Source organism: Dicentrarchus labrax, unplaced genomic scaffold (assembly GCF_905237075.1).
Source record: "Dicentrarchus labrax unplaced genomic scaffold, dlabrax2021, whole genome shotgun sequence".
NCBI lineage: Eukaryota > Metazoa > Chordata > Actinopteri > Moronidae > Dicentrarchus > Dicentrarchus labrax.
In genome coordinates, this window is record NW_026136720.1 from 9,203,295 (window position 1) to 9,442,284 (window position 238,990).

Consider the following 238,990-nt stretch of genomic DNA (forward strand, 5'->3'; position numbering starts at 1 on the left):
CTTCTTCATTGTCTTATAATTATAAACAACACAAGGATGATAAATAATAATCCTACTATTTGTCATGTTCTTTGTCATTATCCTTAAGTTTGCCTCTGAAATGTACACAGGACTACTTCATATTTATTTGTTATTTTACTTGCTGCCATACAAATATACATACTCATAACCGAGTTAGGCACGAGTGGGATTCGATACGAGGATCTCAGGGTATGTTTCACGCAATAAACTCAGGCCTCAAGGAACGTCCAAAAGAGTAATGTTTGGGTCTTTACCATGACTGTATATAGTTCTAAAGTGTCACTATTTCGGGCTTGTGCATTTTTAGTTTTTTTGGCTTGAATGGGAATTGGCACACATTTGTACATGTCTTAAGGGTTCATCAATAATCTAATTTTATCGTGGGTTTTAACAGAGGAAAGACGCCAGCTTCATTAGATAGTCTGGGTGGCAGATCTGTATGCTCTCCGACAGTGTATATTAATCACCGCGAGGTGGTAAGATGTAAATGTAGCCGTGTTTTTCCATTTTCAAAAAATAAAAAGTAAAACACAGAACTTGCCCTTTAAATAATTACGTGCCCTCCTTACGCTTTATCTCGGGCCAGTGGCGCAATGGATAACGCGTCTGACTACGGATCAGAAGATTCTAGGTTCGACTCCTGGCTGGCTCGAAATTTTTCTTTTTAAGCGCAAAGGCTATCATTAATTTATTTATTCTCCTTTATCTACGCGGTAGACAGGTAGAAATCGTAGAAATTCGCCCCATTGGTGTTGAGCAGAAGATTACCGGTTCGGTCCCTGGACGGGGCAAACATTGGATCAAGGCATCAGGGGCTGCCAAACAACGTAACGTTAACCTATGAAAGAGACCCCGGAGCTCCTTACTAACTTATTTAAGTCTCACTCTTTATATTTGTTTACAGTGGCTCTTTTTTTATTGTCACTATTTAAAAAAAATATATTTTTATCTTTATTTATACTTTTCTACGCTTGATTGTGATGCTTCTGCAAATTCCTCGTATGTGAAAACTTACATGGGAATACACCTGATTCTGAGAGTGGAGGGTAAATAATGTAGTAGTGACTGTAGAATATTATCGGTTAATATGTACAATATTTGTATTACATATACAGTAACAAAACAATCAACAAAACTGAAAATCTCCACTGCTGACAAGTTAAATATGTGTATAAACACTATAAACAGGATGGTTAAATGATGGCTGGGAGCATAGTGTATGATGCACATCTGTCATTCTTTGTGTTTCAGTTGTCTTCTCAGACTGAAACCTAATAATTCATCTATTCTTAATCCATTAATAAACTACATACATATATCACTCACATGGTGAACAGTACATGCAAACAGCGCACATGCAAAACAAACACAGTATAAAACAATATGAGAACAAATTATTTAGATTTATTCCTGGACAAATATTTTGGATAATATCTTTATTTACCAGTAGACTACCTAAAACACACATTTGTCCTCTCCAGTGGCTTTAATTCAAATGAGCACGACGGCTTAATGTCGAAGCAATCTGAACGACAACTGAATTAAACGCAATTAAAAGCTGCGTCACACACTCACAGTTAAACGTTAACATCTGCGGGTTACGAGTTGTTGTTGTTTTTTTTTGCGTGGCGCTTCTACCGACACCAAACCGAGCCTCGAGCGAGCAACCCCCCCCCTCCCTCCCACCTCCACGAGGAACACACGGAAGGCACGGGGCTGATCTCTCGCGAGGAACGACGCCGTTATCGGAATCTCTACAAACAACACGAGAATTCATCATTCACACGGTAATATAACCCAATCTTACACGGTACATGTGTTGTGTGCCAGCTGGTCGGGCGGGAGAGAGCTAAATCAGACTCATATTTTTATTGTTATTTCTTCCAGCTGTTTACGATCCTTGCCTTACATTCCCCCGGCGGCCTTTAGGCCCCTCACTAGCATGCTAACCACCACGTTAGCGCGCAACCTTGCAAATCCGATTTTGTAGTGGCTGGAAGCTAACGTTAGCGGGCTAGCTGTTGCGTGTCTGTTCAGGCGTTTTCTTCAAAACAAATACAAATAAAATGTGTGTTACATGGTGGATGTGTTCGGTTGTGGTTGTATGAATGCGTAGGTAGATAACGCAATGTTTAATAGTGTGGTTGTTTTGTTATTTTAACATCGTGGAGAGACCCCCGCCCAGTTAGCCCGCTTTTACAGCAGCTAACTGTGTTAGCTAACCATGCTAATGTTAATGTTCATTTTCAGACCAGCAAGACTTTAAACAGCGTTGTCGGATATTATAGTGGCTGTAACAGGCATTTCTTTTTAATCTGAGCTAATTCAATGCTAATATGATGCTAGGTAGTTATAGTTCATGATGACATGGTTTCATGATCAACACCGAATTGGCCATATATGTGTGTATAACATCAACATCTGCCCATTAATGTGAAATTCACTCTATGAATTGACTCTGGAGAAGGCTGGCCCATCATGATGAATACATATCTTCCCTCTCTCACACTCACACACACACACACACACACACACACACATATACATACAGATACACATACCCCTTGTCTGGATGGAGGAGACATGCCCCTGTACCTTTTACAATGCATGCTGTATAAATAGACAATAAATATATTCCTGTTTGACTCAGAGTTTAAGTGATTAATAAGAGTTACAGTGCTTCCTTTCATTTATTCCATAAACCTTGTAGCAGTTTATTGTGAGTACATTATTCCATAAGGTGATTGCCCTTGCATTCATCAGTACTAGTACTCTAAAAGTCAATACTTCTTTACAGTGGGTTATAAACTGTATATTTTCTATTTTTATTAGTCATATATAAGCTCAGATAAATCCATAGTAGACTTAGAATTTACATAATATGTTTGCGACATGCAGAAATTAATAATTACTCTTGTGTTACCCATTTGTGTCCACACAGTTATGTTAACACACAAAATACCAATTTTAATTACATTACATTACAACTCTCTTTAAGTAGTATGGACCTTACGTGGAGAGGTATCCTTATCAAGTGTAGGCCTATTTGAAGGGACAGAAAAACAAAGCCTATCACACACAAACAACCAGTGAAAAGCAGCACACAAAACAAACATACAGCACAAAAATCATTCATTCATCTTAGGTTGTTATGTCTCAGATATGTTGGGAATGTGTTCCTGCCATGATTTGCTAACAAAGAAAAGGACTATGGTACGATGCAGTCACATCTCAGCAGCAGCTTCTGTGTACCATGTCCTCCACAAATTCTGTCAGTATGGAGGGCACAAGACTCCTAAATAGTTGATATGAACGTGATGCTTTCAATTCCACCTATGCTACGTATTAATGTTCAATGTCAGTGTTTTTCCTTCACTTGCCTGGTTTGGCAAATGGGTGAGAAATCTACTTATCAAAAGTCAGTTTTAAGAAGATTTACTTTATTTACGATTACTATTATTCATCATTTCCTTTATTTACTTGCCCCTTTACAAATTGTTTTATTTATTAGTGGTCATTATAAAACAACAAATACTAAAATCATGTTTAATATTTATTTAAGCAAATTAATCGATAACAAGAAATTAGATAAAATACATAGTTGGAGTTTTGCCAACATCTTCCAATGGCACCCACCTAAACTCCTGTGTGTCTGCTGTCCAGGATAATTGAAATGCTCACTTGCACTTCAACTCTGGAAAAACAATGTGTTTAATTCTTTTTTTACTACTAAGACAGTAACGTCAGTAGCATGTCAGTAAAGAAATTATTTGCTGTCTTGTTAAGTTAACCCTTCTTATTATATTCTTTCAGTTGTGAACAATGTCTGAACAAGAGTTGGATGAAATTGTGCAAATAACAGTGGAGGACTTTAACCAGGATGACCGTACAGGTAAGATTCCTGTGAAACAATATGAGATTTGACCCCAGGAAGATTATTTCTTGCTAGATAGACTCTCTCTGTTCTTTTGGGCAGATATGGTTATGTTCCATATTAGGCAAGTGCAGCACTATCAAACAAGGACATGAAATGAGTACAAACAATTTTACTAATTTTCACGCTACTGACGTTTTAATGTTAGTTTACTTTAGGCGTAGAGTGTGTGCTGTGCAACTGTATTATTTGTAATCTGTACAACACTGTATATGGGACGTATTTGGACTCTGTATCAGCAGATTGGAACAGGAACACAGTTTTAATCCTGCCATCCAATAGTGACATCCAACAAGAAGTGTGTCCTGTTGTTTAGATGGTGTCTGTCTTTGATTCATGACAGACATGCTGGACAATCATGAAGATGACGAAGAAAGGCCTCAGAAGAAAAAGAGAAAATTAAGCAGCAGCCAGGAGAGTAACAACAATAACCAAGACATATCTTTTATTAAGGTACCAGCTCTGTTCATCAGACACTGTCCAAAGCTTGTATATTTTATGTACTTATAATAAGTGTATAGTATTGATTTATTTTTTAAAATTTTGGATGAATTACACATAACCGCCTCTTATTGTTTGTGTTTCCAGAACATGTTAGTCTCATTCACTGCATCAATCACCCAGCGACTAGAGGGAATAGAATCAAAGTTACAGGCTCTGGACGCTACATGCAAAGCCCTTGGACGCAAATTGGACATAATGGTTCCCTGTGCGAAGAGTCCTATCCAGGTTCCCATGGTTGCAGGGTCTCCTCAGGGGGCCACTCAAACTTGGAACAAAGTGCGATGGTAAGGTACAAGTGTTAGCCCACGACCACATTGTTAGACTGTGCAACATATACCTACATGTGTCAGTTAACCAATGTTTTCTGAACTTCTCCGTCAGTGTTGTTCCACAAACTAATGTGATAGTGAGCAGTGAAACCCCAAAGGGCCCTAGTCCTGAAGACACCCCTCTGGAGAACCTGCTCAGCAAGTGAGTGGCTCACATTGACACTCACTGTATATGCCTATTGTGGAAGTCAAAAATGTTCAAATCCATCCCAATACAGCGCCTCATACGTGAAAAATGTTGTGGTTGTTATTAGAAAACCGTAATCAAATGTACATCCCCCAGTTTTCAGTCCAGGCAATAAAGAAAGAATCAAAATTCCTCATACAAGGTAGACGCTGACAAGATCCCTGTATGTTATACAGAAATTTGCGTTTGTTTTCAGCACAGTGACCAGGAGGCGGCAGAACACAATCTTGGTGAAGGTGCCGGGCCCAGAGGAGAGTCAGGAAGAGCAAGAGAGTGGCTCAGAGGCCAGTGACTCTGTTTCTAATGGCGGCCATTCCAGCAATGCGCAAAATGGTCAAAATGTTACACTCATCACACTCAATTCAGAAGGTATGACTTCACTCTGCTGACATAGACACAGAAACACATGTGTGTCATTGCTCTTTTCCCCTTGTTATCTCTCACTGGATAGAAATTAACATATGGGCTATAGTGACAATGTTAAAGGCAGGGTCATATTTTTAAGGACCACCTCACAGATTTTAAATCTTTTCCCTCATATATATACTTACTTACTATATATAATATATATGTACTTGTATGTTATACGTACACCGATCAGCAATAGCATTAAGAGCACTGACAGGTGAAGTGAATAACAGTGATTATCTTGTTATCATGGCACCTGTCAGTGGGTGGGATACATTAGGCAGCAAGTGAACATTTTGTCCTCAAAGTTGATGTGTTAGAAGCAGGAAAAATGGACAGCGTGAGGATTTGAGTGACTTTGACAAGGACCAAATTGTGATGGCTAGACAACTAGGTCAGAGCATCTCAGAATCTGCAGCTCTTGTTGGGTGTTCTTGGTCTGCAGTGGTCAGTACCCACACCAATATACTTCTCTGTATTCAATCGGAAGCCAATCACCGTTCTAAGTAGTAGAAAGATCACAGGTTGAACAGCAAGAAAAACGTGTTTTAAGCCATGACATGTCTTTCTCTGTCAGGAAGGTCCCATCTCATTATTAACAAAACAACACTGTGAATGAATAGTGTATGTAACAAGGCGATCTCTGTCAATTCTGCTGTGTTGTAATGGATTTCTTTGGTAGTTATCTTGAATTTTTTTAAGACCACCAAATGGTAAAAATCTTTACAATATGCCTCTCATTTACACGATGTGTGTCTGTCCACATGTCTTTGCCCAAGGACGCTTCAAGATGTAGATGGGAGGATTGAACTGCCACTGATTAGTGGATGACCCACTTTACCTCCTGAGCCACAGCCACCCCCAATAGAACTGCTTTTGATTGTTTTGTTAAAATTTGACTCATTTAACGTGACTAATGGGATTCTTACACATGGTGTCCATATTGAATGGAAAGCTAACTCTGCTGATGTGTCATTTTTCATTTCTCTGTGGTTTTGACTCAGGCTTGGTCAGTCATGTTTTCAGTAGCTTTGCTCATGGTTCTGGCTGAGCCTTAGAGGGAATAGTGCATTTCTAATGAAAGTTCAAACCTAAATTAAGTCCATATTGTTGTAATATTTGCTGTGATTATTGGTTTGGTTATTTTCAGTCGATTTGGGAAGTTCTTGGTTATCTTCAAAGCCAAACTATTATTCATTTATTTACAGCTGTGGGTTACCATGATAAAACTGTGTTAGTCAGCACTAGCTAGATGGTACCATGTGCTGTTTAGTGCAGTGTCTCATGCTTTGTTTGTGTGTTTGTTTGTGTGGTGAACTTAACAGCTAACATACGCTGTGAGCAAACAGCCAAACCACATATGCTGCTTTTCAATACCTTTAATAATAACACAGTGTTACCCATAATTCACACAATTCTCATTCACTGCCACATGGGTGCGCTATTGCATTACATGAAGTGTCTCAGTGGCTATGTACCAGTGTAGTATTTTTCAACCTGTGAATCAATACATGTAGACTTTACAGTGTTGATAGATGTTGCTTTACATCAGTAAAGGAAGGCTAGGTACAATTTGTATACTAGCCCAGATCTCAGTATTCAGGCTACAGGGTTGCTCAACTAGAGCTGTGGAAATGTGTGTGAATAACTGTTCCTTCTTCTGTTTCCTCTAGATGATTACCCAGGCGGCACCTGGTTGGGAGATGAGAACAACCCAGAGATGCGAGTTCGTTGTCCAGTGTCTCCAGCTGACATGCTCCATATCACCACAAACTGCCGCACAGCAGAAAAAATGGCGCTGACGCTGTTGGACTACCTGTTTCATCGGGAGATCCAAGCCATGTCAAACCTCTCTGGCCAGGGCAAACATGGCAAGAAGCAGCTGGACCCGCTCATGATCTATGGCATTCGCTGTGAGTCCTCCTGCGTTGACATCATAATCATCTACTCTTGACAAGTGAAGCAATTTCATGTGATTTTGACAAAGTGGAGGTAGACCTGGTGGTCAACGTTATTCCATTACACGCCAGTTTACAAAAAGGGTGTCTTTTTGTGTACGAGCTGCTGGCACTTACAGATCCACCATATCTTCTTGTCAAGTGTTTCTGAGCTGTTGGAACATGCCAGTTTGATAACTTAATTGGCAAAATGACCCACTTGTGAATGCTAAGGCATTGTCTAGTAACCACTGTTTATCTTACAATTATTACATGATTTCTGCACAGTTTAGATTATGCTAATAAGTCACTCAGCCGGGGTTTAAGTCCTTGCCCCCTTACATCAATAAATGAACTCTCTGAGACCTTCCCACATTTCATCCCGGTTCCATTACAAAGCGGCACCGAATTGAACACAGAAATAGACTGCCGTCTGTATTCCCAAGGCGGGTTACAACAACATGCATTCATCATTGCACACACGCATAAATGTGCAACACATTTTATAACATACCAGACTCTAAATGACAAGCATATGTCTGGTAGAAAGATCCTAATGGAGTCACTCTAAATTCAGTGAACTCTTTGATTCCTGATTAAGCAGGCCTATGATGGTAGGCAGACAGATATTTATGAAAGTGGCTGTATACTATATTAATATTGTTTATGTTGCAGTGAAAAGAGGGGCTCTGTTAGCTGTAGCCTTTCTTTTAGAGGGCAGTGTGTGCCCCCTGCAGGCGGTTTTAGCAAACATCCCCCATGGCATACGTAAGTGTTTGTACTTGGTTACCTGTATTTCCTCTCAGCAGTGTGGGTGTGTGTAATTACTTGCAGATTTAGCCTGACACAGAGGTATGTAGAGGCTGGAGCAGGGCCAGGTGACTTTTGGGTGACTCATTCTGCCTGCCAAAAAAAAAAAAAAAAAAAAGAAGAAAAAGGAATGAAGGAGCAACTGCCCTGCCTGCCTGTACAGGACTCATCAGGTGTGGATGGGCTGCCGTACGCTGCCACCCCGCTATGCCCAGATACCCTTCAGCTTTCCCTCTGTCTCATTTTCTACCCTCAGGTTGTAGCTGCGCTGTTGTTAATTTTTGTAGAAATGAGCTGTCAAGTCGCTCACACCCTTGAGTTCAGTTCATAACACTGAGGTAGACAGCCACTAAGCACAGCTGTATCCACTCTCACCTGCACATATCCCCACTGAGGGAGGGATAAAGCACCGTCACAGGCCTGTGTTGGCACTTCTTGTCAAAGGGTGTGGAGAGGAAATAAACAGATTCAGGACAGTTGTTGTCCAAGTTTTGTGTACATTGTTTGCAGACGAATCGCCCTATTAAAAACACCTTGTCCTATAGCCAGTCTGACAGCTTAATTATGTCTTGCCTATTGTATTCCAGTGCAGGATTCTGTTGGTATTAAATCTCCTCCATTTTAGGATCCTTTACTGCAAAGACTGTATGTAGGCTATAGGACTGTATGCTGACATTGACATGTGGTATTATTTAAGATTAAGTGTACCAGTGAGCTTACTACACATTTCTATGCCAAGACACAGACTTCAAAATTAATTGTAAAATAATATTTAATCTATAAAATGTGCTGCTGACATTGTCAGTCTGTGATATTCGTGCTAGGGAAATAGCCTAACTACTATGTCTTGTATTGATGCCGATGTTACATTCAAGTTTAGGTTATGACAGGTGAAAATATTTAATCTACACAGCACTTGCTTGTTACCTTCACTATAGCTCAAAGCAGACTATTTGGTTTCCTCAACTATTCAAACAGAAAGGATGGGGCAAATTAATGAAAAGGGCATATAAACACACAGAACATTTGGATAGTATTCATTCATTTTTTCGTGATTTATTCATTACAAAGCGTGTGTGTGTGTGTGTGTGTGTGTGTGTGTGTGTGTGTGTGTGTGTGCGCAGAATGTGATGATCTTTGACTTCTTTTGTCCCCACAGGCCACTTGTTCCACAAATTTGGCATCACTGAATCAGACTGGTACCGCATCAAGCAAAGTATTGACTCCAAGTGTCGCACTGCCTGGAGACGCAAGCAGCGTGGCCAGAGTTTGGCTGTCAAGAGCTTCTCCAAACGCACACCTCGCAGTACAGGCTCAGGTAAAGTACAGATTATTAGTTTGTCTGTGCAGCATAAAACAGAACAGTCCAAATATTCTGCAAATCTGAGCAATTGGGGGAAAATGATTCCAGAGGGGTGGTGATAAAACAGCAAAGGCATAGTCACCTTTTACTGGGCAATGGATTAAAGGCCATGATATAAGAAGTGGAACGAGGAACGACAAGGTCAGAAATGTAACTGGGGGAATGCAGTGCCGTATGTAATCAGCATGATCTTGTAGTTGATTCAGAATTTTACAGGAAACTGTTGCGGGGGTGCAGGAACAGGGGTAATGTGAGACTGATGGCTGGTTCAAGTTAACAACCTGGCAGCTGCTTTTTGTATTTAAGAGCTCAAAGTACCTTGGAACCTTCTGACACCTTTCTTGTGAAATGCTTTGGGAGTGAGCTCATAAACATTTATCTCTATGGTCTGACAAAATAATTAACTACCTGGCTACACTGTCGTAAGTCTTTATCAACTGATAAGGTTGCTACGTTTCTGCAGTTGTTTTCTAATTAAACAAGCTGCACAGTTTTGAGACTTGAGGTATCCTCTGTTTCTTCTTCTTGCAGGGCACTGGTTTGGCTTGTCATTATGGAACTCATTAACTTTGTGCTGTCAGCAAAAACAATCATATTTTTCCAGTGAATTTCAACTAGTTCTCAAACAGTTTAAAAAGAACAGATGGAAGTGTTCTTTCTGCAAACAGTTAAGCTGTGTCGGCCTCTTAACTTTAGGGTTGTAACCGACTCATAATTTTGTCAGTTGAATTGGATTCGGCTGTTCAATACAAAGATTTGACTATTCGTTACAGCTACATGAGTCTCGTGTTTTACACCAGACACCAGATTTACACACAGTCAGAGAAATTAAAAGTGTGTGCCCCCCAACAGCACTGTTAGCCAAACAGTCACAGTGGACGGCAGTAGAGGAGGTTGCACCACCGTCAGGTTCGAAAGTGGTTTTGCAGTCTTTACTGATCATCACTGGAGCAGAGAGTGTCAGAGCAGCTGCTGACCTTGCTGTCACATTGCCTTCCGTTAACTATCACTCATCTCTGCTTACATCACAGTTACCTTTGTGGTTTTTGGTCATTTTTTAAGGCTCTGTTTGTGCTGTCGTTCTATGTTGCTAAAAAACAAAAATGCAGTCATTCGACTGACAAATGCTTCCTTAATCCTTATTCTACTGCTTTATTGGAGAAAATGGACTGTATGCAATCAGTCACACGCAGTGAACCTCAGACTGCTCTTACTTCATCAGTTATATGAAAGCTATTTTAAGACCTGAACCCAAATGCAGATACAGTGTGTATTGCTGCAGATGGTTGTAATCTGCACACAATGCCTGCTGTCCTTCCCTCCCTGTGAGCCATCACCTCTCACCTCTGACCAGGGAAAAGTAAGACTGCAGGGGAAACCCAAATATCCTGTGAGCACACACTAGGGGTGGGTTGTCAGGCCCTGCCTTTTCAGACCACACACACCCAAGAGTGTACAACACAAATACGAGTTCAGATGGTCTATGAACAAACTTGCAAAGTCAAACTTCCAAAAACAGTCATTCCTTCCTTAATCAGCTTACATATTATTGGACAGGAAAGAGGCAGTTCTTCTGCTTTTTAAACCATTATTTATCAGTGAACCAGCAAGTAGAGCTCAGACTGAAACTGTTAAAGTTCACAAGCCACCTGGCTCTTGATTCCTCATCTGACAAACAAAAGTGCTGAGGATTATTTCCATAATATCAGCAATAATGAAAGATGGGAGACAGCCTTACTTTTCAAAGCAATATAACATAAACACAACTTTTGAGGTGGATGTGATATGTGCTGTATCTTTTATGTCATTTAAAGCTACATTTCCTGTTTGTTTTTTATTTCATGCTCAAAAATGCAAGGTATTGTTGTATTTAGACTGAGGCCATGGGTTTGTGTTTGTCTGCTGACCATGAGTGTGTTTGGATGGAGAGTCCTTGTTGTGTATTTAGGCGTTTAATAAAGTATAAACACGCCATCATCCAGCAGATGGCCTGGGAATTAGCCAGGTTTTTTTTTTTTTTTTTCACAAAAGGTTGCTAAGGCCCCTTGCATTAACACGTGTGTGACTGTGTCTAATTTTTTTATTTTTTTATATGTGCTAGAATCATTTGCACTGTATTCCTGACCTACTTTCACTGTATACATAAGTGCACCAATGACCATATTCCTTGTCCTTCTAACCAGAGGGAGGCCTCGCAGAAGAAGCATCCCACATTGAGAGTGCCACCCAGCAGACCTTGCACTACACACTGGCCAATCAACAGGTCCAGTTCCACCGGATTGGCGAGGATGGACAAGTTCAGGTGGTGAGTGTCAGACATTTTCATCCTTCAATCTTTCTCCGAAAAGCAAACATTTTTATTTATAGGCATAAAGTATTATCTAACAGTAACAGTCTGAGTCTTTATCATCGTTCCTCGCAGTATTTATCAGATGTGTCTTACAATTAGCTATTTCTGTCTGATTTATTTATTTAATTATTTTTCTGACTGTCATATAAGGGAGGATTAGTAGTGCGGTGGGACCGATCACGCCACCCACCACAGTGACTGCATTTTGTAGAAATACACTGCAGTTTATGTCAATGAAGGAGTTGTTCCGGGATTGGATGAACTTTTACAGCTGCTAGGATCAAAGGTCATAGTCAGGTCAACTACAGTGTGGGCTGACAAAGAGAAAGTGAATGAACGTTTCCTCTCTTGTCTTCCCTGTGCTCTAAAATACAATAACCTAAAATACCAACTCTTAAGGAACAAGTGAGAAACCACTTGATTAAACACTATGGCCTGTTTAGCGCAAGCCAGTGTGACCAAAAATGTGTATTTTTAAGTTTCTGGTGGTTTTACGGTATATCTAGTTTTGTTTTTGTTTGTTTGGTTTTTCATGACTGGGCCTTTTTTATAGAGATTCATAGTGGCTTATTCTACTGTCAGGAGTACGTAGAATTTAAAGACATTTTATTGTCTTTATGGCTTTGATTACTATAGGGTTTTTTCTTGGCCCCACAAAATGACACAATATACTATATATCACTATATCCTGCCAGTAGTACGTGAGACTGACAATCTGTGAAAAAATCAGGTTCATCTGGCTCCAGTGCTCCTATTGGGATTTGCAAGAATTGACCGCGCCTGAATGAAAATAACCAATCAGAGCAAGACAGTTTATTTTGGAGTCTCATTCCCAGAACTCAAGTGTCTTAAAGCCACCAACCCAAAGTCTTTCTATCTTTCTCAGCTCTGATTGGTTTTCGTTCAGGCTGTACTACTGTCAAGATATAGTTTCAGAAAATATGATAAAAAGTTATTTTCATTAACGTTATCTGCTGCAGTATTCTATTGCACAAGAAACCGATAGCAGTATAGCAGTTGTTTCAGCTATGCACTTAGATGGTAGTATATATTAAAAAAATAAATCATATCATGTAGGTGAAAAATTAAATTTTTTGTCCACTGGCCAAATGCTAGTGAATGTTCATGTTTTACCAGTCATTCAATAGATTGTTTTTTTGGCTTGTTAGTGAAGCAAATCTACCAGCCACTAGCATTCCTTTCACCAGCATTTGGCTGGTGCTAATTTTGTGCCCTGCATGCAGTAAATTAAAACTGCTATATTGCCCAACACAAGGGGTGTTGAAGGTCTTATCAGAGTTTTGGAGTTATACTGTGTCTGTGGAATTGATCAGATTAATAAAGTGTTAGGTTTTAGTTCAAGGTTTGTCATTGAGGTTACATTCATTAATTGAATTAGAGCAGACTGGCTCAGCCTTGTTTACTCATTTGTGTAGTGAAACAGCCAGTGACAGATAAACACAAGCTGTGAGCTGTGTCTGTCATGAGGGTTTTTTATGAGGAAATAAATTAGATTATCGTAGAAGCTTTCCTAGTACATGTATGTGAGATGCAAAGTCTGTTACCAAACAAAAATATGATTGTAATCATAACACATAATCTGATTATACAAAGTAAACATAAGAGAAGTCATTTTAATTTCTCTGTGACGCTCTACCTTTACTCATTGGTCCACTGTATGTAATAACAATGCAACAAAGCGACCTCATAATTCACAGCATTGAGTATTTCTGCTGTTAATAGGTTGCTGTGTGATGCATGGGTTTGGAGCTACTGATGATAGGTGACCTGCCTGAAAGAGGAAGGAACAGGCATAAAAGATAGAGGGCGGACAGGCAGGAAGAGAAGTTAGGAAGAAGGTGGAAGAGTGGGAGCGAATGATTGTCAGGAGCTCACTGTGCAGTTATTTCCCTCCCGACGCTGCAGAGTATTAAAGGGTGCAGCTGAGCCTGAAATTTATGAGTGCTGCTAATACAGCTGAGGAAATAAAGTGTGCTGTGATTCAGGGTGCAACCGTTGTCTGATAATTACTAAACTAAAAACAAAACAAGAACCTTTGTTTACATGTAGCACACTACGGCTACTTGTTGCATTAGTTTTTATCACATTCTGTACATTTCAGCTAATTTGGTTCCCCATCACTTACAGTAGAAGTGCATTAGCCAGGAATTTCTGAATAGCCATTATAAATAATTTATCTGGGTGCCTGACTGGTTTTAAGACAGACTTTAATTTTTTTAAAGCTATCCTTTTTACAAAATTTGTAATTGTATGATAATTGTATGTAGATGTCATTATTGTTGAACCGGTAACATGCCTTTGCAGATTTCTTGGTTTATTGATCATGTTTGTGTAATTGTTCCAGCTTCAGCTCTCTCTCATCCTTTATCTCTCTGTCTCAGATTCCACAGGGTCAGTTACACATTGCCCAGGTACCACAAGGAGAGGAGGTGCAAATCACCCAGGACAGCGAGGCAAGTGTGTGTGTGAATGTGTGAGAATGAGAGAGAGAGAGAGAGAAAAGACTAAACATCAACCACTCCTTTTCTTGAGTCATTCTTCCTGGTAAATTAAATAAAATATCTTTGCAAACACGTCAGTCAGGAGAATTAGTCTCCAAACAGAATATAGCTGTTACTGTGAAGTCATGCTTGAGAAAGAAGTGGTTTGTTGGGAAGAAAAATAATGTTGTCTACTGTAATGTGGGAATGTCAGTATGTTATGTTGGAAGTCTGGTTTGGAATTTAGTTGACTTCTGGCTAGCTGATGCCTTTTTATTATTTCACTGGCTATTTGAAATAATCCATTATATTTGTGTGAATGTGTAGATTTAGTAAATGCTCTTGAGGGCCCTCTGACATAAGGCGATTTTTTTACACCATTACAAGTTTCTTATACATTATTTAGGTCAATAATCAGAACTGCTGTCCAGCGCATTAGTCTACCATGCTATAGTATTCTTTGATGAGGCTCACACAGTGTTTCTTCAGAAAAGTAGAGTTGATCCCCTAAAGCTGTGTTGGAGGCTATAAGGTAGTCTACTTTAACGTGCACGATTAAAGTATTTTCAAAATTCGCAATATGGCTAAGTGCAACTTGCAAATCGCAGTAGCAATATGTAAATCGCAAGAGCTGCAATGTTTTGATAAAGGTAAAATGAGTGACAGAACAGCATTCAACAGAACTTCGACTTTTATGGCACCGACCAAATTGCCCCAATACTATAGAGTATGAAAGTCTTCAGGCTATTAATGTTACACATTGTAGGCATGCATGAGAAAACACTCTGTTTACACACAGAGACAGGTTTTTTTTTTTTTTTTTTACTGCAAGCTGCTTATATAGACAGACAAGTAGTGAACTTCGTGCTGCTCGTTAGCTAGCCAGTGCAGCTAATCTGTATCTGCTCATCGGTGAGTCTGTTCACTTCATCGTCTGTCGGGATGGAAACCGCGGTGCATCCTCTCCTCGCCTTAGCGGTGACAAAGTTTCAGACAGCATGGTGCTGTTTAGATACTGACAGGTAAAAGGAGAGAAACACATCGAAGACCTGGGGTAGCTGGTTTTTAGCATGGAGACAACAAGGGGTCTCACTCTGCCACTATTTCCCAGTACCATAAATGTCCCCCACACAGTTTTCCCTTCTTCTTCTTTGGGTTAGACTAGAAATACTGCTGTATTGTCTAATACAGATATTCAGTTTTATTTCATAATTTTAGTCCAGTTTCTCCAGCTGCTCCCAGGTCTTTGAACAGCTTCCACTTCTGAAGTGAGTAATTGTAACCTACTCACTTTGAAGTGAGTAATTGTACCATAATGGATAATGTTAAAATGAATTTTAGAAAACTGGTATTGAAAAAAGTATCATTCAGCAGCCAGTATCAGAGTCAAAGTGTCAGTTTATGTACTGGTATCAAACATTTTCGAATGGTACCCAGCCCTATTGCAGTGCCCCCTCCTCCTCTACCACAGTGACAACTCTCTCCATCCATGAGAAGTGTGTTTAAGAGGCAGAACCCCCCCAAAGCAGCCGGACCAGACTCTTGTCTCTCCGTCCACCCTGAAGCACTGTGCTGGTCGGCTGTCAACACCTCATTGGAGATATGCCATGAGTCAGCCTGCTATAAAACCTCCACCATAATCCCTCTCACCAATATACCAAGACCTTGTATTCCTTGAATGTGAGAACTTTTACATAAAAGAACAATCAGATTAATAGAGCAAAGTCTTTTTCATCTGTCAAATAAGTTGGGTAAGAAGAAAACATTAATGTGCCCTTTTGAGCTTTTGTATGTTTCTGTTTGCAAACAGCCATCCGAGTGAAGCATAATGCAACCGAGTAATACCTGACAACATTTAAGTCATTAGTGAAAGAAAAAAACAGATGTTCCATGTAGAGCATCTGAATGTTTATATATCCCATGTGGTTATGACTTTTATTTCCACATAATGCCCAGATGTCTCATGTCCCATGCAATACATGCACTCTGCATGCACACACAATGTTAGCCTGCCAGTGGAAATCAAAATCTAACTATAAACCACACGGACTGCTGAAGAGGAATTTCCACATCAGCATCATTGTTAGTGATGTTTTTTTTTTTTTGAGGATGTGGGAGAGAGATTTATTTCAAGGCGCCAGTCTGTGTACACACATACATATGTAATCACATACTGTGATACGTGCCACACATGCATGACATTTATGCAAAAGAAATTGACACCTTGACCAAGTGTTTTTCTCATTTCCTATTCAGTGTTGCTAAAGGACACTGAGAAGAAGAAATGCACGATTGAGTGAGAGAGACAGAGTGAATTGGAGGCAGAAAAGCTCTAAAGCCTTTCCTGCTCTTTGTGGCGGAGCCCAGATTTTCTTCTCCTCTCTCCTTTCTATTCCATGATATTGTTTGTTTTTTGGAGTTCAAAGCTTAGCAACAAAATCCCACTTCTCCCAACTGCCACTCACAGAATATGTTTTCATTAGGAACGGGCCCCTTTCATCAAAGACATTGGTTTTAGTGTGCTTGAAAAGGAAATGAGCTGTTTGAGAGATTACACTGCTTTCTGACCATATGGCAGCTCAGGCAGCGCTTGATACATACATGAAATACAATTAGCAACAGAAAACAGAAATTTGGGGTTTGCTAAATATGCTTTATATGATGTCCTCTCTCATGTGGTCTTGTTAACATCACTGTGGGTGTTCAGAAACTTTATGATGGTCATTGCATCTTGAAGAGACAGTGATGGGCTTGTGTCTGTGCAAATGGGAATCTGTTTTTGTTTACAGGAACATCAATGCAGCCAGAAATGACAGAATAGTTGACGTATATACAGACATTGCATCCACGTCTCACTCTTATTTCATTTTAAACACTCTGCCAAACTGTGCATGCACAGTTCTGACACTTCTGAGATATTGATACTGTAATGCTGCATGACATGTTGATCACTAGAGTTCAGTTTAGCACTGTTTAATGGCTGGATCACCTTGTGATAAAGCAGGACTGTTGTCCGCCTGTTAAGCCTAATAGAAAGGAAAACAAATTAGCAAAATGTATATTTTTATGGCTTTATGTTTCCTAGTTAAAATAGCTAAATGATTGTGTGAATATAATCTGGCATCAAGCTGTTGACATGACATGTCACTTCTCTATTTCAGGGCAATCTCCAGATCCACCAGGTACATGTCGGTCAGGACGGACAGGTAAGAAGAACACACATCACAGTAAACTACATAGGAGTTGAAATAAAACTAATTAATCCAAGCTGTAGATGATTAACCACAAATTCACATCACTTCAGTACAAATCCTTCAAGAACCGTAACAGTAATGCTAGATATGTGTGGTTTTGTGTTAAAAATAATGGCCGCCAGCTTTATAAAGTAGTCATCGTCATCTTCCACAAATGATTTATATGTCTGATGATGTTAAATCCTAAGGGCTGTCTGAGGTTGGCTCCCTGTTCTGATCCTGCAAATATAAAGAGACGCGGACAGGCATAACCCTGTCCCTACCACAAGTCTCTGTCAGTATTTATGTACCTTAATTCAGCAGCAGATGCACAAAATCACTGACTAGTCCAATTAGAATGAGAGGGCTATTATTTCAATCCAAATGTAAGATATCTGACAGTGCCAGGATTCGAATGATCTCCTTGCCTCTCTTCGTGCATTATAGGCTTAAGTGACGTTCTGAAAGAAATGTGTGCATTCGTTTTTTGCTGGATCTATTCACGCAGTGGTTGTGCAACTCTTTACCATTTTGTCGGTTTTTACAATGTTTTTTTTTTCCCAAGTGACTGCACCAGGTGTATACTGAACGTTTGCTCTTTTGCCATTCTGTGTAGCGAACCATGGTTACTTCTGTGTACGATGATGTCACATTCATACCCTCTGTTGCACAGTTGCTGTTTGTGTGGCAACCCTGATCTGGGTGTGTTAGGAATACTTTTTACTGAATATTTCATATAGTTTTACCAATGCAGTGTTCATGTCGGCCGCATTCACCTGCCAAACAAACATTAGACCTGTGTCCATCTTCCCCTTTATTGTGAGGATCTCTAGATAGAACTTGTAGCAAGAGACAGAAGTACTGATGAAACAAATCAAGCCATTCATTAGTTTTATAAGCTCACTGTTTAGTGAGGCAGAAAACATACTTTTGGTAGAATTAGGTATCTGTCGAGTTTTCAAACAAAAGTTATCTTTACATGCAGTGTTACCAAAAAGCTTAAAACCTTAAAAAGCTGATTTTAAAACGATTTTAGATTTACATCTGTGTTTACTAGCTAGCAGTCTTCTTCACTCCCTTTGCTGGTGCTTTGCTGCATATCCTGGTGTGTTGCCACTACCTGTAAATCAGTGTCATAGTTTAAAACAAGATAAAAGAGGGACTCGCTCATAAAAAAAAGAGGTCCATACAGGGCTAAAACTCCACAGGGCAGTTTTTTCTGCTGTTAGTTATAAAAATGTAATATAAATATAATTGAAGGAACAGGTATCACGTATTTACTAAATTGATGAAGTGAAAATGTGCATCTCGACAAAAGCAGATTAACACAATCGACCTTACAGTTTGATACAATAATGATATGCTAATTAGAAACATACACCCACACAGCCCTAGCAACACACACGCACAGATGTTTTGTGTCCTCCTGGTGTGTTTTTTTTTTTTTTTCTGTCCATCTCCCCTCCTCCATCTCTGTCTTGGATGATTTGGACCATGGGCCCTTCCTGTTTCTCTGTTCTTTCCTCTGAGATCCAAGTGAGTCTCGATCAAAGCAGAGCCGGCCTGTGTATGACCATTGCAGGCCACATATGGACGCCCGAAGACCAACATATAATTTCACATTCATGATTTCATCATGTTTGTCTAGAAGTAAGGCTTTAGGGAAGGAAGTTCTTTCTCACGCTGCCCTTCTGGTGGTTAAACTGTTTTGTGTTATTTTGTTAGGACAGGTGTTTTTATGTAACAGCCAACAGAGGGTTTTTATCTCCTAAAATGTGAATAAATTCACTTCTGGGGTCATTAGTTAAAAATTACACATCATTATTTACCGGTACTTGTTTTTTTAAGGTAATGAATACCATATGCCACCCTAAGAAAAGTAGTGACACTATTCATTCATTACTTGACTTTTGTATTACGCCCTAAAACAATTCTGGTACTTGCATTATCTGGGTCACTATGGGTCACTGTGTTCAAAGAGGCTAAACACTGCGTGAAAAGCACCCCCTTGTCATTCGTTCAGGTCGTTTTATGCTGCATCTGGTGCCATGTGGGCCCCGTGTTGGCTTAGGGGCTTTGCCAACACAAAGAGCTCTGGAGGAGAAAAAAACTACGGTTGTCCACAAAAAAGTTGAACGTGGCTCAAGTTTTGCTTCAACGCAATCCAATGTCACCAGCAGGCAAAGCATGGCGTTGGCCAGTCAAATACGTGCAAGGGCACATTCCTGGTAGATTACTTTGTAACATGAACGGTGTCATTCTACTGTTTACCCTGTGATTGTCGGAACAGAGCATAAAATTATACCTCTGCAGGCTTGTTAAATTCTTCCTTACAGTATTATAAACCACTGTGGTATGTTTTGGCATCTTCCTAACTTCCTAACTCATGGAACTATTACTCAAACCAGCCTTATTGGATCATATTTCATCATCTCACCCGTACCTTAAGCAACGCCCCCACCAACGCAGCCCCAGGTTTGTGGTAAAAAATAGTCCAAAATAGAGCCTACAGTCTTAAATTCATACTTTGAGTTGTATTTGCCACTTTGTTGGCTCAGTCATATGCACTCTGCTCATAATTCAGAAATGTGGCTTAAATGGAAGGCAGAATAAGTTGAAGGGGATTTTTCCATTGATATTGTGCCAATAAAGAGACTTAAGAGGCTTAAGAATGTAATGCAAGTAACAATCTATTTGTTCACTCAGTAAGGTAATGTACTTTAAAGTAAAGTACTTTATTCCAGTGCAGTAAGTAGTAATGTGATTACTATCATATTACTTTCTGAGGAATTACTGGACCTCCGATGCAGCAGTTAAAAGGCAATCATCACCCTTTCTATTTAATATGTCAAAATTGGGAAGAACAAAGAGTTACGAGTCACCAACCGTCTGGAACCACGTACTTTCGGCTGCTCAGTTCTCCATTTTATAGTCCTAAGAAGATCTCAATCATCCAATTCACTCATAGGATCAAGGCGCCATTGGCTATCTGTGTGCACGCACATCTATGGTGTGTAAATGCATCTGCTTTATATGGGTTTTTTTTTTGTTGTTTGTATTGTTTTATTGGCTGTTTGGCTCTTTATTTGTTTTCAATTGATTGAGGTAGTCACCACACATCCTCACACTCCTTCTCTCACACACTCATAAACACACATTCATGCTTGTGTCCTCAAATGACCTACTCGCTGAGCCTGACAGCAGCATTCCTTTCGGTCTCTCTAGGATCTTGGAACACTTTTTGGCAGAGTTTGGTTTAGATTTTGCACCACAACACACATTTCCAGCACTTATTCATGTCAGTTCACGGTGTACATGAACTGTTTTTGCCGGTTTCCATTAGTTTTATCTAATTTGCGGTTCTATAGTGTATATGCTGCACACAACATGCACTAAGAAAAGCACTATTTGCAACTGGAGTGTGGGATAGGCATTAGTTCCTTGCAGATAGACACTGAAGCGTCAACAAAAAAGAGAACAAAACACTGCATAAAGGCTTCTATTCCCTTGGCAGTGTCTGGGAGCCTAGTCCAATAAAAAGCTTTTTATTTTCCCTTTCTTTTTAGCTTGTGCTTTGATTGGGTCTGTAAAATGATATGAGTGCAGTGCCAAAAAAAACACACAGTGACTTATTCTTTAAACCTCTTGTTGCAGGTCGAGCTTTTCACACACATGCCGTGGTACACTACAGTGGCAGCCTCTCTTCACTTGTATATTCTCATATTTTCAGCTCTTAGGTCAGCTCTTAAATCTGACAAATCCCAGAAAGAACATTCAAGACAATCAAGGGGAACAAGGGTCCAAACAAATATGATGGTGGAGCTAGCACTTATTCAAGCAGATAAATCACATTGACCAGATATGGTTGCATACAAATGACATATTAGGTCTCTATCATGATTGGTGTAATGTATCTTGGACCAGAATTTGTTAAGAATGTCAGTCAAAGATAATATAGATCAGACTTAATCCTGCTTTCTTAAATGTCTTAATTTGTGTGTTTACAGAGAGGTCTACATCAAACAGGCTGTGTATGATGTCACTGTTTTTGTAATCTGGCAGAATAGTGCTGAGGCTGTGTTAGTGTAACCCAGCATACGCAATTCATCACACAAGAGCTCTCTGTCTTATTTCTTTTTCTTCTGGGGCAGTTTCACTCTCGTTCCCATCTCACGATCTCTTCTTTTCATCTTCCCTGTGCTATTTAGCTGTGGCTATACCTGTCTTTTAGAGGCTCGCCTGCCGCATCCTATCACTCCACGTCACATTAAGTGTCAGAGTTCTATCCACTCTAAGATCCATTACGACTCCATCAGGGTCTTGAATTTGTGAATGTTTTCCATGGTGGTTAATATCTGCAGTATTTATCCCATTGAAATTCATTATCAAAATCAATTCTCTGAGGTGGCCTGGCGGTGGCTCACATCTCAGTTATGTGCAGAGACTACTGAACAATGTATCGGGCAGCCCATATTATGGGCCTGTATTGGCCTATCACAGACATCAGTATTGTATCGGTGTATATGTTATTTAATGCACTACTATGAGGGAAAAAAAACAAATTTCCCCAATATATAATGCAGAAAAAATTATTGTAATATATTAGTGTCACATTTATCTAGCAGAGGTAAATGTGACTTACAATAGTTTGGCAAGCAGCACAGAGTAAGCGAGAAGTAGCTCTCAGCAATGGCAGCTACAATTGGTTTACAATGTTTGTATTAACATGTTAAAGAATATGTAACTGTAACCTTTGCAAAGTCATAACCGTGCAAAATCGGTGCACAATCCAAATAGAAAAGGTCTATTTTCATTTTAGCTCATAGATTACCCTTATGGTGGCCAATATAGTGAATTTATGACCCTTTCCCCTCTAAAATTGGTATCGGTCTCAAAAATCCCATGTGCCTCGAGCTGTAAGCTGGGTCTGGCCACAATTTGAATGCAAGAAGCGTCACTCATTTACTGGACAAAAATTCAAATTGAGCTGTCAGGTTGCATTAAGAAGACGAGTCTGGCCTTAGTTTAGTAATTCCCTCCACTGATTTTTATCCCTCTCCACCTGGGATGGATGCGGGTAATGGGTTGTTTAATTACTTGTGTACACGCCAAATCAATCTTTTTTTTTTTTTTTCTTCTTCTTCAAATCTTTTGGGGGTTTTTTTTGTTTGTTTTTTAATAAGTAGCACATATTGTGAGTTATCCCCTCTGACTGTCCCTAGACAATATACATATGCTAGTTTTCTTCAACAAGAATTACTTTATATCAGGGAACATAAAAAAGTGGTATGCCATTATGTTTGGCGATCTGTTTTAAGGCTGCTACTCACTGTGTTTCATGTTCTATAATGTTCTGCACAATCAGGAAATCAATACATTTTGCGGCTATGTGGTCAAACCCCTGCTCCAGCGTTACTGAGAAATTGACGTGTCTGTAGTTAAAGAGGCAGCAGTCTGACCCCTCTGTCTGCCCTGTGTCCACCCATCATGCTCTATATTCTCACTGGAGATATATTGCATGCAATGAGCACGCATCTCAGCGTTCACTTTGTTTGTTTGTCTAACTGCTCATGCACAATTTGTAGCTGTGCAGTTTGACGGCAGATGTTTGTCTATCCGCAGTCTATGCCAACTTAGTTGAACCTAGCGCAACTGTGCCAGCTGAAAATCTGAATAAAACCGGATCCAAATTTCCCTGCCGGCCTATAAAACCCCTCTCATGCAGACGGAAGAGAAGGCAGACCCATGAAACTATAAAATAACTTGTCTTTTACTGCACTCCCTGTCTGTCATAGCCTCTTATCTAGTGCCCTTCTCTCTCTGTGCTGTGATCTTACCCTGCACTGATGCAGACCAAATGGAGGATTGCAAGATGAAAGGAGTGACTGATGAGGAGGGGGGGAAAAAAGGAGAAAAGATGGGGAGAGGAAAGCCAAGAAGGGAGACTGTCTGGAAGAGATGTTTTTTCCCATTCATGATTGAAAACTGAGACCAGTTTAGCTGTGAATCAGACAAAAACACTCTGTTAAGCAAATGCGTGGTACCAGGTGCCACATAAGAAAACTGAAGAGGGTGGTGCTCCTTGCTAGCTCAAATGGCTCAGTCAAATACAATGTGCACATAATGGCCTCAAACGACCCTGTTTCCGTTATCCATCTTAGCAAAAACACTGTTGAATGAGCTCACAGATTTCAGAGGACTCTCCCTGTCAGATAGCCGTGAACCCATGCCGTGTCAGTCTGAAAAATCCAGCACATCTCAAGAGGCTACTATAAAGCTTTTACAAATTTACTGATTTACTCATCCGCCTGCATCATTTACCGAAGTTGGACCTCAATGCTGCCCATCGGGGGCTTTAGACGTGATTGTCAAGAGCTTCCTCCCCCTAGTTGAACCTCTGCCATCCCTTTCTGTCAGCACATGTTGTGGTGCATCTGTTGGACCCTCCCAGGCAGCATTGTTCATGGCCAATGTGGGAACTGGGTCACAGAACAGAAAGTCCAGCTCGGCACTCTGTCCGTGCTGCCAGGATCTGTAAACACAGAACCAGTCCACAACCAGGAAAAATACAGACAGTACATATTGTGTTGATGTGGTGATAGTTCAGTGAGGGAGAAGGGTGTGAGGAGTTGATGAAGAATAAGATGGCCAGCCTAAGAAACGTTAGATAATGAAGTGAGGTAATAAAGGAGAGGTGAAGAGGAAACCGATGAATTAATGTGTTTTGACCTCAACTTCTCTGAACTCATGTTGTACTGCAAGTGTCGTTTTGTGCCAGAGACTTAAGCTCCTTCGATGCCTGTTGTCAGTTAGCTTTGGTAAAGGTCTGGCGTTCTTGGACAATATCTCTTGATTTGTCATTTCTACACACAAAGCAGATGCTTGAACAATCTGTAGAGTAAACCTCAGAATCAGGGTGTGATTTGTGCTGGAAACTGCTGGCATGTGGCCTGAGTTACTCAGTTGTCCTTTTTCTCTCTCTGTTCAAGAATGCTGTTTCTAGTGTGTGAGGAGTTGTTGAGAATCCTGTGATTCACCGTGAGATGGGAGGGTAGAAATGAGATGAAAAGACAAACAAGATGTCTTATGACCAATGTTTAGAATAAACGGGATGTGCGTAAGCAGTAAAGGATTTAGAGCTCTAGTGGTGGATCCTGTTTCAAAGGAGTAGTGGTCTGCTTTGTGTCCTTGTGGCCTGGAGATAAAGGTCCACAGATCGGGGAATCCTTAGTTCTGAATGTGTGTGTGGGTGTATGTGTTTGTTACTCAGCATTTCTGTGCGGTGCAGAGGAGGGTACCCCCAGTGGTGTTTTCTTTTGTCTTTTGTGGACAGAACCCAGTGTCGCTGGCTGTGTGAGTAAGAGAGACCAGATGTTTAGATGCATTTCAGTGTGACTCACCATCAGCACAGGCCTGGTACAGCCTTGCCTCACCAGTCCCAGGCCTACAGTGCTTATCATTCATCAGTTTCAACTTCAGCAGGATCCTCACAGTGATGGCAGTTCTTACAGCAATAGTTGGTGTGTTTACAAGGTTAATTGTTACCAGGTTAAGGTAATACTACTGTCACGTAAACAACTAAATCATGCATGTATATATGACACACATCAGAGTCATAATCAGAATAAGTATAATTTAATTAACAGAGCTAAATTACTACTCAGTCTGTCCAATTACTCTTGGCATGTCTTTTTTTTATTATTTTGCCTACAAGCACCACAAAAATGGAGTGAAATGGATGCAGAGTAGTCTGTTTTGGAAAAAAGGCAGCATGACTAGCAGTGGGGGAACCATAAAACTTTGTCATGGGAATGATAGCAAAACAGCTTACATAACTAAGACTGCAAGTTGTTTTTGTAAAATTCACCAATGTAAAAAGTAAAACACATCTAATACTTTCAGACCACATATTTTCCTGGACATTTATCTAACAATTTAATAATAATGCCCGAGAAGGGCAAAGTCAAATGGATGAGATGAATGTTGCTTTCCTCTTCTACCGACAGCTGTAGAGGTGACTATCTAGATGTGATGTCTCAATGAGTTAAAGACTTTAGTGTGCTACATGCTGATGTAAGATAACAGATGTCTTTCATGGCAGATCTGAGACGTATAGTAGTAGTTTGTCAAAGTTGCTGAGTGCATTTGAGTTTGGGAGGTTTGAGATTTGTGTACTGCTTAAAAGGTCGGTCTTAGGTCATCTGGACATGTTTCGTGTCAAAATCTAGTTTCCAAAGCATTGTATTTGTTTTGGATATTTAAAGGGGATTGCCAGGAATAAAAGCAGACTAGCATGTACCACTTCAGTTGTGTCAGTTTGATTTAAGAGATGTGTTGGCCTTCATCAATGTGCATTACTATATTAAATGACTTGTTAAGATGGGTATTTTGTGCAGTGTGATATTGTGTTAGTTGAATTTTACAACTTGTGTATATCAACTCCTCTGGCTCCACTGAATTAAACACGATAATTGGAAACACGATAAAGTCATCATCTTAAATCATGAAATTTACCGACATTGTAAAAATGCCTTCGTCAATTATGCAGGCCAAGTTTGGATTTGCGCTAGAGAAAAACCTTCAGTGGAATTTTCTTCCTTTTCGCTTTTAAAGGGCCTGACTCGTAATTATGGCTGTTATTTTTGTCATCAGTCCCCCTTTGATTTGCTGGTTCTGGATTAGAATTCAAGTCAAGCTGGTTTTGTCGTAAAACCTCTCTGAGCCCTGTCTGAATCTGACTCCCAGTCTGCTGGTGGGAGTTGTGGAGCAAAGGATGCAAGGGGAGGGTTTGATTGGATGCAGGTGTTGAGCTCTGGTTTAGAAACAGTGTCAGGGTGTGGGTGGAGATGGGAAGCAGTGCGCCAGGTTATAAGGTCAGGGGTCTTGTGAGAGATACAGATTTATAATAAGGATGTATTTTAAAGAAGAATGTGTAGGCCGGAGTGGATATGTCAGTGCTCCATAGTAATATCACTTGTCAAAAGTCTGAACCTATAACTGCAAATAAGTGAGGAAATTCACAAATCATAGAGGAACAAAGCATAATACAGTTTGGCTTCCATTTCAACTTTCAAGCCATTTTTTTGATTTGTATCACAAGCCCACTGCTGTCTGTTGAATCATATTATGAGCCGGGCCCAGCTGAAATCAGAATAGTTCTCAGACTCTGAGGTAAAATAAAAGGCATATGTAACTGTTAATGACTGCAGTGAGACATATTTAGGCCAGTTTGTTCATTTTCCATTTTCCCAGTCTACACTAAACAAGCAGTCAGAGCCCCTCTGTGTCTATGGGCATCTTTACAGCCAAGTCGCAGCCAGGCCTTAGCCCGCACCCCACTCCCTCCACCCCACCTACCCACCCGGAGATAGTGTTTCTGCTTAGACATCTGTCCAGGGTTGGCAGTTGCAGATGTTGTTGACGGCTGTGAAGCTGAGAGGAAGTTCCAGCCACTCCAAAGTCCAAATGTTTTTTTTTTCATTTCCCTGTTTTGGTTTGTTTTGTTTTTTTTCGGATCTGAAAGAAGAAGAGGAGGTATTCCTTTGGGAATTATAGGAACCAGATTTGTGTGGCTCTCTTTTCTTAGAGCACAGAAAAACCTTATGTGTATGGATTTTCGTATCTTCTAAAAGGATGATCTTGTGTTATTTGGGGATTCCTCTGTACTTTGATTACAGTGAGGGTGTAGTAAATAATCTAAGTGGGTGACTCATAGCATAGGCCGATGCACAGCTGAGTGAAACTGAGACCTCCTGTGAGCCTGGGAATTGATGCCAGTCTGCACTAAGTATGTGCAATGTGGAAGCATATTTCCTGATTTATGCGTTACTCTGAGACGGTTACCAAGGATAGAGACGGAAATTCAGAGGCATTGTTGTATTTCTGAACAACCCATGTGTTCTTAAAGCCTTCTTTATTCAACTTCTTTAACTAGTTTCATAAGTGAAAGGAGAGAAAGTACGTTTTAGAATCCTCAGACAAGCACAGATGATGGCTGCATAACAAAGCCTTGTTTATCCAGTTGGTTATTGTCTTTTAGTCTTGGAATCATGAATGTTTTTTGCTTTAAGCTGCTGTTGTTGTTCATATTTGTGTCTTTCCTCTCTCATTGCTGTAGTTTCTTAGTGTCCTGAATTCATTACTGAAAACATTACAGCATCAGAAAAAGATTTATTTTTTTCTTTCCCTTTTTTCTCAAGGCCATGGCAACTTGCAAAAGCCTGCAGAGGATTTAAGATGCTCTCGATTGTTCGGTGCTCTTCTTCTCCAGTACAGTGCTGCAGTATCATAGCCCTTTAATCCTACTTGTCTGCTCTGCTCTTTGGACCTCCAGCACACAGCTGGCCAGCCAGCCAGACAGCACTGATAATTTAGAGGTCCCAATCCCTAAAACTTTGAGGTCAACAGTAACTAATACACTTAAGACCTGCTGATGGCCCATGTTTCTGACAAATTGAGCTCGATACGTCAAATGTAATATATTGGGCTGCATTTTGAGTGACTCATCTCTGCTCAGTTGAAAACTGATGCAGTTGGGCGATCAAGGCCAGGCTGTCAAGTTTTCCCACGATCAGGGGACTTGTCTGGTCCAAGAAAGCCTCCTCAAAAATGTCTCACCTTGTTGCATAGTGTAATAGTTTCTACAAACAATCTCCATTTGCTTATTTTTCCACCTAATCTACAAGCAGAATACTTTTCTACCTCATAAAATCTTTCTTTGATACAATTTTGAAATCATTTTAGTTTTTGCGTAATTGCCAACCATCTTAATGATGATTATGTCCTATTAGCTGAATGAGAGGTAATTATTATCAGTGCTCACAGAATCCCTTAATGACACTCAGTAGTGTTTTATATGCGGTAATCATAGACAACAAATATATAATTTATGCCATTAGTGAAGAGTATTATACTACAAAGCTGAAATTTCTCCTCTGAGTACATCTGTCTATCTGGGCATCTCCCTTGAGGTGGATGTGCATCTCTTGAGCATAGATTGGTTGTTTTCAACTGAGTCATACTTTAAAGCTAAGCATGACAGTATTACACCCAAACAGTGGAGACGAGATGTTCTGACAAAGCGAGTCGTGGGACAGGATGTGGACCCGAGAAGTTCCTGTGTAATCGCTGCAGAGATCTCACACACCGTTCCAACTCTGTAAATGCTTTTGTGAGCCTCTGTGTGCTGCTCCTCACAGCTGAGAATGCAAACTGCTCTCAAATGGAGGTTGAGAATCTAATTGAGTAAGACAAGGGTTTACGATCTCAAGTATCAACCATAGCAACTCTTGAACTCTGGTAATTTTGCACTTACATACACTAGTTGAACAGTGAAGACATCATCATGCTTGAGTTTACACACACACACACACACACTGTAGGTACACATGCATATGACTGCAGACAGATGAGCAGTTGGCAGCGCCGTGTTTGATTCCTAACAAGAGAACAGTGTGATGAAGTGTGGGGATAAGGCTGAATCACTATAGATGTCTGCCATGAAAAAAACCTGTAACAGCTGGCTGTGCGTTTGGTTTCTCACTATTCTCACTGAACTGACTGATGGAGAATTGTTGGCATGGATTTGGTCTCTTTGGGATGTTGCCTACTTCAAGTATGTACTATATTTGCATCAAAGGAATAGCTTGACATGACAGGAAATGCGCTTATTTTCTTGGACCAGAAGACGCTTAGCTTAGACTAGGCATGTCACAATACCAGAAATGTAGTAATACTGTACTGTACAGGAGGTGCACCGTCAGGTCGGAAGAAACTGGTTTCCCGGTACCTTTGGTACTTACAGTACTACAGAAAAACAAGTACCGTCATGTTTTCAAAACACTGGCATCAACTTGGTATTGAAATATCGGTTCTCGTGACATCCCAAGCTTAGATAAAGCCAAGCTAGCTGTTCCACCTGCTCTTAGTTTTTAATGCTAAGCTAAGCTAACTGGCTGCTGGCTAAAGCTTTATATTTAGCGCACACGAGTAGTATCGATCTTCTATTGTCACTCTCTGCAAGCAAGCAAATAATCGGATTTCGCAACGTGTCGAACTGTTCCTTTAACTGTATGATTACCGTTAGTACTAGCCCTCCGGGTTAATGTCCTAATTGATCAGGAATGTTTTATGGGTCATCAAACATTATGATTCATTTGACCCAACTCTAACAGTCTCCTGGTATATTAAGAGTCTAGCTTGCTCAGCCTGGATACATGTCTACGCTTAAAACGTCCTGGTTGTCTGATCGGGTGAGTCAGGCAGGCTTCTTACACTAATAGCTTCCATCGGGCCGGCTGGGCCTGGCGCATTATGGCGATGAGGCGGCAGATTTTGTGGTGAAACTGGCAAAGTCTCTTAGATGATGAGGCAAGCCGGTGGGTAACATGGAGGGGGGGGGCTTAACTGAACCTTTGGGGCCTGTCACTAACTCAGAACATCAAAGCAAAGGTTGGACTGGGGGTTAGGAGGCAGTGTGGGACTCTGGGATTGGAAGGGTTAGGGGGCAACAAACATCATCTGTAATTGAGGTTTGTGAGGTTTGGGTTTTTCTGCAGGCTTGCATATTCTCCCTTAAATTTTTAATGTCTGTTGAGCATGTCCCAGCCAGTCCCAGGACCAAGTGCAGCTGGAGGAAGGCTAAGCTGGAGACTGAGACCTCACGTAACATCACAGAGAAAGCACACAAAGACAACATACATGTGAAACCTGCCAGACAGAAGGCATAGAAAGAGGCCTGTGTTTAGTCCAAGGCTGTGAAATGGGGAAAAATATAAATGAGACCATGCTGTCAGTTCATGTAGGAATGCATTATGTTTTTTTTTTTTTAAAAAGAACCCCCCCACCCCCCCAAAGACATGTACTATTGGAACGCTCCAGGCTTTACTGGAGGGTAGTAATGTGGTCTCTGACCTCCAATCAAAACGACAATGCGAGCACAAAGCTGAGTGAATGTTTCCCTTCATTCATCTTTGTCTGTGTCTGTGTTGACAGGATGATTGTATGTTAATTTGTGTGTCTGTTGTCACATGGGAGTTATGATATCCAAATTAACAGCAGTGTTCTGCTAATCCTAGAGCATGTGTATGTATGTGTGTGAACTTGTACAATTACACACACACACACACACATGGGCACACGCTATCCTGTGTGTGGTTGCAGTCTATCTATAGGAATAGCCTCAACAAACTATAGGAATACCCAACAACACTCCAGCTGCGCTGTGCTGCTCTGTAATTAGTGCGTCGAAACCGCAAAGCTCCAATGTCGCCTGGCTGACATTCAGCGCTGTGGGAGATTAAGATTCTGCGATGTCTCGCTCTCCTTACTCTGCCAACTCCTTTTTCTTTCTTTGTCTAAATGTGACTAAATGTCACTGAGATGAAATGAATCAAAATAAAAATCAATCCTAACTAGCTTATCGTGTTATGGATCCCTGGGAAAAAAATCTTGTAAAAATATAATTGAATTGAATGGACCATAAAGTTCCTCTCCAACTTGATGAAACAGAGGGTGGGATGAGAAGCTGGACTAAAATGTTTATTTTCATCACTCAGATACCACCACATGACTCTTGCCTTGCCGCAAAGTTACTTGGTGTGTTTGTGTGACACCATGCTTGTACACACTCATGGCTGTAATCAATAAAAGAACATAAACACATCTGATAGGACATAAATGAGGCTTTCTGTTATTTGTTTTTATTTGGTTCTTGTTTCCAGTGGTGTGTACTGTAGATTGTTGCTTTTTAAACCCAGATGGATGAAGCTGACGAGGGGGGTGTTATTCCAAACTATCGCACTTCTATGTGATGGATTGACTGACGATAAGATTGAGAATGGACTGAAAATGTCAGTTGGGGTTGACTGTTCTTCTGTCCTGTCCCAGGTGCTGCGTGGGGCTCAGCTCATAGCGGTGGCGTCAGCTGATGGCGGGGCCACAGCGGTGGAGGGTTCCCCCCTCCCCCCTGACATCCAAGTGCAGTATGTCCAACTAGCACCCGTCGCAGATCACACAGCTGCCGTACAGGTAAAACAACACACACACACAAAAACACAAACTCTTCCAGGCCTTGTACACGTGTACACAAACACAGATTGTTTGTAACTGGGTAGCATTCCAAGTGCTGGAGTCTGAGGTGAAACAGACCCTAGTACTAATCTAAATCAGTCCCACTACACATGTGTTTGTGTTTTAACCAATCCATAATAAATAACTGCTTTTCCCCACCTCTTTTCCTCAATCTGATGTACGTATCAGTAATCAGGCCTTCAGTGAAGCCATTAATCTGTGCTGTATACTCAGAACTAGGCCAGAAGATTGCCTGTTTTAGTTCTCTGACTTGTAGAAGTAATGGTGATTGAACTCAGTGCTTTAATTTCTAACCAGGACAGTCTTCTTTTTAGCCAAAACAATTAGCCAAAAAAAGTGCAAAGAAGTTGAAGGACCAGTTAATCTTTGTCTTTGGTCAATTTTACTAAAATATGTGAGTAAGGTTGTGTTTTGACCTGTCACCTACACATATTTCAGTTTTCAACACTATACATCCATCCAATTGGAACAGTGGATCATTGTGCTTGTGTTGAGGCCCCAAAAACCTTTTTTTTGTTATTGTTATGTTATAAGGTGCTGCAGTGTATGTTATAGAATTATGTGCGAATAGTTTAATCTAAAAAGAATTGTGACATAAAAAAAAGTGGAAATTCATGCTTTGTTAAAAGAGTAACAAAATCATTTATGTCTAATGTCTACCTAAAGATTTAAACAGAACTGATATTTTCTGTCCTTTATCATATATTTGTCAATTTTAGAAATCCATAGATGTCTTCTTCCTTTGTGTATTTTATTTCTTTTCTTCTTTTTCCCCCTTCTTTTAGAAATTAGGAGCTGACTAGCAGCCAAAGTGTCTGTTTATTAGTGCTGAAATCTGTCTTCTTTCGTGCTGTAATGATTCGATCAACTTCATAACGATGCAGAATATATCCTGTAATATTTCATTCATAATTACTGTAATGTTGAAATAGAAATAGGAGTGCAGTTAAGCTAAATTACTTACAGGTACAATGGGTCTGCTTTTCCCCATGTTGTCATCATTTTACTTAAATAAAGTGCACCTAGCTTTCAGTCATTATGACGGGTGTTTGAACAAACAGTAATTTAACATAATAAAGTTGAGTGGATTGAGTGTTATAAGGTGAAGAGTAGTGATTAGTAGATACCGCTAAAATCCCTTGATGATTCAGACCGTTGAGCAACATCCACATGTGGAATCAGGATGTTGCACAGGCCCATGGCACTGTGGCCTTTGAAGTGGTCAGTTTAACCCTGCAAGAAATATAAAAGAACAGCACTTTTCAATTGTTCTCTCTGCTTTTTGTTTTCCCCAAATATGTTAAATATCACGTTTTCTCCCTACTGCTTCTTTCCCTCAAGTGCCATGCTCAAATTGTCTGGGCACCGTCTAGTCCTGATGTGAGTCTTTGTTGCGTTGTTATAGTATAAACAGAGAGAACTTCAAATGATTTATGGCTGTGTAAAATACCAGTCCTCTCCTGATATGGATCCCCCTGCAGACTTTGTAGTGGGCTTGATCATATTTGCCTCCCTGCAACACATGCAGAGAGCAAATGTGATGACCAGCCACGTATCAGGTTTTTTTTATTACCTAGTTGAAATTTTGTCCTCTGAGTAAGACCCAGTCTTGTTGTCCTTTTTGTTGTCTGTAGTTGTCTAGTTGGTAATTGCTTCCTTGACACTGTGAGCATAGAGGTGATTAAAGCATCCGATATTTAAAATATTTTTGGGTGTGGATCATACATGGTTGCCACTCCATGCACTTTATTCCAAGGTCTGTGGTCCATGTTGTATGGCACAGCAAGCAGCAATCAAACTGTTTGTTTACTGAACTGATTTGTTTGAATAGATTTTTTAGCATATTTTTTCCTAATGTTTGATCTTGACAGAAATTTAACCAAGTTGGCAGAGGTCTGATTAGTCATCAGTTTTCTGTTGAGTAGAGTTTGGGGTTAGTTAGGGCGCATGGACAGAGTGAAACCACTTGTTAACAATGTGGTGTTTATTGATCAAACAATATTTAAAAAGCAGATTTTTATTAGAATTCAGTCCCAAAATAATGCAGCTGTGGGTGGCTGTAATCACAATGTTGGCAGCTCCTCCCTCTGCATGTCGAAGTGTCCTTGGACAAGATACTGAACCTCAAATTGCTCCCCATGCTGTACCATCAGTGTGTGTGAATGGGATTAGTTATACTTTGCATGGGAGCTTCTGCAGTGTGTGAATGTTGCATGTAGTGTAAAGCCCATTTAGGTTTTAATGCGCCAAGAAAATTGGTTGGGGCTAAGATACATCCAGTATGTTCAAGTAGATTCTTCTTTACAGAATACCAACCTGCCTAGAACTACCTAACTAATAATCAATCACAGGACAAAATATGTAATGCATGCAATTAAAACACGGCGCCGCAAAGAAAGTAAAAGACACAGAGTGGCATTGACCAACTGCAACCGCAAATAAAAACTCTGTTGTAAAGACACCTAGATACTTGGCTTGGCCTGTCAGGGTGATACAGGGTGGGTTATTATCACAGTTGGGTTTTGATGTCCGAGAGTGTAAACATTGCTGACTTTCAGTTCAAAGTTGAGAGGAAGGTTAGCGCTGTTCTTTTCCCCCCTTTCTGAAAAGTGTTGAATCGAGAGAATTGCTCTCATCTGTTTCCAGACATATGGTAGCATTTATACAAGTTCTTGAAAAGTTTCTTAGGCTTTTGTATTTATTTATCTCTGCATTTTTCCTCTCTCTTTATTTAATAGTTTCCATTACACAAACTGGATGAAGTAGGGGACAACACAAAGTGATACTTTTGCACTCCAATGGGGCATTTCTGCAAATTGGTGATAATCTGTGGCTTAATCTTGATGTGTTATCTCCAGCTCAGGTCTAAAGCTGGGACTACAGAGCACCAAGAGCCCAGTTTAAGCACACTTACTATAAAACAAAACAGCTTCTGATACTTATAATTCAAAGCATTATCCATCAGTATTTCTAAAGGGAGAACGAAACCAGCACTCAACAGTTCAACATGTCCAGTGTTTCAAATGTTCAGTGAAAAACATGGATCCATATGAGCTTTACTTGGCCTCTTTACTGCTGGTAGTTACAGTGTGTCAGCGGCATGTGTTGTTACATTGTGCTGCTGTGGTGCAGCTGTGCTCCAGTCAGTACTGTTGTCTAGTGACAGCATGCTGGGCTGGAGGGAGGATTAAATGCTGCAGGTGTGTTTGAGGAAACCTTTGGCGTGCATTCGAGGAAGGAGTGAGTCACTCTTCATGGTCATCATCCAGGACTGAGTCATGAACCTCTCATCTTTTCAAGGGGGTTTTACCCACACAATACCGCGCTCTGTCTGACAGCGACCAGAGAGACAGTCAGGGAGCATTAAAATACAAATAGCTCATCTCTTGTCAAGTCTCTCTCCACCTGTCACTCTGTTTCTTTTCTTCCTATCTCAGTCCTCTTTCTTCTCTCAGATATATCTCTTCTCTAATCTCCCTCGTCATTCCTCTGCTCCTTCTATCTTTGGTCCTTTCACTGTGGTTGTCTCTCACAGTGACACGGGAGTAGGGACTGCAATATGGCTTGGTCTGCATCTGTTTGTTTCCAGGAGAGACACTTTTAAAAAAACACACGGATTAGCTCAAGCAGTATGCGACATAATTAGTGAATGTTTCACATGTAAGATCTTGCCGTCTTCCCATTCATCACCTCTTCCCTCTCCTCTCTTTCATGTGCACCAGGCTGCTGAGCTTGCCCCGGCCCTGCAGACGGACATGGAGGTGAAAGAGGCCATCCAGGGTGCCATGCAGGGAGAGAACGGCGAGGTCGTCCAGATTGTCACCTCTGTTGCCACCTGAGAGCCCCGTCTGGTTCAACACAACCCAGAACTCTGCTCTATCTACAGCACGACCTGATGAGTCTCACTGGAACAACATTTGAGGTCAACAAATGCCTGACGAGCAATCAAGTCGGAAAGCCTTTTTAACAAATACTGAAGGTCACTGAAACACAGGGAAGAAGCATTTTATCGTTTTTTTGTGTGTGCTGTTTTCCCCTACAAACTCCTCAATTCATTGCCAACCAGATGTCTCAATGTGGAAATGTTCACAGAGAACTTGAAAAGACTATGATACTCCAAAATCAACTGTGGTCTTTCTGGTGTTTTCATCACCAGAAGGACCTGGCCCACCGCAGAATACACAGTGGGATTATCGTCTATCCAGGGAGGATGCTGCTTATGCAGACCATCACCCTGCCACTTCATCAGCACACGCGCTTGTTTACATCAACTTTGGAAAATAGCGGAGTTATTTGGAGTTACGCTGCTTGGCTAACCCTGAAAACCCCCATGAGGGTTTGTAAAACCCCTGAATCCCACCTCAAACAACCAGTACTGCGCTCGTTTTCTCGTCATTACTTGTCATGGTGGACAGCAACGGAAAGTAGATTTAGCTGAGGACAGCTACTCTTGGTTGTGATTAATTTTGTTTCCTGTCACTCTCCATGATACAGTCCATACTATGTCTCCCGGCTGTGAGCCCTGCCTTCCTTTATTTCACTCAGCTTGTTTTCATATTGCTTTAGCCGCACAGCTTTGTTTATTTGTTTGATTTATCTAATTGTAACATGCCGACATTTTTTGGGGAGCTTTAATTTTGGAGGTAGAAGACCATGAAATAGAAGAGATGGTGCCAGTGGTAGACAGTACAAGTGGCTTGTAGAATACCGAGGAAACCTTGAAGTTGTTTTTTTCTCCCAGTTTTTTCTCTGTGAAAGATACATTCATGTGAATAAAACATGTTTGTGGTTGCCATAAAAGTGTGTTTTTATTATGTTTGTTTGTTTTTTTTTTTTTTCTGTATTTTCTCTTTATGTCCATCAACCATGGTCATCAAAATGGCTTCAAAGATTTCCGAGACATGACGTTGCTTTCATCCACTACAAATAGACAATTGAAGAGAGCATGAAATAATAGTTTGGTTTTGAGGTCTTGTTTCATGTTGAGCTAATTTATTTACTATTTTTGAAGAAAATATGTATCATGTCAACTTCACTAACCATAGGATTATGCTACTGTATTGTCAGCAATCCTGACTGTCTTTTGACTTTTTGTCAAAAGACTGTAATTAATATGTTGGGCTCATTGTAACAGTTTATGAACTGTAATTACATTTCTTTAAAATCCCACTTGTGCTCACTGCATGGTTATGTTTTTCACAGACAGAGAATGTGTTGTTGTGTTAGAGTGATGCTCCGCTAATGATGAATATCTCTGCAGTCAGCAATAAAAGCGATAAGCGATACACTCTAAGGCTGTGTGTTGGTTTGGGGAAGTTTCCCATGCTCAGTGTGATGTAATAGTGTATTTTGGAGTGTAGGAAAGAACCAGGCGACAAAATGAACTTGATAAAACAACATCCACGGTCTTGGCTGCTTCCTCTTGTTTCCTTTCGGTCTGTTGTTGCTGTCTCTGACCCCTTTTACACTGCTCCTTCATCTTGTCCATTCTGCTCACCGCCTCTCCTACGTAGTCCTCTTCTCCCACTCAACTTGTGTTTTCCTCTGTCTCCTTTGGAAACAGCATTAAAGTCAATTTACTCCTCCGTAAAATGATACACTAAGCTGAGCTAAACTAGTGGGATATACTGGTGGGCCCATTCCTTCTGAAATAATCATAGCCAAGTTCAAATGTTGGCTTAGACAACTGTCTCCCCCCCCAGTGAACCCTCCATTAACCATGGGCTTGTAAGGGAACAGAACCTGCTCCAAACGGCCTTCTTTTCTTCACTTTTACAACTTTGGGCTCCATCCAGGAGCTGGAGTGGTTACCATAGTGATGGGCTCTCTCTCAGGCTACCCCCTAAGATAACCTGCTGAAAACAGAAATGAATGATAGATGGAGAGATGAGATTGTTTGGAAGCAGAATGCATGCTTGGGGGGAAGGAGTGGAGTGATAGACTGAGACCAAAAGACGTGTTTTTTCCCCTTCCTTCTCTCAGCAGCTCTGTGTTCTCCAGCAGTGACGCAGCTCTGCTACAACACGCAAGTACCAACCTCTGCTGCTCGCCTGGCTTTTGCATTGACTGCCTATCTTCCCCCGCTCAAACTTTTTACAAGGCCGGCGTAGTTATCTCAGGATGTGTAAAGTTGAGTGAACATGTTTGTTGGAGCAAAAATGTCCAAACATGATGTTTCTCCAGGATCATAAATCAGCAATTGTTAATCTTAGGGAAACAAAGTCTCCCACTGCCAGGATTTATCTTTCTCGCGCCAATGGACAAATTACACTGGAGCATTCATGTCATGGTTTACAGCGTATACAATTTTTTTTTTATTTATTTCTCACTTACTGAAGAAGGTCACGAGAAAGGCATGCAAACTTTGCCTGTAGAAACATCTCTGTCTTTTTATTGTTTACTTTTGCATGCGAGCAGTGTTTAACTTTATAGACATTAAATTATGGGGGTTCAACAGCAGCATAGTCAGTAATTTAACTACCTTTTTGGTTTTGTTCTTGATCATTTTTGGCTTTTTGCTTTGCATATATATATTATATATTACTCTGTTAAGTTCTCCTTTGTTTTTGTTTTTTACATCAGTAAATATCTAAATATCAGCAGTACAAATAATATAATAGAGAGTTAGGGAGGGTGATCCAGGAAGTCCTCTAAGAATGGAAGGAAGAATACTTATTATTAATTATTCCAAGAATACAGTTTGGTTTAGATTTTACTGGAAGATGTATTTATTCCAAATCTAGAAACCAGGCAACTGACATTTAAATGTATTGATATCTATTTATTTGATTTAACTCACAACTGAGACTGATATTGTGAATCTGACAAAGTTCCTCTTTTTACAGAGCAGCTTGACACAACAACATAATGTGGTAGAAGTACATGTAAATACTGCACACTGTGCTGAGGTACATTTTTTCACCCCTGCCACTCACCTGAAGGAAAAACTAAAAAGGGCACCAGCTGCATGCAGTGCACAAAGTCATGATGCATTTATGGTGAAACAGTACCAAATCCTTGTTAAGATTAAATTTGTTTTATAATGTGACTCAGATTTAAAGTATAACTACAACACATTTGTAATAAAAATACTATTTAACCATTTAGAGGCACTGCATGTAGGGCAGCCTATATGGCACTGCATCATGTTTTCTGTTCGTCCACTGGAGAGCACATTTTATCTACTATAAAGGCATCCATTAGAGCACTTTGCTGTGTTTTTTTTAAACACAGGGGCACCATGGGGGTGATCATGTTCAGCAGTGCTGTAACGGAGTAGTACATAGATATATGTACTATAGTGAAGTATAACTATTATACAGTAACTTTTAAAACCCAAATATTATAAAATGACAATAGACTACTTAAGCAAAGTAAAATAAAGTATACTTACCTCTGGTAATAATAATAACTAATTTGTAAACCTACTTAGTTTATTGCTTTAATGCATCAGTTAGTTTTCTTAAGTTGTCTGGTGTTTTCAGTTATATTCACCTAATAATGTCAACCACACATGTTCACAAAGCATGTAAGCTCCATTTAGTTTGTTCTAAGGGACCAGTGTGGAGGGTTCAGTCCCATCTAGTGGTGAAGTTTCAGATTGCAACTATTTGAATACAGCTCAACCTTGCAAGCGTGTAGGAGAAACTACGATGTCTGTGAAACTTGCAAAAAATGTGAAAGGCCTTATCTAGAGCCAGTGTTTAGTTTGTCAGTTATGGGCTACTGTAGAAACATGGCAGCCTTCATGGAAGAGGACTGGCTCCCTCTGTAGATAAAACCAGCTCATTCTAAGGTAATGAAAACACAGCAATTCTTATTTTCAGGTGATTATACACTAATGAAAACATATTATGAATATTAATATTATATGAATATTATCAGTGTTGGGAAGTATAGCTTTACATGCTACTACAGCAAAGTTAGCCAAGGTAGAAACGTAAGGAAACTTAGGAAAAGTAGTTCAAACTACTTTGGAAAAAAAAGATAAAATTGTATAATTATTATAACAAAATACAACTCAAACATAAACTAAAACAATGCTATTCATGGGAAAAGTGCAAGCATATTGTAGCTCACAAGTAAAAACACACATTTTGCCAATGGAGCTATTTAGTGTCATGTATTTGCTTCAGTATGGCCAGGTTGATTCTTCCTCAGGTTTAGATTTGGGAGGTTTATCCATGATGATGCTGTCACCGTACGAGCACTGAGCAACACACACCCTTTTGCACTATATGAAGGTCAAGTGTGTGGTGGTGGTTGCCTGGTCGATTCATTGCCTGAGCTTCACTACAGTCAGGATGAAAGCAAAGGGGTACAGGGCTGGTCAAATCAGAATCAGAAATGGGGCTTTTTTATTGCCAAGTAGGTTTTCACAAACGAGGAAACTGTCTTAGTATATTGGTGCATAACAATAAACATAGAAAAATATAAATGAAGATTAAATAGAGACAATAAAGATATACAATATAAATAAATGAATGAAGAGCTGTACAGTTTATGCAGTAATGTGCAAAATATTATCCTGGGAATGTGCAAGTTTGTAGTATGACACATAAAAGAAATTTGCAATGTGCAAGTTCAATTAAAGTAGAGAAGCAACGGTAAAATAAAAACTCCTTTTAAGGCCCAATATGGTTTGTATTATCCACAAAAAAAGGCACAAAAAAAAGGTAATTTAACTTGATTCACTACTCGAACATGAATGAAACTGAGCTACCAGCAAGATACTACATAATTTATTTAAACTGCTAATTTAATCTCATATATTTCACTGCTCCCCAGCGCATATAATATTTCATTTCTGCCAACAGATCCTCCTTTAATGTTACACACTGGACCTTTAACTGAAGCTTCAAAGATATCATAATTCAGTCCTAACCAGCAGTGGACTCCTTTCATGAGAAGTAGTGTAAACTGTGAGAAGTGGGTGCGCTGAGCACAGCTGAAGCTGCGTGGATGGGAGGTACTCCTGCAAGTTAAGGGGCCAGATGTGTGAGAGGAGGGGTACCAACTCATCCAGACAACGGCTACAAAATGCTTCCTGGTCAAAGAGTTTGTTAAAAAACAAACTGCACAAGTTGAAAGCTTCGACCTCCGACTGAACGCCTCTAATCTCAGCGTCGAAGGTAAGTGGACATTTTACTGGCCGCCTGCGTTGTTAATTGAAATGCGCTTTACGTCGATGAACTAAAGGTGAACTAAAGACGTGATGACGTGAGTGGGGGGGCGGGGGGGGGTAACTGCCTTTGACGGGCTCACCAGGTGCTTTCTGACGTCCCCTCTCTCGTTGTCATTTTTTCTTATAGTTGGACCGCCGGTATTCACATTAAAGCAAACCCAGTCCATTAGCTGTGGTAGACTTTGCGCAGTTATGTGCCTCAGCTGGCAGCTTACCAAATGTCTTAAAGTGAAGAGGGAAGCAAGTGCATCATGCCAACGATCCCCCTTTAACTGTGTAGTAAAATATAAAAGAAGGGTGTGAAGATTTCAGAAAAGCACTTTATAATGAAAGCACTAAACATAAGCTACTTAAGTAATGCTTTAACTGGTGCATGACTCATGGTGATTTAATGCATTAATAGATACAGGATGTATCATGAATTCCTGCTGCTTACCACTAACAAATGATCAATTCAATACGACTTTACGTGACTAGTTCACACTTAATAGATCATCAGTTAAGGGATGTTAATTCACAGTTATTTCATACATTAAGAGATCAAGTTAGCTGTGTTTCAGTTACATAAGACTTCATGTCAAACTATATTTTCTCAGCCTCTCTGAAAGCAGTAGGCTGTCATAAAAATATGAAGCTTTTTTGTATGAAACTGGCCATCAGCAACATTTACATAATAAATATAAATATAGTTACATACATTACCTGTTTACCACATAGAAATTAATGTATGAACTAATGATCTGTTCACATAAAGTCATTTATTAGTGGTGACCAACTGGAATTCCTTTTTACACCCTTAAAGCTGTGGTAGGTGACTTTTATGAAAATACCCTTTTCTCATATTGGCTGAAACTTTCACTATATCCTGACAGTAATTCATGAAACAGATCATCTCTGGAAAAATCTGGTTCCTCTGGCTCGTTCTAGTGCCTCTAATGGCATTTGCAAGGATCCACTAGGGCCCTGGACGAAAACAACCAATCAGAGTTGAGAAAGATGTAAAGACGCTTTGGGTTGGTGGCATAAAGATGGTTGATTGTTGAGTCTCATTCCCAGCGTCAGTATTTGACGACCTTGGAATGAGTCTCAACAAAAACCTTTTTGGCTCGAATTGGTTGCTTTCGTTCCGGCCTGGTGGACTGCTGCAACAAGGCAGAGGAATTATCTATCTCATGGACTATATGAATAATAATAAACTTAATTAAAGGCAGGAAAGTGAGTCACCTTCGACCATAATAGTCTCCTGTTTTGGTCTATAACCCATGCACCTCATTGAAGGCTTTAGGAATCTCTACCTGTGCACAGTTTATGAGGTATGGGGGAGGATTCACTTTTATTTTTTATAACTTCCAAACTAGACATGACCTGATTTATTTGATGGAAATATTATCAGTGTTTGGTGCGTGTACTTTTGTGGTATGGGTGGGAGGCCATGCTTGTTTTATGAGCCACAGCGGCATAAACATAAAATCTTCCTTGCAGATATTAAGTGTCTGAACCCGAGGCATTTATACAATGAGCTCTGTGGTCTGCTTGAGCAAGTGACTGTAACACATTTTATTAGCATTGAATCCTGTTACGAGCAAATTTCATTACACATTATTGAAATCCTATAGTGTTTACTGTAAGCTGCAGGAAACTTAATCAACACTGCCTCTGTCCCTATAATTAGATTCCAAGGAAGACTTTCATGCAGTACTAAAATGAATAGCAAGCTACATTTGCAGAAAGTACACTGACCTGGTTGTCAGTACCTGGAGCGCAGTACCTGATACTGCATCTGAGCTATTTCTCTATCCTTATCGTGGAATGCTCTTTGGCAAATGGCAGATGACAACTTACTGAAAAATCCAGATTGATAACGTCTGTGTAAATATGCATGAGGGAGGATAAAGGATAACTTCAGTTGGAGAGACATGTATTGTTCTTACAACATAGGTCTGAGACGGAAATGGCATCTTGCAGTGCATTTTTGTTCACACTTTGTGCGTTACAACATGCCAGAATGGTCCTTTGTTTCAGAGACATTAGGGACTGAGAGAGGTCGTCCAGTCTGGACTGAGGCCGACTCTGATTCCATGGGAGAACGACTGCTTGTTTGTTAGAGCCAGAGAGCTCTCACGTGATGAAAGGAAACTCCAGTTTGCTTATCAATGAGTAGAAGTGTAAGTGCTCTAAACAAGGCTGTGTTTGATTTACCTCCTCTTATCTTGTTGTGGTTATGAATTGATTATGCCAGATGTGGCATGCAGTTTGAGGCTTTGTACGGAGCCATAAATGGTTGATATCTCAGAGCATATTTTCCTCCAATCCAGCCGTACCAGGAGGTCAGCCTAGGAAAACAGGGCTCAGAGGTTTCTGGATCTGTTGAAAACCAGTGTCTGACACTGCATCCCACCATCTCTGGTTATATTCACGCATTACCCTGTCAAGATTCAAGAGTGTCACTATGTGTGTGTGTGTGTGTGTGTGTGTGTGTGTGTCTGTGAGCGCTCATGCTCGGCTGACTGCCTCATTAATTTACATTGCGAGTGTGTACGTATGGGAGAGAGACATGTTTTATTGTTTGTTTTTTGTGTTTATGAGGCTTCATAAAGTTAGCTCATTGCATCCTATTGGTTTTAGCTGAAGTCTCTCTGTCTTTTTCTGGGGTTATGCCCTGTACTATAAGCACAGAGTATCAAGCCACGCCATTCACTGCCTCACCTAATCCCAGTCTGCACGAGACAGCCTGCCAACAAAGTCACAAGAGGACAAGAGGCAGAAAAGTCGTATTCTGTCTTTAAACATTTTCCTGGCTAGACAGCCTGGATAAATGACAGCGGCATGGAGAGAGATAATGAGTTTTCACATTCAGAGAAAGCCAAGACATGGAGAGATTGGAGTGATTCAGCATGTATGACTCAAGCAAAGTGTTAGAAGAAGATAAAGAGCTGGATCTTTGGATGAAAAGATGGATTAAAACAGATTTCATTGGGGTGAAAGAGTTACACAAGGAGATAATGAAGAGGAGGATAAACAGCGAAAGATCTACGACATAATTTCAGTTAGGCTAAATTGTAATCAAAGGCCCACCAACCATCACAAAACTTACATGTATACTAGTTATGACAGGTGTTTACTCAACAGTAGACAGATGTTTAGCACAGACATACTTTCATAACAGCAAATCAACCATTACAATTCTCTGCTAGGTAGGTTGTCATTGTCAGCCAATTAACTTTTCAAATACAAGTTGTAAAGTAATTTATACATCAGTTGAGGGCAACTTAATTCCCATTGGTTTATCATAGACACAATCAATCTTTACAGATATATTTGGTGCAGCTCAGGCTCTTTTTCTTTAATAAGCCAATTGTTTCTTATCACATGTGATAGTATCGAATGGAAAGTGAGAGGAGTGATGGGAGGGAGAGTGAGAGTGACAGATAAAGATAATGAATTTGAAAGGGCTCACAAGAAGGAGGCCTGGTTATAGTTTCCATATATTGCATTGGCTCGATACAATGTGGAAATGATGTTTGAAAAAGTGGCGTCATACTTTATATTATAGGGAGCATGATTTTACCTTTCACAACGGCAGATGTTCAGTAACATTACTGGCTCTTGTGTTGCACGGTGCAGTGTGTGAGTATATATTTTTTGGTATATTTCTTACTTTTAAAACGTTTTTATTTCAGAGAGTGACATCAGAACTTCCAGGTTCTAATCCAGAAGTAACAAAAATATACAGCCCTAGGACATAAGCTGTTCAAAAGGCCTTTTCCATGGTGGACACTGAATTGTCAGAAAAGGAAAAGCACAGGTGAAACAAATTTCCTTAACGACGTCCCAGTAAGTCATGACAGTGAGCCAAAAGGCACCACCAGGGCCTTTGAAATAGCTCACATAAATGGAATGCAGTTGTTTTTAATGTTACCAATTACACCTGTACTTTCCTGCTATAATGTGCCAAAGTGTCTGCTGTGAAAAAGGTCTGTAGTATGTCAAGCAACAAAAGACAACACATTGATCTACTGAAAGCTCTTCCAAAAGCACCATTAGAGGAATAGTATTATAGAACAAACTGCTATAGTGTTTTGGCTTTTACAAAATCAGCCACAACCTATTCCTTGGATTTTCTGTTAATGAAGGTTTTGGTCAGCCTTGCTGTGGTGACTCCCATTTCTCATAGCTAATTACTATGTTCTTCTTCTTCTTCTTCTTCTTCTTCTTCTTCTTCTTCTTCTTCTTCTTCTTCTTCTTCTTCTTCTATCTGTTTAAAATAAGTCACTTCTCCACACCCAAGCAATTTCTCCTGGCAAAGACCCACAGACAGTACTTGACATGTGTTTATATGTAGCTTATATGTTGCTATCAGTTGATGTTATGTGGCAGAATGGAGATTTATTCATATGATGTTGTTTAAGATAATTACTTTCAAACTTGTAGTCAGTCACAAGAGTGGGTTTGTTTGACCTGAAGGTAATGGCCAACATATACTGTTTGTTTCTCAGCACCTTCATGGCCCTGCTGCAGCCCGTCACATCATGTCACTCCCTCTGCTTTCCTTAATAACCTCCAGAAAGTGTTTTGCAAAACCAAAGAGAAAACTAGAAGCAGATTCTCAATAAATCTTTCACACTAAAAGAAATCCGAGTTATGCACTCTTTTAGCTTAAAAAACAGGAAACACAGGGAGGAGGATGTGATGCGAACCACCCAGCTTCAGGTCTAATCAGGGTCCAGTGCTGTAAAAGGGTCAGTGCTTCAGGGTTATGCCTTAGTTATCATGCAAATAAAGAAAGGGGAGTGGAGGAGGACAGTGGAGAAATGGCAGGGGGCTTCATTGCCTTCCAGCTCTGACAATTATCTTTGCAATCAGTGCCGAACAAGAACCTTTTCATTTCGAGGATCCGCCCTGCCTGCACCACTCAGCTCAACCCTACTCAGCTCAGGAAAATGAGGTGAATGTTGTTGTACCCAGCTGTGTCTTGGCTCAGCAATAGTTTAGTGCAATTACGGAGTTGAGAGACAAGATCAGGAAACACCCAAAGGCCGTGTTGTCACTGCTGAGTAACATGATGAAGTGAGTGTGGCTGGCAGTGGCCCTCAGAAGGCCTAAGAAGAAATCAGACGTACACTTGAAGGATTAGCAAAACCTCTGCAGTGAACTCACAAAACCCAACACAATATCAACATCAGCCAGTTTGTTGTAAGGGCAAATTGCAACAGAGCATCAGTGGGATAGTTTTATAAGGTCCAGCAGAAACACAGTGCATATGGACCACAGACTGTTACATTTGAATTGGATTGTACACTAAAGCTAAACTAAAGAGAAAAATGTCGATTATTATTGTGGTAATTTGTGACTGAAGTGTTCAAGCTCTGCAGTAAATGGTTTAAGTGATACCATAGGTGGTGTTAAGTGTGTGTGTGTGTGTGTGTGTGTGTGTGTGTGTGTGTGTGTGTGTGTGTGTGTGTGTGTGTGTGTGTGTGTGTGTTTGTGTGTGTTTGTGTGTGTGGGAGACTCAAGAGAGCACATTCATTTTTGAGACTAATTCACCACCATCTGGTTCAGCTCTACTTGATCACATGATCAGTGGGTAAGGGGGTTTGGTTACAATACAAACACACACACACACACACACACACACACACACACACACACACAAACACACGCACACACAAACACACGCACACACACACATTCTTAAAGGTCACATGAAAGATTTCCTGTTTTTGTGTATGTTATTTTCTAACCAAGTTTGAGAGCGAGCCAAACATGTTTCATTGTTTATATTGTTTGGTAGAAATATTGGTTAAAGCACTTTCTCCTCTCTTGACTTGACAAACCTCTAAAATATCCCCTCCATAAATTTTTCACTAGCATTCTTGTTTTCACTTATTTGTGGGATGTCGTTAACCTGCAAAACTGATTTAAAATGAACTGAATCAAATAAAGAAAGATGTATTCTAAATCATGTTTATTTATACAACAATATTTCTACTAACACTGGAGAATCTTAAGTCATATTACATTTCTTATTACATTCTCAATTGAACCTCATATGTCACACCAATATCTTCATTAACCCATATTTCCAACTGTGGTACCACATAGAGCATGGTCTGTCTCTCATCACTTATCCTGTCTTCTTCTTCTCTATTTCCCAACAGTACTGAACATGCAGGCACAAAAGCATCAGTGATTAACAACCTGCCATTTCAGTAATGATGGATATATCCTGAGGTGAAATCAGAAGGTGGACAATAATTCATTCAGATTGTAATTGCTTAACTCATTTCTAAAAATTTGGTCCCAAAGCAGTTATCGATGTTGTGTAAGTATCAATTGCTGTCGAAGAGATGATAACAAATGTGTGCAGGAGTTGAATGAGGAGAGAAGATTACTGAGATGGCTCATCTTTGTCTTTTGGCTTAGAAACATTCCTAGTTTATGATGCAGATAGTGCTACCTGAGGATATATTGACAGAAACATGACATTGGATTCCTGAGAATGTGCATTTATGCATTATCCTGTGTGTGTGTGTGTGTGTGTGTGTGTGTGTGTGTGTGTGTGTGTGTGTGTGTGTGTGTGTGTGTGTCTCCATATTTCTTATCTGTGTCATTTTACATCATTTGTTTCTTTAATGAAAGTATGGCATTTCTGGGGGGAAAAGAAAAAGACAAAGGCCCTTGTTCCTGAGGCAGATGGTCATCGGAGCGGGACTGTTTATTTGAACTGATGGGTGTTTTATTAACTTTACAAAGTTAACACCTCGCACACTTGACATTCTTAGTAGGCTAATTGATTTCTGAAGTAACAGTACTGCCTGGATAGCGAAGAAAAGTGTATGTATACTGTATCAACCTTATTATTATTATATACAGAAAATATACCAAAAACATAATAGACCAGTTTTGACCTCAATGTGTTTGTCAGGGCAGTCAAACACAGGTGAGGCAATATACAGACTCATGTGGATAACCTTTATAATGAAAATCAATTATATACATGTATAATGCAAAAGCACACACAGAGATTCCTTTACCACTAGATAAACCAACTATGTTCAACATATTAAACATATTGTACAAACCATAGATATAAGATCATGAATGTTTCCACTCTTTGAATTGTTTTCCAGGAGCCCCCACAGGTGTGGTGTAGACATTGCTGTAGCCTACAGCTAAGGACACACTTGTGTGCACATACCTAATAGCTAAAGTTCTTGTAAGAAGGCTAAAGAAAACCTGTTATTGCACATCATGTAGTTAATAGGGATCAACAGAAAGAATTTATTGATCTAAAAACAGAAGCACCGACGGTATTTCATAAATTGTTTCAAGATATGTTTTTACCTGTACTAGTACTGTTGAGATTAGAGGCTATTTAAAATCTGAAATTCTCTCCTAGGGAAGGCATTTTCCTCAGAATAGTGTACTGTACTTTACTACACTGTCCTTTGGTCAGTACTGTGCCCTGTTTATGAGCTTGTCCTCCATTCTGTTATGGTTGGTCGAGATTATTGTAAGCCAAGGCCCTATTTCTTGTTTATTTGATGTCTGTCATGTTTTTTTTAATTATTTCTGAGGCAGTAAGTTAATGTTGTATTGACAAACTCATTCTGGATATTCCATCATGCTTATTTATTACCTTGTTTGATTTACATGTCTAGCGAGGAGGAAAAACTACCTTGCAGTTGAAACTAAGATAAGCTAAGATATGTTCAATTTTTTATTTCTTTTCTGTGCACCACTACCTTTTCTAAAGACAGATCATTTCAGACCAGTTAACAACAAGATGCTCTCCTTCTCCCTCAACAATAGCCTCAATAGACAACCATGCATTGCAATCACAAAATATGTTTTATTTCTCAAATAACTCACTCTCTTACTGTTACCGTGCTATTCCCATTGCTATACTAACTAACTGAAATAGATGAAGATAAAGGAAAGTGGATGTTGGATAACAATTCATTACATTTTCCAAATACACATTCAATATATCACTAGCAAAGTATTCTAGGATGAAAATTGCCTTGAAACTGTGCAAATATATGCCTGGGTTCTTGGCCAGAAGGATCATTTTTCATACTGATGAATTGATTATCTGAATACAACCACATCTGTGTATTCTGATGCACATTCATATCTGTTTTTAACAATGTGGGTTTATGGATTTCTGATTTTCATTTCAATTTTATGGTTTATTATTCAAAGTAGACACATGGCTTGAATGTACATGCAAAATACAGACATCTTATTGATTTAATTCTTGAATGAATCGATTACAGTAACTGACATTGATGTCAGATTGGTCTGACAACTGTAACAGGGCTTTAAAACTTGAGAGACATTTTGTACCTCTAGGTGTGTGTACTGGTTGCATTGTTTTTAATCTCAATCCACTATCAAATCTGCAAGTCCCCTGTCAATATCATATCAGTCTATGTAGGTTTTAAAGAATAGTTCAGTATTTTGTGATGCAAAATGTTATGCTTATTTACTTTCTTGCCAAGAGTTAGATGAGAAGACTGATACCACTCTCCTGTCTGTACACCCAAAAAACAAATAGTAAAAATGTAAAGTTTGCGGATTTACTTTTAGTTTCTAGTCTTTATGCTAAGCTAAGCTAACCACAGACCGCAGTGTTCTATTCAGTAAATATTTCCCAAAATATAACATTTTGTTAAAATTTTAAGCAACAAAATTGATAAATGTATTCAGTTTATCCAAACTTTATCACTATTTATGTAGCTGTCTGAATGTTTGGTGCAATGCTCTTCTGCTAATAAAGAAAGAATGCGAAGATAAAGATTCATTCTGAAGAGTATGCCAGACATGAGAGTGGGCCTGTTGGCCTTGTTCACATTATGTGTGATTTAACTGAGAGGTAATACAAAGCTCAAGTAATACAAATATTTAGCTTCTGGAAAAATACACATTTAATATTTAGGCATCTTATTCATTTATTCCTATTTAACCTCTTTCAAATGCTTTATAGTATCTATATATGCTAGGAAGATTGCTTATTTGTAGTGTTAAGATTTTTCTTTGTGAACAGTAGTTTTGGCAAATACTCATAATGGAGTATCACATCAATGTATTATGATAAGATATATGATCCAGGTCATTACTGACCACGGCCTCTACTCTGAGACATACACCCAGACCTATGAAGTCACTGCTTATGCTGAGTGAATGTATTTTGATTAGACATCAGATCTAGGTCATTACTGATCCATCTCTCTATTAGTTCTATATATCATTTAATCTCTCTCTGCTGTGATTGCTTCCACATGTCTGGCCCCAAGCTTCTCAAGCCCACACAGGGCTGTAGTATCTATAATGGACTTAGACAGTCATGGAGTCCCCCTTGATGCATCGGCAGAGGGGACACAGAAGCCTGCCGATGAAGCGGTGGGTAGGTGGGTGGTGGGATAGTATGAGGGTTGTTAGGGAGGATAGAGGGGCATGCAGGGCAGACTCTGGAAAATAACGGGATTTGGGCAGACACATCCTTGGGCTTGCTTGGTACTGATGAAAGAAATTTGGATCATGGGGATGCACAGAACAGATGCTTCTAGGGAGATCACCACATGTATATGTAAACATCTACTACATACACACGAGGTATTGTAAGTATGTGTGTTTCCATTTAACACTGTATATATTTGTGTCAGGCCTCAGGGAAAGGTGGATTACCCAGCGATTAGGGTGTGTTTGATGGCAATATGTTGCTCGAATCAATTCAGGGTTCGGTGTATGGTTGGGGTTAGCCCTTCACCTGATTGTTCTTAAAGACAGGATATGTTTCATACATCCATAACAAGCACGTGGAGCTTTGGTTGTAAGGGGTACCCCAGGTGGAGTGTACATCTGCCCAAATGATCTATGTCGGAAAAGCGCAGGAGAAATGGGGAAAACAGCTGCGGGCATTCATGGACACACAAAAACAGTCTCACCACCAATTTTTCCACTGAAAACGTCTTGCAGTATGATGAAATGATAGATGAACTGTTTGGCAATTTATCTGGCCCGTCTTTCTGGCTAGCTGTCCTGGTGGTGGTGGGAAGCCAGAGGCGTCAGTGGTGAAGGAGACCCCAAACTTCAGCGGAGGCCTACACGGAAGATCAATTTCAATTGCCATATTTTGATTTGTGGCATCCTTTTTTGGATTGGGGAGTTTTGTTTTTTTCAAAAATTGTTGCTGACTGCTTCGAGTCCGGCCCTTGAGACAGTTGGACATTATCTTTTTGTTCATCATTTATACATACTTTTACATAATTCTCTGTGGGTTGATGGTAAGTGTGAGAGAGGTGCAAAGACCTGTTGCATACCCAAGTCATAATTCACAATCAATGCTTTTCTTTGTTGTAATAATTTTTTCTCTCATAATTCAGAACATTTGTTGGTGCAGCTTTCTTTGTTTTGCCTGTTACTGTTTTGTTAGGTTACATAGTTAACCCTGAGAATATCATATATATTTTTGATTGCAATCCTGAAGAACTCGCTCAGAGAACTTTCCGCTCAGTGAACAGCTCCATTCTCAGATAACAATGCACAGCAATTATGGAGCCAGCTGAGACAAGCGTGTGAACGCCGTCACCCAAACGGACTGAAGCAGACTAAAGATATTTGGTTACTTGGGTGTAAAAAAACAAAAGTTTGAGGACTATATCTTTCAGCCTTCACAGGCCATGGTAACCTGAGAATAATATTCACAATGATTTGATAAGAACCAAGTGTTACAGAGGATTTGGCTACGGTCTCTTTGGCTTGTGTCACTATTCTGCACTGGCACGGTGCTACAGAGCAGCAGTGCATCCTTGTGTGCAGCCAGTGTTTGTGCTGAACCCAATCTATTCTGTCAGTTCCAGAGATACATCCCTATGTTTGGTCAGGAAAAGTTACATTGTGCAGTACATGGACCCTGAAAAAGGAGGCCCGTGGGCCTTTGAAAATAACAGCTTTCCACTACTACACACTTAGTAAAGCCAATGCACCTCGATTCAAACCATGTGTATGAAACAAGATAATGCTTTTTCAGAACACAGTCTATAAAGAATAGTGTTTGTACTGTGGCATGTGCAGTTGTCTTGTCATTATGAATTTAGATTTAATCAGTGTAGCTAGAGGGTCTGACTGGAAAGCTCTCATTTTGTGGAGGGGGACCCATTTGCCTCTATGAATATTTAGATGGCAAGCCCACAGTGGTTATAAACAAACAGCGCCTGATGTTTCAATGCACAAACATGTTGTGGGCCATCAGATAAAGATCATACATGACTGTGTGTTTACAAAGCCCACTACACTTTAGAAGTAATTAACCATTCACCTTTGACACTTTCCATCCGCCATACAGTGAAACTCTTATCAGTCAGATAGTCCTAAGCAACAAGGCTGTAAGATCTTTGTTGTGTCGTCATTTCCGCCTGTTAGTGATCTACTTTATGTGTCTCATGTGTCTCTCAGACTAATTATTTCTGGCTATTGGCACAGAGAAGCATGTTTTTACCCTAACCCTTGTTTGTCAGCTTTCATTCACCCCCGTCCTCTTTTAGAGCTAGATACACGCTGCGGCTTTTCCTGTGTACATATTGCATAGCTTGTATAAGTGTCTCAACTACTGTACTGTAATTACCCACAATGCCTTCCATATGTGGTTTGTTGTATTCTACAGCCGTAGCTTTCTCCTCAAGATTGTCAGAGACCTTGAGAAACTGAGATGTCCTAGAGTCCCCTTGTAAACATGAACATCATGTTGACTGAATAGTGTCCCCATCTCTATGCAGAGTCTTTGCAGTCAGTCCACAGAGGGGATCCCTCTCATAGAAAAGTACCACATATCAGAAAAGTGCAAGCAGATGATATTCTTTCGGAAAAAGTGATATGTGTACAGTTCCCAGTTGGTGTTAGGGTCTGTGCAGACATACTAGTACTGGCCTTAACTTTTTAACCTTAAATTTGATTTGCTTTATGACCAAAACAAGATGCAGCTCAATATCAGGCTGCATTTTGAGCCACTGTTTAATCCCCAGTCCCCAGTGAGAAAAAGAGCATATTAATTCCAACTCCACAAGCCACATACCTTTGTCATTCGAATAAGATTCAGAAATACGATTGAAAATCCTTCATAGTTTGAGTTTAGATATGCTTCTTGTTTATGGCTCTTATTTTCTTTTCAAACTCAAGCAGAGATAAATCACAGATTGTCACTATCCAGCTGGGATGAGTTCAGTTGGAATTGAGATGGGGTGCCTAGCTGATCTGTAATATGAGTCACTGTCAGCATTTCCACTAATACATCACTCTTTGCTGGAGGCTATGAGGACGGCATACTTTTTGTGTTCCTCAACCCATGGCCGATTCAATGGAGTTTGCATGCTCTCACAAGTAACGCCGTGTCTACACAGGAGGCACAGCGTGAGCAGCACATAAGCAGAGCAGCAGAAACTTCAGTGCTCTGTGTGTGTTAAGCCTGTACAGCTGGAGCGATATTACCATCTATGCTTTCCTTGCAAGTCTCCAAATCTCAGAATCCTGCTGTTTTTTATTTAATAGAACTGACTTTTACTAAATATTTTGCAGTTTTAGTGAGCTGTAAAACACTGGCATCTGTTATCATATTGCTTTTTATTGCTCTACTGAATATGTTATTGTCTTGAAGTAAATGCGTGAATAAATGAAAACAGTGTTTGGAGCCCTTCTTGAGAACACATGTCCCTCCCCCAATTGATAGCAAGTACAGATACAGTTGAAGCCACTGTGTTTTCATTGGCTCCTCTTGTGGGAGCTCATTGATTGACACAGAGTGGTTGCCATCTCATTCATCATTCCAAAACATTTCGATCTTTGGCTTTTGTATCGATTAGCTGTTTCTGTGAATCCTGCATGTCCACACATGAGCCTTTTATGATTCCAGTGTTTGGTATACTGTTTCTTACCACTGCAAGAGTTGGGCCGGGCTGTTCTGTTGTCAGTTTCCTGATTGATTAGTGTTTTGCATTGTTGCATTGTTTATCTCGCCAGAGATATTGAGGCTTTTTATTTGACTTTTGAAGTGTTTCCAAGAGGCACTTGCACTGAAGCAATCACTGTTTCATGGTCAGCTTTTTCATGGAGTGGGAAGGGACATTGGGATTGGGGAACTTGCTTTGTTGGGATCTTTTAATTGATTATTTATTGGTAATTTCCTTGGTGCTCTCCAGTTGTGTGTGTTTGTCTTTCATCCAGATGTTTATGTATGTCTCTTTTTTTTTACATATTAAACTCATTGAGTGCTTTAGTGAGCCAGTGGTGTGTAATTCTTTCATTGAGTGTATAACAAATGAGTCTTTTTTCTACTCTTGTCACTGATAGGAGAGTGTGACCAAGCAGCAGAGAGCAGCTGCAGAAAGAGGTAGGCTACAACTCATACAGAAACGCAAACAGTAAGTGCAGTGCAATTATTTAACTAAATATTATTTTGCATTGCATGCTTACTATCCTTAGTTCTGTATGTATGTTTATGCTTTATGCATGCATCTCCACTGTATGGTAAGAAATAAGAAGTTAACTAACATATCCACTTAGATCATATTTTTCTGACGATACTGTTAACCAGCAAGGTTAGCCAGACAGCTGAACATTATCTGGCACCGGCTGCTGCGCAACACCAACCAACAAAGTAACATACAAACAGCCAGCCAGATCAGCCCCATGAGTCTGGATGAAGCTAGCTGACAGTATTTAGCTAGCAGTTCATTTCACAAGCTTTAAGTAATGACTTTGTACTTTGTGCTGGATTCGTTGGACTTGTGTCCTGGTGGGGTGCTGGTCGTTTTTAGATGTTAGTGGACTCCATTTATAAGTTAATGATAGCTTCTATTGCACAATGTCAACATTGTTGGGAAGCGGCGAGAGAATGCACATGGAAGAAATGCGGAAAGTTGGCAAAACAATGTTCACAAAGAATGACTAAGAAGAACAGTAACACTGACTTGAGGCCATGTGTCCTGATAGGTCAGCTAGTAGAACTGATGCTCCATCTTCGAAGGCTGAGTCCTTGCTGCAGCAGCCATTGGTTCATCTCCAACCTGTGGCCCTTTGATGTCATCCCCTCTGTCTCTCCACCATTTTCTTGTCAATCTTCAGCAGTCACTGTCAATTAAAGGCAATAGGGCGTTAGACTAGACTTGAAACTTTATGTCTCAACATGTGCACAGGAAGCATTTCAAATGCAAAATGTATTAGTTTGAGGTTAAAAAGAGGACAGGATAATACCTTTCTGACCATGGTTTATTTCCAAATCATATGTAAAGAGCTGAGGAAAGAGGACATGTCTTGAGAGTCCTCAGAGTAAGCAGAGCATATAAGATTTATTGGGTAGAAGCTTACTAGAGTCCTCTTGGAAAGATGAATTTCCAGCCTGTGAATGGGAACATAATGTATCTCACAGAGCTTTCTTTTTCTCCAGATTTGACCATTCCATGGGAATACTGTCAAAGCACTATTGTGAATCTTGATCTGGAAGTAATGCAAGCGTACTCCATTCTTACTCTGCCATTGGGCTCAGTGTAAGTGACTAGCAAATTTGTGTTGCTCAGAATGTGCCACAGGGATTTTTTTGTGAAGCTCGCGTTGGCTTTTACCAGCAGGCAGTTTCTCACACTGTCAACACAGCCCCACTGCTCTCTTGAGTGCTCTTTAGTGGTGGTCTGTGATTCCAGGCACAGCCACTAGGGAGCACTGATATAGTAGTGATGATGAAATTGTTTAGATAAATACACTGATGATTCACTTACAGGTAATATAATCTGCTTTTAGCTTCTATATGTGTTTTAAAAACAGACACATTGATGCTGTATTGCTCTGCTTAGCAAGTATTTGGAAACAATCATTTACATGCTGTCATGGGTAACTGATCTCTTGTTGAACTTCACCCTTGAATCCGATTTTATGATTAGCCCTCAAAGAGCTGTTTGTATGCTAATCAATCTGAATCTCTAAATTGTTACCAGGTAGGATGTGCCCCTCTATCTGCAAAAAAACAGATAGGCTGCAGATTGCAGGTAAATACATAATTGATGAAATTAACGTGGAGGAAATCCGCAGAATATGAACACCAGATTTCAGATCAGTTTCAGGATCTACTTCCTTCAGGCCTCAAGGTCTGTCTCACACAGTTTGCAGAACACAGTATTAACAACAGTGCCCAGCTGCATATAAAGCATTTGAAGGAAATATTTCCCTCACTAGTTATCAAGATTTTGAAAAAATTAGTTTTTGTCCTCAGGAAATATACTTAAATTAAGTTTTTTCCCGAAATGAAGTTTGATGCAGTTTGGAATGCCTCAACGTTTGTTATACATTGGACAGATGTCCTTAACTATAAAATAAGGGAAATCACCTTCAATGGTGTGTTATATCAGGCTAAACAGAGCTTTTTTTTTTAAATTAATGAACAAAAGGAAATTAAGTTTTGAGATAAGAGAAATCCTACAGATACTTTAACTCTTCCATTATTTGGTTATTTTGACCATACTTTCAGTTCATATTTACATTGCAAAATATATGTTTTCCTTTGGCATATCATCTAATATACAAGTTTATCCTCCTCATAAAAATCTGAGAAAAATGAGGCGAAACCTGGCTATTTGTTCTGTGATTTCCACCAGATATATTTGATAACCACATTACAAACGCCAACAGCAATAAAAATAAAAGTTTTTGATTGCCATTAAGATTCGATTAACCTGAACTCAAACTGTAATTCTTGTGGAAACTTCACAGTATTCCAGTTGTTTCTTTCAACACTCATAAGTAAAAAGCTTAGATAAGATATAGTAGTGAATGGTTTTATGCCATTGGGCACAGAGCTCAAATATTAAAGGTTCACATTTGAATAACAGATAGCACATGTAGGGCAGTGAGCAACAAAGCTGCCAATGAAGTGCTGAAAGAATCACAACCTTTGTCCAATCTGGTATATGTGTGCGTTGCTTCAGTGTGTTGAGTTTTTCGTCAAAGCCGTGCACAGTGATAATCGCGTTAATGATAGCACTGCCAGACAGGAGGCAGAGCTTTGAATGCTGTGGTGTGGTCTTTGAAAGGGGCTCTGTATTTTAGAGGCGAGTTTCACCTCTCCTTCTCAGATCATTACCCCAATGTGTGCAGTGATTTATGAGCTCTGTTACGCATGCTGGGAGCAGTTCCTGTCTGGGGGCTGACATCCACCCACTGATTGCCACTATTTGTCTATGTGCATGTGTGTTTGTGTGTGTCACATGTGTGCGTGGGCATGACAAAATGGGAGCTGGACTGCTGTAAAGGTTTGTTAAAGCCGATATGAGCATGTCTCTTTCAGTCTGTCTGAGGGTGGGTTAGTGTTTTTCTGTCTGCATGTGTGAGACCTGTGTCCTCTCAGGTGTAGAGTTTCACTCCTGGTAACTGGATATAGTAATGTTTCACTCTGCAGGGTGCTGATAGATTGTATTTTAAATGGAACAATGTGAACTCTAAAACCAAACAGCTTTGAGTGGATCACTTAAATGCAACCACACACACTTTACCAAGCTACTAATGGGCCTGATTTTAGAGTTAAAATCTTAAAGAGAAAAGTAACCAAAGGCTGGGCAAAGTCCTGCTAAGAGCAGCACCTTGGTGTTTTCTCAGATTTGTCAAGCTAATGTGCGCTGCTTTGTGTCTTTTGTGCGGAGATTATCTCCGTCCTCCTTCGTTCTGGGGCGAGGTTGAACATGTTGTTGTTTGGACAGGTCTGTGTTGTATGCTAGCCATAATGAATCTCTGCCAGTGTCAGCTCACATTAACCACTGACAAACTGCTCTGGAAGGCTGTGGCTGATGCCTATCTCTCTCCATATGCAAGTGTGTGCATGTGTTTATAGACATATAGATGTATGTAGTGTTTAACAGTGAGTCATCACTTGATAAGTTTGCCTGTGTAGATGCTTTCATTGTAAATTGTTTGCATTGGTTACATGGGAAAATGCATTCCAGAGATTCATTTTGTATATGTACAAGTGGGTGAATGCACTACATGACCTTCTAGGTCAGTACAAGCAGAGATTTTTTTTTGTGCTGTCATAGGAGATGGTGTTCAGAAAGCTTGTGTCAAACTGTCTCGTATAGTAATATTTGCTTGTGCCTGCTGTCTCTTGTCTATCTCTGGCTTTCTCTCATCATATATGTATGTGTTTGTGTATCCAAATGTGGACCACCCAAAACCTTTGAGTTCATAACAATAACAGGTCCACTTCCTTTTAGTGATAGGGCAATGGTTCCAGTTGAGGGGCTATAGACGGGACAGACGCTATCAGTTCAGATCACAGCAACTGCAGCCCCACTGTTTAGTGGACTTGTCACAGCTGTGTAGAAGTTTATTCCCCCTCCCAGTGCCCGTATCTACATTTGCAGAATCCCAAATATACAGTCTCAGCCCTATATTTAGTATGAGAAGTCTGGTGTTCTTGAAAAGCACCAACATAGCTCAGCGTGTTAATCCGTCTTCAAACAGATGTTCAAACTTAATGTTGCAATTAGTTTTTTTTTTTCTAAAACCCCTCGCAAATGTGGTATTTTGAAAAATCTTCTCTTACTGTTTAAGGCTGTTTCTCTCCTTTTTTTTGTTTCTTAACTTCTGCAAAAACAAATTCCTCTGGTCAGACAGCATTTTCATTTTTGTGATTCTTTATTTTGTGATTCTTTCTCCTCCTGGTGAGTGAAAATACACTGTGGTAATTAATATGATAATATGTGTGGTGGCATAATTTTTTCCAGGCATCACTGCAAGCCATGTTAAATTGAGGTCTGAGTGAGGTTTCAGCTGGAAACACTGAGGACAGGCCTAGTACAGTATGTCTCTGTCAGTGCTTGGCCAGTTAAAGAAGGGAAATAATATTTGTTTTTTAGAGAGAAGAGCACTTTACCCACAGCAAGAACTATTCTCATTTGCCCAGATAACTGTGTGATATAGCCATGTCTACCTTAGTGCAATGTTTGCTGGTGTGGAGCAGCACAGGATTAATACAGTGCCTCAGTTAATTTTGAGCTCCAAGACAATTCTGCCTTGTCCCACCATATCCACAGAGCTGGAAAAACAAACCAACATGCTAACATGCATGGTATGGGAACCACAGAAACTATATTGTTGCTTCAGCTTGATGATTTATTGCACTGCACACTTTAGCCTGAGGAATCAAGTGCGCTAATGCGCTTGATCAAAAGGGAATTCCTTCTTCGAGCTTCGAATGCTTTGAAACTTTGTTTTCAGATTACTCTTCAAATTGGTTTCTTAACACCCCAACCCTTATGGGCTGTTTATGTGCAAGGGGCTGATTTATGGTGTTAAATGACAGTGGTGCTCTCATCTGTGGTTAAACTGGGTGCAATATACTACTCAGATGCCCATGGCTGCCAGTCCCCTAGTCTGTCTAGACGGGGTAAACACCAGGCTTTGTAGACCTGCCGACTGACAATCACTGATGATTGGGTTTGTGGGATATGAGAGGCCGGGTCAGTAAAAATGATTGACAGCTATGTGGCATTCTTTGTGTTTGTTTTGTGGGAGGGGGCAGGGGGGGGGGTATAGGCTCTTGAGTGGTGGCTTCATCCCAAGAGCATTGAGAAAATGAGAAGGCTCCACCTGCTCAAGCTGTTATGAAATGATCAACACCAATACTTCTCGTAAATGTTAGGTGGATGGGGATACAATGATATACAGGGCATTTATCTCTGCTGTACTTCTGGGTTATGAGAAGAACTTTTCCCACAGCCAACAATAACATCCATAACACAGCTGATGAATCATACTGGTTTGAAGGCAGATAACAAAGGCCCTGGGACCTTCCCAGGAAAGAGAGTGTTGGTTTTGATTTGCTCCAAGATCCTCAGATCCCATGTCTCCCTCGCTGTGCTTGGTGTGGTTGCTGTGCAAGTTTGCTGCATACTGGGAACTGGGTGATTTGTGTTGTTATTTATGTGTTTTTGCTTTTGGAGTTGCTGTGAGCTCTGGCGGGGGCTGGTTCCCCTGGGGTGCCATGGAAACACCATCACAGCACTGGCACTGGATAACAGGTATCTATACTGTCAGTGTTACACAGATACATAGACATTCACATACAGTCAAGTGCTGTTTTATCCATTCACACTGGTTTCTCTCAACAGTGCTCAACAATTTTATGATTTACTAATGATGTCTACATTGCATTGTAGCTACACCCACACTCTTATTTGGCTCAGGTTGGTAATCATTATCATTGGAATGATATTTGATTTTAATTCCTGGCTACACGTGATATTTAGTTTTATTTTAGCACATTTTTGGTTTATTTTTTTTTAGTTCTTTGTCTCTGGTTAAACTTATTAAAACACTGTTATTCATTTGTCTACACTGTTGCATACAGAAAAATTACAAATTAAAACTGCAGTAGGATTTGCCCTGTCTGCTTGATGAATGGCACCGCTTGCATATCCGACCTAAGAGAGAGGGATTTATTGGCCAATGATTGGAATCTGTCTGCCTTTGATTGAAGCAAGATGCTGAAACACAAAATGGTTCTTTGCAATATGGTGTTAAACTGAAGTCTATTTTGTATCATCTGTATGTGCCACTCCATCTATCGCACACTTAAACTGCTCCCTAGATTAATTGTTAAACTGGAATGTTTTTACTCACGCATTTAGGTATGCAATATCTGGCAAAAGAACATTTAACTAAAAAATCATATCCGTTTTGAAGAATGAATAAACAAATCAAATACTTCCAGGCAGAGGGAGAATGTGCCAAGACGATGCTTTGGTTAATCGGGACTGCCATGCCAAGACTGTGCCATAGTGAATCACTGTGTAAGCAATAGCTCTTAGATCAGTATCAAAGTTAAACCACCTTGCCAAAGGCATCCAAAACTCTTTTGCACCTACATACAGCCTTATGATTTACTAAACTGCCTTTGTCTCGCTGCAGTCATAGTTTTTGTGGACAGACCTATCAGAGTACAGGATCAGTTTCAGAGAAATCTCTTATCCTGTCTCTTTTCCCTGGTGGAGGTTTGTATGCCAACAGTCATCTTAGTTAGACTGATGGGAAAAGGAAGTACATGAAGAAAACAGTAAGTGTGTGTGTGTGTGTGTGTGTGTGTGTGTGTGTGTGTGTGTGTGTGTGTGTGTGTGTGTGTGTGTGTGTGTGAAAGAGAGAGTGGGGGTACTTCTGCTAGACTTGGAATAGCAGTCTTAAGTTAGCACATGTTGGTGTCAGAGATATCAGTAAGATTTTACTGCAGCTGAGGGTAAACAGGTTCATTGCATATTGCTGCTCTGCCTATAGTAGGGCATGTAGAGCTTGGAGTTGGCAGTCGTTAGAGCTTTTCAGTGTTGCTTGGCATAAACAGTCAAACCACAGGTTTGTCTCAGGTTATTGAAGATCAACCTGACAGTTGTATTTACAAGAGCAGTGAGGGCAGAAGTAGGGATCGGAGGATTCACATTCCTTGCCATTCACGTCTGTGCTAAACCAACTGCACCTCTGCATCTTTGCCAGTTTATATTTATGCAACACCAAATGGGTTTAGTTTTAAATCCAGTTTTTGTTTTCCTTTAGTCCTTTTTTTAGATTATCTGTTTCAGATTTAAAATTCCTTCAGGTCGTTGGTACTGTATACTGCATAAGACTGAGCAATATGTCTTTTGTCCACAAGGGGGTAGACATTCAGCACACATTTGGTGTTTTTTTTTTTTTTTTTACTGTGAAAGAGTTTCAGCAAGTGAGCGTGTATACAATGAATCCTATCTCACTGTGTTTTGGCTGAATGTGTCTTTATTGGATGTTTTGGTTTCATTCCTGCAGAAGCACAAATAGAAAACTTCATAAAACCCATATGCACAGTCATACCCCAAACTGCACTTCAGCACAACACATTGTGACTGCGAGGACTTGAAACTCAAGAGGACCCGGTCATTACCTGTAAGGACCTGGTTATTATCCCGTCAGCGTCAAGTTATCTTGGTCGTTTCCTCAATAATTCCTCCTCTAAACCCTCAAGTAACAGACAGACAGGCAGTGCTTCTGATAATATATTCATGAAAAAAGATGAAAGTGATGAACGTCTTTAAGGATAGATTGGAAAATAAATGGCAGTGTGAGAAGGAGATCAATTAGTAACAGCTTGCAGCTTCCCTCAGCCAAATGCACTTATGCTGCATGACAGCAGGAAGGGGAGTTAGAATTAATATTGTTACACATATTGAGAAGACCAGCAGTTGTCACTCTCATGTACTTTATTTATTTCTTTACTCCATTCATTTTGTCCATGCAAGCATAATGTCTTTATCAGTCATCATGACCTTGTGCAATTATATGTACAGAACCTGAAATAATTGTATGGAAATAATGGTAAATAATGTGAAGTAAACATATTTTACAAATTAGTCTTAACAGCGGGAGGTATTTTGTGTAATTTAGCAATAATATTTATGCCTGAATGTTTCCAGCATCATGAGGATTCTAATCAGTTTGTGTTTAATGTCCTTTTGAATGGGAGCCACGGTAACGCACACACACATGCATGCACACAAACGCAACAGAAAAGATTCAACGGACCCCTCCATATACACTACTGCAAGTTTATTTCGTATCACTGTGCTGATAGTGGATGTAAAAAAACTTTGGATCATCTTGACCAGATGATCTCACTGTCTTCACATGATGTTACATTTTCCAAGACACTATCAAAAATGTGGTTCACATACCATGATATGTCATATACATGTCACATAAAGAGTTATGTATGATCTGCTGTAGTTCAAGTCAGTGTTATGTCAAATATCCTCCGTGTGTGCATGGTATGGGTGCAGGGGACATTTCTTCTTACTTTCTCTGGATGTGTCTCTAGATTTATGAGGCCCTGCACTTCGTCGTCACTCAGCCTGAAACTCACACGCCTCCAAAATATTCAGACACACTGCACAGCTTCTGTCTCTTTCTTTCTCCCAATGGTTATCCCTCCACCAAGATCCTACCACACCACCGCAGTCACATCTCTGCATTGTGTATAATCCCAAAACATTTTTGTCCTATTGTTTCTAGAACCACAGTTCTTCTATTGTCCCTCTACTGTCAGTCCATTGTCACACTTTCCAACTTTGACTCTCAAGAGAAATTTCTTGGCTTGTATTGGCAGGACTAAAGCTTGTGTTGGCAGGATTGTACTGGCAGTACACTGAACTATAAGTTCAGACTAGGGACGTTTCTCCCAGTCTGTTAAGGTGGGCTGTAATAAAAAAGGCTTCTATTCTCCAATACGGTCTGGTTAAAAATGGATATTTCCTATGTATTTATTGCTGTCATCCATTGTCACTCTAAAAAGGGGCCTCTTGAGGTGACCTGCTTTGACCTTTCCCTCATGACATCATTTCATCAAGTTTCAGATAATTCGCTCGAGGCATGTGCTCACTCAAAAAACACACGATGAAATTCCTGCTATCAGGCCACTACATTTGCTGATATCATACCCATGAAGCAAACGCCATTATAGTTGACGAAAGATACATACCAGTGTATCATACATGTTTGAGTTTGCATTTTCACTGTAAAGACACATTGGTATGTTTGTAATAAGCTTAATCTGTCTTCATTTGAGTTTGAACTTGCCGATCTCCACTTTCAGATTCAAGCTCCTCTGATTCACACATCAGAAGGCCTGGAAGAGTGCCATTCCTAAGTCACTCAGCTTTTCCATTCATGGTCCCTATTTTAAGCTGCTTTTATAACATGATCTCAGTTAGGTACAAAAACAATCCATTTTCACGTTAACATCTGGACTTTGACGGACCTCTTACTACTTGCACTAAATGCAGAGTACTGGAGTGTATATTTTCAGAGATGGGGGTGTGGCGCATGTGTTGTTTACCTGTCAGTGCTGGATCAACAGAGATGACCCGGCATGTGTATTTGCATACACGAGCATGTGTATATGTATTGTCTTCCTCACTGATATCTGGGGTTAGACCGTCAGCACCTCTCTCCAGTGACTGCGTTTGTTAAAGCACTCACATTTGCAGCTGCTGTGAAGGTCACCAGCGAACACTGGGTGTTGCTTGACCCTAACCGGGGTGTGTTAAACCACTCAGTGTTGTTGTTATTTAAGAGCAAAAGGGAAAGGAGGATGTGAAGGAGTGGGGCAGTTTAAAGGAAGACAAAAATACAGGGACAGTGTATGAGATAGAATATATAACTCAATAGCGAATAGGGAGAGTGACCTGCTGGTCCATATCAACTAAAGAGAATGACCTTTTGTGATTATTAGACGTCTAAGGACAAATCATTGGACATATTTGAGAGCGGACTGCAGAGGGTAGATCGCCTACTATGTTTGTTTTGGAGTGTTAAAGGAACAATACCTTCTCTATTCTCCTGCAGATGGAATTTGGAGTCAGGTTGGTGGCTCAGGAAGATCCAATCATTCCATTGTTATCTGGGAGAACGATGGTGATGTAGTTGTCCTTGAAGACAGAAGGGGAACTGAGTGCACCTGGACACCCGCTCATTCCATAGCTACAGTAGTCCAGTGGCTTGCAGCATTTTCAACAAATATTCCTGGAGCAATATGACAGCGGGTTATGTAAGAGGTAGATTTAGCCACAAGGGATCTATACCTGCCAGTGCAAAAATATCCATGCCATAATGTTGAGGGTGGGTGGGTGGGTGAGTGAGTGCAGTATTTTTGTCATCTGTCAGATATTGGAATAGTGAGTAAAAAAGTAAAAATTTGAAGCATATTCATGCCAGATTACTTTTCTTTTTTACATGAAGCAGGGCAAGGGAAATGGAAATGAGAAGGAAAAAGACCAATATGGATTCAACAGGGACATGAATATGTGAAAAGGACTACTGTAGAGCAAAGGATTGTATTTGCTCATGTAGATGTTGAGCATTAAGGGTGGATATCCATTTACCTGTCATTTATATAAAGACCTGGGCAGGAATAAATGTCTCGGCAAATGGGTGTTAAGTAATAAAGAGGACTCATGGAAAGCTTGCCTCCACTCTCCAGTTGGCTTAAATGCTGATGCATATAAATGTCCATGTATGCAATTAAATAGTGGAATGCCTTTTCAATTACAGTTATTGGTTTTGTTCTTTCCTTTAGTCTTGGGCATGACACGTGCTATGGCTGTCTGTCACTCTGACTTTATTACTGGCGAGGGAGGCGGCTGTTGAAGGCCGGGTGTTTTGGGGGGAACAAAGAAGGGGAGTGATTAGGGACAACAGCTACACTGGAACTAGATGCCTTATTCTGTCACAGATGTGGGTTTGGCTGGACACTGGACTGCAGTCTGACATTCTGACATCATCTGTTTCAGGAAAAATGAAGTGACAACAACAACAAAGTGTCTTTTGTTATGATGGGACACTACAGATTAATAAAACAGCTGTAATATTGCCCCCATCACGCCTTTAGTCTATCAATGCATGCCAGTTCTTACTCTTGGTTGATCCTAATAGAAGTGCTTATTAGTGCTCTTTTGGCTTGGATTTAAGTCTGGATGTGCCGACAGTGCTGCCACATTTAAGGACTCTGGAGGGGTTAAAGAGGTCAAACAAAGTCATGGTTGTCATTGAAAACTTCAGTTTATATTCCCTGTGAACCCCATCTTGTCATAAATTAATAACATGCTCATTAAATGCGAGGTCAGAACAGTTGTGTGGCACATGTACTTATTATGCACATATATATTCAGTGCACATGCAAATAAAGGCAGTGTCTGTCACCACATGAATGCAATAAACACTATTTGTCTGCCTCCAATCCTATTGTATGATACTCATCCAAACTGCTGCTGCATTCATTCTCAGCCCTGTGCTGAAAGTGTTCACAGGCCCAAGTTAAACTCTGCTTTCAGAAATCAAACATTTTTGTGCATTAGTGGTGTCACAAAAATTTTCAACCGTAAGTAAAAATGGATGAAGGAACCAAACTGCACAGCAGTCAAGGACCCTGCTGACAAGCCTTAGTAAATGTTTGGAGGCAGTTCTGTGCACTGACCTGGCTCAGGCCAGTGTAATCTGAATTACTGTCAGCGTGGTCTTTGTTGTTGTGGTCGGTGAAAATCAGTGTGGAGAAATCACACTCAGCAGAGAGGTGTCCTTAGGGCCCATTCTTTGAGGAAGCAATGGAGTGCAATCAGGGATATTTAATAGAGCACACATGCATGTGCATATTTGTAGGTGTTTACCTTGCACATGTCTCCCCGCCGACGGTGTGTGGACCATCACCAACGATCTCAGGTTTCAAGGCCGACATAGTTTGATTTCAAAATATAATGTGCATGTCCTTGGTGAACTTTCTGCTCTGTATGTGTGTGTGCACTTGCATAGTCGCTGGTCTGTGTACACAACTGATGTAAGCTAGGTTCATGAATGTGTGTTCTATCTGGTATCAATAGTTGGTAACACTGACATCAGCTACGGTAACAGCCTGTGGCAAAATAATAGGTTGTGTGGAAAATGAGGACTTGTAGTATCAAAGTCAGGGTGTGTTTTTATTTGATTTGGAAGTTTTTCAATTCCATCATATCTGTCAGAAATAAAAAAAGTTTTACCTGTTACAGACTGGTTTAACCATTCAAACTTTCAGCTTGGAATCACAGGTATTATTTTGACACAGAGTTGGGCTTATTTAATAGCTGTTTTCTTACAAAGGTCAGTCAAAGGGAAGATTCTGTACAGTATGTGCCTTTCTGCGTTGGACTACAACATATTTATATACAATAACTTTAGTTGCATGTTCATACTTTTATGTAGATATAATAATGCTTCATTAAACTGAGGCAGTTCCCTTGAAGGAAATTTATATCTTCTGGGGTAGATACATTTTGTATGTTTTAAGGTTGTGGTGGCTTACAAATATACTATATAAGTTGTATGCTGTGCTTTGCTCATGGGTATGGGATGTGTGTGCTTACTGTATATGTACGTGTGTGTGTGTGTGTGTGTGTGTGTGTGTGTGTGTGTGTGTGTGTGTGAGACAGAGTGATGATTGGCTTTCGGTGACATATCTAAACAGACCTGACATTAGGGCATCAAGAGGTGCATCTCTCAGACAAGCTGAGGTGTCAGCCTTTGAAGATTATGACATGCAATGCAATAACATAGACTTTTTCCATGTTGTTATTACAGTTTTGTTTGGAATATTGGGGCTCTGCATGTGGAAGCTATTACCCCGAGGCCTTAGGAGCGCTTTTCCATCGAGAGAAAGGGGGCTGGAGACCATCTATGCATTATGCTCAGAGACTTATTTTTTTACCCCGAAGCCCCCTGTCTTCTCCGTGGTATAAAGAGTGTAAAACCTGGCCCACATGTATTCATGTGTACAGTAGTCTGCCACTCTCTCCTTTGCATTATTAATGGAGCTGAAGCAGGCTGCCAGTTCTCCACTGAGGTAACTTCAGCCCACAGAAGAGTGACGTCCAGGGTTTTCTGTCACTTCTTGCGGATCACATCTTTCCATCCCTAGCTGGACTTCACACTACAATTGATATCCAGCTTTGCCATGATCAAACATCAACCATCCCTTGCCTCCCAATTAAGAACCATCTGTGTTCGTCCTTGCCCATCTACAGATGATCTGCCCAGCCCTGCCCGGCTGCTGGAATCAGTGGTCCAGACTCAGCGAGGCTGTAAAGGAGAGGAGAGTCATAGGAAGCCCATCTGGACTCCATCAGGACTACGTAAACAGAGCCAGATCCTACATGGAGCAGTGGAGCCAGGCCTTGGCTCCCACCCACCATCACAAAAGACTCAGGCAATGGCTCAAGATACAAAATGATACACACATTGTCATTAACTCAAACCGTGTGCAAAAATGAAGATTTGCTCAAAGCTTGCTGCGCACACTCTCAGCCTTGTGCCATATTGGTTTAGTCCTCCAGCAGAGTAGTAGAGAACAGAGGAGTTATAAATCTTCTCCAAGGCCAGGTCAAGTGTTTTTCTTTCGTTTTTTTGTGATCCATTAAAACTGTTTTAATAATGTTGCTTTACTGGCCTATATCTCTGTTAGCTTTCCCCTGCACCTACTACGGACTAGCAGGTGCTATTCCCACTCTGCCTCGAGTAAAAAAAGATTTGTTTCAAGTACTGATCAAGGATAAAGAATTAGACCTTTAGTGGAGGACAGTTTGAGAACTTGGTGCAGTCGAATCAATAGAATCTAAAAATTACCTAAAAATATTTATTAAAGAGATCACAGATTATTTTGTTACTTTTTTGTTATTTTGTTAGTACTTTGCATGCTCCTACATGACCTTTTAACACCCATCTGTATGTATAAGGATTGGCTCTACAGTTGATTTAATGCTGCTACCTTGGAATTTCTCTGTTGGGTGTTTCCACCTGGATTTCTGTGTAGCATACATTAAGCTGAGAGGTTATGTAAAAAGGACGCTGAAAGAGAATGAAGGAAAACAGCAAGTTTCCACACGTGTTTGGATTATACCCCTCTTTCTATTCAAGACTGCAGTCACAAAAACAACAGCCTTGTTCCTTCAGCACTTCATCTCCCAGCAGCCAGTCAGCCCTCTGTATTTCTTCCTGCTAGCATATATCAGAGTCATCCAGCTTTACTTCATGTTCCAGCATCAACGTTAACTGTTGTGGACCTAACCCGGCCTTGTTGTCACACACTGCAAGGCCGGATTGTTCCACTGGCACACTGTGAACTCTACACTTCATTACTTTAGTGTTTTATTGACTTGAGATGTTTTTCTGTCTTTCAAATATAGCGATTAAGTGTCCCGGCCTTGTGCTCACTGCACATTTGATCTTTTGTTCTATGTGGTGATCAGCCTTGGAAAGAGGACCAGTGGCTATAAAGATGCTAACTGCTCTGCGTCCTGTTTCTGGAGAGATTTATTGTAATAATCAGGTTGTAAGCGGTCATGGCCAGGCCAGCTACATATGGAAATATGCAATGGTAATAATGATAATAGGCCTCCTTTATAAACACTGACATTGGGCCTAGTCTCTCATTAAAACCAATAGGAACCCCAATGGTCCTTGTTGGAGATATCATCAGCACTCCACAGTTGGAGATGGAGGATGGTTTGGATTGTAGAGTAGAAGTTCTCATCTGGAGAACACTGTTTTTGGTAAGCTCTTCCATTGGGGACCTACTTCCAGACACTGGAAACAGTTTGGGGTTAGTGGCAGACTGAAACATAGTTGGCCTCTGCTTGTTCCCCTGCTACATAGGGTTTCTGAACCTCAAGTCAGACTGCTTTAATCTTCATGTAACTGGAAAGCATAACCACTGCATAACACTGCATAACTCGATTTATTTATGTATTTGAATACAAACTATACTGGATTATCTTACTTGACAAGGAAATGTCTGTACTGTTTCTTCTGGGATTCATGTATTTGAAGCTAGCTCTGATTGGGTTCAAACCATGTATGAGTGTGGTGGTCCCAACCCTACCACCAGACAATAATGTCGATATTGGGTAATTCTGCAAAACCCTGGATAACATCCAAGTTTGTGACCAGAAACTGGTCTCCTGCTTGAAAGTTGGACGTGCTACATGTTCATCGACCAGACCTCTACACCATCACTTTCTGCCTCGATACATAAAGGGCACACTGCTTCCTGCAGTATTTTTTTTATTTTTATTTAACCTTTATTTAACCAGGAAAAGTCCCATTGAGTTAGAGTAACTCTTCTCCCAGGGAGTCCTGGCCAAGACTTACAGTAGTATACAGTATACTGCACATGTAATTTTTTAAGTTATTTAAGTTAAGTTATTTTTTTGGCCTTTTATTGGATAGTGACAGCCGAAGATAGACAGGAAAGGTGGGCAGAGAGAGAGGGGATGACACGCAGTAAAGGGCCACAGGGTCGCAACTCCGTACATGGGCCACCAGCTCTACCAACTGAGCTGACCGGGCGCTGATACTTGATAATACTTGATGATAGTCCTTACTTTCCCTGTTTTTATTCATAGCAGGAAAGATGGATGCTGACTTAAATAAGAGTCATATTCCAGTCCTGCCTCATCTCCCAATCGCAAGCAGGTTTTTACATTAAAGCAGGAATTCGGAAAGAGTGCTGACAATCTAGATTATGAGTATATGAAAGGTGAAAAGTGTGGAAGAGGCAAGGAAACACAGAGAGAAACAGATATGTTGTCTGGCTGTGGATGTGTGCATATATCCATGTGTGTATTTCATTTATCTGTACTGTGGGGATTCCATTACCTTTTAGCAGTGAGAGCATTATGTCGCTTATGAACACCATGTGTCTGTCTTCCCGGTGTACATGGGAAACATTTATTAGATCTTGCCTGTTGAAAATGAAGACTGCACCGCATGTAGGTCTGTCATTGTTTGAAATTAACCAAAACTGAGTCTGCCAGTTTTTACCGTTCACAAGCATGTTAAAGTTCACCCCTGCTGTGGGGCAGTCTATACTATACCTGATGCAAACTACACACACACTGCTGGATGTTTCAGTTCGGTGAGGTTGATTATTGTTTTTTATTAAGAGCAGATGCATTGGCTGGGAATGGGTTTGGCCCAGCTTCGAGGCAGCTTCATATAGTGTGACGTTGGACACAAAGTAATATGTTTCACATGAGGTTAGCACCTTCAGTTAACCCTACCTTAAAATAGGTCATTTTATGGCCTTCAACTCAAACAAAATGGTATTGTATGAGATAGCAGGGAAAAATACGCAGTAAATAATTGAATCAACCTTCAATCTAAATGTGTGATCAGTAGGTAAATAATTATCTTGTGAGAGTGATGAATAGTTAAACATTTTATTACAGAGCAAGAACTAAGAGAGATTTAAATTTCAGTCGAGCACGAGAATGGCTTTGTTCATGATTTATATTTAACCCATTTAAAATAATTACTTGCTTCATTGTAGCAGCAGGTAAACCTCTTCTGTATATGTGAAAAGTAAGTGATAAGATAAGTGTTGGAAACCCACCCCATAATTTGAGCACGTAAGTCATCTTAAGTGCACCATAAGCCTCTGTCCCCCACCACATTCCTGTGCCACCCAGACTCCAAATTACTGTAAACTAAACCAAAGCCACACCATGGCAACGGAAGGGTGTCAATTTGGACAGGAAAGAATTTATTTGAACGTGACTAGAGTTTCTCTGGCTCAGCTCCCTGGTGGGGATGTGGAGAGGGTCTGTCTCTGGTTACTCTGTCCCTTGACGTATATGCCACATGCACCCCAAACAATAGCCGATTCATCCATCTCTCTGTCTGTCTGAAGCAACAGCCAAGGGAGGCCGCCAGGAGTGAGAAGCACCTCGACCTTCTCTGACCTAAGAATATTTTCAAAGAAACATATATACATACAGTATATACTAACAAACAGTTAGGTTAGGTTAGATTACTTTATTTGTACCCATAGGTAGATTTGGTTTGCAATAAAAGAAAAATGCACTCCTCTTGTCAAACATATTTTAACAATAAACAACTCAGACAAAGCACAAACATGATACAACATGTCATTACATTACAGCCATCTACAAATAGAACTGCTATATACGAGAGAGAGCTGCTAAATTAGTACTGAGTGACCAGAAAAAATGTGATTAACATGGAGCATGTGACTAATAATTTAGAAAAGATTTATTATTCTCCTATTGTAGGAATATACATCTAGGGGTGCATTGATCTATTTCACTAGATCAGTATTGGGGCTGATGCTGACCCCAAATCAAAAATGACCAAAATGATGTGCCGCCCTGGCAGAACCAAGGGTTAAAGCACTGGAGATGTCTTTGGTTTGCATCCACTGACCTGGACATATGAATGTAGTCTCTGTGACCCATCACTCAGTTTTCTGAAGAGTTATTGTTAAGCTCAAAGTGTGGTGGCTCTGGCCGTTGCCATCTTGGCAGTCCTGACTCCAGCAGCTCCTGGCTAATCCAAAAATGGGCACAGGCATGGAGCTGTGGTGGGCTGAATGAAGCCTGGTTACTGAAAACAGCTGCCTGTGACAGCAACAACCTGTCTCTTAAAGTGGCCATGCCCTTAATTATGCCTAACTTTAAGCCTTAATATAATTTAAAATGGTTAGTTATATAAATGCACCCCCGTACAGTTGTCATGAACAGGTTAAATTAGTTATAGAGACAGAAACCCTTTTTTTGTACAAGGCCGCAAAGAAGTTTATATCTGCTGTAAAGTTTTATCGGGGGCCTTATTTAGATGGATCACTTCTGTAGTCAGCCTCAAGTGGCTGTTTTAGGAACTGCGGTTTTTGGCACTTCCGGGTTCGCTTCATATGCCAGCCATGGAAGTTGCCATATGTTCTCTACTTCACTATAAATAAAGGCTGAAAAATTACCAAAATTATTCAAACAAGTTCCATTCAGTAGGGTATAAAGATTTTTAATTTATAATATGATACATTTTATAAGAAAACACTGCTATTGAATATAATATTACATATATTATAATTGTATTGGCAGATACCCTGAGTTGTTATAATTGAGAGAGCTGGATTGACATTTATATATGAATATCACCTACAGTCTCCCTCTCAGTACCTGGTATGACCTTAGCTGACTGATTCTTATCAGTCTCGGATTTCTGTATCTCTGCTCTCAGAAATACCTGGGAGGCCCTGCGATGGAGCTGTGACCCAAAATGTCATGCCCTTCAAATGAGGAAGCCAGCTAGGCATGACACACATATGTGCACCGTGAAGTTGTTTTTTACTTGGGTAGCATAGAGAAGTAATTGATTCACAGCATCTTGCATGGACACATACTGTAGGTTCTGTAGACGCCGGGGCAGCCTGCTCAGGTCACACGGCAGAATAATAAACCCAAAGTGGGGTGATGTGTGTGAACCCAATTGGACAGTTTTTTTCTATTCTTCCCTCCCCCAATTTCTTCTCCCCAGCCCAGCCCAGCCCAGCCCAGCCCAGCCCAGGGAACGGAGGTGATGATGGGCCCCCGAGTTCCCCAGTAGGCCTCTCTTACTGGTCCTACTCTGAATGGGTGTCTGTTCCCTGACATCTCCATCTCTCATCACCACCCCATCAATCCCATGCCTCTGTAACCATCCCTGCAGAGACAGGGCTCCACTTTGTCCCAAAACCCACCCCACTTCCCCAGTAGTCCCCCTGCCTCATAGACCCCAACTGTGTGTGGGGCGTGACAGCTACCTCACAGCAGAGGCCCCTGAATGACAGAAATTTTAGCCAAAGCCTCCCTCTATCCCCCAATGCATCAAAACACCATATAAGCATCAGAATTCCTCAACATATCGAAATACCACGTGTCTGTCCAAGAGTGAGAGACCATCCCCCGCTCTGGATGCCCCTCTACCTTGCTTTCATCCACATCAAGGTCCCCTGACCCAGTAAACGCCTGCAGGATCAAGACCTCCTCAGGGAATAGAGGTGGATGTTATCGTAGCATTCCAGCCCATGTGAAAGTATGCCAATTAGCATAGCTGGAGAATGTTGTTTTGCCAGCCTCTTTCACTAAGCCCCCATCCCAATGGCAGGCGGAGCCCATGTGGCAAGCTCATAGCTGTCACTGGATTTGCCATTAGTGTTGAAAATTGATATTTTTTATTGCACTTGCTCCCAAATTTATTGCACAATGGAAGAAATATAACTTCTACAATAGGTGGCATTTAACCAGTGTTGTCAGTGTCAAATATGACTGGTATGCCTCCTGTGCTTCTGCAAAAGCTTTTCCCAGTGTTCCTTGGCTATGTAGTGTTGATGCTCAATGGATCTGGCTAGCCATGCTGAATACACTTCCATTCATAGCTAAGCAGTTTGGCAATTATCCTATAGTGTGTGTGTGTGTGTGTGTGTGTGTGTGTGTGTGTGTGTGTGTGTGTGTGTGTGTGTGCAGTCACCATGTGTATGTATTCACTTTTTACATACTCCAGTTCTCACTTGTACATTCCAGACATGTTTATTGGGTGCTTGCACTGCAGAGTAAACATGAACTCTGACGCCTGTTTGTAAAACACAGGTAGATACACAGAAGTGTAGACAAAAAGTGATTTTTCAGACAATCCCAGACAGTATAGGTAATAGGACACCTTGCTAAAATTAGGACACTGTAGTAATCGTTCACAGGACTGATGATAATGCAGTCAAATAGAGTATGACTTTGTAAACATTTAATTAAACCAAGCAGTGTGGTCACATATTGAGGTCTTTTAACCTGGCACTCTAGTAGGAAATATTTGACCTAATTCACATAACACAGGCTGTACTGTAGAAGAAGTGGATGTGAAGTCCTGATGATTTCACCCATTGGTTTGTATTGAATCAAATTTGAAGCTTGATTTTGCTCTTGGATGTAATATTACTTCAAAAGAGGATGACCACAGACCAAAACTGGATGTATACTTCTGCATTAAGGGGCTATGGCGGCTTTGTACGTTCTGAGGTTATGCTGTGGGCTACGGCATAGCTGATGTGTGCCTCTTCAAAAATAACAACACATTGGGGATACGGCATTAATTGAGATATCACACAGGGACTTTAAGAACTGTGATTGGCTACTGACTTCTAGAGAGAAACAGTGAAATAACAGTACAGCTTACCTGTGGGGAACTCCAGTTCTTTACACAAAGTAAATGGAAGAATGTAAACACAGTTACTTGTGGGGAATATACGGCCTAATCATATATAACACATGCGTCTAGCGTTACAGAGGTAATTTCAATGGGTGAAATCTGACCTCAAGTATCAATCAAAACTTATGCCATAGGTATCTACAGCAGGACTCCCCATAGCCCCTTCACAGTTATTGGAGCTCATTATGCAGTCATCCTCTTTTCTAATACCGTATGTCATTTCCATGACCACCACCTAATTTTCGGCATGCATTCACAAAAAGACTCATAGTGTAATACGTAAATTTGTAAGTTGCGAATGCTAGGACGAACAAGGCTGAGTCTGCTACAGACATGGTTGGCTCTTACAAGGGCTAATTGATTTGACATTCTAGATCTGCAGAAAGCCAAATAAATCAACATGAACTGCTATGTCATGCCGTTATACATCCATAATCTATACCTGCTTATCCTTTGCAGGGTCGCAAGGGGCTGGAGCCCCCAGCTTACAGTGGGCAAGAGGCTGGTATACAGTGGATAGGTCACCAGTCTAGTACAGGATTAATACACATACAGACATAGCCAGTCATGGCCAGTATATCTATATCTATATATATATATATATAGTATATCCCTCCCTCAGTCTTTTGGAATGAGGGAGGGAACACATGGGAAAAACATGCAGACTTGATTTTCCCAGTTCTGGATTTTGACCCCAGGACCTTCTTACTATAAAGTGATTTTGATAACTAATGCACCGCCCATTGGGGGGTCGCCAGCTGTATCGCTACTGTAGTGTGAATCTTCCCAAAGTAAACAACAGAGAAATTCACTGAATAACCTTTGGCTTCTTTCAAACTAAAGTTATGTTATCTCTAACATTACACCAACTTGTTTTCCATACTGCTCTTTTCTGGTCTAGTTGTGTTTACAATGTACATTCACATACTATAGTAACACAGTTGGACCCCCAACAAAGAGCTTTACTTTCCTCAGTAGATGTACTTTATTGATGAATTTCATTCACGGTATTCATGCTACATAGAACATTTATGAACAAAGATAGCATTGTTGAAACAAAGTGAAAGAGAATATATCATAAACATATAAATCACACATGAGTGCACAGTGTCAATCACATTAAACTTTTGACATCAGAGACATAATTTTTTTTTTTGTTGAGACTGCAGAGATTTAAATGAAGAGGCACAGACAGTGGAGTTCACAATGCACACTAGACCTCTACTCAACCACATGCTCTAACCTCAAACAATGCGCTGTAACTCAAAAGCATTGTTTGAGACATGAGGCACACTCTTAACGCTGGCTCTGGACCCAACCTGACCACGATACCAAATGCCTTCAGTTCCCTCAGAGATACAGTACATGCCTCTGTCCAATTCCAGCACACATCCTCCTACAGCAAATAACAACTTGAGTACATTTACAGTGTACTTTGACTCTAACCAGAACTACTCCCCTCCACCACTTTCCATTGAATGCTCCTCCTGTAGGCGGAATAAAAACAGGCATTCCCGTCTCACAGGGCTTTAATGTGTTATTGTAGACAAACCTTCCCATAAATTTAATTTCTTGGCAGAACAAGATGTAACTAAAAAGGAACCTCCACTTTTAGTGTTGTTTTTTATGTTTCAGTGCCTGACAAACAGTTCTGACCTGGCGGGGGTAAGTCATTATGTCCAGTAGCCAGGAGGGGGCCGGAAGGGGTTAGTAAGGGATGTTGGGTGAGCGGGTGTTTGCTGCTTGGGTGGAATAGCGGTCTCACTTGCTAAAGACTCCCATGGTCCAACAAGAATGCGATACCACTACTTTACTCTCTATAAATCAATGGACTAGCTGGTTTGGACCGCCAGTGAACACTTTCTGAATCCACAGCCTAATGATTTATTTGTAAGTAACACCACTACATAGTGATTTAAAATGAGATCATAGACTTCTACGTCTACAACTGTGTTATAATTTTACATGTGTAAGCTCTAATGTCAGGTAAACATTAGTGTTGTATGTGTCTGGATTTTCATTCATTCCACCTCCAATTCCTAAGGGACTTGTGGTTAAGTGTAGTGTAGGTTCCTGGCCTCTCTAGTTCTGCTGGTGGAGGGATATATGATAGGATAGGTTGTGGTGTGGCTGTTTTTCAGTGTTTGTGTTTCTATGCAGACTGCTGCAATGTTTTTGTTACTGCAGAAGTGTGATTTGGCCTCCGGCTGCCATGGCTACTGGTTTCAAGTGAGACGTTAGTTTGAATTACAGCTTGATCTTGATTTAGGATCTTGATGCTTCCTGCAGATTCACCGTACACATAAACAGTTCATCATATGACTAGATATCTGAATATGCTATATATCAAACAAGGATTACTTTAGATATTTGTTTTGACTTGCCAATTTGTGATTTGATCAGACATGATAACCATGTCACTGGAGGATATATTATATTTATATTATATATATCATCTGGATTGCAGTTGAATGAAATGAGCTCATATAAATTAGCCTAGAAGCATTGTACTGTATAGAAAAATATGCTTAAATCAAAAATGAATGTGTTATTTTTGTCCTTGTGTGAACTAGCTTTGGCCTCAATAGCTTACATTCAAAGTCATGATAATTCATTAAAACCGTAGCCTGTAGATGGATTGTATGGGTTTTAGTATGTATTTGAACAGCCTTTAATAACATCAATGTGTGTTTTGCATGTGATGCAATGATGTGAATGCATCACCTACCCTATGGGATAATTCAGCATGGTCTGATAACCCTGCAGCAAAGAACAGACTGAATAACCTTTCTGAAAACTTCTTTTACCCTGAGGGTGAATAATAAGGCTCCTTATCATAATTAACATGGATTATTTGGCAACAAAAATATATTAGGGCCAAAAGAATTGCCTGAAGTTGTTATTTTGCATTTATAATGGGTTTCTTTCTTTGTTATCGATTGGCATCCCTGGGTCTGCATGTTCTCAATGTGTTTACAATTATGTTTGCAAGCTTTGAAGAAATACTTGCATGTTAGTTGTGCAATGAAGCTGTGTTAAAGTCTTGTGGGTCACTACTAGGTCTTGGAACGGGTGTTTGTGATGCAGGTGGGACGGCAGTACACCAGGGTCTTATACTCAGATGGATAATAATCCAGAAAAAAACCTGGATTCCGTCCTAATTAGAAACAGGAATAACAATATGTCATGCTGGTTCAGTCATGGTTTCAGCAAGCTAAAGGACTGGGATCATCCAGTTATATCCTAGTCCAACTTTGGGATCACTAGGAGGGGATTTGATTTTTGTCATGGCTCCTGTTCAGGTCAACACTCGCATGCACATGTGACAGTGATTTCTAAGGGATAAAACTGAAACCCAATGCCCTGAGTAGCCTTACAGTGTAGGCAATGTTTTAGGTTGTATGTAAAACCTTGGGAGAGTACCCTGATGCCATTACCAGTGTTTCTGTTGTCTGTCGTCTCATTAGTTCCTAAATCTGTTGCTGGGACAGCTCTTTGGTTTCTCTGGGCTCTGTGGGAGTTTAAAGAGTGCATGGTTTTGTATTGTAGTTATATGCACATAAGAGAGATAGAGGAACAGCAACAAAATAAAAGATCTGTGTGTGCCAGAAAAAAAATGTGGAATTAATCATGGAACTTGCTCAGTGAGCTATGGTCTGCTTTTCATTGCCCTTCTAAATCCTGTTTCTCTAATCACCTTTCTGTCTTTATATAAACTTGTGACTAAAACCAACCATCACAAGGGTGTCTGGGTTTAGAGGACACATGACAACCAAACTTCAGCTCTAAGACTCAAAGCCAAAAGTGTTCGCTTCTTTCCTATAAACCCCCTCCCCATCGCCTCATTTTCAGTCAATATTAATTTCCTTCAGGTGTGGTCTGAAGTTGTGAAACACACGGCAATCTTGCATGTTGGAATATTGCAGCTGTGTGTGTGTAGAGAAAATCTTTTTAAAGCCAGAGCACATTATAATTCTAGCCATTGCTTGACATTTGGGAGCACCTACACTACCATGGAAAATTGGGGTGACATCCATAAAATCATACTTACTTTTTTTAACTGAAATAGATAACTTAATAAACAGTGGTTTGTCAGATGCATTGTCAGTAACACTTCATTTGGATAGTTTAATGGTTACACTCAGCTAACTGTCAGGTAATGAAAAGTAAATGTCCAACAAAGTATCACTTACCTTTTTTTTGCATCACAACAGATATGGCACTTGATCCTTATAAGAATGTAGAGAAGAGTTTGCATGCAAGTGGAAACTGTCTGGGGAATACAATGGTCTGACAAGCAATTAGTTCTGGTTTCATTTTGCTACAATTCACTTCTTGTCCATGTTCACTTTTCTAAAAAAGTAATACTACCAAGAATAATGCTTCAACATCATTGAGAGTTTCTCTGTTAACAGTACTACATGGCTTCACAAAGGGTTTTCCTGGAGCAACTTGGTGCTTAGCATCTGTTTTTAGCAACAATTTTGAGACTGAAGTTTTCACATTCTTTAGAAAAGCAGTCAACAATGTCCTACAATTCTGCTTTGTACCAGTACAGAGAGCACTATCATCTGGAAAGCAGAGAACAAGGTTTTCCATTTTAAGCTATGTGGTATATTCATACAGTATCTTTCCTGAGCAGTTGCAACTTGAGATGGGCTGGACACATCCTCTATACAAACAAGACATGGCTCCACTAGTTGTGTAAAAGCATCCAATTGACTAAAGACTAAAGACAAATTGAAATTTTCTATATAAAGCCTGGCAATTACTATCAACAAATGAGAGCAAGCAGCAAAGACAGGAATAACTGCTAGCCCATTGGTTTGGGTCTCACAAGTCTGTGCCAAAATTGATCTTTTCAGTAATCTAAAAACACATCAATAACCAAATCGTAAATGCCTTGATGTTTGTGGTCTTCATTGTTCACAGTGGATAAACAACATCACACAAAATCCTCATTTAACCTCAGTTCTTATTTTCTTTTGAAACTATTGCTAATATAAACCCTATATATAAATCTGTAGAGTAAGTAAAAGCAAATGGAACTTTTTGTGACACATTATTTCAACTGATAGATAGGTAGATGAATGCTAGAATCTAAAATCTAAAAGTTTATATTAATTTTGCAGATGTCATCGCTACATCACAACAGTTGCCAGCAGGATATCTGTAGAAAAATTACAGCGTATGCTTCTTTCCCCATTTGTCTATTTTTAAATTTTCCATTTTTTAATATTGCATTGTTGTTAAGTTCTGTACCCCATATATTACTTATTTCTATCATTGTATTTACAGTTGCCCTGACTTCATCAGACATCAAAGACAGGATGTCACTGGCGCATGTTCATTTTCATACTTCCCACAATTTAATGCCTGCATAAACAGCCAAGAGAATTTCAAGATCAAACTTTGGGCCTCCCAGTTAAACAAATCACGTGTGAAAAAAACTGTAAAAAATGCAAACAGAGTTCAAAGGGTAGTCTCGCCTTGTCTATCCCATGTTATACTATTCCCATATAAATAAGGGGAAGGGCTGCTATTTTGGTTCCTCTCCGAGATAATTAAAACTTTCCCAGGAAGTCAGTTGAATGAGATATGTTCTGTTGATTGTGGCAGCCAGATTGCAAAAAGCAAGTAAAACTAAGGGCTTGTTGACACATATGGTTTATTTCTCTGTGGCCATGGATTGTAAATCACTCAGACTATGTCAGCCCTTGTCTGGTGCACACATTACCATTTATTTTTGTTTGTGTGCATGTAACTGCTGCACCTCTTGTTGCGATGCTTATCAGCTCACCACTGAGTCATTCCTCACGGCTGCCTTTGGTTTATGCGAGTGTGAATGGCAGCAAAAGTGTCAGGGTGTGGGATGAGAAGCCAAGCAGAAAGGAGACTGGCGGTGTGTGTGTGTGTGTTTGCGTGCGTGGGGATGTGTGGTTGTGATAAAATTCTGAAACCAGGAGCATAACACTCATCCATCTTGGCAGGAGATCTGCGACACTGGAGAGGGAGAGTAGCAGCAGCAGCAGCACGGCCAACCATTGCCAATCTCTCTGTCTCACTCACTCCTGGAAACAGGTCTTTTCCACTCTTTATTAGATCTGATTTATACTTTTTGTAAAGTATTAAACAACACAGGTTCATGACATTATGCATGCTTTGGCACAGGGAGGATGTAGAGCGAGTACTCAAAGGGGCTAACCAAATAAAAGTGCTGCAAACAGGCAGCAAAAAACTAAAGCCCATACAGACCCTATGCTTTTATTACAATGCCAAAAAACTGTCTGATCCAGCGAGAGCCCGTTTCTCATTCAATTACGTGTTCCATGTGTGCGTTCCAAGGCTTCATGCACAGCGGCTTCTGAGCAGACCCAATCTTTTACACATATCTCCAACACACTCATCTCCAACACTCAACTCATTGCCTATCAAAACAGGACTGCGCAGGGTCTGTCTGTCACTTGTGTAATGTATGTTTTATATGCATCTGTACAGTGTATGCGCATGCACTTTGTATTTGAAGGAGGATAAGTTCAGGCCCGTGCCATGTTGTTGACCCTCTCTAGAGTTCAGTGCAGTGCTGTAGGCACTTAACATAGATCTTGTTGAAATGGAATGTTTACAGGTGTTTGGGGCACTTGTCTCAATCATCAAAGCCCTCCACTATGAGCAAAGGTATTGGTTGTCGGGAACATGAACTGTAGGAGATTTTAAGAGGATTTAATGTGTTATTTAATTTGCTAAGAGAGTACATTGCGAAATTTGCTCATTGACCTATTTTTGAGCATAGCTTTTGCTTTTCAAAATCTTTCTCAAACCATTGTATTCTGGCTCTTTTAGTTCCAAATATCTAACATGGTATCAGGTTTGTTGCCTCATTAGAGGTGTTTTTTGCCAAATGACAGATGTAATTATAGTTCAAAATAAATGATCTGAAATAAATTATGTCCCACTTTATTTGGCCCTTACTTTGAGTGTGTATTGTGTAACTGTTAACCTGTTACATAGTGCAGTAGGTGTATTGCAGCCCATGACTGTTGTTGTTCAACAATTCCTGTATTGTGAAACAGAGGTCTGCGTTTGCCAGGCGAGCCTTGAGGAGTTTTTTTTTCTTTTCTCAGGACTGTGGGAAGACATGTGGGCACATTTTAATGTGCTGTCATAATGTGATCTGGTTAGCTGATTATTTGCACACCGTAGCTTGCCATATCCGCACCAAATAGAAACATGTCTGGCAGAGGTAACTTGGACTGAATACAGATGCCTGCTGGTAGAAAGATTTGCAATGGATAGCAGGAGTGGGAACGTGAGGCATGATGTGGGTTCAGGTACTTTTATGCCAAAAATCAGTGTGAGTATAGCCAAGTGAGACCATCATTGTTTTAACACTTTCAGTATACACTATTCCACTGAACTTCTGGTGGCAAGATATGCTGCAATGTGCCAGCAAAGGCAGCAAAGAAGATGGTCTACAAGCTGGTGAACATGGATGTAAATGATGCTAGATTTAAAATACTTTAGAAATCAGCTTTGCAAAGGAAATGGATTTCAAACATTTGATAAAGCTCAAATACACACTCAATGGCGAGAAATACTGTGTAAACATAACTTTTGTTTGGATGAGCGAAAGATGGATCCCATCACAAACTCAGAGAATACAGGCTGTCCTGGATTTTAGCCTTATCATTGTTATTATCTATTATCTTTGGAAATAAATGTTTAACAGCTGGCATGTTTGCCTCTTATTTTTATTGACTCAAGTTTTTAAATAATTTTAACTGAAGTTTAGTGTTCAGAATTGACTGTTATCTTTATTGTTACTGTCATATTTGGTAGTGCAGTTTATTGTTCTACAGTATCTTTCTGCCTCAGTGACATTTTAGTACTCCCTGCTCCACATGTGAACTTTTAAACCTTATGACTTATGAATACTAGAGTCAATATTGCACCATACCACTACCAATGCTCTGATAATTATTGAGATATTTTTGTCCATATTGGCCATGTCTTACTCCATAATCTAGTTTTGCTGGAATTAGCTGATGCTACTAGTCTTCTGACTACTGGCTGCAAAGCAAATTGGTCCACAGGAACAAGAGAGATTTACCATACTGTTCTATGATGGCTGTTCTTGCTCAGTCATGTTCTAAATCATCACAGTTTTCATAGTAATAGGCATGTTCATCCATGATGCAGTGCCCTGCCAATGTTAATGACTTCTCCAGAGATTGGAGACATATAAGATATTGTTTTCATTTAAGTTCAAACATTGACTTCGAAGAACTGAGGGTTTTTTCTTTGTACGCAAAAATGTTATCTCAATGATCTTTACAATCTGCTATGAAGACCAGTGTACACAATCTGTGAAGTGCAATGAAGTGGTGCTGCCACTTTGATCTCAGCTTATTTTTCTTTTACATCACTGATGGATGAAATAAATCTTATTTTACAGTTGTTGAAATCTGTACTGTAGATTTCTGTAAATGGCCCGAGGTTGACCCAGTTTATTGGCAGTGTCTGGCTACAGCTGCATAACATATTTTCCTTTTGTGTCTCCCAGAACCAGTTTTGACCTTCGCCTTGACTGATTTGAGCCAAAGACCAAAAGCCACACAGGTATGAACTGAATCTTCCCCTCGGAAAAGTTGCTTATATTCTGCCATGAAATATTTAATTGACCTAAAAGCAGGTCGATATAGACCTACACACACACACACACACACACATTCTCCCCCTCTGTCTGTCTGTCTGGTTGTGGTTAAAGTATGGTTATCATTTAAAGCAATCATTCACCCTGTCCCCGCCTCCCACAGTGTGTGAATCCAATTCTGTGATTTTAATTGCTTGCTCTTTGCTTTAATTACATGCAAGACTGCTTCATTCTCTGAGCATTATTTTCTCCCTGCAGAATCTGGCAGCTTGTTTATGTATGGATATGAGTTTTATTGGTCTGGACAGTGCACAAACGATAAGTGAGCAGCCAGTGATCTGCTTTTAGAGCAGCTCAATCAGGCCTGTAAACAGAGCAGGGCTGGGACAGCAGGCTAATGAAACAGAGACTTAGTCCATTTTCTGCTGCTTTGATCCACATTACAGGCCCTGCTGGACCGCAGCATGCTCCTTTGCTGTCCTGCCCCCCCCCCCACTTCACCCTCACAGCTAATTGGTTCTGGTCTCTCCATTTTATTTCTGTTGACTGCAGGACAGTGACCAGAAGATTAGCGAACAGCATGCTTGTTCTCATGCTCTGCAAGGCGTAAGCTTGTGTGGTTTTGATATGTAGATGTTTGTGAGTGTGTGTGCTTGTGTGTTAAGTGCAACTGGGGGCGTGTATGCTTGTCTAAGCGTGTGTGTAATGTGAAAAGGCCTTGTTTAGTGAAGTGAGTAAGCCCTGGAGGCTTGTCAATCCCCAGCACTCTGTATCAGAGTGGGGCCATTAAGGCCTCTCAGTTTTCCTGGAAACAGGTAGGCATGCAGGCAGGCTGAATCTGGTGCTTCTGAGGAGTGATGGTGCTGGACTGCGCTATGCTATCCTCTGTCCAGGAGCTCCATGACTCAAGAGCTATTAGTGAAATGAATAAATGAGGGAGTGGGGTTGTTTAGTTTGGTTTGATGTCTCCCACATTCTGATATCTCCTCACTGGTGAATCACATTTAGCAGGAAGCTCCAGGGGCAGCTACAGATCAGGCTGATGGTGGGAACCCGAAAGGGAGGACGAGGGGATAGAGGGAGAGACAGCAAAGAGTCAGACAGATAGATAGCTACTTAAACACCTACTGATGTGGAGGTTACATCAAATCTGGCGTGAATGTTTTGGGATTTTGGTCTGGGCCTGAGGAGAAGGATGTGAAGGGGGGGGGGGGAGTTGGAGTGAGAGCAAGAGAGGCGAGTCTGGGTCTGAGTGGAAACTTGAATGGAGTGGAAACTGGGCTGGCGGCCACTCAGCAGATCCACCTGAACCCTGCCAGAGCAATCAGCTATCAGGAGTTTAGAGAGGGAACCATTTGCCCCCTAAGTAAATTCAACAGGGGTTTGTAGGGATTTGGCCTGCTTTTTGAGCTCTAATGCAGGGATATTTTGGTAAGTGAAGTCCTCTTGTTTTTGGGAGTGGGTGCCAGAGCCTGTCTGCCTTTTAATGGGATCACAGCAGACACCCCAGGAACCACCGCCAGGTGAAGTGATTCCGCTCTCTACTTCCAGCTGTGTAAACACTCACATACACACACGCTCTCCCACCCACACACACACACACACACACACACACACACACACACACACACACACACACACACACACACACACACACACACATACAGAGAGAGACACATGTACTATCACTTCTAATAAAATGCTTGCTGGCTCACATTGAGGGAAATGCTCACTTTCCCTTTTGCTCTCAAATAAAAACAAAGCTCATTTTTCTGCTTTTGAGAAAGTTCTTGGCCATGTTAAAAGCAATGAGTAGCTTGAGAGATGTAAACAAATTTAACAAGAGCTGGTGTTGTCTTTTGTCAGGCTGGGAACATTCAAAGCAGAATGAAATCTTCTCTCACCCTCTCTATTGCTTTTATATTTCATTCTCCCCCGTAAATCCTTTATTTAACTTTTTCTGTCAACATTAATTTTGTTTGTAACCTTTATTTTCCTCCCCTGTATTTTAGTCTGTCCTGCAACCTTATTAGACCTTGATGTAGTGACGTGTATCTCAAATCATCCACTTTTTTTATGAATTAATGGTGAAATGTGTTATACTCACAAAGCATATAGTAACAAACCTTTTTGGAATTTGGTCTCTTGGTCACTTTAGGATGCAACTTTACTCAGCCAGCGTGGCCTATAGGGTAAGTTTGTGCAAAGTGCGAGGGAAGGAAACAGTCATAGTGGCCAGGCAGTAGCTCTACTGTTAAAGGCATTTGGACTTTAAAGCTCCATTGTTTATGTAACCAAGAGAAAGTCGAGACTCCCTGATGGGCCCTTTTGAAAAGCAGATGCCGGAGATTTTTGCCTCAACATTTTATGGCTTATTTGCTACCAAGGAGATTCTGAGATTTCTTATGGGACTAAATCTTTCCTCACTTTGCACGTGTCAGGCAGAAGTTATCTATAAAGAGGAGTTTAACTGTTACTGTAATCATACTCTTGTACAGCTCCTTCTCTTTTTTTGGAGGTGAACTGATCATTGTAATAATCCATCCACTTTAACACCTTTTAACCTTTTATAAAGTCTTTTTGACTGCACAATAAATAAAGCTACTCTCCAAAAAGGAAGCAAACCTGCAACAATACCTACTCTACCCTTAAGCTTCCAGGACTGTTTAGAAAAATAAATAATACTTATTTAAAGGTGGGGTCTGTCATTCTGGAGAAAAATAGATGAGGTGGTCAAATACAGACACTTGAGCCACGCCCTAAAGCATAATCAGACCATAATTTACAAAATTAACATCATGCTGTATGAAAGAAGACTTAAAACTCGCGATTGAGACCATAAACTCATTAATAAACTGTTTACTGAGATAATAAATTAAGTGAGAAGTAGGGTAATTTCTCCATAAGACTGTATTGTATTTTTGTTTTATTGCAGCCAATGGAGCTGGCCCCTGCTGGCCATTACATAGAATGCAGATTTAAGACACTTCGCTGTTGGCTTCACTTCACAGCCATGGGAGCTCTGTCCATTACATATTCTATCAATGTAGGAAGAACGCCATCTGTTGTGTTGTGTGGCTCTATCCGAGCCACATTGTTTGTTTCCCGTTTACCATAACCCAAAGCGTCAGTATTTGGTGACCTGGGAATGAAACTCAACAATCAACTTTATGATGATGTTAAAAATTATGAAAATGAACCACCACACACTGGAATGACTTTACTGTGATTTTATTAGGAGAGAACAACGTGTTTTGCCTTTAGCTTCTTCAGGTTTGCTCCGTAAAATTACATGAACACTCACAGGTGTGATAAATAGGCCACATCTGGATCACATGTCTAGTTATCACAGTCTTCATTTCTTCTCCTTTTCTTTCTTCAAAGTGTTTAACCATTTTTACAAACACGAACGTATATATAAAACACAATAATACACAAAATTACATCTTTAATTTGTTTAACTGCTCTCATTCAAAACAACTTACAGTGAGTAAAATGAGTTGAGGGCACTTCTTTGTCAGAACACATGGTTAAAATTTTTGGCAGGTGTGGGATAGAAACTGTAATGTTACAGTCGCTGTCATAGTTTGCAGGGACACCACAATGTGATTTGTATATTAAAGACAGACTTGCTGTATAGATATTATACAGTAATTCACAGAACAGTTAAAAATGAAATGACAGTTTCCAGACTAATTTTCCAGGCCTGGTGATGATGCACTGTATCACTGCTCAGCTGTTTTCACTTTACCATCAAGGCTGCCCACACTGCGAAAATCATCCCATCTTAACAAGTCATTTAGTTTCCTATTCAGCCTTGAGGGCTTATTTTTCATTAAACACGGAAAATATTCTGCCATTTCAGTGAGATAATTCCAGATTGTTGCAGTTGTATCAATAATAGGACAGCTGAAACACACTCACTCACACACACGCACACACACACACACACACACACACACACACACACACACACACACACACACACACACACACACACACACACACACACACACAAACACATTGGTCACTGACAACACTATTGGTCTCTGGGCTACTATTCTGATAGTCTGTAGGAGCAGAACGGCAATCATCCTAAGCTCAGAGGAGCTATAGTGTTGACAGAACTCTCATACTCAGATAGTCTTATATAAGGCCTGTGTCACAGATCTTTCTCAGTGTGTGAGCATATTTTTGTGTCTTGTGTGCAGCCAATTGGAAGGTGAGATGTTTTTAATAACTAACCAGCCATGCCTTGTAGCTACAGGAGGAACGTCCAACCTAAGGCGTCAATCTGACAGCATCTTATGCCAGAACAGACAAACTGGTCCTAATAAGACCATGGTGGCCCAAAAGTGAGTTTTGCTATTCTGGATGATGTGTGGAGATGTAGTACTTACACCATGGTATTACGTTTGGTTTTCTTCAGCTTGGGTATACTATATAAATAAATTATTATTTAGACGGACATTTTTGCATTTGTAAAGTTTATTCCAAGTGAAATGACATAGTTCTTGGAAAACAAGTAATTTTGTTGAAAACCATCATGTCTATTCATGTGAAGCCTTGAATAAAGAGTTTGTGCAACAATAGGGAATTTAAATATGTCTGCAGGACACAGAAGAAAGTGAATATTTAGTTTTTCCACTGTGTGATGTTTGAAGGGAAAAGGAACATTAAAATGCTAGTAAATCATTCCTCCAGACTATTTCCTTACAGTGGGATTTTTCTACAGTTATTTGTGTTTTTCCTTTTGTGTGTTGTAGCACCTGCAAACCTTCATCAGGATTGCGCACTCTGAGACAACTTGCCAATCCCTGCCCTCCCAGACTGCATTAGTCCATGTGTTAGCTCAGAGCTCAGGCTTATTGAAAAAGTCTGGACTCCAGTCTCAGCTGTTTGCTCAGCTGGATGACTCAGACCTCCCCTCGGGATCAGTCAGCTGCTGTCCTGCTGGATGTGCCACCAAGTCTCCAAACATTGACAGTGAAAACAATTGTTAAACTGTGCATAAAGTCATAGAAACTAGGATAAAAAACGTATACTTAGCTCTAGTTTAATATGTCATATATGTACAACATGTGGTTGTTCTGGTGTTAAATAAACAGCATTGTATATGCATTTGTAGCATTCACGTGTATAGATGTAGGCCTGTAGCAGTCAAAAAGATTTGTTTGATTTAGCTGTACTGTATATTTGCCCTGCCTGGTGACCCCTCCTCCAGTGATATTCAGGGTTTCCACTGTGACCCGTTGATGCACTGGATTAGCAGTGCAGTGAGCTGAGAGGCAGCGGAGTGATATATTGTGTGTGTAAAAGTAAAGGGCGTTAAGTGGAACACAAGCCAACAGCAGTAAAAGCCACAATATATCTGGCAAGACGCGTCTTTTCTAGAGAATGGTTTTTAGTAGTGTGTGTGCTTGTGTGTGTGTGCGTGTACAGGCCTTATTCCCTAAACTTGAGTCTTGCCTTACAGTGTGTGACCCCATGAGCTGATTTATGTTTAGATTTCATTCCATTCATTCTGTAATGCTGGGTGGGTTTCTGCAGGAACTGTTAACCAGTAAATCCTCCAATGAAATGTGTGTCATATGTGGCTGACATGATAAGCTGTACATTATAAGATATACATCACTGGCTACTCAAAGTCATGCATGCATTAAATGGCTTGGAAAGGAGTTCTCAATGGCAGAGCGATGCATGAACTGAAAACATGCGTGTGCAAGCACACATATTTGAGTGTATGTGTGTGAGAGAGGGAGAAAAACAGAGGTAACCTAATTTTGTGGAGATAGTGGAATCATCAGGCCATGTCTCTGTAATGGAGACTAATGTGGGATTAGGCAGACGTAATGACATACATTCGTCTGGAATGCTTCAGTAGCAGCAATCAGCGTGGAAAATGGAGTGATATGGAATTTCTTTGACAAGCTTTCATTCATATTCGTAAATGGATACTAATGTGGAAAAATATGGACCAGTAGCTTACTTAGGGAAATTGGGGATATGGTCCAGGAAAATTATCTAACTTATCAAATATGATTGTGTCCATAAGGATATAACAGTGTATATTAATCCTGCCCCCTCCCCGGAATGTTTTGGTATGTTGTTAGTAGTGTAGAATCACCTGAATATAGGAATTGTTGTGCTTTTGTTACCTTAGATTGAACTGTTTTCATCTACAGGAGTCTACCATGTTGCTACAGGAGCCCAGAATGACAAACCAAACAATGGATGTATAAAAGGCCTTTTGCGTTTTTACCTCACAGCCCGTTCTCATTCCCAGCTTGTCAAATACTAAATAAAATGTATGTCAAAATGTATGTCTGAATAGTTGAGGCCTCATCAACTTGACAAAAATAATAACAAAAGTGACTTGCTTGCCTTGTGCTTTCCTGTATGTGCACTACTTAATTTGACCTCCATCAGATACCACTGAAAGACTCTGAGATATTGATACGATACAAGACTAAAACTCTGGATGGATATGCATTTTCCATAGTGATGCCATAGTCGAATGTGTACAAGACTTGGCCTACCTCTGTCTTCACTTAAACAGCAGTCACTGATCATTTCCTTGGCTGAGTTAGTAAGGGCTTGAGCATCAGGGGAAGGGGGGGGGGAGGAGGAGGAGGAGGAAAATGAATGACCAATTTGTGTTTTTCTAGGAATTTTGGAGAGGATTCACACACTCCTATTCACCTCCTTGAACTGCCCCCTTCTGCCTATGGACTGTACCCCCCTTAGCTGGGAGACTCTCAGTGGTTGCTGCGTGCCCCCATGCTGCGACCGACTGGATTCATTTATAAATGGAGCTCTCTTCTCCAGCATTCCATGACTTCTTACATTTCCATGTCTGCTTCCTCTTCTCTTCTTCATTTTGCTTCCCCTGCTCTCACTCTTTCCTACCTGTTGCTTCATCATCCCCTTCTCCACCCTCTGCTCCAGAACCTTTGTGGGAAAGTACTCAAACAAGACTGGGCCATCCATCAAGCAGGCCATTAAAAAAAAGAACTGCACTTCTAACAGTAAAGCAATGAATCAATTAGTTTCTTGTTACGGTGGGTTATTGTCAGTAGATCTGTGGAAAAAGAAAAATGTTGTATGAACAACAATCCAACACTGACAAGGAATTATTTATACATATGCTCATAAACGCTTTGTTTTATTACTCTTTTCCTGGGGTGTTTTCAATTTAGTTTGATCAAACTGTAACTTGTCTGATTGATATTTGGATTAGATCATTCTACCAGCCTGCAACTCACTGCCAGGTTGAACATGCAGTAAAAGCCTTGACAGTGAAACACCCAATGTACTGTAGTAAAATCCCCATTACTAAACATAGTTAAACACACCTTACAGTATATAAAATGCCACAACGTCCAAAAGCATTTAACGGCAGTGTGCTGAACTGCAGTCAAGCTTAAGCCATTCATAAATTCACATTTATGAATCCTTGGATTTATACATCATTTCCAGTTTTACCACCCTATCCATTTCCTACACTAGATCTCACTTATGACATTGATATGACTAGAACTGTTATGTCAACTAATAATACACCTAAAGAGATTTATTTTTAAAGCGAGTTCCTACATACCTCTGGCTTTTTCTTTTCTGCTGCCATGTCTACTGACATCCTGGAAAGCAAACACTGCTGGTGTGTAGGTGTGGGTGGGTCTCTGTCTTTGGGGATTTAAATCTGTTGCTCAGATATTACTGCTGAGATTTAAAGGTCTGACTGCTCCAGTGCATTAAAACACAACATGTGTTCCCACACCTTTCCTTTCCTATCCTTTAATTTCTCACGTCCAGTGACAGTTACAGTAATTGTCTAAATTTACAGTTCACTTTAACTTATTATTAACTAGAATACTCCAACCCAAATAATGAGCTTGGAGATTAATTCCACACTTATCTGTGATAAAATAGTCTTACTAAAGGTTCACTTAGTAGCTTTTCCCAGATGTTTTGACCTTAAGGTGATGACACCAGGGAAATTCACTGAAAAAAACTCTGTGGGATACAGAAAATTCCAGATAAGTAAAGTGTATCTTGTATCACAGAAAACCAAGTGACTTCATTGGGGTATCAGTGGTTAGCTGTGCATACATGGGTATGTTTTATGCACTCTACATTTGTCAATAACAGAAAAGCTTCAACTTTATATTAGCCAGCCAGCGTGTGAAATGATAAATGTCTTGTATTTTACATTTCATTGGAATAAAGATAGTTTCAGTGCATTTATGTCATCATTTATATGTAGTGTCTGTATCCGATATCTGATAGTATCTGTTGAGTTTTAGATCCACATTGTCATTTGTATCATGCTGTGGCATTGAATTTATTACCCCTTTTTTTGTCTGAGGGCAGAGCATCAGGATTTGGAGAGTTTTGGCATTTAAAACTCTTAACAAATAATAAAGGATCTTTTATTCTGAACATTAACTTTGATTGTTCCTTTTTTTTTATGATAATTTAATGTTATATAGAAATAATACAATTTTAAACCAAGTTGTTCAGACCCTTAGACCTATAATTTCCCCAGCAACAAAAATATAATGTGTGTACATTAAAAAGCAAAAATAAGCAAACACATAAAACAATAATGAAAGTGAAGTGAAAATGATAACATGAATGCTCGAACATTCACTTGTACCACTTTACTTGATAAATCCTTATGAAGGTTTGCATGTAAAGGTATGACCTGCAGCTAAAGCTCTCACTTGGAAAGCTAGTTTTAGGTTAAGATGCACCAGTCTTATGCTCAAGCACAGCTGACCTTTTATTCAGTAATGAGAAACCTTTTCTTCACAAGTGATGAAACAAATCTTGACCTTTTCACCACCTCCACCCGAGCCTCTCACTAAGAAAAACTAATTTCCAAAGTCCAGGGAGTGCACATTTTATTGATGTCATGTTACATGATTTCTACTGTAAATCTGCACAGTTCATACATATTCCTCTAGCTGCCAACATGGGAACTCGATTTCAGTGTCTCCTCCTGAATGACCAATACACTGACACAGACAGGCTCTGCTGCATAATGATGGAAAAACACTTCACAGGCTCAATTTATGAGGTGCAGGTTTTTCAGATGCTGTTTTATTACAGCGGGAGACAATCTACTGGGAATCAAGGCATTATTAAAATTGTTAACACTGTGTTTGTCAAAAGATAGAAATGAAATTACTGGACTGCTGTCTTTCTTGTTTAAATGATATCATTGCTCAATAGTCACTGGGGATCTGTCCTCCTCCAGTGCTTACAAGAGAGATATTGGGTGGAACACTTTTATAGACAAAATATATCATCAGCCTATTTCACTACAGTACACAAACTGAATATTTGTCATGTAGACATGCTTACACATGCATTCTCATGCAAACACGTACCTATTTGATATCTTGAAGGCCACGTTTCTCTGTGCTTGGGGCAGATGAGGATACTGATCGGATCAGGAGCAGTGCAGCATGGATTGTATTGTCTCGTGTGGACTGTTGGATGAAACATATACTCTTCTCTCAGCCTGGGCAGCTGGATGTTATATTTCCCATTTTCCTTTGCAATGCTTGGTTGCCATGTTTATGTCTCTGTTTTTCATTTGCATGCTGATGAAGTCAAAAACAGACAAGTGAATTTCTGTTTAATACACATTTAGTCCAGATCTTATCAGCACATTTCAGCCTTTTCAATGCTTCCACCACAACGGCAGAGCTGCCTTGTGTCTTTCTCCAACTCTTCCCTTCCTGTAGGCACAGAAGGACTGATGTTAATAATTTGACCGCTGGATCCTGTCTTGTAGACCCATATGGTTTTACTGGGATGGATCAGGATTATTAATCATGCTCCGTTGCCTGTGGAAAATGAATGTGATACTTCTATTGTATTACAACAGGGTTGTTGAGTGAAATGTCTTTAGCACTTGGGCTTGATGACAGCACCAGGTTGTTTCTTCAGGTGATATTTTCTGCTACCTTTGTTTGGGGCCTGGAGACACTGTTCACTATCTGTTATTTTATGTCTTGTACATTTTCGCTTGAACCAAATCATGCCCATCTACTATTTGTGTCATATTACGTTACTATATTGCCAGTTTATCCCTACAAAAAATGAACCCACAGTGTGTAGAAGAGAATGCCGTATTTAAGAGTGGGCATCCATTTACTTTGATCCTCGCTGACGAAGATGAGTCTCTAACTTATTCCTGTTTGGCTCTCATACCAGCACTCAGTCTTTCTGTGAGCCAGCGGCCTGTATCAAATGCAGTTGTAAAAATAAGATAAAGCTAGGATATCCCCCAGTTCTTACACTAAGACATTTGATTGGCTGTGATGGATAATTTACATCATTGTGATTCACCCACGGTTTGAGAAGCGTGACTTGAAGTTTGCCAACAACCATTACCCTTTCCCCTTTCCCCTGCTTGGCTGTCAGTGCCCTGTGTGTACTGTTGTCAAGTATATATGAAAGATCTGTCATTACTTGCACCTTCAGTTTATAAAATTGTGATATGGAAAATATTTGATCAACATATCTTATTTAATACCAGTCAATATCAATATATATCATGATATTATTAGTAAACATTTCTGTTGAGCTGTAAGATTCCCTTAAAAATACATACAACTACAAATACATTACAACTTTTTGCCACTTGTAGCAAGTAGGTCTGATGCTATTCTGCTGATTGACAGTTGGTGGCACGAAAGCAGTGAAGAGACTGCAAGCTAACAAATGGATGTAAATGCACAATTTTAAATATTAAAAAAATCTGAGAAAGGAAATGCATTTAACGTGTTGCAATGGTAAGAAACACTGACTGTTAATAACTGCATAACTGACATAACAGTTTCAACAAGGATAACTCCACAGGGTACCTTTTAAATGTTCCGTGTATGTAACATTTAGGAGAATATATTGACAGAAATTGAATAAAATATGTTTTAATTAGTGTATAATCACTTGGAAATAATAGGGTTTTTGTTAGCTTAGAATGAGCCTTTTTATGTCTACAGATGCCACCAGTTGCCTTCCATTGAGTCCACCATGTTAAACTGTCATGTTTCTACAGTAGCCAAGAATGGAAAAACCAAACACTGGCTGTAGAGGTGCTTGGAAGGAGGGTGGATCGAGGAAGTTACAATCTTCAGGTTGATACCACTAAATTCTGCGCTCTGGACCTTTAAGCTTAAAATTCAATATTGGATGGTGATGCTTCATGTGATAAACGTAGTTTGTCATATTTCCCCTCTTTTTCGGCTCAGGTTTTCAGAGTTTTTGTCAGGACCGTTTATAAATCCACAATATCTTTTGCATAGTGTAAGACTTTAAGTAGCGTTGTTCCATTTGGGACTGTCAGTATCAACATACATCTGACATCTTACACTTTGTTTACCCTTTACATCTCTCCTCTCTTTCTATCACTTTGATATCAAAGTTAGATTGTGTTTTGCTAACTTAACCAATCCTTCTGAGCTACTTTTGGAAGTAGTCTTGTGTTCTGTCTTTGTGTACGATTGGTCAGGAATAGAAATAATCGTTTCTGTGATGTGACTGATTCTTAGTATGTTGTCAAGCAATATATCTTATTGACAGTGTATAAAGTTTCTTATTTTCTCAGCAAGCATATGTTTTTTATCACAGTCATTGTTAATACTATTTGTAATACCTGCCCTACCATAATTCTAAACACATTTTTTTTTCTTGTTTTTTGCTTTTAGGATGTATACTCACTAGTCTGCCTCAAGTTGACAACTGTATAGAGGTTGCATAGGTCTTTAAACTCTCTTTCCCCCTGACGTCATGCTTTAGGGTTGTGACAAGTAGCAGTCCCTCTTCCCAGCAGAGCTGTAGTGCACGCTAACTGAAGTGAGGTCACCACAGTAAAACAACACAGAAAGTTTCCTAAGGTCGTAAAGGCTGGCCACTGAGTGTTTGGAGCACTAGAGGAATACGTCCTGGATAATTGGCGGGATAATTTCCGTAGCGGCAACTGAGGTCAGTCATGGGCCTCCTTCCCCCACTGTCCACAGTCCACACATACAGTTTGAGCCCCACATCTGCCCTTCCTCCCATCACCATAACATCTCGCCTAATTGCAGTTTTTCCCTTGCCTCCACAATTCGCCCCAACTTTTGGCCACACTCACCTCATGTGTACCCATTCTGGTCTGTAATAGTGTGCTCCTGTGGAGTTATGTTCGCTTCCTGGAGATAATGTCTCGTCACCGACTGTTTTGAAGGTGGATTTAGGACTGACCTCTGGTGCCAAAAAGAGAGTCTTGACCTGAACTCTTTTAATGAGCAATATGTTCATGGCATACTGAAACCATGTGTCTATGTAAAGAGACACAGATTCAAAGAGCCAGACAGTTTTGGAGCTGTCTTGATAATATAACACCAATTAATAGTGATCACTTGGCACAATTGCCTAAACCTGGGCAGAAGGTCAAAATTAGCTTCACTTTCCTGGATGATTTGTTTTGGTCTTTAGTTGTAAAATGCTCCTCTATGTTCATCATCATCAATAACTATGTCTGCCATTTGTTTTCTGGACTGGTAGTGTACAGTTACTATATCAGAGCTATTTTGCTGAGTACTGCTGGTGAAAAGCCAAAACATTGAACCCGAAATCCATGGTATATATAAATATATTAATGTGTAACATTTAGGAGGATCTACTGGCCGAAATGGAATATAATATTCTAAATGTTTTCAATAGTATATAATCACCTGAAAATAAAAATGACTATGTTATCGTCATAATCATTTTATATCTAGTGACTAGATATATTCCATGGAGTCCGCCATGTTGAACCGCCATGGTTCTACAGTAGCCCAGAGTGGACAAATCAAACAAAGTTTTGCGCATTTCGCGGCCACCGTAGGTTCTCCTACACATCTCGGAAGGGGAAGGTGGAGCAAGGGAATGGTAATCTGCAACTACACTGCTAGATGCCACTAAATCCTACACAGTGGTCCTTTAATACGACCTTAAATAGAAGCAAATTACTTACAAACAAGGATTGCATGGACACTACACATCATCATTAAATGTAGCAGATAATCTAGAGTATAGTATATAGACTAATATAAAGGATATAGTTATTTTCTCTGTTTGCATGTTGACCTCATCACTGCTGTTTCCTTTACTGCTCAATTGTTTCTGAATTTATCTTTATTTCCTTGCTACTTTTGATATATTTCTATCTTGTTCACCTTCTTTTACTCCCAAATCAATGGTCCTGATCTCTCAGCGTGGATCTCTGTTATTGTGATCTCTTTGTATTTATTTCTTCTTTCGTTATGCTAGTCTTACGGTGTCAGCTTCAGCCTTCTCCATCGAGGCCCAGCCAGCACAGCGTGTTGGAGACTTTGCTCTGTGGGTGGGAGGCAGTTGCATGCGAGGCACACTCTGGGCCGCGTGCTGTTGGCTTTTCTCCCCTTTAAACCTCTGTAGCTCACTCCATTTTTCTTTTTTCCTCCTTTTCTCTCTCAGCTCCTGCGGTGGGGGAAAAACTTACGGTGCGGTTTATTTGTTCTGGTTTTGGTGTCGGTTCTCACATGTCCTTGGCAGATTTTCATACCTCCATGACAGTAGCCTGGATTGTGAGGGATTATCATGATATCATGTGCACTCGTGTGTCCGGCTAGCTGTTCACACCGATTGCCATTTGCACCACTACTTGCTTCGAGCACAGAAATGTATATTCATGCATTATGTGTGTGCGATACAGCCCGTCATTGTTAATGTTGGAGCAGCAAAGTGCTTGACTGCCAGTGCGTTTCCCTGCCACAGTGCTTTGGAGTCCAGCATCCAGAGACTCATCTTTCCCTTCTCCTCCCCTCTCCCTCACCTCATGTGTGTGTCTGTCTTGTTTATGTTCCTCCTCGGAGAAGAAACCACGCCGACCTTGTTGGAGGGAGTGTGAGGCCTACAATTCAACTGGTGATTTGAGGAAAATGAATGAGGGGGTTTAAAATGAGGGGAGGGCTTGGGAGAAGGAGGGGGTTAAGTGAAAGGCTGAGTGGGAGCTGAGCTGTTTCCATCTGACTGTTTCTACTAATCCTAAATTGCAGCCACTGGAAGACAGTGACCTCCTCCTAACATGTGTTCACAATTAATCCAGCCGTGGTGAGAGAAAGTCTGTTTTCACCAGAAGAGAAAGATGAGACAGGAGTGGAGTTGCCCCTCATCCCTCGTATTATTCATACCAGATTTATGTGTCTCAGCATTTTTATCGTGTGTGCATTCAAATCAAATATGACACTAGATATTAGTTATGAAAGGGAGCACATCATCTGGATTTTTATACACTCTTTGACTTGTAATTACCAAATCATTTTGATTTCTAATATGCAATGAATAACATTTAATTAAATCAAAATATTACTTGGAAAGTATTGTGTTTACAAATGTACGATGTAAGTTTTTTGAGGACAAACCAAGATAAAGTACAGTTTTTAGCTTTTGAGAGAAACAAACTTGAGGATATTATTGGTAAATAGAGGTGGTTGAGTCATTCCTTTTTCTTTCCAACCGCGATTGGAGATTAGATATTCCATTTCATGTCCACAAATATGCTCTGTTGTTAATTAAAGGGTGAGCGATTTGTTGCTTGGGTCAGCAAAAGCTTTGACACATTGGATCTATTTAGCGGCTGTTGACCTTTCCTTCCCCTTTTCTCCATTTTTTTCACAAAAATACGACATAAATGTGAAGATTTATGTTCCACGCTCTACCTAGCTCTGATTTTTTCTCTCTCCTCACTTTATCTATTCATCTCTCACCAGCCTTCATATTGCCATATTGAGCCACATGACTTAAGCTGTGAACGGGAGAAAGTGCAGGGGACTCAGAGTGCGTTGACATCCAGCTCCTCAATGTGATGTACGAGATGGATACAGAGGGGGGAGAGGGATGCAAGCCCCGTTCCAATGTTTGGGAGGCACATAAAACACATTACACAAGGGCTGTAAAAAGAGCCAACATTAGTGTCCAAATTTAAAACATGTCCCAGGTCTCAGCTGTCGTTCGCAAGGGGATTTCTTGCCCCCCTTCATCTCTTCTCAAGAGCTTTGGCAGAGGAAAATAATAGAACAACAGAGGAGAGGGGAAACTGGCAGCCTGTACATTCCCAACGTGCAGACTTTGTAGTCTAAGACATTGTGTGCAGTGTTAAAGATTGGTCATCACAGTAAATCAAAGCAGGCCAATATGGTGGATAAAGATTCAACGGGTACCACACAAAGACAAAGGCAAGAGGCCAATGTGATTACATTATTGCAGAAATTTGCTGTCTTTGATAGAGTCGCCCAAATTACAAAAGCGCATATTTTTCTACTTAGCCCTACTGATATCTAGCCATGCAGATATTTTCAGTTAAATCTGATGGGTTTCTGAGATATCCGTCTCTGAGATTTATGCTGTTTTCCTAATACATTTGAGGTGAACAGCATTTTATTTGTGGTGCTCAAAGCATTGAGAAATGACATTAGAAAAACTCAACAGCAGCTCTCATTTCTCTCTTTCTCTGGATAATCCACAGACCTCACTGTCAACAGTTTTTACTGGAACTTTTTTCTTCTAAAGAAATTGTTCATACAAAAACTGTTGACAGCGATGTCTGTGGATTATCCAAAGTAACCAGGACATACTGCTATTTTCAAGTTTTTAAGGCTGGAGAAACAAATGTCCACTTTCCACTTCCAATTTTAGAGGTTGATATCTCAAAGCCTCAACCTTAGTACAAACAAAGGTATCTACATGACCAGAATTTGGCTGAACGCACCCTTTAAAAGCTAAGTGAAACTGCAGGGATTATATGATTTGTTGGCATTTGAAGTTTGACATGTATTTGATACAGATAGAGGTATATTTAGATTGTGTGTTCATGCAAATGAGATGTGTCTTAATAGAAGACTCTTGCAGCAGCACCACCTTTAACATTAATGATGCATAATGATGTCGAGAACATACTAAATCTATATTTTCACAGGCTAAATATTCAACACCTGAAGTGTGGTTCATTTTAATTGCCTTCCTGATCATCAAACCCCACATTCAGCCTTACTCTAGGCCCATGAAAGACCCATATAGACATTGAATATCCAGCAGTGCAGTGTGCTTCAGGTAGCAATCCAAATATACAGAGGTACTCTCAAACAACGCTGGCTTGCCAACTACAACACTCCTATTTATTTATGTATTTATCTGGATTTCCTGTATACTTGTCGGGATGTTGGGTGCTGTGGGTTGTGCTATCTGAGGCCCATTTGACATGGGTTGGCCAGCCCTGGCCAGGCTTCGCCGTGTTGCATTAAGGCTGGGTTATTTATCCTGGAGACACATAATGATGCTGCTGTCCCGGTCCCTGAGACGGCTCTGTTCTCTCAGCTGCCTTCAGCCCTTCGTAGGATGCTGTACCTGGCAGGTTCCCACTGGTGCTCCCACCAGGAATGTTGCACTGGAGCTGCAGATGCATAGGTCAGGGATGGGGCTGGAGTTTACTTTGTGCATTTTTTTTGTATGTGAGTATACAGTCGGCATAATCCAGGTAGTGTAAAGTATTTGTGTTGAGTGATTATTCTGCATTTATGGTTTTGCTCCTCACACAGGAAAGCTAGCTGGGTGATTAAGACCTATACTTTAGTTCATCAAACTGAGTACTTTAAAGGTACCTCGCTTGACCCGAGGGCAGCTGGAAATGGAAAGACTTTTTACCCATGTTTCCACACATGAAAAAACTTGCAACTGAGAGCTAAACAATGCTGAAAAGATAGTATCGTTATATAAACACAATTGTATTAGTATTAGCTATTTTATCTAATGATATAAAGCACAGTAAATCTTAAACTTAATGAGTGTGATAAGAATTAGAATAAAATTTCTTCACATTGTCAGTCAATAACTTAAATCATTTTTATTTGGCAAACAGGTTTTGGCCGAATCTAGCAACAAAATGTTTTATCTATTTTCTAAATCTATTTTCCTCCAACATTAGTGTAGAAATTATAATTTTCTGCACATGTGAAGAGTTCCTTACTCCCATTTGCATTAAGTAGAGCTCTTTCCTAGGTCCCTTGGCTTGGCATATACACGTATTTCAGACTGTATACAATTTGCAGTGTGTGGTCTGTGTGTGTCTCTGTGTTGCTCTCTAGAAATGAGGATCTGACAGGCTTGTCGGTCTTCATGTGACACTGAAATGCACTGTAGATTTACACTGGGATACTTAAAGGACAAGGTCAACATAGGGCCTCCTTCTCACGGGTTTGTGTGAATACAGTATGTGTGCATGTTTGTAATTACAAAATTATAAGGAGGAAGTGGAACGGTTTCTCTAATTACTTGCACATGGTCAAAACAAATGTGTAACTGTACAATGTTTTAATGCAGTTTTAAAGCACTGGCATTTTCACGCCAAGTCTCATTTTTTAAATGAGCACATTCAAATCAATGGGGAATCTTCAGCACATAAAACCAAAGTAGTCTGCCATATACCACTAATGATGAGTGAGAAAATGTTCACTTGTGATTTGTGTAACCCAATTTAGTTTGTAATTTGACCAAAGCGTACATGCAGGATGATAACCTATGTGTAACGGTCGCCTCCAGATGTGATCAGCCATACCTCACTGTATGCAGTGGCTGATGTCAGCTGTCACACAGTGACATGGCAACGGTTTGTGGTATGTTACTTGTTATACTGTTATTCTGAACATATTTCCTCACTGACCTTGTGGATCACATCTGCCAGCTCTGTCAGTGGGGACCCATGTTGCGTCTTGTTGGACCTCTGCCTTGCACGTCCCAACCAAATTCATGCTGATTGATGCTGGCAGAAATAGGGCTCATTTTGGCAGATATTCTATGTGGAGTGTTTGACAGATGGTCAGATATAACAGTACAATGTTTCATTTTCTTATAAATGAATAACTGATTTTTCCATTATGCAAAAGCTCTTTCACGCACCCAAAAACCATTAGCATTTTTTAAAACTGGAAAGTACACAGCCTGTATTGATTGAAGTACACCTTGTAAAGGTATAGTTGCCACTGATTTCAGCTCCTGCACGAGGTGTATTTTACTACAACAAATTTGTTGCTGGAAGAATTTTAACATCATTAGCTGAGTAACCTTCTGCAAGGCCATAATAGACAGCAGAATGGAAACATGAAGGAGCAGAGTGCTACCATAGACATCTTCCTCTTTTATTTGCACTGAGAATCTTTTCCTAACCAGAGGTTTCTTTCAGGTGTACAAGCAAGCTCAATATAAAAATCGAAATAAACATTTTGACACAACGTGATTCTGCTGTGGACTACACGACTCTGGGAATAGGAAGTATTAGGAATGTAAACAGTTTTTTTTCCTCGATGAAAAAATGTTGCCCAGTTTTGCCCACAGTCTCCCTCAATATGTGCATATGGTTGCTCATGCCAAAATGTATCTCATACCATCCTGCCCTCCTGTTCCCTGTCTCTCTGCCTACTGTCCAGCTCCGACTCTGCCCCTTCAGGCTCAATCAGTGTCATCACACCTTTCACTCTGGCCTGAAAAGCATTAGTTGACTTAAAAGTGACAGGGTCTATCCAGGTTAGTTTAACCTGCTAAATTACCCTGGTCAAGACCGGGGATAAAGGAATAGTTCAGCATGTTTTCAATTCACTTATTCGCTTTGTGAAGCTTCATCCCAGCAGAAGGTTAACTTAGCTTAGCATAAGGACTGAAAACAGGAGGAAACAGTTAGGCTGGCTCAATCCAAAGGCTGTTTCAAGCTTTTGTGCTAACCTACAGTAAGTTTATCAGTCACCGGCATATTTACCGTATAGACATGACTGTGGTGTCAGTCGTCTCTGTAAAAAAGCAAGTAAGCACATCTTGAACTATTGCCCTCTATTATACAAGAATAGTGTTGCAGAGTTTTAAGTCTGGTGAGAGGAAATAATTAAAATACTGTGTGTAGCTGGCAGGCCCTTCCATTTTAATAATGCAAACCTGGGGGATCAGATTCATCTTTCAAGTAATAATTTAAGAACTAATTGGGGGATTCCAGATGTCAGACACATGTTGACTGGGTCGACAGTGAGTCAACAATAAGTAGCAAAGTACAGGCTTTCATCTTTCCATCTCAACCATTCTGTTTTGCACTTAACTGCCTCATTCAGAATTTTGAGCGTCATCAAAATCATGTGCATCACTGCAAACCACGTATTGGAGCGCCCCTAACTAATCGTGATCCTATGAGTGAGTTTCACCTGCAGCAAATACTCTATATACTTTTTATACTCTATAAACTCTGTAGTAAATCTGTACATACTGCATTATCAAGTACATGTGTACCTGTTAGCCAATACATCTATAATGATAATCCTTCATTAATCAGTTCAAAAATGTATATTCGCTGCAATCCTGTATGTACCATCAATATAGTGAACTTCCATTTAGCCAAAAAATATGCTTTATACCTTTTATTAGACTCCTTCCTAGAGTTATGGATGGAAACTGCAACTCAAATGGTTGATGGAGGCATATAACCACAGGACAAAATTTTCAGTTGGAAACATTTTATGGGAGAAATGGGTTTAAACACAGCTCCACTAGATGTGACTCTTATTTGCATTATTTACTTTGAATATCCATTTTGCCTCTCAATACCATTCAAAAGTCTCCTCTCACTGCTATTGTGGCTGAACCAGAACCACCATGGGTCAATAATTGTAATCATTGTAGTCACAATTGCAATTGTAATAGTTAACATATGGTGATGTTTTACGCCCATTTGAAAGGAAACTAGGGCTAACGAAAAAACTTTACACCCAAGGTCCTCCAGTAAAATAGGAATCTTGTATGAATTGCCATATATTTGTCATGGCAGTTGAAGAAAAGAAAATTGTAATTGCATATTTTATGCAGTGAGTGATTGATGCTGTATGTGTGCTGTTTGTTCATTCTGTCCCAGTGGCAAACATAAGTGTAAATCTCTTCTCTCAACTCACAATTAATGATTGGTCACAGTTTGGTTTGTTTATTTTTTCTGGGTGGTACCTTCTTGTAGTGATCTGTTTTTACACAGCCTCTGCGGGAGCACTAGTAAGCTGTAAAAACACCACCACCACATCACAGCAATACATCTTATGAATAGCACAGATTTTGAATTGAATTTGGACTGCTGCCCTTTAAAAGTTTTTGGTTGTCCTTTAACTTGATTCCTCTGTGAGCAATACGTTAAATGTGTGTGTTATAGTTTTTTCAGAAAGTATAAGATTTTTTCACTGACTTTTACTTCGCTATCAGTGTGTTTCTTGAAAGTTGTGTAAACTATGAGATTTTATGTTTTGTTCACTTTTTCTGTTGTTTTATTTGTCTAACAATTGCCAAGGCATTAAAATGCTTCCCAAAAGGCCAGTTAAAATAAGAAATAAACTACTGTATGTGTGGTGCTAGACACTGTATATAAGACCTTTGTATGTCTACAGTTTGTTAAATTAGAGGAGTTTATGTGTATAGGAACAAATCCCATATTGCCCTGTAAATTTCATTGTAAATGACAGCAGGACACATGCAACTTTTGCTATCACTTGTGTCAGCAGGGAGAAAGAAATAGAGAGCATGCATGAAAGCATTCCAACCCAGTCATTCAGTGTTTACGTAGACATAACTAATACACATTTACTGTATTAACTTCCCTCTTGTTTACAGAACATTTTCCCTCCACATTTCTTTGTATGTTAAGGCCAGATCTGGCCCTGCCTTTTAGAGCACAATACGCTTCATGTGTGCACAAATGGCTGAACAGTAGCTTGTTTGTGTTGCTGAATAATCCTTAATCAACAATCCAAACCAAAGCGTAGTCTCTCATTATCCCAGGGAGCATGCCAGCTTGGCACACCGTGAACCCTGCCTGTCTGTTTTAAACAGGAACCTACTGAAACAGCACAGAAGAGGCCCCGACGACAGCACAGGCAATCTATGTCTCTCTTTCTCTTTCTCTCTCTCTCTCTCTCTCTCTCACACACACACACACACACAAATAGACAACAAATACAGAGACAAATCTGCATGAACGGGATGCACATGGGCACAGAAGTACAGAATGGTGCAGGCCAGAACATGCATATGCTCATGCTGTCAAGGCAATTAAAAAGTAATAAAAAGAAAACAAACACAGCAGTACACATGGAGTGACTCGCAGTCATACACACACACACACACACACACACACACACACACACACACACACACATATGCACTGCACGCATCATTTGAATATAATAGTTGAATATTGTGGCAGAGATGACTACTACAGTGGGACATCTTTCTTTCATTAGGCAGTATAGGAACTGCAACACAAGCCCTGAGGGCATTAATTACAGTGAGAGTGGGGTCTGCGTAGGCCCTACAGTAGGCACCGCACATGACATTGAGTAACATGGCTGCAGCTCCTCATTACTGGGGCTTTCCTCTTCAGACCTTTCATCACTCCTCATCATACAATACAGAGAGGGAATCCTGAGCTTGGGTAGCAGACTAACCAATGAAAACATATGTAGTTCTTTGTTTTTTCTTGCCTTGTTTTCCTGTGTGTGTGTTTCACGAACACACATACATGCGCACACACATACACACAGAGTTGAATTACTTAACAGTTGTTTCACAGCTCTGACTTCCTGCCACCCAGTGGGAGGAGCTGTCCATTAGAGTGACAGACTTGACTTTAAAAAATATATTATTTCATATCAGGCCAGAGAGGTTAGAGAAAGACAGACGCTGTCAGGGAGTGATGGATGAGCCTCTTTTATAAGGCCATGAGGGAAATAATAGACAGGCCAGCGACCCTTGAAAGCAGCAAGCTAAGCCAGGACGATCTTTACTCTCCCTCTCATCTCCAGAACTGTCAGACTGAAGAATGTCAGCAATTAGAAAGTATGGTAATGTAAAGGTAGTTTCACATTTGATCTGGAGTGTAGCTGTGGCAGTGGAAGTGGTCAGAGAGGGCAGCAAGCAGCAGGAGGGAAGGTTAGACTCAGGACATGAAGCCAGGGCCAAATCCAAAAAGATGTATTTAAACTGTGTGACCCCTGCCACAGAAAGATTAGGTAAGCCATTAGCTTTTATTTGCATTCCTACTATTTATTTTGTGGATTTTTTGAAAGTGAGTAACTGATGAAAACAAATGAAAAGTGTCTCCTGCAAATAGGAATTTTTAAATAAAGGAAGAAGCAAAGCTGTTGGATGGGTTGTACGATGTCATTGTTGGCAACCCATGATGTCAGCATGGAGACGTCGCCGGTTTTTGTGTGTGTTTGTGAACTCTAATTGAAATTTAGGGTCCCTAATTTGGTTGTCCATAAACAACACATTTACATGGTTATACACACACAGGCAGATATGAGTGTTTGCTTTGCTCTTTTCTTATTTATACAAAACCAAACATGAGATCATGCTTCTTTTTTTTTTGGAAGATTAAAACCATGTATGCACAAACATATAACAATACTGCACAACCCACGCTATTAAACACTTGTATTCCAGTGGTTGACTTTCCAGTAGAGGCAGACATGGTGAAAGTCCAACAGAATAGGAGACCATGGAGACTAAGAGGCAGCATTTACTTGCTTTAAATGGCTTATTTGATTAAGGAATTTTGACTTAGTGCTTCGTCTGACGCCAGACCTGGGACTTGTAATGGAGAATGAGTCAGAGCTGGAGAGAGAGAACATGAAGAATAAAGAGATGGAGAGAGACGGAAAGAGAGATTGGGGGCTTCTTAGTCAACACAAACACTGTCAGACAGGCAAACCATAGACTAACCATATAGTTCTGCTTCTTATTTACTTGTAGCTTGTAGTTTTAGGTCTAGGCTGCAATTTGCTCATGTTCATTTTCATGAATAAAAATGGGCGAGTGTGCATATGTGTCTGGTTGGGGTTGGTATTTCTCAACACAAACACAATGACAGAAAAACCATAGACCGACCATACAGCTCTGCTTTGTATTTATTCGTTAGCTCTGGCCTACAATTTGAATAAGTTCATTTCGATAAATGGCCCGCTGATTGCGTAGAAAGCAGAAGGGCAGTGAGGAGTAACGAAGATGGTCTGTCCTCGCTTTTTGGGGATGATGAGATGATCCAAGCACTAGAGGAAAGTTTAGAATTCAGCAAAACACATGCTATTAAACGGTGACATCAGTGTGGTAAAACCATAACTCACTGGTTTTTGAAAACATCTAGCTGGATCTGTGGGTACTTTTCTAGTGGTTATTAAAGAGAGACAAATAGCAGAGCCGTGCTGTCCACACACTCATGGAGAAAAGCACCAATACAGAGGGTCTCTAGCGTTCACTGTTTATTTTCACTTTTTAAAAATCGCTCCACAGTGGAAACTGCTGCAGAAACGCTCTATTCAAGCTACAGTATGTATACTGAACTGGTAAAGCTTTAGAATTGCTACAGCATGCAGATCCTTGTCTGTAAAGATATATCATTACTGAATCTCCACTATCTGTATGTGTGTGTGTGTGGTTATGATTTACCATGTGCTTCTTTGGCAAGGATGTGTCTTGGACTATGTTAAAGGTTGGGACTGTCTCTCTCTGTGGGTGCGAGTGTGTGTAACAGCAGTGTGATTTCTTGATCTAAATGCTGCAAGATTTGATTTAGTGCACCCATAAGTCAGAACTTTCTCACTTGGCTGAAGGTTTTCAACACTCAAATGAAATCTCTTTACCTCAGGCTTTGGGCATTATACCAGGCAGGAATAACAACATTGTGAAGCAGTTAAAACGTAAAATACCGTAAGAATAGTTCCGTTTCTCACCATATAGGCACTTATAGCGTAAACAGCAATGCAAAGTAACTTTCTTTGCAACTGCAAAGAAATTGCAGTGTTTATATGTACTCTCATAGATACCCAGTAGTATCCAGATCACTTCTCTGGGATAACGAGGGGAAACAGAAGGAAAGCAAGGTTTGGGATGGATACTGTGATGTTCCTTGCCAGTTTCCTCAACCACTGGCATGTCTGCCCTTTGCCCAGGACAGCCATGGGCAGTCTGTTTGTTCATCTCTCCAAACGAACAATCAGCACCACTGACTCGGGGAGAGGTGGGAAGGAGAGGGGGAAAAACATAGGGGCGCCTTGTGTTGGGGGTGGGGGTGAAGCGGGTGAGGGGGATTTTTTTCCTTCAGCTTCATTTTACTCCAGCACCACAGCTGATTGCTACCACATTGATGATGGTTAGTTAGTGGTAGAGTACTGTATACTCTAGAGCCCGCTGGCCAGACTGGCTCTCTTCCCTGTGGCATCAAGCCCCTGGCACTCAACACTGTCCTTCTGCCACCACAACATCACTGTCTCATCCATCTCCCATCCTTCCTTGGGTCTTAATCCACATCTCCACCAGGGGCTTGGAAGAGTCTTCAGTAGTTTTTATTGATCTGCAATTGTGTTTTCAAGTGTCCACAAAGCCAGTGGTTGACACTCAAAGAATGCAACTAATATTATTTTGGATCACTCCATAGAGGATCTTTTGTTACATGTATGAATGATTCAAATCAATTGTCTTCCTTCTTCCAATCCCATATCCCTGCACTTTTTCCCAGCTTATCTGTCTACTCTCCCCCATCTCATCTCCTTGTATAATATGAGCTGCTTGCTATCAAAACTGACTCATTTTCCAGCCTTTCGGCTCTCTGTGTCTGTGTTTTGTAAGTGAAACAACGTTATACTCCTGTCTCATGCAATTCAATCCAGAAATTGGGAGCTGTAAAATCTTGTGTGTGAGTCCAGCTTTATGATGGAACTAATTTTTAAAGTGTGCAGTAAACCAAACCAGATTCAACAATGCCCCTTTTGCCCCCATTTTGTCATTTGGCATAGCCATGTGCCATTGTTTGGCCTTTTTTCTCTCACGGAAACCCCTATTCTTGTATATAAACACTGTAACAATATTATAACATTCCCTTGACAGTTTGACACACTATGACAGCCATGCGGACGTCTAAACATGGCAGCAAAAGTGACCAATAAGACATCTGCGTTTGCTTTCATGTACTTACAGCAACTTGCCTCTACACACACAAGGCCCCTGAATCTTTATGAGTACAATTTAAATCAACAATTTTTTTCCCCAAACATCCTACTTTTACATATCAACACAACTGTAATAACTCATTGTTTCACAAAATCTGTTTTCCTAATGAGGGTCTCTTAGGAACTGACCTGCCACTTGGAGGTGTCGTACTTGCGAACAGATATATACCATTCTGCTATGTGACATTTATGAGAAAGTTTACTGCAACAACAATCAGGGAACATTGTTAACACCCAATTAGCACACTGAAAGCACTTGGACTTGCTCTTTTTTTTCTCAGTACTGCTAAGTGTTTCTTTTGAAGAGGGTGGGTTTTCATTGCCATTTTTTGAAGGAACTAATTATCTTACAGGATTTCTCATATGTATCTCAGTGATGCAATGTATGTTAATTATTGATCAAATAAAGACGTATATAGAAATAATAAATGTTTATAAGAATATATATTTTTTGATGGAATTAATGTTTATGTAATAGAGGTCATATCTGCCAAAGATGAGGAAAGTCTGGTAAAAACAGCTTTTCCTCTCAGAAATGAAAACACAGACTAAAGTTTATGGGCTAAGGTTGAAGAACAAGATCTGGGTTTTTGGCTTGAGAACCCCAAACGGCCAGCAACCGCTCTCTCCCAGTCTACACTTCCACCTCACTTTAGACATAGTTCACTTATATTAAAAACAACGATGGCGATGAGTTGTGCAAAGAGAATAGTGGTGAGATCAGTGACTGTAATATATACAAAATGTTTGCCAGAACTTGATGTAATACAGACTGCTTGTTTGAAGAGCACAATTTGAACTTTAATCGTAAGATCTGCTATAAATGTAACCAACGCTAGAGTGATATTTCTTTGACACAACAGCAATAGCATGGAGCTTGTCCTAAAATATATTTTTCTGCGGTTATGAATGCAAAGCTTCTCTTAATGTTTCTGGGACGTCATCCAGCTCATGCTGAGAAGCTGTAGAACTAAAGAGGGCACGATGTTGGAGGTTCCAAATTATAATTGAGGGTGGTGGGATACTTCAGCTGTTTCATTTGTTCTCTTTAACCAGAGAGCTGGAGTGATACACAAGGTTTATCTTTGTTCTTGGGCTCATACGCTGAGTTATTATTAAAAATGAGGAACTCCAGTTAGTAGTTCTACTGGGACTTTGAGGGAAGGAAATTATGATGAAAGTGGGTTCAAGGCTGGCCGCAGATTGGACACTTTATTAAATGGACAAGTCCAGTGGATGTCCTGAAATGGATTGCTGTAAGGAGGTATTTCCTGCAGGCAGACAGACTGCTTAGAGTGAGTGATGTGGAGGGCTTTAAAGGGCCTGACAGGCTTCTCCGCTGTCCTGTATCTTAAGACTGCTAAAGTCTGCAGTTAGCTTGCTGTTTTCCATGTACTCAATAGGCTCAATTGGCTGCCAGTTCAAACCACACTATGCTTCAATTTAAAGCCCTCATTAAGAAGCAGAGGTTTTTTCCCCCACATTAATAAACTCTTTTGGTACTGCAGATTGTCTTGTTTTCTCACTCAACTCCTCCTAGAAAAGGCTGCAACTACCCATTATCTTCCTTGTCAATGAGTGTTGACTGTTTTTAGACTATTTTTTATGAGAAATTGATAGATCGTGTAGTCTCCTTAAAATCACCTCAAAATAGTGAAAAATACTTCAATCAGTTATTAATTGTTGATACATTTTCTGTTGATAGATGTATTGATGAATCCTTCTCGCACTGCTGGAAAGTTGTCCCCACACTGTTGCTTCACAGATGTTTTACTGCATTAGTTAATGTACAAGAGAAAAACTTGGGGGCATGATTGAAGTAAAGAATGGCAGAATGTGCAATGTTCCTGCTTTGTTTAAGTGTGTGTTTGTGCTTTTTAGTGTATACATATGGCTCAGATGTGAGTGTATCTGTATCTTGGCCACTTGGGCAGCCTGAGTGAGGACATGATTGATGACTTGTGTACTGTGGTAAAAGACTTTTAAATTAAATCAAAATGAAGTTCAGAACATATGACTTCATCAGACCTGTTCAGCTCAATGTGAGGTTAATGAAATGTGGCGGACTCTTCTCTTTCAACTCAGACTGTGCAATTTATTCCACAATAAGGTCTTTGCTCGACCGTGTTCCAGCACTCAGCAACCATCACTGTGAGTGAACACTGGATGATCCATTGTTACTAAGCTCATTTTGGTGTCATTGAGAGTCATGCTTTATCTACATGCAGTGCTTTACTGAGACATCAGTCTTGTGTCAGAACTGTCTACACCGGAGGAATACTTTGAATCATGATAGTGATGTCATGTAGATACAAATGCGAGTGTTGTCTGGGGTTAACATGCATTTAACTAATGATTATTTTCATTTTTGATTAATCTGCAGGTTATTTTTTGCTATTAATTGATTAAATGTTTAGTCTATGAAATGTCACAAAAAAAATGCTTCTCAAAGCCAAAGTTTGCATCTCCAAATGCCTTTTTTTGTCCTAACAAAAATCTAAAACTCAAAGATATTTTTTATGTTTACTAGTATACACACTTACTAACTATGATGTATGACAGCAAATCCTCACACTGAATTTCTATCTTATCACTATTTTTACTTGAAAATAACAATGATAAATCAATTATCAGACAAGCTGCTGATTATTTTTCAGTCAACTTATCATTTCATCTTTATTAATTTATTCATCTGATTCACATTAAACTATTGTGACTGGTGTGTTGCAGGAAAAAGCCAAGGCTAAAAAAGTTTGTTCACTCTCAAATTTTGGCTTTTTCTTTTATTTGGCTTGAAAATGAAAGGTCACATTTTTGTTAATTTTTATGATTTTGTTTCGTTTTTAAAAAAAAAAAAAAAGAAGCGTCAGAAAGTGTTGAAATGTTTGACCAGAATCATCACCATCATGTGGTTATAGGATTAGAAGATCCTGATCTTACAGGACACACTGCTGCTTTCGTATTCCATCTAGTTAGGTCCAGTCAGTTTTAATAACCTGGAAGTACCAGCTGGAAATCATCCTTGATTGTTACATAAAAGAACAGAAGCAGGTTTTTGGACAAGAATTATGGGAAAATTGCCCTGGACACCAACACCTGCAATTTCCTGTCATAGCTTTGGGACACATGACTAATGTAATTTACATGCCAATAATTTGGCCTTGACAGACACTGTATAGTTATCTCAAGGTTATCTTTAGTTTATCTTAACTTCCGTGGAATGCAGAGGCCTCTTGGCAGCTTTATTCTGATCAGATGTCAAAAATCTTTCCTGACATTATCACATGCATCTTCCCATCAACAATGCAAACTGCTGACAACAGTTTATTAAATTACACTTATGCTGATAAGAGGTCTTGTGTAAATGTATTCAAAAGGGAAGGATATGTTTTGATATTTATGAGTCCAGTTTCCTAATCCTTATATAGTATATGGTGTGTGTTAGCCTGCCCGGTAATGTGCTAATGGTGTGCATTCATGTGAATCCAGGACTATTAGCGTGCATGCATTTATGTGTATATGCTCTTTCAGGTGTCTTATAATGTGGTAATGGTTCTTTTACCCCCTTCAGGTAAGGAGTAATGAACTGTGTGTAACACCACCCTCTCACCTGCTCTAAACCTGCTGGAACAGGGGCTCTGGGATCTTACAGGAAGCCACATGAACCCCAGGGGTCCTCATTGTATATTCAGATCTTCCTGAACCGCCTCAGGTGAGCACAGCGCTCCATTTGATCGGCATTTCATTGTCACTGCTGGCCCCAACTCAAACAGCTTCTGTGAGAGGAAGTGCGACTGTGGGATTATTTAGTGAGCGTTTATGAGCATGCATTTGCATTTTACTCGGATTCATGCTCATGCTGGGAGAGTGTAGAAAAGCCAGCATGATATTCCTAGACAGAGTCCGAGGAAAGAAGTTGGAAGGCACAGATTTCTCACCTTGCTGTTGAATGCACACAGACGTATCATGCATCTGTGGTTTTGAATGGTCTCTGTGTATTATGAAGTGTGAGTGTATGTAATATCAGAGTACTGGTTTGAGAGGGGAAGCCGATAGAGGCCGGTCTGTGTTGGAGCAAGGATTATCAATGGCTGCCGCTGTGTTAGACCCCTCACTGCTCCTCACAACTCCAAGGGTTATACAGTATGTGAGTCTGTATGTATTATATTACATCTGCATAAAGCATATGTGCTTCTGTGCTGCAGTATGATAGTGTTTGTGCTTGCCCAGAGTTCTTTTAGGGACACTGTTGGCTTACAGAGAGAAATCAAGATTCAGGAATAAGTCAAATGATAGAGTCAGGGGATCGCAAGATGATCTAAAACTGAGCAAAGAGGAATCTAAGATAAGTCCCTCTGAGAGACAGAGAGAAAGTCACAGCCAGACAGTCAGACGTATCCAGTATGTCACTGTCTCCAGCGGGCGTGCCTGCTTAATTTAGACTTAACTGTATGCGCCTTGGACCTTAAACAGATTCTCTGTATGAAACCGGCCACAATGAGAAGACTGTATGTGTCCAGAGGGTGTGAAAACATTCCTGTTATCACTATGGAAAACTCTTCCAGCTGTCATCAGATGGGGGGAAATATTATAAGTCTGTCTGCCGGCAAGTGTGTGTTACTCTGGGACAATCCTCCTATGTTTATTTTCTGAAACAGTAGACGTTTAGCTTCCACATCACACAGACCAGGATCCCTTAGCCACAGCATCGACCTCACTACTGTTTCTGCATGTGGATGAGTTTGGGGAAAGCGAGGAGCATGTGTGTATGTGTGTGACGGAGAGAGGGAGGGAAAGAGAGAGAGAGAATAAAGTAAAGGTTTTGTTTTTACTGGGGTGTATATGAAGCAGTGGGGGAACGACTTTTGGGATTAGCTAGGGATCAGAATAGGATGAATAAAATTACAACAACATGGAAAACCAAATGTTAAAGCCACAAAATTGACAAGATTGCTGTTGTTTGTTTAGTCTAAACCGGCTGAGGAATCAGGCACTGTATACATTTTACGTTCTGTCCTTGGGGGCAACCGATTACAGTCATAAAGAAGTAATAAGTAAGTCGACTGTCAATATTTTAACAGCGTATACTTCTCGTATAAGTAGATTTGGTTACTTTCCATTGTTTACTTCACCTAGAGTCACTTTTCAGTGGTTTGTTTGAAATAATACATTCAACAAACAACACCATGGCTGTTTACTTATTTGATCAATATTTAAAATGGAGACAAAGTGATCTGCAGACATAGTGATTTGCAGATTATTTCCCAGCTAGGGACTTTGATTGTAAAGTAATTATTTTATTTGCTCATCTGTTGTCATGGAATTTTCCTTTGTTAGGCTCAATTTATAGATCAAAGGGACACTAGTTGAAGTCTGTCCAGCCTCAGTACTTAGAGGATTAATGGTAGATAGAAGGAAAGTGGTTATGGATATGGTCTGTAATTGTTAAATGATGATTTTTTTGAAAAAAGGGAAAGATAGTGGAAAATCCAATGTCAAAAACACAGTCTCTCTTGGTTAATGTCCCTGCTTTGTTGATATTGGGCTTTGTGGTGAAGGATGGCGTCAGCACCAAGCAGTAGTGCTGCTCTCTGGCCCCAGCGTATGGGTGATCTATCTGGTCCCATCAAAACAAAACAGCACTGTTGACTTCCCCGTGCACACATGGAAAGCATTGGATCACACTCACACACACACACACACACACACACACACACACATGCAAGGACATACACACAAAAACAGAGAGAAAAAGGTAAACGGAGCTTCCAGATGACTATCCATCCCAGGTTCTCAGGTTACAGGAACAAATTTTCCAAAGCAGCATTTTCTTCTTAGTTTTTCCTTTCTATGGCTTCTTTGCTATTTGGAGACCTGTCAAGTGTTTCCATTCAGCTACAGAGTTACTGTAGGTCAGTCAACAGTCTCAATGAGTGATGCTTTCAAAACCTTTTTTACCTTTAAACACAGTGTTTGGGCCTTAAATAGTAGTCCGACCTTACAGATAATTATTTTATTATACCATGGTCAGGATGAATTCCCAATTTGGCAGGGTGTCCATCATTTCTGATATAGGACACCTACCTACCGAAAACTGTTTACTGTAAATTGATATGCAGTATTGGCATCAGCTAGCTGCGGACGCCTTTAGAAATTGAAAAAAATAAAAACTGGAATATCTTAAAACAGTACTGAGTGTAGTCCTTCACCTCATCCTCTGAACACAACAAGATCTGAACTTCTAACTTTGTATAGGCGATCATTTCACGTCCCTTTTTCTACGACAGGCTGCCCCCGACAGTAAGTTGCACACGCATCATTTTTTTGTAAAAATCTTGATATTGATTTTGGGACAGTGGCATGGCTGAATAGCTAGCTGGTCTTGTTGATGAATGTACAAACATAAAAAAATATATTTACGTGTTATTGACGGTAGCTTTCTGGCTTGTACCTGAACAAAAAGGTTCTCTGTGTGGAGGAAACTGGAAAAGTCTCAGGTTGCCAAGTTGTATCTGGTTTATCCTATTTACTGGAGTAACAAAACATTTCGCTAAGAATAAGAATATTTGTCAAAAACCCTCAGGTGTTGCCACTTCAGATTTTGATTGCAAAATGCATGGAAATATGGCAGCCCTAAATGGTCATGGAGTGGTTGACTTTTTTTTAATGATGTTTTTTGTGATCTTGAGATCACAAATTATTTTGTTATTTCAGGCTCACAAAGCATGTTTTATTTGTGACGAGTCAATTTATCTTGTTATGTTAAGAAGAAACACAACCAGGATACCATTAGTCCCATGAGACAGCAACTTCACCAGTAACTTGTTATCATGACAAAAAGGTGTAAATCCATGTAAACGCTGTCCATTAATTCCTGATATTGGACACCTGATTTTCCCTTAAATAATGTCCACAGTGTCTTAAACACAAAGTAAATGAGTATCTTTAAAATTCTTACTTCTGCCTAGTACTGTAACCAGGTAGGCTAATCGATCGGTGTCAATTTTTGACCTCTCAGGCACATACACACACAGGGACAAACCTGCTAAAATATATAAAAAATATACTAAGTATAGTTAAATGCAATTCATCATTACGGTTTACACTGTCTAGATTATGATGTCAATTGTTAGTGGTATTAATCTTTTTTTTTTAAGTGAAAAAAAAAAATACTGTAGTGTATGTGGAGCCCTCTGACCAGACAAAGACATACAGTGGTGTTGATGCTGTAGATCCTGAACCTTTATGAGTGTGCTGAAAGGCCTACTGGTGGGAGGGTATACAGATGGATGGTGGTCGGCAGAGGCTACTAGGCAGATGACAGCAGGCACTTCTGTGGGAAGAGAGGAGTAATAATGAGCGCTACAGATGAGAAGGCCTTTGAAGGGAGAGGTCATGACCTGGCTATGTAAGCTGGGTCAATGGGTGACAGATGCCAAGAAAAGCACTACAGAATACTCCAGGATATTTAGATAACTAAAACATATATACAGTATGTAGCACAGTCTATTCTCATATGGTGTTGTGGATATCTTATTTTATTACTTATATTCTTTGTCCCGCTCTTTTTCTCAGTACACTTTTGCTTCCTATACCAAGCATTCAATTTATCTGAACTCTCCCTCTCTCCTTTCTCATGCAGTAGCTTGCTGTTTCATGCTATGTACATGGTGCCTATAATTTCTCAAGCATGCACATCTTTAACCTTAACAAACAAAATCACAAATCACTCCTAAGTTACTGTGAGCCATGACTCCACCACGTTAAAGATCACCTGGACTGCCCTTTGGAGTAGAAGAAAAAAGACTAACTGTTGGCTTTCAGTTTAGCTATACATCATGCTGCCTAATGCAACGCCTCAGGGACAAAAAAAAAATTAAGTTGCTGCCCTGACTAATCTCACAGAGGTGGAAGCAGACACTGAGTGGGTGTGTTAATTTATTCTTTTCAAGTCTGAACTCCCAGCATTATTCCTCTGTCTTTCCCTTCTTGATTTCTTTTTAATGTGACTCCTGCAAGAACAACTGATTGTACAGAAATTCCTCTGCAGCCAGGAGTTAGGCAACTTGATATTCATCCCCAGTTCCTTGTAATTGTTCCACTATCCAAAGTCTTTTTGCCTCATCGAAATCAAGTGCCCATCCCCGTGATCACAGCCAGCGTCTTAACAGAAGCCATGTGTCCTGAAGAGCTCTCTGCGGCTGCATGTCCATGTACACTGTATATGCATGCACACTCTATGCACACTTGGAGTCATTAGGATAGAATCACAGCAGGTCTTTAAAAAGTTGGCTACTGAGAAGGTAACAGGAAAAGTGCCCAGAGCGCTCACAAGAACCAAGCACTGTTAACTGCACGTCTTATACCTTTTCATTTATCTTCATGAAAAACTATGCTTCAGATATAAATACTATGCACTAAACGCTGGTTTTTATTTTATTCATCAATAAAATATTGTAATCCATCAGTGTTAATAATGATAATTAATCTGATTGAATTGTGTGAAAATCTGATTAAAAAAAACCAAAACAGTAATAAAAAGAAACAGAGGGAAATCTGATACCAGAACACAATGCATCCCCTCTATATTGTGTCTTTTTATAGAGGGACTCTGGTGCATTCACAGTCTCCTTATTTTTCTCCTGATGCACCTTCGTTTAAACCTGTATGTTTCTTTGAAAATAGTCTTTAAAATTAGTGAAACTTCCATGAAAAATCCCCCAAAACAAGCTTTAACTTTAACTAAACTTTGTCTTTACAAAACCACTCTAATAGTGTGTGACAATTAAAAGCTAGTTTATTAACTAGACTTTACGTATTATTGCAGACAGTTTGTGTCTTTCTCCTCGTCCTTGGCAGTTATTATGTCCATGTGTTGTGAATTAGATTCCTGTGGGAGGAGATGGGAAGACTTTAAGAGGTTGACACCAGAGGAACATTTACCTGACTTTAACAGCCTCTTTTACATGCCCGCCTTAAGAAATTGTTTGTTTAATCTGTTGTAATTGCCTTTAACTTTTGCTGCCAAGTTTGAGAGAAGGCTCTGTGGGCTGTAAACCTATAGCTTGGTCTGTCTCTGACTGTGACTCCTGCTTTAGAGCTTTCTGGATGTTTTTGCCCATGGCTGAACGAACGATTTAAAGGCCCTGTAGTTTCTTTTAGAGGGGAAACAGTGTAGCAACCCATAAAGTTCTGCAAACACATGATGCTGACCAACAAACAACATCTCCTAGCAAAGAAGAAAGTTAGAGGCACAAATGAATGTGAATTTTATATTCTGACTATAATTAATTTTTACCTCTTATTAGTACATGCTACAGAGTTATTTCAGTGCTGCCATTAACTTGAAATAGGTTTGTGAAAAATGTTTTTGAATTCAGTCTGTTCCACTGCAGTAACATCACACTTCTTCACTTCACAATTATGCTTCATCATTTAAAAAAAATGATTTTTTAAATCTTGTTTTTAGTGTCACAGGTGTCTCAGAGATTGTTTGCCCTAACTAATTATTACATTTAACAAATAATATAATATACACACATTCATATGCTTATTTTCTGTTTTTTAAAGGTGTTTAAAGAAGCCTCTAACATACGAGTGAACACCAAACTCCACCAAAGTGGGCCTTTCATTACAAAATGAAATATCCAACATTTGGAAAATCAAACACATTAACTGATCTGAGCTAGAAATTCATGAAATTACAAAGTTACAAAAGACATTTTCTTATGGGAAAAAAAAAATGACACAGTCACTTAAAAAATGTTTTTTGATTAAGAACCACCTTTTGTAGACGACTCTATAAGGATAACACTATACTATGTATTCTTTCCTTGTACACTCACCCTCTCTCTTTCTCTCACACACACACATACACACACCTCATGCCGGGTAAATATTCATGTTCATTCCGGTAAATTCTAATGTTATTTATCCTTTCTCTTTTCATTAATTTCACTTACATTTCTGGCAATTAGCACCTTTTAATGTCAGCGTGATTTAATCACCTAGGAGAAAAGATTCAGGACTCAGAGCTCAGGGCTGTGGCGGAGACCATTACTCGGAAAATGACACAGTGTGCCACAAAAAACACTGAATATCAAATGGAAATACAGGCTTTCTTGTTTTCCTTTTCATGTGTCTCTCTTTTCTTTTATTTCTCTTTTACTTCATTGCTTTTATGCTATTTCGTTTTTTTGAACATGTTTCTGGCAGCAGTTTGCTTTCTGACTGGAACAGATGTTGTGCTTGGATTGTAGTGGCATTGTTCTGGTGTGACTGCAACAGTATGTGAGTACATTCAGCGGTTTTGGTGAAAGTGAGTCTTCTTCCCTTCTGGTTTCTCCTCCTTGTCATGAGGATTAAAAGGGCAGGGGTGCTATCCAGCCCACCCTGTCTGTGTGTCTCTGTCTGTGGAAGGACCCAGGTCCAGACTGGATTGTGCCATGTGTGGGTATGGGTATGCCTGCCTGAGTAAACACCTCCTGGCCAAGTCGCAGCGCGCTGTATGGTCAGGAGGTGATGGTCAGTTGACTCTTTGATCATCGACTTATCTGGGATGCAGATGTTCCGTTTTATTAGAAATGATTCTCATCTGTTCCCTTTCAAATAACAGAAAAACACCCTCAGATACTAAATATAGAAGTTATTGAGATGATTCCACATGAAGCAACATCACACTTTTTTCTGTTATATGGATCCGATTTAAAGTAATTGACATTTTGTTTTCTTGCCGAGAGTTAGATGAGAGGATCAATACGACTGTTATGTCTGTACATTGCATATGAAGCTACCACCAGCAGCCAGTAAGCTTAGCACAATAGCACCTCTGAAGCTCTTATCAATAATGACAAGTTGCGGTTTCCTGATAAGTGACGGAAAATTCTTGGACTCTTGTCATCCCCAAGAGATTGCCAGACAACCAGTAGACACTCCAGGAAGAGGCTGTTGTTTTTGTACAAGCAGGCGAGTTATAACTTGTTTGTTACTGAGCTTTTGAGGTGTTGGTAGACAGATTTTGTTACCCTTGGACAGAGCGAGGCTAACTCTTTCCCCCTGTTTCAAGTCTTTTGCTGAGTTAACCAGCTGCTGACTGTTGCTTCATATTTACTGTACAGACATCAATCATCTCATCTGACTCTGCGAGATGGCAAATAAGTGTATTTTCCAAAATGTTCAACAATTCCATAAAATATGGTGGAATGAGACAAGTAGAAAAGAGAGACATTACTGTATATCAAGGCAAAAAAGAAGAACATTTATGCTATGGCAGTGTGTTAAACACTCCACAGTATTACATAGCCTGCAACCGTAATGATAAAATAATTGTATATAATCCATCATTCTGTATTTCTGTCTTTGTACTTTATTATTGTATGCAGACTGTCAGTCTGTCCTTGATTAGAGCAAAGTTGGTATTCCATGCAGCATCCACTGTACTTTGACTGCACTCAGATAAACGACAGACTATACAGTGTACTGTATGTGGTTTATACTGTATCTGATTGTTGCCCCTTTTACTGTAAACCATCATAGACTCATAATGAAAAGTTCTGAGGCCGCGTCTGACCAGAAAATGTGTGCAGCGAGAGAGCCAATCAGTTGTGATGATACTGAAAAATGCCTGGCTTTAGAGGCAATGCAATCAAAACTGGCTAGGTTAGGTTACTGCCATAACACCAACACCAACCTCATGTTTGGTAAAAGAAAGAGGTTAAAGGGCACTGAGTTTAGTTTGAGCATAAGATCCGTTTGTGAGATTTATTAACAGCAGATAAGGCTGATAGCCATCTGCAACCACGCTCACTTTGCTGAGCCAGCCATTGCTGATCTGCTGCCAAAGCAGAATGATACATTCCTTAATGTGTCTGGCAGAGAGAGAGAGAGAGAGAGAGAGAGAGAGAGAGAGAGATTTGCAGGGGTTATACTATGAGTTTTTTTTATAAATCTGTTTCTGCTTTGGGTTCTAAAAACAACTTTCACTTATTTTTCTTCCATCCCACATCTCTATTTTCAGGTTAAATAGGTATGACATCTACTACTGGTGTGTGTGTTTGTGTGTGCGTGTCCGTCTGTGTGTGTGTGTGTGTGTGTGTGTGTGTGTGTCCACAGACAAATAATCTACCTCATTATTCTACAAGCCTGAGCTTTTATGGGGAGGGGGAGAGGGAGGTGTGGAAGAGAAGAAGACAGGCATGATAGCATTTTAATCACCATTATAATAATATGGAGCTAGTAATGATCCCGTGAATCTGTAAAAACAGCCCCCTGAGATCACTGGAGGTGACATACCACAGTAGCACACACACACACACACACACACACACACACACACACACACACACACACACACACACACACACACACAAGCACACACTACATTCTGCATTACAAGAAAACAGTAATGATACAAGTTAATCACCTGCAAACACCTGACAGTATGCACAAACACACTCACATACACGCATCCATCCACAATTACAAACACACAAACTTAAATCTTGAAGTAATTGGCCTGTTAGAGTGAAACCACTGCGTGGTGGTCTGTGGCTCGCTGTGAGTCTGCTCTCTGCTGGACAGATCTGCCATGATGTGAAGTGTACAGAGCAGGAAGTGGCCCTCTCTGCTGTCTCTCTCTTCTCTAAGCTCCTCTTTATTTTCTAAATATATCCAAAGATATTCAGAAATGTCAGCGTGGCCCTTTATCTCAGCAAAAAAGTCAACAAGTCAAATCATGGCACAGTCAAGCCTTTTGGCCTCCTGGTCTTTCCAGGTTAGTTAGGCATTCCTGTATCCAAAGCCTGTTTTTTTGTCCAATAGGAACATGAGATTTGGTCACTGTTTTCCACGATGATGTTTATATCAAACAGCAGAATGAACTTTCCGCCTCAATAAACTCTATCTCAGACATACAGTATATATTTACGCTTTTTCCCCAACATCTGCTCCGCAAGTTGTGTTTTCAATTCCAAAAAATGCTGTGCAGTTAATTTCATGTGATATTTAGTGGCAGAGGAACCACTCAGACTCCAACGTGTTCTTAATCCCCCTTGAGCTCTGTGTCTGTTCTGCATATTGTTGAAGTGGAGTGAGTAACATAATACTGGAATAAAAGAACACTGTTGATGTTTTTGATAGACTGTTTTTTGAAAAATTGACTTTTGTTGCTGCTGCTTTGGAGCAAAAATAAAATTTTAGAAGATTTATATGTTGGCCACTCACTAGTGTGCGGATAAGCAGGGAAAATACTCAAACTGTGGGAAAGGATAATCTTTAAATAACACATTAATAATTAGCTAGTTTATAAACTCTGGGAGTGAGGTCTTGACTTACTCTTTTATTTTATTACTCCTGGACTTAACCCCCCCACTGGGACCACATGATATTCCTGTCTATCTGTGTGTGCTGTTGTGGTAGAGAGTGAAACACGGAGGAGAATGGTGGGAAAGTGGTTTATCACTGATAGGGATAAACCACCACTTTCATCTGTCCTTCTTTCAGCCGGGGCCATAACAAAGTTTCTAGCCACCAAAGTTTTTGATGCTATGTTTGCGGTCAAGTTGGAATCTGGGGCCATATAATGTGAACATTGGGTATTAGATTCACATAAAACAATACAAGTTGGAACCCTTGAGGTCTTTTCTAATGGATATGGTTGGCAGTGGGACAGAGCACAGCTGGGAGGGCTTTAAAAGTGGGCATTTAACAACAGCCTTAGACACTTTCTCCACTCTCTCCGGAAAGGTTTTCATTAGTCTGCTTTGGAAAAACGTGGCAAATCGTTTTTTGACAAATTTGCAAGGTCAGAATGTCAGTGATTTTGTTAAGTTTGCTGGAAATTATCATGGTCTCTTAACCATAGGTAGTTTAACATCTATGATCATTTTTTAAAGTATGTCTGAGCCTGTTGGAAGCTTGAAAGGGAAAAACAAGGATTATGGAACACTGTAGGGCCTCGTTACCATCAGTCGTTTCTCTTCAAATGTGTCGCTATATGAGAAAAATTAGCATTGTTATCCAAGAGCGGTAAATCCTGGGTCTGTAATCTTTCAAAATGTGTTTAACTGGATGGTTTCTACTTGATGAGTGACTATTAAATGTACAGAACATTTATATTGCTGCTTTTTCTCATGAAGTGAGAAGGCTGTCTCAAACACAACAGGGGAGTGGATTTATAAGGGTTAATTGGCCTTGCTAATCGCCACACTACATGTGATGCATGTATGCATGATGTAATGACGAGGATGTGTGCCTCTCAGGCAGACAGCCAGACCACCATTGTTACACCACCTCCCATGAGGACACTGCTTTGACTTCCTGTGAGAATAATGTCATGTCAACACGCTGAAGACACTGTATTCATGAAAGAAGGAATGAGGACTTGGTTTAATATTGGTGACATTCAGTACAGTTGTGAAGCGGCAGTAGCTGCCGGTTCCAGAAATATTTTCCCCCACTGAATATTCCTATTTTATAATTTTTATTTAATGACATCCTCAATGTTTGGCAGCATAGAAACACAGGAGTCTTCTGAATGGTTTAATGATACTATAGGTTTGTGTTATGGCCATCTGTTCTATATTTCAGTCTGTACAAATCAGATTCTGTTGCTTCCACTTATAATTAGTGGCTACAATTTTTGTTGTGGTTTGACATTTTTGTTTACACTTGCTTGTACCATTGACTTGGGTTATAAAAAAACAACAACAAAAACAGGCTTCAAAAACACAGTTCCTCAACTTTTGGTATTAAGTATTAAGTATTGCTGCAACTAATAACTATTTTCCTTATCAATTAATCAGTAAATGTATGTCTTGATAAATCAATTATTTGTTTTCTTTATAAAATATCTTCACATCTTGAAAAGCTGGAACAAGTACATTTTTGTAATTTCTGCTTGAAAATTACTTAAATTAGGAAGTAAGTTATTAAACATTTCTGACAACCCCGTTATTAATTATTAATTTAATTTTAGCTGTGCTGAAGTATTTTTCATGTGGGTGAACCCTGGACATCCAAAACACATTTGCTCTTTACTACTCTCCCACCAACTACTCAGATAAGAAAATAGAAAACCATGAGAGATAGAGCATGAATGAGCGAGAGCAATTCAACTGAGAAACAGAGAGAATGAGTGAGAGAGAGAGTTCAAATGTTCACATGTTTGAACTCCCTGATGAGTAAAGCAGTACAGGCAGCAGGAAAAATACATTCGCTGGACCCTCACACACACATACAGTCCATTCTGCACTACAGAAAGGCCACCAGTTATGTGGAGAGTCCTCTATATCAGACTCTGTAATCCCTCTAAATGTTAATGTTACATTCACATCATTCATCATTGGTGTCTGTATCACAGACACCAATTCTTGTGTATATTCGTCATATAACACAGGCTATGGTCCAGACAGGAGATATGTGGGGGAGAAAAGGCTCAAGGACGGGTTAGAAAAAGAGAGGATAAGGGACTTGCGAGGCAGTAGCAAACAAGGACTTTTGTTAGTTTTGGCTGATAGGCCAGTTACAGAGAATCCCTAATTTGCCAAATCCCAGCAGTGTACAATATATTTATTTAACCATTATGATAATTATTGTAAGTACTGTTTCCTCAAGAAAGATTTTTAAATACTGGGGCCAGGGTAACTGGGGGTAATGTATAACATGCTTTTGTCCTATTCTCACTCTTTATTTTCTCTTTCATAAATGCACATTTCCTAAAATTTTGCAAAAAAAGAAAACGGCTTGAGCTGACTGGGAGCCATACAGATGTCTCATCATAAAATGGGGGTCCTTTTTGGGGTTGAAAATACTGAGACCAAAACTTGTGAGTAGGGAGGAGAGGAGAGAAGAAGAGGGGAGCTGAGAATGAATGAGAATGGAGACATTCAGTAAAGTTACTGATATCTGCAGTGAAAGTTTTATAGCAACACAAGCTCTTAAACAGGTGCTTTAGAGAACAGTCCAGGCAGCTTGTGAGTTTGTATATTGCAAAGCAAAGTTAATATGCAACGTGTCTGAATGACAGTCATACCTGCAAGGCATTGGGGGGGCCCTAGCCCTAACCTGCCCTGGCTGCCCATCTCTGAAACAACTGTGTGTATGTGTTTGAGTGTGGACTTATTATCAGACCCTAGGGTGGACAGAAGCAAGGGAGGGGCAGAGAGGAATTCAGGGCTGCAGAGATAGAGCTGAGGGGCTCCACTTTGTAGACAGGTGGACAGGTAGCAACAGAGGCCTCATTGTCCACAGCTTAATCAGGCAGGCAGGTGTGCAGCTCAGCACTCGCCTCACCCCAGCAGCACAGCCTCCTCCTTGACTCCGTGCCTCCTCCCGGCCATCTCTCCCTTCATGTAGTCTTATTACTGCAGCTCCATGTGCCTTCAGTCATGGCTAGTAATATTAAGTTTGCTGTAATATCGATGGATTAGAAAATAATAGTTAATGTTATTGGAAAGCTTGCTACAGCATGAGTTATCGCTTGAATATGAGATGTTTCATGGACTCATACAGTCATGGAAATTAATGGACCAGTGTTGAGTGCAGAGTTGAGTCTCAATTATGCACACATGACTATGAAGTGGAACTGTTGCTGAAATAATGTAGTCATGCAAGTGAGTAAAATTAGTTTTAAAATAAGTTCAGGCAGAAATAAATATGAAAAAAAAGAATGCTGAACAGAGGAGAAAGAGAAAGGGGTGAAGTGAATGAGTGAGATATAGTTGTAGATATATTGCAGTTCAAGCAGGCGATTCTGCCAAGCCAGGTCCAGGTTGATAAATCTGTCAGCGGTGCGGCCAGGCTACACAGATCCAGGTTACGGTAGGACTTGACTCTGCTGCTCCCCAGCTGGCTTGGACCTCATCCAGAACCTCATACTATATCCTGGACCAGCTCCAAGCCTCTGGTCTGTCCTTACTCAGCCTCAGCACACACCCCTGCCACTACCAGCCGGACGTCCTCTTGGCACTGTGCCTCGCAGCTATAGTCTCATTCTGTGGACGGTTCAGCTTCTGTCCATGAACCTTCAGCATTTGTTGACGTTAATCGAGAAAGGATTTCCTAGTAATATTACTCACTTTTTCAGGGAATTGCAGGAATTACTTTTCTGTCTCATCTTATTAGTTTCTACAAATCTTTACTAAAACTAAGCCAGCTCAGGCCCTAGTATATATTTCTTAAATGAACAACCAAGGGAATAACTGTGCATGTTAGAGACCAAAAGAGAAGATAAAACATTGCAATGACCTGATATAATTCAACAAAAAAAAATTAAACACCGTCCTCTGTTGCACAGCCTTGACACCACTTTTAGAGCCAACGCAGGATCGTGTCTAGGGGACTCTGGCTCAAAATTCTGGGATCTGTTGGTTAGAGTCTGGTCACACTCTTATTTAACCTGTGGTGAAGTTCTGGACCTATTGCTGTCCAAGTGGCCACGAGGCCACTCTGTGGTCCAGCTTATTGTGTTCTGGTGGTTTGCAGACCTTGGGGGATTTGACGGCAGCACTGTTGTTTGTCTGGCCGCGGCTACATGCATGCTTTCAATCTGCAGGCTGTGTTTCGGAACAGTTAATGCTCTGTGGTAATTTGCATTTTATTTTTTTTCTGTTCCCAAACTTGTCCAACAGTGATGCAATGGAGATGCAATGCTCCTATCACAGCCCATCAGCTCAGTCCTGTGTGTAAGTAGATGTTACACACATACGGCTCATTTGCAGTGTAGAAAAGGCCTCTTGTTTAGACTATTATCTGAGAGAAAAGACAGCTCTGAAAGAGGGTGTGAAACTGACAGGAGGCAGGCAACTCTCAACATGTTCACCACACAGCTCTCTCGCTACATCCACAGTCTCCTCTGCAGGTCACCTATTAAAGCTTTCATTTGATGTTGAACTTTTTTGTTTCTGTTTTTTTTTTTTAGCATTTTTTTTTAACATTTTATGAAATTTTTACTTCCTTTATTGGACAGTGACAGTGAAGAGGCAGACAGGAAACAGGGGAGAGAGAAGGGTATGACATGCAAGAAAGGTCACTGTAACGGTTGCACGCTGTAACCATTCTGCAAGCTCAAATATCCAATATTATTAGTTTTTTATTTGATGTTTTTTAATATGGCTGACAACAATAATTATGTTTTTTTTCTTGTAAGCTGTTAGAAATTTAATTTAATTTTAAGATTTCTGTGTATAAAGTATACGTCTATGTGTCCCAAATACTGCACCCTGACAACTCCAGGTTGTCCATTTCAATAGATAAGAGGATTTCCATTCATATTACAGTTTCATAGATGAATTGTAGAAACGTTGTCGAGATGGAGGACAGTCAAGACCAGGTCTGCTTTGGATACATTAATTGCATTGATCCTAAATTATTGTACCTGGAGAAAGAGTGGATTTGAAAAAACACAGATTTAATTCTAAAAAATGAACTGGGACATTTGACATCCTTTGATTTATTGTATGTTTATCTGTTTAATTAATTTCATAATTTAATTTATTTAGGGGTGGCTGTACCTCAGGAGGTTGAGCGGTTCGATCCCTGGCTCCTCCTGCTGCATGTCAAAGTGTTTTTGAGTGAGATACTGAACCCATAATTGCTCCCGATGCTGTGGATGAATTTTAGTTTATGGCTGTGATGGCCTTTCACTGAATGAATGTGTGAATGTGGCATGTTGTGTAACAGCGCTTTGAGTGGTTGGAAGACTAGAAAGGCGCTATACAAGTACAGTACATTTACCATTTCTAATGGTCAGGACAATGGCTTTGGCATGGCATTTCCCTGTTCTATAACTGGTTTATCACCACTCTGCTCCACAATACATATAATTAAATTCAAGACATTAGGAAAGTTCTGTTAAAATTTAATGGCAATTGAAAGTATGTGACCCACTGTTCTGTGTCAAATGACTGATGTTGTGGATGAAAAGCCTTAGTAGTATTTATTTGTTTTCCCGGGACAAAGCTGACAATAAGACAACTGTTTGTCTTTTTTCTGCTGCAATAAACGCTACCAGAGTAACTAATAAATTATTAGGCATCTTGCATTTTCTCTCAGTTGCGCACAAGACAATGTGTAACATCTCATCACTCTAGGTAGTTTTTCCTCTGTTTGGATCAGGTTTTATTTGGTGTACATGGGCTCTATAGTGATGTCTGGAAAAGCAATCATTTAACAGGAGCCCCATCATTAAGAAGAAGGTTCTCAGCATGTTTTGTGCTGGCCTGCTCTCACTCGCAGGGAATTTAATAGTAGAGCTATAAAATCATAAAATCCTAGAGAGGACGCCTTATTTATTTTCTTTATACAAGCCTGGTGGCACTGCTAGTATTGACAGGCGTGATAGTAACAGTGTTAAATCTAACAGTTGAATATCAATCACTGCATCAGATGACAAGTGGCCGCTGCCATTCTGATTTTAACAGTCATTAACCGGTCTGTAATTACAATGCTTTCCTTCCTGTTGACTAATGCACAAGAAATATGTCAGCGTTTGAGGAAATAATATCTGACCAGGCATCCCCTGGCTTGTAAGCATCAGCGGCTGTGACAAAGACAAATTGCTTGTTTTTTTAAAGGATTTTCACATTAGTCCTCGTCAAACACAGCATTGTGAGGGGGATAATACATACCCACCCTACCTCCCTGATTGTCAAGTGAAAGGGTAATACTCTGGGATTGTCTCTTAACTCTCTCACATGTTACACCTACAGGGCTTTTCTGAGTTCCACAGTAGCCTATTGAATCGCATTTATCTTGTCCATATAGGATCCTGTATAGTAAAATCAACAATATGTCAAATTGTATCTGTGTTTTTTGTGCTTTTTATCAGTGTGGTTTGCAATGGCACATGTTATGTTTGTAGACATATTTGAGCAATAAGACAATCAATGCAGATGTCAGCATGAGTATAGTGTTTGTTTAAACACTCTACATGCATTCCATAGTGAAACCAAGGATGAAACATGCTGCGGTGGCCATGGGTTCTGCATGTCATCCCTTCTTTCTTCCCCTTTCCTGTCTATCTTGAGCTGTCCAATAAAGGGAAAAAGCCTGTAAAACATCATATTATGATGTATGGGAGCTTGAGAAATTGGCCAAAAAGGTGAAAGTCATGCAGCTATGTCATTAACTGTCATACTGTATGTCATCATGGCCTTTAACACCATTGTATCTGAAAGATGCCACATATGTGCTGCAGGAAATCATCTGCTCAGCCATAGTTTGTTATTTTATGATATGATACTAGAAAAAAAAGAACTGAAATTCTTATTTCCTATGGATGTGCATGCCGATGACTTGCGGGAGGTATTGGTGTTGCAAAGCCGGAGAGTCAGGCTACAGTTAGATGTATTTAGTGAAACTGTCAAGTGAAATCATTTCTATCAGGGGAGATACAGTGGGAGAGACGATATGAAATGCCTTAGAGGAGAGATGAATGTTGTGAAAAATGTCTGGAAAAATATAGCTAAGCTGAATGATGGGCAAAAGGGAGTGACCTATTGCAGGATTAAGTAGTGAGAGATTTAGTCCTGCAGGTTTAGCTGTACAGAATTATGCATATAGAGATCACTTTGAAGAGAGCTTGACAGAAGGAAAAGTTGCGGCAGTCTTTGGGCAAACTAATTATGTATCAACAATATGGGTTTTAATGTTCTTATGGCTGATATGTCTTAGCAGACATTTGCCTCGTAACAGTAACAGTGCAAGAAAGAAACAGAGCAACAGGGGAATCCCCTCACTTGTCAAATCTTTGTCTATTATTTTCTGGCACCTTACCTTGACCTGGTTTTGACCTTGTATAACAGAGGCTATGACAATAAGCTGAAAGACCTTTTAGGCATAAAAGGATCTGCAATGGATTCAGTGTTTATATAAAAAATATGGCTTATTCGGCGTTGGATTGCAGTAGCAGTAGGCTATCTCAGACGTGTCTTTCCTGGGGTGAACAGGTGTGCCACTTTATGCAGGACTACACAACATTTTTATCCCTTGTATCACATCCCACATAATGAGACAATGCCCCACATTTTATTGGCTCTAGTTTTCAAACCACTTTTCTTTTATGATTACTGCATTTACTTAGTGTGGGAATTGGGAAAGCTTCATTGAAATAATAGGTGGGTTTGTCCCACATTGGTTTGTTAAGATCTGGTCACCCCACCCTCTCCCCCGCAACATATTCAGCTCCTCCTATAGGGGGATCCTGAGGTGTTCTGGCCAGATGAGATATGTAAACCCTCCAGCAAGTTTTGCATCTACTCCAGGCTTTCCTCCCTGTTGGACATGCCCAAAAACCTTCAAAGGAAGGCACCCAGGACACATCCTAATCAGTTGCCAGAACCACCTCAGTTGGCTGCTTTCGACACAAAGGCTCAGCGGCTCTACTCTGAGCTCCCTTTGGATGCTTCTCAGACTGAGCCTAGCCACCCTATGGAATACAGTCATTTTGGCTTCTTGTATCTGCAATCTCAGTGTTTTGGTCTCAACCCAAAGCATATGACCATAAGTGAGGATTGGACGTAGATCAACTGGCAAATCGAGAGTTTTGCATTCCAGCTTAACTCCCTCGTCACCACGACGGTTCAGTACAACATCAGCATTACTTCTGACGCTGCGCCAATCTGCCCGTCCATCTCACACTCCATTTTACCACCACTTGTGAACAAGATCCCAAGATATTTAGACATATTTGCTTTATAATACACCGTTTTGGCAGTTTATTATGCAGGTTTCTGTTAATTTAGTTTAGTGATGACATCATCAGGTTTTTGTTTTGTTTTTTTACTTCGAAAAGTGACCTCCACAACCACAGAAGACATTATATAACTGTTTTCACATTCTGTGTAGTACTCCGTCTGATGGATAACTTCATGTGTAAAATTGCTGGAGTTCCCCTTTAAGCTAAGCACCATTAACACAATCACCACTTAAAAGAAGCGTTTTTATTGCTATGTGTTCATGAACTTACAGTATGTGTGTATATTTATGTGTACAAGCATGTACCATCCATTGATCGTGCACAATATTTAACAAGGCCTCCTTGTCTTCCTTATTCTGCCTTTAACCTGTATTTTACATAAACCACTGTTTCGTGTGCAATTAACTTTCCGCGCAGCAAAGTATGTGAATGGGGGGAAAACTGATGGGGTTGATGAGAGGCAGTAATTGAATGGGTGAGTAAAAATGGGTAAGGGGAAAAGATAGAGTCGGTGAGTGAGGGAAACAAAGAAGCGGGTCAGGGAAAGTCAGTGAATGTCAGCACATCCAAATCAGATGCCAGGCCCTCACCCATGACCTTGGCACAGTTGGATTTGCAGTTCTGAAAACAGTTGGTGAAAAGAAGAGAAATGGTCTGTTCTAAAACCTCCATTATGAGTCACTGTGATTTACCTTGTTGCTCTTGTTTTTTCTTTGTTTTTCTTTTTTTCTTTTTTCAGTGCAAAAAATCCTGAAGTTTAAACTCTGCCCTCCTATTTAATTATAACACAAATCTAGATGTTATGTTTGTGCTTATTTTAAGGCAAATGAGTAAATTTGACCTTGGATATATTTAAATGAGCTACAGTGTATTTAGCTTTTTAGCTACTTATTTTGGCCCTCCTCTCACTCTGTTGCGTGTGTGAATGTGTGTGAGCTTTGTTGTTGTCCTTCATTTGTCTTCACTGTGGTTTGAGTCTGAAGTATTTATTGATGTTGGGAGTTGTTTGTAGTACATTTTTAGATTTAGACCTGTCAGACAGTAATATGTTTCTGTTGATATTTCAAGACATTTGTTGTTATTGTTAGTTGTAACTATTGAGCTTTGGGAGGTTTTTCAGCTCTGTGGAATGATTGTTAAGGTTTTTGTAAGAGGCTCAACTACTACTTCTGTGTAAATGTTTGGCCACTCTGTGGCTGTCAACTTGTTATCATGCTACACTGGACCTCATCTTTATAGAGCTGTAAAGGCACAATGGAATAAAAAAATACTTTTTCACCATGTCACCCAATTTTCGATGTCATAAAATATACTAATTTAAGTTTTTAAACCCCTCGGACCAACAATGGATCCATCATTGCAATTGCAAATTGTGCTGCCTGGCATCATTTTAAACCACAGAACTTTATTTTCAGACCTTTAACTTTGAATTCTATAGAAAGGTGCATCAAATTATACATTCACAACACATTATGCAGATCTAATGTTGTGTTAAACATGAAATATTTTAGCTTCTGAGAAGTATTGTCAAAGATACAGAATATACTGTTTTCTGCAGCACAATGCAATGTACATGATGGTTTCTATGCAAAGGCCCGCTAAGGAAGCTAGGCAAGCTGTTTCCCTATATTCTTTCTTTATGCTAAGCTAAGCTAACCAGCTTCTGGCTACAGCTTTATATTCAGTGGACATGGATGTGAGAGTGGTATCAATGTTTTCATCTATCTTTTCACCAAAAAAGTCAATAGCATAGTATATTTCCCAAAATGTACACATATTCCTTGAAGGCCATGCTAAGATCTAACCTTAGTTTCTGATGCAAATTTAACACAATCATGTCAGTTTCTTTGTGTATAAAGCCAAAAAGCGGTTGAAATACAGCCACTGCCATCTGTTGTATGTCTGCCTAACACATTTATTGTACAATGTAAATGAAAACATACTTTTACTCAAGCTTGAGTTCTTTGTGGTCACATTATCCATGAACAACTCTGGAAATGGTTTGAGCAATCTTGAGTACATTTCCATCTTGAATATAATGGTGTTAAGCACTGATTGTAATGAAATCATTTCAGCCAAATGGCGCTTCCAGTTGTAAATGGTGTAAACATATACTTGGTACTTATCAAAGCAAATATTGTAAAATACCACCAAATTGTTCAGATGATTGAACAGAAATGATCCAGATTGCAAAAAAGATTTGTAATACTAGAGCTAATCTAGCATCTTTCAAAACATTCAACAATGCTATACTATACTAATAATAATTGAGAATCTCAAAAGATGGTATCATTTACACTGATCGGACAATGCAGCAGCAAACAAGGGTTCTTTTGAGAAAAGGCCCTTCCCTTTATTTTTTTCATTCTCATTCAGAACTCAGAAATTAAATAAACCGTTAAATTAAAGCAATCAGGCAAGCATTGGTCCATTAGAATTCTGTTAATTTTGGCTTTGCTGCTAGGTTTTGGTTCCTAAATGTCAACTAAAGAGCCTTCAAATGTGGCCAATCCACATGTTCATCCAACATTCATCCACACTTACAGAGCAGAGCCAATATGACCAACATTTCCTATTTATGGCTTATATTTTACATCCTTATTGAAATCCCTGGAGAGGCATATTCATGGTTCTGTGCAGAGGTCAGGTTTCAGCCTTTATTGCCTAGGTAAAGAAAACACACTGAAGAATGTTTCAGGCCTGAATGATTGTCAGGTCTTACAGCGGCGTGAAGACAAAACAGGAAGGCCCCTGATGTTTTTTTACTAGCAGGAATCACTAACTGTGCCAGAGACTTTCTCTTATAAAGCATACTGTATAACCCTTCTGGATCCTCTGCTTGGTTGGCATGTTGTCATCACCAATCTAATTCTCTGTGGTTTGACTCTTCATACGAGTGGGGCCCTATGCTGCTGTTGTGTAGCAGTCTGAGTTGGTGTGATCCTCCACTGTGCTCTGGTAACTATTTTGCCAGTCTTTGCATTTCAGTGGTGGTATTTTTTCAGTTTGTGCTGCTGTTTGTATTGGCAAAGGTTTTCCAGTTTATTCCTCTGTGCAGGACGCTGCCTGTTTGGGATTCTATGGCATTAGAATCCATTCAGTTGCCTGACAGGCAGGTGACGCTGAACAAGGAAGCTAAACAAGGCCAACATGGGCAGCTGTCCAACACCACAGCTGGTGGAGACAGTACTTTGTATGGACATGGTCCACAGCACACCCTGGCACTGATGACAATGTAATAGGAACATTACCGAGCTGTTCAAGCACAATAAAGGGACATTAAGCAGCAGCATGAGCACAAGTTGCCAGTGTGTCTCTGCTATCCCTTCATTTTCTAGTGGTCAAGACAATTCAGACTTAATAGGGGGTATTGAAAGAGTAATAGTTTCATCTGTAGAGCCAAAACTTTAATTATTCTCTGACCCTACTTCAGAGGGCAGCATGAAATGGCTGTTCAGTTTGATAATCATTTTCTACTAGTGTACTGCAGGACAGTTGCAAAGAAGTCACAAAAGCAAATAGACACACCATGATCTCTCAAAATTTGCAAAATCCCCCAATTTTCTCTGATAAGTATGGTTACATCTGTTGAGCACTTGTCTGGAACAATGACAGGACTTTTTCAAGAAGTATGGAATTCATTATGCAACGGCAATCACATGATATCTCTGTTTTAATTATTGTCAGTAATTTAAGGGGGTCGTATTAATCATAATCAATGAACTATAAAGTTTTGACCGCTCAGCGACTGGCGAGCTACATGAAGATCATCATCTCTGAAGAGAGATTGATTTAAATGACATTAGCTGTATTTAATCTAATTTGCAGTCATTTGTTGAAGTTAACTCTAGGTATGTGGAAAGAAAATATTTAAAGTGATAACAGGTAGCCTGCTGTCTCTGCTCATTTTTCATCTCAATTTCACTGGGGTTAGAGCCAAGACACACACATCAGCCACTCTGCCTGACTAAGTAAGAAATACACTCAGACCTGAATGCACTACCAGTGTTCCCACACTTCTGGAAAATCTGAAAAAGTTGTGTCGTTTTAAAATTGTATTTTCCAGGCCTGGAAAAAATATGAAATGTAGAAAGGTTTTGAAAAAGCCATATAATTTAATTTCATTCTCTCTTTGAATTCAGATCAATTCTGCAGAAACATAAGCTTATTTTTAAAATACTCTAGGTAAATAATGTTGGTTGCACATTTTTCTTACAGAAGTCTAATAACATACTGTATAACACATACAAACAACAGATCAAGGCCTTTTTACTAATGCAATCCTAACAGAGTGCCATGAGTAGGTGGTGAAATCCCATGTTAGGAGGCAGGAGGTCATGCTTGTTATTTTTGAGAGGATCAGTCCCAGTGTTACTGAGGCCTTACTGATGTCTTTTATATAGTGCAGACAGGTCCCCCTGGTTTTTACAAGAGCCCTAAGCACCAAGTCTGCAGTTGTCAGCCCAACCCCTCCAGAGCTGTGGGCCTCTGAGATGGGGCTGTGAAGGTCTCACAGGTTGCTGAAATTTAGAGTGATGGGACACATTAGTTTTTTCAAATAATTTGAATAGCGTATGTCTTTGCACTGAGTATGATGGAGTGATGAACAGTGACAATATTCACTGTTAACAAAGAGCTTATGTCAAACACTTAGCCCACCTTGTTTGCATGTGTCATGTTGGTGGAAACAGTTTTAGATCATTATGAACTAACAAGGACAAAGCATTAAACCCCTCTGTGTTGGAGACGGTGTGCACATTAAACTTTGATCAATTTTTTTATTGATCCCATATATTAATAAAAGGATCAGTGTGTAGGATTTAGTGGCATCTAGCGGTGAAGTTTCATATTGAACACCGCTAACATCTGTATTTGACGACCTGGGAATAAGAACGGGCTATGAAGTGTGTAAAAGAACCAGTGGCCCTATTTACAGCCAGTGTTTGGTTTGTCCGTTCTGGGCTACTGTAGAAACATGTTGGTTCAACATGGTGGACTCCAAGGAAGGCGAACTGCGGCTGTCTCATTCTAAGGTAACGAAAACACAACAGATATACAGGAATATATTCAGGTTATTATACACTAATGAAAACATACCTATGGATATTATATTCCATTTTTGCCAGTAGGTCCTCGTAAATGTTACACACAAAGACATCCATTATATTTTCTGACTGATTTACTTGTGTCAATAAGTAGCGAGGGTAGAACTATTCTCCAAAAGCCGAATGATCCTCCAAAATGTAAAGACTGTTTGGCCATGATTTTTTAGTTATGTGTATTCACTGTAAACTGATTTATGCATTTCAGAAAATCCTCCTCATACATTTTGGAAATATAATTTAAATCTTGCAATAAGAAAATCAAATATCTTACTGGCTGTTCAATGGTTTAGTCCTACATAGGCCTTTTTCACAGCATATATTTTGACTGGTAATGGTAGAAAAATCTAATAATATCAACAATGGCTCTTTTCTACGACTTCAAAGTCTCCTGGAACTGAAGCAAATTAATGGAATTCAGCCACTATGAATTTTATTATTACACCTTTGTTTTTCTGCTGTGTTTTGTCAAAATGTCTTCTGTGAAAAACACCCTGTGCAAGCTTCTTCTCTAAGCAAGTGATCCTAATCCTAAATCCTTTGTTCAAACACCTGCTTCTATCAGTGTCTATATCATGATCCGTTTAATGGTAGCATTTTGACATTTGACACTAAAAATGACATTATCTTCCACAAGTGCAATTTCCTCATACTATTTTTTAGCAGTAAAAATAACAAACATCGCAAAGTCGATTCAGTACAGTAAGCCATTTACTTTGGATTATCATACTATACATGTCTCAAAATGTGAAACCTAGCAAGCTGAACTGTGGTCTATTTTACAGTAGGTTTCAGTGCTGCAGTATGTTTTAACTTTGTATAATAAAATGACTCAAAAGATAAACATTGAATTCAGTGAATAGAATGAATCACCTGCTTTAATCAAACGGGACACGAACAGCTGGAAGCAAAGGAAAAGAAAATAAAGCTGTAATGCGCCTTCCTCTCAGTTCCAGGAATATATTATGCAGTTATTAGTTAGCTACTTGTCAACCCTGGATGTGGGGTGGGGGTAGACATTGATGACAATGATGACCTCACTAATGACAACAATTATGATAGTGTGATAGATTAATCCAGTCAGAAACACTATCAAGGTGACTGGCTTATCCTGTTGCCACTAATCACATGCTGGCATTATGCTTAGACAGACTGATTGTATTTAACACCCCTTAAATCATCTTAATTATGGCCTGGCATCACACACAGTGGCGAGGCAATACAAACAGCTCTAACTGGGCTCTCATTCTCTTTAGACACACCACAGCAGGGTGATGAGCTGATTAAATGGGATTTGAGTGTTTTCTAGCCGAAGTTTCCAGCTCACTTCATCGTCTTTCATTTTCTTATACCTGTAACAAATTTGGCAGACCCTAACAAGGAAGATAAGATCAGGTAGCCGTATCAGCGGAGTGTGCTCGAAAGTGTAACCAGAGGCAGTGATGCTTATCAGGTGCTGCGGTGGAGGAAGACTCTATACTTTGGCAACAGTTGAGAGGATTTGTGGTGTGCCGACAAGCAGCATGTGCTCTCTTTCTCTTTCTCTCTTTGTCTCTGTCGCTCTGTCTCTCTTTTCTCTCTCTCTCTCTCTCACACACACACACACACACACACACACACACACACACCTGCTCATCAGCTATTTTAATCCCTTTAGTTGAACACACGCCTACATATGCACTACCATGCACATTCTTATGTGAATGCACACAGAAACACACACACACACACACACACACACACACACACACAATAATTGCCCTGGTTGATTACAGTGTGCTGAATGTGGCAGAGGTGGTAGTTGTCGGTCTTTGTCCTGCTCTGAGGTAGCGGCATCGCTGGAGTTGTGGGTGGGCTTGCAAGATTGTCATGCTTGGCAGATGGTAATTTGGGGTTGAGTCTGCGGTTAGTATTGGGGTAAGGATATAAGTTATGGCCGGTGTTGGTTTGACTAGGCGGAAGTCAGCAGTAAGAAATGGTAGCTCAGGCCTTCTCTCTGACTGTATACTGCACATTAGAAGACTCTGTGGTTTCCTCCTCTTCACACTTTTTCCTTTCTTCATTCTTTCTGTTTTACTTTCTTCATTCTCCCTGTTTTTGTTTGTCTTTCTGGATTCCTTGGAGGAAAAAGAAAGATGAGAAGGACATAGAACAAATAATAGGGGATTCTAAGAGACAGACAGCGAGTGAGACAGAGGGGTAGAGAGGAGGGAACAGGACAGGGCAGGAACCAGGGAGAGGCAGTGTTTGAAGTTAAACAAAACTGGTCCGTATCCTGAGGAAGTGACTGTTGCCAAAGACAGGGATAAAGACAGGACTGTTCCTCATGGTCTGCGAGTGCACATGATTACATGTGCACTGTGTGTGTGTGCTCACATGCATAAGAGTTTCTATTTGATAATGCCACTGTCATACAACACAAACCCCATATTTTAGCATGCAGCCATGGCTCATTTTCACTTCTATTGCTTCTGTTCCCTGTTACATCGCATCCTGCCCTCTGCTTACCCTCCACTTAGCTTAAATTAAATTAAGCTCTCTAAAGGTTCGCATTCACTGCTCGTCTGCTCAAAGCCCACAGGGATGTTTTTATTTTCCCTGGGTCCATAAATGAGGAGTTGATTGGGTGCTAACAAGGAGCACTTTATGGATTTCAGATAACATCGCTGTGGCTGAGTAATAGTGGTTCAGGATCTCCAGGGTCATATTAGTTTGAATAATTTGAGATTGTGTGTGTGTGTGTGTGTGTGTGTGTGTGTGTGTGTGTGTGTGTGGAGAGAGAGAGAGAGAGAGAGAGAGAGAGAGAGAGAGAGAGAGAGAGAGAGAGAGAGAGAGATCTCTTGCACGTCTGTGTATGTGAGGATGGTTTTTTATATGATAGAAAGTGAGGACTCAAAATAAGGGTCCCCACAAGTACAGCAACATGTGTGTTTTGGTGTGTCTGTCTGATAGTGTGAGGTCAGGGAGTTCAAAGCTTTCCTCTTCTGTGCATCCTAACAAGATGGATGAGCTGAAATGTAAATGTATGCTTGTGGTTTGAGGTGTATTTGCATGGATGTGTGTAAAGATACTTATGGTGGGACACTGAGGGTGTGTAGAGTGGTATTAGCTTTGCCGTAATGACACACAGTGGTGGAATACCACAGCCACCCAGACAAAACTCGCCCACCGTAGCTGCTCGGGGCACAACATACTCAGAGATTACACATTAGTGTGTGTGGTTGTGGGGTGTGTATGCATTCCCACCTCAGTCTACAGTTGTCTAGACTCTCTAACAGCCCCGTTGTGGAACGGTTAATCAACACAGCTGATGAAGCGGTAGAAATAAAAGAGAGCAGGAAGGATAAAGTTCACGAAAGAAGTTTTGGAATGAGAGACAAAAGCAAAACTCCTTTAAGAGAGAGCTTGTGGAGAGGCCAATGAGACATGCAACGACTGGCTACATTAAGTATGCGCTATCTGTCTTGGAATGATTATCGACTTCCCCATAGATATTGAAATAGGGATCAGTGTGGTTTGGGTATGATGTGAGTCGTGAAACCAGTGAGATGGTCTTCCAACAGGACGTGACTTTCAAACAACCAGATAAAACATTTTACAACTGAATTAAAGGGCTGTGTCCCTCTCAGCAGATAGCATGATGAATATACCCCAGGCCAACTGCCAATCAATATTGATTGTCCTCTCTCTTGTTCTGAAAAGTTCTTTGTTTTCTGGGAGCTGTCAGGCTGACTTCACACAGGTTTTGGAAGGCTTTCAAACCTAGGACCACATGCCTGACAGGCTGGATATGAGGAAAATGATTTCTCAAAACCACATCTGATAGCCTAATGCACATCTGTTTAATAGCAAGAATATTGCATGTTTAATGTGTTTGTGTGTATGAATACTATATGCACAAGTGTATTTCTCTCTCTTTGCGTCTCTATATGTCCGTGTATGGAAATATATAAGAGCTATCGCTCAACATGTTTTCCCTCACTGTAGAGGCTCTACTGCCTGTTGTGACTCAGAGACTTGGAGAGGATGATAGATAATGTCCTGTGTGTTTAGTAATTATGCAGTCCAGCCAAACTGTTGCTCATTCATATAAAAGTTACTTTCCGACTCACTTTTTGGTTAGCATGTTTCTCGGGCACATATTTATGGGCACAGGCATTTTCTTTGGCACTGGCTAGCTGTAATGTTTTTAGTGTGTGTTTTTGTTCAGGAAATAACTCTTCATTCTCATGCGCCCTCAGAGATTCATCTGTTTTGTTATTTGTCTGACAGACACAAGATCTCTGTCTGTTTCTCTGGCTCATATGAGAAGCTCAGCTGTATAGCAGTCACACACACCTGTTTAGATGCATGGATGTCTGTGCATGTCTTAGGGAACGGTTAGTACAGAGACGGACAGTGACATCGAGGGACTGATCGGTGACGAATAGACAACATCAGTATTTTTGTCCTGGTCTGTGCCTGGCTGGAGCAGTAGTGCAGTCTGGTTTTTACTCTGTGTTTATGATTTTGGCTATGTGGGTTGTGTGTTTGTGTCTGGACAACAGCAGGACCCAGAGGCTTTGAGCGTGATAGAGAGGTTAACCGAAGCATAGCCAGAGGTCTGGAGTCTGGGTTTGCGGACTGGAGTGTTTTGATGGTTTGTGTTATCTGGATTGAGAGCCCAAAAGCTTACGAAACGCAGCTAGGGCCCTTGGGGGGGGGCTTAGAGATGTGTACACTGCGAGGCTGGTTTGCCTACATATATGACAAGTGACGAGGACAGATAAAAGGTGTTAAGAAGCTCCAGAAGAACATAAAAACCTAGAAAACATCAGCGAATGCCATCCTGGAACTGTTTATGCTTACGTCTGTTCTTGTTCTGCACAATAAGCAGAAACACACAGACACCAACATGCTGTGGTGTGAATATGCGCAGGAAGGAAAAGGCATCATACTGTCTGAATTAGTTATAATGAGATATGTGTGTGTGAAGCTTTCCAGATAGAATATATTGAGAATGGCATCAATGGTCCATGCATCTGATTCATTGGTCCACATGGGGTGCTAATGCAACAGAAAGGTCATGGCTAGATCATGCTGATGGAAAACTGTAGGCCATTAAAAGCCTGCAGTTCTCCAGACAGTGGTGAGTCACTGGTGGTTGATTTGAAGGTTAACAGTAACCATTCCTTGTGAGTCAAACATATCTGGCTTTGCTTGGGTGAGATTTTGGTTAATTGTGTGATAGAGGAGTTGGGAAAGTCTGTAAAATTTGTGGTAGATTGTGCTTTTTGATATGTGCCTTTGTATACATGTTTTGTGTGATTCATTGTTGCTCATTGTGATGACAAGTGGACATTTGTTTTTGATGCTGTATTTGACTGGAAAAGGCACAGATTATGCAGGTCCTGCTCTGGGTGAAAGAACAGAGGGAGGGTGGGGCAGAAAACTTGCAGGGTGAACAAGAAGGGGGTACATCTGGTGTGGTTGTTTATTTACCCAGTGAGGGAGTGACAAAACAGCTTTCTTTCATCTGTTGGCTCTACTGGTTTATTTGTTCAATCAATACTTTAATCCATCCCTTTTTCTTTGTACCACTTTTTTCCTTTTTCCGTTCCAGTTTGTTTTTGTAACAATAGTTGGAGCCTGAATAAAGATGCTGCGCATACATAAAGAAACATATTGCCAGACAGTCTTGTGTAACATTTAGCTGATAGCATTTAATGAATCACTTTGTTGTTATGGATGAGTCATGGACCTGAAACATCCAGATTAATTATGTGAATGAGACATTAATACTACAGTCAAATATTGTGGTGAAAGTGTGGCCGACGGGTGTACCTTTATCTGTAATGACCCTGATTCACTTCAATCATGTGAGCAAATGAGTAAAGGTTTTCTTCATAGAATCTTTACCAAACATTCATCTAAGCCTTTATCGCATTTTTAGTTGCTTTAAAGAAATCGATCAACATTTGGGGGAAATACACTTATCAGCTTTCTTTACAAAAGTAAATCTCTTTTCCAAAGGGAGACCTGGCCAAGACAGCACACCAGTTATAATTCAAAGTAAAAATAAATAGGTTTTACAATGAGACTGGATCATTAAGATGCAGTTAGATCTGAAGATTGATTCCAATGCCTGTACAGTAAGTATGGAGTCAGAGCCAGGAGATGATTAGCATAGCGTAGCATAAAGACTGGAAGCAGGGGGAACCAGATAGTCTGGTGGTCTGCAAAGTTAAAAAATACACCAGATTTCACCTCTGAAATGCGCTGATTAATATGATGTAAAACAATTAGTTGTTTTAAGGGGTACTTGTGTGCTTTTAGGGACACAAGACAAATCTGAAAGGTCTTATGGGGGGGAAGAGTTCTTTAGTAAGTTCTCTTTAGTTGAACTGCTCCCAACTCATATAGGCTAGACCAACCAGTGATGAGGAGTAGAAATTGGTTTTCTTTAAAAGGTCATAAGCCAGTAAATTTAATAACTGCTGATTTAATCCTTAGTGCCCTCCAAACTCGACATTGAGTTGGGGCAGGGCACAAAGAGGACACACACGTGATTCTGTTTATACTACATTGAGTGTCTGCATAGGTGTGTCCACACATGTGCACACATGCATTTTTGGTTGCACATGTGCAGACCCCAGCGGACATGGAGAGATGACAACATTTTGTATAATTTTAGCTTCAGCCTAACCTAAAATGTTTTTTTATTGCTTTTCCTACTGTAATTTTAACCTGACTCCAGACCTCAAAATCCATCGCCCACATCTTAGATTTGTTCAGCGATCCATGAAAGTCTGGTATAGACCCTTTTCACAGCAGGCATTTTGGACATAGCAAGAAAAGCACAGGTGTAATTGACAACATTAAAAATGACTTTATTCAATTTAAGTGAGATATTTCCTGGTGTTATTACATGCTGGTTCAATGGCTTACTATGACACTTGATCGAACTGAGCCACCCTTTGTAGGTGTTTCACCTGTCCTTTTCCAGCTATGATGAGTAAATTGGGGTGGCAGTAGCTCACTGTGTAGGGACTTGGCTTGGGAACCGGAGGGTTGCCGGCTCAAGTCCCACAGAATATGGAGTGTGGACTGGTAGCTGGAGAGGTGCCAGTTTCACCTCCTGTGCACTGCCGAGGTGCCCTTGAGAAAGGCAACCTAACCCCAAGCCTGCTCATGGGGCGCTGTTAACGTTGCAGCCCCATCACTCCACCATCTCTCTCCCTGTTTGCATGTCCACAAGTGCATGAAGTGTGTATTTCAGCCTGTGTGTGTGTGTGTGTGTGTGTGTGTGTGTGTGTGTGTGTGTGTGTGTGTGTGTGTGTGTGTGTGTGTGTATAAAACAAAACAGTGAAAAGAACAATTTCCCCTAGGGGATTAATAAAGTATATCTTCATTGTCTTCTTCTAAAAATCTCTTTTGTGAAAAAGGTTTGTGCCCTCTATGCAGTGGACCAATCAGAGTATAGTAGTTCTTCTTATATAGCTTCCCATCTACTTTCATAAAAACCACTGAACCACTATTACGTCGACGGAATGACAATTCCTAAATGATTATAATTTTTTTGATCAGCATGAAAAAGATATCAGCTTCTAGCAACCGCTACCACAATCTCGGTGTTGAAGACAGAGATAACTTGCTACTAGTTATTATTAGGGGTACTTAGGGTACTTTTAATTATTAGGGGTACTTAGGGTACTTTTAATTTGACAAAGAGATGAAAATTGCATGTTCAGTTCATGCAATAGACCTTTTTTGCTGCAGACATTTTGAATATTCTAGTGGAAAAGCACAAGTGGAACTAATAGCATTAATGATGGCCATGTTCCATTGTTATATCCCAGTTGGCCATGTCAGTGAGTCTGCATGCACTGATACTGACACTGACACACCTAAATGGAGTACAGCCATTATTAATGTTATTTGTTACACCTGTGTTTTTCCTGCTATGGCATGTCAGAATGTTTGCTGTGAAAAAGGCATTAAGTCACACAATCCTGTTGTGGTGGAAAAACATAATGTTGGCATAACATCTCTCCACAGAATGAAATATGAGTTCCAGTGTTCATGCTCTTTTCATAATGAGAGCGACTGCGTTTCCTCACAAAATCATAAATCTACTACAACAAATGACACAAAGAAGAGTAATTAGACTCCTCTGAATAGAGTGGCTATCCAAATCTTCTTCGCATGATATCAGCTGAGTGAAGAACATGTGCAGCTGTTACACAGACTGTTGATCTATTTTTTTCCCTTTTTTGCCTGGTTTCCACATCTCTGTGCTGAGCCGTGAACTCTGAGAGTCCCCCAGCTCTCACATTGACTGTTTACATTGAATATAGCACTATTTGGCCTTCACAATACATCCACACTCCAGCAGGGCTTTCCCCTGCCGAATTCATTGAGAAATGTTTACTTTCACACTCTAACATGCTGGGGTGGTCTCATAGCACAAGGTTAATGGGCATAAGTTGCAAGTGCTCAACCGTCTGTATACTCAAATGTAAACTCAAAAACACAGTCGTACAGAGGTGTGATATCAAATTCACACACAAAACAATGTACATGTGCTAAAAATCAAGGTTGAATTTAAAATTATTGTCTGGCTATTAGTGCGCACTGTCTTACCTTCCACTGGGAATTCATATGGAACCTTTGGTATGTGATACAATATGTGGCAGAGATGTTGTAGCTCTCGTTTCAAACATTAACAAACCCATTTCTTACTGTGTGAGTGTTTGGCTTGTATTTCTGGGAATGTATTTTAGTGTACCGTACAGAATAAACCCTTTTTTAGGATTTACTTTGGTTGTACTTTTATTATTACTCATACAGCATAATAATTTTTACACATGATCAATCTATACATGATTTCAGCTCTGAATGAAAAAAGACAAGAATATCTCATTACTCTTTCCTGGTTTCTTTGCGCTGTTATTAAACTTGTGCATTATGGGTTATAAATCTACACCCGTATAAGGGGGTTATACTAAACATTTTTAATGATGGAGGTTCAGGATCTTTCTTAAGGACAGTTAAATGGGACACAAACTAGCTTTTGTCAACCTTGGAACTTTATATTGTGGTCTCACTTAGTACATAGATGTGCTTTAGAAACATTTGCGAGAACAGTTTCTGAATTCTTTTGCAGCAGGAATGATCATAAAGGTCTTTGCAAGGTCTTGCACTTTCATGTCTAGTTTAGACTCACGTAGTGCATTTAATAGATGGACAGGGTGGACTCATGCTTTTATTTAGGAGATAAATACCTTGTGGTTACTTTGTGAGGAGTCAGTTGCAGTGGGTTCACTAAGTTTAGGTCTGAGATAAAATAAAAGTGTTGTTTGCGTGTATGCACATTTGCATGTCTGACTTTGAGGTTTTTAAAATCTGTGAGCAAGCGTCCTACATTCTTTGGCCAAATATTTGGTGAGTCTCATGGGGGGTGATGTAGCTGTGTGAGTCACAAGAATAAACATGAAGCGAGCTCACCTACACCCACCAATGAAATGTGAAGGATATTACCATTGCAAACACACAGACATGGCTGGTAAAGTCTTGCAAGTTCCCAGAGACACAACACACATCAATACATTACTCATAGTCCTCTCTCTGCTAACTTCTTTTGTTCTTTGGGTCTTTTTTATTTATTCTCTTTAACTCTGTTCAGGTTGAGGCCACATGTGCCTTGGCGGAGCTTTGAACCTGTGTAGGATTAAGCGTGTCTGTCTGGCTGGATTCATCTGAAAACAGGGCATGGCGCTGCTGGGGCATCTGACTCTTTCTGCCCTTTAGTCAAAAGTTGTTTTCCATCCAAAATGTTCATGCAAATAAAAATATCTTTAGTGAAAAAACATGAATGGAGTTAAAACATTTCCACACAATGAAGAATTTAAGCAACTGTTGGGTTTTTCTGGTGACGATAATGAAAATACAATGGTGAAGTTGATTATGAATTAAAAATATTCTTCACATTGTCCCTCATATTCCCACCATGCTGTTAAAAATGTCATATGGCAAACAGCGCTGCATGCACTGTTTATGAGACACTGTTGTGCATTAATTTGAAGATTACAATTTCTTCAGACAACATGAAATGTGACTAATACCATCTGCCATAAAAGCAGAATCCCAGTGTGTCCATGACTAATCAATTCTGAGAGGCTTTCTATTTTAATTACAGGTGTGTTTTCCATTTCCTGAGGTGTTGCCAGATTATTCATTTCATCATATATGATGGAAACACATCTAATTTGTGGCAAATTTCTTGCAACGCCGTTTGCGTGAATTTCATTCTACTATTAAATCAACAGCTAAATGCAAACGTGCATCATTTCTATTCACTTTAGGCGAGCACAGTGAAAAATATAGTTCATTCCAAGCTCTGTTTAATTCTTTCCAGGAGGTGAAAGAAAGCCTGTGGTGGTTAACCTCTCATAGTTTTAGAGAGAATAAACAGTAAACATTGTGAATAAATAAATAAAACTGTAATAAAAGTGCTATAGAGGAAGTTTTAATTATGCGCTGGTTGTTATTTTTTATTTCCAGTTGAAAGTGGAAAACTCCAATATCAAAGGCAATCAAAAGAAAACAAAAATATAGAGTTCACAAAATAACCTCAGAAAATACCCCAATTTCTTTTCCAAGACCACAGATTTACATTTTATGAACCATATTTAATTTACTCTCTCTTTTGTTTATAGGTGGCATTTCCTTTCACAAAAAAGCTGACTGACAAATGACGCAATCAATGGTAAGGGCAACACACACCTGGTTTAATTCATTCTAAGTGTATATCTGTGAGTGACTGACAGCGTAACAGTCCACACTATATGACAATAGGAGTTATAGTGTGATACAGCCGCTCGTACAGAAAGGTTTGGCATATGTTTGTTTTTTACATGTATTCTCAACTTATGAGATTCCCCAGTGTTTGATATAAAAACGTAAGTGAAAATTCGTTTGCGTCTTCTTGTCTATCTCCTCCAGGAGTTAACGCCCATCCCTGACCACAGCCAATAGGGTATAATGCATGGTTGACACTTTGCCCCGCCCTGTGAGATGTAAATCTTGTTTTTCTCTGCTGACCACCACGCTCCCAGGAAAAGACAACAGTCTTCCAAATGACACGGTTGTAGACTTCCGATTACAGCCCTGTCACTTAATCTACCGACTGTAAACACATGATGGAGAGACAGGCAGAGTGACAGAGACAGTTAGAGAGAGAGAGAGAGACAGACAGACAGATGTGCTGGGGTGCATGGGCTTCTTTTTGTTTGCCTCCAGATGTCAGATCTTTGGTTAGAGGGGCAAACATAAACTTAAAAACCGACATGATGCCTTTGTCTCTCTGCACAAGGCCTTTGGACTTATGGGGGCTGAGTGAACATAAAAAACAGTAAACATAACTCATAACTTTCATTATCGAGATGTCATTACATTGTTACTATGATTCACTTGTGTTTCTTTCTTGATCTTTTTGTCTTGTAGCAGCAGCATCTATAATCTGTAAACATTTTGATCCCTGTGTCACTTTGTCACATTTTATCATACTTTCTTAATCACATATACTACAGTACCTCCTTCAAAATATGTTCAAAATGAGTTTTAAATGATACATTTCTGAATTATGGCAATCCAAATGATTATTACAATTGTTCCAGCCATCCACAGCATCTTTGTGATCCTGTGGCTTGTGAGAAGACAGTCCTAGCGCTGGCTTCGTCTTGGCCTCCTGACCAAAAGTGTGATAATTTTAGACTCAAGTCTCTCACATGGTCTGGAGCAAGGACGGCATTTGGAAATAAACTTGGAATTTAGCTTAATTGCAGTTTACAGATTTAGGAGGGGCAGCGTTCTCTTCTTTATTTTCTTGCATAAATAGAGAGTGACTGGAGGCCAAAGACATGAGGTTTCAAAGCCACAAAAGAGGTTAAAGAACGTCAGAGGCAGTGAGGACACTTTTGAGCCTGGCTCCTTAGCTCTCCCTAAGGCTTAGCCATGCTCTACCCCTAATGTGAGATCCTTCTCCCCACTCACCAAATCCATCAGATTTATTATTTCACCCAGACCATAAGGTCTCTGCAGTAAAACTCGACAGTTAGTTTTTAACTGCTTTATGCACAGCCAAGTTACAATGTTTTCTTTTTTCAGATGCTAATTTTTGTTGTAGGAGGTGAAGGAGGTTTCAGCCGGGACTTTTCCACATTTTTGTTCTGCTGGATCTCTTTACAGCAAATGATTTGCCCTCTGAGGTCTTCAATCTTTGACAGCTTCTCTGCACACCCCCTTTGGGTCCAGATATCTCTCATTATTGTATGACCATTATGTGTAATTGCTCCCTGTCAAGTATTTTTTCATCTTTTTATCTAATCCTTTTCATTTTTACAAAAACTGACTCCCTCACTGGATAAAGTAATTTTTTTATGTTTGTTCATATCTGTGTGATGAAATAGTAATACACCTAAATAACATCTGAGGCTATGTTTTATGGTGTGACAGTTCGTGTGATTTGTAGCTTATGGACATGATGGAATTGGAATTGTTGCTGGGATTTAGCAAACGGGCGGAGGGAAGAGATGTAATGGATGCGTTTCAGGTGGTGTACCAGGGGACAGGACATAAACTGTGAACCACTTCAACAGATTAAGAGTCTCCTTGCTCCCTCTCTTGCTGCGTGGTCTCTGGGTGTGAATGATTGAGTATCTAGGCCTCCCTCATGGTCAAGGCTGCCGTAATGACAGAGATTAGATCGAGATAAATCTAACATTAGAACACACAGTGCACTCAGAAAAACATTTGTACACTTGCATTAATGCAAACCTTTACAGATGCAAACACACACAGAGATACATCTGCACACTCACACAAGCAAAACACACACACACACACACACACACACACACACACACACACACACACACACACACACACACACACAGTGTGCGTTGGATGGAATGCCTTGTGCAGCTAAGATTAAAGCACTATTCTAGAGACAAATGATGAGAAAAATGGCCGTTATTATCATGCTCTGCTGGAAAATAGACTATGCCATCTAAACTGCAGTATGTCCACATTAGCTATAGGCCATCACTGCCTCAGACCTGGAAACAGTCACTTCAAAGAGAAGGTAGATCAAACTCAAGAAAACAAGACCTCGACATGGGGCATGCATCACTGGAGAAAAGGGGGCTGTTAGACAGGTATGTGGGTGATGAAGAGGCTTGCTGGGAAGAATAAGTAATATTCAAGGAATGAGACTGTCTTGAGATAGGATGAGTGTGTAAGCTTTTGAATAGTCCCATAGGATAAGCGTAAGACAGTGTGTGATTTGGGGTTGACTGATTCAGGGAGGAAATGGTGAGTGACTGGGGCCTATGGAAAAATGTGTTTAGTAGAAAAACAGGAAGAAAGGGAGGAAGGATGGAAAGAGTGAATAGTCTGTAGAAATTATTCATTTCACTGGTGGAAATTTCAGGTTGGCTGATAATGTATCTGTGTAAAAGTTCATGGCTGGATTAGTATTTAGTATTAGGATTTGTTTGAATGATTTGAGCATAAGTCACTGAGTTGTGTAAATACCGTAATGTTGTAAAGTAAAGTCCAGTGTGTAAGATTTAGTGGCATCTAGAGGTGGAGTTACAGATTGCAACTCCCTCACCTCACCCTCCCCTTCCAAGTGCGAAGGAGAAACTACAATGGCCACAAAACGTGCAAAAAACTCAAATGCCCCCATCTAGAGCCAGTGTTTGGTTTGTTCCTTCTGGACAACTGTAGAAACATGGTTCAGTGCAATTCACCTTTAAAATAAGAGCATGTGTGACTGAATCATTCAAGCTGTTTAATTGAACAAATTTTTAAATTGTTTAATAATTCATTCTGCCCTGCTCAAACTCAGATTTGGCTGTAATTTAAAGGAAAATTAACAGTTTATGCTGCTTATTATATATATTATTATTATTATATATTATATAATCTAGAAAGCGTTACATTTAATCCAAAACATAATAGCCAGTGTAGTAAATTGTATATGAACTGCTTGTTTTAGACACTGTGACCAGCCATAGTGAAAATGATACTGTGCTTCTCTCTCCCTACACCTATCATTAGGCCTTTGTAACACTATTACTGGCAGTTTACATTCTAATCCTCCCCTGTTCTTGTTTTTGACATCTGGAACTGCAGTCTTAGCATCTGTCAATCTAACATTTTGTATATAGTATTTAATGTTTGCCATCCAGAGGAAGCCCTTTTTAGTGGAGTCTGTTTAACCTGTCAGTGTGAATGGTTTGGAGAAAACCTTGCAGAAGGATTGGTGTGAGCCGGTTTAGATACTGTGTTTGTTCTTCCTGTGCAGTAACCCAACCCCTCCTTGAGAGCATGCTGGGTGATTGACAGGTGAGAGTGATTCTGAGGGTTATGAGGCGTGCAGACCTGAGGGGTAAGACCCAGTTTCATGACCGGACATGCAGGCTGACACTCCAGTCTAATATTTGCTATTGACAGACATATGGTTTGTGAGTGTAGGGAGGGTGTGGATCTCTGACCGAGATTACACTGTGGAGCACATAATAATGATGATGATCAATCAGTTAGACTTTCCCTTTTCTGAACTGTGGCACAGAGATGAATGCATCATATCGATTTCATCATAAAACATAACAGGGATTTTATTTAAAACCTTAATCTTTCAAACATTCAAGGAATTGTGTTCACATTTTACAGTTTATTGTGAAATAGTATTGGCATTTACCAGGTTTTTTTTTTGTTAAAGTGTGACTTTTTCTTTTCCATTTTTTTGAAATTCAACACAATAGAAGAGTGAATATTTAATATTATTTTGCCATCACTCTGCAACTCTGTTTATTTCTTCACATCTAACAATGGAACTTAAACTAATGAATAAAACACAGGCCTCTTTAACCTCTTCCCATTCCTGTAAAATTATCCTAAAATACCTATCCAAAACATACCCAAAGTGAAGCTGTTCTTGAACCATTTGGAGCACATGCATGGTTTTGGTCTCTTTTGAAAGGTAGCACAGTCCTAATCACTGTAAGTGCCACTGCTACTGGAGTAATATATGTTGGAACACCTTTTATTTCCACCTGAATATTTCTTTTGCAAACATGTCTGTAGATCTGTTATCTAAATATCCTAAATTTCCCTTTTCCCATTTTTTACCATGCATCTTTAAGCTTTGACTATCTGCTGACACTAGCAGTTTTCAACAGAGCACAGGCACCTTATCCATCCCATGAGGATCTTCCTCAACTCTCATTCAGGTAGCCAAGATCGTGCAAAACATGAGTATGATTAAGGATATCCAGGTGACTCTTTCTTAGTAACTTTTTTCCACAGGCTCACTGAATGCAAGAATGCCTTCAGATGCCATTGGTTTTCTTTACGTGCTTGAAATAGAGCTTTATGAGGTTTTTTTTCTGCCATATGTGAACAAAAATCCAACTTTTTGGTTCTGTTTACAATAGCCTCGGAAGCTTCATATGTTTAAAAGGAAGCCCAGCCCATGTTTTAAACACTGCTGTAGGTTAATTGAGGAGTGTGTATCCCAGAGATGACCCCTTCGGTTCTGCCCTCACCCTCACCCTAACCAAAACCCCAACAATGTTCAAAATACTTCCACTGCATTACTCATTGCAGAAATTTAACTCATGCGTAGTTTTACACCAAGGGTTAACCTTTAGCTATAAACTTAAACAGGTAAATTATATGTCTCCAAAATTACAGCCTTTATGCAGCTTTGATTTTACGAACTGCAAGATGACCACAGTGAGTAATATAACAATGAGAGCTGCATACTAGTGAGCTGAATGTAGCTCTGGCTTCAAAGTCTAGTACATTTGAAGAGGAATATAATGACTACCTAAATATATATTATTGACTTGGTGCCATTTTGTTTAGATATTGGAATACATGTCATGTAGCCTATGCTATATAAAACCATCAAACTTAGTCCCAGGGAGTTAGTCAGAATAAGCTCCTGCAAGACAATACCTTCAAAATCCTACAGTAGTGCCTTGATCTTATCCCTTTCATATTCTTTAAATATTCAGTACCTTCTGTTTGTGACCATAAAGTAGCAAGTAGTAATGGGTCTATCAAATTAAAGCTATGAGACATTTCTGTATTAAATGTCTATATTTTTAGGTAATTTTAACTGGGACATCTAGATGGGTTTTTTTTTTTGGGGTGATCAAGTTTTTTTTCAAGGTTAGATTGACAGGAAATTGTCATCATGTACGTAATAATATATATGTGCATACAAGCATTCATCAACTGCCTGACAAAGGGCTCTGATTTGTCCCCCCAGTCTTTTAAGTTCCCCCTCCTCCCAACCCTGGATGGCGCATGGGTAAAAAATTTAAAAATTATGAAAAAGCACTAAATAATACAAAAACATGAAAAAAACAAAACACAATTAACAAGTAAATTCAAGAAAGGCAAATATATACATATATATACAAGCAATGAAGACCATATCTTGGTAATGGTATGAATATTTGTGTATAGTCGCATTCATTATTTCACTAAATATATAAAAAGAAAAACTAGATAGATCACCGGGACATCCTTTGTGCACAAAACAGTGCCAGAGAAAACTGGTTTATTCGGTATTAATCACTGGGTCCATTTGTTTTGGAGAGGAAGAGGCCTCTGCGGACGATTCGGCTTAGTAGAAACCTCCTGAATGATGAACACTTAAGGAATCCTAACTGGGAAAAGCTGACGGAAGTGGTGGTGAAGCCCATGATCCCATGCTACGTCATCAAACTTTTTGTTATTGTTTTGATGTGAGAAACCCCCTAGCACAAGGAGACATGTAAGCGGAAGCACTGATATCAACACTGATTTCCTGCGCATTTTGTTCACATTTTCTGAACGACAACTCCAATATAAAGCTGTAGATTAGACAAACATCATATAAATGTCAGTCTCATATTTCTGATCAGCAGAAACCTTCCACTACACTTGTTAACAGTATAGACAGAAATTATGTATTGTAGACAATATTATCTTGACACCTTAAACAATATGTGACATCTTTTCTTCGCATTATTTATTTATTTTGTTATAGTTGATAAGTTAATTTTTATTGTTTATTGTTTTTTTCTTCCCTTTATTTTTTTTATTAAGGAATCAATATTGAAAAGTTTCGACTGGATAATTTCCAATGACCCGCAGCATGTGTTTATTTTGGTTCTTTGTTTGCAGATTTGGATTACTTAATGTTTAATTTCAGTTACCATGAACCTTCTTTCAGACTGCCCCTTTTCTTGTGTTTTTTTTTTCCCTCTTTTTTTTTTGCTGTCACTCATCTCCTCAGATGACATGATATTAATAATACCATCAGCACCAAGCTAGGGCTTGTTGAGGTATCCCTCTTACTCTAACACAGAATATTCTCTCGATATTGCTTCCAGGGAGAAGTGAGATCATCACCACTTTCTGCACATATTTTGGGACATACATGTAGGCACACACAAATACAGTCACACACACACACACACACACACACACACACACACACACACACACACACACACACACACACACAGCAATTCACACTGGCTCATTGTACTGTCTTGTACCTCCATTACATGAAAGAATAATACAGCAACGGCCCATTCTGTCAAAAAACAGCATTCACATGTCATGTCTCTCTCTCACCCTCTTCCCCTCAATCCCTGTGATGACAGTACATTATTCAACCCACTAGGAGCGAGAATGTTTTGTTAAGGAAACCATGAAGAAACTAAATGAGAATAAATGAAAAGCTAAGATTTTTTTGTAGTGATGAAACTGAACAAAATATGACACAATGTACCAAGGATCATAAAAGTAACAGAAATAATCACAATCTGATAATTCTGTTATAATTGTAATCTGCTGCACTATTAACATCATGTGCACTGCTTGTATAGGTTAGTTTTGTAGCACTTGGACTAGCAACAAACTGAACTTACCAATGAACTGAAGACGGTCCGAATCAGCGCTGAATGTTGCGGTGGTATGAACAGTGATGCTTTCACTTACTGAAATGCTTTTTAACAGCAATGTGACCATTTGAGAAAAAGAGTGAATATTTAATTAGTGACTACAAATCTTTGAACTGAACTGAACAACATGCTTTGCATCAAATTTCATGACAATCTATCTGTCAAAACCTTTCCCTCAAAACTGCACGTTGACCTCATGTGAATTCTGTAGTCTGTAGTTTTATCTTCTGGGACCATGAATGTCTGTACAAAATATGATGGAAAACTATTCAGTAGTTGTTGAAATATTTAATTCTGGACCAAAGTTGTGGACTGACAGACCGGCATTGCTGTCCCAAGATCCACACCACTTTAGCGCTTCATGCTTTTTTTCTCCTCCATTTCATAAAGCAGTTTCTGGTGTAATAAGTTCAAACGGGCTTTATCGCTTTTTCTTATTTCTTTTTTCAGACGTAGCAGTCTGATGGTAGAATCATTCTCAAGCCAAATAGATTCCATATGGAGAGAATGTCTTACATGACAATACATTTTTCTAAGATTAATGTAAAAGATTATTGGTTTCTTGACTTATTTTGCCATTATTAATTATCCACTATGCACTCACTGCTACTTTAAAGTAATTGTTCCCAACAACGAAACAATTAAACAAGTCTAATAAAAGACCAGAAGGGAGGTGCTTCACACAAAAAAGTTAAGTTTCCGTCTTTTCTGGATTCTTTATGTCCACAGTATTGTGCCTTGAACTCAGTACCATTATATAACCCCAGATGGTTCTCTGGCGCCTCTGCTCATCTGTAACATGTTCATGGGTCCAGTCGGCATACACACCAGAGAAAGCCGTCGGGCCTTTGATCTCTCTCCCCTACTGGGCCTCCTCAAAAGGGTGAGCGTCCTCAAGCTTGTCCAGCCTGAATGCATCCAGCTGGATCTCCTCCAGGTCTGATAGGGAATGAAACGCTATTGATCTAATTCAATGCATCTATGGAAACAATATGTCACCTCAGGGATAAGCGATGGCACTTGTGGGCTTCTCAGGTAGAGCTGCATCCATGAGCACTTGTGCGCTGCAGGTCCAGGTATTGTCTCCCTCTGTAGGCCTCAGTCCTAAGGAATGCCAGTGGCTGCCAGCTCTAGACAGCTTTTCACATTTTTACTCCTAGCAATTCACTCCAAAGGCAGAAGAACCCTCATATCTGTGCCATATGCTACACTGTGGAAAGTGCATGCTCAGATGTTTAAGCACAGTGGTATTAGGATTTGGTTATTTTCCTATGGCCAGCTTTAATGTCAAGACATTTGTGAGGTGCATTTAGCTGTGTTGATAGATGACCATGAAGAGAGGTAGATGTTTTATATGATACCAGTTCACTGAAAATATGCAGTAGATTATCGTGTCTATATATACATATGTGTCTTTTTATGTGTGTGTGCATAGTAATACATCTGTGTGCATATGTGTGTGCATATGTGCACAGATCTGTGTATGTGATCCAGGGGGTAAAGGACAGTAAAATATCGTGTTGGCTTTACTCTGTTATGCTCTTGTTGTGAGTCTCAGTGAGAGGAGGTTGGCTTGACTCTCTTGTTTTGGATAATTGTACAGTGCCGAGGTCTGTGGTCCCCTTCTCTGTCTCCCTGTGGCCAAGGCTGCAAGAGCCATATTTAGGTTGCACGTCCTCCTCATCCTATCCTGTCTCATCCCCATCCTGTCCGACACACCCCCACAACACAGCAGGGGGCAGACAGAGGGACAGCAAGTGGTCCAGAGCCCAGTCTTTATGTGCCTAAGGAAACTGTCCTATGTTACTACAAGACTTCCCTTGACTTCTCAGTAGTGTTCAGAATCTTTGTTTTGGACCTGTTTTGTGGACATAAAGTTGCATGGTTTGGTTACATAAATGTTTTTTAGGGAGTTTATGTAACCAAAAATATTTGAAACCATGCTGTAGCTGTACTAGTGTTATTTTTATTTTTTTCTTTGCAGGTTGTGCTCTTTTTTTCTGGGGTTATATAGGGCAGTGTTTTTCAAACTGGGGTCCGAGGACAAAAGGAGGAATAGAGTATTTAAACTTTTAACACATCTTTTAGGAGTTGGAACAGCAAGGAAAAGAAATAGGGTGGCCGTTTTGACTGATTGAAGTTTCATCACTGATTGACAATGAAGACATTTTTATTTTCAAACCTAAAAATAAAGATTTACTCATAGGAGAGACCTTAAGACAAAAAACAAATTTGGGGTCTGTGGTCCAATCTACTGCTGGGTTACTCAAAATTAAAAAGTTTTGTCATAGGGCATTGCAGTATGTTTATGAAATGAGAGTAAGTTGTACTGTAGATGGTCTGACTTGAGTGAAACTTAAATTACGTGCTATATATATATATAAAACCATGAACTGGGAAACTCAGGGCTGCATTTCTGGGGGCGTGTTGCTTCAGGTACCAGTTAGACAATAAAATACAATCCAGGAAGACTGGTTTGAGTTTGAAGCTTCATGAGATCCTAAAACTTAACATAATATGAGGAAGGACTTCACAATTCTGGAAAGTTCTCACAGTGGCAAACATGGCTTGTCGTCCATAGCAACAATCACCAGATAATATGTTGTCCAAATCACAAATGTGAAACATGGCCAACTATTTTGCTGGATGACGGTGTATAAAAAGTGATGGAGCTAGTCACTTTTCAGGAGATCTGTAGTTTTTTCCCTTATTGTGTCACTCTTTACTCCTTTAAGTAAAAGTTGTCCTTTCATGTGGTGTGTGATTAAATCTAGGGTGGGCCAAGGGAAGCTCCCTCGAATGACTCACCACACTTCTCCGCCTCCTCACTCCACCCTTTTACTTCTTAGGTTCACCTATATAGTAATACTTTATATTGCTCACTACTTGTGATTTTTCACCCTTTCATCTGTAGAAATTGCCCTTGAGTTTCATTTGTAATGTTTTTGACTGACTACACTCACAAACAGTATGCAGAGTGATTTTAAGAGAAGATATACCCCCAGGACCCCATGCACCTCAGTGGATGTATGCCACTTCATCCTGAGCAAGAACACTATCTGATCATTCCTTTAACAATACCCTAAAGTTGCTGCAGCACTTGCGTGAATCAAAACCAGAATATTAAAATTTGAATCAGATGCCTCTGATTACATGTGGCCATGGCTAGTACACTTCTCCATAGGTTGTCTCTTTTTTATGACATTTCTTTATGTCTATCATAAATATAGTGAGCATGTGTGTATTACTGCAGATCCATGGGAGATGGGTCTATCTCTTTGATGATAATGTATGAGATATATATCCATCCAGAAGCACAAAGCTCTAGCTTAAGGGAATGTGACTGTTTGGAAAAGGAGGACCTGTTCATGCTTCTAATATTTCTCTTGATACTGCTGTATGTTTTAGGTCATTCATGAGTCATAAAGATGGATATTGAAGTCACTCTTTATGAAACTGTCAATCAAGTGAAGTCATAGCTAAACCATGGTACCACGCATAAAATGAAAGTCTGTTAGTGGTAAACATAGATTCTTGTGTGCTGTGGTGTAATCATGTGTGGTTCTCAAGCCACTGCCTACATCAGCTCGCCTGTCTCCTGCGGCAAAGAGTAGTAGGAGCAGGTGCTGCTGTAAACAAAGGTGCAAAGGAGAACTCTTTCTCTGGCTCACTCTTTCTTTTTTCCTTCTCTCTCACTGGCTCTCTTCTTTTTTCTTACATATGCGTTTTCACACTCACACACTCCTTCACCTTCTCTTTGCCTTTTCAGTTTAGTCACCCAATGAAGAATTTATCGCCGCTGGGCTTGGATTCCAATTATTATCTGCTGAAATCACCCATGTAACTCACATGTTTTATAGCTAGAGGGCTACATTTCTATTTTTCTTTATTTATATACTCTTCATCAGGGAGGGTATTTAGTAAATCCTCATTCTGTGACCCTTTTTCTTCATTTTACCTCTCTTTAGGTGTTCCCTGTGACTCTGTTTGAACTGATGAGTTTATATGCTTTACTGTGGGGCACATGATAAGGTCAGAATCATTATGAAGGCCAACCTTCAGACTTTTATCCAAATAAGCACCTGCCTGTCATTTGTGTTATTTAGACTGTGAAAATTAGCAGGCGTTCATCAGTATGAGAGAGATGCTATCAGATAAGTAGATGCTCTAGACACCATTAGACACAGAATATCTGAATATTATGTGGAATCTTGAAGACTGGGGAGGTGACTTTCAGACAGAAGAAACAGAGGGATCAAATGTGACTCAAACTGGGAGGTCGGTTCTTCTTTTATGAAGTCAAAACATGCTTTTCTGTCATTAAACACTTTGAAATCACTGACAAATTACAAGCACACACCAGGCTGATTAATTTTCCATTGATTTCACTTCCCTTCAATCCCCTTTCCAGGAATGTATTCCTGCTGTGTGCCATTGTACAGAAAACCTTACTGGTGATGACTAAATTATTCTGGTTGTTGGGAATGTTTCCAAACCTCAACTCCATGAAATAAAAACCCATGATTTTACTCATTTTCCAATCACCACCGTCCTCGTTTATATTGCTTGTCACGCCCCCTGAGGATGCTCGTAAGTCCTACTCTTAACTGGAATTGGTATACAAAGTTTCCAGTGGGTGTATGTGTGTGTGGACACCATTTATCATGGGACGCATTCAAGCAACATTTCCCCTAACCTCATGTACTTTGGGATCATGTCCAGAAGAGTAAAACTAATGGTAATCCTAATGACATCCCAGGTTAGGGGATATTAGACCCTTACTAATCATAACAAAATATTGTTAATTTATTACGTCAGACACATCAGTATGTCAAATTAGGTGACCATGGTCCCTCAAATTCCAGATGTGTCCAAGAGACATGTCAAGACTACAAGTTGAAGACTGACCAACGCTGTTGGTTTGCTTGCAGTTTTTAGCCAGAAATATCTCACACACTATTAGATGACATGACATTCATGGGCCTAAATATGTAGGTGATTCCCTCACCTTTACTTTTGGTTTTGGTTAAGAGTGAAGTGTTTCAACAACTATTGCATGGATTTCCATGACATTTTGTACAAGTATTTATGGTGTTCAAAGGATGTATCCTAATGATTTATCTACTTAATGGATAGGCACAAAATTCATTCAGACATTAATCTTTCTCAGGATGATGTATCCTAATGATTTCCTAGTGATTACCTAACCTTTCTTGTAGCACCACCATGAGGTTGACATGTCAAGTGTAATGCCTCAATAACTATTGGATAGTTTATCATGTAATTTGATGTAGACCGTAAGGGTCTTTGTGCCAATTAGCATTTACATATGGTAAATACTTCATGCCTAAATGTTCACATCTTTGCTCACCCCACCCTACATATGATATAATAAACTAGTGACTAAACATGGTTACCTTTCTGCTTATACCATCCTCATCAGCACTATCAAACACATAATAGACATTGTCCTTCCAAGCTAGAAAAGACAAAAATATTCTGACTTTTCTGTCTGGGCCTTGTGAGACATCCCAGAGGCAGAAACAGTTTTCTTTAAGTATGACAAACTATTGTTGGGCTGATATCTTGCAGTCTTAACCTTGCATGTTAACTTTCAGCACCTGCACTATGTGAGAATCCCACGAGAGCCAAGGAAGTTCTGGTTATTGATTTGCAGGAAGGAGGCATTATGGAATAGAGGGGCAGGAGCAGGTCGGAGGTAACGTGAGGTAAAAGGTCTGTGACGCTGATATGTTTTTTATTCAAGCAGCATTTACTGGGCTACACATTCTTGTGCAAAGCTCATTTACTTATTTACGTCTGCTTATACAGGCATGGAAGCAAACAGAGACATTCACATAAAACCACAAAGACCGACAGACACAGCTACGTACTGTACATGCAGACATTTGGGATACTGGCCTAAATATGTGAACAGTTGTTTGGTCTTAGCACATTAGGATCCATGACAGAGCTCAACTCCTCTTTTGAAATTCTGCTGAATGGGGGGGGGGGTTTGGAAATGTTTTAAACTAGACAAGCGGGAATTGGGAAGGCTGTGGGGGAATTGAGGGATGACCATCCAGCAGAGAGAGGAAGCTGTGCCAGATTCTCAAAGACTACACTATGACTCATAGGTCAAGGCCCCCAGGATTTTTCTCATAATTTGAGTGCTGAATCACATGCTGAACTCATACACTCTGTTCTGCTTTTCTGTTATGATCTCCATTGCTTTGATTTAAGTAATACTAATCTCCCAGGGATGAGGGGAGAAATGGGAAGAGAGTCAGAAATAAAGCAAGGGATAGTAAACCAGTTATCAGTTGAGTCAGGAGAGGGGGATTACATGTGAACAAAGTTAGGTCTGTTGAGGATGTAGCTGATGGCCATTGTTGTGAGATCCCATGTGTGGTGATGAAGCTGGGGCCAAACTGATGATTGGGATCATCATGATGACTCCTTACTCTTTGAGCTCCCTCAGGGCTGGGATGTGTTATGAAAGCTGTTGTATGTCAAGGTCATGGTTAGGGTGTCAGAGCTGCTCTGGTTTATCTCTTGATCAGGTTACAAGATGACCGAAGAGCTGGACTGGATATACTCTCCTCCTCTTCACCCTGTCACCTTTTTCTCTGTAAGTGTAAGTTAAGAGTACATACAGTAATAAAGACAATGATGATGAATGAATTTAGGACAGGCTTTTTCTGACCTCTTGGTTTAAATCTGGTAGCTTGCTTTGAACAATCCATTCAAAATTGAGCCACATTTCGCTTCTTTTCTTTGCTCTCTAGCTTTGCCTTTGATGAGGTCATGACCCTTTAGGAGACTCCCAGTAGGTTTGCCTTTTAACAGTCACACTCGCTGCCCAATAAGCATTGTGCATTCCTGACATTCTGGAAAGACAGTGTCAACGGTCTTAAACCCTTAAAGTGAAAGGTGTGTGTGTGTGTGTGTGTGTGTGTGTGTGTGTGTGTGTGTGTGTGTGTGTGTGTGTGTTGCAGCTGGGATGGTCATATTACACAATGTCACATGCAACAGTCAAGCATCCACGATCCAACCTGTGCATTTCTCAGAATCATCTATTAAATACCTTCAGTAGACCGTAGATTTATAGTCTTAGTTTAACAGTTCCTGAAACCAGACTACAGTTGAAACGGTATGGACTGCAAACTCCAAAGGGATTCCGTCTTTGCCTTACAGTGAGCTCCCTACCACACACACACACACACACACACACACACACACACACACACACACACACACACACACACACACACACACACACACACACACAAACACACAGACACTCTTTAATAATAGCAGGTGTGCGTCCCTCATCATACAGCTGCACACCAGAGCATGAGAGTGAAGTAAAGCTATACGGATAGAAAGACACTTACTGTAAGCATAGTGAGTTTTTGTGTGTGTATGTGTGTGCGTGAGAGAGAGAAAGAGAGAGAAAGAGAGAGAGAGAGTGAAAGAGTATTAGAGAGGATCCAGACAAATTTAGACATACTGCAGCAGGGAGAGAAGGAACTAGAGAGGAATATTTTTGTGAGTGGAAGAAGCAGTAAGAGAAAGAAAGCAAGAATTAGAAAAGAAAGAGTGGTTGGTTTACTGATTGGCAGAACCTCAAGAAGGCAAAAGTGGTTTTAGGAAAACTTTAAAAGCGACTGGGAAAAGGGAATGGAAGAGAAAAGAACCTGGTAAAACAAAATCAGTGGAAACAGCTCAGTGGTGAGAAAGTTAAATTTTTAGTGGAGCGAAGTGTTCTAATCTTTTCTCTCCTGAGGGCGTTTTTGGAAGCGTCTCTCATCAGTCTGGGCAGGACTCGGTTGTCCCTGTATTCCTCCCTGCCTCCCTCCTCTGTTTTCCCTTAGTTCACTGCAGTAGAGCGTAACTAGAGCCACGCGATGACTACAGGTTGAGAAGTGAGTGAGAGAAAGGGAGACAGAGATCAAGGAGAGGAGAGACTGATGCACACCTCACACATTGGAGTTTGGAGTCACTGTGCAGCCCACAAAGGTGAGGTGAGGGGAGAATGTCTTAGCAGTTTGTGAGCTTTACCAGAGCATGAGGGTTGTGCATGTGCATGTATATCTATGGGTCTATATGTAAACATGTCTGTAGGTGAGAGTGTGACCATGATTAGGGTTGAATTAGAGCATTGAGCAAGCGGCTACATGCAGTGGATCTGTTTGAGCTGAGAGTTTTCTTTGAATCCTCAGTGAACGCTGCTATTCATATTTTTGTGTGTAAACCATTCTCATGTCAGTGATCAGACCTTGAAGCATGTGTGACAGGTTTGCCTTTCCAAGATCACAGTTTGGTGTGTGTATGAATCAGCCTGTGAAGCGGAGCAAAAGACACATTGTGGAAGTCACTGCATGTGAGTGCACATGTATTTGTGCACGTGTTTGTTTCTCTTTGATTTAATTGTAATTTCGGATCCCTAAGAGATTCATAAACAACAACCAATTGTTCAGCTGTGTCAGCAGTGGACACCTGGTGAAGGACAGACAGACTGTAGAGACTCATCTGGCCACAATATGGGCTGCCTGCACACTTTTCTGTCACATTTAAAATTGTTGGATTCCTTTTGTAAAAGATTTGTATTTGCAACAGACCTCAGATGTTATGACAGTGATGAGAAGCAGAAAACAGATGTAGTAAAACTGATGTAAGAGCGTCTCTGCAGAATCTGCAAGCAAAATAAATGTGAAGAAGTAACTGCAGTGGTGGTACTGTCCTGACCATACCTGCATGCTAATACTGTTTACGCTTTACATGTACAGCATATGCCCGTACAAGATGTTAAAGAATTACTTTGTTTTCTTTGTTTCTCATTCACAGTTAGATTGATTTATCTCTACATTCTGGTTATCTTGCTTCCAGCCCACTGGTGACAGCTCAGAGCTTAGAGCTTCCAGGGTGTGGCTGAGGGACCTATGGGTGGGGCTCAGGTAGAGCAGATAGAGAGGTAACTGTGGAATATTTGAGATTCCTCAGCAGAGCTTCTTCTGCAGTGAATACACCCAGCCCCCAACCTGAGTGCCCCCACCCAAACTCTGTTCCCTCACCTACCACCAGGCACTCTGCTTCCCCTCCCCTCACTCCCCACACACACTTTATCTTCTCTGCCCTGAGAGTGGAACCTGCTCAGTCATGCCAGTCTGCCTCCTTGTGCCAGCCTAACTACCACACACATTTAAAAGGTGGAAAATCATCCTCAGAGCTGCCAGGTGTGGCATTCCCTCGTCAAGTATTTTGCCAGGTGTGCCATCAGCATGTCTGAGTTAAGGAGACAACAATATTACAGTATGTGAAAGGGACTTGTGCAGAGGAAGAATGTTTTCTGATCTTGATTTTCTAAGTGTGTGATGAACAACACAAATCAATCAAGCTGCCCATTCTGATATATTTTTCTTGTGATGTGTGTGTGTATAACATACTTTCTGTCAGCGATCAAGATAATTATCTTAGATTACTATGTTTCACTCCCAAGACAAATGGGAAGTTTAGGTGTGTGTGTGTGTGTGTGTGTGTGTGTGTGTGTGTGTGTGTGTGTGTGTGTGTGTGTGTGTGTGTGTGTGTGTGTGTGTGTGTGTTTATGACTGATTGAGCAGCCATAAACCTTTTGCAATCACAAGGACATAAATAAAAAGTTCTGTGTGTACATGCATCAAACTATCTGTCTTTTAGACTGCAGATGACTTCATAATACAGCTCTGATGTCTGTTTTTCTTTTATTTTTTGCCAAGCTACTCTCAAGCATCCATAAAAAAAAGAATATCATAAGCTTTTATATCCTGTGCAAGGCAAGCACCACTCACATGGACTCAATAATAATTACAATAACAGCACAATTATAACATCAACACCAAAATTATGACAAATTGCCAGATTTGTCAATAAGTCAGCAATCATATTCATAGGCACATTATCAGGGGACTATTCAGGTACCTACTTGAAACCTTTATAGGTGAACTGATTGATTTATGAGATTGAAAGTTGGGGTGAGGTCAGAAATCCAGGTGTACAGTGTTGTGAGTTGAAGGTGCCAGACACAGATTCCACTGAGAACAATAGAACGGACGAAGGATGTTTGACATAAATTGAATGTTTACTGGAAACATTGGCTGAGAGAAACAGAAAGCTAAAGGTGTCATTGATAGCCAAGGGAATTAAACCTCAGGCCATTTGCGAAAGGAGTGGGAAAGATGGAAAGAGAAGGGTGTGACAGAAGAGGGAGACAGCAGAGAAGTGAGAGAGAGTCCCTGTCCAGCTGTATGACAGAAGTGTTGGCCTGGTAAAGCTTTTCAATGGCCCAGTAAATGCTGCTGGAATGAAAACCATCACGTTACCTCCTGCTCCTGCTCCTGCACCTCTATCCCATAATGCCTTCTCCCTGCTTTAGTGGCTACGTGGGTCTGGCAATGGTGTGGTTTTCATTAGTCAATTACAACCTCTGGGTGCTTTTTAGAAACACTCTTCTTTCCTATTCTTGCTCCTTTTTTTTCTTTCTGAGGTTTCCTTTCACTCCGCTTGGTACCACCTTCCTTTCTTTTTTGCTCTCTGAATTTCACTGAATATCTTAGATTAAGCAATTACACATTTATGATATGATATGAACTTTTTATTGCCTTCTGTGTTCTAGCCTTGGTTATGACAACCTTTGTTTTTAATTTAAAAGGTAAGTCAATTAAAATAATAAAAGTATGGTACTTACTGGCTCTTGTATTTGCATGTAGAGATGCATGCACAGAGCAAGATACTCCTGCCTTTTCACATGTAGGCAAAGCCAACAAATGCAAGCTCTCACTTGCTCATCTGCATTTATCAATGCATGCAACAATAGGATAACTCAATATGCCTTCAGGGATTAAAATTGAATAAAACCTCAGACAAAAATGCAGTGACCCTCAAAACATTTTGAAAGACACATTGAGGGTGTTCCTGTTGGATTTTCTCTGTCAAAGTGCAGCAGTCAGGCCATGTCCATGGGTTCGCTCAAATAAGACAAAGTGGAAATATCTACCCGATAGCATGGAAATGAAAAAATCATCAAATTCTAGGCTTGCAAATACTTGCTAATTAGTTTCCCACTATTGTAATATCTGAAGCATGCCCGTTGCCATTATGCAGGTAGGCACTAGCTTGTTACAATGTAAATAATTTAATACACAATGATGAATTACTGTGGAATGTTAGCAGACAAAAGCAGTGAAATATTATATGAATGCATTTTTCACTGCTAATAGCTCAGACTTAACACCCTGTGTGTGTAAAGCTGTGTAAGAACATTGGCCTACAGCAACAGCTCAGTTTGTCAAGTGTGTGGTTTTGTAGGTTAAACCATTGTAGGCAGTTTAGCTCATTGGGAGTAAAGTACAGGGCACAGAGCAGCAGGTTTTGTGTTCACTATTGCTCTGCACGCTCTGGCTGAGTTGTTGGAAGACACTCAGCCATTGTATGTTTGTTCCTGTTTTCCTCATTGATGGACATCAGAGCATAAGGCTCTGGCCGACCATATAAAGTGCTAATATAGTAAATTGCAGGAAATGAGAAACAAATGGCATCAGAGGCCACAGACATAACTGGAGTGCAGCAAAATTATCACCAAACACCACCAAGTCTCACATACTAGACCCCCGCTAAGCATTTCCTCCCAGATAAGTGTTTCCTCTGCTCAGCTAGAGCAAAAGGTCTTAACCCATTTACTTTGCTCAGGTTCTGGCTGCCTGGATCCATTTATTCAATTCATATCAGCTGTTAATACCCTCATTGTATATTTGCTGTTAATGCCAGCATTAGCTTTTATCAGTTTACATTTTGTTGTGGATGGGATATAGTTTTCTAATGTGTATGACGAATGTTGTCTTACTCAGCTTGTCATACATTCCCCCCACTAATCTTTGTTTGGAGTTGTTTAATGAATCTGTGCTTTGGTTTAGAGTATAGATCACTGGTAATACTGTAGAAGGGATAACCAGTTTCATTCTGTCCTTCTATGTTCTTGCTACTTCACATAGTAAGAATTGATTTAAAACTGTTGGGTCACATGCTGATACGGTTTCAGAGCCAATAATTATTTCATGTTCTTTTAGCAAATTGTACCACACTGTCAGTTTTAAACCCTGTAACCGATCGCAACACTTTCTCTGAGACCTTAGCAGACAGCCAGGGTTGGGGGCATGGAGATAATAATCTCCTGACAACTGCTTTGACTTTTAGCTTTGTTTGAAGCCACATAACTTACTTAATGAACCAAAATTCCAGCCTTGAGCTTTAGCCAGTCAACCTCTTATCAGTTTTGTGTTTATTACTTTTGATGGTTAAAACATGTAATCTGTGCAAGGTACAAGCTGGACTCCAGATTGCATCCATCACCTCACCTGATTTGGATGCAGTGCCATTGAGATCATAAAGCCTCCCAGCAGGGAGCGTGCGCGAGAATGCCAAGAGCGGATAATGCCAAAGTTAACACACAAAGTAAAGCACACCCGCACAGCGCACATGCAAAAGGCACATAGGCACAGGTATACAATCTTAGCCCTACATTTGACATCCAATATGAAAAGTGTTGAACTGTGTTCCAGCTTTTCGCGGTTAACAGTCATTCAACCACTACTGGTCTTGTCTTTATCAAACATGTATTTGTGACCACACATTTTGCACTCTGGCAATTAACATTTCTGCAGTGTTTTTCACATGTATTTACTTATTACTTACTTGTTACTGAATAACTTGTCGATGCATCTATGTGGGGGAAAATGCAAGTCACTTTTGACAAAAGCATATGCCAAAATAGCTAGGTTTACCTGTTTCTATTTTTCATTCACCAATAGGTAGTTTCTCTGAAATTAGGACCACAGTTCTGCTTTGGCTACACTCTCTCCCCTCCCTACTTTCAAAGAGACAGAAAATGGGCAAATGCTTCTTTGTGTGGGGGGAGTCTTTCCAGCAGTGAAGTCACATTGGGAGGGTGCTTACGAAGCAGAGATACAGCATGAAGGATGAGAGGGAAAACAAAAAGTTTGACCTTCTGGCCACGATCCTAGTATTTTTTAGTCTTTCTCAAGTTAGCTTGAGGGTAGTAGGATAATGCAGTATCACTGTGTTGTGTTCATTCATTAAGAATGAATGAGGGAGAGAGAGAGGCCTAAAAAGAGCATGCAGTGGGGAGAGGATTTGTGGTTGCACGGCTGCGTCTGTGTGTCTGTGCTTGTCTGCATGTGTTTGTCACAATAGTAAAAGTTAACTTAACTCCTTGTGGTCACAGCTCTGTGGTCTCATGGACTAGATGAACTCAAACGTCACACGCACACATGACTCAGAACACCTCTAGGTGACTCCACATGGCAGAGCACCCAGTGTGTCACAAAACCACACAGCTGTACATTCCCAGACTCTGAGAGTGGGATTAGATTAGCAAAGTGGAACACTTGCATCTGTAGGCGATGGCTGTGTTTTTGTCTGATTGCATCTGTGTGTTTATCTATGTCTGCACATAAACAGAGTCTGTGAGACTCATGCCAGCTCAAGGTGTGTGGGAAGCAACAATCAGCACTGGCTGCTTTTTTATTAGTTATGTGAAAGTTCTCTAGTGAGCTCCGATAGGTCAGCTTGTTATGGCTGCATAATTGGCACTATGTGAGTGTGTGTGTGTGTGTGTGTGTGTGTGTGTGTGTGTGTGTGTGTGTGTGTGTGTGTGTGGAGATATATATATATATGTATATAGAAGAAGAAGAAGAAGAAGAAGAAGAAGAAGAAGAAACATACTTTTCTAAAGTAGTTTTCAGCTCTAAACTCACAACTGTACAGTGCTGAAGCAGTTTCATGTTTCCTCTATTGTATAATATGCGTGTATGCCATATTTTTGGGCTTTGGCATCTGATGTGGAAGCTAAATCATTTTATTCTTCAGGGCTATCCTACCTGATGTGAAGGTTTTGATAAAAGAGCTAAACACATGGAGAGTTTCATCACAAGCTGAGTGTTTTCCTGCATGCCGGCCTTCAATTTGTCCCATGAAGTGCATGTCAAACATGGTCAGCAGTAGCTGCACAGAGGCTGATGATTTAGAAGTTATAGTAGTGACATTGTGATTGCTGGTATTGTAAATGAGGCTGACAGGCATTGTAATGAAGGACAATATCTACTACAGCTTCAGGCAGAGGGCTGAAAGTTGAAGGTGGCCATGGTGCAGCACAAAAGCAGTAAATTCAGTCATATTTTGGTGAAGTAATTACTGTTTGGATCATAATGAGCATTCGGACGGACAGCCAAGAAGTGGATTATGCTGCAGGAGTGGTTTGAGAAGTTTCTTTTGATACCTTATTTCGACCACAGACACCTGTCAAACCTAAATAGAGTTGGTGTACTTAAGATAGATTTTGGGTGGATTATCACTTTAAGCACAGCATGGAAAAAGAAAGACAGGCTGCGGGTTTCAGGTCCAGTTTTTGTTCTCTTTGAGTATCCATGTATGCTTGTGTGTTAAGCATGTGTATGGAGATAGAGCCTGTGGTAGTGTGTGTGTTGTTTCAGCTTAGATGGTGTTGAGTGTCCATTAAAGTGGTGCTGAATGACTAGTGTGGAGGGTGCTGAGAGTGGACATACTGGGGGTGAGTCTAGTGTTGATAACCCAGTGAGCAATTGCAAGTCAACAATAACTGCTGATAACTGCAACTGACCATGAGAGTGTTGAATTCAAGTTTGAAGCATTGAAGTGACAGAGAGCAAATTGCAAATGCAACAGAGGAAAATAACAGCAGATAGGGATGGGGGTGGGTGGGATCGAGTAAGCAGTGATGTGCCGAGGGAGGAAAGAGGAGCAGGATGCCACCATCTGTTACCCACATGCACACCCCACAGCAGTCACATAAATCTCAGCCGAGCTCAGCAATGCAAGGCTGCATTCCGCCAGGCTAAACGTGCACTGGCTGGCTACCTCAACAGAAATGTGCAGCTCATGCGACACACAGATCCAAGTTATACATTCAGCGTATATACTGTAGCAAAAGGGGTTAATATGAAACATAATGGACAGAGCAGGATGCTGGATTGATCTGGGAGTGTGAGAAAGTGTATTGCAAACCCTTTCTCCAGAGAATTGGGACGTTGATAGGCTGGTGTAAATTAAATTATCAACTTGCCAGCATGTAGAGAATTAAGTAAGACTTGGTAGAATACTTGCACAATCTTTTTAAATATGCTACTGCCACAGTAGATGCATGAATTATAGCATATAACTATTGGCTAGAAATCTGTAGGAAAATACTGCAGCTAGGCAATGGTTGATTTAAAAGTTGTTTATAAAGGCAAAGTTCTTCTGTTCTTCTGGTGTGGTCTCTTGGCCCTCCGCTACATTAGGAACTGTGGATGTGCAAATACACAGGGCACACACACACAAACACACACAGTTACAGGTTACTAGGGTTAAAGCCAAGCTCAAGCCTGGGAATGTGTGGATGAGTTGGGTGTTCCTGTGCTGTACAGATAGGGTGGTGACTTGCAATGTCGATTCTTCCCATGAGCCTTTGTTTGTTGTTTGCTACACTGCTGGTTTGTGCGGCATCTTCCGTGTCAATATAATTTCTCATGCCCTTGCCCCTATTTCAGCCACAGGTGAAATAGCTATGAATTGTTTTTTTCCTGGGAAAGTTACATAACAGTTTTCATCTCTTTCTTGATGATTGTTTGTGTTTTGTAGATAAATGATAAATTACATGTTATTAAAAGGCGGTAATTTGCGGTAGTTTATTCTATAGTTGTTAATTGCACTTCAAATGACTAGTTCAAAAATCACTGCTGGTAATGCAAGAAATGCACTACCACAGCAACATACTCATTTACACTTCTCTTCTCTTCTTTCCTCTTGCTCTTTGCAGTCCAATACTTTATTTTACTGCAGGATAAGGGATGCAGCCTTTTTAAATTGATCCTAAAAGCTGATTTGACTTGTAGTTGAGATGAGTGTGACCTTTGAACCTCTCCCCTCTAAAGGTTCAACATTCAAAGAAATGCTCTTCCCCTTATCCATAAAACTATCCAAATGGTGCAGTAAAACCAGTAGTTTTCTACATTATTTTTCACTTTGTCAATAACCATGACATTTCCTTGCCATGTCTCTGATGATACCCATATTAGAAATTACAGTGTTGTGGAAACAATGCCTTTGAGGGGCACAAGGTTACCAACTTTTGGTTGCAATGTAAAGAGGCATTTTATTCTGTAAATATATCTTGCATGTTTTAAGTTTGTCTCCATGTTAGACCTTTTTTACCCTCTTTAAATTGTCTAAGATATATAGAATGTTAAAGAAACATTGTTATAAAAAGTCATCTTTTCCATCTTTCAGACACATATTTTTGGCTTTTTTGGTCTGATTTCATGGAACTTAAGATCGATTGAAATCATTGCTGGTGAAGAAATTATATAATAATAGAGCGGCCAGAGATGAGTCACCACTAATTTCACGTTCCCTTTCAAACCCGCTGTTCAATTGTACCGTGGGTGAACTGAGCCCGGCCAATGAGAAAGCCCAGTCATGACATCACAGTCATGCAGTGTGGCAGATGGATGGGGAAGAACGTTCCAGAAAAAACATCAGAAACACTGCAGCAGAAGCAGAAGTTAAACTCTTGTTTCATTAGTCACTCACCAATGATCAGCAGAATTGGTTAGAGGGTGATATCCAGCCAGAGGTCTTGCTTACGAGGCAGGAACACAGTGACACTCTACGGTTACTTTAGGATAAGGAAACCATAAAATAATCACAGCCTTGCAGAGTGCCATTGCTGTACGTCCATCATCAGTCCTTCATCAGCATGCTTCTGCTCTGAGGCTACGAGGACCACAGCCAAAGTGGCTGCTTGCCTTATCCTCTGTATATGAGGTAGATGAACGTCCTTTGGAATATAATTGAAGACTATGGGGAACGCCGCACAGGGACTATGGATCTGAGGTATTGTTCCAGAAAGTATTGGGAGACAGCTGATTAATCTAATTTTCCAAATACATTAACAAAATGGCCAGCTGATGAAAGCCTTGGCATGTGAGGTAACTATCGGTCCAGCTGGCTTTACTCCAACAACAAAGCCAGCCAGCTGCCCAGCTGCCAATTAATCTGTGGTTTTAGCCTCTTCCTGCTAACTTAAATCTGGTTTACCGTTATCAGAGCATGTATCAGAAATACTGTAGCTTTTCTCTGAATGATAGAGATTTAAAGCACTGCGTATCATCAAGATGGGCTGATTATGCAGCCAGTCACATATTTAGTCAGCAGCTGCAGGACAGGGACAGCTGTGACTTCCTGAATCCCACCTACTGAAATTGTTGCCAAGCCAGACTAATCACAGCTGGAGCAATCTCATTCCAATATGATCTGATGCAGCTTGCATACATTTCTTAAGAAACCCTGACATGTTTTATGATTGGGGGTGTTATCTTAAAAATGGTTGAAAAAGGAAAGTGCTCAAGGTTGTATGGACCATCTTTAAACATATACTGAAGAGCTGGTTGAATCTGCTCCAGGTATTTTAGGATTCAGAGTGCCTGCCCAGCAGCAACAGAGCGCTACTGTGGGGTTTATTTAATCTATTCAACATCATTTGTTGACATAAAACTGATGAATGGATGAGGAAGAATGTGTAAATCTATCCACTCATTTCCCCCCTCCTTATCAAACAAGCCATTCAATGAAATCAGATCATTAGGCATTTTAGGAAATGATCAAAAGAAACTTAAAGGCACAGACACTAGTGTCATACCACTACTGGCTATCTCTTGTGTCTGCCTCACAAAGCATAAAACTTGTTCATCTTCCCTCTCTCTATGTCTCTCCTTTTCTCTCTTCTACTTCTTCCTTTCATCTTTGGCCAGAAAGTTTTTGGACATGTAACATGTAAAAAAATGCAGGAAGGAGAAGAAGAAAGAAAGGACAGTTCTAAAGGAATATGGCTCGTATTAATCTGGAAATATTGCTTTACCTCATCTGAACTAAATTACTGGTCTGAACTCGCTGTCCTCAGAGAGCAGGCAGAGCGCCACCGGCAGCCCAGATGGGCAAGGAGTGGTCGGCAGATCTGTCACCGTGACCACGGTGAGCGCATGAACCCCCAGTCTGTGGAGCTCTGTAACTGTCCTTTTATATAGCGGATCAAAAGTGTTTCTTTGTTTTTGTTGGTTTCAGATTTTATACTCAGGGGCAACGTCTCTGGAGAAGAATCCAGACATTTTGAGACTGTCTCTTTCTTTGTTTCCTGCTATCTTTGTGGCTTTGTGCATGTGTATTGTTAGGAGACCCAAAGAGCAAATATGTAAAGATAATAAGAGCTGATCTGTTATTGTTAAAATTAAGGATATCCTTTTAGTTTGTGCATTTGAACAATTCTATGGATGATTTAAGGACATGGTCATACTAGTGCCTGGTTGTTGTGCAAGATCCAAGTGCTCGTTGCTGGAGGCCATGAAATCTAAAGTTAGAAGAGTGGAACTGGCTTATAGAGTGGCTGAAGCTTGCCAAGGCTTGTGGTTTCTACTGGTAAGGAGCAGAGGCAGGCACAAGTGACTGCTGCCCCTCTCACTGCTACTCCAAGGAATTTAAAGGTGTGATTGCACACGCTACGAGTAAACACTGGCCCATCTGCTCTCTCTCTCACCCATAACTGAGCGGATCTGACACACGAACATTTCAGTATGCTATGTAGTAAGATAGACAGGAGCCTCAGAGAGACAAAATAGATATATGACTATTACATAATAACATCACAATGGCCAGTGGCACTGAGTCAAGCAGTACTTTCTATGATCGCTCATACCTCGACCTGTCAGAGCTGAGGGCCACTTTTATAGAAATAGTTTATAACTGTGAAAAGTGCTCAAACGACACACTTGTATCAAATAAAAGGCTTTGCTTGTTGCATCACTCTGCTGTCCGCAGATGAGTAACAGTGCTTGATTCCAGAGAGAGGAGAGAGGCTTTCTGTCATTGTGTCCATTGGTCAGAAGGAGGAGGTCAGCGGAAGAGGAGGAGGAGGAGGAGGAGGAGGAGGAGGTGTATTTTTGTTCTTACATCAACTCCAGTTTTCACCTTTAAAAAATTTTACAAGACAGAGGAAATCTGTGATTTATCTCCAACAATGATCTTTCATGAAAGAAATCATAAATTACCTTGCAGCTGCCCTTGAAAAGAGTCTCTAACATAAACCAGCAGGAATGTTATGGTAAGTGACAACAAGTTAACAGGCTCATCAAAGAAATACTGGAATACATATAACAAATTGCATTACCCCTCATTCCGGTCCAAGTCTCTTTTTATTGAGAATCTGTCCATACAAAGTCTGATCGGATATTAATATTTTCCAAAATAATATAGCTGCAGAGTACATACACAGCCTAAAGCAGTTAGTAAAGCAATTTGCATATGTTTGACAGCTAAAAAGCTCGGCATTCTGACAAGATAGCCTGCATCACAGCTTTCCTTTGATGGTTTCCCAGGCCTATACTACTTTACTACTTTATGTCATATGTTTTGTATTATATCTGTAGAGACATGAGTATCAGTGTTGATCTGTTGTGACAGGAAGGTTTGGACCAGAATTAGAAAGCCTGATCAAAATATTGATGTTTTGTTTGATACCAACAGACTTAGGAGGCATGATACTCTTGAGAAATGTCCCTGAGCTAGAGGTACAGCCTTTAGTTTTTTAACTCAAGCAGGTGTGTATGTGTGCAATAAGACAGTTTTTGATAATTGTAGAAATACTTACATTTACCTAAGGATCTAAGTATTTGGGTGTTTTATATATATACTGTATATATAAATATTTTGGGGGATTTTATTGCCTTTGATTGATAGTGACAGGAACATGGGGGAGAGAGGGGAATGACATACAGCAAAGGGCCGCAGGTTGGATTTGAACCCTGGGCTGTGACAGCAAGGACTCAGCCTTGGTAAATGGGGCACCAGCTCTGTGACATTCTGGGATGGGACCAAATGTGTTATAATTTCTGCTTTTCTGAAGAGCTGACATACGTTGATGCTGGGAAATAAGGCAATTGTGTGTCCCAAGGAGTTGGTGCATCCTTCCAGGCTGACGTCCATCAAGAAGCCTCTGGTGTGTGTTGTAATGATGTCATATTACATATATTACATTTCACTCTTCTTTCATCTTTTTTTGCTTTGAAGTTCTATATTTTGCCTCTGATGGATTATATCTTCTTTTTTTTTTTTTAATTATCAGTAAATAATAATATGACATTTTTCTGGAACTTCTACTTGGTAACATAAATTTTTTTGTTCAACATTGAACTACATCAACCCACACAGCACAACCCTCGGTGTAGTATGAGCAGTGATTTATCTATAAATTAAATTTGGAGGCATAGGGACAGTGGTGTCAGATAATTTTTATTCCCTCCTTTTTGGAGGCCCTCCACCCATTCTGCAGTCTTGTTGACAAGCACAATGGTCGGCGCATGTCATAGTGAGTTGAAATGTCAACTGGCCATGATACATCACTGTCATATTTCCCAGTGTTGATGCACATCAATTCCTTAGGAAGCCAGTACTTAAGCTGTCTATATCTAACAACAAGCCTTACAGAGCTAAAAAGTTGGCACACCCCTTCAGTCAGTGTTTGTACATTCACCTGGCTTGCATATAGTCGACCTCTGACCTCAGGAAACACATCCCCGTGGGAGACGGAAATGTGCCTGTGAGAGGCCCGCTCGTGGGCGGCAAAGTGGTTTTATACACAGACTGGCATTATCTGCATCTCCTGCTCCACTCAAAGGACAGGGCCACTAAATATACCCTGTGAGGCCTTCCCAGGCTCCTTTGGGCTGGGGAGATGCGGCCGCTGCTTGGGACGAAGGCCAATGACATGGCTGCAGACCTCCAAGGAAAGTATTTTTAAGGTCGATTACAGGGTACAGTGCCTTTAGATGGCCGACTGTTGCTGAGGAGGCCTCATATTAAAGGTTTATGCGGAGAAGGACCAGAGAAGTCTGCCTTAGCTCACCCCAGCTCCCATTGTTACCACACACCCACTGAGACAGTGCAAACTGAAGGATTCATGGGGTGATGCATGCAGTATATGTGTGTGTGTGTGTGTGTGTGTGTGTGTGTGTGTGTGTGTGTGTGTGTGTGTGTATGCAATTTATCTACAAATTCTTGTTAATTTAAGGTTATGTAATGTCAACCAGATAAGTGGTCAGGGGGACATAACCAGATAAGGGGAGGACTTATCATGCAGCTTCACTGCAACAGTTTATGCAAGACTTTCTACAGAAACAATGGCCTTAAATTAGATGAGTCACAAGCATTTGCTTTAAGTTCATGACCTTTTTTTTTTTTTTTTTCAAAAGTTACATTTGTTTTAGAACTAACTTCCTTGTTTGTGTTACTATCATTCAACCACAGCCTAGCAAGGAAACATGGTCAGGGAAAACACAAAAACATAAATTCCCAGTAAATAGATTGTAAGTTTAGAAGATTCCCATTTGATTTGAAAAACTGTTAAAGACTCATATTAGTTCTGATTGAACTTTAACATGGAATTCTGTGGATTTTGACCTCCATCTCTTATACTGGAGTGACACTAGTAATGGAAGAAAATGAACAAACTAATCTTTTTGAACCACTCTTTTTAGTGTCCGGTATGGAGCGGGTCAGCGTGTTGAATGTGCTAAGCGCTCATTGCTCATGAAAGACATGAATCTCCAATTTACAGTAGTATATCAGTTCTTCACAGCATGGGGATCCTCATGTTACCTGGAGACTAGATTTAAAAAAGCTCCACAATTCATCCGGCCTATTATCCTCTACTAGAGTGGAGGCGCCTGTTCCATCGATAAAAACTCCATGAAGTCCTTGCGCCAGTTCTCCATACTAAAACAATTTGGCTTACGTTGTTTCCAGTTCATTAAAATGATCCGTTAAGCTGAGCCAGGACAATAATACTTTGTATAGTTTGGGGTTTTGCAGTGTCCATATTCGCACCTAATATACAGGTTATCAGGCAGGGTTTTATATCTATGTTAAGGACACGTGACAAGCTTTCAATAACATTCAACCAAAACCTCTTAACAGGAGGGCAGTACCACAGTAAGTGCATTAGTGTACCCTCCACCTCACAGCCATGCCAGCAAGATTTGGATAATGTGTTATCAAATGCATTCAGATTGCAAGGTGTAATGTAAACTCTGTGTAATATCTTTATCTGTATAATTTTGTATCTGACACACTTTGACACTTTTGTACAACTTGTAAGTGCTCTATCCCATTGTGGGAGGGAAATACACCCATATCACGTTCCCATTGTAATTTAGTTTGGGAGTTTCTGTCAGGAGCAGCAGAACATAATAATTTATACATTACTGAGACTGTACCTTTCCTGACAGCAATTCCCCTAAATTTGTTTAGTCTTTTTCATTCCCTATCTCTTTGGAGAGTAAAGGTTTCATGACAGATTTTATTTGTAGATATGACCGAAATTCTGTATCTATTCGTCCAAATTGTAATTTTAAGTCATTAAACAAGATCATTTTGCCATCACTAATTACTTGGCCCAACCGACTTATATTATGCTGTTGCCATACTTTATTCTTAAGAGGTTTACCTCCTGCGGTAAACGAGGGATTATTCCACAGTGAACATGATAGTAAAGATGTTCCACTAAAGTTCAAACACTTCTGGAGAATTTTGACTACATCACATGAGAGCTGTAAGGCTAGATTATTAATTCTGGAAATGGCTTTAGGATTATACCATAAAACTGTTAAGGTTATGCCTTTGTTATAGGCTTCAAAAATATTTTCCTCAAGCCACTCCCAACTGCCAACCTCTCTAACACCGACATAGGCCCACTGCAGGGGATATCTAGAGTTAAATGCTATATAATATTGGTATATATCTGGAATCTGATCTTCCCCAGAGGGATAGAGGTAAAACTGTCCACCTTTTAATGTCTTCCCTGACTGTTTTAAGAAGTTCTGGTGCATTTATATCAACAATTTTGCTAATTAGAGATCGTATTTTAATTCCTAGATACTTCATACTTTGGGGGGTCCACTTAAAAGGGGATGTGCCCAAATGTGTTTGGTAAGTGAGATGGTTGAGTGGGATGGCCTCACTCTTACTGTAGTTTACTTACTGTAATCACTAATACTAATTCAGGTTATATCCTTTTGGGCCTGTATGGCACAGGCAAGAGGCTCGAGGGCAAGTATAAAAATGGCCGGGGATGCCGGACAGCCTTGGTGTGTAGACTGATAAAGATGAAATAGGTCAGACTTTATGCTATTTGTTTTAACTGATGCAACTGGTTCATGGTAAAGTGCTTTTATCCAATTTATACATACAAAGCCATATTTAGACAATACATAAAACAGATACTTCCATTCTACTCTATCGAAGGCTTTCTCAGCATCCAGCGACACAGCTATCGCTGGGTGCTGATAAGTCTCTGCCCTAGCCATTGCATGTAGAAGCCTCCTTATATTATTTGATGCCATGCGAGTTTGAATAAAGCCTACTTGGTCAATATGTATCAAAGAAGTTATGACATTATCCATTCGCTTTTATTATTATTATCCATTTTGAACTTGACTTTATATGGTATTACTTCCAAGATCACTTTTCAGCAAGCAAGCAAACTTCATAATGTTGGACAGGAACACAGTCTCAACAGAGAAAACATGTAGTGTTTTCATCCATATAAACACAGACAGATAATAAACACAGAATGATTACCACACTTGTTGCTCATTAGAGGGATTATCTTAATCCCCGCTCCCACACACTCACTCATACACTCACACAAGCCCCATTCTCTCTACACAGGCCACACACACTGACCCACACAGCTGACCAGCACTCAATATAAATGAACATCCAGCGAGATGATTTTGGTCCTTTTCATGATTCATTCCAACACGACTCCGGCTGGCCATAAATACAGGCCTGTCAAAATGTGTTCTACCCCACAGAGAGGGGAGTGGTGGAAGGTACAGTAGACACTATTCACCTCTCTGTGTGTTTGGAGGGGGCAGAGGGAAGGTTGGAGTTGGTGGCTTTGGTCTCCATGAAGAGTGAAGTATTGATGGGACAAAAGTGAGGGGAAGGATTGAAAGGCCTATTTGTGCAGATGAGGGCTCTGTGTTTGGTTTGCTGTGGCTCTGCTACAGTTCAATGGCAGCTCTATCCACCCTTTAATATTTCAACCCAGACGCTTTAATCGGACGAAATAAAGGCACCGGAAGATGAAACCCAAAGAGGAAACATCGATATGTGTTTTAGTATTTAACTCTATCACTTTATCACTGTGCTCCAGACATAAATTACATTTTCAGTAAGTTACCCTTCAATTAGCCACAGTTGAGCCCGAGACACCAGTCTAGCGAGGCCCAGCATAGTGATTAACTTGTTTTCACTGTGTGAACATGATTAGCAAATGGGTTGGGTTTTTTATGTGTCCTGGGATAAAAAATCCCTATGTCTCATATGCTTAAATTATGAAATATTTTCATAGAATAAGAAATGAATCACGCATAAAAGGAAGCTCCTATAGATATTAGATCTTTAATTTAATAAGCATCAAGTGCAAATATGCAAGCAACACATTTTGCCACCAAGATTAGATCAAGTTTCAGATTCATCAGGTTCAACAATATATTTATTTGGTTTGTTTTGGGATTTTTTTTTGTCATATCATTCTTTCTTTCATCAGCATCAGGAAAATATTCTTGTAAATGAAGTTCTCGAAGCTGCATCCCTAGAATTACATCCATATTGGATGATTTACATTCTTTGGGGAAGTAGTGTCCTATATGTAGCGAGACAGAAAGCAAAGTCGTGGTGGATGGGTATGAGGTACATCCGACTTTCACACAGGAGACTGGAGTTTGCCTCCCATCACAGACCTGCAATTAACATTTGCAGTTTTATTAACCATAATTAAGAACTTTCCACAACCACATCTTTCAGTTGCCTTATCCCAACCATACCTACAAATGCACAGATCGGCACAGAAACTGACCTTGTTAAGCGGATTGGGTATCGGCCTGGACACGGCGACCCACATTTAAGAAGTAATTTATTGCGTTTATACTGACCGAATGTGATCATAAAATTCAATGTTTCTGCCTTCAGTAACATTAATTTAGTCAGAGTGGCCTGCCAAGTCAAGCAACAAATTTTGAGTGCCACAACAACCGCTGGTCTTAAATAAAAATGATCTCAAAAGCGACAGATATTAAATTTGGGAAAAGGAGAGCACTGTTAAGGATCTCCACTTGATATTAGAAAATGCCTTGAGCTGAGGTATCGGAATCAGTATCGGGAGATAAAAAGTCAAATTGATTCATGACTACACGGAACCAACTCACCTTTAGTGTTTTAGTTGTCTAATCCTAACCATTCCTCAACCATAATGTATTTGTCATAACCCCAATCTTTATGTAACCTTCAACATACCCTACTTACCTTGTGCAGATAGAAATTGAGACTTTTAAAAACATTGTCACTGAGCACAATCTTAAGGCTTTGGCAATAAGTTTGCCTTAAAGCTAATAAAATTTTTTGAAGAAAAAAATGAAGGTGTGTTTGTCAATGCTCCTCCAAGAACATGAGGTACTTAGGTAGGGTGGGGCTTTTCCCCTTTCTTCAACTCTTCCTCTTTCACCTCTAACCCCACCGGACCCAAGCCACCTCCTCCCCTGCACAAACCCCCACACCTTGTCTCCCTGGGAACATCATCACTCCTGGTCCACATGGCGGGGCGAGTACACATCGCCAAGCTGCTAAGTCTACACTGGCTGGGGTGCCCCGTGTTTGCCCTGGGGAAGAGCATGTGTTCGTGGACGCTGGGTTCTCTGGGTCAGAAATGGCACACCAGGGTGTGATGGGCTTTGCTCTGCTGGTCGTGGCCATTGTAGGTGTGAAATTCCCAGAGCTGAGGCTGGCCACTCAGCCCGGCAGCACCAGAGCCCAAAAGTTACTCAGACAGAGGGAGGCAATGGATGGGTTAGACCTTTTGGTTAGCCACCATCACCTGTCTGAGTTGAAACCCACGGTCTCATTTTTCTAGGACTCTTTCTTGTCTCAGTGCACAAAGACACAATACACTCATAGAACTAGTCCTATTTTTTTTTTTTAAATACTGTATATTCCTACTGTAGAGTATTAATATTTTTGTTTGTACTGGACATTTCAGATGTGTAGCAGTCAGTGAGTCATGGAATACATTCACATGTAGTCACCCTCAGTAGCCTTAATTGAGAGTTGCAGGAGTGTTGGTGGCATTGAGGAGGCCTTTCATTGAGGCTCTGGGCGTGCCAGCAAAATGACCTGTAATGATCCTGGTACTGTACATCCTCACTGCAACTGTGGCTAAAATCAGATTGCCAATGTCATTTTACAGCTTGGAAGAAAAACAATGCTCTTACTGTACTTACTTACAGGCTCTACAACTATGAAGCTACATGCACGCCAAGCCGTAGTAATTATTGTATAAAACACAACCCTGAAGTTTGATCTTAAGACTCTTCATTGTCAAGTCTTGTTCAAGACGAAGGCCTGGTTACCACACAGTAATGACTGTGTGCTCCAGAGTGCACCAACTGTTGTGGCACACAGCCAGGCTTCAACACTTTGATGCTGTCATCTTGCCATGGCTGCCATTGATTCATCCTTTTTCCTTTGAAGTCCAGAATTAGCACCTATATGTTGTCACCCTGCATTTTTCAGAGAAAAAGACTTTTCTCATTGCTATACTTAGCTTTAGGTAATAATATTTAGCAATAACAGTACAGTAGGTCATGGATATCTACCTGCACACTGTCTCCAAAATTACTTTAATTCATTTTTTGTTACTCCCTGGCCTAAGGGGAGGTTAGAATACTGTAAGGTCATTAGAACACTATATTTAGCATTGGTGTTTTATATGACTTTTTCTTCCACAGAGAGAGGGAGACCATTTAGACACCTTAGGCAGTTGGCAGAGTGAGGATATGGGTTTAAAGGTAAAGTATAAAAAACATGTTTTTTTTATGTCCTGTATGAACTAAAAATACTTGTTTAGACTAGTATAATGCAAGCCATTGGTGCACAGGCCCCAGGGCAGGATTTAAACAATCTCCATATTCATCCTGGAAATGCTGAGGAGTCGATCTTGGACTCCTTCACTTTGAAACATTTCACAAAGGTTTTTAGTGTTAACAACACAGAAAGTTCCCTCTCTTTGCCATGACTCTGTTTTCAATTCAGGTCGTTAAAAGTGAAATTTCAATTTCACAACAAACTATGATTAAATCCTGAAGTCTAATATGATTCCAGCTGCCGTCCAAGGCAAGCTGTCTCTGATGCACTACATAAACTTTATATCCTATTGTATGTTCTTGTTCCATTTATCCAGTTTAGTTCACTTGCATGAGTATGTGATCTTATCACAAACTATCTTTGGAGTTATTTGCCATTAAGACGTTTCATTCTTAGCACTATAATATATTACTCCCTTTTAGCCCATCCCAGCCTGGTTGTTTTGCCAAATGTGTGTGATGCCTGACAGTCAGACCTTTTCCTGTGGCTTTTGAAATCCAATCACAGAGGCAGCTGTTTTGGCTTTTCTGTAACCTGAAGTTCCTGTGAGATGATGGTGTTGTTCTTCCTCCAGCCTGCTCTGTATGAAGGGTTTATTTAACCCAGTGATGTTTAGATATTCACCCATATATTCCCTTACTTTTAAACTGAATGTGTGTCATAGTCAATGCTTCCATATGCAACCAGAAAAAAACATTTGAAGTTCTCTGGCGTGATACAGCTCTTCTTGACAATCCTGCAGACCTCTCATTGAATTCTGTTGTATGTAATGAGCTGATTTTTTGCACCAAGCAGCACGTATCATTCTCATAACACACGCATCTTGTGTTTGTTAAGGTCAGTTGTCAAATTCAGTTTACAGTAACAGTATTCCAGAGAAATGATCTCTCCTTATCAGTTGTTTAATAGTATGTGGGTTACACTCAATGAAATGAATGATTGTAATACATGTGGGAGGAATTGAAAGAACTACCCTAAACATTTGCAAGACACAGTAACTTCAGTTATGAAATCAAGAGGCACAAAGGTTCATCCACCCAAAAACAGAAACAGAGAGCAGGGTGAGAGAGATGCTGTATAAAAAGGTTAGTGCCAAACTTTGCCTCATCTCTGTAAATGGACTGTACATTACAGCTCAACTCAGCCCCTAGTGGCTGGATAGAATACTGTATGCTTTTAGTAAATTCCACCTCAGTCCTAAATCCCAGTTTTAGATCTTGAAGCACAATCACATCTTTTTGCAGCAAAGCATGACTGACAGCCTGCCATTACTGTTTCAGTTTTCCTTATTATGGCCACTTTGTGCTATTTTTATGAATTTACTATTGTAATGGTAATGAAAATAGTTGATTATATAGTAGACAGTAAACAAACAACAGCTTTCAGATGTTGGATTAGTCTTTTCTCTGTCACTAAAGCCCCAGATTTAAGACATAAAACACCACAGAAGGGCTGTCCGTGTCTCTGGTTTTGGAGGATTAGTGTTTCTTAGCAATAAAGTGCACTGAAATGAGTTTGTCTCTCCTTTCTCTGTCATTCCCCCGACCAACCCTCTCCAACGGTCTCAAATCCCAACCCGGCCCGGGTTTTCACAGCCTACAATGAAGGCAGCCCATAACCTTAAGTACTGTTTTGTGGACTGTTTAAATTTGACACTATTATGCCAGAGTGAGGGTCTGTGTAGGTGTTTAATGCTAGTGCGGGAGATTGCCAAAAATCTGTATAAACCCTGCTTACATCATTATGTGATGCCAAGAAATTTGCTACCTTTTCTTCAACACTATGCAGACTTCTTGGTCTTTTTGTTCCTTTCTGTGATCTTTTGAATTGCTCTAAATCTTTTCTTCTAGTCGTAGTAGTTTTTCATGGTGTTTTGGAATAGTATTTGTGCTTGTCCCCGCTGTTCTTTTGCTTATTTGTGTTAAGCAATCGAGACTTTGACTACGAGTACTACTGGTGACTTAAACCTGTGTAACTTTATTTAAAGTCAGTCCTGTTTTTTTTTCTGTGAAAGTTCAAACAGGACACCATATGCAGGCGTGGCAGTCCTGATGGATGAAGTGATGTGCTGTGGTAGTGTCTCTTTCTAATTTTCAGCAAGATCAAGCATCATCTGTCTTTCTATTAACTGGAGCTTGACTCACAGCCTTTACCAGCAAACTAGCTCTCTCAGATTCTTGGGAAATCATTACTTTAATAATTGCTATTTCGTGTCAATGACCTGCAGTACAGTTTGACCTCCAGTGAACCTATAACTGTAAGTTGTTTATACTGTCTGTTTTTTTTTTATCCTTTGAGTAAATTCCACTGTGCCAAAAAACAAATTTCCCCTAATTACAACTCAATCTGAAACTTTGAACTTAACCGTTTTCACTCTTCTTTTACTTTTCACCTTTCTCTCTGTGTCATGGCCCGGTTTTAATTGGCAGACTTGCTAGAGCTAGGTTTGTGTGTGGTGGCACTGGGGGCAGGGTGCAGAGCTGGCCTGGGTTGAGCGTACCCAGCCCCTCATAATTACAGACAGTAAACAGCTAGTGCTTTTAGGCCTTTTTTCCACGTCTGATGGGTAGAGAGTTCACTTTGGCATAAGAAGAAAAGGAAGAGAGGATGAGAAGGAGGGGAAAGATGGTCTGAAGATGGACAAAAACTGTCATCCTTATTTTGGGTGTTGACAATAGAAGCAGTTTACAAACAGTTGGTGAGACTAAGAGACAGGTTTTTAGACACTCAAACAGGCAGAGACAGACATTGACACCACCTCCTAGAACCCAACATATACACACTACACACTACACACTTCTTGTGCGACAGTCTTTTGATGTGATTTCTCTTACGGTAAGTCTTAATTAGAAGTTCCAACAACCCCTGGTTAAATGTGTCTCTTCACTTTTTACTTTTCTCCTTAAAAGTGTCAAATTGATCACTCTTTTTCTCTATGTCTCTCTCTGAGTATGTCTGTTGTTTTTTCCGTCTGCCTCCCTGTCTGTGTCCTTCCCTCTGTGTCTTGCCCCCTCTCCTTAATGCTTTTTAAGTGTTTCACTGGCAAAACTGTTAACTTGAAACAACTGTGAGGCTGTGTACTCAATGTAAAATTTCAAAACAAACAGTTTGTGGATTCCAACCGTATGCTACTGTGTATGCCATCTCTCTCTCTGTCTCTTCATCTCCTTCCTCATCTCTCTCTCTGCCCCCTCTCTCAGTGCACTGCACAGCGCTGGCAGGCAGTGGGATGGGAGTTTTCTTTGGCCGTCTGCTTCCCCTCTCTTGGCTGGGACAGGCCCCGGAGCGTGCTACTGGCTGAGAGTGTGGAAGGGAAGCAGGGAGGTAGTTTGGGAGGGGGGAGGGAGGGAGGGAGGGAGAAAGGGCTTGGGAGGAGGGAGACTGGAAGGGTGGAGGCGTGGTCTGCAGCTGGTAATGAAGTCTTCTCTTTTCATCCTCAGAAGGCAGAGTGTGAGCGGACGGGCCCTGGGTCTGTGCGGCTTCACTGCTTTCTCTGCCTGTAAAGTGTGCCGAGCGTCAGTCTGCTCTGTGCTGCTCTGTGCTGCTCTGTGCTGCCTGTGTGTGTCAGCGCCCGTCTCCCACAGCTGAGAGATACAAAGAGACCGAGACGGAGAGAGACCACTACAGTCATGAGGCTTTCCCTTGTATCGGCTCCATAGCATTACTCTTGAGGTAAGACTACAGACTGTCTCCTCCTCGTGTGCTGCTCCTGCCTGTCTCTCTCTCTCACTCACTGCTCTCCTTTACTGTCTGTCTGTCTCTGTTGATTATTGATTGTTGTGGTGGGGGGTGGGGGTGTAAGGGGGGCAGTCCATTTTAGGTCCCTCCCACTTTAAATGTGTGTGTGTACCTATAGTATGTGCAATGGTAGATGGTAGGTGTGTTTTTGTGATTGTGTGAGCATACATTCACACATATACATACTGTATGTGTGTGTCTGTGTCTTTGCATATTTCTTGCACTGTTTATGTATGAACGCAGACTGAGTCACTGTTCAGTGAAAGGTTTATGTTAATGGTGATAAATGACTCCTACTGGTCAGTCAAGGAAGGGGGTCAGACTGGGGCTAAGACATTCTGGAAAAAGGAAGATCAGTTATGGGATGGGAACTTTTGTAAGAGTTGACTGGAAGTTTATATTCAATAAGAATTCTGATTTTCAGAATTTCTTTTGTTGTCGGGTAAATTTAATATCACTCTGTTGACTTGTATTGTTGATCTGGGCTATTGCTATTGTAATATACAACCATACAGTGATACTACCCCCTAATTTTAAATGAGCTGTTAAATGTTGTAGAGGGCGGTGTTACTGCACGTGTGTGTGTGTGTGTGTGTGTGTGTGTGTGTGTGTGTGTGTGTGTGTGTGTGTGTGTGTCAGGGGGCGCACGTGTGAAGATGTTTATTTGCACTGCTGATTGCATTTTAAGGCAGATGCTATTGGGCTATTGAGGCTCATCTCTGTAAATAAAAAAAGGACAGGAGACATTGTGTACTCATCTGCAGCCCAGTGACACCAGGCTTTGAAGTGATTTCAGTGGATCTGTCCTCCTCCCCGCTGGGCAATTCAGATCCGGCCTGCGACTCACTCACTTTCATCCACATTCCCTTGGAAATCCATCCATCTGTATTCTTTCAGTCACCTCCTTCCTGCTCCCCCATTTACCCTATGAGTTCTTGCACCCTGATACCCCTTGGTGAGGCTTTCACCTCCTATCAACACCTCTTGTATTCTCATAAGCTGTATTACTATGGTTTTATTCTCCATCCCTACTAGCCAGACACACTTCTAGGGAATGGGTCTTTCCGATACCTCTCCCGGAAAAAAACCTAAGCGACTTTCCATTAGTTTCTGCTGGGCCATGAGAATTATGGTTTCCCAAATGAATAGTGTACAGGAGCCCGGCTTAATTGAAAAAACACAAGCATGGTCTGCCATGAAGGAGACGGTCCTTGTGTCACTGTTGAACTGTGCGAATGTACTTTCCAGAGCTGGCGAGGGGGAGAGAAAGAGAGAGGAAAATACAAAAAGAGGATGAGATAGAGGACAGACAGAAGGCTAAGGCAAATAAAGTTATTAAATGAAAGTGTGGAAAATCAAATGGACTGATTGAAAACATTGTGGGTACTATGCAATGTAGATTTGGAGGCGAATGAAGAGGAATTATCAGGGGACACACAAGAATATAGAAAAATTATTTTGAAGCAACCCAGAAGAAAAAGAAAGCAGTATTGTGTGTGTAAACTTCCAGTTTGGCTTCATCTGGTCTGTCAGTCTGGACAATGTGTATAAAAGGCAATTCTAGTAGGATGGAATGGCAGAAGGAGGCCATCATGAGACTGTTTGCTGGTCATTAAACCCCAAAGGGCAACAATAGAACCCACAGTAAAACCTGGTTGATTGCAGTCCAGCTAACAGCAGTAACTCTCCCATGAGTTTCCCAACAGGGAGTCATCATAACATTTAACCCTACTGAAGCAGTCTGCTCGGCTGTGAGTGTGGCTGTATTGTAAACAGACCACCAGTGAGCCTTTAGGGGAGTTTGTTCTGTGTTGCTGCATTTCCCATATCAACAATACTTGACATATCCTATCAATATCCACCTTGTTATGTTTTACTGTGTCTGCTGCTTCCCCCTCCTCTGTCTCTCTTCACCCCCTGTAGTCTTTCTCCCACCCTCTCTGCTGTGTTTGTGTGACATGTTTGTGTGGCATCCCCATATGGTGATTGAGACCCTGTCATTGGCTCAGATGGCACATTTGTCACACACATGTTTGCCAGCAGCTGCTGTTGCTAGGGCTTGCGGAGCTGCATGGGAAAGCATCTCTTGTTGACTTCCTCACTGGGTGGCTCATTTGTTTGTCATGGCACCGTGACCCCTGACCCCGCTACCACCTCCTGTCTCTCGTACTTGATGCAACTCTAGACTCCCTGAGAGCCCCCTCAGACCCCTATCCTCCGCCATCACCACCACACTCATGCATGATTACCGGGAGGGAGAAGTATGGAAAGATCAACACTTGCAACAGTAGGTCTTATTTAAAGTAAGTCTTCTTAAGACACAGCCACAGGGATCCTGTGATGAAAATGTATGCAAGCAGGATGACTTCACTATAACCAGAGTCAGTGGAGATTTAAGTGTGAACAGACAGATACCTTCAGGAAGCTGATTTAATACTCCAAGGAGAGACACGTTCTATCCTTTTTATGAATAATACACATTTGCACTTTTAGCCTACCTTAATACCTTAAAGACTATTAATCATAATCCCCAAGCCAGTTACTGTGACTACTCACTCTAATTATCACATTAAGTTTGGTGTCTAAGGGGCATGATAATGAGTATAAGGTTGGTTTATTATCAGCTCAGCAGGTACTGCCCGGACCAGTCACTAAGGTTACATAAGACCAGGGAGGTTATTCATCCCTTAATTCCCACGTTGACTGATATGGTCATGACTTCTGACCTTTCTGTCTCAATCCTGACAGGCCTGAGCTGACTTTCATTAGGCTGCAATAGTGAAAGCTGAACAGTAACCTCAACCTCAGAAGAAAATTCTTATGCCAGTGGTTTAATCTGCCCTTCATCACCAGCGTTATGGTCTTAAATGACAGGTTGAGATGTATATTAAGGAGGTGATAAACAAAAATGCATCTTATTGTTTAAGTATGTGATGTTTGGGGGTTTCTCTGGCAACCATCTGAATCAGCTTGTCTTTGACACACAATGTTGTCTCTTCGAAACTCATTGCTTTGCTCCTATAGACGTAGACAAATGTATAAACGGTATATTTAACAGCCGTCATACAAAGATTGACAGAATTGCCTCTAGTAATCGAATCTGATCAGCATTTTCTCAGAAGTGATTTGTAGATATAAACTAGTGTGGCCATGCTTGAAAATCCCAAGAGACTTCTTCTTATTGTCAGACTGACATTGAATTTAATTATTAAAGACACTAAATGTGTGAGTCTATTAAATTGTCACTGCCATATCATACTGTTTTCCCTTCAGTTCTACTGACAGCTGGCATCAGTGTACTAGATATTCCCCTGGGGAGAAAAAGATATGTGATGTGGCCCCTGGGAACAGCACTCCTCGCTCTCCATGTTGTGTTGTTACTTTGTGAACAAAAAAACACAACATCAGGAAGGGGAAAGGGGAGAGAAGGCATTACTTCTTACTGACATACCTGAATGGCAGGAGTTTTGACGGCATAATACATAATCGGATTTAGATTTCATTTGACAGGCGACCCAGATTGACTCCCAGACACTAAAACTTTGGGAACATCAGAGTTGGTGGGAAGAGCTTTTTTTTCTTTTCAATAAACACATTAGAATGCCAAACCTTAATTTCTTTCCACATATAATTTTCAGTTAAATTTAGATACATAATTGAAGAGTTGCCTCCATGATTAAAAAACAACATTTTGTGTGTCAACTGATCATAACAGAAATATATAGGCCTGTGTTAATTCTTGATTTACAAGCTCTACTGATATAAAGAAACGTTGAGCAGTATCAGAAACCCTCTGTGTATGACAGATGCTATCTGTTTTAAGAGTGATAGTAAGTTACAGTCATATGTTTTGAATTTTAGTGGGGGGCTACTCATCTTGCTCTTCTGTTTAGATTTGGATCATGGATCATGCATCAAACATGAGCTATAGTCGAGTTGCTATAGTAAAAGACATTATGGTATGAAGTCTACAAATGTGTTTTCGATTGAGCTGAGGATGGAAACATCAAAATTTTTAGCATTTTTAAAACAGATTTTCATGATCTACATTGTCATGGTTGATATCTCTACAGTGTGAATAGATGTTTTTCATTATTTAGGCTGTAGATATTGAGGGTACGACAGCATGATTAACTTAATTCGGATCTACTTAACACCCATAGCTGTCTGGTTATAGACAGTAAAATTAGCTACATTTAGCTCATAAAGCCAGTACTGCAAAGAAAGTTTTGTCGAAACAGCCTTGTTTAAAATCAGCATGCTCTCAGAATAGAACTGCTTGACCTAGCTATACAGGTCTGTCTCCATCCTCAAATTGCACAGCACCATACTTAAGGCATGAATGGTCTCATCTGACACAATTTTAAAGGCCCTCTAAAATAAGAAGGTGCAACAGTTATCAGTTATCACTTTGTCCTCCATCCTCTCTGGTGTCCTCGCAAGCTTGTGACCATTTAGTTAGCTCACACCTAGAATTGGGCCTGTAAATAGGACTTTGAGTCTGAGGCTTCTTAAACTGAGCAGACTCAGTGTAGTGCAGATGTAAAACACATGACTTGCGGGAAATGATAGTCCCTCAGCTCTTTCACCACCTCCTTCCTCGCCTTGTATTCCTCCCTATCTTTGTCCTCCTCTTCAAACAGGACACATTCAGCATATTTTCCATCCTACCATACGTCTGTTTGTCAGGTCACACCTTCAATCTAAAAGGCCCCCTGAACTCCCACACAAATCCACTCACAGATTTGCTGACTGATGAATGTGTGTGTATTAGTGTGTGTATGTATGTATACCGTATGTGTGTATTGTTGCATACATTTTTGGCATTCTTGACTATAGGTTTAAGTACTTTATCTCTATCAGATTGTAGGTGGTATACTGTCTACTGACAAATAACTGTTGGATCAGCCATCATGTGTTTATTAGACACTTTATCCAGCAGGCAGAAAATTGGCCTGAATATTTGCCTGCTTCTCCGCTCCTTCTGCTGCGTGAATGCAGGCCCAGCAGCTCTGATTGCTTCTGACAGTGACAACAAGAACAGGCTGCCTGAGAAGACTTTCTGGAGACCTCCTCCTGCATCTGCACAGAAAAAAATGAGCCAAAGCAAAGAAAAAAATTGCTTTTCTCTCTAAACTTTCCGGAACTTAGAGGTTATAGAGTTAAAGTTGGGTTACCACCATACAAGTAACACAGTGGTTGATGGTTGTCTGTGGGAGTTGTTTGATATTAGTCAGTATTGGTGGACTGTACTGTAATTTTCAATGAGATTAAAATAGACAAGAACAGACATCACTGCACAAAGTGCTTCAGATTTTCTTTCTGTCTGATGCTTGGGTCTGCAGTAGTGACATCAGGTCTTTTGGGGGAGGGAAGAAAGGGGAATCACCAGTAAATTATAGTTTAGGCACATCCCCAGACGCCTTGGCCAGGGTCCTGGAGCTAAACAGCTTTCGGACTGCTTTCCCTTTCTCAACCCCTTTTCCGCTACATTCCTGCTCTTCCCCTCTCACTCCTGGGTTTCGCTCCAGATGTGGCATTGTTTGGACACATTTGTTTTGGGCTCGGGCCGGTAGACCTGCGCAGAGTCTGATGTCACGCTCTATTTAAAGGGAAAGCCATGAGAACAGGGTGGAAAGGAGCGCGCTGTGGTCTCACTTCAAAGCTTCTGTCTAGGACTACTGATGACTGTCATCCATGGCACAGCAATCTGTGTCATGGACAGATGACCACATTCATTTTAAGTGTTGACAGACATGTCATTTTGAAAAGGTTCAGAGAGGAGGCACCACTTTTCACAAAAGAGAGATTTTTTTGTTTTGTTTTGTTTTACCTCACACACACTTTACTGAAGTTATCTCAGTTTTGCAGTTTATTATTTTGAATAATCGTTTATGGTATAAAACTTGAAACATGATACCATAGTTAGATGAAATGAAAAGATGTGCCCTCAATTGAACCAACAAACATGACAGGGGTTTTATGGGTCAGAGGAGTCACATGCTGCCTAAACTTTCATGCCTCTCTAATTAGCTATGTCAGTCAATGAACCTGGCACCTCATGCCATTAAAGAATGGGGTAATTAATCTCTTTCTGTCTGTGTCTCTCAGTGTGTGAGGTGTGTGTATGAGCATAGTGTATTCTGCACCGGTCTAAATACGAAAGAATTCATTGTTTTCCAGCTATAGGGGAGTAAGCACCTTTTCGTCACAGAGAGGATGAGGGGATCTTTTCCTCGATGACTGAGCTTATTGTGCCTTCTTATTTAAACTGTCAGCATAGTGGAGACTCTGCTGTCAGATTCCCCATGGGAGCTCTGCCTTCAACACTGTTTGGCCTTCAAACACACATGTATTTGCCAGGTCCTCTCTAGTGTCCTCGGTTCAAACAGCTATAAGCTCTAACCCTGCTGAATATTTCCGGTTCAAACGGGCATGTTTGCTATATCTTCATCCCGCACTGTTCCCTCCCCTTGCTCCAGAGTGTTTGCTCAAGAAGTTCACAGTGGCTTCTTGGCCTTTCAGGAGTTGAAAGCTGGAATGACATGAAGCGCTAGCAGATGATGGCCGTATTTCCATTCAGTCACATTACACATGCACACAGAGAAAGGGAACGCAGAATTTGGATAATGTAGTCATCAGTCACTGAAATCAGTTCAAAAGGTCCATATCTTGACAATGCTAAGGTATTTTTCCAAAGGGTTGTTGCTGTTATACCACCAAATGTTTTATAGATATAGATCCCTCAGGTTAAAAGGTAAAACTGTCATCCTATGAAAACAGAGTCTTGAATGTTTTTAAAAGCATTGCTTTCCTTACCTGTGTTGTATGACAGCCTTGAAAATGCAGGTGTTCGGTCAGACCTTTTTCTGTTTTAGTCCAAATATATTTCAGGAGCACCCCTTCAAAGAAGTTGGCAATGCAGATAGAGTTTTCCCACTTTTGCACCACACATGTAATTGTGCTTTTGCATTTTGAGAGTAGTTATATATAAATGCAGATGTTTTCCACACAAAAATGTGGGTCTCTGTGGGTCTCTCTCTCTCTCTCTCTCTCTCTCTCTCTCTCTCTCTCTCTCTCTCTCTCTCTCCCTCTCAAAGTTCACTACAATGCAGTGCCGCTGTGGTCAACATCAAAGACTTGGACACAGACATGTTTACACACTTGCATGTGCAGACATGCAAACAAACTTTTGGATAATTTATATTTACTTCCATACAAGACCATAAAAGAAAAAGATGAAATCAGGAAAATTCTCTAGCACGTGTGTCCTGTCTCACATACACACTCACAAACAGTTTCTCTGGCTGTGATCCAGTGCAGCACCCAGTGTTTCCTCCAACCATACGTATGAGCCAAGTATTACACATAGTGAAAGCATAACAGTTCAGCCCTAGGATCATAAGGTCAAGCACATCTAGGTGATCAGTGCTTCCGCTCTAGATTCTGTTTATGACTATGTGTATACACACCATGCAGTCTGTCAGACAACTGTATACACCCCACACCCAGCCTCAAGCTCACACAGCTGGCACAGCCAAACATTCACAGAGTCTGTTTTAGGAGGAGGGTTTGTGTATGTGTGTGTGTGTGTGTGTGTGTGTGTGTGTGTGTGTGTGTGTGTGTGTGTGTGTGTGTGTGTGTGTGTGTGTGTGTGTGTGTGTGTGTGTGAACTCCCTCAACTTAAAGGATCTTCACCGCCACCCACACACTGCAATTGCAATTGTAATCCATACAAGCATACACACTCACAAACTTAGACACAGATTGACATGTCAGCTAACACTGCGTGGGAATGTAAGCTCATACAATTAATTCTCAATTCTGGAAACAAATTTAGCCAGACTGGATTGGATTTATTTATTTTTGGCAAAATAATAGACTGATTGCTTTATATTTCTTCAGTCAGAGCCAGAATGCCCATTGAAATTTTACGGTCTCTCTATCTTGATCTAAGACAGCCTGTATCTCTTAAAAAAGCTCTTGACTGTCTACATTCCCCTCACATTCGTCCATTTCCCTTCACATGAGAGTGGATTGAGATGTATTTGTGCTGCAAAGTTGCAGGAAACAAAAAGAGAGTTGCAGGTCAGAATATACACAGTGGGAAAAATGAGGTTCGTTCACACAAACTTTTTGAGTGTGAAACACTCACTTTTCAAGGGTAATACACTTACTTTTTATAGGGCTGAAACAGGTGGCTGGGCTGTAGAAATGGGAAGCGCAGATGGGTGAAGTGACGGGGTGGAGTAATGACAAACTTAAGTGTAAATTAAAGTTAAACATTGTCATTTGAGGGGAGTGTCGGACTGGTTGAAATGTACCTTTAATTTTCTTGATTCTTTTATTCAGTTTTGCTGTTTGTATCTCAGGTTCTCCTTTTGTTTTTACATTTAGGAAAGTTGTAAATCTGAAGGGATAAAAAGGGAAATAATAAATCAGGTTATTCATGTAAATTTACCACTCTTCATCAGTGGACAGTCACATTTGCCGAACCGTAAATAAATAGTTCAATGATTGCAAAAGCAGGAAATCTATCTATCCAAGACAAAAGTCTCATTTAAACATAAAAACAGCCCTGGACGAAAAGTTTGGCTTCCTGCCACAGTGGCAGCAATCCCATTTTATGCAGCATCTTTTACTCTGCCTCACCTATTTGACTTTATGGACTGGAGGATTGTCATTTGCATCAACCCAGCCGACCGAGTCTGTGTGTATGCGTATGTGTGAGAGAATTTATATTTGTTTGTGTGTAGGTTTGTTTGTGTGTGCAGCCTTACACACACTTACATGTGTTTTTGTTTAAAACACCCCTTGTGGTTTCTCATGGCTATCTGTTGGTTATATCTCTGCAGTAGAAAGTTCGTGCCCACCCCTCGAGATTCAGCCTCAGCATAGTAGTGTATATCTCATTTCCGTGTTTGCATGTAGCCTTAAACTGCCAAGGAGAAGAAAGGGATTTGTTATGTGAACCATGTGTTACTGCTGACGCAGACAGGAGAGGTTAAAACAGCGGGGAACTCAAAAAGGGTTGCTTCATCTTCCAATCTGTTTCACTTCCCATCTGATGTCAGACATGGGATTGACAGTCTGCGAGATGCTATCAGCTCGTAGACGACCACTGAGGCCTAAAATGACTACTGATACTAGAGATTAGTTTGTTTCTAATCTATATTAGCCCTCTAAGTTCTCCTTGAGGCCAGGATAGCAAATTAACTTTGTATATGGTATACAGTATTTCATACTACAGTACATAGTCCCACTTTGCTTATTATGTTGTAAGAAATCTACCTTCTTTATTTTTAGAGAGGTGACTTTGAAAAGCTTCCGTCTTTAACTAGATCTGGTGGGTGGGCGTGTGCAGCTGGGCTAAACTAACAGAGCTTCTCCCTGTGAGCCACAGTGGTATTACAAGTAAATACAGCAGCTACAGATAGTGTACCGAGGCGGATGTATTCACAGATTATGGGAGTGATCCACTCACAGTGGGCTAACATTGGGCTCATCAGTATGAGGTACAGTGGGTTGGTGCTGATTTGGGTTGTGTGGTATTTATGTAGCCCTTGGAAGGCTGTCCTGCTACATGTTAACACAGTATTGAATCATCTCATGCCGACAGCATTATCATAAGGATGTTGACTCTGGAAAGCTACGTATGGCTCAAATTCTTCCAAAAGTGTCATCATGCCATAGTTGTATATGGATTTTGCAGACATTTAGAAAATAGACAGAACCCCTGCAATTTTACAGTATTTTACAGCATTACCTATGATGTATAAATGTGGTTAAGCAGTTTAGGTAGAAGTTGATGGATTTAATAACTTAAGAAAGATCTTTTGGCTGGGTAGGAGATTTATACTTTTTTTTTTTTGTTACATATTTTGAGCAGCACTTAAGAAGAGCAAATTACATCTGAGGCTGTCAACACTGGTGTATGAAGCAGATCAAGTTATTAACTTTTCAACTTTGCAAGTTATTGTATGTGGCAGCCAGGCCCACTGAAGGAATACTTCTGCCTGAGACCCTGGCTTAATGAGAATGTTTTCTGCAGGAGGCACAGCTCCAGGTATGCTAACAACATAAATGCTCTGTAGCCCTGGAGCAGAAAGGTTTTTCCTGCTGCAGGTCTGAAAAAGGAAACCTTGGGCTTTCAGATTTCTTCTAACAATAGAAAGCCTAATAGGCAGATCATCGCCCGGACCACAAATGCCTCTTTCTCTTAGGTACTTTTATTTGAGAAGCTTAAATACATCTAAAGAGCTTAATTGTCTTGTAGGCACAGGCGTACACCTGGGAGGGGGCTAGGGAATCCCCAGACTGTCTTACTATCAGCAGAGAACACTGATGTTATCTTCACTCTCCCTGCTACTGAACAACTACTTTTCTGTCTTCTTTCCCCTTCTGCCACTCTTCCTGTCTTGTCTCCAGACATAAACGCAGACCCCCAGTCTCTGATGCTCCAGGGAAAGCCACCTTACTCCAACAATATTAAATCCTCCAGGCTCTGTGAGATGCTAGATTGCCACTGTGGTCCAGGCACCTCCTTTGGCTAGAATGACAGACTCAGAGGGGAGCAGCAAGGGAGAAAGAGGGTGGGCAACGCAGAGGTATTACTATCAGGTTTCCCTCTAACTACAGCAAAGACTGGGCCTGAGCCAGAGCTGCCACAGGGCTCTTCATATTCCCAAAGGCAGTCATGTGCATTCTGCTTATGAAATAACATGCTTGGCCTCAGCTATTCTATTTCACGGAAGGAGTTCCCCATTATTGCTGACATTTTGTTTTCCATGATTTTCCTAGTGAGTGAGATGAAGGGAAGGATAAGAAAGAGCGGGGGTGGAAGTGTTTTGGTAAAGCAGTTTGATACATCTATTTCTGTAAGAGCTGCTTTTCTTAGTTTCGCCATATTTTTTGGATAAAGTAACATATCCCACGTAGATGTTTTTATGTGTGATCGACAATTAGACCAAATGTGTTCCTTGTTTTCTGATTGCAGCTCCCAAAGCATCAATAAAATATGCTTGAGAAGGAGCAATTTCAAGTGGTTTGATGTGCTGTAACTCACCCGAGTGCTCTGTGATTAGACTTCACTTTCTCCTTTGGTTTGTCTTTATCACTATTCCTCCTCATTTTTCACTCTTCTTTTACAACAGCTAGCTCTCACTCTTTGCTCTTTGTTCTGGCTCCATTGTAAGAATATGAAAGTTAATGGGCAAAAAGTCTTTGATCAAGCACACACAGCCACACAACTTCAACTTCAAACAAAGCTTTCCATCAGAAGCTTAACATTTTAGCTGTTATGGTGTATCTAGACTGCTGTTTTCAACTGAGTTCCCATGGCATTGGTCAGGCTGTGATGGAGGGCATTATAAACCCTTCAAAAGAGTAGCTCTATGTCACTTATTATTCAATATCTAACACAGAGCTTCAAGTCATGATGGACCTTGAGTGGGTTTTAATGAAAGATTTCCTGCTTGGTCCCTGCCAGGCCGTCTACCACGCAATATCACTCGCTCCTTAAGAGCTCTCTCCTTCAAATTAAGGGTGAGGGAAAGGCTGCAATTCTAAAAGCAGAATATTTTCAAAGGAACGGGACCATATTCAAGGGAAGTAACAGGAGCTGTATCCGACCATAGACCCCGGCATGGGTCAGTGAGAGTAGGACTAGTAAAACCCAGAGGGCCATGTCTCCCCCTTTCACTTCACCAGTTCAGGCCAGCAATGAGGTGATCCACATGGTGGGGGAAGTGTGTACGTGTGTGTGTGTGTGTGTGTGTGTGTGTGTGTGTGTGTGTGTGTGTGTGTGTGTGTGTGTGTGTGGAGTAAGGAGGAAAAAGTCAGACTTTGGTTTTGGTCCAAGACAGGAAAACGCTGAAGTAAGCTCACCCGTCACCTCCCAGACTCCCGGATAGAGCACTGGCCTAATTATACCTAATGCAGATGATTTATTCTTTTAACACTCTTTTAACAGTGTGTGTGCGTGCGTGTGTGTGCGTGTAAAAGCCACCACCAGTCTAATGTGGTAGTGTCACAGAGGAAGAGGTCATGTGAGGACAACTGCACTGAGGATGTAATGATATATTGGGCTCTTTTTCCTGCAGCAGATGTGTGTTTTCTGACAGCTTGTTTTTTTCTCCCATTTCTTGATTTGTGTCAGGAGCTGAGACTCACCCATTTCATGCTGTACAGACAGAACAGAACAGCCCCCACAGGCAGAGGAAGGAGTTTGGTCTGTCGAATGATGTCAGTGTTTGGAGAGGATGAGTGTGTTGGTGGTGGGGGGTTAGATGAGTCTGGCGGAGTCTGGTGGGGGAAGTAACGAGATCCCCCACAGAGATGCTAAACTCCATTACCGACTGAAAGAGAGGGAAGAGGGCTCTTTACAAGGATGAAGGAAAACGTTCCACTTTTAATCTGTGTACGATCTAAAAATAGCCTCCCCTCTCTGTCTACTGCCCGCTTGGGCAGGCTTGTTAAAGAGTCTGTCTCCAAAGAGAGAGAGTCAAAATGCTACAGAGGACCAAACAAAAAGAAGAGAGAAAGGGACATGAAAAGAGGGAGGGATTGAGATGGAAAATGGAGCTCAAGTGGGAGGGCAGAGACAGAGTAAGAGCAAAAAAGGCAAAGAAGGAAGAATGCTGGGAAAGATGTGGTACAGATGAATGTTAAGAGTGTGAGAATGAGTTCATAAAGCTGCTGAGTGGATCAAACTCCTATGTTGTCAACTGTTCCCTCTCACCACGCCAGTTAGCCAGCTAGGCTCAATGCAATGCCATTACACACCTATTTGGCCCCAAGGCTTTTGTGAGTCTTGGTGATGCAATAAAAGCACCTAGAGCTTGGAAATGTGTAATAACAGACAAGCTTTTACTGGGCCCGGTGGCATGGCCCTTCTCTGAGAGGTTCACCACACAAGCAGTGAATCACACACACGACATAGTCACCCATTCTTCAAATGCTTCCCTGCTTTCCAGTCTCAGTGTCTGACTCACAACTAGCTACTGTAGCAGTTCAGCCAGCCACCCAGCCTGATGTGTCATCCTCATCTCTGTTACTGTTACGTTGTTCTTTTTCCCGACTTCCAGGAAAATGAATGGAACAGGTGAGTGTTGGTTTGTTTTCAGTGGGGACTGGGATTTGGTTATTTGCGCCAAAGACTTATGAGAAGCGTCTAACAAAGAGGGGAATGAGTTCTAAAAATACTAGACACTGCCTTTGGGACGTTGTGATCCTCCCTTGGAAACTAAAACAATCTTTGGCCTTATTCACTAACATCCATCTGCCGAATGGTAGGAGGATTTTCTAGACTGCACACACCCATGGTTTTGTCTTTCTTCTTCTGGCTTCGACCAGGTGTATTCACTGTGATCTTTATGCGGAGAATCTACTCTCTTTCTACTGTGAATTTACTGACTGATGTTAAGACCCAACTCTGTCTGTTTGTTTTAACATTCCAGCTTAAGCAGGGACTAGTTAAGACAACCCATCATCCTTTACGCTTTCTTTTCACATACACTCACACTGTGATTGCCAGCAATTACATATTGTTCAGATATTCACTGAGATGGCATGAAAAGCAGAGCATTGGTTGCCAAGTACACAATCACAGCGGTGCAATTACTCAACTTTACTGATAAACGACATATGGGCCCTTCAAGTCGAGAGCAAGATCACATAAATAGTCATATACCTTATCGGGAGTGCTTTGTTTTACTACTGTGATGTCATTTTTCCCCCTTAGAGTGTGGGTGCTAACCCTCTTGCCACCATTACTTTTTTCTTTTTTTAACAATGGAACATCAGCTGGGCGCCTGTGGAGAGATTGCATCATTGAGGTTATTCAACCCTGTTGGAGCACCAGCAGTCTGAGTAAAAAGTCCCTCGCCAAACAAACGGCATTCATAAATTCCTCCTAGATTGTAGATTGTAAGTGCTCAAGACCTGATGATGTGTGGAATGTTTGACTATGGTCATGATTACACACACACACACACACACACACACACACACTGCCGTCACCGCACATTCTCTGCTGTCTTTCACTGCTGCTTTTAAGGAATGGTGGTCACCAATCTTGCCATAGTAAGGGTGGTATTTCCAATGTCAGATAAGAGCATGTCTTTGGGTAGAATTTCCATTTCTATCTTTACATTAAGTTTTCACTGACACCACAACAGAGGTTTGAGTTTTCACTCTCTTTGGTTGGTCAATGCTTTTAACATTTCAAATCCCCTTTAAAACTTTACAACCTTATATTTCGTTTTAATTGCCCTCCTGTGTCTTCTTGTATGATAGCAAGGTGGATAAGGGATGCAGAGAATCTACTCTCTGGAGAAAAAAATGCCAATCAGATGGGAATATGTTCATTTGTTATTCTTTTCTTGGAACTGTTGCATTCATGTACTCCTCCACATAGTTTTCAGTTCATGAACTTTAAATGTTTCTTTTTTGTGAAAACAAAAAGAAGTTGATGTAATTCTTAGTCTTTTTATTCATTTTTTAGCAGATGAAGAGGCCATATTATGACAACCCTACATTTGGGTCTGTGATTTGCAATGCTTGCATGCAAAAGCAGGCGTATCCAGTGCACATTTAAAATACATCAGACATAGTCAGTTCTCATTGAGTGGAAACAGAACAGGAAAATAGGATCAAAGACATGTAAAGTAATCACATTTTACATGTGAACAGCTCTTATTTATTTGGCATTTCTACAGATTCAAATATTTATACACATTTCTTAAATTATGGTGCCTATTCCTGACTGCATCTTTGACCAAGATCAGGGTGTGTTTTGGTGGCCAATGGTCCTCACATGGCCCCTAAAGACCCACTAGCCCGAGATTAATGGCTTTCCTGCTGCCCCAGAGATGCAAGCTGTGCCAACACAAATGGTTGAGCACGCGATGCTGGCATGACAAATTGCAGTGAGGGCAAAAGGGCAAAAGGCTGACCACAGTCCAGACTGGCAGTTTTTCTTGTGGAGCTGCATAAAGGTATTAGGATAACAATGCGAAGCTCAGAGGTCAAAGGTGCAGGGTCACAGACCCTAGCTTGTCCCTCTGTTTCAGCCTTTTAATGGACTGTGACTGGGCTTCCAATCCCAACAGCTTGGCCAAATGGTTTATTCATCAGAGCTGCTCATGGGTGCAACACTAGCACATTTCGTACATACAGAGGTTGACACATAAATTACAGTGTGCTATCCTTACCTCAGCTTGTGCAAATGGAAATGTTTTCATCTGATTGATGTGAGTAGCTCTGAAAGCAAAGAAAGCTGGCAAACTGTACAGAAACAGTCACTATAGTCAAGTCATTTGTGTTATTGATTGTAAGTTTACAAGCTGTCAGAAATGTGAAACATCATTATAACAGTAAACAGTGAAGCATATACACAGTGAAAAAGATAAATAAATTCTTAGTTAAAAACATGAGCTAAGTCCCTCTTTCACTTTTGTGTATCTTAGTCACTGATTTATCCTAATTTCTGATTTCAGAAACTATTATTCCAGATAAACCCTAATGGTTCCTTAGGCTTTAGTGACTCATATATTGTATCCTGTCTCTCATTTGAGCACTGGCTATTGTCAACACAATAGTTCAGTGTTTGTTTAATGCTTTCCAAGTGTTGATTTTGTGACAGTCTGATATGGCATCACATTCTTGTAGTTTTACCTCCTGCGGTTTAAAGTCAGTTGACTATATCAAAGTGGAAAAACAGAGCCTGTAAATCATCACTCATTCTCAGATTAGATTTTCTTGAAATACATGCAGCATTAAGCTCACGCACACATTTGTGGGCATTAATGTTTGCGTGCGTTTGAAGGTCAAGAGGGGATCGTTGGTGGTTGTTTATGCAGAGACTGTGAGGAAGCAGAGTGACTGTGAGAACCTGAGTCTTGAACACTCTGGGTTTCTTGTCTTTCTCAGTCACCGAGGAGTAAAGCGTTTGAGCAGATCTAGATGCACAGCAGCTGTAAAAATAGGAAGGAGAAGGAAAGTATGATTCATGTGATGGAGTAAAGGATTACTCCAGCTTGCATATACTGTTCTGCCGCACCATGAAGAGGATCCAAATGATGTGCCCAAGTCAGGCCTTATCAGCCAGCTCCCACAGTGACTGAGAGAGATGGAGTGTGGGAGACCAGTTTGATAAGGGGACAGCTGTGACTTATGACATGTTGATCAAACTACAGTTACAGCCCCAGTGCCTTCTTTTCATGATGAATGATGCCCTCAAAGAATTTTTGCTAGAAGTGTGTTTGAGGTTTGAAAAAAAGTGTGTAAACACTCACTGGTATCCAGAGGATTTCTTAATATTCTGCCTTGAGGCTGCTACACTATGCCACACTTGTGTCAGGAGAGGTTTTGCTCTTTTACTATGTTTTGAGCATCTGGTGTAGCATCAGCTGACAGACTTAAATAATAAATCCCACTTATTCATTCTATATACTTTTAGAAAAGCTAACTTATCACAGGAAATGTTTATCCTTTGTACGTTTTATAGTATATAGTACACAGCATTCTCTTTGGGTTGCTCTTTGGCTTGGCGTAGCTGCCTGCCTCACACGCAGGCATGTGAAGCCAGAGAGGTTGGGCATGGGTGAAGCACAGAAGCCACTTTCTCTATCCCGGCCTCCAGCTCTGGTCTCCAGTGAGCCTGAGCAGGTCTGAGGGGAACAACGTGAGCTCTGCCAGGGCCTTTGGTTTGTTCCTCAGCCTCCAGTCAGCCACTGACCTATAATAAGGCCTCCTGTTCAACATGGCAAAGGCAATGGGGAGAGTGGAAAAGAATTTTGAGTAGTCCAGGTTGACTGAGTTTGTTGATCGACCATAGATTAGTCCTGTAAACACAGATTTGGTTCTGTCAAATACACTGAGCTTAATCAGTAATAGCCTGTTGTTTTTGACAGGCTGTAGTGATTCAGTCTTGCAGAGCATTGAGTATCTTGATGTACCTTCTCATCTGTGCAGCTGTTGACAGAGACAGTTAAGCACGATCCTGAAGAAGCCTTTCTGTCTGGTTGAATCAGTGGCAGTGCTGTCTACGCTTGTTGGACCCAGCAGTAATCTTGCTCAGTGGACATGTTGTCTCAGTAGTGCTGTCCTGTCCAGCATGGATTAGATCAATACTGGTGTTGTGTAGTGTTGGGACAGCAGGGACTGGATCAGTACTGGTTCTGTTCCAGCCACCATGGGTCAGTCCTACACACTCTTCTGTGGCTGAGCTGTGGCTGTATGAATGGCTTCTTGCAGTGGCCGTACAGAGCGTCATTCTTCTCACCCTCATCAGAGGCTGACATCCGAGGGGGAAGCCCAGGGAGCCGGCAGGCTAAATGTTTTTCTATCCCCCTGGTAGGAATGGACGTATCGGGTGCTGTTTTAATGCGTTTAAAGTATAAAAACAAGGCAGTGTCCAATGACCGAAGGTAGGAATGACAAGGACAGTAGTGAAAACAGACTGTGGCTCTGGCCATTTGCATTCCCCTTGCAATATACAGAGGGAAAAGCGAAAACATCCAGTCCAGGGACAGACTCATCATTAATGCTCTGGGTTTATTTGTCTTAAGAGTTATTTGCCCACTTTGCCATTTCCCAAAGAATCTTAAATACCCCTTCCCCCTTGGCCCTCATTGGGTCCCTGCTTAAATAGTCCAACTTGATGGGAGTCCAATATCCCCAAGCTCCTGTCCTTCCCACTGTTGCCAGGTCTAGATGAGACAAAGTGAGCATTCCAGGAATAGCAATAGAACTCTAACACCCATACCCACCTGCTCCCTTCCCCCCGAGACAAGGATTTTTTTTACTCTGCACCCATTCTCCTCTGCACCTCCAACTGTGACTGTGAGGGCTCCCATGTAGTGACAGTTTTTCCACAATAAACTAAAAGTCTCCCCTCAAACTTGTCCTTTTATCTATGACCTTTGCTCCTCTATTTCCCATCTTATGTAACAAGACAGATGCCAGAGGTGTGGCTGTGCCAGACAGACAGACATCGTACAAATGCTTAACACCAGCACGTTTCACCTCCCCAGTCTGGGGGCAGCACTGCCACAGCTCATCTGTCAAGCACCACTGAGAAGAGGGAATGAGTGTCCAGTTGATCTCAATGCCTCAGAGAGGGGAATATTTGTGAATTTTAAAATAAAGCCATCCTGAGGCTGGTAGGGGAGAAGCAGGGAGGAGCATTGGGGAGAGGATGAATAGGGTCCTGTGCTCAGCCCCTGGTTGGACTGAACCCCTCTGTTTGCGCTTTTTTTGGCCTTGGCACACAGGGCCTGCCTGTGAGGAGTGGGTCGGAAGCAGGAAGTGGTTGTGTAAGGCGATCTGCAGATGCAGCACAGAGCCCCTTTTCAACAGCAGACCCCTTGGTCCCATTCTGCACAGCGACACATCAGGTAGTCCTCCCGCTGCAGCCACAGCAAGACACAGGCCACACCCACATGGGACCAGGCCGAAAGAAGGGAGAGATGAGAAAAAAAGATAGAAAAGGGGACAGAAAGAGGGGGAACAAAAATTGGGAATGATGCAAGAAGGGGATGGAGAGGAAAGGAAAATGACAGCGTGGGCTTCTGCTACTCTAGTCAAAGATATTTACTGGAGCGCTGCTAAGGTCTTTGCCAAAATTTGACATAGTTGGATGACAGTCCAAATTGTTATCCATGAAATCTTGCATTATTGCGACACAAGGAAAGATGAAAATGATATTGAAATCAGACATTGGAAGATCAAGCTACAGGTGTATAGCAGGTAAATCTTTCCATGGCACAATATTGACAAACCTGATGAACTGTAGCTGTCTGCTGTAGAAAAATTGCTGTGTTATCACATCCTGGCTCTGAAGTAGATTGGCAGTCAAAGCCCCAGGAGCTGGAATCTGTCTCCTCTCTGCTTGACTTCCTTTCCTCTTCCTCGTAGCCCCCTTCCCTCCCTCTTTTGGACTTTTGCATTTCCCAGGCGACCTAATTGTTGTAGGTGAATTGCTGAACTCTGTTATATCTGATTTCAGATCCTGTAACTGCCCAAGGTCATCATCCCCCCCTGCTCGGTATTTATAGATAGTTTTTGCAGCTGCAAATAAAAAGGGCCTCACTCACAAAGGTGGACCATTGACAAAACACTAATTTTAAACACTAAGCAGGAATTCGAGGCACTCCAGCTAGTCCATCACATTCCCCTTCATTTTGTTTTAATTGTGTTGGCTATTTCCAAACCATTACCATAAAGTGGTTTTGAGCAGGATGCATACCGCCTCGTCTCCCGCAGTGCTACATAAACAAACACAATAAACAAAAAAATAAAGTTAGAATCCTGCTCAAATGTCACAAAATGACAGATCAACTGAGCTTCACTTGAATGAGGCTTCTGTTTGAACAAGATTCATTGTTATTGTTTCCAAGCACTACTTTAGGTGTAACTAAACTGTTAAAGTGGACCAAAGTGTTGGGGCCCCAAAATAGAAACAATTATTTAATGGTGTTTGTTCGGGCAGGGCAACTTTTGTGTGTGAGTGCCCATCAATGCCAGAGTGGGAACCTCAGTAGTAGTTTGACTTTATTTTAGTAATGTAGAATGTATTACTGAAACAGAGTTTGTGGTTTGTGTTATTGTGACATAGATTAAAGTGTGATGAAGTGATCTGGTCAAATCGATGTCTCTGGTAAATCGTTTAGCTCCAGTGAGCCTTTGAAGGTCTGCCCAGGCCAGGGAATGCTTTGAGAACTGAGACACAACAGAGAGGAACATAGACACAGAAAGAATCCAGCAGAATACAGATGAAAAACATGCTTCACTGCCACCAAAGCCCTGCTGTTTTGTGATTATGTATATTTTTGAATACCATGTCATGCGTTGACACAGGCTACTTAGGAAAGCCTGAGTCGTAATTAGGTCATTTGGACATTTCCTCGGACTATTTAAAGGGAGGCAGGCAGGGTGAATTTGGAAAATGCTGGTACTGACTCACGCACACTGTGCCTGGAATTCCCTCTTTACCATTGGCCAAGGGACTACTGATTTTGGCATTGGTGCAAATTGGACTGAAGAATAAAAAAGGGAGAAAAATATTACTCAATGTTTTTTTTCTTTGCTACCCTTTCCACCCTTCTCTTACCATACAGTACTGGAATAGCTGCTGGAGAAAGACACTACTCAGGTTCGCCCCACTCCAAATAACTTTAGCTCCTGATCTTATTCTTTGAGTTAGCTGTGTTGCTTCTAGCATTAAGCCATGACTGTCAATCATGCGCTTCCTCCACTAACGTTCATCCTAAATCTTCTACAAATGTTTTTGTTTCCTCACAGCCCCGACCCCCCTACCCCTCAGTTCCTGTGACCTAATGCCAAACTGAAGACATTTGCTTTCATGTGCGAGTGGGTTGGAGAAAGACAGAAAAACAGCAAGAGTGAAAGAATGAAGGAAAGAAGTAACAAGGCAGTATGCTGCATCTGGCACTGTGGTTAGAAGCTGAGGAACTTAAGAAGGTGGAAGTTTACTGATGATGGTTTTCAGGCCTTATTCTTTTCTCTGCCCCACCCTCCTGGTTTTGCTTTTGAGCTGTTTCTCTCAGCATACATCACATTCTACCTGGTGCCAAGTCTAAAGGAAATGAATCACTTCCTGTCACGCGTCTGCTTGCCCTTTGATTTAAATGTCTGTATGCTAGCCTGTGACCCCAGCAAGACAGCATCAAATTTGACTGAAACACTTTTATTCATCTACTGGGGCTTAGAAAAGTAACATTATACCTACTACTCTATAAAAACCCACTACCAAACTGCATGTCAGCCACAGAATATATACTGAAATTATACATGAAAGAAACTGCATGCGTAAATACTGAACAACCACACTAACAGGGATGCATATATATACAATTATACTCAGTTGAGTGTGCAAATGTACTCACGCATTCGTGTAAAACCTGAAACGCTCTCCTTCTCTCCTAATTGCAAACATGAACTTAGGTTCATTCACAAATAGTGCTTTTGTATATTGGACTGGCTCTGTATTCTTAGAGAGAAACTGTATTTCAAGAGAATTAGCTTGTTTCATTTGGCATTGATATGTGGTGCATTTATTTAGCCTACTTTCTCCTTTCTCCAGGTTTAAGGAAAACCCCTTTTACAATCACATGTTGGAACTTGACTGTCGGCTCTCTTGTTTGGAGATAGAAGCAAAGAAACCTCCCTCTAAGACTTACAGGCAAAGGTCTTACCTGAAGGTGAAAGGTTATGAGTGTGGCCTGCAGGTACGTTGGGGTTTAGACCAACAAAACCTAATCATATCTTTCTCTGATGGATTTCTGCCACTCCCAATCTGCCCAAATCACACTTCAAAAGAAATCTTCCCAAACAAGAGAGAGAGGCAAGAAGCCTATCACTCTTTTTCTTCCATGTTTGTCGTAAAAACATTCATAACAAGGTGATAGTGTGGAGGCTCATCAGCCCTAAATAACTCAGTCACAGCTGTGTACATCTGAAACAAATAAAGCCAGGATGTCACATTTATTTTAACAAGATTAAACTTTATAAGGTCTTCACTGTACTTGTAACTTATTTGTTTCACAAGAACACATGGCATGTCAAATTCCAGATGCTGGTAGGGTTGTATCTAGTTCTTTTGCAGGAAAATATAGAATTTCCTGACTGCTCAAAACATTAGCCCTCGCTCTGAAGTACCAGCCTTATGTCTCCTGTAAAAATCATTATAGAGCTTTTGCACCCTTAGTTATGCTGTACAAATAGGAGCATGTGTATTGCTGAATAAGTGTTTTGCCACTTATGCATTATGTATGAGGATAAAGGAGCTTCTGTCAAAGCATGTGGGGTTAGTGACATGAGGACACAGTTATCTATGGCCTTGCCTGCCTGTGCATGCTTGTCTTAGGTGAGTTTGTTCATTGATTCATGGGAGGGAGGGTGACGGGTCAGTAAGAAAACACGGAGTCCCCCGAGGCCACTGGTTGTAACTGCCTCTGCAGGCCTAGTCTTCTATCTGGACTTTCACCTATGAACCCCTCTCACTGCCACTGGCTTCCTTGTGGTAGAGGATATGTGAATGTTAATGGAGCAAAAAATGCAGTTCCTACATAAATATAAGGCTTCCTCTGTAATGCGTTCCTAAATTAACATTAATCAATGGGAGCCTGTTGAGTAATGCTGTTGAGTAGTGCTGGAAAACACTGGAACCACAAAAAAAGTAAATACAAAATTCATACTTCTGTATATAAAGTTGAATGCTATTGTAGTTCTTATGTGTGAGTTTGCAGGAGCTGCTTGCATCTGCCTTTAGGTTTGCACACATAAGTTTATGTTTATAAAACTGAAAGAATGAAGATGAAAGGAAGAGAAAATGTTACGTTAGCATTTGTCGCATCTGCAGAGAAAAATGAACTTTTTCCAATCAGCATTTAAATGTGAATAAAAGTTTAAGAGAGGTTTGATTTCTGGCATTGAATGGGAAATTGATTGTATTACTTTTTTGTTTGTAGCTTTTTGCTGGTTCGCTTGTCTTTAACATTTTGAAGCACAATTAAAACTGAAGTTTTATGATTTCCTTGTCGTGTGTGGCAGAAACAGTTGAAGTCAAGATGGCCATATTTCATCCTTCACCTCTTGTTTATGTGTGTGGGGGGTCCATTCACCACATCCAGATTCAATATTTTTCACCCAGACCACCTTAATGTGGCTCTCTCGCTGGTTACCTTTTAACCAGGGTGTAATTGCTGAGAGTTCATGACGTCTCTTAAGGTGTGTGGTTTGGTAAAGAAAATATTAATTGAGTGTCCCTTACTTTCTGAATATCAAAATATTTGTGGCCAGTACAGGTTATCTTTATAGCGTGTGCTATACTATAAACTGTCTCTGTTAAATATTCACACATTCAAATTCAAGACTTTAGCCTCAGACGTAACTATATTAATTAAGTTTAAGGTTACAGAGGGCTGTCGTTAATGAATCCTTGTCCTATTCCATCTGAAAGTCTCTTTTACATTTAATAAAACTTTGTTGATTTAGAGAGGCAACCAAATACTTTGGCCCAGGCAGAAGAAGGGACAAGCAAATATTGATATGTTGAAAAAAGGAATGCAGTAGGAACAAAACCCTAAAGAAGGATTTTGCCCATTAAGCATAAGGTTATCATGGTTATAAGTGAGAGTCAAATTTTGTCTAGCTTGCCCTTTCTCTAATATCCGGTTCTACTCAGTCACGTTTTAAAGTCTATTACACACATTACCTGCCTTTGCACAGCCATACAAGTAATATTCCACTGACATGCAGAAATAAGGGAAATTGTGTCAAAAAGAGGAAAAAATAACCTTTAAACACTCTAAAACAAAGATTCCATCATGTTTGTGGAATGCTGTGGTTAGCAATATGGAAACAGACTGAGTCCAGAATCCAGTGGTTAGAAAAAAAATAAATAAAAGAAAAAAGCTCGTCTGAGAAAGAGGAAAAACTTGGGAGGGGGTAAGGGGAGCCTCTGGAATTACACACCAAAACCCCCTTAGACACGCACACACATGCATGCTCAGAGACACATACTGAGACACTCAGACACATACACACACCACACACATACACTTCTTCCATCTTCCCTACTGCGCAGCTAACCACATTGGGTTAAGGGTGGGGTTAGGGGTGGTGGAGGTAAAGAGGCACGAGTATAACAAGCCTCCTTCAGTACTGCACTCACTGTTTCATTTGAAGTGCTCAAACTTTGGTTTCTCCGTCATCTTTCAAATATTCTGAAGGCTTCTTACACAACGTCACCAGTACAGAGGCAGACAGATGACTCATTAATTATGATCTGTAAATCATCAGTGGAGAAATTAAGTTTGTAAACTACTGACAGACCGCTACTGTTCACACTTCCAGAGCTTCTGTATTAATAACTTTGTGGTGGTATAGTTGTGAAAGCATGCTGGGCTCTCCTTACATCGCTGACATATCTCTCCTCCTAGTCTGCCTTTCAATGGACATACGCGCACAGATCTTAAAAGGCGAATTACTTGCATAATGGATGTTTCCAAAAATACAGAAGAGTAGGCAGGCACGCTCACCGAGGTTTTGGCGGTGTGCCCCAGTATGGGCCTGGGCCAGCCATTCTCACTGCACATTCCCTCCACTGGACCAGTCACGCTGGGAGAGGTGTGAGGAGAGCAGTCAGACAGCTTTTATTCTGCCACCTGATCCTCCCCCCTGCATCCCTCTGATTACAAAGCCTACTGGAATACATAGCACACACTGAATGTGGCCCCTTCACTTCTTAGTAGTATTTGCCCACTCTGGCTTTCTCTACTACTTTTGTCAAGATTATTCTTCCTCCTCTCCATCACCTCTGATCCCATCACCCCTCATCTTCATCTGTCTTCTCCCTCTCAGTGGTCTTTGAGACGACCGTGTGGTGATATTTCAGTGAGCAAGCATCTGGAAAAGCTGAACAAGTTGGGAAATTCCTGCTAATGCCAGTTATTGATTTACATTATTATAAAGGGAGCCATTGTTTGTAGAAGTGGATTGCTCGGCCTGCTGCTGTCCTTCTCTTGGCCCTAATAATGCTTTGTGTCTCTGGAGAGTCATTGTCTTCAGGATGTAACTGTTTTGTGTGGTATCTTACGCAAATGTTAAATTGCTGCAAGATCGCCTATCTCTGTAGCTATGGTCTGCTTTTACCATTTCTTTAGCCACCTCTGGGTACTCTCCTGTTACAGAACACACATCAACAGAAATGTTGAATAGCTCAGAAGAAATAGACGCTGAGCTGTAGTCTTTTAAGTTAACTGACTGAGAGATATGGAGCTTATTGGGGACTTTGGCCTCTCGGAAAATAGAAATTGCAAAAGTTATTACGAACTTATGGCACTGATGTGATGAGTCTACAGAGGTTTTTACAGTGCTACCAGCATATTTTCACTCAAGCCAACACCACATACATCCTGCACCAAAATGACAGGGAAAAGACTTTCAGGAAATCGAGTTTCATTCAAGCACCTTTTACCCATTCCCTCAACTCTGAGAGAAACCAATATATGCCCTTGTGTAAGTAATGAAAAAGTTTTGCAGTAAAGCAGTTTTGTTCTACAGTAGTTATGTACTCGCACACACAAAAACACACATGCACCTATACCACAAACACACCAGTTCTTCAACACTCAGCAGTCTCAAGCATCAGGGTGGTGTTGTGGTGAAGCCATATGGGGCGCTGCTGCTTGAGAAACTTGGTGATTTGACAGGAGGCCTAAAGAACACACACACACACTCACACAGCCTTAATTGACTTGTAAAACTCCACTAAAACACACTTTTATGGAACAAATTTTAGACCAGTCACACAGGATTTGATATCAACTTGTGCCCAGCTTGCAATTTTGCCACCACAACACTGTCTTTATACGCAGTCCAAGAGCAATTTATACTTTTCAAGATAAAACTGAATAAACCGTACCAAAGACGCCACCAAATTGGCATATTGATATGCGTAAAGTCTGCGTGTGAAGTAATTCTGGCTTGTGTGGAGGAGATTGGTGTAAGAGAAGAGTTATTGAGCTTTCTCAGTGCTGTAGGGGAAGTAGACAAGGCATTTGTAAGGATATAAATGACCCCCTTACTCTTTATAAACTGACAGCTCAGGCTTTGGTGCTACTTCTATAAGGCCCCTGTGATCCTCATACAGCTCTTTTTGTTGCTGGAGGCATTCATCCTCAGCCCCAAACCTCAATGGTCGGTCTGGGCAAATACAATTGGGACTATGATGTATGATTGTTACTGTTGACTCTGCAGAGCTGGATCAAGCACTTCCTGGTGGAAATGCTGGCAGGGCCATTCACACCAGGTTCCCCAACCGGCGGCTGAGGTAGCTGCAGACACTTCGGCTTTCAGATTCTGTGGAGCTGTAGAGAGGATGTGATTTTTCACAACCAGCCTAAACTCAGCCAGGTTGCAGCCTCAAGCCTCCCTCCCAACCTGCTAAATACCTCTGGGAGGTTTACCCGAGGATGAGACAAGGAAACACTTGGCAGAGAGTGATCCCTCTGTGTAAAAGTGGAGGGTCACTCACTAATCCATTTGCCATGTGGTATCTGGACACACCGGCTACTGCTCTGTGGATATAAAAATAGCCCTCAAGATACATTGCTATAGGCAAGGCTATCTTATCTGATTTTTGCATCCCCAGGTCCTGTCCTCCTCTCTCTGCCTGTGACAGGGCCTTGACTTTATACATTGAATAAATTTGCCCTTTGGGACCACATGTCTGCCGCAGGGGCCCCAAAGCCTCTTCAATCTACTCCTCTGGGGCTGTTAGCTCTCATTTACATTGCTAAGTAGTCAACACACCATGCTGCATTTAGAGGTATACAATTAATAAGGCAACAAGACATGTCATGCTTTAATTGTGAAGAGTATTATGATTTATCATGACTGTAAGTGGTTTGGTTATTTTACCATGGTTCACAAAGAATTCATTTGTGTGCGGTCTGTCATCATCTTCCTGATAATCAGCACTAATGTATGTCAAACAATCTTATCAGATCAGATAGGATCACTATGAAAGGAATCTAGGTGTGTTGCAGAACAAAAAAATCTATATAGAGCTTTCACCGTTGAGCAAACTGCTCTAAAAAAATATGACTGTCATTCATGGCTTGTTTGACTTTGTGCTTAAGCAACAAAAACAAAGAAAAGTTGTATTTGGTTGAATAGTCTGAATTCAAAAATGCATTACTGTAAGCTAGCTGATAAATGATAAGCCCCTGGACTTGTAGAGAGGCATTTAGGATGGAAACATCTGATGCTGATCTTAAAATGACCCTGAGAGGGCAGAACGACAGAATCTCCTGAGAGATTTATGAGCATGGAGTTTTGGTGGACATTTTCACTTCATCTTTGCAAAGGGGATATGCTTCTTCAAGATGAAATTGAATTGTTTTTTTTGTACACTAATTTAAGATGTCAGAATTATCAATGCACTGCACTCTGAGGGTGAATGTGGACATATAGTTTTATTATTTTGGCTGCTTGTCCCTCACTGGTTTAAAATGTATGGTGCAGAGAAGCGATGCATCCTGCTGTAGGTGTGTTTAATCTGATGGGTCAGTCGTCACCTGATTCCCAATGCAAAGCTCACATGTGCCACATTCATACAGGAATACTGCAATGTAATTGCACTGTTTTTACTCACGCCTTCCTGGTTAAGACCCTACTAAGAAAAACCTTAAGAGCAACCCCTAAAACTGCCAGGAATTGGTCTTGCTCAAGGACACTTCAGCAGGGTGGATGGTAGTCAGAACAGAGACTTGAACCCAAATCCTCTGGGTAAATGGTAGTCTCTGGGATCTCTATGCCACCCCCAACATTGGCTTTGGTAATAGCCAGGGGAAGCAGACAAGGAGGTGGGATGGAAGTTTGGTTACGAGGCCTAGAAATTACATTTTGGTGCTAACTCCAAGTTTCATCTGGTCTGACCTCAAAAGAAGCAGAGGCAGTGAATGGCCAAAGTAAACTGGGACCTGAGAAGCTGTGTCTGGGATGCCTGAGGAAAGGCAACAAACGTCAGTGTGCCCACAGTTCTCACTGTCTAATGGCTGACTGACTAATCCCTGATATTCCTCCATGATCTAAACCTGCAGCACTCTGTAGCAAAAGAACACTGTGGCATTGTGTCCTTGCTCTTAAGGAGTCTGTGATTCATTTACTGGCAGTGCTTTTTGGATCCATGTACTGTATTTTTCTCATCCTCAGTACTGTAGTTTGCTTCATCATTTCAAGACCAAATGGGTTTCTTTGTGTGATTGTTTATGTAGAGGATATTGAATGTGACGCTTATACAGCCATCAATCTACTGTTGTAAAGCAGGAATCAAACACTCAGATGAAACTGTATTTACTTGTTTAAAATGTATTTTTTTGTTGTGAAGAATAAAGAATTTAACTGTTAGTAGTATCTCCAAGACTTGGAGTACTGGAGTTTGGCAGTGTTTTGAAATTCCCTATTGATTACACTGGTTCTTTGTGTAGCACCACGGTGAAATGCTGCAATAGTGCTCTCTGCTGGCAGAAACTAGGAATATTGCAATTGTACTTACTCTCACACATGAAAATAGATTTCTTAATTGTTTACATAAAAAAACACCTTTTAATAACTTTATTTGTTTCATGTGCAGATTTCTCACATTCCTATTTTCCATTCTAATACCTGGATAAAAGAATGATAAATACGTTGTTTTAAAGAAATAATTCTTTCATGAATGGTGTTTAGTGCTTTGCTTTCACGTATGGATAATATTGCCAGATTTTATTTTTAAAAAATCACATAATATGGTCACAAACATAATTACTTTTTAATTAAACGGTAAAAGCTTGTCATCTGATCCTCTCTGTTCTCTTTTCTCTACAGATTGTGCTTTGGTGCTAGAACAGAGGTTCACAATGAAAGTGAAGAGATGAACCTGCAACAAGCAGCCCTGCCCCTGCAGTTCCTGCCACTGGACGTTTACTGATTCATACTACCCAGAAGACGATGCCCCTGCCTCCCAGATAGCACTTCTGAGGACCAGGCCTTCACAGCACGTATTGTGCACCATGGCAGGAGAGACTCAGCGAATGCATGCTGTCAAAGAGCTGGACACTGAGTCCAAACTGCAGGATGAGGGGACGGCACTGGAACAGCAGAGTGACAAAACTACAAAGGAGTCTTCAGAGCACTTTTCAAGCACAGGCACTGATGCCAGAGCCAGCAGCAGAGGGCCCAAAGTTGAAAAACTAGAGAAGGAGAGGGACTGTCCTCAGCAGCGTGAGGCTGTCATACGGCCACAGCAGGCAGGGAAGATTGACTTCAGGTCACTGCAGAACCAATCAAAATTTGCCACTGACAGGACTTGGTCAACTGGCAAAGGCAGCCCCCAGTCCCCAAGTGGAAAGGGCCGCAGCCGAGAGAAGGGGAAGCGGTCAGGAAAGTCAGAGCGTGGCAACCCGCAGCAGCTGTACAGACTTAGCATTACAAATCCACGCTCCAATCCGACCATTGGTATTGCCTACCCACAGCAGAAGATTTCGCCACCCAAGAAGTTGGAGACCAGTCGTGGCCCAGTTTCGGGCAGCTACAGATTCCACGTTCCCAGTATACCAGAGAGAGAGGCCGAACTACAGCAAGAAGAGCTCAACTATAGCCGCTGCTTCCAGAAGGCCTCCTCTAACCTTACCTCCCCAAGCTATACCTCACAGGCACTGGTTTCCTCAAGTGGAACATCATCCCACCCACATCAACCCCTGTCACAGCAGCAGCAGCCTGCCTCAATGGAGAACAACAACACACAGCCCAGCAGCCAGCTAATCCTGGCTGATTTTCAGCTGAGTGGATCTAATACATGGCAGTCTCCTGAAAGGACTTTTAATGGTGCTAACTATGTGGTTTCATCACAAAAATCCACTGCCCTCACAGAAGCTAATAAGGCAAATGCCTTTGTGCCTGGTCCATTTCAATATGGATATCATTTTCTGGAAGAATCAACCTCTGACTCTTTTCCCTGTGAACAGAACCCACAATCCCAAGACTTTACAGACTCCTCTCTAGGTTCTGTTCATGTGACCCACAACTCTTTTTCCTTTACGCCTGGAGAGGGGCAAAACCTTGCCCAGAACAGTAGTCAGTTCAGTAATGAACAGCAGCCAGAGAATAGAAGCTCTTATCCTCAACCCTCACAGTCACAGTTTGTTCAAGGGGTAGCATCCTCCATCCAGTGTCCAAGGAATCTGAGTGAGGACTCAGCTAGCAGTGACAGCTCTGGCTCCAGCTCACAGCAGTCAGAGCAGGGGAAGAGTGCCATGCCTGAGAGTACAGACATTATTGGACAGGCAGACAGTAGGGATGCAGCCATCACCTCGGGGAGTAAGAGGAACTGTCACCCCAAAGACACAGCTGCCAGCCAAAGAACACTCATTCAAGGAAGTGTGCACAATGCAAGGAATATTTCACAAGGTCCAGGCTCCCAAATGCACTTTCCCAGCAAAACATTTAACAATGCTCCAGTCAGTAACGTTCACACAGGCTCAATGCCCTTTGATAAAAGCATCAATAATAAGGTTCTAAATAGGTTACCACACTCATGGGAGGGGCCCAATAAAGCATTTTCACCAGCTGATCAAAACACAATTCAGTATTCTGATATGAATGAGAAGTTTCATTTTCAGAACCAGCCAGCACTTGACCAAAGGCCAAATTCATCTAAAAATAGCAGAATGCCCTGGCAGCAGATACGGCCAACCTCTGCCATGCCGAACCAAAACAGAATCGAGTTATCTAGGCAAAAAAGCAGTCAAAAATTGTCTTACATGGTGTCCCCCTCTGACTGGCAGGATGATAGCAAGTCACACAAACATAGCTCCCTGAAAGCCCCCAGCTCATTTCAGAACAATAGAACTAGTGATGGGTTTTCAACCCAAATACAAGAGACTCTAAAACATAGCAGTAATACAGTCTCAACTTTTAAAGTAGAGATGAGCCACGCACAAGTATGTGAATCCAAAAATAAGGCAGTATATTTTGGACTCAATCAGTCTCTTCCACCAGCATCATCAAGAAACTTTAGCTACCCTCCATTACAGGTCCCACCTATGGGACTTATGATGGTGTCACCTTATGAATCTCCTTTGCCCTCACCAGTTCATAACCCTGCATCTAGCAGTACGTGCTCTTCCCTCTCCCCAGCATCCACCAGTCCTGTTAACATCAGTTCAGAGGACAGTCAAATGTCAAAGTCTGCAAACCCTCACCCATTTTATCACCAGCCCCAAGCCAAAACACAGTTACCATCAGATCACCTGAGCTCTCATTCTCACCAGTTTCATTCTGATGCTCCACGAAACCTTCCTTATGCACAAGACAGAGCCAAAGATGACATGATGAGCTACCTGCAAAACAACACACATCCAAAGTCTACTATAGATGGGAACAAAGGTTACATGGACAGTTTTGGGGTAGAGCATCACCAGCCTCCACCACCGTATTCTGCACATCAGCTGTTAGCGACCTCGTTAGCAGAAAATCTTGACCAGCTAGATGTGCTCCTGACATGCAAGCAGTGTGATCAGAATTTCAACAACCTGGCTTCATTTTTAGGCCATAAGCAATACTGTGCTCAACATACGTTTGCACAAAATGACCTCAAAGACATATCAAAGATGGAGGACAGCCAAAAGTTTCATGCAGAACAAGCAAAAGCAGCACCATCTGTGTCAAATGTTTCGATGATAAGGTGCCCATATGACCTATCTCTGTTGGGCCTCAATAAAAATGGAGAACTGATATCTGACATCGAAACAAAAGGAGACAATAAGGATGATCCAATGAAACTCAACTTGTTCTCTGGTTCTGGTAACCTCCCTGTCCCTCTCCCTGAGCTGGAAATGGAGGATGCCAAATTAGACAGCCTAATCACAGAAGCCTTGAATGGACTGGGATATCAATCCGACAACGCAGAGATAGACAGTAGCTTTATCGATGCATTTGCTGATGATGACCTCACCACTGTTAAAGCAACATCAAACAAACAATGTCTGAAAACCAAAGAATCCCTGGTATTTGAGAGCAAAACTAAACAAGCAGCAGATGATGAAAGGTCTTTCACACAGGGAAAGTATTTTTATGACTCTGATGTTGAGAGCCCTAAGACAGATAAACAGTACACAGAAAGCAAACTTGAGAAAATATCTCTGAATTTGGAACAGGATGAGAAAATTAACATAAAAAAAGAAGTCTCTCATAAAAATTCAAGAATTGCCTCAAGGGAAAAGATGGGGGAACAAGACAACAAAGTGAAAGAGGCAAGAAAACTATGCAAGAGTGAGGACGAAAACACAAGTACACAAAGGTTTCTCTTATCCAGTAAGTTTTCTGAGCGTTGTGGTGTTAAAAGCTTTCAGGACACCTCTGCACTTCGAGGGTCAACGGCCTCCACATCTCCAACCTCAAGAACTGCAGTGAAAGAGGGCAAGAGGAAAAGCACTGGAGGGGGCACCTGGAGTAAAGAACTTATTCACAAAATAGTTCAGCAGAAAAATAAGCTCCATAAGCTCCATGTGAAAGGTACCAAAAACCTCCAGTTTTCCTTAGTGATGGAGAGACTGACTCCCACTGTACAGAACCCTGCATTTGGAGAATACGACTATGTCTCAGACTCAGATGATGAATGTGAGCCCGTAAAGATAGCAAGCCAAGGCCGGCTGAATCAAAGCAGCCGGTGTAAATACACATACACTAAAGAGTGCAAATGGCGAGCAAGGAGTGAGAGGGACCAGGCAGCATGGAGACATGAGTCGAAGGAATGTTTTGAGGTTAAAAAAAGCGAGGAGGTCTCTCTCTCGCCTGAGAAACATGGTTCTCACCAGAGACTCAGACGGAGGGGTAGCAGGTCATCCACAAGCAGTGAACTCAGCACATCTGTGAGTATTTCAAGTGACAGTATCAACAGCCCCAAAAGCACTGACCGCACTGACTCAGACTGTGAGAAGAAGACAGACATCAAAAAGAAAGAGTCTCCAGAGCAGAAAACCTATGAAAGGTCCTCCCCGCAGAAGTTATGTAAAGAGTCCAGCACACTAGCCCTGACATTCACCAAATCTATCAAGAAGTATAATACTGACAAAGCCATTCTTTCTGATAACAAAGATAGTACAGATGAGCCAAAGAAGTATCATTCAAATCCAGAAGTTGTTGATCCAGTGTCATTCTCACAAAAAGCAAAAAGCTTTAAAAACTTTGAAAAAAGCAGAAGCTCTTATACAAAATCAAGAGGGAAGCTTGTGTCTCCCAGAAAAGAAACTGGCACAACAGTCAGTTCAGACAGAAACACCCTACAGAGAACAGACAATCTGTGTCCCAAAGAAGAACCAACACAGTGTAGCAGTCCAGATAACAAGCTACCAGAGTTTAATTCACACTCTCCCACCATCAACAAAGAAAATGATTTCAACATTGACAGAAGCACAAAGTGCAAAAGAAGGGAGGGGCCCCAAGCCACACAACCAGAACTATCAGACAGTACCACATTTGAAAAACAGAGTGACAGTGTCTGCATGGTGAAAGAGCCTATTACTTTAGTCAATGACCTAGACACACACAAGCCTGCTTCTCTCTGCACCTCTTTGATGGATGAGGTGTGCCTATCTCCAACTGAAAGCCAGGGCCAGTTGATACAAAAAGATGCACTTCAACTCATGCCCTACCCCCTGGATCAGGAACAGGGGCTTATGAAATCCCCACTTTCATTTGACACCTCGTCAATGTTTGGGGATCTCACAGGATTCGACAGTTTCCATTCAATAGAGAATACAACTGATAAAAAGGAAGAGTTTGTGTCATCCTTCTCTCCCTTTCTGGAACAAAGAGACTGGAACCTTATAGTTAGCCCTGTGCTACCAGATGAGATATCTCAGTACAAAGGCAACTCTGAAAAATCTAATGAAAAGAAACCAGATTACAATCAAGTTCCTTTGTCTCTGCCAGAAAAAATAATTGACTACAGTGCAAATCTCAACAGCTGTGCATCAGAGGATGAGCTTGAGATAAAAAGAATAGTGAATGAGCTTGAAAACCAGCTGCAGACAACCAAGATGGAAACCCCACCCTTACTAGCTCAGGATGTCCCCAAGCAGCTGCAAATGAGCAAATTTTCACCTTTACGTCTGACTGATGAGTCAGGAACTGAAAGCAATGGTCTGGATATTAGGTGCCCTGGGAAAACAATAGATGTGCCTGTGACCAGTCTGCCCTCAGAGCCTTTCACTGACCCATGGGCCAGTACATTCCAGTTTGAGCTAATGGGTGCACACCACAGTCCCCATACTCCAATTCATAATGAAGCAGGGGCACTTGAACATTTTACTGACAAAGAAAATGATGCACCAAATTTCACCACTGCCTCACATATTGAGCACCCCCAGCTCCACCACAACCAGAAACCAGAGGAGAGAAACACTGAAAAAGAGACTCCTGTAGAAACAAAGGAAGAGATTTTAGAACAGAAGAGATATACAGAAAACCTCATGAGAAGCCTGGAGGTGATTTCAGACTCTATATTCAAAAAAGAACCCATTATATCAGAACACAAGGAGCCGAATGTCACCTCTCTCACAAGTCAACAACATCAAGAAATTGAATGTCAGGCAACTGATGCAGTTGAGAAAGAAGATCACAGTGAAAAGGAAGCAATTACTGGGAAGGAGAATATATTATCACCTCCAAATATCAATGAGCGGAAGGACGATATTGAATTCATTCTGAATGAGTCACAGTCATCTCTCTCTAACAGCACTGACCCCACAGTCGATGGAAACCAGCCAATTTCATCGCAGCCAAGTGAGCCTACAGAAAACAATGATAGCAAGGTTGAGACTAAAGTCACATCAGAGGAGGATGTCACTGAGAATAGTAATTTGATTGAGTCTGCTCACTGCACAAGTGTGGGTACCCATGACCCGCATGTGGTTGAGGAGTCCGGTGGGAATAGCAATGCAGCAGACAGTGTGAATCAGTTATTTGAAAACAGTAGTGACAGTCCAGAACATTCTACCACAGACAGCTACGAGGAAGCAGAGGCAGTGAGGGGAATCACTGGACAATCTGTTAGCTGTCCTTTATCACCAGCTGTACCTGGCACCAGTATAGACATGGGCGAGAAAATTCGGGACGTGATTAAAGCAGCACTCAAAAAACAATCCACTGATAACCATGATCATCCTGGAGACATTCCTATATCAGACGGTGGTGAATTTAAAGTGAAGAACTCAGACAGTATACCTGTTGAAACAGCAGAACAGGATTATTTGAGTAGACTATCTCCTCCTAAAAGCTGCAGCCCTGCTAGGACTTACACTACAAGTCCAACAACTAATGTGTCAGTGGAGATAACCACAGACAATCCCTGCAGCCCAGTACCGGTGGAAACCAATACAGAGAGTACTAGTCACTGCTCACCCACCCGAGAAACCCAGTCTATAGAGGGACAAAGTAATCTGTTGATCCTTAAACAGTCTGATGGCAACATTGACAGTGATTCCTGCAAAGTTACACCATTGGATGACTCATTAAAATGTGAAACAGGTCTTGCCTTTGACACTGTTCAAAAACGAGAGGAGATTTTAAATGTTCAGGACATCAAAGAACATCTTCCTATTGATTTCATGGCAAGTCACCAAAACTCACCGTGCAGACAAGAGGTGGATGAAAGTCACTGTCTTTTTCTACACACTTCCACACCAACCAGTCCTCTTTTGCCGACCTCTCATCAAACACCTATGCAGAAATGGGACATAGAACAGGATTCATGTCTGTCACAAAGCAAATGTAACAATATCTCTATTAACCAAGGCTCAGTTCAAAATATGAAATCCCCCATAAACAAAGAAGCCATGATGGAGTATTCTTTGATAAGCCCACCTCCCCTGGACTTGGGAATGATAGTGTGTAAAATCCCCAGCTCTGAAACCACCATTCCCTCCCCACTCCCAGTGACCAGCACAGCAGAACCACCGGAAGTATCAGATGACCTTGAAAATAGAGATCCAATGTATGATTTCAAGCTCAGCCCTCTCAACTACAACAGCATCTCAGAAGAACCTCCACAACTGAATCAATATGACTACATACCAATTTCACCAGCCAGTAAATCTGAAGAGAATCCAGACATAAAGCAGAGTCCCAGAGATGACTGTGGACCATGTGACCTGAGCGTTAACCCTGCACTGATTTTTAACAAAACTGAAACAGACACAGACACAGCGGTATCACTGAACTCAAACTGTGCAGCTGAACTGAATTTATCAGATGAAGCACTGGTTCTGCAGCAGAGTATGAAATTCACATGTTTTTCATTGGCACTCCCACCTGAAAACAAAAGCAAAGATTCCTCAGCTGGTAATGTAAAGACAGACTTGGAGGTTTGTTGTGATGCGGTTGGACCTGTTGAGAATGTGCACATTCATGCGGACCTGCTGATAAAAGTCGATTCACAGAATTCTGATTCTCACAAGGCTTCTGCTGAAGACCGTACACTTATCAAGAAAAAGATTTCAGATGGTCCGCCCACTCCTAAGCCACTCATCATCTGTGAAAATGAACAAATGCCTCTTCCACCAGACCCATCAGAGAAGCAACCAACAATAGAGACTGGCCAGTGTTCAACAACGCACCACATACAGAAAGAAATATCACAAAAAAAGACACAGAACAATGCTCAACAGGGGAAAGTGCTCTGTGAAATCTGCCTCATGTGTTTCAGGACTGTACCAGGGTTAAAGAGACATAAGGCCATGAAACATTTGGTCAAAACCGAAAAACAGATTGGCCCACAGAGCACAACATCAAGCCATCAGGGGACTATGCTTATTTATGAAGCATCACAAACCACAGAAAAAGAACATAAAGATGATTCACAGACCTGTTACCCAACAAAAATAGACGGTCTGCCTGAGACAAGTAGCACTTTTATATCTAAAGCAGCAGAGACTGAGTCAGTCCTAGAGGAAATGGCAACTGAGACAAGTACAGTGGCACTGGATGAAATAGGCCATCAAAACCCTCTGCTGCCAACAAAAGCAAAGAAGAACTACAAAGCTCGAAAGAACAAAAACAGTGAGGTAAACATAAAACCTGACCCTTTCTCTGATGAGCTTCTGAATATATTAAAAACAGACATTCTTCAAGCTATAACTCCTGAATTCAAAAGCAGTGGACTACAAGAGAAACGCAAATCTCCTGAGGACCAGGTGAAAATCAATGATAGGACTGTTACTGGAACAGAGAAATTCCCTCACCATGTTACTTCAGAGTCTGGCTTTGACAGTACACCCCGATCTCCAACAAAAGAGACAAATGTGCTTAGCGAAACTGTGGAACTAAATCAAACCACTGATACGGAAGAAATGAAACGTACAAGCATGACAGAGATGGCAAATGGGGAATGTACAGATAATAATGTAGAAAGTGCTATATCTGTACACGAGGATATAATCAGAGAATGTGATGAATCCAGAAAAACTCTGTGTGCTGTGGAAGAGATGTGTGAACAGAAAGGGTCAGAAGAGAGCCTTGCCCAAGAGATTCTCAGAAAAGTGGCAGTCGAGATAAAATGTGAGAAAAACAGTGGCCCTTCAGATGAGCTACCTTCTCTCTCCTGTTTGAATTCTTCCACTCTCAGTCCTCCCGGCTTAAGCCCCGAGCTGAAGGCCTTACTTGACGATGACACTACATTCTCACAGCTGTTCCCCAGAGATGAGGAGGCAAAAAGGAAAAAGTGCCCGAGGGTGTACAGCAAAAGAAATAAAAGACAGAAACTATCACCCGATTCAAATGTGATTCAGGACTACCCTCCTTCAGAAACCTTCATGCAAAATAAAGATCAGTACATAGAAAACCAAGAAGAGCAGGCATTCACTGACAATCAGGCTAACCGCTGTGAATATGAGACAATATCTATTGATGATGCCATCATGTTGAATATGTGCCACAACAGTACATTAAAGGCTGATGCCAAGCCATTGTCAGATATTAAACAAAGTGATCAGCAGGTTGTTCATGAGAATATTAAAGAGCTTGGCAACAGCCTCCTGAATCCACTCGAGAGCACCATTGATAAATCCACAATTGAAGGGAGTTGCTCCAGTGACTTTAATGGCTTTGATGTAGGCTCAACAGTGACCTCTGACCCCAGCACCTATAAAGAAGAAGTACCGACACCACCCTGCCCTCTGCCCATGCCCTCTGCCCCCTATACTGTAGAGCCATGTGTCACAGAGAGTGTCCAAACCTTCCACAGCATTGACATCCAAAACATCAACACCACATTTCAACTTCCTGAGATTCAGTTCTTTGACTCTAATAAAGATATCTCAGTGGCTCCTCCTATTACAACTGTTGACGTGGAGAACAGAGACGATGAAAAGTCTAAGAAAGTAATGGAGCGGCGAGGCAGGAAACGGCCAGATGGTCGAATAAAGGTTAAAGATAAGCAGTACAAGTGCAAAGTGTGCTTCACTTGGTTCCTCACCCTAGGTGAACTAAACTTTCACAAACTTTCCCACAACCCTTCTCCCCCTCCGACCTGCTACATGTGTGTCCAGCGGAAGTTTAGTTCAAGGGAGCAGCTGAGAGACCATCTGAGGGAGAAACATGCCAAGAACAAGACAGGTATCTGGACCTGTGGAATGTGCTTGAAGGAGATATCAGATGTGTGGATGTACAATGAACATTTACGAGAACACGCCACCCAGTTTGCCCGGAGGGGTCAGACACAAGGCTCCATGTTAAGCATTCCAGGCTGCTTCATGCAGGAGACTGCTGTGAAGAACTTTATCACCTCCATCATGCAGCATCGACCCAGCAAAACCAACAGAGAATCCAGCAAAGCCACTAAAGAACAGGAAAAAGCTGTTGCTGCAGACAGCACTGTGGAAGAGGGGAAAACCTCAGAGGGGGCTGAGCCAAAGGTTTCCAGAACTAAAAGCAGCAGTGGAGCAGGTAGCAAGCAGAGCACATTAACCCCACTTGAAGTCCTCCACAAAACAGAAACACCAAAAAGTGTGGAGATGCATCCCAACTGCAAAGACCCCTCAAGAGACTGCCATCACTGTGGGAAACAATTCCCCAAACCATTCAAACTCCAGAGACATTTAGTGGTTCACAATTTGGAAAAGATTTTCCTGTGTCATAAATGCCCTGTCTCTTATCAGGAGGCCCAGGAGCTTAAAAGTCATCTGAAGAGAGCACACGAGGAGGTGGATGAGCTGGATTCAAAACACACCACCCTCTACACCTGTGAGCTCTGTGCTGATGTCATGCATGTGATCAAAAAATCCTTCATCTGCAGCACCTGTAACTATACCTTCTCTAAGAAGGAACAGTTTGATCGTCACATGGAAAAGCACCTGTCAGGGGGTAACAAAATTTTCAAATTCCGAGGTGTTCTCAGACCTGTCAAAGCAGCAGTGTCCAAAGAAGATGAATGTGATTCGCCTGCAGGTAAGAAGAGGAGAATTCTCTCTGACAGTCTGCAAGAAAATAGTTCAGACAGCGGCATCGCCAGCGTAAGCTCACTGCACTTAAGTCAAAACTCTGAAACACAGTCTTCAAAACCATCTGTGTCCACAGCAGATGACTCCACACAGACCATCACAAATGAATACCACAGTAGCACAAACAATACAAATGTGAAGACTGAGGACATTGCTGAGGACTACTCTGAACTACTTGTAGAGCTGGAGAAATGTATTCATATGGGCCCTTCAGAGCCTGCTACACCCAAGAAAGAGGAAATTGACTCAACCACCTCACCTATTTTTGATAAAGAGGGTAATGGAAAATCGATTACTGAACCATGTGATGTGAAAGAGGAAAATGAGTCAGTCTGCATTAGAGCAGGGACAACCTCATGGTCGGCTTCTAAAGAGAGTAGTTGTGCTGGGGAGGATATTGTTAAAGCGAAGGAAGGCTCTGTTGAAGGTGACACAGCTGAGACTGAAGAAAAAACAGATTCATTTCCACCTAGTGAGGACTCTTTTGTCAGCTCAAGAGAAAATCTAATAATTTCAAAGACATCTGAGTCAGCAAAGCATGAATTAGCTGCTAATGTGATGGTCCAACAGAGGGATGATGAGCAGTGGCATCACACGCCGAAAGCTTCAAATAATGACAGCAAACAGCCGACATTATCTCACTGTGCTGAACAGGAAAGTAGCAGCCAGATGAAAGACAAAGTTGCTTCAGTCAAAACAGCTGACAACACTAAAAACAGCTCTACCAATGGCAGTACGAAGGCTACAGAATCCACACCAGTCCTCCTCTCCAAAGTTTCACTCAATGCTTCAGCCTCAAGTGAGGACAAAGAATATGTGAGACCACAGAAGAAAAGGAAAGACATGAAATCGCCCCACAGCCTGCAAAGGGTTTCCTTACCAGCCACACAAGAGAACTTTGGTGTTGACTCAAGGGCTAAAAAGAAGTTTCGCCCCAGCAAGTGTACAAATCCCTCTCTGCAAAGAAAGCCAGATGGACCCAACGACTACCTTGTGCTGTCCTCAGTACGGGACGATGTCGTTACCAACAAAATCGTTTCCAAGTGCAAGACTTCAAACATAGGTTTGCAGTCAAAAAGAAGCTTGCTTGATAGCTGTACACAAAAGAAAGCTGAGATTGTGACTCCTCTTAATGGGGATTACAAAGCCAAAAAGGGACCTCTGGGGCGGCCTTTGCATCCCCCTATTTCTAAAGTGTCTTCAGTTCCCATGAACAATTCTTTGAATAAATCTAGGCCAAAGATGGGGGTTAGGTCAATGGAGAGCCATTCCTACCGGACAGCTGAGTCACAGAACCACCTTCTTAGCCAGCTGTTTGGCCAAAAACTGACAAGCTTTAAGATTCCTTTAAGGAAGGACACATCAGAATCTATTAACTGAGTGGGGTGTGATGTATCTGTGAATAAGGGATTGTAAATTTCACAGTTATAAATGTTTAAGATAATTCATTATGGTGAATGAGATTGCACAGCTTTTTTCTGTGAAATGCTATCTTAAAATACTTACGTAGTCACTTTATCTTCTTTGTACATGTGTTTTTATTACACAAATGTGAGGACGAACAGCAGATATGAATTTTGGGTCAAAAATGATGCTAGTTGGGAAAATCATTGAACTCTTTTTCTATTTTTCTTTCGTTGGATATTATCCGTTTCAGAGATTCTATGTAATTTAGCTAAAGGAAAGAAAAAAAGAATACTTGAAAATATAGTAAGATTTTCTTCTAAGAAATGCATGTTCATTTTGCATTCATAACATGATCTTATCCATCAGTCTTTCTGCAAAAAGACCAAATGAAATCATAACTGACCTGGACTATTGTCTGTGCACCTTTCATACATGCTTCCAACATATTCTTTTTGTATTATTTTTTAACTTTACTGTACTGCATTGACATTCATCATATTAGCCTCTTGTATAAATATTTCCTGGTGCTACATGTGTTTTATTGTAATGTGAATGCCAATGTCCTCGGAAGGGAACACGAGATCTGTAGCAGTTACAGTACATTCAATCAACTGTTTTTACCTTGTTCTCTGTAGTTTATTAAAGATACTGTGTAAACCATCCAAGTACTTCATATGTAGGCTGACAGAAGATTAGGAAAGCTTCCATTGAATAAACTCAGGTGCATCCAAGGACATCACAGTCCCAAGACCTGTATTCGGAGTTTTTCCCATGCACTGATAATACCACACACAAATCAAAAACTCAATCATCTGTGTCTGTAATTCCAATTGTTTAATTATGAATAGTACTAGGACAACAAAGGTGCTTTATCTTGTTTATACTGTATGTATCTTACATTGTATAATATTGTAGGTAGATTATTGTTTGGTGTAATGCTTCATGTCAAAGTTTTATTTTAATAATGTGCAAAAGAATCAGAGTGAGAAGAAAGGGAAATGCTGTGCCTCTCTGCAAGTTGTAAAGTGGTTCACTAAGTGCCTCTTTTACAGTTGGTTATTAAAGATCTGTATTGGTCTCTCCTTGCTCTTTTCTTCCTTTGTTCATGACATGTTTTGCAAATGTTCCAACTTCCATCCCTGCGGACTGCAGCTGTCACCACATGCATCAAACACTGCAAGCAGTGGAAGCTGCTTGTGCCTGGAGGCAAAAACAGGTGCACACACAACAAAGTCTGACTTCATTTTTTTGTCTTCAGATCAGCACTTCAGTGAGCACACTCATCATATGAAAGATGAGCATAAATGTATCTTTACTACAGGGAAACATTCAACAGAAGACAGGAAACATTTATCCAACCATATGTTCTCCAGGAGCACTGTCGAGCAGGCAGTGAGGAGTTCTCACTTCTGTCATGCTTCTGTCATGTTGCTCTCTCACCACGTATAAAATGGCTTCAATTCCTACACGAACATTTTTCATCATCACATAGGAATAAAAAGCCATAGTACACAGTGGCATATCGAAACACAGGGATGAGGAATGAAAACCTGAGAAAAGGGGCTCTAAGAAAAGCGGGGAAGATGATAGATTGGGGTAGAGAGTGAAAGTAGACAGAGAGGGAAGAAAGAAAAGAGTTTATTTTATTTGACAACAACTGAAGCTGAAGTTTTGTGCTGACCTATGGTGAATAAAATAAGTTAACACTTTATCTCACTAGTTAGCTGTAGACTGTCTCAAATTGAGATTTGTACTAGAAGACGAAACACCAGCGGACTCATCAGTGTATGTGTTGATTATGGGAGTGTTTTTTTTTTTCAGATCATGATCTATAATGCATTATATACAGGTATATAAGACATTATAACTTGCATATTGCACCATAAGTTGCTTCAAAATGGATTTATAACTATAGAATGTTCATAATACTGTATGGCATGTGGTCATAATCCTAAAAATCAATTTTTCTTAAAAGTGTATAAGGTGTTATGAGCAAGTCAGCGCTTTCTGCAAACACAATAAACAACAATCAATCCATGTGTTAATTGAGTGACCATGGCAGACATTCAGATGAAGCGTGGAGGAAACAGAACCACAGTGTTGTTGTTGAAATAACTTCTCTAATTAATTTTGTGGGAATACTGGTTTGGCAGCACCCACAGAGACCATATTTTTGGACTCACTGGTAACAACAGTAAATACAGAGAGCATAACTGTCAGTGAATTACGAACCTGAATCTCTGTGTGCTTGCCTATTCCACTCCCCCCACTGTATCAAAGCAAGTTAGAATTAAATTAATGTAGGTATGTCGGTCGATGTGTTACATCTTGACCTTTCGTACCGTGCAGTAAAAGTCATGAGATTTTAAATATAGAAATTCACTCTCATTTTCTAATTATAATTATATATATATTATATTATATATAATATTATATATTATATTATACTTTTTTTTACAAAAATTGCATTGAGGTTCAGAGAATGTTAGAATCTTTTATACAACTTGGAGAAAGCACTTGGAAGCATTTGCGAAACTTGATTGTGATACCTATGAGGTTTTATTCAGATATCTGTTAAACATTTTAAATATGAGCTTCAAATATAAGATATTTCATGATCTACTGTACCTCATTCTTAGCTTTAACATCTTTTACATCCCTAAACTTAAAACTAACCTTATCTAATTGTCTGAGAGTCTACCACAAGTACAAAATGATAAGAAATAACAGAGTAAATATATTAATTAATCAAGGTATTGTTAGTTGGCATACAGTGCCAGTCCAGTTTTTTTCAATAAAGGTTTTTATTTTTAGAATTTTTGTTGCAATGTTATTGTAAATGGATCACAAATACCATGCATATTTTAAGTATTTTTGTATATTTACACGTCGAATAAATATTAGTTTACACTGTTTGAACATACTGGTCATAGCTGTATTAGTGTCAGCTGCACTGGAGAGATCAATAATTTTTTAATGTAAAAGACGTTTCGGTAGTGTATATATTGCAAATAATTTGCTGAACATCTGTTAAATACTTGAAAATACCTTGCTGATACCTGATAAAACACTTCCTGTTGCTGTCAGCTGACATACAGTAAAATATCAGAGTGGTTGACTTAAAAATAAAATGTTTTGATTTTGGTGGAATGCCTTCTTTTTATATGAACCACAGGAGATCATTAAATCCCCTTACATTTGTAGATTCACACAGCATAAACCAAATGAAAAGAGTCAGAGTGGGAAGATGGGTGACCATCTGTTGTTGTTGTTGTTGTGTGTGGGTCTTCCTGCTATAAATGGATACCATTGATCCAAAGGCAGTAGTACCAACATTAGTTAGAAAAGAACTTACTGAGAATTACAATGTGCTTTGATTTAAACACACAATTGAATCATATATTCGAACTGTCTATGTGAATATTGCAAAATTAAATCTTGTAAAATATTCAATTAGGCAGAGGGTGCACGGATCATTCTCCAAGCTGAGATTAAATTCATTACCCCTCAGGAATCTTGGCCAGTCAGGGTTTCAGTGATGAGTGTGGTGCCTGAAGGCTACATGATTGATGACATCAGGGACATTCGAGCCATCAAGACATGTAAATGAAATGCCTGTGATTACATGTCAAACTCAACAATTATAATAAAGGCCAAATAACAGTGACATATGCTTTTTATGCATTTAAATGTTTCTTTACGCTGATCTGTTTTCCTCCTTGTTAGTTTTTTGCTGATTTGTGTCATGTGAGAGACGGTAATTTATTACAAAATAATGGCTGATGCTTTATCTTCAAATATACCTGGAGTTTACCTGGTGATCTTCTCGGTGTTCTTGGCCTCGCTGCCCCCAGAATAAATCTCCTCCAGGTCCTCCGGTCAGCAGCTATGTATTGATTAAGACAAAAATGAAAGTAGAGATCTCAGTATGTTTTGTCACAGTTTAAAATGTTTCACACAGTGAGTGAGTAGCAGCCCCACGCACACTACTGTCAGGCGTCCTTTTATCATCTGATCTATGAGGAAATTCTCCAGAGTCACAGTCATGCAGGAGCATGACAGGAACGCTTTGCACTTTGAAGTAGAGTGACATTATCAGTAAGTATGGTCTTGAAATAGCATCTCTTCTCTCTCCCTCTCACTCCATTTCTGAGTTTCCCTGCATGTCTCATCTGATCTCCGACTTTCTTTCCTTCGTCTGTTTTCCTCTACCGCCACCCTCATTCTACTACTCTTCCTTTCCCCAAGCTTTTCTACTCTCTTCTCTATCAATTTCCTACTCAGCAAATCACCCCCTCGACCCATTTTTGCTTCTGCCTCACCCCATTTTCTTCTTTTACCTTTTATCTCAGTCTTTCACCTGCTTTTCTCTCCCTGCCTCTGCTTTCTCCTAGTTGTTCACCTCACCCCATTTCTTTCCATTCTCCATGTTTCTTCCTCCATCCCTCTCTGTTGCCCTTTCACCTTTTCACCCACCCTTTACCCTTTTTTCCCTCCCTTTCCATCTCTTCCCTCTTCTCACCCTTGGCTCCCTCCCCCATCGCTGTGGAGCTTGCTGTTGGCTGCCTCTCAGGGAGGTCGAGAGATCAGGGGTAGATAGAGATGGCCACTGGTCAGTGGTAATGATACACAGGCTGAGGGGCCACTCAGGTCGCCTCTGTTGGGAATGTGAGGTTTCAGCCATCACAGAGAGAGATAAATAGATAGGTGGATGGGGAGGGATTTGTCGCATGAAGTGGGAACGAATGACTGAGCATCCCTCTTTGCACACACGGCGGGGAGATCGTGATGAATTTCCACTGGGATGATATCTGAAATCATTTGTGTTCGACAGTGAGAATGTGTATGAATAATTCAATATAAACACGTTCCCCTGGTGTGAACAAAGAGGACAAAGAAATCTTTGAAATCAAGACATCAAACCAATTTTGCCCAACAACCATCAAAACACTGCCTTCCCCCTTGAAATCCTCAAATGGGAGCGCTAGCTGTAAGGAAACTACACAGGGAAACTACACTCCCACAACAATGGCACCTTAAATAGAGGCAAAAGGAATTGGGGCACTAGTAACATCAAAATGAATTACTAAGCAAATGTGAAGATACAAATAAATCGTGGTAAGGAGATGATAATATGGAAAACATTAAAGTAAAGTCAAGCACACTTTGAATTTTCTAATTAATGGCCTCTCAGCAGGAAGTTGTGGTCCCTTACTGCCAACAGAGCCTTTATCTACTCAACCATTTGTCACTCCAGTCAGCACCAGAGAGGGAACAGGCTGTACACAATAGCTAAAAGTACCTGTTTGATGTTCCAGGTTTACAGGAATAAATGGGGTTGCTCTGCAGGGGCTATGCAAACAAATGAAAGCCTGTTGGTGTGTGTCTGCAATGACTGGAACACTGCACCCAACAGCAGGTGTCTTGAGAGCGGCTGGCCTCATACACGACACACACCTAATCTTAAAGAAAAGTTTGTTACGCACACTGCATAATTAGTTTGCGAGCCGGATTGGTTGCAAGTATAATTTTCAAATTATATATGAGATACCCAAAATAAATTCTGTTTATACCTCTTGTCCTGTTCAATGACACACTACTAAGAAAATCAGGTAACAATAGGTAAATAAGATGTAGACAGCTAAAAAGGCCTTATCTCTTCATGGATAATTGCACTTCCCGGCATGACATTTTTAAATCGACCAAACTGCAATCACATAGAACTGCCCATATTCCACAGTACAAATGACCCTTCACATACAAAGCTGGACCTGCTGGCCAGTAGGGATGCCTCTCGTACCTCTGAGACTCTCTCCATCCCCCCACCCCTCCTTCACCTCCCTTTATTACTTTGCCACTAACCCTCATCCTCTCCCCTCCTCCACCGCCACTCCTGCACTCCCTCAGTTTCTCCTCCCGCTGCCTCTGTGGTTATCACAGAGCATCTGAAGGATCTACCCTGACATTTGATGTGACACAAAATTGGATTTCCAGTGTGATTCGCTCCCCGAACCCCTCGTGGAGTGTAATCCACGCTGTGACTAATTGAGTGGCATGCCAACAGCCAGAGTGTGTAAATGGATGGCTGCTGGTGAAATGTGTCTGTGACCTGCGCTTTTTTTTTGTCTGATGGCCTGTGAGTTCATTAGACAGAGAAGGGAAAGGACGCACACACACACACACACAAACACACACACACACACACACACACACACACACACACACACACACACACACACACACACACACACTCATACACAGTCAAGTACATTTTATCCTTTTCCAATGTCATCTCTTGTTGTTGCCTATTGAATGTGACCCTGCATGCGTCTGGTGGCCTGTGACATTTATAACTAATCTCAGCAACCAAAAATATTTTTTCCTTGTATAAAACAGAAGACATCCTATAGACTGGCTGTGGCTGTTTGACAATGACATTAGCCCTTGTGCAGAGGCAAACCCGTAATCTAAAGTGAGAGACAGAGGTGTCAGGTACAGATGTTACAGGATGACTCACCACAGCACCTGTCTGACCACCAGTATCCCAGAAGGCATTGCTTCAACCTGGCAAATCTCTTATGCAGACAGAGGAAGAGCTCTAAAATAATGACGCAACAGACAAAGAAGCTTTTTTTTCCGTGTCGATAGGTTATCTTCTCACAAAATCCCTACACTCTAATCTCAAATCTCTGTCATGCCCTCTGCTCTGGGGACCCCACATCTGATTTGGATTTGAATAATTGAAGCTGTTTTCCTCCCCAGAGGACTCGATACAGCAGTTTCTTCTTCATTAAAAACTTTCCACTGATGTGTGTGTGTCGGTGTCTGTGTCTGTGCGTGCGTGCATGCGTGCGTGCGTGGTGTGTGTGTGTGTGTGTGTGTGTGTGTGTGTGTGTGTGTGTGTGTGTGCCCCCTCGTTTACAGTGAGCACTCTCCTTCCACACCCCCGCTAAAAAATACACACCCACACAAATTCACACAGACAGGCTGGGATATACACTCACACACACACACACACACACACACACACTCATACTCCCGAGGTTTGCTGTGACACATTCTAAAAAAATGATAATTACTTTGAACAAAAAGAGATGCTGGCAGCAATTTAAAGCGTAATGGCAGGCAGCACGCAACATAAGGCACTAATGAATGAACTCTGAGATGGATGATAACGTGGCATACGTACCTGCAGGATTTCATTCACCAGACTCTCCCTGCTTCTCCCCTCTGTTTGTCTCTCACCCATTGTCTCTATCTCTCTCTTTGTGGATGAGGTTGTGCCTGCCAGCCTGTTTCTGGAGGAGAGAGTCTTCACCCTGTCGAGTCAGGGACCGGGGCTCAGCTGCAGAGACTGACATCATCCCTTTCAGAGAGGAGGTTTTCCCCTCCCGCTATCTGCACCCCTCTCTCTCTCTCTCTCTCTCTCTCTCTCTCTCTCTCTCTCTCTGTGTCTCGCTCACTCTCTCACCCTAACTTAGCCACTCACTCACGCTGTACAGTAGTATACTCCTCCTATCTCTCCCTCCTATGTTTCTCCTTTTTTTTAATCTCTCCTCCTATTCTCTCTTTCATTTGCTTCCACATATTGCTACTATTTTTCAAAGCCAACACACGTGAGAGACGGGCACTAAAACTGTGGCTCTGCACACAGTAACAAGTGCAAAACTAGGACTTTACTATTCACAGTAACCTCGACTTGTACTGTATTTTACCCCTCATAATCAAGCATGTTAATCTGTCATCCCAGAGGAACCTTATCCAGTAGGAGTTTTCCATTAGAGGTTTTATTAATAGATTTAGTTGCCTGAAGGTCTTTCACAATTAGCTTCCCCTTTTCCTCTTTCTCCCTGCATCTCCTTTCCTTTCCTTTCTAAAGATCAAGGATTGGAGGAGGACATGGAGACTGAAGCCTAATGGGCAGCCTGCGTACACCTATCCAATTCTTTTACATCAGCAGGAATGAAAAAGGAAAGGAGCTAAGCAGAGGGAGCCTCTTTGAGTCTATTGAGATGGATGCCTGCTGCGGTGCCTACGGTGGTGGAGATCGGTGTTGCTGTCCATGGTGCTGATTACAGCTGAAGGAGACATCACTAAGGACAGCAGTGACCCTGCAGACCCACAGAAAATAGCCTTGAACAGAGCAGAGGGGAAAACCTGTTTCAGCTGCCACAGAAACCTTAATAAATACACACGCATGGGATTGCAATTACACACACACACACACACACACACACACAAGCACACAAGTGCACACATTGACAAACCCAAACACACACCACACACACACACACACACACACACACACACACACATAGAGAGACTTACATCTACCTCCCAGCCTCCTCCTCTGCCTCCCGCGGGCATTTCTCTGCGTCTCAACTCATTTAGGCTTACATTCATCATTGTAAGGTAACAGTGGCAGGTGGGATTAAAATGGATTAGCCCTATTAAAGAAATGTGTGGTGCATATTACACCCAGACTCTCTCTCTCTCTCTCTCTCTCTCTCACACACACACACACACACACACAGTTGTCCAAAGAGCCACATGCATTTAACTGTAGGCACAGCTCCAGCCTCAAGCATTAAACACAAATGCAGCAGAGTATATTAAAACACTCATACATGTCCGCGCACAGACACAGATGTACACAGTGTGGTAAAAGCACAAAACAATGAAGTAGAGGACTGGCGAGGTGGCTTGTTGATGACATTCACGGCAGCAAAACAGAAGGGAGAAGTATAGATGCTGTGTATATTGCTGCTTTACTGCCACTCACACTGTGGACTCCTTTTTGTTGTCTTAACTCTTGCCTCAAGAGGTAGCTTTTAGAATCTCGCCTCCTTGTTTCCATAGTGACACTTTCCCTCCTTTGTGTGAGAGAGTATGTGTGTATTTCAGAGACACACAGAGAGGAGAAAGACAGGCGTAGGGAGGGAGAGAGGAGGGGGATGACACAGAGATAACTTGGTTCACTTACATTTATTCACTACAAAAAAAGAGAAAAAGAAGAAAAAAAAGATCCACAGAGCCAGTTTTCTGCATCAGGGAAAGCCTCCTCTGTTCACTTTTCATTGGTCGTCAGCAGTAAGTTGTTTAACTTTTTGACTAATGGCTCTGCAACACCTCGCCAAAAATAACACTGTTGTTACTTAACTGTGATACTAACAATAGTATCCTGTTAATTCTGTGTCTAGGTTCATTCCTCAGAATATAGTTTTTGTGAGTGTTTTTAATTGATTAAACCCTGTGCTATGTGCAAACTATGGGGGCTGCCAGTGCATCTGAAAATATACCTCACACATTTAGAATGCAGAATCCTTAATACACAAATACTGAATTGAAACCAATTTCTTTCTTATCTACCTGGTGAAATAGTATTTCTGTACTTTTCATCAATCGTGGGGACATATTTGAGGCTTTTGTGGGCATCTGAAACCATATGGCAATGTCCAGTCCTAAAAGACCAGTGTGTAAGATTTGTAGGGGGGATTTTGGAGGGGTGGTTATTATAGTTGTTATTGTTACTATTATTGTTGTTAGTGCATCTCTGTCTCACTCATAGAAGGATCCTCATGCTGAAGGGTTCCACTCAATAGTGTCATTCAGTCACATTATCTAAAAGTTATTATACAGCTGTACTGAATGTAAACTCAGGAATTAACGATGAAAAACATCCAGAATGACCTTCAAGGGTACAACTATTAGCTAGATAAAATACTACCTAATCTAAATCTGTGGCACACTGTGGGTAATGAATTATTAATTATGGATATTAAATGGCTGAATTTATCACTTTCACAACAACCTGGGTGCACTAAGGAGATTGATGGCAGGAAAACAGGTATGTGCTTGTGTGTCTTTGTGCGTGTGTGCGTGTGTGCACACATTTTAAAGTGTATATATAAGAGTTTAAATCTTCTCTCATCGCCCAGCAGGAGTCAGCACAGAGAAAAGACTTAGCCTAGCTGAGGAGCAAATCCCCTCTCCCCATGCCCTCCAGCATCTTAGCCAACTGTGTTCCACATCAGTGAATCAGTATCAAGAGCAAGGACACTGGAGGCTTGGCTGAGATGCAGGGTTGACTACACATAAGGGGGTTGTCTAAACTGAGATGTCTGCCATCTTGAGCTGTCACAACTCTTGTGTATAAACAAGGATACACCTGACAAACTTAATGAAATGACGGATGAGGTAAATGGAGCCTCTAAGAGAAGGTTGAACTTCTGTTTCCCCTCTTCATCATTCACCGTCCCAATAACACAGCACATTTAAAACAAGGCCTCAAAGAGCACCTGCAAACTTTTTCAAGAACCACAGAGTGTTCACACAATATTGCAACAGTTTTAAGTGCTGTAGCCGCTCTCTATAGTTTCTGAATAATAGCAATAAGAATGAGTAACATGGCAGCAAAACATGATTTGAGTGCAATGTCCAGGTGGTATTAAATAAATTGTAGCTGTTCCCCATGGGTGGTTGGAGGTAAGTGGTGGTTCTTGACATTTTTTCTGGCTTTGTAAGGGAGAGAGAAGAGCCAAAAGAGCAGTAATGAAAATGCAAAAAGTGGTGGAAGGAGGCTGTTCGTGTCAGCGTTGCTAACTGACGCTTGAGTGGCTCTGAACCGCTCTCAGCAGCAGGTTGAAGTTGTCTTAAGCCCAGTATTGCTCAGCTGCTCCATCAGCCTGGAGTTATCTCCATAAAAATCTGGTCTATAACCCTGACAGTGAGGCTGAGGCAGGGCTGTAGCACTCGATCCCTCACCATTTTAAATTACTGTAACCTACCTGCCAGACACTTCCCACTGTAGACAGAAGTGAGGCCGTGTTACCTTGTAAGGATTTGTTATCGCCGAGATATTGAAGTTGCTCGTCCATGTGATTTCAAATCTGTGTGTGCGAGCAAGAGTGTGTGTGACTCTAAGCAAGTGGCGCATGGCCGTAGATGACTGTGTAGTCTTATCTTCACTTTTCTATTTTGTCTTGAATCAATCCCCAGAGTGTAACAATACCTATTTCTCTCTGTATAATTGGACTGGATGACAGGCACATCTGAAGTCAGCCGATGAAAGCCTCTCCTGACAATGGTGTCTGGCCTGTGACATGACTTGAATGAGAAAGAGATAACGCTGCCACACACTGACACACACACACACACACACACATACTGTAGGTGACATAAATAACCAAAAAGGCACAAAACCTACACACAATTTACCTACTCACTCATTTGTCACACAAATCAAAACATTGAGCACAAAGAAGAGGGAGAGGAGATGAAATTATATAATTTGTATAATGATCTAAAATCTGCCACACTATAAATCTTGTCTGTATAGTCAGAAATAAGTTGCAGATTGAATTTATTGCAGTGCACATCAAATATTTGCTATAAACTTCTGCATTCTGCTTGCTCTGCATAACACTAGCGTGACAGACTGTAAGTTTGAATAGCTGCCAGTGAAACAAATTATTATTCAGTTTCAGGCTTGCCTATTTATATCTGCGTGTGAGGGTGTGAATGTAATATCCTACATCCTGATGCATATGAACCCACACACAGACATACACAGATCACACACACACACACACACACACACACACACACACACACACACAAACATGCTTACCGACTGTGAACAAAACACAGTGAATACATCTCAATAAAGCACTCAGTTTATTTGTAAAACCAGATTCCCAACTTGTGCCCCCAAAAGCACAAAATGTCTCTCTCTTAGTGTATTTGCTGTTCGCTTTGTCGCCACGGAAACCAGCATTACCCAAACATCCCCACACTGATGGACACTCACATTAAAAGTGTCTTCCCCTCTCTCCCTCTGTTAAGCCCCTCATTTCCATCTCTCTCCCCTGTCATCATCTACTTCATGTGGTCGAGCAAGTAAACATCTCCAAGAAACTGTGTTACCCTCTTAGTCAGTGTTTTTGTTCCAAGCACTGGATTGTATTAAAGAAAATAAAGCTAGGGCTCAAAAAGGCAAGAAGAAAATAAAATGAATGTATTCAAGATTTTTTCAGATAAATTAAAGCCACTGTTGGAACACTATGGTGGCTAAATCAATAATGTTACATGGCCCAGAGTGAAATGCTTCTCAGAACGGAACATTGATTTATCTCCCCCAAGTTGGCTATATTCATACTCTCTAATGACACCCTCTGTGTCACATCATATACTATGACAAAGGTCTGTGTACATGGATGTACAGAATAGGTAGAGGGGTATATAATAGCAGCCATAAATCAATATGACACAGTGTCCAAAAGTGAAAGGTTTTCCCTTTGTCCTTTAAATCCCATTCACAACCTTAGCATGACCTCACGGAGTACGTATTTCTCTACCCAGAGTGTATAATACAACACTAATTCAAAACAATGATTTATTTGAGTGGGAAAGTTCTGCAGCCTGTGAGCAGAAAAACTGCAGATTGGGAAGATATTTGTGAATAAATGAGAGCAAAACATTAATCATGTGTCAATTTAATCATATAAACAGAGGGGGAATTAATTTTTCAAGAATAATTTTGAGCTTTTATCTTTTTAACAATAGCTTATTTATAATAAACACTGACACCATGCTCTCTGTGTGTGCAGCAGGTAGATTATCAAGGGCACATGTACAATTTAATGCAACCCAACACACCTGCATTACATACATTATATAAAGTTACATTTATTATGAGGCAGCCAGAGAGATGTTGATCCAACTCTTTGGGAAGTTTTGAGTTTGCTGCGATGCTGTTTCTTTGGATTGCATTAGAACTGAATCATGCAAGGTTTGTAAAATGTTGCCCTGTTCCTTCTTTTGTTTTGTCCCCGCTACAGTACATACATACCAGGCAGGACAAAATGCCATGAAGATTTGTCAACAAATCAATCAAAACCAACAAATAATTTATCCTACTAAAAACAATGCTGTATAGCTAAAGCCTAAGCCTTATCTGAGCCTGTCAGTGGCAAAAACAAACACTTTTAGTGGAAGTATGGAAGCATTTGTCCCCAAGGATTATATTGTTGCCATTGCAGCCGGTTTCATGAATTTTATCACATCTAACTCGTTGAATAAAAGGTTTATTTTGTTGGGACTCTCAAATACCAGACAATCAGAGATCTCTGGCTTGTGAGATACTGGTGCTCTAGTGTGACATCTAGGGGAAGTGAATTTAATATATATAACCTTAAACTTCTTTCAGCTCTTTGTTTTGGATTTCCATCCCGCAACTCCTACTGTTACAGTTCTTCGTTTCCAGCCACAGCGGGCAGCTGGTTTCAACAAAAAAGCTGTGATTAACTTATTTCATTTTACCTTCCCAGCACCAAATGAAAACTAGCATCTGGCTGGAGTCCAAAGCAGAGCTAAAAGGAGGATCAATATTGGACTTACATTCATCAGATGGACATAAACACCACTTTAAATGAATGCAAATGTTGTTCTGTAGCAGCTGGATGTGCAAATGTTCACTAACATTTACTTTTACAGCAATAATTTGTCAGCGATGTTGCTTGTTGCCCCCAAGTGGAAATCTAATCAATTAATACTGCTTTAAAGATTTGTGTCAAAAGTTCAGTAGCTCTTAGTCATCCATTATCTTGTCTTCTGGGTGTAAAACCAGGTTATTTATTGAGCCTTTGCAATTTGAGTCTTCAGTAGGAACCAATTGGTGCTGAGTGCCACTGACAACATAGGGCAGTCAGAAAACACTGAGAGACAGATGAACACATTGTTGGTTTTGGTTTTGGTCTTTTAATGGGATACAGTGAAAATAAAAATAACTATAGAATAAAGTTGACTTACCTTTTAAAATATAATGCAGTCCAATACAGTCTTCAAAATCACCAGAATTCACTCCACACCCCTCTGACACAGCAACAACAACAAGGTAGCATTTAGTGCATAGCTGTTGTCTTGCACTGCAGTAGATTCTAAAGGAGTTCATGAGATTGTGACCAACTCAAAGCAAATCAAGCCCTGTTTTATCTATGTATGGTAGGGTTTGTAGGGGTTTTTTTAATGGGGAGAGCAGTGGGAATCATTTAATGATTTCTCCCACAGCTTAGTGTATCCATCATGATATGCCCCCCTGACACACTGGTCGGCAGCAGCAGGTGGTATGATGTGGCTGAAGTGTAAGTGGCTTTCAGAATGCAGGATAGTCTGTCAGCCAGAGGCCCTTAGGGGAACAGCTTCACACCATGTCTGGTTGCAGAATGGCCTTTACACACCCCCTCTCTTTCTGTCTCATTCCGTGTGTGTGCAAGTGTGCCTAAAGTCGACATAGAAGCTCATCTCTCTTGTTTTGTGTGTGTGTGTGTGTGTGTGTGTGTGTGTGTGTGTGTGTGTGTGTGTGTGTGTGTGTGTGTGTGTGTGTGTGTGTGTGTGTTAAAGCGAGAGAGGGAGAGGGTGTTAGTGGGTGGGTGTAAATCTCTGTCCAGCAGCACGTTGGGATGGGTGTTTGGGGACTGGTTGGAGAGCTGGCTCACAGGAGCTCAGATTGATGAAGTGATGGTGATGGATGGAGGTAATAAAGGCCTGGATGTCCTGTCTGTTGCCAGTGATGAGGCTGGTATGAATCACCCGTCTGGGGCTGCTGAACATGACGTTGCTCAATCCCCAGGCCTTCCACCCTGCCACCCCAC

General features: G+C 40.7%; 2 protein-coding genes and 1 non-coding gene across 7 annotated transcripts; all 3 read left to right on the top strand.

The window, feature by feature from the left end:
• The first annotated feature begins 600 nt into the window (after positions 1-600).
• On the top strand, positions 601-673 carry trnar-acg (transfer RNA arginine (anticodon ACG)). The gene has a single exon. It is a non-coding gene; the product is annotated as a tRNA-Arg (tRNA).
• Positions 674-1,680: 1,007 nt separating this feature from the next.
• Positions 1,681-36,953, top strand: banp (BTG3 associated nuclear protein). Of its 2 annotated transcripts, none has more exons than XM_051383400.1 (13): positions 1,681-1,808; positions 3,835-3,913; positions 4,299-4,408; positions 4,544-4,743; positions 4,841-4,930; positions 5,172-5,344; positions 7,057-7,296; positions 9,290-9,448; positions 11,677-11,798; positions 14,246-14,317; positions 17,506-17,550; positions 31,465-31,605; positions 35,391-36,953. In XM_051383400.1, the coding sequence occupies exons 2-13, from the start codon at positions 3,844-3,846 to the stop codon at positions 35,505-35,507; spliced, it is 1,539 nt and encodes a 512-aa protein (XP_051239360.1). In that variant the 5' UTR covers positions 1,681-1,808; positions 3,835-3,843; the 3' UTR covers positions 35,508-36,953. The 2 variants fall into 2 exon arrangements, with proteins under 2 accessions (XP_051239360.1, XP_051239361.1); XM_051383401.1 differs by having other exon boundaries at positions 1,731-1,808; positions 4,272-4,408.
• A 3,641-nt stretch (positions 36,954-40,594) lies between these two features.
• Positions 40,595-225,421, top strand: LOC127353510 (zinc finger protein 469). Of its 4 annotated transcripts, XM_051382764.1 has the most exons (8): positions 40,595-40,799; positions 54,200-54,239; positions 83,028-83,083; positions 111,789-111,929; positions 145,711-145,760; positions 183,567-183,798; positions 196,022-196,107; positions 212,263-225,421. In XM_051382764.1, the coding sequence occupies exon 8, from the start codon at positions 212,448-212,450 to the stop codon at positions 224,310-224,312; it is 11,865 nt and encodes a 3,954-aa protein (XP_051238724.1). In that variant the 5' UTR covers positions 40,595-40,799; positions 54,200-54,239; positions 83,028-83,083; positions 111,789-111,929; positions 145,711-145,760; positions 183,567-183,798; positions 196,022-196,107; positions 212,263-212,447; the 3' UTR covers positions 224,313-225,421. The 4 variants fall into 4 exon arrangements, with proteins under 4 accessions (XP_051238724.1, XP_051238723.1, XP_051238726.1 ...); XM_051382763.1 differs by lacking the exons at positions 40,595-40,799; positions 54,200-54,239; positions 83,028-83,083; ... (1 more) ...; positions 145,711-145,760; positions 196,022-196,107 and adding an exon at positions 160,568-161,046; XM_051382766.1 differs by lacking the exons at positions 40,595-40,799; positions 54,200-54,239; positions 83,028-83,083; ... (2 more) ...; positions 183,567-183,798; positions 196,022-196,107 and adding an exon at positions 160,568-161,046.
• Positions 225,422-238,990: the final 13,569 nt, after the last annotated feature.

Bases quoted from the DNA above. Each gene is read 5' to 3' on its own strand.
- LOC127353510 (XM_051382764.1), top strand. From the start codon at position 212,448: ATGGCAGGAGAGACTCAGCGAATGCATGCTGTCAAAGAGCTGGACACT.
- banp (XM_051383400.1), top strand. From the start codon at position 3,844: ATGTCTGAACAAGAGTTGGATGAAATTGTGCAAATAACAGTGGAGGAC. The intron at 4,931-5,171 runs GTGAGTGGCTCA...GTTTGTTTTCAG, and splicing joins CTGGAGAACCTGCTCAGCAA to CACAGTGACCAGGAGGCGGC. The intron at 14,318-17,505 runs GCAAGTGTGTGT...TCTCTATTTCAG, and splicing joins AAATCACCCAGGACAGCGAG to GGCAATCTCCAGATCCACCA.